The sequence below is a fragment of the Zootoca vivipara genome, chromosome 4 (assembly GCF_963506605.1).
Source record: "Zootoca vivipara chromosome 4, rZooViv1.1, whole genome shotgun sequence".
In the NCBI taxonomy this organism is placed as follows: Eukaryota; Metazoa; Chordata; class Lepidosauria; order Squamata; family Lacertidae; genus Zootoca; species Zootoca vivipara.
Genome location: NC_083279.1, coordinates 99,746,525 through 100,020,712, shown reverse-complemented (window position 1 = coordinate 100,020,712; position 274,188 = coordinate 99,746,525). Strand labels below are relative to the sequence as shown.

Here is a 274,188-nt window from a genome sequence, read left to right as displayed (position 1 = left end):
GCCGCATGAAATGGAAAAAAAGGTATCTGAAGAAGTGTGCATGCACACGAAAGCTCATACCAAAATAAAAACTTAGTTGGTCTTTAAGGTGCTACTGAAGGAATTTTTTTATTTTATTTTACTTTTAGAAGACAACTGAAGGCGGCCCTGTTTAGGGAAGTTTTTAATGATTGATGCTGTACTTTTTTAAATATTTGGTTGGAAGCTGCCCAGAGTGGCTGGGGAAACCCAGCCAGATGGGCGGGGTATAAATAATAAATATTATTATTATTATTATTATTATTATTATTATTATTATTATTATTTATTACAATTCCATAACTCTATGATTCATAGCTGTCAAGTTTCCCCTTTTCTCGCAAGGAAGCCTATTCAGCATAAGGGAATTTCCCTTAAAAAAAGGGAGAACTTGACAGCTATGCTATGATTCTAGGACTCATCTGCCTGCCTTCTTACCTACAAGCAGCGTTGGCCCTCCGACTAGGAGTACTGCCTGCTGAGGCCTGAAGGACCCTGCCCTTGCCTCTTTCCACCTGGCTTGGGGAGGGGTCTGACGGGCTTCACAAGGACTGCGGCGGCGGCTGCTTAGCAGCGAGGGCTCCTCTTTTATTTTATTTTAATGTTTATCTGTGTTGTTTTAAATGGGACCATCTTGGCTGTGAGCCCTGGAAGACCCACACCCTGCCTTGCCAGCCCTTTCCCATCTGGCCTGGGAGAGTGGAGTGCGGACTGACTCCAGCTACAAAAACTGAGGCTGTTGAACAGATTCTCGGGCTGGAGTATTGTTTACGGGGGGGCTGAGAGAACTTGTTGCTTTTACTGGTATTGTTGTTGTCTTTTTAGTTATAGATCTTTCGGGGACTCGGGGCACACAAATGGCTCCTCTTTCTTTAAGGCCCCACAGACCTCATGGGACACTGGAGCTGATTTGCAGGCCATATTCATGACCCTGGCGGGCTGGATTCGGCCCGCGGGACATCGTTTGAGGACACCTGGTCTTCACTGACTGGCAGCAGCTCCCCAGAGTTTCAGGCAGGGATTTCGTCCAGTCCTTGCAGGAGATGTCAGGGGTTGACCCTGGGACATTCTGCATGCCAAGCAGATGCTCTAGGGCTCCCCATATCTCACTAGCCTTTCAATGTGATGCTATTAGCAACCGTGGAGATTCCACCTGCCTCTTTCGAAAGGAGAACACCCACCTGATCAATTTAAATTATTTACTTATTTATTTATGCCCCACCCATCTGGCCGGGTTTCCTCAGCCACTCTGGGTGGCTTCCAACAAAATATTAAAATCCAATAGGATAAACACAAACCATGTTCAAAGCATGGAAAGCAGAAATAAGCAAACTTTCCCCAACCCCAACCCCACTAATCCCCCTGGCATTGCCACCCATTATTCCACCATGCAGCACAAAACCTCCAGATAAAAACCTGGCAAACCAAAGGTTTACACCGCCTAATAGACTTCTATAAAAACAACAAACCTTTGACAACACAAGAAATACAAGACAAACTAGAAGACATCCCAATGCCCTGGTTAGCACAACATCAATTACATGCCTTTCTAAATAACCCAACAGTAAAATCAGCAACAACTAGACCCCTCAGCCCTTTCTTTAGCACCTCAGCCCTTGCTCCCCACCCACCCCCGCAGAACCAATTGCAGTCATCAGCAGTCGTTAACAGCCATCAACAGGTTTACCACTCCTATCAGCCCATCACCCATTCCCACCCACCCCCATTCCCACCCACCCCCACCACCCTCTATATATACGGTACATAAGGGTCTGGCTCTTCTGTTTCAAGTGTATCTGAAGAAGTGTGCATGCACACGAAAGCTCATACCAAAATAAAAACTTAGTTGGTCTTTAAGGTGCTACTGAAGGAATTTTTTTTATTTTACTTCGATCCAGACCAACACGGCTACCTACCTGTAACCTGCAATATACAAAATACTACTCCAAAATCCCACCAACCCCTTAGATACAATAAAAAGGCAGTGGGAGGATGACATAGGACAGGGGTCAGCAAACTTTTTCAGCAGGGGGCCGGTCCACTGTCCCTCAGACCTTGTGGGGGGCCGGACTATATTTTGAAAAAAAATATGAACGAATTTCTATGCCCCACAAATAACCCAGAGATGCATTTTAAATAAAGGGACACATTCTACTCATCTAAAAACATGCTGATTCCCGGACCATCCGCGGGCCGGATTTAGAAGGTGATTGGGTCACATCTGGCCCCCGGGCCTTAGTTTGGGGACCCCTGACATAGGATATGAAATCGACCCCACCCAATGGAACAGAATGTGGTCTAAACCCCCCCTATATCAATGAAAAGAAAAGAACTCACCCTAAAACTCACCTACAGGTGGTACCTAACACCAAGAAAGTTAGCACTAATACTCCCAGGAACCTCACCAAAATGTTGAAGAAGATGCACTTCTGCAGGTACATACCTTCACATGTGGTGGGAATGCCCCAAAATCCAACTATTCTGGGCAACAACCATAGGAGAAATATGTAAAATAATCGGACAAGTAATAGAAATTACCCTAGAATTGGCTCTACTAAACATCTTTCAAGACAATAATGCCCATTTAGACCACAAAGACCTTATAACTCACCTACTTTCAGCAACCAGGAGTGTCATAACCAGGCACTGGAGGGACCTATCGGGAGTAGGCATGCACCAGTGGTACCAAGTAGTATGGGAAACGGCCTTACTAGAAAAACTAACCAACAAGCTGAAATGGGCACGGGGACAAATAGAAGAGGATGCCTTCACCCCGGTATGGTTCCCCTTTATCACACAAAAATTTAATGACAAAAATTTACTACCAGCATACAAATCAGTATGGCTAACCTAACCCAAAAATACCCACCCCACTCACACACGAAAACGAAGACCATCATAGCCAATCACAAATGAACAACTACATCCTTGGCCAACCCAAATCTCTCTCACCATCAAAAGAACACAAGCGAATAAAGGAGTACCAACACAAACAAAGCTGACATCAAGCCCTACATATATTAAGCAAAACAGAAACATCGTCACCTACTCTCACCCCCATCCACCCTCCCACCCCCTATCTACCTCGTTTTCCCTCTTTCTTTTTAGTGTCTCAACAAATGAAACTGATTTGCAAAAATAAATGATACATGTTAAAATATGAGTGACACTGCAAATACCTTTGTAATTTATAAGAAATTTTTGATGATAATAATAATAATAATAAAATCCAATAGTCCATCAAATATTAAAAGCTCCCGTAAACAAAATAACAACAACCATCCATTTTCAGTTCATTGAATTAGCAATTAAGCATTTCTGGAAAGGGAAATGGCATCCTTTTGTATATTAGCATAAAAGGCATGCATAGGAAAGTATTACTCATTTAGGATGAGAATAGGATTTATTTATTTTTTAGATCTTCGCTTGGTTCCTCCTTGGTAGCCAGTGCGATTGTTTCAGCAGTGCTAGAACTCAGGACCCGCTGCCTTGAGGGACATCTAAGAGCAGTTAGGCAGAAGAAATTTCTCCCTTGGGAGGTGGTGGACTCTCCTTCCTTGGAGGTTTCTAAGCAGAGATCGGACGGCCATCTGCCATGGATGCTTGAGCTGAGATTCCTGCATTGCTGGGGGTTGGACTAGATGACCCTGGGATGCCCTCCTATCTCTCCACTTCTGAATTCGAGGAGGAGGTTCCTTGCCTCCTGCAAAGCCCTTTTCCCTGCAAGCTGCTCCTCTGGTTTCTGGCCAAGGGAGGGAGATGCTCAGAGTCCAGCCAAGAGCCTCACCCCCAAAAGGATATCTGAGCATTGATGTAACCCCCCTAAATCCATAAAAATAATAATAATCTGAGCTTCAGCCAAGCGAGAGAGGGCTGAGCTGGGTATACTCGGCTTTGCAAGGGTTAAAGGGAACCGAGCTGCCTTCCTAGAGAGGACAGGAAGCAAGGGGGGGCAGGTCCTCCAGAGCCAAGGCCCCTCCCTCCCTCCCCAGTCCTTTCCTGCTTTGGTGTCTCTCCTGCAAGGGCTGCATCGCTGTCCCTTCACTCCTGGGATGATCGGGTGAGTCTCTCTCTCTCTCTCTCTCTCTCTCTCTCTCTCTCTCTCTCTCTCTCTCTCTCTCTCTCTCTCTCTCTCTCTCTCTCTCTCTCTCTCTCTCTCTCTCTCTCTCTCTCTCTCTCTCTCTCTCTCCCCCCCCCCCCCGAGGGTGCAGTGGGGAGACCCGGGGGGGGGTTCCCAGGGTTGCAGCAGGGGAGGATGCGTGGGGGGGGGGACCAAGCCAAGTCAGGGAGGAGAGGGTCCTGCCAGGGAGGGGGGGCGAGATCTGCAGTGCTCTCCTTCCTGGAGATCAGAGGATCTCAGCGTCATTGCACAACAGAGGAAACATGTGCAAATGGTTTTCCAAAGCTGGACGAGGAGGTGGACTACCCCCCCCCCAATTAAAATACCCACGAGGAGGGAGGGAGGAAGTTAAGGTTGAAAAGAGAGGCCAGGAGTAAAGAGAGGGATCCCAGCCCATAGTCTGGCTGCTGCATTGTAGACCAGTTTCCCAGTCGTCTCCAAGGGCAGCTCCACACGAGGCCACTGCAGCAATCCCCTCGCACCCAGAGCATGGCATCCCAGGACCACATCCTCTCTGTCCCAAAGGGATTGTTGCTGGAAAACCAGCCAAGCCGGAAATGGGCGCTGCTACTCACTGAGCCTCCAGGGACCTTGGCATCAATGGCTGTGTGTGTGTTAAGATATCTAATAGAATAATAACTTTCATGCCCTTCACCCTAAGCTTCAATGGAGATGTGTTGGGCCCCACCCACTTGGGTATCAGGGGTTGGCCAGATGCATACCTGGCCCTCAGAGAAAAGAAAAAGGGACCCCACCCCAGGAGTCTGTCTTGAAGGCGGCAGAGAGTCCAAGTGCAAGAAAAGGAGACAGAAGCTGGGGGGTGGAGAGCATTTTTCACAAGATACAAATGATTCCCTTGTTAGTTGGTTCTGACTTTATGCATTGACTGGAAGGCAGCAGAAACCAGGTTGATTAATCTCACAGAAATCCCTTCAGTTGCCTCCACATTTTGCATTGTTAGAAGGCTAGAGACTTATTTCTCCTCCTCCTCCTCCTCCTCTTTCTTTTCAAAAAGAGAGCTCATGGTCTGGGATGTGGTCCAGCCTTGGTTCCCAGTAAGACTCATCCATGCTTGCTCAGGGAACCATTATTTTCCCCTGTCCTACAAATTCTGTAACAGAACCAATGTATTTGCTTTGTAGGATTTGCTAGAGCTTCTCATTAAGACAGACAGAACTTGGCAGAAGAGCAAAGGATTCCTTCCGATCTCTTAGAGGCTTCCTGAGAGCACAGATGGATGGACAAGACTCAGCTGGCCCTGGAACAGGAAGAGGCCATGCCAACCAAACGGGGGGCAGCGGGGAATTCTGGGAAAACCCAGTGCCAAAGATCCTGGGTGAGGAGGACACCCTCCGCTCGGAGGTGCAGAGCCAGCAGTTGAGGCAGTTCTGCTGCCAGGAGGCCAAAGGACCCCGAGAGGTTTGCAGCCGACTCTACCACTTTTGCCACCAGTGGCTGAAGCCAGAAAGGCACACGAAAGCTGAGATGCTGGACCTGGTGATCTTGGAGCAGTTCCTGGCTGTCCTTCCCCTGGAGATGGAGAGCTGGGTGAGGGAATGCGGAGCGGAGACCAGTTCCCAGGCGGTGGCCCTGGCCGAAGGTTTCCTCCTGAGTCAGGCAGAGGAGAGAAAGCAGGTGAGAGAGACTTTCCTCTGGATGCTCCCAAGGGGCGCCAAACAGGACAGAGAACATCCCATAATGGTCTACTGATGGCCCATGCGTTTTCTGGGAAAGCATCCATGGAATGAGATCTCACACCCTTCAAGTCTTTGTCACTCTCTTTCTAAAATTTCTAACCATTCTCTGTTGTGAATCCTTGTTTCTTTTTCAGGGAATGGATCATTTTGCAGAAATGGACATGGATTCCTGTGAGGCAGAGAGGCCTCCGTTGGACACCAGAGAGAGGCCACTGGGTAAGGAGGAAGGTGGTCTTTCTCGCTTTGGTCTCATTCTGTTGGTTTTCCAACTAATCTAAGGGTTCTTTTCATCTTGTTTTGGGGGGAGGCAGTTGGGAACAAGGGTCCAGAGGAAGGGAGATGTATTTCTGCACAGCAAACATATGAAATGGGCACAAACGTACAAATGCTCTCAGCAGGTAAGGCTTTCTCAAAGGCCCATCTGTAGTTAGAGATGCCCTGTTTCACCTGTGAGAGAAGCAGGCACTCCTGGCATGCTGTTTACCTTTTCTTTCTTGCAGGTGATGGAATGATGCCGGCAAGACCTCCTGATCCGTCTTTTCATGGGGGCAGAAGGGAAGCAGCGGCTGTGGAACCAGATCAGGTCAGGGGAAGCTGCCTTGTGGGGACAGAAGCCGAGGGATGGAGTAATGTCATGGACTGGTTGGGCACAGAGGAATGGTGGGAGGATGCAGCCGGGGAACCAGGAAGGGAAGATGGCTCAGAGCCCAAGAAGTGGAGGTAGAAGAAGGATGGGCGGTCAGAGGGGGGAGAGGGAGAAGCCTGGGAAGAGGAGGTAAATAGCAAACAGACAATCACGGAAAATATAAATAAAAACACAAAACAAAAAGCCGTGACAATAAACAGTGGAAAATATATAAATGTATTATGGCAACAGTGTAAATAATATCTGCAAAATATATGTGCAAATGCAATGGCCTGACGCATATATTCAATGGTGCATAAACACTATTAATCTCTATCAGTCTAAAATTCAGTAGTTCACTTGGGAATCAGAAATGTTCCGGGTAAGTATATAGTTGGTATTCAAGGGTATTCTGTTTCCAGCAATATTCCTCGACTGTCCTTCTCTTTCCTGATGGATTGCCAGCTGAAAATCCTCCCATTTCACTGTTGAACCTTCAGTTTCCTCAAAGGAAGAAGCTCTTTCTTCAATGATGAAATACCATACATTCAATCAATTACTACATATAACAATCTAAAAAATTTATACAGACAATTCCTTATACTCACCAATGGGAGCAATATAAGAGAGTTAAGCAACGGCTAAAAAGCTCAAGCATTGCATACAATCTTCAAGGTCGGCAGAAGCTGATACAAAGTGTAAACTTCTCTGCGTTAAATACATGAAGGGCTAAAAACCATTTAAAGGGACAGAACAATATGGTGTGAACAGAGAATTCATGCCATAAAATACAAAGCCATAGGGTTAGATTACAAAAAGGAACTATAATCAATGGAAAGATTAAGGCCTGAGGGAGCTAGAAAACCCTTCATCTCTGGGGTGTTATGTTTGTAAATTTGTTGTTGTTGTTGTTGTTGTTTAGTCGTGTTTGACTCTTCGTGACCCCGTGGACCAGAGCACGCCAGGCACTCCTGTCTTCCACTGCCTCGAGAGTTTGGTCAAACTCATCTTGGTAGCTTCGAGAACACTGTCCAACCATCTCGTCCTCTGTCGTCCCCTTCTCCTTGTGCCCTCCATCTTTCCCAACATCAGGGTCTTTTCCAGGGAGTCTTCTCTTCTCATGAGGTGGCCCAAGTATTGGAGCCTCAGCTTCAGGATCTGTCCTTCCAGTGAGCACTCGGGGCTGATTTCCTTCAGAATGGATAGGTTTGATCTTCTTGCAGTCCACGGGACTCTCAAGAGTCTCCTCCAGCACCGTAATTCAAAAGCATCAATTCTTTGGTGATCAGTCTTCTTCATGGTCCAGCTCTCCTAGGCAACCCCATTGCTGGAGACTTGCATAGTAAGTCTGTTGCTGTTATAAACAGCAGGTGCACTAAGGAGAATTCCACTGATACAGTGGAGGAGGTGCGTCAGGTGCGCAACTCAGAAGGAGCTACAAAGGGCGAGACGCCCACCAGGTATGCTTAAGGAGTTTGCTAACACAGTTGTTGCAGATTTTGCTGTGGTTAGTAGCTCGACACAAGTCTTAGAATCATAGAATCGTAGAGTTGGAAGAGACCACAAGGGCCATCCAGTCCAACCCCCTGCCAAGCAGGAAACACCATCAAAGCATTCCTGTCTTGGCGGCCACTCCCAGTCACCAGTCTAGCTGCCGCATTCTGGATTACCAGGGACAAGGTGCATCAATTGCTTTCAAGAGAGGGTTAAGTGCCTTGCAAGATCAAGGATGCCATGCTTGTACAAGCAAATAATGGAGATCTTCACGATTGTGCAATTGCTGGGCAGAAAGGGAACTCCCCATACTTATGTTCCTTCCTTCGTATATTCACCGGGATCCGTAGCTCTTGCCGAGCGAAGTGTGTAAAACTAGCCCCACGTTGGGCACCAGATGAAGTAAAGCAGGCAAGTGAGGAGTTATTGCAGGTGAGCTGTGCATAACCAAGCTGAATGCTAGCTTGGCAGAGGCTCCTTTTAGGAATATGCACAATATGCACACGTTTAGGAACAGTCTGACCTTTAGCACTTTTACATCGTGAGCTGACACTTATGTTTCCTCTGATATTTGCGAGACTTGCTCCACCAAGTGAGCCATGCCTCTCCAAGAGAAGGCAAAGGTCACAGAAAGGGCACGGGAGACTACTCAGAAAGCTAAAGGTGAGACCGAGGGCATGACGTCAGAAAGCTATGGCTTGCCTGTGGGCGGCAGTAACAACAACAACAACAACAACAACAATAAATCTACCAGATCTCTTAGCTTTCCTTAGAGATCTATTTTTGCAGGAGACATGAGGGGAGTTATTGCTAGCCATTTCTGGCACACCACCGGTAGATTTACTCCAGAAGATTTTACAGATGTCTGTCACGGTGGTCAGGGTTTTCGTACAAATGGCCAAATAAGATTTTATAAGTTCAATGTCCTCAGTTAAGAGGGCAAGCCATTTAATAATTGAAACTTCCTCATCGTCTCTCATCGGGGGCTGGGGTAGGGAGCCTTTAAGTGATCTGGTATTTCCCGAAGAAAGATCTGAAATTTGTTTTAGCATAAAGTTCTCCATTATTTGGTTTTGGGATAATTCAGGGGGAACTTGGAGTTTAGCACTCAGAATCAGAGATGGTGCAACATCAGTATCAGATAGCATTGAGGATGTTTTGAGTGCATTTAATCCATTATTATGGCTTTCCTCGACGCAGTCTTTTCTCTGCAGGATCTGCCCATCGTTGTAGCAGCTCGAAGCCTTAGTAACGGAGGGGGGAGGAGGAGTTTCTATATCCTGCTGGTTTCTAGTAATCTCAGTTTTTCCCTTATTCGAGTAGAAGCGAGTAATTTTTGTTTGCACCTTCCTTAGAGATTGCGCTTTCTTTAAAGTAGCTTTATTAGCTTTATTAGCTTTTTTTGATCTTTCATCGAGCAAGGTAGTTCCTGAAGTTTTACGGTAAGAAGAGTAAGAATGTCAAAAATTATAAAACAGTGCAATACAAAAAAATGGATTTTAAAAAGCTTTTTAATCTCCTTGAAAGTGCTCCAACTACTGGAAGCAGAAGGAACCCAGTGAGGTCGACCGCTGGGAAGTCACCTTTACAAGAACCCCCTCTCAACCTCTGTTCCGAGTGTGCATTGGACTGTCCGGGTCCCCTACCAGCACTAATCCCTCAGCAAGAACCCTTGATCCAGGATCCTTGGTCCTATGTATTATCAGCTGGAAAAACAAAACCTCGTAAGGAAAAGACCATGAAAATTAATAACTGGAAACTGGTGCTGTCTTCAAACAAGCTAGTCCTTTCAAGCTATCCTAAACCTCCAGGTGTCCTGTCTCAAGAGGAACGTAAAGATCATTTGTTAAACTTTCTAAAGACCAGCGTGCCAGATATCCCTATTAACTTCACAGACTTGGAAAGGGTGGAATATCTATACTTTGATGGTTCCCTAGCCAGAGCAGTGGTCACATTCAGTGATTGGAGAAGGGTAAAATTAGTGTATAAATATAGAGATTTCCTTAAAAAAAGAGGCGTAAGAGTCTTAAGGCATTTTATAAATGAGATACCCCCAATTCCCCTTTTCCCTCATTTGGCTCATACCCCAATAATTTCCCAACAAAAGACTGATCAATATGAACTAATCAATATATATTCAGCCGATGATGACCCTGATCATCCGTCGGGTCTGCTCGCTAAGAACCATCAAAAGCCGAACTCTCCTGAGGTAGTAAACCAGGCTAACGACCTTGACAGTTTTGAAAATAATTTACTTTATTCTTATAGCGCCCTTCCTCAGGAAGCTCAGAGTGAAATACTTCAAAAACTTGACACTCTTCGCTCCTGCCTGGTACATCTGACAAAGGAACAGGCAGCTCCACCTAAGTTAAACACGCCCGACTATGTCCCAAACTCTGTCTCATATCTATATCATCATGAGTTAGACCTGTGGGCCAGGAAACCTGCTGTTCCGCCATCTCAAATGGTCAGAGCAGAGATGAACCCACTCTCTCAGAACCGAATGATGAAAGGCCCTCCCCTGGACACAATTCCGATGCATCCCTTCTCCGAGGCAAATATGGCCACCTCCTTAGCTTGGGGAAAAATGAGAGAGCTCAATGAGTCTGAACTGGGATCCCCAAATAAAGCGCCTAGCCCAGATGCTTCTATCAACATCTCTATTAAACCATTCCCCTCTAATGTAAGCAAGTTGAACACTTCTCCAGATATCATTGAACGGGCTCCAGAACCGGTCGTTTCCGCGGACTGGACAATTGGAAACAAACAGAGGAATTACAAATGACCCCAGGAGAACTTTATGCAAACCCCTTTGCCAGTATTGAGTCAAAGCGAATCGTCTACTTCTTTTTCATCTGTAAATCCTTCCCGTATAGCCGATCCCCGAGTCAGCCCTGCTTCCTCTGCCTGTGAAGGGGACTCGAAATGCCCCCTGAAAACCACCCCGGGGAGTCTGTGTCTGCTTTCCTGGAACATTGCTGGCTGGGAGAATAAAGCCAAGGATCTTGACTTTATTGATTACCTTAACGGCTTCGACCTTATACTCCTCCAGGAAACCTGGCTTGCGAATGTGGTAAATATTGCTGGATTTTCTTCATTCACTGTCCCAGCATATAGACACCTTCCTAAAGGTCGCTGTAAAGCCGGTCTTCTGACCTTAATCAAACATAATCTGCCATTTGAATTAACTGTTTTGGGCAACTTTGCCCCTATAGCTCAAGCCTTTCTAATAAGCACAGTAATGGAACAGCTGGTTTTAATAAATGTGTATCTCCCGCCATCAGAGGATGAAACTATTCTAATTGACAACTGGTCTAGGATGACAGATATTATGCTCTCCCTTACAAAATCTCTGCCTTTTGCCCAATTCATTATTATGGGGGATCTAAATGCACGAATAGGGGCCTCTAACCATCAAATTGCTTCCCAGCTGGGACTGGAAGACCATGATATCCTACCCCCTCCTCTTTCAGTCCCTCGCTCCTCTAGAGACTGCAAAGTGAACAGAGCAGGCTTAAAGCTCCTGGAGTTCTGCATTGTTCATAATGTTGTCATTTTAAATGGTATGAACAACTTCCCAGACGATAATGAATTCACCTTCATTTCACCAAGGGGCCGTAGTGTTATAGACTACTGTGTCTGCTCGTTAAATCTCCTAACAGCTGTTAGTCATTTTTCTATTGGAGTCCGTACTGAAAGTGACCACTCTCCTCTATTGCTGACTATCCAATGTGAATCCGATACTAAGGTCTCGCAATCTAGTCACTCTGATCACTCTTCTTACAACGTCCTTAAACGGATTAGGTGGTCAAACGAATCTGAGGGGACGATTACTAAACCCTTGACTTCCGATAGAATGTTATTTTTGAGAGCTTCCCTTATCAACTCTGACTCGCCATATACAGCACTCTCAACCTATTCACAAGTGATAGATCAGTGCGATACAATAGCTAAACCTATAATTGCTACCCCCTCTAATCGTCTTTCTTGGTTTGATCGGGAATGTTATACAGCGAAAAGATGCCTTAGAATAGCCTTCAGTGACTTTCGCAAAAAGAGTGATGAGATAAGCAAAACAACTTATTTTGCTAGTAGGAAGATATACAACGAACTTATAGTCAGGAAAAAACACGCATATTATCTAAAAAAATGGTCACGTTTAATTATCGCTATAAATTCGAATGACCATAAAACATTTTGGCAAATAACCTCCAGTCATCTAAATAATAATCTATTTCCTACTGCCCCCACTATCTCCCAACAATCCTGGGTCGATTATTACAGCAAAATATTCAATGACTCACTTTACCCCCCTCCTGCTGATGATGAGCCTATTCCTTTAAACACTCCAAACTGGCCCCCGGTAAGCATTGGCGAGATAAAGGTTTTGATTGGAGAATTAAAACCTGGAAAGGCCCCAGGTCTTGATGGGATCCCTGTTGAGATCCTGAAAAAGTATGTCAATTGGTGGGCACCTCCACTTGCTAATCTGTTCACGCTTATTGATAAAACAGGAATAGTACCGAACTCTTGGCTGCCCTCTATAATATTTCCAATATATAAAAAAGGTGACCCTGAGCAGCCATGTAATTACCGACCTATTAGTTTACTATCTACTATATGTAAACTCTACTCAAAACATCTAGAGAGATACTTATTAGATTGGATGAAAAAGAAAAGAATTATTGGTCCTGAACAGATTGGCTTTACAAAACATAAATCGACAGTAGACCATTGTCTATTATTGGCATCCCTAGCTGAAAAATACACAAAATCGGACAAGGGGAAGCTATATGTGGCCTTTATCGATTTAAAGTGCGCTTTCGATTCAATTCCAAGAGGTCTATTATGGGATAAATTGAAAACTTCCGGGATGGAAACCCGCCTACTTTTTCTGATTAAAAAGCTACATTCCAACACTAAAGGTCAGGTAAAGTTTTCCCCTGATGGTCATTTATCTACCAGCTTCACAATCACTAAAGGGGTTAAACAAGGTTGTATACTTGCTCCACACTTGTTTAACCTATTCTTGAATGATATGAAACAACATTTATCTGCTGTAAATGGCCACCCTCCCAGATTAGATACCAAAGCAATCCCTACCCTCTTGTACGCAGACGATACTGCTCTCCTCTCCTATTCCAGAGTTGGGCTACAAAGATATTTAAGAGCATTCTCCAATTACTGTGAAGTGAATCACCTAGCAATTAACTACTCCAAGTCAAAGATTCTTGTTTTTTCTAAAAGTTGGTGTCCATTCAATTGGTCGATTGGAACCCAAAAAATGGAGCAAGTTAAATGCTATAAATACTTGGGTGTCACCTTTCACTATAACTTAAAATGGGTGACCCATCGCAACAGAACAATTAATTTAGCAAGATGCTCGGTTGCACAAATCAAGCGCTTTCATTTTCTTGGTGGGAATCAATTTGTACCTGCAGCAATTGCTGCCTATAAGGCAAAATCCGCCTCCCAGCTTCTATACGGGATCCCCTTATGGATATCCAGCTTTAACAACAAAGTAGAAGGAGTCCAATCATCCTTCTTTCGGCAAATCCTTGGAGTACCAAAATGTGTGCCATACCTGGCTATCTGTGCAGAATTGGGCCAACACCTTCTTGAGACAAGAGGGTGGATCATTACTTTTAAATATTGGCTAAAAATTCATTTTAATACCGATCCAGATAGCCTGATATCCTATCTTCTGAAAGATAGCCACAGCTTTACATGGTTCTCTAATATTTCCAACAAACTTAGGCAACTAGGCCTTTCAGTGGATTCCCTCCTGACATATGAGGATTCATATATCTTTACTCTTATTAAGCAGAGACTGCTTGATATTGAATTCCAGAAACTTCATCCTGCCCAACCTCTAGTATGCTCGCCTGCCTTCCTGGGGCTGCCGCCGCACCAAGGATTGATACCTAATTATTTATATGACCTGGTATCTCCTTTTTATCGCAGAGTATTTATGTTGGCCCGTCTAAATGCTTTTCCATCCTCTGTGTTAGCCGGAAGACTCAAAGGCATCCCCTACTGGAATAGATTATGCCCTTGTGGCCAGAAAGAGGTAGACTCTATGGCTCACATGATTCTGGACTGTCCCCTTTCTAATTTCTTTTATTTTGGCCCCCTCTTATCCTTTATGAGACCTGGAACCCTCCCCAACAAGGAAACAGTGGTCCAGCTCTTGCTGAGGGATGACTTCCCCGAAATTACCAGAATTATGGCCCACTACTTGTCCAGAATTTATGTAATTAAAATCAGTACATCTAGCCTTCAACAATGATAGCTGAGGATCCCTTTTGTGCCTCTTCCTCCTCCTGCTCACCATTATTTCTGTATGATGTAGAGTTACTATTTATACTAATGTCCTATATGTTTTATATGTTTTGTCTTTGTTTTTATATTTTATATATATGCCAATAAAGGTGTTGAAATTGAAATTGAACAACAACAATAGTAAATAATTTATTTCCCCAGCCACTCTGGGCGGCTTCCAACAGAAAAATGAAATAAAATAATCTATTAAACATTAAAAGCCGCCCTAAACAGGGCTGCCTTCAGATGTCTTCTAAAAATCTGGTAGCTGTTTTTCTCTTTGACATCTGATGGGAGGGCGTTCCACAGGGTGGGTGCCACCACCGAGAAGGCCCTCTGCCTAGTTCCCTGCAACTTGGCTTCTCGTAGTGAGGGAACCGCCAGAAGCCCTCGGCGCTGGACCTCAGTGTCTGGGCACAACGATGGGGGTGGAGACGCTCCTTCAGGTATACTGGACCGAGGCTGTTTAGGGCTTTAAAGGTCAACACCAACACTTTGAATTGTGCTCGGGAACGTACTGGGAGCCAATGTAGGTCTTTCAGGGACCAGTGTTATGTGGTCTCGGCGGCCGCTCCCAGTCACCAGTCTAGCTGCCGCATTCTGGATTAGTTGTAGTTTCCGGGTCACCTTCAAAGGTAGCCCCACGTAGAGCGCATTGCAGTAGTCCTAGCAAGAGATAACTAGAGCATGCACCACTCTGGCAAGACAGTCTGCGGGCAGGTAGGGTCTCAGACATTTCCCTTTTTCTTTTAGGGTCCAGTGTGCTTTGAAGATGTCGCTGTTCATTTCACGGACGAGGAGTGGGCGTTGCTGGATCCTGACCAGAGAGCTCTGCATAAGGACGTCATGGAGGAGAATCGTGGGATCGTGGCCTCTCTTGGTAAGGCTCCCCGTGGGATCGTCATATCTGCCTGGAAATTCAACAAAATACCTCTATGTGATGAACCTCATATATTTCCACAGAACTCTACAGTGGACACCATAACACTATAACACCTGGGAACCTAACACCCCCCCCCCAATAAACAGTAAATTACAGTCTTTTTCTTTGAACAATCTTCCTCAAATTGTTCCGTTTTCTGCCACGATTGGGCTGCTCTGAACTGCCCAGGCCACCTTAAATGTCAGCTTCAGAATTGTTAGAAAATCCATCCCAGAGAAGAGCTAGGCTTATTGAATCTCAGGTAGTAGTAGCAGTGATGAGGAGGAAGGAGTATTTATTAGAACAGCAGTCATAAAGAAAAAACGTGAAACCTTTGGTAACCATTGGTAACTTTTAGCTTTAATTACGGCCTTACAACGCCTTCCCGTGAAGTGAACCAAATTTTTAGTTCTGCTGCTGTAATAATGTGAAACCAAGATTGAATTATTGCCTCTGTTAATTGCACTTTATTGCTGTGTTGTTTCTGTAGAATGTTGTCCAATTTTACATGACACGTCACAGGGCCCCTCGTGATACAGGATGACTGCTGAGCTATTAACCCTCTCAGCTCACATGTATTTTGGGGCATTTACATTCTCATTAATGACACAAATTCTGCCCACACCTTTTGCTGCCATACAACCCCAGATCATCACACTCTCTGGGTGTTTCACGGTCGGTGTAATGCAAGTAGGATGTAAATCTTATCCGATTCTTCTCCTCGCGTACTTCATGCCATCACTACCAAGCAAGGAGACCTGGGTTTCATCGCTCCAAATAATACTGTCCCATTGTTCCGCTGTCCTGTTAACATGGATTTAATCCTTTCAACCTTTGCTTGAGAGATAACAATGGCTTTTTTCCTTTGAATTCTAACATTTAGACCAGTCCTTGCACTCAACCTCACATTACATTGCGCCATGTCATCTTGTCTACACCCAGATGATTTTCTTCTGTCATGTAGGGACAGTCTCTCCATTCTTCGATCGTCACTTGCCCTTGTGCACCTTTTCCAGGAAGTCAGATTTTGTAGTTACTGAGTCCCCATAGACCTCTTCAAAATATAGAAATGCCAGCTTTGGTTAAGTTTTCCCCAATCTCTCTTCTAATTTCTTCATAACTGTGGTGGTGTTCACTTAATAGTACTATTTTCCATCACTTTCTGGGTGGCAAGTCAACTCTTTGTGCCATTTCTGTAATTTTATTATGTTTTACAACCTCACTAAATGAAAGAACAAAAAAACCAACCAACTTGATAGCAATCACATAACACACTGACAAAAGTCAACCTAAGCAAGTTTCGCTTCCTTTTTCTGGTCATTTGGCTATAACATTTGGTAGAATACGGGTAATTGAACAAACTTTGTTGAATTTCATTCTTGATTAAATTATCTTTCCATTAATATATAATTTTATGATGTCTTCCACAATTTTGACGACTACTGAATATGAAACAAAGCAACATTCAACAACTCATCAGAATAAATATGTTGTTTAATGACAAATAACACAGGTAATGAACACACACCCAACTCCCTTCACTTCTTCTCCATTTGTTACTGAGGCTCTAATCCCTTTTTGTCTCCATTGCAGATTGTGATGAATCCGAAATTGAGAACAAAGGTGACCACGACAAAATCGCCGGAGAGAAGAAGCTACGTAAAAATTTGGAGTGTGGAGAAAGCTGCAGTCAGAGCTCCCATTCCACTTCCCATCAACAAAATTTCATTGGAAAGAAACTCTATCAGTGCATGGAATGTGGAAAGAGCTTTAATCAGAGCTCCCATCTCACTTCCCATCAAAGAATCCATACAGGGGAGAAACCCTATCAGTGTGTGGAATGTGGAAAGAGCTTCAGTTGGAGAACCGATCTCACTTCCCATCAGAGAATTCATACAGCAGTGAAACCCTATCAGTGTGTGGAATGTGGAAAGAGCTTCAGTCAGAGCTCCTCTCTCACTTCCCATGAAAGAATTCATACAGGGGAGAAACCCTATCAGTGTGTGGAATGTGGAAAGAGCTTCAGTTGGAGAACCGATCTCACTTCCCATCAGAGAATTCATACAGGGGAGAAACCCTATCAGTGTGTGGAATGTGGAAAGAGCTTCATTCAGAGCTCCTCTCTCACTTCCCATGAAAGAATTCATACAGGGGAGAAACCCTATCAGTGCGTGGAATGTGGAAAGAGCTTCAGTCACAGCTCCCATCTCACTTCCCATCAAAGAATTCATACAGGTGAGAAACCCTATCAGTGTGTGGAATGTGGAAAGAGCTTCAGTCAGAGCTCCTCTCTCACTTCCCATGAAAGAATTCATACAGGGGAGAAACCCTATCAGTGTGTGGAATGTGGAAAGAGCTTCAGTTGGAGAACCGATCTCACTTCCCATCAGAGAATTCATACAGGGGAGAAACCCTATCAGTGTGTGGAATGTGGAAAGAGCTTCATTCAGAGCTCCTCTCTCACTTCCCATGAAAGAATTCATACAGGGGAGAAACCCTATCAGTGCGTGGAATGTGGAAAGAGCTTCAGTCACAGCTCCCATCTCACTTCCCATGAAAGAATTCATACAGGGGAGAAACCCTATCAGTGTGTGGAATGTGGAAAGAGCTTCAGTCGGAGCTCCTCTCTCACTTCCCATGAAAGAATTCATACAGGGGAGAAACCCTATCAGTGTGTGGAATGTGGAAAGAGCTTCAGGAGGAGCTGCGATCTCACTTCCCATCAAAGAATTCATACAGGGGAGAAACCCTACCAGTGCGTGGAATGTGGAAAGAGCTTTAGTTACAGCTCCCATCTCACTTCCCATGAAAGAATTCATACAGGGGAGAAACCCTATCAGTGTGTGGAATGTGGAAAGAGCTTCAGGGACAGCCGCAATCTCACTTCCCATCAAAGAATTCATACAGGGGAGAAACCCTATCAGTGTGTGGAATGTGGAAAGAGCTTCTGTCAGAGCTCCTCTCTCACTTCCCATCAAAGAATCCATGCAGAGGAGAAACCCTATCAGTGTGTGGAATGTGGAAAGAGCTTCAGTCAGAGCTCCCATCTCACTTCCCATCAAAGAATTCATACAGGGGAGAAACCCTATCAGTGTGTGGAATGTGGAAAGAGCTTCAGCGACAGCTGCAATCTCACTTCCCATCAAAGAATTCATACAGGGGAGAAACCCTATCAGTGTGTGGAATGTGGAAAGAGCTTTAGTCACAGCTCCCATCTCACTTCCCATAAAAGAATTCATACAGGGGAGAAACCCTATCAGTGCTTCGAATGTGGAAAGAGCTTCAGTCGGAGCTCCCATCTCACTTCCCATAAAAGAATTCATACAGGGGAGAAACCCTACCAGTGCATAGAATGTGGAAAGAGCTTCAGTCACAGCAACAGTCTCATATCCCATAAAAGAATCCATACAAATGTCAGAAAAATCATTATACAGCTATAGGAGGCAGGCAAATCTGCACCTTTTTTACCAGGCCTTTGGCTGATTGACATCTAATGCCCTTTAAAAATGTGGTGTTTTGTGTTTTTATGTTGTGTTTTTATATGTAACCATCCTGAGACCTGTTGGTGTGAGGAATCGGCACTGACTCTTAAAGGCGTGGGGGTCTTTGGTCCCCCATGAAATATTGGAGGAGGCCACCCCCAGGTTTTTGTGTTGTTGTTGTTTTCAAACACAACCTTTTATTTTTCCGCTGTTTGCCATACGATTTCGCTTTCAATTTGCCCTCTTAAGGAATAAAATAAATAAATAAATGCACAAAGGTCATCAGGACAAGAAAATACAAGGGTGGGCAGGTCCCATCTATGCGGGCCAAAAGCAAAAGTTGCTTTAAAGCAGGTTTTCCCAAATTTGGGTCCTCGGCAGCTCCACCGGACTACCGTACAGTTCCCATTATCCATCCCCATTGGTCCTGAGCACCCCAGAGCCAGCTGCCTCAACACGGATTTTGAAGTCGGCCAGCACCAGCAGTCAAGGAGTCCTGAACTCCGCATGCGAGACCAGCTTTGTCAGCTCAGGCAGGGAGACCATGGAGGGCAAAGGAAGCGGGAAGCACCCCTGCTAGCAAGCACCCCTCAACAAGACCCCAACCCCAGAGTCTGTTCAGCCCCCTCCGCTTCTTGTAGCTGGAGTCAGTCTGGGCGCTGCCCTCCCAGGCCAGGTGGGAAAGGCCTGCCAGGCAGGGAGCAGCTCCTGCAGGACTCCCAGCAAGAAAACCTGGGAGGTGAGTCTTGGGGCAAAGAAGGGACAAGGGAGTTCCCTGTCTCCAAGGTGTGGGGCTTACCTTCTCTTCCATCGGGCCACAGGTAGGCCAACTCTGGCCGAGCTATTACATTCTGCAGAGGAAAGAAAAATCTGGGTCAGATGACACTACGAAAACCCACCTTGGATGGCTGCACCCACCTTGGAGCCAATCCCTTGTCCCAGAGGACCACCCTGAGCCCTGCAGCCTCCTGGGCAGAGGTGGAATGCAAGCAGCAGCAGGAAAGGGGGCAGGAAAAGCCTCTGGCCTCATCCTGGCACCCAGGAACACACACCGCATTGTCTGCCTTAAAAGTCACTCAGGGATGTGCTATTGGGAGGATGGAAGCAACCAAAGAAATGAATACAGGAAGGCAAGATACTTACTCTGAGCTGGGAGAAATGCTGTTGGCGCTAGTTTCCGCTCTTCTCCATTGTCACAGAGGGCGTATCCTCGGAGGTCCTGCGGAAGGAAAGAGCCTCAGAGTCAGGGCCCAGTCTGGGCCAAAGAGGCCCCTACTGCCCCCACCACGGAGTCCCTGGCACTCCTGGACCAGTTGGGGGCCAAACTGTCAGTATTTCATTCTTCCATTGCTAGTGTAACCAGATACCCATGTTTTCACCTTCTGTACTGTCTGTTTAAGAGTGGAAGTCAGTCTGTAAATCACTTCCGTCCTTTGTTCTCCTTTACTCTTTCCGAGGAGGAGGAGACTGCTGTGGAAGACAGATCACGCCATGTTTCTTTGGTATTTTCCGCTGTAAATAAATCTTGATGTCACATTCCAACACAGTTTCCTTCTGCTGCACTCTGCTACTACCCAGCCTGAGGGGGGGGGTGCCCACACAAACAGGCTCTGTGCCCCGAAAAGCACCTGATCCTAGAAGGGATGAGTGGAGAGAGTGACTCAGAAGCCGGCAGTCCCAATTGGGGGGGGCGGTGTTTGTGTGTGAGGAGGGGCATCGAGAAGAAGGAACCACTGCTGAATCGGCAGAACAGAAATGCATATGTGGAGCCTAATTGATCCTTGCTGGCCCATTGTGACCAAATCCTTCCATCTCTCTGCAGTTCAGTGACCGGAAGGGGCATCATCAGAGCCTCCAAGAAGCAGCCCGGAGCACAAAGGGCTGGCAGAGAGAGAAAGGAGGCCCCAGGTGCTCTGGGTTCAAGAGCTACGGCCATGCCAGGACCCAGAGAGCCTGGCTCCCTCATTCATGCAGTCAAGCAGTGGAAGAATAACATAAGCAGGGAGAGGGGAGAGCTTTGGGTCATTCATTAACATGGAGGGGGACTTATTTTCATAATGTTTAATTGGTTGGTGAAATGGGCAGCCACAAGATTCGGCAAGGACAACAGGCTTGCTGCTTTGGAAAAGGGATCACGTCTCTTCACGGAGGAGGAGGAGGAGGAGGAGGAGGAGGAGAGTATCTCTGGTTATAATCAGCCCTAGCTGTCTAGAGCTTCCAGCTAGAGAGGCAGTCTATCACAGAAGGCACCTGCGAGAGAACAGGCGCAGAAGTGGGCTGTCGCTGGTAGGCTTCCGGGAGACATCTGCTTGGCCGTGGCTCTGGGCAGAAGCCCCTTCTCCGGCTTTGCCATATGCCTTGCTATCTCCAGCCGAAAGGAAAGAGAAGCATTGCCAGCCGTTCAAGGGCTGCTCTGCCTCCTCTTCTGAGGACAGCCCTGCTCTTCCTGGAGAGGGAGGAGACCCCTAGGAGGGTCCGCCAAGCCTCAAGGGGTCCCAGAAGAGGAGCAGAACATGAGGAAGGTGGTGGAGTCTTCCTTGGAGCCAGAGAAGGCGGATGGGGTTGGGCAGCTGGAGAGACGGGAAATGGAGCCAGGCAGAAGTGTAGTGGTTGGAGGGCTGGACAAGGAGGACCGGGGAGAGCAGGGTTCGAATCCCCACTCAGTCATGAAGCTCCCCGGTGGACCTTGGGCCAGCCTAGCCTACTTCACAGGGCTGTTGTGAGCATAACCATTGTTGGCAGGGAGAGATGGGCAGTTGGAGAGATGCAAAATAAATGTAAATAATGAGAGGGGAGAGAAAGGGGGAAGGCAGGGAAAGAGTGTGGAGGAGCTGAGCTCTCTGGAAAAGACTGGCCAGGCCGATTTCCAGAGAGCCAAGGCTGTGCAGGGGACCCCAGGATTCAACCCCCCCCAACCCAATAAGACCAAGAGAAAGGGAAGGAATCCTACTTACAGCCTGCCCATTTCTTCCAGGAAAAAATCCCCCCCCCTCTAGCTATGGTAACTATCTAAAATGCCTATCCAGGCCTAACTCTGACCACAACCCCAGCCCTAAGCCTAACCCTAGCCTAATCCTTCTTCAACCACCACCAACTGCAGAGTGGGGGGGGGCAAAGAGCCCGGCCAACGGGGAGCAGGTCCCTTCCCCAAAGCCTCTCCCTCCCCCACTTCCCCTTGGGGGTCCCCCACACCACCCATCACTCACCAGAATGGCTTTGGATTTATTATTATTATTATTATTATTATTATTATTATTATTATCAATTTTATCAGGTTTTGTTTTGTGTGTATATACCTATGCATTATAGCAGGGATGTTCCAACTCCCAAGAGATTTGAGATCTACTCCCAGGAATAAAAAACCTGCCAGTGATCTACTCATTGTCTTTGTCCAGAGTTGCTGAGCTTTTCTCAGGGAGCAGTGACCAGAGTTGTGTATCGACTAGTAGATCATGATTGACCTGTTGCACATGCCTCCATTCTAGGAACAGCATTCCTGACCCAGATTTTCACATGAAGTCCCTAAGATGATTCCCATTTCAAACAGGATACGTGAACCTAGGCCAGTAGGGTCCTCCTCTCCAGCAGACCCAAAGCCCCTCCCTGCCCCACTTCCCCATGGGGGTTCCCCCACCACCCACCACTCCCCAGGATGGCTTTGGCCACCTCCTGCTTGGAGCACTTCAGGGTTCAAAACTCCCTGAGCTGAGCTGCCTGGCAGTTCTGAATCACCTCCAGCAGGAACAGCTGATCTTCCTCCAGCAGCTGAAAGGCAAAAGTCAGGCTGTCGTTCCCTCGGGAAGGGAGGGCTTCTCCACATCCAAGAGGGCAGAGTGGGGGGCAAGGAAGGCAGGTCTGAATCCCTGCTCTGGCTCTCTCCTATACTAATTCGCCCCTGGGGGAGGGATGTGCAACCGCAGCACATCTGCAAAGAGAAAGACATGGGGACAGGTGAGTCCGTCCCTGAGCACCTGGCAAGGCTATTCCAAGAGTTTTCTCCTGGATTCCAAGTCCTACTAAAGGGGAGGGACACCGCAGGCCTTGGGGGCTAATCCTGGCCTCCTTCAACCAGAATGTGGCTCCCCAGGCTAATGATTATTAAAAGCTTCCCTAAACATAATAACAGCAACCATCCATTTTCAGTCCATTGAATTAGCAATTAAGCATTTCTGGAAGGGGAATTGATCTACTTTTGTATATTAGAATAAAAGGCATGCATAGGAAAGTATCACTCATTTATGATGAGAATAGGATTTATTTATTTAGAACTTCGCTTGCTTCCTCCTCGGCAGCCAGTGTGTTAAAACTCAGGACTCGCTGCCTTGAGGGGCATCTAAGAGCTGTTTTGTTTTGTTTTTATAATTAATATTTTATTAATTTTTCAGCAAAAAAAATTAACAAGATTTGAAACAATAAGAAAAAAGACAAATACGAAAACAGAAAATAGAAAAATACAAGAAAGAACAAAAAACAAAAACATAAAAACTAATATATCTTATCTTCATCACAGTATACATTGGTACCTCCTCGGGTTCCCATCCCATCCCTGTGGTTCTTATACACATTTCTAAATAGCAAATTCTACTTTCAAATAATCACCTTTGCTAATACATCTCTTATTTTCCTGTTCTAGATAACCTCATCTACTATTCCACAGTTTTATTTACCACTTAATTTCTGCTCTAAAATATTACTTTGGCATACTTTTTTAAATACAATTTAAAATCTTTCCACTCCTCTTCAATCGCTTGTTCTCCCTGGTTGCGGATTCGTCCGGTCATCTCAGCCAGTTCCATAAATTCCATCATCTTCATCTGCCATTCGTCGATCGTTGGTATCGTTTGTTGCTTCCAATATTTAGCAATCAGGAGTCTCGCTGCTGTGGTGGCATACATAAAAAAGGATACCTTCTTCTTAGGAATCTCCTTTTTCTACAATGCCCACTAGGAATGCCTCTGGTTTCTTAACAAATGTGCCTTTCAGCACTTTCTTAAGTTCATTATAAATCTTATTCCAGAAGTCATTCACTAGTGGACATGTCCACCACATGTGGTAAAATGAACCTATTTCTTTCTTACATTTCCAACATTTGTTATCATGGTTGTGGTATATCTTTGCTAACTTTACTGGTGTAAGATACCATCTGTACATCATCTTCATTATATTCTCCTTTAGTAAACTACACGCAGTAAACTTAATATTCTCCTTCCACAACTTTTCCCAATCCTCCATCATAATATTATGTCCCACATCCTTTGCCCACAAAATCATAGCATTTTTAGTTTGTTCATCTTTTGTATGCCATTCTAGCAACAATTTGTACATTCTAGAAAGTATTTTCGTCTTAGGTTCTATTAATTCTGTTTCCACCTTTGACTTCTCTGTTTGAAAACCAATTACTCTATCCATTTTATACACTTCATTTATCTGATGATATTGGAGCCAATCATCTAGTTTACCTTTCAACTCCTCATATGTTCTTAACTTAAATTGGTCTCCATCTTCAATCAACAAGTCTCTATATTTTGGCCAACCGGTCTCCGTGTTTAACCTTTTGCGAATCTTGGCCTCCAACGGTGAAATCCATTTTGGTGTTTTCCTCTCTAATAAATTTTTGTATCTAAACCAAACCTTATACAATGAATTTCTAATTATATGCCTTTTAAAGCCTCCGTGGGCTTTTACCTTGTCATACCACACATATGCATGCCAACCGTACACATTATCATAACCTTCTAAATCCAGAATATCTGCGTTTTCCAATGTAAACCAGTCTTTCAACCAGCAAAAGGCAGCTGCTTCATAATAAATTTTAAAATCTGGCAGGGAGAAGCCTCCTCTTTGCTTATCATCTGTCAGTATCTTATATTTGATTCTTGGCTTCTTCCCTTGCCATATAAATTTCGATAGCACCTTTTGCCATTCCTTAAAACAAGTCAACTTTTCAATTATTGGCAATGATTGAAACATAAACAACATTTTTGGCAATACATTCATCTTAACCGTTGCTATACGGCCCAACAGAGACAATTTCAATTTGGTCCACATTTCTAAATCTTTCTTCACTTCCTGCCATAATTTCACATAATTATCTTTAAACAGATTTAAATTTTTAGAAGTCATATTAACACCAAGGTATTTCACTTTCTTGACAAAGGAGAGACCAGTTGCTTCTTGCAATTTTTCTCTTTCCTCCTTACTCAAATTTTTATCTAATACTTTAGTTTTTGATTTGTTCAGTTTAAAACCCGCTACCCTTCCAAACTCTTGAATTACTTCCAGTGCCCTCTGTGCACTGGACTCTGGGTCCTGTAAGGTTAATACCAAATCATCAGCAAAGGCTTTAAGTTTGTATTGTTTCTTCCCTACAGTCACACCTCTTTTTTCATCATCTTTTCTAATCCTATCGAGCAAGACTTCCAGGACCGATATAAAAAGTAAAGGAGAGAGAGGACACCCCTGTCTTGTACCTTTCTCAATTCTAATTTCTTCTGACACCATATTATTCACAATTATCTTAGCTTTTTGCTCTGAATAGATTGCTTTTACTCCATTCAAAAAATTGTTGCCCATCCCCATTTTTTCTAAGTTCCTTTTTAAAAACAGCCAAGAAATATTGTCAAAGGCCTTCTCTGCGTCTATAAACATCAAAATGGCTTTTTTATTTATTTTCTGCTCCAGCATTTCCAAAATGTCCACTACATTCCTAATGTTATCCTTCATATGCCTCCCCGGAAGGAAGCCCGCTTGGTCTTGGTGAATAAAGTCTTTCAAAACCCTTTTCAATCTGGAGGCTAAAATGTTAGCAAATATTTTATAATCCACATTAAGTAGGGAGATTGGGCGATAATTCTTAACTTGCGTTCTATCCGTATCTGGTTTCGGTATCAGAGTGGTGTATGCCTCTTTCCAAGATTCAGGAGTCTCTCCTCCATTCAAAATTTCATTACACAAATCTTTCAAAGGTTGGACTAACCAGTCCTTCATTGTCTTATAGTAAGCAGCTGATAAACCATCCGGTCCTGGGGTCTTGCCCGACTGCATTTGTTGTATCGCATTTTCCACTTATTGCGTTGATATCTGTTGAGAAAGTGTCGAATTGACTGAAAACCTTGATCTGATTGACACTTGGAGACTGAAAAACCCATTGGAAAAAGACCAAACTTTTTTCTCAAATTCTCAACAATCCTGGAGTCGTCTTGATTACATATGGATTACAAGAGAATTAGGACCAAGAATAAATGATGTTGAAATTTGTCCAAGAACTTGCTCCGATCACAACGCAGTTCTATTGGATTTAAAGACATCTCTTCAGGGAACTTTCAGATGGAGAATGAATGATGCTTTAGTAAGAAATGAGAAAATAGTGGAGAAAGCTCAAAAGACATTGAAAGACTATTTTGACATAAATCTGAGGATCACAACTGAGAAAAAAATTGTCTGGGATGCCAGTAAAGCAGTGATGAGAGGATTTCTAATCCAACAGAATGCAATAAAGAAGAAAGAAAGCAACACGTATAAAGAAAAGATTTTAAACCAGATGAAAGAAAAAGAAAGGAAATTGAGAGGAAATCCTAAAAATCAACAGGTTCAAAAAGAAATTAAGGCATTGCAAATTCAATACTCTCAATTGATAAACCAAGAAATTGAATCAAAAATCAAATGGATGAAGCAGAAATCGTTCGAATCAGCAAACAAATGTGGAAAATTACTGGCATGGTGTGACGTGTTTGTTTTTTTGTTTTTGTTTTTAAAGAAATGTTCTGTTGTATTTTGCTTCTCCAAGCAGGCCGCTTGAAGGGTTAACCCAGTCTCCCTGGTGACTGGCAGCAACATTCCGCTGGAGGTGGGACTGCCGGGGGTTTAAATATGATGTGCAGCAGTGAGTTGGCGGTTGGGGGTTTTTTGTGTGGGAGCTTGGGTGGTTGTGGAGAAGGTAGATTTTAGAGTAGATGAAGTAGTGGATAGGTATTCTGTTATTTGATTACCACGAACGTTACCTGTGAAGTTAAGTTTGTACCAATGTTACCAGAAAGCAACCATTAAGATTCAAGCCAATAAATATCCATCTTTAAAGTGTCATACCAGTAAATCGTCTATTTCATTTTCCAGCTAAGGTACCCAGGAACCCAGGTGGTGGGGAACTCTTTTAAACCGTCAAAACTGCCTTTTAGAGGAGAAAGGTTAGTTTGTGGCTGAGAGTGCACCAAGAAAGGGGGGGGCTAAAGGAGGAGACAGGTTCTGAGTGATAATAAAGTTACCTCAGGAAGGAGGCTAGCTTTACAGTAAGGGAGGTTCTAGTGAAGGGAAACCCTTATCTGAGCGCACATAGGAACAGTCTTATTTATAGCCCCAAGTCTATATAGGTACCTGGTCACGTTTAGGCTGGAAGAGGACTCTCTTTTATTTTTGAAAACCCACAAGTGCTAGAGGGTTTAAAGAAAGGCTAGAGGGATAAGTGGGAGGTTTGATTTACCTCAGAAATCCCTGCTAGTGCTTTTAATAATTGAGAGGTCAGAGTTATAAGACGGAAAGCGAGAGGGACTTTCGTCGCACATGGCAATTGAAAAAGAGGCAGAAATTGAATACCATTACAAATCTCGTCCAAGACGGAAAACATCTGGAGCACCCGACAGAGATACAAAAATGTTTTCAAAAGTTTTTTAAACAACTGTACAAGCAAGAAAATCAAAATAAAGAAGAGGTGGAGCAGTTCCTGGATGAATTCGGACTGCATAAAATCCCAGAGGAAAAGAAATCCCTACTTTCTCTAAGAGCAGTTTGGCAGAGGAAAGGTCTCCCTTGGGAGGTGGGGGACTCTCCTTCCTTGGAGGTTTCTAAGCAGAGATCGGACGGCCATCTGCCATGGATGCTTTAGCTGAGATTCCTGCATTGCTGGGGGTTGGACTAGATGACCCTAGGGTCCCCTCCTCTCTCTCCACTTCTGAATTCGAGGAGGAGGTTCCTTGCCTCCTGCAAAGCCCTTTTCCCTGCAAGCTGTTCCTCTGGTTTCTGGCCAAGGGAGGGAGATGCTCAGAGTCCAGCCAAGAGCCTCACCCCCAAAAAGCATATCTGGCCATTGGGGTAGCCCCCCTAAATCCATAAAAAAACAATAAAATGCCGAGGTTCTGCCAAGCAAGAGTGGGCAGAGCTGAGGGCTTTGCAAGGGTTAAAGGGAAGCGAGCTGCCTTCCTAGAGAGGACAGGAAGCAAGGGGGATTCCCAGGTCCTCCGGAGCTAAGGCCCCTCCCTCCCCAGTACTTTCCCGCTTTGGTGTCTTTCCTGCAAGGGCTGCATCACTGTCCCCTCCCTTCTGGGATGATCTGGTGAGTCTCCTCTCTCCCCCCCCCCCAGAGGGTGCAGTGGGGAGAGGGGGGGTCCCAGGGCTGCAGCAGGGGAGGGTGCCGGGGGGGACGACGACAAAGCCAAGTCACGGAGGAGAGGGTCCTGCCAGGGAGGAGCAAGGGCCTCCTGAACAAAGACCCCCCTTCCTGCAAGGCTCCCCTTCCTGGAGATCAGAGGATCCCAAACTCCCACCAAATCTCTCTTCTTCCCTAGGACTTTAACTCTGTGTGACGTCGCTCAGCGTCATTGCACAACAGAAGAAACACGTGCAAATGGTTTTCCAAAGCTGGACGAGGAGGTGGACTAGCCCCCCCCTCTATTAAAATACCCACTTGGAGGAGGGAGGGAAGAAAGGTGGGAGAGAAAGGCCAGGAATAAGGAGAGGGATCCCAGCCCATAGTCTGGCTGCTGCATTGCAGACCAGTTTCCCATTCATCTCCAAGGGCAGCTCCACACGGAGGCCACTGCAGCAATCCCGTCGCACCCAGAGCATGGCATCCCAGGACCACATCCTCTCTGTCCCAAAGGGATTGTTGCTGGAAAACCAGCTGAGCCGGAAATGGGCGCTGCTACTCACTGAGCCTCCAGGGACCTTGGCATCAATGGCTGTGTGTGTGTTAAGCTATCTAACAGAATAATAATAATAATAATAATAATAATAATAATAATAAATTTCCCTCCTGAATTTCAAGGGATATGTCTTGGCCCCCACCCACTTGGCCCTCAGGGGGTTGGCCAGATACATACCTGGCCCTCAGAGCAAAGAAAAAGGGACCCCACCCCAGGAGTCTGTCTTGAGAGCGGCAGAGAGTCCAAGTGCAATAAAAGAAGCAGGGGGGTGGGGTGGGGTTTGGGGCAACTCCTGAGGACCCCCAGGTGAGGACCCCCACTAGAGCCAATCATCCATTTCTCACAAGATACAAATGATTCCCTTATCATTCGGTTCTGACTTCATGCATTGACTGGAAGGCAGCAGAATCCAGGCTGATTAATCTCCCAGAAATCCCTTCAGTTGCCTCCACATTTTGCATTCCTAGGAGGCTAGAGACCTTCTCCCACCTGCCTTGTCCCACCCCCTGGCCCTGGGAGTCCTCATAAGGGAGCTGGTCCTGGAGGAAGAACTGGGAGAGGAGAGACTCCATCAGGCAAGGCCGCCTTCCACCCGCCTTGCCCGACCCTCCAGTCTCTGTTCCTCCATTTGTATTGTATTGTTTTATGCACTGTGGTTTTATTGATTGTAAGTGTTAAGAGTGGGTTTCTGTTAAATTTTCATATGCTGATATTATTCAATAGTATTCTAATGATTGTTGAACGTTACATTATTTGATTGCTTATTTTAAAGCTATGTTTTATCATCACATTTTTGTATTGCATTAGATTCTGTTTCTTCAGCTTGTAAACCATATTGAGTATTGTAAGATAGAAAGGCGGTATACAAATTAAAAGTGAGGATGATGATTATGATGTCTTCTCCTCTTCCTCTTTCTTTTCAAAAGGATAGCTCATGGTCTGGGATCCGGTGCAGTCCAGCCCTGGTTCCCAGTAAGACTCATCCATGCTTGCTCAGGGAACCATTATTTCCCCCTGTCCTACAAATTCTGTAACAGAACAATGTATTTGCTTTGTAGGATTTGCTAGAGCTTCTCATTGCAACAGGCAGAACTTGGCAGAAGACCAAAGGGTTCCTTCCGATCTATTAGAGGCTTCCTGAGAGCACAGATGGATGGACAAGACTCAGCTGGGACATTCTGGGAAAACTCTGTGCAGAAGATCCTGGATGAGGAGGACACCCTCCGCTCAGAGGGGCAGAGCTTGGCTCAGGGAACCATTATTTCCCCCTGTCCTACAAATTCTGTATCAGAACCAATGTATTTGCTTCGTAGGATTTCCTAGAGCTTCTCAGCAACAGAACTTGGCATAAGAGCAAAGGGTTCCTTCCGATCTCTTAGAGGCTTCCTGAGAGCACAGATGGATGAGCAAGATTCAGCTGGCCCTGGAGCAGGAAGAGGCCATGCCATCCAAACTGGGAGCAGTGGGGGATTCTGGGAAAACCCAGTGCAGAAGATCCTGGGTGAGGAGGACACCCTCCGCTCAGAGGTGCAGAGCCAGAAGTTGAGGCAGTTCTGCTGCCAGGAGGCCAAAGGACCCCGAGAGGTTTGCAGCCGACTCTACCACCTTTGCCACCAGTGGCTGAAGCCAGAAAGGCACACGAAAGCTGAGATGCTGGACCTGGTGATCTTGGAGCAGTTCCTGGCTGTCCTTCCCCCGGAGATGGAGAGCTGGGTGAGGGAATGCGGAGCGGAGACCAGTTCCCAGGCGGTGGCCCTGGCCGAAGGTTTCCTCCTGAGTCAGGCAGAAGAGAGAAAGCAGGTGAGAGAGACTTTCCGCTGGATACTCCCAAGGGGCTCCAAACAGGACAGAGAACATCCCATAATGGTCTACTGATGGCCCATCCGTTTTCTGGGAAAGCATCCATGGAATGAGAACTCACACCCTTCAAGTCTTTGACATTCTCTTTTAAATATTTCTCCCCATTCTCTGTTTTGAATCCTTGTTTCTTTTTCAGGGAAAGGATCATTTTGCAGAAATGGACCTGGATTCCTGTGAGGCAGAGAGGCCTCCGTTGGACACCAGAGAGAGGCCACTGGGTAAGGAGGAAGGTGGTTTTTCTTTGTTTGGTCTCATTCTGTTGCTTTTCCAACTCATCTGAGGGTTCTTTTCATCTTGTTTTGGGGGTGACAGTTGGGAACAAGGGTCCAGAGGAGGGGAGATGTATTTCTGCACAACAAACATATGAAATGGGCACAAACGTACAAATGCTCTCAGCAGGTAAGGCTTTCTCAAAGGCCCATCTGTAGTTAGAGATGCCTTGTTCCACCTGTGAGAGAAGCAGGCACTCCTGGCATCCTGTTTACCTTTTCTCTCTTGCAGGTGACGGAATGATGCCGGCAAGACCTCCTGTTCCGTCTTTTCATGGGGGCAGAAGGGAAGCAGCGGCTGTGGAACCAGATCAGGTCAGGGGAAGCTGCCTTGTGGGGACAGAAGCCGAGAGATGGAGCAATGTCATGGACTGGTTGGGCACAGAGGAATAGTGGGAGGATGCAGCCGGGGAACCAGGAAGACAAGTGGAGGTAGAAGAAGGATGGGTGATCAGTGGGGGGGGGGGAGAGGGAGAAGCCTGGGAAGAGGAGGTAAATAGCAAACAGACAATCACGGAAAATTTAAATGAAAACACAAAGCAAAAAGCAAAAAGCCGTGACAATAAACAGTGGAAAAAATATATTATGGCAACAGTGTAAATAATATTTGCAAAATATATGTGCAAATGCAATGGCCTGGCGCATATATTCAATGGTGCATAAACACTACTAATCTCTATCAGTCTATAATTCAGTAGTTCACTTGGAGATCATAAATGTTCTCGGTAAAAGCTTGAGCATTACATACAATCTTCAAGGTCGGCTGAAGCTGATACAAAGTGTAAATTTCTCTGTGTTAAATACATAAAGGGCTAAAAGCCATTTAAAGGGACAGAACAATATAGTGTGAACAGAGAACAGAGAATTCATGCCATAAAATACAAAGCCATAGGGTTAGATTACAAAAAGGAACTATAATCAATGGAAAGATTAAGGCCTGAGGGAGCTACAAAAACCCTTCATCTCTGGGATGTTATGTTTGTAAATTTGTTGTTGTTGTTGTTTTGTCGTGTCCGACTCGTCATGACCCCGTGGACCAGAGCACGCCAGGCACTCCTGTCTTCCACTGCCTCAAGAGTTTGGTCAGACTCATGTTCGTAGCTTTAAGAACACTGTCCAACCATCTCGTCTCTGTCGTCCCCTTCTCCCTGTGTGGTGTAGTGGTTAAGAGCGGTAGAGCGGTAGACTCATAATCTGGGGTACCGGGTTCGTGTCTCCACTCCTCCACATGCAGCCATAGGATTAGATTACAAAAAGGAACTATAATCAATGGAAAGATTAAGGCCTGAGGGAGCTAGAAAACCCTTCATCTCTGGGATGTTATGTTTGTAAATTTGTTGTTGTTGTTGTTTTGTCGTGTCCGACTCGTCGTGACCCCGTGGACCAGAGCACGCCAGGCACTCCTGTCTTCCACTGCCTCCCGCAGTTTGGTCAGACTCATGTTGGTGGCTTCGAGAACACTGTCCAACCATCTCGTCCTCTGTCGTCCCCTTCTCCTTGTGCCCTCAATCTTTCCCAACATCCAGGGAGTCTTCTCTTCTCATGAGGTGGCCAAAATATTGGAGCCTCAGCTTCAGGATCTGTCCTTCCAGTGAGCACTCGGGGCTGATTTCCTTCAGAATGGATAGGTTTGATCTTCTTGCAGTCCACAGGACTCTCGAGAGTCTCCTCCAGCACCGTAATTCAAAAGCATCAATTCTTCGGTGATCAGCCTTCTTCATGGTCCAGCTCTCCTAGGCAACCCCATTGCTGGAGACTTACATAGTAAGTCTGTTGCTGTTTTAAACAGCAGGTGCACTAAAGAGAATTCCACTGATACAGTGGAGGAGGTGCGTCAGGTGCGCAACTCAGAAGGAGCTACAAAGGGCAAGACGCCCACCAGGTATGCTCAGGAGTTTGCTAATACAGTTGTTGCAGATTTTGCTGTGGTTAGTAGCTCGACACAAGTCTTAGAATCATAGAATCGTAGAGTTGGAAGAGACCACAAGGGCCATCCAGTCCAACCCCCTGACAAGCAGGAAACACCATCAAAGCATTCCTGACAGATGGCTGTCTCGGCGGCCACTGCCAGTCACCAGTCTAGCTGCCGCATTCTGGATTACCAGGGACAACGTGCATCAATTGCTTTCAAGAGAGTGTTAAGTGCCTTGCAAGATCAAGGATGCCATGCTTGTACAAGCAAATAATGGAGATCTTCACGATGGTGCAATTGCTGGGCAGAAAGGGAACTCCCCATACTTATGTTCCTTCCTTCGTATATTCACCGGGATCCGTAGCTCTTGCCGAGCGAAGTGTGTAAAACTAGCCCCACGTTGGGCACCAGATGAAGTAAAGCAGGCAAGTGAGGAGTTATTGCAGGTGAGCTGTGCATAACCAAGCTGATTGCTAGCTTGGCAGAGGCTCCTTTTATTAGCACAATATGCACACGTTTAGGAACAGTCTGACCTTTAGCACTTTTACATCGTGAGCTGACACTTATGTTTCCTCTGATATTTGCGAGACTTGCTCCACCAAGTGAGCCATGCCTCTTCAAGAGAAGGCAAAGGTCACAGAAAGGGCACGGGAGACGACTCAGAACACCAAAGGTGAGACCGAGGGCATGACGTCAGAAAGCTATGGCTTACCTGTGGGCGGTAGTAACAACAATAACAACAATAATAAAAATAAATTATTTATTTCCCCAGCCACTCTGGGCGGCTTCCAACAGAAAAATGAAATGAAATAATCTATTAAACATTAAAAGCCTCCCTAAATAGGGCTGCCTTCAGATGTCTTCTAAAAATCTGGTAGCTGTTTTTCTCTTTGACATCTGATGGGAGGGCGTTCCACAGGGTGGGTGCCACCACCGAGAAGGCACTCTGCCTACTTCCCTGCAACTTGGCTTCTCGCAGTGAGGGAACCGCCAGAAGGCCCTCGGCGCTGGATCTCAGTGTCCGGGCCGAACGATGGGGGTGGAGACGCTCCTTCAGGTATACTGGACCGAGGCCATTTAGGGCTTTAAAGGTCAACACCAACACTTTGAATTGTGCTCGGGAACGTACTGGGAGCCAATGTAGGTCTTTTAGGACCGGTGTTATGTGGTCTCGGCACCGCTCCCAGTCACCAGTCTAGTTGCCGCATTCTGGGTTAGTTGTAGTTTCCAGGTCACCTTCAAAGGTAGCCCCACATAGAGCACATTGCAGTAGTCCAAGCGGGAGATAACTAAAGCATGCACTACTCTGGCAAGACAGTCTGCGGGCAGGTAGGGTCTCAGACATTTCCCTTTTTCTTTTAGGGTCCAGTGTGCTTTGAAGACGTCGCTGTTCGTTTCACGGACGAGGAGTGGGCATTGCTGGATCCTGACCAGAGAGCTCTGCATAAGGACGTCATGGAGGAGAATTGTGGGATCGTGGCTTCTCTTGGTAAGGCTCCCTGTGGGATCGCCATATCTGACTGGAAATTCAACAAAATACCTCTATGTGATGAACCTCATATATTTCCACAGAACTCTACAGTGGACACCATAACACTATAACACCTGGGAACCTAACACACACACACCCACCCAATAAACAGTAAAATACAGTCTTTTTCTTTGAACAATCTTCCTCTATTTGTTCCTTTTTCTGCCACGATTGGGCTGCTCTGAACTGCCCAGGCCACCTTAAATGTCAGCTTCAGAATTATTAGGAAAGACATGTAACTTCAGATTTTCTGTTTTTGCTCCTGTCAGTCTTGGGTTGACCAAAGAGACGACCGACATTGGAGATGGAGGGGATGCCATGACTGGGCCAAACAAAATCCATCCCAGAGAAGAGCTAGGCTTATTGAATCTCAGGTAGTAGTAGCAGTGAGGAGGAGGAGGAGGAGGAGGAAGGAAGGAAGGAAGGAGTATTTATTAGAACAGCAGTCATAAAGAAAAAACGTGAAAGCTTTGGTAACCATTGGTAACCTTTAGCTTTCATTACGGCCTTACAACGCCTTCCCGTGAAGTGAACCAAGTTTTTAGTTCTGCAGCTGTAATAATGTGAAACCAATACTGAATTATTGCCTCTGTTAATTGCACTTTATTGCTGTGTTGTTTCATGTATTTTGGGGCATTTACATTCCCATTAATGACACAAATTCTGCCCACACCTTTTGCTGCCATACAACCCCCTATCATCACACTCTTTGGGTGTTTCACGGTCGGTGTAATGCAAGTAGGATGTAAATCTTATCCGATTCTTCTCCGCGCGTATTGCATGCCATCACTAACAAGCAAGGAGATTTGGGTCTCATCGCTCTAAATAACACTGTCCCATTGTTCCGCTGTCCTGTTAACATGGGTTTAATCTTTTCAACCTTTGCTTGAGAGATAACAATGGCTTTTTCTTTTCAATTCTAACATTTAGACCAATCCTTGCACTCATCTTCACATTACTTTGCGCCATGTCATCTTGTGTACACCCAGATGATTTTCTTCTGTCATGTAGGGACAGTCTCTCCATTCTTCGATCGTCACTTGTCCTTGTGCACCTTTTCCTGGAAGTCTGATTTTGTAGTGACTGAGTCCCCATAGACCTCTTCAAAATATAGAAATGCCAGCTTTGGTTAAGTTTTCCCCAATCTCTCTTCTAATTTCTTCATAACTGTGGTGTTGTTCACCTAATAGTACTATTTTACATCATTTCTGGGTGGCAAGTCAACTCTTTGTGCCATTTCTATAATTTTATTATGTTTTACAACCTCACTAAATGAAAGAACAAAAAAAAACCAACCAACTTGATAGCAATCACATAACACACTGACAAAAGTCAACCTAAGCAAGTTGCGCTTCCTTTTTCTGGTTATTTGGCTATAACATTTGGTAGAATACGGGTAATTGAACAAACTTTGTTGAATTTCATTCTTGATCTAATTATCTTTCCATTAATATATAATTTTATGATAAGTCTTCCACAATTTTGACGACTACTGAATATGAAACAAATCAACATTCAACAACTCATCAGAATCTAATAATAAATATGTTGTTTAATGAAAAATAACACAGCTAATGAACACAAACCCAACTCCCTTCACTTCTTCTCCATTTGTTCCTGAGGCTCTAATCCCTTTTTGTCTCCATTGCAGATTGTGATGAATCTGAAATCGAGAACAAAGGTGACCATGAAAAAATCCCCATAGTGGTGAAGCCATGTAAAGATTTGGTGTGTGGAGAAAGCTGCAGTCAGAGCTCCCATTCCACTTCCCATCAACAAAACTTTATTGGAAAGAAACTCTATCAGTGCATGGAATGTGGAAAGAGCTTTAATCAGAGCTCCCATCTCACTTCCCATCAAAGAATCCATACAGGGGAGAAACCCTATCAGTGTGTGGAATGTGGAAAGAGCTTCAGTTGGAGAACCGATCTCACTTCCCATCAGAGAATTCATACAGGGGAGAAACCCTATCAGTGTGTGGAATGTGGAAAGAGCTTCAGGAGGAGCTGCGATCTCACTTCCCATCAAAGAATTCATACAGGGGAGAAACCCTATCAGTGTGTGGAATGTGGAAAGAGCTTCCGTCACAGCCACTATCTCACTTCCCATCAAAGTATTCATACAGGTGAGAAACCCTATCAGTGTGTGGAATGTGGAAAGAGCTTCACTGAGAGGTCCAAACTCACTTCCCATCAAAGAATTCATACAGGGGAGAAACCCTATCAGTGTGTGGAATGTGGAAAGAGCTTCAGTCAGAGCTCCTCTCTCACTTCCCATGAAAGAATTCATACAGGGGAGAAGCCCTATCAGTGTGTGGAATGTGGAAAGAGCTTCAGCGACAGCCGCAATCTCACTTCCCATCAAAGAATTCATACAGGGGAGAAACCCTATCAGTGCTTGGAATGTGGAAAGAGCTTCAGGAGGAGCTGCGATCTCACTTCCCATGAAAGAATTCATACAGGTGAGAAACCCTATCAGTGTGTGGAATGTGGAAAGAGCTTCAGTCAGAGTTCCTATCTCACTTCCCATCAAAGAATCCATGCAGAGGAGAAACCCTATCAGTGTGTGGAATGTGGAAAGAGCTTCAGGAGGAGCTGCGATCTCACTTCCCATCAAAGAATTCATACAGGTGAGAAACCCTATCAGTGTGTGGAATGTGGAAAGAGCTTCACTGAGAGGTCCAAACTCGCTTCCCATCAAAGAATTCATACAGGGGAGAAACCCTATCAGTGCATGGAATGTGGAAAGAGCTTCATTGAGAGGTCCAAACTCACTTCCCATCAGAGAATTCATACAGGGGAGAAACCCTATCAGTGTGTGGAATGTGGAAAGAGCTTCAGTCAGAGCTCCTCTCTCACTTCCCATCAAAGAATTCATACAGGAGAGAAACCCTATCAGTGCGTGGAATGTGGAAAGAGCTTCAGTCACAGCAACAGTCTCACATCCCATAAAAGAATCCATACAAATGTCAGAAAAACCATTATACAGCTATAGGAGCCAGGCAAATCTGCACCTTTGTTACCATGCCTTTGGCTGATTGACATCTAATGCCCTTTAAAAATGTGGTGTTTTGTGTTTTTATGTTGTGTTTTTATATGTAACCATCCTGAGACCTGTGGGTGTGGGGAATCGGCACTGACTCTTAAAGGTGTAGGGGTCTTTGGTCCCCCATGAAATATTGGAGGAGGCCACCCCCAGGTTTTTGTGTTGTTGTTTTCAAACACAACCTTTTATTTTTCCGCTGTTTGCCATACGATTTCTCTTTCAATTTGCCCTCTTAAAGAATAAATAAATAAAATAGATAGATAGATAGATAGATAAATGCACAAAGGTCATGAGGACAAGAAAATACAAGGGTGGGCAGGTCCCATCTATGCGGGCCAAAAGCAAAAGTTCCTTTAAAGCAGGGTTTCCCAAATTTGGGTCCTCGGCAGCTCCCGGACTACAATTCCCATTATCCATCCCCATTGGTCCTGAGCACCCCAGAGCTAGCTGCCTTGGCACGGATTTTGAAGTTGGCCAGGTGGGAAAGGCCTGCCAGGCAGGGAGCAGGTCCTGCAGGACTCCCAGCAAGAAAACCTGGGAGGTGAGTCTTGGGCAAAGAAGGGACAAGGGAGTTCCCTGTCTCCAAGGTGTGGGGCTTACCTTCTCCTTGATCGGGCCTCAGGTAGGCCAACTCTGGCCAAGCTATTACATTCTGCAGAGGAAAGGAAAATCTGGGTCAGATGACACCACGAAAGCCACCTTGGATGGCTGCACCCACCTTGGACCCAATCCCTTGTCCCAGAGGACCACCCTGAGCCCTGCAGCCTCCTGGGCAGATGTAGAAGGGCAGCAGCAGGGAAAGGGGGCAGGAAAAGCCTCTGGCCTCATCCTGGCACCCAGGAACACACACCGCATTGTCTGCCTTAAAAGTCACTCAGGGATGTGCTATTGGGAGGATGGAAGCAACCAAAGAAATGAATACAGGAAGGCAAGATACTTACTCTGAGCTGGGAGAAATGCTGTTGGCGCTAGTTTCCGCTCTTCTCCATTGTCACAGAGGGCGTATCCTCGGAGGTCCTGTGGGAGGAAAGAGCCTCAGAGTCGGGGAAGCCTCAGAGTCAGTCTTGGGAAGTTCTAGGGGCTGTCTGATAAGGAGACAGGATTCATCAGTGCGGGTGTGATGCCTTGTCCTGCATTTTCCTTTATTTAAATAAAAATTTCTGAAGTTGTATTTGTGTGTGTGTCCATTTGTAGACTCAGTAGGTGGTGCTGGGAAGTATTTTGACAGTTGTGGGCAGTACAAAGTCAATTTTACAGTTTTGATGCATAGTGATACAAAGCTTAGCAACAAATACAAAAGCATAAAACAAATAAAAAGAGGCAGGAAATTGATACAAAGTTTGAACTCCAGTTACCAACATGTGGAAGGAGCATTCAGTTCGAAAGAAAATGTTTAAAGGCAATAGGCATACCAAGCAGGGTTCATAAATTCATCTCGGAATCCCCTCTCTGGTCATGGAATCTTTTATAACATTAGCTAACTGTTGAGATTCTGGTGATCACAGAGTTAAAACAGGCGTTCTGATTCCCTGGGTGTCTGCCCACAAGTGATACATGCATTTCCTTTGTAGTTTTGGTTTTGTGTCTGAGTATGACTTGCTGCTGGAGAGATTTGTGTAGGAGAGAGTGCTAGAGATAAGAGCTGCAAACATGCAGTTAACTTCTATTGGTTTTTCTTTTTCTTTTAGGCTTCTGTAATAAAGTTGAATTAGATTAGAAGCAACGGAGTTGAGTCTGTTTTATTGAAGACACAGACTGTCATCGTTCCAGCTGCGCTAGAACTCTGCTGGGTCTGAACAAGAAGAAGCTTTGCAGAGCGAGCTGGGCAGCCATTGAAGGTTGGCTGCGTGGGTCTAAGGATTTACGACCCACTAATGAACTTTACAACACTACAACCAACTTCAACACTAACTACCGGTATCTAAAATGCCCATCCAAGCCTAACTCTGACCCCCACCCTAACCTCAGCCCCTACACCTAACCCTAAGTACTCTATGTATAAAAGAAATATATACAGTACAAAATATATACAAAATAGGCACAAATGTGCACAAAATAAAAAGGTAAAATAAAAAAATATTAAACTAAAGAAGAATAAAATAAAAATATTAAAATAAAGAACAAAAATATTAAAAACAAAAACAAATCAAATAAAAACAAACAAATATATAATAAATAATAATAATAATAATAATAATAAATAATAATAATAAATTTTTATTTATACCCCGCCCTCCCCAGTCAAAAACCGGGCTCAGGGCGGCTGACACCAACAGAACCACAATAAAACATAAAAACAATTAATTAAAATACAGATTAAAATACAGTATTAAAATTTAAAGTGCAGCCTCATTTCAAGTAGGCCATAAGTGGCTGACACCAACAGAACCACAATAAAACATAAAAAAAAATTAGTTAAAATACAGATTAAAATACAGTATTAAAATTTAAAGTGCAGCCTCATTTCAAGTAGGCCATAAATCCAAGCCATGAGGGAGAAAAACACAGGGGTCAGGCTGAGTCTAACCCAAAGGCCAGGCGGAACAGCTCTGTCTTGCAGGCCCTGCGGAAAGATGACAAATCCCGCAGGGCCCTGGTCTCCTGGGAAAGAGCGTTCCACCAGGTTGGGGCCAGTACTGAAAAGGCCCTGGCTCTAGTAGAGGCCAATCTAGCCATCTTATGACTCGGGATCTCCAGAATATTATTGTTTGTGGACCTTAAGGTCCTCCGCGGGGCATACCAGGAGAGGCGGTCCCGTAGGTACGAGGGTCCCAAGTCGCATAGGGCTTTAAAGGTCAAAACCAGCACCTTAAACCTGATCCTGTACTCCACCGGGAGCCAGTGCAGCTGGTAAAGCACTGGATGAATGTGATCCCACGGCCGGGACCCTGTAAGGAGCCTCGCCGCGGCATTCTGCACCCGCTGGAGTTTCTGGGTCAGCTTTAAGGGCAACCCTGCGTAGAGCGAGTTACAATAGTCAAGCCTGGAGGTGATCGTCGCATGGATCACTGTGGCCAGATCGGGGCGAGAGAGGTAAGGGACCAGCTGCTTGATGCGGCGGAGATGGAAAAATGCCACCTTTGCTGTGGATGCAACCTGCGCCTCCATGGAAAGGGAGGCGTCAAAGGTTACACCCAAACTCTTGACAGAAGGCGCTGGTACCAATTGAGCCCCTGCAAAAGATGGGAGTTGGCCCCCCAACCCCATGTCGCCCTGACCTAGCCAGAGGACCTCTGTCTTCGAAGGATTTAACTTCAGTCGGCTCCCACGTAGCCATCCAGCCACAGCTTCCAAGCACCTGGTGAGTGTGTCCGGGGCCGAGGCAGGGCAGCCGTCCATCAACAGATAGATCTGGGTGTCATCAGCATATTGATGACAACCCAGCCCAAAACTCCGGACAATCTGGGCAAGGGGGCGCATAAAGATATTAAAAAGCATTGGGGAAAGGATTGCGCCTTGCGGGACTCCACACACCAAGGGGTGCCGCGGCGACAACTCCCTCCCTAGCGCCACTCTCTGTCCCCGACCTGAGATGAAGGAACGCAGCCATTGTTGGACTGTGCCCTGAATCCCCACGTCGGCAAGGCGGTGGTCTAAAAGGTCATGATCGACCATATCGAAGGCTGCTGACAGGTCTAAAAGAATCAGCAGTCCCGACCCACCTCGGTCCAGCTGTCTACGGAGATCATCTGTTAAGGCTACCAGAGCTGTCTCGGTCCCATGACCAGGGCGAAAGCCGGACTGAAATGGATCTAGAGCTGATGTTTCATCCAGAAACCTACCAAGCTGTTCGGCAACCACTCTCTCAATTATCTTACCCAGGTACGGAAGATTCGAAACCGGGCGATAATTGGATAGATCTAAAGGATCTAGAGATGTTTTCTTTAAGAGTGGACGCACCACTGCCTCCTTCAACTCCTCTGGGAAAGTCCCTGTGCCCAGGGACAAGTTGATGATCTCACCCAGGGGGGCCCGTACCTCATCTGGACACGCTCTAATCAGCCAAGACGGGCACGGGTCCAGGGAGCAAGTGGTGGGCCTTCCAGCCCGGAGGAATCTGTCTACATCGGCAGGGAGTATCTGATCGAATTGGTCCAATACTGAACTCGAAGACAGTCGAGGGGCCTCCAGTTCCGTTATTGTATCCAAATTGGCAGGGAGGTCACGGCGGAGTGTCAAGACTTTCTCCGCAAAAAAGCTCGCAAATGCCTCACAGCTATGGGTCAAATTCGTATTTAAATTTGGCTGTTCCTCTAGGGTTGTTAAAGACCTGATTATTCTAAAAAGTTGTGCTGGGCGAGAGCTAGCGGATGCAATGGAAGCTGAAAAGTAGGACTTTTTTGCAGCTTTCACCGCCATCTCATAGGCTTTCATAAGTTTCCTGTAAGATGTTCTTGAGGCTCCGTCGTGAGCACGCCGCCATACTCGCTCTAGCCGTCTAAGGTCCCGCTTCATTTTCCGAAGCTCCTCGGTAAACCAAGGGGCCCGGTTTCGGCGGGGTCGCAGAGGGCGCTTAGGTGCGATCTCATCGATGGCCGCCAAGAGCCGGTTGTTCCAGTTCTCGACCAGCTCTTCTAATGAGCCGCCAGGGGGAGCAGGGTCCCGCAAGGCCTGACGGAATCCATCAGGATCCATCAGCCTATGCGGGCGAGCCCAAATAGGCTCGCCACCCAAGCAGGGGAGGGGCGGGAAGTCAATCCTGGCTTTCAGAGCGTAGTGATCAGACCATGGCACTTCCACAGTTGGGGACATGATCACGTCTATACCCGCACCAAAGATCAAATCCAGCGTGTGGCCTGCTTGATGTGTGGGACCCAAAACAAACTGGGAGAGCCCTAGTGTCGCCATGGAAGACACCAGATCCGGAACCCGTGAGGAGGGGGTGGCATCTGCATGGACGTTGAAGTCCCCCAAAACCAGTAGGTTAGGGAACTCCAAGGCCCAGCCTGCCACCACCTCCAGCAGGTCCGACAGGGTGGCTGCTGGTGCGCTAGGTGGTCGGTACACCAGCCAGACAGCCAAGCCCCCCTTGGTGCCCCACACTAGGCCAACACATTCAATGCCGGTGATTGATGGTGATGGCAGAGCCCTGAAAGAGCAATCCTCCCGGATTAACAGCGCTACCCCTCCCCCCCGACCCACAGTCCGCGACTGGTGGAGGACGGAGAAGCCCGGGGGTGTTATTTCATGCAGGGCAACTACTTCGCCCTCACGCACCCAGGTCTCAGTCACGCAAGCCAGGTCGACCTCCAGTGAGATGAAAAAGTCTCTCATAGTGGCGGTTTTATTGCCTATAGACCTGGCATTGCACAACACCAGTGACGGAGGTGGGTAATCCCTGCTCGCCCTACCCTCGTCCCTCGGGATGGGGCGAAGATTGGAAGGGATTCGAGCATCACCACATCTCAAAACCCTTCGCCTGTAAATCTACCCCCACCGCCATACCTCCCTCGCCCTTCCATGGTGGTGATCCCAAACCCCATGTTGGCCTCATCTCTAAAGGACTGGTATCCCCTCACTAACCAGTCATCCCTGGGCCAGGTCTCTTGGGTCGGAAGGGTATAATGATGGAGTATGGAATCAGCTGGACAAACATCCCCACTAGGTATGGCCCATCCCGCAGCACCCCATGTAAGGAGGGCGGCCCCACAATGGCCCACTAGCTGTCAATCCCTTTCTTGCTCATGGGATGACCGAGGGGCTGCTAACTCTTTCTGGGCCTTTGGGAATATTAAAGAAGCATGTGCTGTAAAATGGGGATCATTCGCCAACAGAGAGCCAGCTTCCTGCTGAGGAACTCCATCTGTCCTATCTTGCCAAAGATGGAATGGGGAGGAACGGTTGTCTTCGTGGGTTTTGGGAGTATTAAGCAAAGGACCAGCCTGAGTATTTTGGATCAAGAGTCTATCAGCAACCTGAAGTTCTTTGGGAGTTGTTAACATGGAGTTATCATGGTCGCCAGGCTCTTCCTCTTCATTGCTATCACTTAGGAGGAGATCCGAGTGTTGGACCGATGTCCTTCCTTGGGATGGAAAGTTGATGGGCATATTTAAATATTGTGTTCCAGGCTGTAGTGTCCTTATACTTTGAATTGAAATCTCCGATTTTATGCTTAATAATCTTCTCTTCAGTTCTTGTATTTCTGAGCTCACGACTTTCTCTTCCTCTTTCGTATTTATGATGTCTCTATTGTTTAGTTTGATTTCCCTTCTCAGCATTTGTTTTGATTCTCTGTCAGGGACCAACTGTCTCACTACTTCATCTTTGAAAACCCTTACCGGGTGGAGAGAGTAAGACCGCCATAAGATGTTTTTCATCTCCATAAGTCGGGATGGGAATGCCGGTTTACTAAAGGTCATAAGTAAACGTGTGGCATTTCTTGTGTTGGGCAAGAAGTGGAAGTTTTCCAGGTCTACTTTTTTATAATGGCAGTTCAAAAGCTGGGATAAGGATGTTGTAATTGACCTGCGATTCGTCCACCTGTACATATTGCGATGAATCTCAAGCATAATCTGGTTCTTTTGGAGAACTTGGCAGGACCTTATTTGGTCCGTGACTTGTATTGGCAAATCGTTAACATAGCTATGCCTGGGCTTTGTAAAGGGAGGGCAGATATCCAATTTCTCCTCTATATTAACTATTTTTGTGAGAATTTCATTCAGTCTTTGGAGAACTAAGACCATAGTTTCTGCAGACATCATGCAAATTTCTTGGTAAGGGTGCATGTCTGGAATCTGCTGGCAATTAGCTCTTTTGCTGTTTTGTTCCAAAGACATGGGTGGGTCAGCGTTTGGAGTAAGGGGAGTCTCTCCTCCTCCTATCCTCTGGATTGAATCATCTCCAACCCTCCTTGAGAGGAGGGGAGTCAGGTCATCTCGTTCCCTTGGAGAAAAGAGTGGGGGGGATCTCCCGACATCATTACTCACAGTTTGCTCTCTTTCAGGGTTAGGAGTAATGGTATTCGCTTTCGACCGCTTCTCAGCTTTAGAGGATTTATGAGTCCCAATTATGCTGTTTTGGTTCTTCTTGCTTCGTTTTTTCCTTCTAACAGGCATTCTAAGGAATTAGCAAAGTTCTGTCAAGTCAAAACCAGGTCTTTTAACAGGTGGAGGAAAAACAGCCAGTGAATAAAGACGAAACTGCAAGTTAATCGCCAGGGCTGCAATCAATCTTCACTCGGCGTTCAGTGATTACGCTAAGTCGAGTTGAGCCATAAAACCATAAAATAAAACCACAAAACTAAAAACAAAGGAGACAAACTGATAAGGCAACTAATGAACAATTTAAGTGTCAACTTAGGATCAAAAGGTGACTAAAAACTGCTTAAAAGCTTGATTGAAGGCGGGAGGCTCTGACTAAGCTACTGCCTCCGCCGCCATTTTGGCTCTCCCGTGTCAAGAATCTCAGCGGGCTGAAATCAAGAAAATCAACCAAAAGCAACAGCTGTGAGGGGGAAGGAGGGCTCTGTGCAAAATAAATAAACTGTTAAAATATAAATCAATCAATCAAATAAAAGTAATAAATGCAATCAGAATCAAAATAAGAAATTGAGAATATAACAATCCACTTATCCTACTTCCCCAGGGGGGTCCCCCACTCCACCCATCACTCCCCAGGATGGCTTTGGCTGTCTCCTGCTTGGAGCCCCTGAGCTGAGCAGCCTGGCAGTTCTGAATCACCTCCAGCAGGAACAGCTGATCTTCCTCCAGCAGCTGAAAGGCAAAAGTCAGGCGGTCAGTCCCTCGGGAAGGGAGGGCATCTCCACATCCGATAGGGCAGAGTGGGGGGGCAAGGAGGGCAGGTCTGAGTCCCTGCTCTGGTTCTCTCCAATACTCACCCCTGGAGAGGGATGTGCAACCACAGCACATCTGCAAAGAGAAAGACATGGGGGCAGGTGAGTCCGTCCCTGAGCACCTGGCAAGGCTATTCCAAGAGTTTTCTCCTGGATTCCAAGTCCCACTACAGGGGAGGGACAGCCCAGGCCTTGGGGGCTAATCCTGGCCTCCTTCAACCAGAATGTGGCTCCCCAGGCTAATGATTATTAGAAGCTTCCCTAAACATAATAACAACCACCATCCATTTTCAGTCCATTGAATTAGCAATTAAGCATTTCTGGAAGGGGAATTGATCTACTTTTGTATATTAGAATAAAAGGCATGCATACGAAAGTATTACTCATTTATGATGAGAATAGGAGTTATTTCTTTTGAACTTTGCTTGGTTCCTCCTTGGTATCCAGTGCAATGGTTTCATCAGTGCTAGAACTCGGGACCCGCTGCCTTGAGGGGCATCTAAGAGCAGTTTGGCAGGAGAAAGGTCTCCCTTGGGAGGTGGTGGACTCTCCTTCCTTGGAGGTTTCTAAGCAGAGTTTGGACGGCCATCTGCCATGGATGCTTTAGCTTGTAAACGTAGACATCTGAGGGCTCCCTTGGACAAAAAACAAGGACACCATCGAGGAATAACAGAGCAAAACAGTAGTCAGTAGGCTTGGTCTTTATTGAAGACTGTCGCGACAGGTCTCCCACCTGCTCCAAGGTGAAACAAGATGGAAGCCCCGTACAAATCAACTGCTAATCCCCACGTTGGGACGCAGGTGGCACTGTGGGTTAAACCACAGAGCCTATGGCTTGCCGATCAGAAGGTCAGCGGTTCGAATCCCCATGATGGGGTGAGCTCCCGTTGTTCGGTTCCAGCTCCTGTCCACCTAGCAGTTCGAAAGCACCTTAAAGTGCAAGTAGATAAAGCTGGAAGGTAAATGGCGTTTCCATGCACTGCTCTAGTTCACCAGAAGTGGGTTTGTCATGCTGGCCACATGACCTGGAAGCTGTCCTCGGCCAATAACGTGAGATGAGCACCGCAACCCCAAAGTCGGTCACGACTGGACCTAATGTTCAGGGGTCCCTTTACCTTTATAATCCCCATGTTATACCCCCCAAACTACATCACTAAGACATCATGGTTACATCATGAAAGGGGGGGGGTCTGGTGGCAGTATTCTGAGCACCCTGGATCCTGCCCCATGCCTCCCCTTGCCCTCCACCAAACACTCCTCAAGTGTAACAAAAGAGATATTTACATTTCCCTGTTTCCCAGCCAAGTTAATCACAGCCTTTTGCCTTCATCTGGGTTTCTTAATTCTGGAACGGCTGCCTGTCTGGCACTCAGGTATCAGGATGCCATTGATTATCACTCATGCAGAGGGGCTGCTGGGAAGCTGAGCTCACCTGTCTCTATGAATCTCTGAAGTTTCCCCAGTGAGCCAGTCCATAGATACAGTGATCAGTGAATTGTGACATTTGGAATTGTGGAGCAGAGTCCCTTTGAATAGATAGGAAGAAACTGGGATGAAGTGTTTTGTGGGGACAAATCACAAAAGTGATTGTGCTGATTTTGGAAGTGCTGTGTGTGCATGAGATCTGCTGGAGGGGCAACCCCCCCACACACATAAATTTCTGCAACAAGCTGAGATTCCTGCATTGATGGGGTTGGACTAGATGACCCCAGGATCCCCTTTATGTCTCCACTCCTCAATTCGAGGAGGAGGTTCCCTGCCTCCTGCTGTTAGGTGGATGACTGGCTTCCCAAATTGACCAGACGAAATCTCAGGCAGTTGAACAAATTCATTGGTTTGTCGGCAAAACAATATGGAGCAGTAGGAAAAAAACCATTCCTCATTCTGCCCGACCCTTGTCCATGTACAGAGAGCTTTTATACCTTTTTGACAGAGCGAAGGTCAGCCTTTCTGCAGTACTTTATCAACCAATCAAGAGAAAGCACCCCAAGATGCAAAGTCATTTACCTAACTCCACTAAGTGGCGTTATGTACCTGGTACTTTCATACACGTGTCTATGTGGAATTTTACAGGCACAATTGTGGTTGCACCCTACTTACAACTTGCGGTTTTGTGACATCCTCTTCAGATCCTCTTGCGGTTAAGCTAACTTCCTTTTGCAACGGGTTACAGAGAAAGGTCCCCTTCATGGATCAATGCCTTGTCGTGGCGAAGGGGCTTGAATAACTCAGAGAAGCTATGAGCTATGCCATGCAGGGCCACCCAAGATGGACAGGTCATAGTGGAGAGTTTTGACTAAATGTGATCCACCTGGAGAAGGAACTGGCAAGCCACTCCAGTATCCCTGCCAAGAAAACTCCATGGACAAAGACAACAGGCATATAAAAGTTATGACGCTGGAAGATGAGCCCCTCAGGTCGGAAGGCGTCCAACATGCTACTGAGGAAGAGCGGAGGACAAGTACAAGTAGATTCAGAGCTGATGAAGTGGCTGGGCCAAAGCCGAAAGGACGCTCAGTTGCGGATATGCCTGGAAGCGAAATGAAAGTCCGATGCTGTAAAGAAAAATATTGCATAGGAACCTGGAATGTAAGAACCATGAATGGCGGTAAGCTGGATGTGGTCAAAAATGAGATGACAAGAATAAATATCGACATCCTGGGCATCAGTGAACTAAAATGGAAGGGAATGGGCGAATTCAGTTCGGATGACTATCATATCTACTACTGTGGGCAAGAATCCTGTAGCAGAAATGGAGTGGCCCTCATAGTCAACAAAAGAGTGGCAAAACTGTAATGGGATGCAATCTCAAAAATGACAGAATGATCTCGATACGAATCCAAGGCAGACCTTTTAACATCACAGTAATCCAAGTTTATGCACCAACTACCGGTGCTGAAGAAAGTGAAATTGACCAATTCTATGAAGACCTACAACACCTTCTAGAAATGACACCAAAGAAGGATGTTCTTCTCATTACAGGGGACTGGAATGCTAAAGTAGGGAATCAAGAGATAAAAGGAACAACTGGCAAGTTTGGCCTTGGAGTTCAAAATGAAGCAGGGCAAAGGCTAATAGAGTTCTGTCAAGAGAACAAGCTGGTCATCACAAACACTCTCTTCCAACAACACAAGAGACGACTCTACACATGGATATCACCAAATGGACAGCATCGAAATCAGATTGATTATATTCTCTGCAGCCAAAGATGGAGAAGCTCTATACAGTCAGCAAAAACAAGACCTGGAGCTGACTGTAACTCAGATCATCAGCTTCTTATAGCAAAATTCCAGCTTAAACTGAAGAAAGTAGGAAAAACCACTGGGCCAGTAAGATACAATCTGAATCAAATCCCTTATGAATACACAGTGGAAGTGAGGAACAGGTTTAAGGATTTAGATTTGGTGGACAGAGTGCCTGAAGAACTATGGATGGAGGCTCGTAACATTATACAGGAGGCAGCAACGAAAACCATCCCAAGGAAAAGGAAATGCAAGAAAGCAAAATGGCTGTCCAACGAGGCCTTACAAATAGCGGAGGAGAGGAGGCAAGCAAAATGCAAGGGAGATAGGGAAAGATACAGGAAACTGAATGCAGATTTCCAAAAAACAGCAAGGAGAGACAAGAGGGTCTTCTTAAATGAGCAATGCAAAGAAATAGAGGAAAACAATAGAATGGGGAAAACCAGAGATCTGTTCAAGAAAATTGGAGATATGAAAGGAACATTTCGTACAAAGATTACCATAATCAAGGACAAAAGTGGTAAGGACCTAACAGAATCAGAAGACATCAAGAAGAGGTGGCAAGAATACACAGAGGAATTATACCAGAAAGATATGGAGGTCTCGTACACCTCAGGTAGTGTGGTTGCTGACCTTGAGCCAGACATCTTGGAGAGTGAAGTCAAATGGGCCTTAGAAAGCACTGCTAATAACAAGGCCAGTGGAAGTGATGATATTCCAGCTGAACTGTTTAAAATTTTAAAAGATGATGCTGTTAAGGTGCTACACCCAATATGCCAGCAAGTTTGGAAAACTCAGCAATGGCCAGAGGATTGGAGAAGATCAGTCTACATCCCAATTCCAAAGAAGGGCAGTGCCAAAGAATGCTCCAACTACCGCACAATTGCGCTCATTTCACACGCTAGCAAGGTTATGCTTAAAATTCTACAAGGCAGGCTTAGGCAGTATGTGGACCGAAAACTCCCAGAAGTGCAAGCTGGATTTCGAAAGGGCAGAGGAACCAGAGACCAAATAGCAAACATGCGCTGGATTATGGAGAAAGCTAGAGAGTTCCAGAAAAACGTCTACTTCTGCTTCATTGACTATGCAAAAGCATTTGACTGTGTCGACCACAGCAAACTATGGCAAGTTCTTAAAGAAATGGGAGTGCCTGATCACCTCATCTGTCTCCTGAGAAATCTCTATGTGGGACAAGAAGCTACAGTTAGAACTGGATATGGAACAACTGATTGGTTCAAAATTGGGAAAGGAGTACGACAAGGTTGTATATTGTCCCCCTGCTTATTTAACTTATATGCAGAATTCATCATGCGAAAGGCTGGACTAGATGAATCCCAAGCCAGAATTAAGATTGCTGGAAGAAATATCAACAACCTCAGATATGCAGATGACACAACCTTGATGGCAGAAAGCGAGGAGGAATTAAAGAACCTTTTAATGAGGGTGAAAGAGGAGAGCGCAAAATATGGTCTGAAGCTCAACATCAAAAAAACCAAGATCATGGCCACTGGTCCCATCACCTCCTGGCAAATAGAAGGGGAGGAAATGGAGGCAGTGAGAGATTTTACTTTCTTGGGCTCCTTGATCACTGCAGATGGTGACAGCAGTCACGAAATTAAAAGACGCCTGCTTCTTGGGAGAAAAGCAATGACAAACCTAGACAGCATCTTAAAAAGCAGAGACATCACCTTGCCGACAAAGGTCCGTATAGTTAAAGCTATGGTTTTCCCAGTAGTGATGTATGGAAGTGAGAGCTGGACCATAAAGAAGGCTGATCGCCGAAGAATTGATGCTTTTGAATTATGGTGCTGGAGGAGACTCTTGAGAGTCCCATGGACTGCAAGAAGATCAAACCTATCCATTCTTAAGGAAATCAGCCCTGAGTGCTCCCTGGAAGGACAGATTGTGAAGCTGAGGCTCCAATACTTTGGCCACCTCATGAGAAGAGAAGACTCCCTGGAAAAGACCCTGATGTTGGGAAAGATGGAGGGCACAAGGAGAAGGGGACGACAGAGGACGAGATGGTTGGACAGTGTTCTCGAAGCTACGAACATGAGTTTGACCAAACTGCGGGAGGCAGTGCAAGACAGGAGTGCCTGGCGTGCTATGGTCCATGGGGTCACGAAGAGTCGGACACGACTAAACGACTAAACAACAACAGAGAAAGGTACAAACAGAGAAGTGCTGTCTATTTTACTTTCTATCAGGGACAGAGAGATTTTGACAATGGAGTTCCTCTGGCTACTTAGGGCCTGTGTGGCCTGACCAGGATTATTCTGGCCCTGGTCATTGCCACCCTATACTGCAAAGCCCTGGACAAGGGAGGGAAATACCAGGAGATGCTCAGAGTCCAGCCAAGAGCCTCAAAAGGATATCTGGCCATTGGCGTAGCCAGGGGGGACAACTGCCCCCCTATAACATAAAAAATAAAAATCTGAGCTTCAGCCAAGCGAGAGAGGGCTGAGCTGGGTACTTCGGCTTTGCAAGGGTTAAAGGGAAGCGAGCTGCCTTCCTAGAGAGGACAGGAAGCAAGGGGGGTCAGGTCCTCCAGAGCCAAGGCCCCTCCCTCCCTCTCCAGTCCTCCTTTCCTGCTTTGGTGTCTCTCCTGCAAGGGCTGCATCGCTGTCCCTTCACTCCTGGGATGATCGGGTGAGTCCTCTCTCTCTCTCTCTCTCTCTCTCTCTCTCTCTCTCTCTCTCTCTCTCCCCCTCTCTCTCCCCCCCCAAGAGGGTGCAGTGGGGAGACGGGGGGGGTGTCCCAGGGCTGCAGGGAGGAGAGGGTGCATGAGGGGAGGGGGGACCAAGCCAAGTCAGGGAGGAGAGGGTCCTGCCAGGGAGGGGGGGCGAGGTCTGCAAGGCTCCCCTTCCTGGAGATCAGAGGATCCCAAACTCCCACCAAATCTCTCTTCTTCCCTAGGACTTTAACTCTGTGTGACGTCACTCAGCGTCATTGCACAACAGAGGAAACATGTGCAAATGGTTTTCCAAAGCTGGACGAGGATGTGGACTAGCCACCACCCCCCATTAAAATACCCACTAGGAGGAGGGAGGGAGGAAAGGTGGGAGAGAAAGGCCAGGAATAAGGAGAGGGATCCCAGCCCATAGTCTGGCTGCTGCATTGCGGACCAGTTTCCCAGTCGTCTCCAAGGGCAGCTCCACACGGAGGCCAGTGCTCCCCTCGCACCCGGAAAACCAGCCGAGCCAGGGACCTTGGCATCAATGGCTCTGTGTGTGTGTGTGTGTGTGTGTGTGTGTGTGTGTGTGTGTTAAGCTGTCTAACAGAATAATAATAATAATAATAATAATAATAATAATAATAAATTACCTGCCTAAATTTCAAGGGATATGTCTTTGGCCCCACCCACTTGGCCCTCAGGGGGTTGGCCAGATACATACCTGGCCCTCAGAGCAAAGAAAAAGGGACCCCACCCCAGGAGTCTGTCTGGAGAGTGGAAGAGAGTCCAAGTGCAAGAAAAGGAGACAGAAGCAGGGGGGTGGGGGTGGGGTTTGGGGCAACTCCTGAGGACCCCCAGGTGAGGACCCCCACTACAGCCAAGCACCCATTTTTCACAAGATACAATCTGACTTCATGCATTGACTGGAAGGCAGCAGAATCCAGGCTGATTAATCTCCCAGATATCCCTTCAGTTGCCTCCACATTTTGCATTGCTAGAAGGCTAGAGACCTTCTCCCACCTGCCTTGTCCCACCCCCTGGCCCTGGGAGTCCTCATAAGGGAGCTGGTCCTGGAGGAAGAACTGGGAGAGGAGAGACTCCATCAGGCAAGGCCGCCTTCCACCTGCCTTGCCCGACCCTCCAGTCTCTGTTTCTCCATTTGTATTGTATTGTTTTATGCACTGTGGCTTGCCGAGGTTTTATTGATTGTAAGTGTTAAGTGTTCATTTTCATATGCTGATATTATTCAATAGTATTCTAATGATTGTTGAACGTTGCATTCTTTGATTGCTTATTTTAAAACTATGTTTTGTTGTTACATTTTGTTTTTTAAAAAAATAATTTTAATTAGTTTTATATAACAACACAAAAAGACAAAACATTAAAAGAAAACATTTATGCCCACCTTCCCCCCCTCCCCCCACAAGTCCCCTTCTGCCACAAGTGGATCCTGCGGGTGTTGAGAGTCGAAGGTAGTCCATTTTAAAGCTGGGTTTGTCCTCACCCCCCTCTCCCCAGCTCCTGAACCCCCCCTGCCACCAGGGGGCCCCGAGACATAAGGAGAGATTGGGATAGGGAACCCCCCAACCATTTATATCTTTCAGCATAGTAGACAGACAGACAAACAAATAAAAATTTCAAATTCTTAATTTGTTGAACATTGTAATTGTGACTTCCTCTGATCCCTTCTTCCTGATTTTCATAATTCTAAAATATAATTATGGCGGGTTTCTTATTCTTATTTCCAATTCTAATTCTTAAAACTCAACATTATTTTCCTCCTTCTTCGTGCCACCTCCCCACAGGTCCCCTCCTGCCACAAGAGGCACCCATGGGGTGTGACCATCCAAGGGAGGTCTGATTTGTAATTGGGTTTCCTTCCACCCCTCCCTCCCCACCCCAAAGCCCCCCCTGCCACCAGAGGCTTCAGGTCAATAGGGAGGGAGATAGGTGGCTATCCACCCAACTACCTGTCTAAACATAGCATTACTACTCCACAAATCTAAAATTTCTTCCCCCAGCTCTTCCTCCACCCCCCAGAAGAAATATCAATATTCTCATATTATTAATATCTCTAACCAAACGTCTTAACATTATTCTCTTAATCGCCCTCTCCTCCCCTCCCCCCGGAGTTTTCCCCCATTTGGTCCAGCAATTCCTTCATCAAGCCAAGATTTCAGAGCTGTTTTTCAGCCAGCCTAAATAGCAATTTACCAGTTTTTTCATCCCACACCAAGTCTTTCCCAGTTCAAAATTCCGGTCTCCGTCCTCCCTTCGCTCTGTTTTTCCCACCCCTCAGTCTCACTTCTCCTTTCTCTATTTTCCCCAGTCTCCCCATTTTCAAGAAACATATTCCATTGGGGGTGATGCTTCTCCACAGGGGTTGCTCTCTCAGTTAAATTTCCAAGACTACTGGTATTAGTATTCTTCTCTTCCTCTTCTTCTTTTTTCACCTTTTGTTGAGCACCATCCTCTTCTTGATTTTTGAGATCCCTTTCATTTTCAGAAATTGCCTCTTGTTCCTGTCCATGGTCTGCTATATTTACCAATGGTGAACTGAATTGTTCCTGTCTCTTAAAGAGATCTCTCATGCCTCCAAGAATTTCCAGGTAACTTAACACCTTCTCACGGAAGGCTGTTGAATAGGGTGCAGGCATTTTTCCTTAACCGCAAGCAGAGTGAAGATAAGACGACAGAGACACTGGAAAATTCCTTCCTCAAAAACGGTAACCTCCATCTTGGCTAATCATTTTCAAAGTCTTTACTTCTTCTATTTATCAAATAACGTCCTTAACAAAAGTTTCTCCTTCTTCTCCTTTTTATCAGCTGTTTTAATAACCTTGTTGAGCCTCGTGGGGTGTCGACTCCAGGGTGGAGAAGGCGTTAGAAAAAGCTTTCTTTCTTTGGAGTTATAAAAGCAATCATTTTCACTTTCGACTTTGGAATATTTTCGCGCCTCTGAAGTCCACAGTAAGAAGAGATCGACTTCCGTTTTTTAGAATCTCATCCTATAATTCCAATTAAGTTTCCAAATTAGAGATTTCACTTACTTTGTCCAAATCTTTTGTTTCTTGGGAAGAATCCGCCGCTTGCTGGCTAAAGACTCGGAGCTTCGCTTCTTGGAGGTAACAATGTTGCCCAAGATGGCTCCCGCAACTCCACTCCTCTGATTCTCGGTCGCTCTACTGAGCTCCCGAGTAGAGGAGGAATCGCGTCCTTGGAGCTCGAGGTCTCTGCGTCCTCTCGCCAGCGCGACGAATCGGAAGTCTACGATTAGATTGTTATGTTATAAGGTTGTTTTGTATTGCATTAGATTCTTTTTCTTCAGCTTGTAAAACCATCTTGAGTATCGTAAGATAGAAAGGCGGTATACAAATTAAAAGTGATGATGATGATGATGTCTTCTCCTCTTCCTCCTCTTCCCCCCCCCCCAAAAAAGATAGCTCATGGTCTGGGATGTGGGACAGTCCAGCCCTGGTTCCCAGCAAGACTCATCCATGCTTGCTCAGGGAACCATTATTTTCCCCTGTCCTACAGATTCTGTAACAGAACAATGTATTTGCTTCGTAGGATTTGCTAGAGCTTCTCATTGCAACAGACAGAACTTGGCAGAAGACCAAAGGGTTCCTTCCGATCTGTTAGAGGCTTCCTGAGACCACAGATGGATGAGCAAGACTCAGCTGGCCTTGAAGCAGAAAGAGGCCATGACATCCAAACTGGGAGCAGTGGGGGATTCTGGGGAAACCCAGTGCCAAAGATCCTGGATGAGGAGGACACCCTCCGCTCAGAGGTGCAGAGCCAGCAGTTGAGGCAGTTCTTCTGCCAGGAGGCCAAAGGACCCCGAGAGGTTTGCAGCCGACTCTACCACTTTTGCCACCAGTGGCTGAAGCCAGAAAGGCACACGAAAGCTGAGATGCTGGACCTGGTGATCTTGGAGCAGTTCCTGGCTGTCCTTCCCCCGGAGATGGAGAGCTGGGTGAGGGAATGCGGAGCGGAGACCAGTTCCCAGGCGGTGGCCCTGGCCGAAGGTTTCCTCCTGAGTCAGGCAGAGGAGAGAAAGCAGGTAAGAGAGACTTTCCTCTGGATGCTCCCAAGGGGCTCCAAACAGGACAGAGAACATCCCATAATGCTCTCCTGATGGCCCATCCGATTTCTGGGAAAGCATCCATGGAATGAGAACTCACCCCCTTCAAGTCTTTGACATTCTCTTTTAAATAGTTCTCCCCATTCTCTGTTTTGAATCCTTGTTTCTTTTTCAGGGAAAGGATCATTTTGCAGAAATGGACCTGGATTCCTGTGAGGCAGAGAGGCCTCCATTGGACACCAGAGAGAGGCCACTGGGTAAGGAGGAAGGTGGTTTTTCTCCATTTGGTGACAGTTGGGAACAAGGGTCCAGAGGAGGGGAGATGTATTTCTGCACAGCAAACATATGAAATGGGCACAAACGACCAAATGCTCTCAGCAGGTAAGGCTTTCTCAAAGGCCCATCTGTAGTTAGAGATGCCCTGTTTCACCTGTGAGAGAAGCAGGCACTCCTGGTGTCCTGTTTACCTTTTCTCTCTTGCAGGTGGCAGAATGATGCCGGCAAGACCTCCTGATCCGTCTTTTCATGGGGGCAGAAGGGAAGCAGCGGCTGTGGAACCAGATCAGGTCAGGGGAAGCTGCCTTGTGGGGACAGAGGCCGAGAGATGGAGCAATGTCATGGACTGGTTGGGCACAGAGGAATGGTGGGAGGATGCAGCCGGCGAACCAGGAAGGGAACATGGCTCAGAGCCCAAGAAGTGGAGGTAGAAGAAGGATGGGTGGTCAGAGGGGGGGAGAGGGAGAAGCCTGGGAAGAGGAGGTAAATAGCAAACAGACAATCATGGAAAATATAAATAAAAACACAAAGCAAAAAGCTGTGACAATAAACAGTGGAAAATATATAAATATATTATGGCAACAGTGTAAATAATATTTGCAAAATATATGTGCAAATGCAATGGCCTGACGCATATATTCAATGGTGCATAAACACTACTAATCTCTATCAGTCTATAATTCAGTAATTCACTTGGGGATCATAAATGTTCCGGGTAAGTATATAGTTGGTATTCAATGGTATTCTGTTTCCAGCAATATTCCTCGATTGTCCTTCTCTATCCTGATGGATTGCCAGCTGAAAATCCTCCCATTTCATTGTTGAACCTCCAGTTTCTCAAAGGAACAAACTCTTTCTTCAATGATAAAATACCATACATTCAATCAATTACTACATATAACAATCTAAAAAAAATTATACAGTCAATTCCTTATACTCACCAATGGGAACAATATAAGAGAGTTAAGCACCGGCTAAAAAGCTCGAGCATTGCATACAATCTTCAAGGTCGGCAGAAGCTGATACAAAGTGTAAATTTCTCTGCGTTAAATACATAAAGGGCTAAAAACCATTTAAAGGGACAGAACAATATAGTGTGAATAGAGAATTCATGCCATAAAATACAAAGCCATAGGGTTAGATTACAAAAAGGAACTATAATCAATGGAAAGATTAAGGCCTGAGGGAGCTAGAAAACCCTTCATCTCTGGGGTGTTATGTTTGTAAATTTGTTGTTGTTGTTGTTGTTTAGTCGGGTCCGACTCTTCGTGACCCCGTGGACCAGAGCACGCCAGGCACTCCTGTCTTCCACTGCCTCCCGCAGTTTGGTCAGACTCATGTTGGTGACTTCGAGAACACTGTCCAACCATCTCGTCCTCTGTCATCCCCCTCTGTCGTGCCCTCCATCTTTCCCAGCATCACGGTCTTTTCCAGGGAGTCTTCTTTTCTCATGAGGTGGCCCAAGTAGTGGAGCCTCAGCTTCAGGATCTGTCCTTCCAGCGAGCACTCAGGGCTGATTTCCTTCAGAATGGATAGGTTTGATCTTCTTGCAGTCCACGGGACTCTCGAGAGTCTCCTCCAGCACCGTAATTCAAAAGCATCAATTCTTCGGTGATCAGCCTTCTTCATGGTCCAGCTCTCCTAGGCAACCCCATTGCTGGAGACTTACATAGTAAGAGTAGCTCGACACAAGTCTTAGAATCATAGAATCGTAGAGTTGGAAGAGACCACAAGAGCCATCAGTCCAACCCCTTGCCAAGCAGGAAACACCATCAAAGCATTCCTGTCTCGGCGGCCACTCCCAGTCACCAGTCTAGCTGCCGCATTCTGGATTACCAGGGACAACGTGCATCGATTGCTTGCAAGACAGCGTTAAGTGCCTTGCAATATCAAGGATGCCATGCTTGTACAAGCAAATAATGGAGCTCTTCACGATGGTGCAATTGCTGGGCAGAAAGGGAACTCCCCATACTTATGTTCCTTCCTTCGTATATTCACCGGGATCCGTAGCTCTTGCCGAGCGAAGTGTGTAAAACTAGCCCCACGTTGGGCACCAGATGAAGTAAAGCAGGCAAGTGAGGAGTTATTGCAGGTGAGCTGTGCATAACCAAGCTGATTGCTAGCTTGGCAGAGGCTCCTTTTAGGAATATGCACAATATGCACACGTTTAGGAACAGTCTGACCTTTAGCACTTTTACATCGTGAGCTGACACTTATGTTTCCTCTGATATTTGCGAGACTTGCTCCACCAAGTGAGCCATGCCTCTCAAAGAGAAGGCAAAGGTCACAGAAAGGGCACGGGAGACTACTCAGAAAGCCAAAGGTGAGACCAAGGGCATGACGTCAGAAAGCTATGGCTTGCCTGTGGGCGGTAGTAACAACAACAACAACAACAACAACAACAATAAATTATTTATTTCCCCAGCCACTCTGGGCGGCTTCCAACAGAAAAATGAAATGAAATAATCTATTAAACATTAAAAGCCTCCCTAAAGAGGGCTGCCTTCAGATGTCTTCTAAAAATCTGGTAGCTGTTTTTCTCTTTGACATCTGATGGGAGGGCATTCCACAGGGTGGGTGCCACCACCGAGAAGGCCCTCTACCTAGTTCCCTGCAACTTGGCTTCTCGTAGCGAGGGAACCGCCAGAAGGCCCTCGGCGCTGGACCTCAGTGTCCGGGCACAACGATGGGGGTGGAGACGCTCCTTCAGGTATACTGGACCGAGGCCATTTAGGGCTTTAAAGGTCAACACCAACACTTTGAATTGTCCTCGGGAACGTACTGGGAGCCAATGTAGGTCTTTCAGGACCGGTGTTATGTGGTCTCGGCGGCCGCTCCCAGTCACCAGTCTAGCTGCCGCATTCTGGATTAGTTGTAGTTTCTGGGTCACCTTCAAAGGTAGCCCCACGTAGAGTGCATTGCAGTAGTCCAAGCGAGAGATAACTAGGGCATGCACTACTCTGGCAAGACAGTCTGCGGGCAGGTAGGGTCTCAGACATTTCCCTTTTTCTTTTAGGGTCCAGTGTGCTTTGAAGACGTCGCTGTTCGTTTCACGGACGAGCAGTGGGCGTTGCTGGATCCTGACCAGAAAGCTCTGCATAAGGACGTCATGGAGGAGAATCGTGGGATCGTGGCCTCTCTTGGTAAGGCTCCCTGTGGGATCGTCATATCTGCCTTTAAATTCAACAAAATACCTCTATGTGATGAACCTCATATATTTCCACAGAACTCTACAGTGGACACCATAACACTGTAGCACCTGGGAACCTAACACCCCCCCCCCCAATAAACAGTAAATTACAGGTTTTTTCCTTGAACAATCTTCCTCAAATTGTTCCTTTTTCTTCCACGATTGGGCTGCTCTGAACTGCCCAGGCCACCTTAAATGTCAGCTTCAGAATTATTAGGAAAGACATGTAACTTCAGGTTTTCTGTTTTTGCTCCTGTCAGTCTTGGGTTGACCAAAGAGACGACCGACATTGGAGATGGAGGGGATGCCATGACTGGGCCAAACAAAATCCATCCCAGAGAAGAGCTTGGCTTATTGAATCTCACGGAGTGGTAGCAGTGAGGAGGAGGAGGAGGAGGAGGAGGAGGAGGAGGAGGAGGAGGAGGAGGAGGAGGAGGAGGAAGGAAGGAAGGAAGGAGTATTTATTAGAACAGCAGTCATAAAGAAAAAACGTGAAAGCTTTGGTAACCATTGGTAACCTTTAGCTTTCATTACGGCCTTACAACGCCTTCCCGTGAAGTGAACCAAGTTTTTAGTTCTGCAGCTGTAATAATGTGAAACCAATACTGAATTATTGCCTCTGTTAATTGCACTTTATTGCTGTGTTGTTTCATGTATTTTGGGGCATTTACATTCCCATTAATGACACAAATTCTGCCCACACCTTTTGCTGCCATACAACCCCAGATCATCACACTCTTTGGGTGTTTCACGGTCGGTGTAATGCAAGTAGGATGTAAATCTTATCCGATTCTTCTCCTCGCGTATTGCATGCCATCACTACCAAGCAAGGAGATTTGGGTCTCATCGCTCTAAATAACACTGTCCCATTGTTCCGCTGTCCTGTTAACATGGGTTTAATCTTTTCAACCTTTGCTTGAGAGATAACAATGGCTTTTTCCTTTCAATTCTAACATTTAGACCAATCCTTGCACTCACCTTCACATTACTTTGCGCCATGTCATCTTGTGTACACCCAGATGATTTTCTTCTGTCATGTAGGGACAGTCTCTCCATTCTTCCATCGTCACTTACCCTTGTGCACCTTTTCCTGGAAGTCTGATTTTGTACTGACTGAGACCTCTTCAAATTATAGAAATGCCAGCTTTGTTTAAGTTTCCCCCAACCTAATTTCTGCATAACTGTGGTGTTGTTCACTTAATAGTACTATTTTCCATCACATTCTGGGTGGTAAGTCAACTCTTTGTGCCATTTCTATCATTTTATAATGTTTAACAACCTCACTAAATGAAAGAACAAAAAAACAACCAACTTGATAGCAATCACATAACACACTGACAAAAGTCAACCTAAGCAAGTTGCGCTTCCTTTTTCTGGTTATTTGGCTATAACATTTGGTTGTTTTGTTGTTGTTTAGTCGTTTAGTCGTGTCCGACTCTTCGTGACCCCATGGACCATAGCACGCCGGGCACTCCTGTCTTGCACTGCTTCCCGCAGTTTGGTCAAACTCATGTTCGTAGCTTCAAGAACACTGTCCAACCATCTCGTCCTCTGTCGTCCCCTTCTCCTAGTGCCCTCCATCTTTCCCAACATCAGGGTCTTTTCCAGGGAGTCTTCTCTTCTCATGAGGTGGCCAAAGTATTGGAGCCTCAGCTTCTCGATCTGTCCTTCCAGGGAGCACTCAGGGCTGATTTCCTTAAGAATGGATAGGTTTGATCTTCTTGCAGTCCATGGGACTCTCAAGAGTCTCCTCCAGCACCATAATTCAAAAGCATCAATTCTTCGGCGATCAGCCTTCTTTATGGTCCAGCTCTCACTTCCATACATCACTACTGGGAAAACCATAGCTTTAACTATACGGACCTTTGTCGGCAAGGTGATGTCTCTGCTTTTTAAGATGCTGTCTAGGTTTGTCATTGCTTTTCTCCCAAGAAGCAGGCGTCTTTTAATTTCGTGACTGCTGTCACCATCTGCAGTGATCAAGGAGCCCTAGAAAGTAAAATCTCTCACTGCCTCCATTTCCTCCCCTTCTATTTGCCAGGAGGTGATGGGACCAGTGGCCATGATCTTGGTTTTTTTGATGTTGAGCTTCAGACCATATTTTGCGCTCTCCTCTTTCACCCTCATTAAAAGGTTCTTTAATTCCTCCTCGCTTTCTGCCATCAAGGTTGTGTCATCTGCATATCTGAGGTTGTTGATATTTCTTCCGGCAATCTTAATTCCAGCTTGGGATTCATCTAGTCCAGCCTTTCGCATGATGAATTCTGCATATAAGTTAAATAAGCAGGGAGACAATATACAACCTTGTCGTACCCCTTTCCCAATTTTGAACCAATCAGTTGTTCCATATCCAGTTCTAACTGTAGCTTCTTGTCCCACATAGAGATTTCTCAGGAGACAGATGAGATGATCAGGCACTCCCATTTCTTTAAGAACTTGCCATAGTTTGCTGTGGTCGACACAGTCAGAGGCTTTTGCATAGTCAATGAAGCAGAAGTAGACGTTTTTCTGGAACTCTCTAGCTTTCTCCATAATCCAGCGCATGTTTGCTATTTGGTCTCTGGTTCCTCTGCCCTTTCGAAATCCAGCTTGCACTTCTGGGAGTTTTCGGTCCACATACTGCCTAAGCCTGCCTTGTAGAATTTTAAGCATAACCTTGCTAGCGTGTGAAATGAACGCAATTGTGCGGTAGTTGCAGCATTCTTTGGCACTGCCCTTCTTTGGAATTGGGATGTAGACTGATCTTCTCCAATCCTCTGGCCATTGCTTGCTGGCATATTGGGTGTAGCACCTTAACAGCATCATCTTTTAAAATTTTAAACAGTTCAGCTGGAATATCATCACTTCCACTGGCCTTGTTATTAGCAGTGCTTTCTAAGGCCCATTTGACTTCACTCTCCAAGATGTCTGGCTCAAGGTCAGCAACCACACTACCTGAGGTTTACGAGACCTCCATATCTTTCTGGTATAATTCCTCTGTGTATTCTTGCCACCTCTTCTTGATGTCTTCTGCTTCTGTTAGGTCCTTACCACTTTTGTCCTTGATTATGGTAATCTTTGTACGAAATGTTCCTTTCATATCTCCAATTTTCTTGAACAGATCTCTGGTTTTCCCCATTCTATTGTTTTCCTCTATTTCTTTGCATTGCTCATTTAAGAAGACCCTCTTGTCTCTCCTTGCTGTTTTTTGGAAATCTGCATTCAGTTTCCTGTATCTTTCCCTATCTCCCTTGCATTTTGCTTGCCTCCTCTCCTCCGCTATTTGTAAGGCCTCGTTGGACAGCCATTTTGCTTTCTTGCATTTCCTTTTCCTTGGGATGGTTTTCGTTGCTGCCTCCTGTATAATGTTACGAGCCTCCATCCATAGTTCTTCAGGCACTCTGTCCACCAAATCTAAATCCTTAAACCTGTTCCTCACTTCCACTGTGTATTCATAAGGGATTTGATTCAGATTGTATCTTACTGGCCCAGTGGTTTTTCCTACTTTCTTCAGTTTAAGCTGGAATTTTGCTATAAGAAGCTGATGATCTGAGTTACAGTCAGCTCCAGGTCTTGTTTTTGCTGACTGTATAGAGCTTCTCCATCTTTGGCTGCAGAGAATATAATCAATCTGATTTCGATGCTGTCCATTTGGTGATATCCATGTGTAGAGTCGTCTCTTGTGTTGTTGGAAGAGAGTGTTTGTGATGACCAGCTTGTTCTCTTGACAGAACTCTATTAGCCTTTGCCCTGCTTCATTTTGAACTCCAAGGCCAAACTTGCCAGTTGTTCCTTTTATCTCTTGATTCCCTACTTTAGCATTCCAGTCCCCTGTAATGAGAAGAACATCCTTCTTTGGTGTCATTTCTAGAAGGTGTTGTAGGTCTTCATAGAATTGGTCAATTTCACTTTCTTCAGCACCGGTAGTTGGTGCATAAACTTGGATTACTGTGATGTTAAAAGGTCTGCCTTGGATTCGTATCGAGATCATTCTGTCATTTTTGAGATTGCATCCCATTACAGCTTTTGCCACTCTTTTGTTGACTATGAGGGCCACTCCATTTCTGCTACAGGATTCTTGCCCACAGTAGTAGATATGATAGTCATCCGAACTGAATTCGCCCATTCCCTTCCATTTTAGTTCACTGATGCCCAGGATGTTGATATTTATTCTTGTCATCTCATTTTTGACCACATCCAGCTTACCGCCATTCATGGTTCTTACATTCCAGGTTCCTATGCAATATTTTTCTTTACAGCATCGGACTTTCATTTCGCTTCCAGGCATATCCGCAACTGAGCGTCCTTTCGGCTTTGGCCCAGCCACTTCATCAGCTCTGAATCTACTTGTACTTGTCCTCCGCTCTTCCTCAGTAGCATGTTGGACGCCTTCCGACCTGAGGGGCTCATCTTCCAGCGTCATAACTTTTATATGCCTGTTGTCTTTGTCCATGGAGTTTTCTTGGCAGGGATACTGGAGTGGCTTGCCAGTTCCTTCTCCAGGTGGATCACATTTAGTCAAAACTCTCCACTATGACCTGTCCATCTTGGGTGGCCCTGCATGGCATAGCTCATTGCTTCTCTGAGTTATTCAAGCCCCTTCGCCACGACAAGGCATTGATCCATGAAGGGGATAACATTTGGTAGAATACGGGTAATTGAACAAACTTTGTTGAATTGCATTCTTGATTAAATTATCATTCCATTAATATATAATTTTATGATAACTCTTCCACAATTTTGACGACTACTGAATATGAAACAAAGCAACATTCAACAACTCATCAGAATCTAATAATAAATATGTTGTTTAATGACAAATAACACAGGTAATGAACACACACCCAACTCCCTTCACTTCTTCTCCATTTGTTCCTGAGGCTCTAATCCCTATTTGTCTCCATTGCAGATTGTGATGAATCGGAAATCGAGAACAAAGGTGACCATGAAAAAATCCCCAGAGTGGTGAAGCCATGTAAAGATTTGGTGTGTGGAGAAAGCTGCAGTCAGAGCTCCCATTCCACTTCCCATCAAAGAATCCATGCAGGGGAGAAACCCTATCAGTGTGTGGAATGTGGAAGGAGCTTCAGTTGGAGATCCGATCTCACTTCCCATCAGAGAATTCATACAGGGGTGAAACCCTATCAGTGCATGGAATGTGGAAAGAGCTTCAGGAGGAGCTGCGATCTCACTTCCCATCAAAGAATTCATACAGGGGAGAAACCCTATCAGTGTGTGGAATGTGGAAAGAGCTTCCGTCACAGCCACCATCTCACTTCCCATCAAAGAATTCATACAGGTGAGAAACCCTATCAGTGTGTGGAATGTGGAAAGAGCTTCACTGAGAGTTCCAAACGCACTTCCCATCAGAGAATTCATACAGGGGAGAAACCCTATCAGTGTGTGGAATGTGGAAAGAGCTTCAGGAAGAGCTGCGATCTCACTTCCCATCAAAGAATTCATACAGGGGAGAAACCCTATCAGTGTGTGAAATGTGGAAAGAGCTTCAGTCAGAGCTCCCATCTCACTTCCCATCAAAGAATTCATACAGGGGAGAAACCCTATCAGTGTGTGGAATGTGGAAAGAGCTTCAGGCAGAGCTGCGATCTCACTTCCCATCAAAGAATCCATGCAGGGGAGAAACCCTATCAGTGTGTGGAATGTGGAAAGTGCTTCAGTCACAGCCACCATGTCACAGACCATCAAAGAATTCATACAGGGGAGAAACCCTATCAGTGCATGGAATGTGGAAAGAGCTTTAGTAGGAGGTCCTCTCTCACTTCCCATCAAGTAATTCATACAGGGGTGAAACCCTATCAGTGTGTGGAATGTAGAAAGAGCTTCAGTTGGAGAACCGATTTCACTTCCCATCAGAGAATTCATACAGGGGTGAAACCCTATCAGTGCAGGGAATGTGGAAAGAGCTTCAGGAGGAGCTGCGATCTCACTTCCCATCAAAGAATTCATACAGGGGAGAAACCCTATCAGTGTGTGGAATGTGGAAAGAGCTTCAATCAGAGCCACAATCTCACTTGCCATCAAAGAATTCATACCGGTGAGAAACCCTATCAGTGTGTGGAATGTGGAAAGAGCTTCACTGAGAGTTCCAAACTCGCTTCCCATCAAAGAATTCATACAGGGGAGAAACCCTATCAGTGCTTCGAATGTGGAAAGAGCTTCACTCAGAGCAGCAATCTCACTTGCCATGAAAGAATTCATACAGGGGAGAAACCCTATCAGTGTGTGGAATGTGGAAAGAGCTTCAGTCAGTGCTCCTCTCTCACTTCCCATCAAAGAATTCATACAGGGGAGAAGCCCTATCAGTGTGTGGAATGTGGAAAGAGCTTCAGTCAGAGCAACAGTCTCAGATCCCATAAAAGAATCCATACAAATGTCAGAAAAACCATTATACAGCTATAGGAGCCAGGCAAATCTGCACCTTTTTTACCAGGTCTTTGGCTGATTGATATCTAATGCCCTTTAAAAATGTGTTGTTTTGTGTTTTTATGTTGTGTTTTTATATGTAACCATCCTGAGACCTGTGGGTGTGGGGAATCGGCACTGACTCTTAAAGGCGTAGGGGTCTTTGGTCCTCCATGAAATATTGGAGGAGGCCACCCCCAGGATTTTGTGTAGTTGTTGTTTTCAAACGCAACCTTTTATTTTTCCGCCATACGATTTCTCTTTCAATTTGCCCCCTTAAAGAATAAAATAAATAAATAAATAAATAAATAAATAAATGCACAAAGGTCATGAGGACAAGAAAATGCAAAGGTGGGCAGGTCCCATCTATGCGGGCCAAAAGCAAAAGTTCCTTTAACGCAGGGTTTCCCAAATTTGGGTCCTCGGCAGCTCCCAGACTACAATTCCCATTATCCATCCCCATTGGTCCTGAGAACCCAAGAGCTAGCTGCCTTGGCACGGATTTTGAAGTTGGCCAGCACCAGCAGTCAAGGAGTCCTGAACTCCGCATGCGAGACCAGCTCTGTCAGCTCAGACAGGGAGACCATGGAGGGCAAAGGAAGCGGGAAGCACCCCTGTTAGCAAACACCCCTCAACAAGACCCCAACCCCAGAGTCTGTTCAGCCCCCTCCGCTTCTTGTAGCTGGAGTCAGTCTGGGCGCTGCCCTCCCAGGCCAGGTGGGAAAGGCCTGCCAGGCAGGGAGCAGGTCCTGCAGGACTCCCAGCAATCCCGGCAAGAAAACCTGGGAGGTGAGTCTTGGGCAAAGAAGGGACAAGGGAGTTCCCTGTCTCCAAGGTGTGGGGCTTACTTTCTCTTTGATCGGGCCACAGGTAGGCCAACTCTGGGCGAGCTATTACATTCTGCAGAGGACAGAAAAATCTGGGTCAGATGACACTACGAAAACCCACCTTGGATGGCTGCACCCACCTTGGACCCAATCCCTTGTCCCAGAGGACCACCCTGAGCCCTGCAGCCTCCTGGCCAGAGGTGGAATGCAAGCAGCATCAGGAAAAGGGGCAGCAAAAGCCTCTGGCCTCATCCTGGTACCCAGGAACACACACCGCATCGCCTGCGTTCAAGGTCACTCGGGGATGTGCTATTGGGTGGATGGAAGCAACCAAAGAAATGAATGCAGGAAGGCAAGATACTTACTTTGAGCTGGGAGAAATGCTGTTGGCGCTAGCTTCCACTCTTCCCCATTGTCACAGAGGGCGTATCCTCGGAGGTCCTGCGGGAGGAAAGAGCCTCAGAGTCAGGGCCCAGTCTGGGCCAAAGAGGCCCCTACTGCCCCCACCACGGAGTCCCTGGCACTCCTGGACCAGTTGGGGGCCAAACTGTCAGTATTTCATTCTTCCATTGCTAGTGTAACCAGATACCCATGTTTTCACCTTCTGTACTTTCTGTTTAAGAGTGGAAGTCAGTCTGTAAATCACTTCCGTCCTTTGTTCTCCTTTACTCTTTCCGAGGAGGAGGAGACTGCTGTGGAAGACAGCTCACGCCATGTTTCTTTGGTATTTTCCGCTGTAAATAAATCTTGATGTCACATTCCAACACAGTTTCCTTCTGCTGCACTCTGCTACTACCCAGCCTGAGGGGGGGGGTGCCCACACAAACAGGCTCTGTGCCCCGAAAAGCACCTGATCCTAGAAGGGATGAGTGGAGAGAGTGACTCAGAAGCCGGCAGTCCCAATTGGGGGGGGGCGGTGTTTGTGTGTGAGGAGGGGCATCGAGAAGAAGGAACCACTGCTGAATCGGCAGAACAGAAATGCGTATGTGGAGCCTAATTGATCCTTGCTGGCCCATTGTGACCAAATCCTTCCATCTCTCTGCAGTTCAGTGACCGGAAGGGGCATCATCAGAGCCTCCAAGAAGCAGCCCGGAGCACAAAGGGCTGGCAGAGAGAGAAAGGAGGCCCCAGGTGCTCTGGGTTCAAGAGCTACGGCCATGCCAGGACCCAGAGAGCCTGGCTCCCTCATTCATGCAGTCAAGCAGTGGAAGAATAACATAAGCAGGGAGAGGGGAGAGCTTTGGGTCATTCATTAACATGGAGGGGGACTTATTTTCATAATGTTTAATTGGTTGGTGAAATGGGCAGCCACAAGATTCGGCAAGGACAACAGGCTTGCCGCTTTGGAAAGGGGATCACGTCTCTTCACAGAGGAGGAGGAGGAGAGTATCTCTGGTTATAATCAGACCTACGGTAGCTGTCTAGAGCTTCCAGCTAGAGAGGCACTATAGCATGGAAGGCACCTGCGAGAGAACAGGCGCAGAAGTGGGCTGTCGCTGGTAGGCTTCCGGGAGACATCTGCTTGGCCGTGGCTCTGGGCAGAAGCCCCTTCTCCGGCTTTGCCATATGCCTTGCTATCTCCAGCCGAAAGGAAAGAGAAGCATTGCCAGCCGTTCAAGGGCTGCTCTGCCTCTTATTCTGAGGACAGCCCTGCTCTTCCTGGAGAGGGAGGAGACCCCTAGGAGGATCCACCAAGCCTCAAGGGGTCCCAGAAGAGGAGCAGAACATGAGGAAGGTGGTGGAGTCTTCCTTGGAGCCAGAGAAGGCTGGTGGGTTTGGGCAGCTGGAGAGATGGGAAATGGAGCCAGGCAGAGGTGTAGTGGTTGGAGGGCTGGACAAGGAGGACTGGGGAGAGCAGGGTTCGAATCCCCACTCAGTCATGAAGCTCCCTGGTGGACCTTGGGTCAGCCTAGCCTACTTCACAGGGCTGTTGTGAGGATAACAATTGTTGGCAGGGAGAGATGGGCAGTTGGAGAGATGCAAAATAAATGTAAATAATGAGAGGGGAGAGAAAGGGGGAAGGCAGGGAAAGAGTGTGGAGGAGCTGAGCTCTCTGGAAAAGACTGGCCAGGCCGATATCCAGAGAGCCAAGGCTGTGCAGGGGACCCCAGGATTCAACCCCCCCCCCAACCCAATAAGACCAAGAGAAAGGGAAGGAATCCTACTTACAGCCTGCCCATTTCTTCCAGGAAAAAAATCCCACCCCCCTCTCTAGCTATGGTAACTATCTAAAATGCCTATGCAGGCCTAACTCTGACCACAACCCCAGCCCTAAGCCTAACCCTAGCCCTAACTACCCCTCTATGTACAAAGCAAATATATACCAAATACATAACAAATGGGCACAAAATAAAAATGTAAAATAAAAAATATTAAACTAAAGAATAATAAATATTAAAATAAAGAACAAAAATATTAAAACAAAACAAAATAAAAACAAGCAATTAATTAACCACGAAAGCTCAGCCGTGTCAAGAATCTCAGCGGGCTGAAATCAAGAAAATCAACAAGAACAAAAGCAACAGTTGTGAGGGGAAAGGAGGGCTCTGAACTGCTATGTGCAAAATAAATAAAATAAACTCAAAATAGAAATCAATAAATCAAATAAAAGTAATAAATGCAATCAGAATCAAAATAAGAAATTGAGAATATAACAATCCACTTATCCTACTTCCCCAGGGGGGTCCCCCACTCCACCCATCACTCCCCAGGATGGCTTTGGCTGTCTCCTGCTTGGAGCCCCTGAGCTGAGCAGCCTGGCAGTTCTGAATCACCTCCAGCAGGAACAGCTGATCTTCCTCCAGCAGCTGAAAGGCAAAAGTCAGGCGGTCAGTCCCTCGGGAAGGGAGGGCATCTCCACATCCGAGAGGGCAGAGTGGGGGGCAAGGAGGGCAGGTCTGAGTCCCTGCTCTGGTTCTCTCCAATACTCACTCCTGGGGAGGGATGTGCAACCACAGCACATCTGCAAAGAGAAAGACATGGGGGCAGGTGAGTCCGTCCCTGAGCACCTGGCAAGGCTATTCCAAGAGTTTTCTCCTGGATTCCAAGTCCTACTAAAGGGGAGGGACACCGCAGGCCTTGGGGGCTAATCCTGGCCTCCTTCAACCAGAATGTGGCTCCCTAGGCTAATGATTATTAAAAGCTTCCCTAAACATAATAACAGCAACCATCCATTTTCAGTCCATTGAATTAGCAATTAAGCATTTCTGGAAGGGGAATTGATATACTTTTGTATATTAGAATAAAAGGCATGCATAGGAAAGTATCACTCATTTATGATGAGAATAGGAGTTATTTCTTTTGAACTTCGCTTGCTTCCTCCTTGGTAGCCAGTGCAATGGTTTCAGCAGTGCTAGAACTCAGGACCCGCTGCCTTGAGGGGCATCTAAGAGCAGTTTGGCAGGGGAAAGGTCTCACTTGGGAGGGGGTGGACTCTCCTTCCTTGGAGGTTTCTAAGCAGAGTTCGGACGGCCATCTGCCATGGATGCTTTAGCTTGTAAACATAGAAATCTGAGGGCTCCCTTGGACAAAAATCAAGGACACCATCGAGGAATACCAGAGCAAAACAGTAGTCAGTAGGCTTGGTCTTTATTGAAGACTGTTGTGACAGGTCTCCCACCTGCTCCAAGGTGAAACAAGATGGAAGCCCCGTACAAATTAACTGCTAATCCCCATGTTGGGACACAGGTGGCACTGTGGGTTAAACCACAGAGCCTAGGGCTTGCCGATCAGAAGGTCAGCGGTTCGAATCCCCATGATGGGGTGAGCTCCCGTTGTTTGGCTCCAGCTCCTGCCCACCTAGCAGTTCGAAAGCACCTTAAAGTGCAAGTAGAAAAGTGCAAAGCTGGAACTAGAAGCGGGTTTGTCATGCTGGCCACATGACCTGGAAGCTGTCCTCGGCCAATAACACAAGATGAGCACCGCAACCCCAGAGTCGGTCACAACGGGACCTAATGGTCAGGGGTCCCTTTATCTTTACCTTTTTAATCCCCATGTTACACCCCCCCCAAACTACATCACTAAGACATCATGGTTTCATCATGAAAGGGGAGGTCTGGTGGCAGTATTCTGAGCACCCTGGATCCTGCCCCATGCCTCCCCTTGCCCTCCACCAAACACTCCTCAAGTGTAACAAAAGAGATATTTACATTTCCCTGTTTCCCAGCCAAGTTAATCACAGCCTTTTGCCTTCATCTGGGTTCTTTCTGGAACGGCTGCCTGTCTGGCACTCAGATATCAGGATGCCAGGGATTATCACTCAGGCAGAGGGGCTGCTGGGAAGCTGAGCTCACCTGTCTAAATGAATCTCTGAAGTTTCCCCAGGGAGCCAGTCCATAGATATATTGATCAGTGAATTGTGACATTTGGAATTGTGCAGCAGAGGCCCTTTGAATATGTTGTGTATTGAGTCAAAGGATTTTATATCTGTATTATTATTGTCTGTATTTGCATTAGGATAAAGTAACTGCCTTTTGGTTCCAGAGGGTACAGCTACTATTGGTTCATTTAAGCTGCTGTATTTGGATCCTCTGTCTTATTGGTTCCCTCCAAAAGGCAGCACTGTGATTGCCTGATATTGTTCCCTCCAAAATGTATCCCTTTCTAGCTAGTTCCCTGTCCCTATAAATGTAGCCTTCCTGCCCTCACAGTCAGTCTTGTTCACTTTAATAAAGAGCTGTTACTAGAGAACTGTCTCCAGCATGTTATGTCAAGAGAGCTGAAATCACAAACCCCACGTCACAACAACTGGCGACGAAGGTGGGATCCGGAATGCTGAGGAGCAGTTAAACACAGCCCTGCCTCAGAGTCCGGATTGCAGCGTAGAACAAGACTCACTGGCCAGCTGAGAAGACGACCCTGCCCGCTAGGACAATGGAGAGTCCAAGGGTATTGGAGCCCTTCCAGCCATCAGAGCCCCACACGTGGGAAGACTACGTTGAACGCTTCGAGTTCTTTGCAGTGGCTCAAGGGATCACCGATGCCAGCAAAAGAAGGGCCACATTCCTGAGCTACTGTGGGCCCGAGACCTTCAAGCTAGCCAAGGCATTACTTGCTCCAGCGAAGCTGAGTGAGACATCTCTCCAAGATATTCTTGCCTGCCTAACAAGCCACTTGGCGCCTACTGAGACCAAGATGGCCCGGCGGATGGAGTTCCATAAGAGGCAGCAGCATGCTGGGGAGTCTGTAGCCGCATTTCTGGCTGAACTCCAGAAGCTCGCTCAGCACTGCGGCTTCCAAAATCTGGAAGAGACTCTCCTGGATCGGTTTATTGGTGGTCTGAGCAGCAAGAAAGCCAGAAGACCCTTGCTTCAGCCTTGAAGGAGGCCACCGCCACGGAGAATTATGAAAGAGAGGAGCTTGATGCCAGTCGCAAGGCCACTAAGCCACAGATAGAAGTTGTGCATGCCATGGACAAGCTAGAGGCTACTCCGAGCCAGAGCCCAGTCCGTGGGGTCGAGTTGGTGCGTCAGGCCTGCACAGTGCACAAAGATCACCGAGGCAGTTGCCCAGGTTGTGGCGGAAACCATGGGCGGAAAAGTTGTCGTTTCAGGGATGCTATGTGCCGGACATGCGGAAAGACGGGTCACATCGCCAGGGTCTGTAGATCGGCGTCGGAAGCGACAGGAGCACCTAGACTGGAGCATCGCAGACCGCCCACAGCAAGTCGTTTTCTAAAGGACTGCCACTACGTAACAGAGATCAATGGGAGGGCCGTGCAGTTTCCAGCGCAAGGCAAGGCACACGTCAAGGTGAAGATTGAGGGTCAGCAGTGCGACATGGAGGTGGACTCCGGATCTGCATTCACCATTGTGTCGGACCAGACCGCGAAGACATTCTTCCCCAGGGGTAAGTTGCCCCCTCTGGAGCCCTTCCCAGCAACCTTGCAGTCGTACTCAGCAGGCCGCATCCATGTTATGGGAATGTGTGCCGTGAGAGTACAGTTCCGGGACAAACAGGCTGTACTCAAACTGGTGATTGCGAAGGGCAGTCGCCCCAGTCTCCTGGGCACTGACTGGTTTCCTGCCCTGGGACTGAGTATCTCAGGGCTTAATTCAATCCAAACCTGCCCTGAGATGAGCGAGGCATTATGCAAGGAATTTGCTGGTCTCTTTAATGGAAAACTGGGTTGTTATAAAGGGCCCCCAGTTGACTTCGAGTTGGACCCCGGGGTGGCCCCAATCCGACTCAAACCAAGGCGAGTGCCATTTGCACTGCAACCCAAGATCGAGGCAGAGCTGGATAAATTGGTCAAGCAGGGAGTTCTCTCACCCGTGGACTCTGCTAAGTGGGAGACTCCAATCGTCACGCCCCTTAAAGCAAATGGGGAAGTCAGGATATGTGCAGATTACAAATGTACTATCAATAAGGCACTCAGGGGAAACTCATACCCCATTCCAGTCGTATCACATCTGTTGGCTAAACTGGCTGGAGGCAAGGTGTTCGCCAAAATTGACCTGGCACAAGCTTACCAACAGCTGCCAGTAACCCCACAATCAGCGGAAGCACAGACTATTGTCACACATAAAGGGGCGTTCAGAGTTAACAGATTACAGTTCGGAGTTTGTGTGGCCCCAGGGATTTTTCAAGGGCTCATGGAATGCCTGTTAAGAGGTCTGCCGGGGGTCTTGCCATTTTTTGATGATGTTTTGATTGCTGGAAAAGACCCACAGGAACTGGTTGCGCGTGTCCGTGCAGTGTTGCTCAAGTTCAAGGAGGTGGGGTTGCAACTGAAAAAAGAAAAATGCAGTTTTGGGGTACCAACTGTGGATTTCTTGGGGTTTAAAATTGATGCATCAGGCATCCACCCCACAGATGCTAAGATTAAGGCCATCATTGAGGCACCACGACCACAGAACAAGACGGAGTTGCAGTCATTCCTGGGACTTATTAACTTTTATCATTCGTTCTTACCCCAGAAAGCTTCTGTAGCTGAACCATTACATAGACTTTTGCAGAAAAAGAATGTGTGGCGATGGGGGCGGGAGCAGCAGAAGGCTTTTGACTCCTTGCGAGAAATGCTAAGTAGCAGGAGCGTCCTTGCTCATTATGATGAGTCGAAGCCGCTGGTCCTGGCATGTGATGCCTCTCAATATGGCCTGGGGGCTGTGCTGAGTCATAGGGAACCGGATGGGTCGGAAAAGTCCATCTCTTTCTATTCCCGTACGTTGTCACCCACAGAGCGCAACTATGCTCAAATTGATAAAGAGGCACTAGCAATTGTGTCAGGAATTAAAAGGTTCTATGATTATTTGTACGGTCGCCATTTCTCCATTGAAACGGACCACAAACCACTGTTAGGGTTGTTCAACCCAAACAAACAAACGCCACAAATTCTCTCCCCCAGAATGTTGCGTTGGTCAATATTCCTGAATGGGTTCCAGTACACCTTGACCCATGTGCCGGGGAAACAGTTGTGCCACGCTGATGCGCTGAGTCGATTGCCCCTTCCTGGCGGGAGCAATGAGGATCCTGCTCCGGCGGAGCACATTATGATGCTAGAAACACTTCCGGGGGCTCCTGTAACAGCTACTGATATAGCTGAGAAAACGAGGAAAGATGCTGTTCTCTCCCGTGTGCTCACTTGGGTGGGGAGGGGGTGGCCAGGTGGTCCGCATGAAGAAAAATTCAGGCCTTATGTGACAAGGCAGCACGAATTGTCCATGCATAAGGGTTGTCTCCTATGGGGAGATAGGGTGATCATCCCAGCACCACTGGGAAACAGGGTTCTTGAGACGCTTCACATGGGACACCCGGGAATGGTCAGGATGAAGTCGCTAGCCCGATGTTATGTGTGGTGGCCTGGAATGGACCAGAACATAGAACAATGGGTACGAACATGCAAGGCATGCCAAGAGGTGCGGCCAGAAGTGGCCAGAGCACCAGTCCACTGGTGGGAGCAGTCCAGGACTCCCTGGAGCCGGCTGCACATAGATTTTGCTGGGCCATTCCAAGGGAAGGTCTTTTTGGTTATCGTTGATGCATATTCCAAATGGTTAGAAGTGGCGATGGTCCCTAGCATGGCATCAGCTGCCGTAATCAAGGTGTTGAGGCAGCTGTTTGCAACCCACGGGTTACCTGAGACCATTGTATCAGATAATGGGGCAGCTTTTGTATCCCAAGAATTCAGGGCATTCTTGGCTGATAACTTCATAAGAGGGGTCACATCCGCGCCCTTTCACCCATCCTCCAATGGGCAGGCTGAGCGCATGGTAAGAACAGCCAAAGAATCCATTGCGCGCTTAATGGAGGGTAACTGGTCGGCTCGCATTGCGCGAATGTTATTTTTGCAGCATGCGACGCCGTGTACTGCAACGGGCAAGTCGCCAGCCGAGCTGCTCTTAGGTAGAAGACTGGTAACGGTGCTGGATTATGTCCACCCAGATAAAATGCCAAACCGTAATTCAAGAGCAACCCCCCCAGGCTGAGACTGACACAACAAGGTATCTCGCCCCTGAAGATCTGGTCTGGGTGAGGAACTATTCACGAGGTCCGCGGTGGGTGGCCGGTGTGATCACCCGGGCTAGTGGACCTGTGTCCTATTATGTGACCTTGGAAAATGGGCAAGTTTGGAAGAGACATATAGATCAGCTGAGGCGCCGGGCGCTCAGCAGGGAGGAGTCAGATAATTCATCCCTGGCTAATGACGCACAGCTGCGAGACCAGAGTGAAGATGGCCCAGAGGTGCAGTCACCAGGGGCTTCAGCAAATGAACCAGGGTCTGCTAGTCCTCAGGATGACGAGGTACAGGTAGGGGACCCTGAGATGTCTGGGACGCCATCTGTTCCCGATGAAACCCCTATAGCAGCCCCTCCACCACAGGTAACACCCAATCCAGAACCTGCAACACCTGTTGTCAGGAGATCAAGTAGAAGTTGTAGGACCCCACAGTACCTGAGGGATTACGTCTGCTGTGCTCACTAGGGGGGGAGGGGTGTTGTGTATTGAGTCCAAGGATTTTATATCTGTATTATTATTGTCTGTATTTGCATTAGGATAAAGTAACTGCCTTTTGGTTCCAGAGGGTACAGCTACTATTGGTTCATTTAAGCTGCTGTATTTGGATCCTCTGTCTTATTGGTTCCCTCCAAAAGGCAGCACTGTGATTGCCTGATATTGTTCCCTCCAAAATGTATCCCTTCCTAGCTAGTTCCCTGTCCCTATAAATGTAGCCTTCCTGCCCTCACAGTCAGTCTTGTTCACTTTAATAAAGAGCTGTTACTAGAGAACTGTCTCCAGCATGTTATGTCAAGAGAGCTGAAATCACAAACCCCACGTCACAACAGAATAGATAGGAAGAAACTGGGATGAAGTGTTTTGTGGGGACAAATCACAAAAGTGATTGTGCTGATTTTGGAAGTGCTGTGTGTGCATGAGATCTGCTGGAGGGGCAACCCCCCCTACATAAATTTCTGCAACAAGCTGAGATTCCTGCATTGCTGGGGGTTGGACTAGATGACCCCAGGATCCCCTTTATCTCTCCACTCCTCAATTCGAGGAGGAGGTTCCTTGCCTCCTGCTGTTAGGTGGATGACTGGCTTCCCAAATTGACCAGACGAAATCTCAGGCAGTTGAACAAATTCATTGGTTTGTCGGCAAAACAATATGGAGCAGTAGGGAAAAAACCATTCCTCATTCTGCCCGACCCTTGTCCATGTACAGAGAGCTTTTATACCTTTTTGACAGAGCGAAGGTCAGCCTTTCTGCAGTACTTTATCAACCAATCAAGAGAAAGCACCCCAAGATGCAAAGTCATTTACCTAACTCCACTAAGTGGCGTTATGTACCTGGTACTTTCATACACGTGTCTATCTGGAATTTTACAGGCACAATTGTGGTTGCGCCCTACTTAGAACTTGCGGTTTTGTGACATCCTTTTCAGATGGAACAGAACATCTTGCGGTTAAGCTAACTTCCTTTTGCAATGGGTTACAGAGAAAGGTACAAACAGAGAAGTGCTGTCTATTTTACTTTCTATCAGGGACAGAGAGATTTTGCAAATGGAGTTCCTCTGGCTACTTACGGCCTGTGTGGCCTGACCAGGATTATTCTGGCCCTGGTCATTGCCACCCTATACTGCAAAGCCCTGGACAAGAGAGGGAAATACCAGGAGATGCTCAGAGTCCAGCCAAGAGCCTCAAAAGGATATCTTGGCATTGGCGTAACCAGGGGGGACAACTGCCCCCCTATAACATAAAAAATAAAAAGCCGATGTTTTGCCAAGCGAGAGAGGGCTGAGCTGGGTGCTTCGGCTTTGCAAGGGTTAAACGGAAGCGAGCTGCCTTCGTAGAGAGGACAGGAAGCAAAGGGGGGGGTCAGATCCTCCAGAGCCAAGGCCCCTCCCTCCCTCCCTCCCCAGTCCTCCTTTCCTGCTTTGGTGTCTCTCCTGCAAAGGCTGCATTGCTGTCCCCTCCTGGGATCTGGTGAGTCTCTCTCTCTCCCCCAGAGGGTGCAGTGGGGAGACCCGGGGGGGGGATGGTGGTTCCCAGGGCTGCAGCAGGGGAGGATGCATGAGGGGAGGGGGGACCAAGAAAGTCAGGGAGGAGAGGGTCCTGCCAGGGAGGGGGGGCGAGGTCTGCAAGGCTCCCCTTCCTGGAGATCAGAGGATCCCAAACTCCCACCAAATCTCTCTTCTTCCCTAGGACTTTAACTCTGTGTGACGCTGCTCAGCGTCATTGCACAACAGAGGAAACATGTGCAAATGGTTTTCCAAAGCTGGACGAGGATGTGGACTAGCCACCACCCCCCCATTAAAATACCCACTAGGAGGAGGGAGGGAGGAAAGGTGGGAGAGAAAGGCCAGGAATAAAGACAGGGATCCCAGCCCATAGTCTGGCTGCTGCATTGCAAACCAGTTTCCCAGTCGTCTCCAAGGGCAGCTCCACACGGAGGCCAGTGCTCCCCTCGCACCCGGAAAACCAGCCGAGCCAGAAATTGGTGCTGCTACTCACTGAGCCTCCAGGGACCTTGGCATCAATGTCTGTGTGTATGTGTGTTAAGCTGTCTAACAGAATAATAATAATAATAATAATAATAATAATAATAATAATAATAAATTACCTGCCTAAATTTCAAGGGATATGTCTTTGGCCCCACCCACTTGGCCCTCAGGGGGTTGGCCAGATACATACCTGGCCCTCAGAGCAAAGAGAAAGGGACCCCACCCCAGGAGTCTGTCTTGAGAGCGGCAGAGAGTCCAAGTGCAATAAAAGGAGACAGAAGCAGGGGGGTGGGATGGGGAGCAACTCCTGAGGACCCCCAAGTTTGGACCACCCACTAGAGCCAAGCATCCATTTTTCACAAGATAGAAATGACTCCCTTGTCAGTCGGTTCTGATTTCATGCATTGACTGGAAGGCAGAAGAAACCAGGCTGATTCACCTCCCAGAAATCCCTTCAGTTGCCTCCACATTTTGCATTCCTAGGAGGCTAGAGACCTTCTCCCACCTGCCTTGTCCCACCCCCTGGCCCTGGGAGTCCTCATAAGGGAGCTGGTCCTGGAGGAAGAACTGGGAGAGGAGAGACTCCATCAGGCAAGGCCGCCTTCCACCTGCCTTGCCCGACCCTCCAGTCTCTGTTTCTCAATTTGTATTGTATTGTTTTATGCACTGTGGCTTGCCGAGGTTTTATTGATTGTAAGTGTTAAGTGTTAATTTTCATATGCTGATATTATTCAATAGTATTCTAATGATTGTTGAACGTTGCATTCTTTAATTGCTTATTTTAAAACTATGTTTTGTTGTTACATTTTGGTTTTTTTTTAAAAAAATTAAATTAGTTTTATATAACAACAAAAAAAGACAAAACCATAAAAGAAAACATTTCTGCCCACCTTCCCCCCCTCCCCCCACAAGTCCCCTTCTGCCACAAGTAGATCCTGCGGGTGTTGAGAGTCGAAGGTAGTCCATTTTAAAGCTGGGTTTGTCCTCACCCCCCTCTCCCCAGCTCCTGAACCCCCCCTGCCACCAGGGGGCCCCGAGACATAAGGAGAGATTGGGATAGGGAACCCCCCAACCATTTATATCTTTCAGCATAGTAGACAGACAGACAAACAAATAAAAATTTCAAATTCTTAATTTGTTGAACATTGTAATTGTGACTTCCTCTGATCCCTTCTTCCTGATTTTCATAATTCTAAAATATAATTATGGCGGGTTTCTTATTCTTATTTCCAATTCTAATTCTTAAAACTCAACATTATTTTCCTCCTTCTTCGTGCCACCTCCCCACAGGTCCCCTCCTGCCACAAGAGGCACCCATGGGGTGTGACCATCCAAGGGAGGTCTGATTTGTAATTGGGTTTCCTTCCACCCCTCCCTCCCCACCCCAAAGCCCCCCCCTGCCACCAGAGGCTTCAGGTCAATAGGGAGGGAGATAGGTGGCTATCCACCCAACTACCTGTCTAAACATAGCATTACTACTCCACAAATCTAAAATTTCTTCCCCCAGCCCTTCCTCCACCCCCCAGAAGAAATATCAATATTCTCATATTATTAATATCTCTAACCAAACGTCTTAACATTATTCTCTTAATCTCCCTCTCCTCCCCCCCCCCGGAGTTTCCCCCCATTTGGTCCAGCAATTCCTTCATCAAGCCAAGATTTCAGAGCCGTTTTTCAGCCAGCCTAAATACCAATTTACCAGTTTTTTCATCCCACACCAAGTCTTTCCCAGTTCAAAATTCCGGTCTCCGTCCTCCCTTCGCTCTGTTTTTCCCACCCCTCAGTCTCACTTCTCCTTTCTCTATTTTCCCCAGTCTCCCCATTTTCAAGAAACATATTCCATTGGGGGTGATGCTTCTCCACAGGGGTTGCTCTCTCAGTTAAATTTCCAAGACTACTGGTATTAGTATTCTTCTCTTCCTCTTCTTCTTTTTTCACCTTTTGTTGAGCATCATCCTCTTCTTGATTTTTGAGATCCCTTTCATTTTCAGATATTGCCTCTTTTTCCTGTCCATGGTCTGCTATATTTACCAACGGTGAACTGAATTGTTCCTGTCTCTTTAAGAGATCTCTCATGCCTCCAATAATTTCCAAGTAACTTAACACCTTATCAGGGAAGGCTGTTGAATAGGGTGCAGGCATTTTTCCTTAACCGCAAGCAGAGTGAAGATAAGAAGACAGCAGACACTGGAAAATTCCTTCCTCAAAAACGGTAACCTCCATCTTGGCTAATCATTTTCAAAGTCTTTACTTCTTCTATTTATCAAATAACGTCCTTAACAAAAGTTTCTCCTTCTTCTCCTTTTTATCAGCTGTTTTAATAACCTTGCTGAGCCTCGTGGGGTGTCGGCTCCAGGGTCGAGAAGGGATTAGAAAAAGCTTTCTTTCTTTGGAGTTATAAAAGCAATCATTTTCACTTTCGGCTTTGGAATATTTTCGTGCCTCTGAAGTCCACAGTAAGAAGAGATCGACTTCCGTTTTTTAGAATCTCTTCCTATAATTCCAATTAAGTTTCCAAATTAGAGATTTCACTTACTTTGTCCAAATCTTTTGTTTCTTGGGAAGAATCCGCCGCTTGCTGGCTGAAGACTCGGAGCTTCGCTTCTTGGAGGTAACGATGTTGCCCAAGATGGCTCACGCAACTCCACTCCTCTGATTCTCGGTCGCTCTACTGAGCTCCCGAGTAGAGGAGGAATCGCGTCCAGAGCTTTGCCAGGCTGCACTTTCCGGTGTTCGCACTTTCCGGTGTTCTTATGGGGAGTCTGTGTGCCCCATGGACTTCCCCCCCCCTCCGCGATGCCAGAGACCTCGGAGCTCGAGGTCTCTGCGTCCTCTCACCAGCGCGACGAATCGGAAGTCTATGATTAGATTGTTACGTTATAAGGTTGTTTTGTATTGCATTAGATTCTGTTTCTTCAGCTTGTAAACCATCTTGAGTATCGTAAGATAGAGAGGAGGTATACAAATTAAAAGTGATGATGATGACTCTTCCTCCTCTTTTTTTCCCAAAAAAGATAGCTCATGGTCTGGGATGTGGGGCAGTCCAGCCCTGGTTCCCAGCAAGACTCATCCATGCTTGCTCAGGGAACCATTATTTTCCCCTGTCCTACAAATTCTGTAACAGAACAATGTATTTGCTTCGTAGGATTTGCTAGAGCTTCTCATTGCAACAGACAGAACTTGGCAGAAGACCAAAGGGTTCCTTCCGATCTATCGGAGCCTTCCTGAGACCACAGATGGATGAGCGAGATTCAGCTGGCCCTGAAGCAGGAAGAGGCCATGCCATCCAAACTGGAAACAGTGGGGGATTCTGGGAAAACCCAGTGCCAAAGATCCTGGGTGAGGAGGGCACCCTCCGCTCTGAGGTGCAGAGCCAGCAGTTGAGGCAGTTCTGCTGCCAGGAGGCCAAAGGACCCCGAGAGGTTTGCAGCCGACTCTACCACTTTTGCCACCAGTGGCTGAAGCCAGAAAGGCACACGAAAGCTGAGATGCTGGACCTGGTGATCTTGGAGCAGTTCCTGGCTGTCCTTCCCCCGGAGATGGAGAGCTGGGTGAGGGAATGCGGAGCGGAGACCAGTTCCCAGGCGGTGGCCCTGGCCGAAGGTTTCCTCCTGAGTCAGGCAGAGGAGAGAAAGCAGGTGAGAGAGACTTTCCTCTGGATACTCCCAAGGGGCGCCAAACAGGACAGAGAACATCCCATAATGGTCTACTGATGGCCCATGCGTTTTCTGGGAAAGCATCCATGGAATGAGATCTCACACCCTTCAAGTCTTTGTCACTCTCTTTCTAATATTTCTAACCATTCTCTGTTGTGAATCCTTGTTTCTTTTTCAGGGAATGGATCATTTTGCAGAAATGGACCTGGATTCCTGTGAGGCAGAGAGGCCTCCATTGGACACCAGAGAGAGGCCACTGGGTAAGGAGGAAGGTGGTCCTTCTCCCTTTGGTCTCATTCTGTTGGTTTTCCAACTAATCTGAGGGTTCTTTTTATCTTGTTTTGGGGGTGACAGTTGGGAACAAGGGGCCAGAGGAGGGGAGATGCATTTCTGCACAACAAACATATGAAATGGGCACAAACATCCAAATGCTCTCAGCAGGTAATGCTTTCACAAAGGCCCACCTGTAGTTAGAGATGCCCTGTTCCACCTGTGAGAGAAGCAGACACTCCTGGCATTCTGTTTACCTTTTCTCTCTTGCAGGTGACGGAATGATGCCGGCAAGAGCTCCTGATCCGTCTTTTCATGGGGGCAGAAGGGAAGCAGCGGCTGTGGAACCAGATCAGGTCAGGGGAAGCTGCCTTGTGGGGACAGAGGCCGAGGGATGGAGTAATGTCATGGACTGGTTGGGCACAGAGGAATAGTGGGAGGATGCAGCCGGGGAACCAGGAAGGGAAGATGGCTCAGAGCCCAAGAAGTGGAGGTAGAAGAAGGATGGGTGATCAGGGGGGGGGGAGAAGCCAGGGAAGAGGAGGTAAATAGCAAACAGACAATCACAGAAAATATAAATAAAAACACAAAACAAAAAGCCGTGACAATAAACAGTGGAAAATATATAAATATATTATGGCAACAGTATAAATAATATTTGCAAAATATATGTGCAAATGCAATGGCCTGACGCATATATTCAATGGTGCATAAACACTACTAATCTCTATCAGTCTATAATTCAGTAGTTCACTTGGGGATCATAAATGTTCCGGGTAAGTATATAGTTGGTATTCAAGGGTATTCTGTTTCCAGCAATATTTCTCAACTGTCCTTCTCTATCCTGATGGATTGCCAGCTTAAAATCCTCCCATTTCACTGTTGAACCTCTAGTTTCCTCAAAGGAACAAGCTCTTTCTTCAATGATGAAATACCATACATTCAATCAATTACTACATATAACAATCTAAAAATTTTATACAGACAATTCCTTATTCTCACCAATGGGAACAATATAAGAGAGTTAAGCACCGGCTAAAATCTCGAGCATTGCATACAATCTTCAAGGTCGGCAGAAGCTGATACAAAGTGTAAATTTCTCTGCGTTAAATACATAAAGGGCTAAAAACCATTTAAAGGGACAGATCAATATAGTGTGAACAGAGAATTCATGCCATAAAATACAAAGCCATAGGGTTAGATTACAAAAAGGAACTATAATCAATGGAAAGATTAAGGCCTGAGGGAGCTAGAAAACCCTTCATCTCTGGGGTGTTATGTTTGTAAATTTGTTGTTGTTGTTGTTGTTGTTGTTGTTGTTGTTTAGTTGTGTCCGACTCTTCGTGACCCCGTGGACCAGAGCACGCCAGGCACTCCTGTCTTCCACTGCCCCCCGCAGTTTGGTCAAACTCATGTTCATAGCTTCGAGAACACTGTCCAACCATCTCATCCTCTGTTGTCCCCTTCTCCTTGTGCCCTCCATCTTTCCCAACATCCAGGGAGTCTTCTCTTCTCATGAGGTGGCCCAAGTATTGGAGCCTCAGCTTCAGGATCTGTCCTTCCAGTGAGCACTCAGGGCTGATTTCCTTCAGAATGGATAGGGTTGATCTTCTTGCAGTCCATGGGACTCTCGAGAGTCTCCTCCAGCACTGTAATTCAAAAGCATCAATTCAGTCCAACCCCTTGCCAAGCAGGAAACACCATCAAAGCATTCCTGTCTCGGCGGCCACTCCCAGTCACCAGTCTAGCTGCCGCATTCTGGATTACCAGGGACAACGTGCATCGATTGCTTGCAAGAGAGCGTTAAGTGCCTTGCAAGATCAAGGATGCCATGCTTGTACAAGCAAATAATGGAGATCTTCACGATGGTGCAATTGCTGGGCAGAAAGGGAACTCCCCATACTTATGTTCCTTCCTTCGTATATTCACCGGGATCCGTAGCTCTTGCCGAGCGAAGTGTGTAAAACTAGCCCCACGTTGGGCACCAGATGAAGTAAAGCAGGCAAGTGAGGAGTTATTGCAGGTGAGCTGTGCATAACCAAGCTGATTGCTAGCTTGGCAGAGGCTCCTTTTAATAGCACAATATGCACACGTTTAGGAACAGTCTGACCTTTAGCACTTTTACATCGTGAGCTGACACTTAGGTTTCCTCTGATATTTGCGAGACTTGCTCGACCTAGTGAGCCATGCCTCTCCCAGAGAAGGCAAAGGTCACAGAAAGGGCATGGGAGACTACTCAGAAAGCCAAAGGTGAGACCGAGGGCATGACGTCAGAAAGCTATGGCTTGCCTGTGGACGGTAGTAATAACAACAACAACAACAATAATAGTAAATTATTTGTTTCCCCAGCCACTCTGGGCGGCTTCCAACAGAAAAATGAAATAAAATAATCTATTAAACATTAAAAGCCTCCCTAAACAGGGCTGCCTTCAAATGTCTTCTAAAAATCTGGTAGCTGTTTTTCTCTTTGACATCTGATGGGAGGGCGTTCCACAGGGTGGGTGCCACCACCGAGAAGGCCCTCTGCCTAGTTCCCTGCAACTTGGCTTCTTGTAGTGAGGGAACCGCCAGAAGGCCCTCGGCGCTGGACCTCAGTGTCTGGGCACGACGATGGGGGTGGAGACGCTCCTTCAGGTATACTGGACCGAGGCCGTTTAGGGCTTTAAAGGTCAACACCAACACTTTGAATTGTGCTCGGGAACGTACTGGAAGCCAATGTAGGTCTTTCAGGACCGGTGTTATGTGGTCTCGGCGGCAACTCCCAGTCACCAGTCTAGCTGCCGCATTCTGGGTTAGTTGTAGTTTCCGGGTCACCTTCAAAGGTAGCCCCACGTAGAGCGCATTGCAGTAGTCCAAGCAAGAGATAACTAGAGCATGCACCACTCTGGCAAGACAGTCTGCGGGCAGGTAGGGTCTCAGACATTTCCCTTTTTCTTTTAGGATCCAGTGTGCTTTGAAGACGTCGCTGTTCGTTTCACGCACGAGGAGTGGGCGTTGCTGGATCCTGACCAGAGAGCTCTGCATAAGGACGTCATGGAGGAGAATCGTGGGATCGTGGCCTCTCTTGGTAAGGCTCCCCGTGGGATCGTCATATCTGCCTGGAAATTCAACAAAATACCTCTATGTGATGAACCTCATATATTTCCACAGAACTCTACAGTGGACACCATAACACTATAACACCTGGGAACCTAACCACACCTCCCCCAATAAACAGTAAATTACAGTTTTTTTCTTTGAACAATCTTCCTCAAATTGTTCCTTTTTCTGCCACGATTGGGCTGCTCTGAACTGCCCAGGCCACCTTAAATGTCAGCTTCAGAATTGTTAGAAAATCCATCCCAGAGAAGAGCTAGGCTTATTGAATCTCAGGTAGTGGTAGCAGTGATGAGGAGGAAGGAGTATTTATTAGAACAGCAGTCATAAAGAAAAAACGTGAAACCTTTGATAACCATTGGTAACCTTTAGCTTTAATTACGGCCTTACAACGCCTTCCCGTGAAGTGAACCAAGTTTTTAGTTCTGCAGCTGTAATAATGTGAAACCAAGATTGAATTATTGCCTCTGTTAATTGCACTTTATTGCTGTGTTGTTTCTGTAGAATGTTGTCCAATTATGCAATTGGTAAACAACACTAAACACAGCCTTGTGAGACAGAAGGATAGCAGAGAATCGATCTGCCTACGACAACTATTAGCTTTGTTGTAGAAGCGTTGCAAAAACTCCTCAGCCCAGTACGCTTCCTTCTCGAAAATATCAAGCCTTGTTTTTAAACGTCCAGGAATTTTTCCTTCTGAAGTTCAGATAACAGTCCAATTGCAGCAGAAACTTTATCTAGCTTTCAGCGCCTGTGAAAATAACTCACTTTCACTCCCTTGTTCATTAAAACACAGAAGATTTATTATCTTAGGGCAGCTCACAACCAGGAGAGTTCAACTCCATGATACTGCAGCTGCAACGAACAGCAGAACAACAGACAGAATGCAAACAGACGATGTCATATATTACAGAACACACAACAGCAACAGGTACTACTTCCTGTTTCCTGTTTACATGCCATGTCACAGGGCCCCTCGTGATACAGGACGACTGCTGAGCTATTAACCCTCTCAGCTCACATGTATTTTGGGGCATTTACATTCCCATTAATGACACAAATTCTGCCCACACCTTTTGCTGCCATACAACCCCAAATCATCACACTATCTGGGTGTTTCACGGTCGGTGTAATGCAAGTAGGAGGTAAATCTTATCCAATTCTTCTCCTCGCGTAACTTCATGCCATCACTACCAAGCAAGGAGATTTGGGTTTCATAGCTCCAAATAATACTGTCCCATTGTTCCGCTGTCCTGTTAACATGGATTTAATCCTTTCAACCTTTGCTTGAGAGATAACAATGGCTTTTTCCTTTCAATTCTAACATTTAGACCAGTCCTCGCACAAAACTTCACATTACATTGCGCCATGTCATCTTGTCTACACCCAGATGATTTTCTTCTGTCATGTAGGGACAGTCTCTCCATTCTTCGATCGTCACTTGCCCTTGTGCACATTTTCCAGGAAGTCAGATTTTGTAGTTACTGAGTCCCCATAGACCTCTTCAAAATATAGAAATGCCAGCTTTGGTTAAGTTTTCCCCAATCTCTCTTCTAATTTCTTCATAACTGTGGTGGTGTTCACTTAATAGTACTATTTTCCATCACTTTCTGGGTGGCAAGTCAACTCTTTGTGCCATTTCTGTAATTTTATTATGTTTTACAACCTCACTAAATGAAAGAACAAAAAAAACCAACCAACTTGATAGCAATCACATAACACACTGACAAAAGTCAACCTAAGCAAGTTTCGCTTCCTTTTTCTGGTCATTTGGCTATAACATTTGGTAGAATACGGGTAATTGAACAAACTTTGTTGAATTTCATTCTTGATTAAATTATCTTTCCATTAATATATAATTTTATGATGTCTTCCACAATTTTGACGACTACTGAATATGAAACAAAGCAACATTCAACAACTCATCAGAATAAATATGTTGTTTAATGACAAATAACACAGGTAATGAACACACACCCAACTCCCTTCACTTCTTCTCCATTTGTTCCTGAGGCTCTAATCCCTTTTTGTCTCCATTGCAGATTGTGATGAATCGGAAATTGAGAACAAAGGTGACCACGACAAAATCGCCGGAGAGAAGAAGCTACGTAAAAATTTGGAGTGTGGAGAAAGCTGCAGTCAGAGCTCCCATTCCACTTCCCATCAACAAAATTTCATTGGAAAGAAACTCTATCAGTGCATGGAATGTGGAAAGAGCTTCAATCAGAGCTCCCATCTCACTTCCCATCAAAGAATCCATACAGGGGAGAAACCTTATCAGTGTGTGGAATGTGGAAAGAGCTTCAGTTGGAGAACCGATCTCACTTCCCATCAGAGAATTCATACAGGGGAGAAACCCTATCAGTGTGTGGGATGTGGAAAGAGCTTCCGTCACAGCCACTATCTCACTTGCCATCAAAGAATTCATACAGGGGAGAAACCCTATCAGTGTGTGGAATGTGGAAAGAGCTTCTGTAGGAGCTCCTCTCTCACTTCCCATCAAAGAATTCATACAGGGGAGAAACCCTATCAGTGTGTGGAATGTGGAAAGAGCTTCACTGAGAGTTCCAAACTCACTTCCCATCAAAGAATTCATACAGGGGAGAAACCCTATCAGTGTGTGGAATGTGGAAAGAGCTTCCGTCACAGCCACTATCTCACTTGCCATCAAAGAATTCATACAGGGGAGAAACCCTATCAGTGTGTGGAATGTGGAAAGAGCTTCTGTAGGAGCTCCTCTCTCACTTCCCATCAAAGAATTCATACAGGGGAGAAACCCTATCAGTGTGTGGAATGTGGAAAGAGCTTCACTGAGAGTTCCAAACTCACTTCCCATCAAAGAATTCATACAGGGGAGAAACCCTATCAGTGCAGGGAATGTGGAAAGAGCTTCAGGAAGAAGGACTTTCTCACTTCTCATCAGAGAATTCATACAGGGGAGAAACCCTATCAGTGTGTGGAATGTGGAAAGAGCTTCAGTTGGAGAACCGATCTCACTTCCCATCAAAGAATTCATACAGGGGAGAAACCCTATCAGTGCATGGAATGTGGAAAGAGCTTTAGTCACAGCCACAGTCTCAATTCCCATCACATAATTCATACAGGGGAGAAACCCTATCAGTGCATGGAATGTGGAAAGAACTTCAGTCACAACCACAGTCTCACTTCCCATCAAAGAATTCATACAGGGGAGAAACTCTATCAGTGCATGGAATGTGGAAAGAGCTTCAGTCATAGCTCCGATCTCACTAAGCATCGAAGAATTCATACAGGGGAGAAACCCTACCAGTGCATAGAATGTGGAAAGAGCTTCAGTCACAGCAACAGTCTCACATCCCATAAAAGAATCCATACAAATGTCAGAAAAACCATTATACAGCTATAGGAGCCAGGCAAATCTGCACCTTTTTAACCAGGCCTTTGGCTGATTGACATCTAATGCCCTTTAAAAATGTGGTGTTTTGTGTTTTTATGTGGTGTTTTTTTATATGTAACCATCCTGAGACCTGTGGGTTTGAGGAATCGGCACTGACTCTTAAAGGCGTAGGGGTCTTTGGTCCCCTATGAAATATTGGAGGAGGCCACCCCCAGGTTTTTGTGTTGTTTTGTTTTCAAACGCAACGTTTTATTTTTCCGCTGCTTGCCATACAATTTCCCTTTCAATTTGCCCTCTTAAGGAATAAAATAAATAAATAAATGCACAAAGGTCATGAGGACAACAAAATACAAGAAAATACAAATGTGGGCAGGTCCCATCTTTGCAGGCCAAAAGCAAAAGTTGCTTTAAAGCAGGTTTTCCCAAATTTGGGTCCTCGGCAGCTCCACCGGACTACACTTCCCATTATCCCTCCCCATTGGTCCTGAGCACCCCAGAGCCAGCTGCCTCGACACGGATTTTGAAGTCGGCCAGCAGTCAAGGAGTCCTGAACTCCGCCTGTGAGACCAGCTCTGTCAGCTAAGGCAGGGAGACCATGGAGGGCAAAGGAAGCGGGAAGCACCCCTGCTAGCAAGCACCCCTCAACAAGACCCCAACCCCAGAGTCTGCTCAGCCCCCTCCGCTTCTTGTAGCTGGAGTCAGTCTGGGTTATGCCCTCCCAGGCCAGGTGGGAAAGGCCTGCCAGGCAGGGAGCAGCTCCTGCAGGACTCCCAGCAAGAAAACCTGGGAGGTGAGTCTTGGGGCAAAGAAGGGACAAGGGAGTTCTCTGTCTCCAAGGTGTGGGGCTTACCTTCTCTTCCATCGGGCCACAGGTAGGCCAACTCTGGCCGAGCTATTACATTCTGCAGAGGAAAGAAAAATCTGGGTCAGATGACACTACGAAAACCCACCTTGGATGGCTGCACCCACCTTGGACCCAATCCCTTGTCCCAGAGGACCACCCTGAGCCCTGCAGCCTCCTGGGCAGAGGTGGAAGGGCAGCAGCAGGGAAAGGGGGCAGGAAAAGCCTCTGGCCTCATCTTGGCACCCAGGAACACACACCGCATCGTCTGCCTTAAAAGTCACTCGCTTTGGTGATCAGTCTTCTTCATGGTCCAGCTCTCCTAGGCAACCCCATTGCTGGAGACTTACATAGTAAGTCTGTTGCTGTTATAAACAGTAGGTGCACTAAGGAGAATTCCACTGATACAGTGGAGGAGGTGCGTCAGGTGCGCAACTCAGAAGGAGCTACAAAGGGCGAGACGCCCACCAGATATGCTCAGGAGTTTGCTAATAGAGTTGTTGCAGATTTTGCTGTGGTTAGTAGCTCGACACAAGTCTTAGAATCATAGAATCGTAGAGTTGGAAGAGACCACAAGGGCCATCAGTCCAATCCCCTGACAAGCAGGAAACACCATCAAAGCATTCCTGTCTCGGCGGCCACTCCCAGTCACCAGTCTAGCTGCCGCATTCTGGATTACCAGGGACAATGTGCATCGATTGCTTGCAAGAGAGCGTTAAGTGCCTTGCAATATCAAGGATGCCATGCTTGTACAAGCAAATAATGGAGATCTGTACGATTGTGCAATTGCTGGGCAGAAAGGGAACTCCCCATACTTATGTTCCTTCCTTCGTATATTCACCGGGATCCGTAGCTCTTGCCGAGTGAAGTGTGTAAAATTAGCCCCACGTTGGGCACCAGATGAAGTAAAGAAGGCAAGCGAGAAGTTATTGCAGGTGAGCTGTGCATAACCAAGCTGATTGCTAGCTTGGCAGAGGCTCCTTTAATTAGCACAATATGCACACGTTTAGGAACAGTCTGACCTTTAGCACTTTTACATCGTGAGCTGACACTTAGGTTTCCTCTGATATTTGCGAGACTTGCTCCACCAAGTGAGCCATGCCTCTCCCAGAGAAGGCAAAGGTCACAGAAAGGGCACGGGAGACTACTCAGAAAGCCAAAGGTGAGACCGAGGGCATGACGTCAGAAAGCTATGGCTTGCCTGTGGGCGGTAGTAATAACAACAACAACAACAACAACAACAACAACAGTACATTATTTATTTCCCCAGCCACTCTGGGCGGCTTCCAACATAAAAATGAAATAAAAATAATCTATTAAACATTAAAAGCCTCCCTAAACAGGGCTGCCTTGAGAGGTCTTCTAAAAATCTGGTAGCTGTTTTTCTCTTTGACATCTGATGGGAGGGCGTTCCACAGGGCGGGTGCCACCACCGAGAAGGCCCTTTGCCTAGTTCCCTGCAACTTGGCTTCTCGCAGTGAGGGAACCGCCAGAATAGGGCGTGTTGAATTTTTCATCTTTAAAAATCCTGATTTGAGGGGTGTTAAAAAGTTGTGGTATGATGAGGTAATTTGAAATCTATTTTGGTTCCTTGTAAATATTGAGGTCTTGCTTGGTAAATCTCTATGTGAAAAGTTCCTACTTTTTAACATTTTTGAAATTTTCCTGTCATTTATAAACATATAGGTTATTCCCCCATTTTGATGAAAACAGATGTTGATAAGTGCCTAAAATTGATGACAAGATACAGTGGTACCTAGCAAGATGAAATTAATTTGTTCTGCAAGTCGCTTCATATAGCAAAAAACTCGTCTTGTAAAGCATGGTTTAAAATTTTCCCGGTTTACCCGGTCTACCCATTTAGTTAATGCATTCCTATTTGTCTTGCGAAGCGCGGTCATAGGCAACTTTGTATTGCGAGTCACCTCGCGCAACGCAAAACGCTTTCATCTTGAGAGTTTTTCGTTGCATGAGGCATTCGTCTTGTGGGGTACCACTGTATTGTAGTTCTCTTATATATGTATTGTAGTTGTCTGTACTATTAATATTAATAATTATATTAATATTAATATTATACAACAGTACAGTGGTACCTCTACTTATGAATAACTCTACTTACGAACGTTTCTACTTACGAATGGAGCTCCGTCCACCATCTTGGATGCGGTTTAGATTTTTTCTACTTACGAATTTTTAGATAGGGTTGCTTCTACTTACGATTTTTTTCTCCCAATGCATTCCTATGGGATTCGACAAATTTTTTCGACTTACAAACGTGTGTTCGGAACGCATTAAATTCGTAAGTAGAGGTACCACTGTATGTGATATCTTTTTTGCTTTCTACCACCAGTCCACCCACTGAGGTCGTTGGGGTTTCAAAGCCGAAATGCTCTGACAAGTAGATTTCTCATCTATCCGAGATAGACAGAATGGGGTGACATGAGGACATCTAACCAGCCCTAGCAATTGTCTTCTGTGTTGCATTGGAGACTGGGGGCTGGGGTCTTGCTTGAATATGTTACAGAGCATCTCTGGTACCAGAACAATTGTGTGGTCATCAAAGGAGCTGGGATCCTCACCCACCAACATTATTTTATTATACTATACTATATATATATATATATATATATATATATATATATATATATATACACACATACATACACACACACTATATTCAGCAGAGAATTGTGTCCTTTTGTTGCTCACTCCCACCCTTTGCAAACAAAATTTTATTCCCATGAACGAGAAAAGCATGTTTTCTTTGAAGAATAGCTATGATGATAAACATGATAATGAAGTCTATGCAGAGGACTGGATAAACTACTTGGAGGTTTTAAAAATACACTGTAAAGTAGAGCTACCAAAGTTCAGTCGAGTGACGGTCTTTTCTTATTGGATAAATTGGGGGTGCAAAAACAGCATTCTGATAGTGTAGAATTAAGGCTGTTGGGCAGGCACCCAATCTTAAGATAAGGATTGCCACATTTTAAGAAAGACAAGATTTTAGTTCCTTCAATAGTAGCATGGATAATAAGCATTATGGTAACCCTTCTATCACAGTGATGGAAGGATGGAAATACTATATATTCTCCTGCTTCAGAACCATTAAATGAACAGAAGTCTTGACCTGCATGGAATATGGTTTCTCTAAGTCTGACACCATCTTTGTGAGGATCAAGAGCAGGCCTTTAGATTCTACAGGAATCAAATTTTAACAGTGTACACTTCTTTTGAAGAGCATGGTCCAGGGGGCTTCTGCCAGTGGCTCTCCTACTCAGATGTGGGCCCTCTGCAGATACATGATCATGTACACCAGCCCTTGAAGTTGTTAATTTATTATTCTTTTTCCTTTTTTACTATAATAGGACGTTATATGATAAAGTAATGATATGTTGTTACAGCTGGAAACAAAATTTCTTTATATTTTCACTTTTATAAAATGATTAAAAACTTTAACTTCGCTTCAAAATGCGAGTTTTCGGCTTTTTTTAAAGTGTATTTCAAACAGATCTCAATTAACCAAGCTAAACATCAACCAATCATAAAAATAATTGCAGATTTGGATTCCTCATGTGCAATAACATATTTTTAGAACCCCTCATTGAGCAAATTAAAAAAAAAATCTTCCTTAAATGACACGTCCTACCGCCAGAAGGCCCTCGGCGCTGGATCTCAGTGTCCGGGCAGAACGATGGGGGCGGTCCTTCAGGTATACTGGACCGAGGCCGTTTAGGGCTTTAAAGGTCAACACCAACACTTTGAATTGTGCTCGGGAACGTACTGGGAGCCAATGTAGGTCTTTTAGGACCGGTGTTATGTGGTCTCAGCGGCCGCTCCCAGTCACCAATCTAGCTGCCGCATTCTGGGTTAGTTGTAGTTTCCGGGTCACCTTCAAAGGTAGCCCCAGGTAGAGCGCATTGCAGTAGTCCAAGCGAGAGATAACTAGAGCATGCACCACTCTGGTGAGACAGTCTGCAGGCAGGTAGGGTCTCAGACATTTCCCTTTTTCTTTTAGGGTCCAGTGTGCTTTGAAGACGTCGCTGTACGTTTCACGGACGAGGAGTGGGCGTTGCTGGATCCTGACCAAAGAGCTCTGCATAAGGACGTCATGGAGGAGAATCATGGGATCGTGGCCTCTCTTGGTAAGGCTCCCTGTGGGATCGCCATATCTGCCTGAAAATTCAACAAAATACCTCTATGTGATGAACCTCATATATTTCCTCAGAACTCTACAGTGGACACCATAACACTATAACACCTGGGAACCTAACACCCCCCCTAAACAGTAAATTACAGTTTTTTATTTAAACAATCTTCCTCAAATTGTTCCTTTTTCTGCCACGATTGGGCTGCTCTGAACTGCCCAGGCCACCTTAAATGTCAGCTTCAGAATTATTAGGAAAGACGTGTAACTTCAGGTTTTCTGTTTTTGCTCCTGTCAGTCTTGGGTTGACCAAAGAGACGACCGACATTGGAGATGGAGGGGATGCCATGACTGGGCCAAACAAAATCCATCCCAGAGAAGAGCTAGGCTTATTGAATCTCAGGTAGTAGTAGCAGGGGGGGGGGGAGGAGGAGGAGGAGGAGGAGGAAGGAAGGAAGGAGTATTTATTAGAACAGCAGTCATAAAGAAAAAACGTGAAAGCTTTGGTAACCATTGGTAACCTTTAGCTTTCATTACGGCCTTACAACGCCTTCCCGTGAAGTGAACCAAGTTTTTAGTTCTGCAGCTGTAATAATGTGAAACCAATACTGAATTATTGCCTCTGTTAATTGCACTTTATTGCTGTGTTGTTTCATGTATTTTGGGGCATTTACATTCCCATTAATGACACAAATTCTGCCCACACCTTTTGCTGCCATACAACCCCAGATCATCACACTCTTTGGGTGTTTCACGGTCGGTGTAATGCAAGTAGGATGTAAATCTTATCCGATTCTTCTCCTCGCGTATTGCATGCCATCACTACCAAGCAAGGAGATTTGGGTCTCATCGCTCTAAATAACACTGTCCCATTGTTCCGCTGTCCTGTTAACATGGGTTTAATCTTTTCAACCTTTGCTTGAGAGATAACAATGGCTTTTTCCTTTCAATTCTAACATTTAGACCAATCCTTGCACTCATCTTCACATTACTTTGCGCCATGTCATCTTGTGTACACCCAGATGATTTTCTTCTGTCATGTAGGGACAGTCTCTCCATTCTTCGATCGTCACTTGTCCTTGTGCACCTTTTCTTGGAAGTCTGATTTTGTAGTGACTGAGTCCCCATAGACCTCTTCAAAATATAGAAATGCCAGCTTTGGTTAAGTTTTCCCCAATCTCTCTTCTAATTTCTTCATAACTGTGGTGTTGTTCACCTAATAGTACTATTTTACATCATTTCTGGGTGGCAAGTCAACTCTTTGTGCCATTTCTATAATTTTATTATGTTTTACAACCTCACTAAATGAAAGAACAAAAAAAAACCAACCAACTTGATAGCAATCACATAACACACTGACAAAAGTCAACCTAAGCAAGTTGCGCTTCCTTTTTCTGGTTATTTGGCTATAACATTTGGTAGAATACGGGTAATTGAACAAACTTTGTTGAATTTCATTCTTGATCTAATTATCTTTCCATTAATATATAATTTTATGATAAGTCTTCCACAATTTTGACGACTACTGAATATGAAACAAATCAACATTCAACAACTCATCAGAATCTAATAATAAACATGTTGTTTAATGAAAAATAACACAGCTAATGAACACAAACCCAACTCCCTTCACTTCTATTCCATTTGTTCCTGAGGCTCTAATCCCTTTTTGTCTCCATTGCAGATTGTGATGAATCGGAAATCGAGAACAAAGGTGACCATGAAAAAATCCCCATAGTGGTGAAGCCATGTAAAGATTTGGTTTGTGGAGAAAGCTGCAGTCAGAGCTCCCATTCCACTTCCCATCAACAAAATTTTATTGGAAAGAAACTCTATCAGTGCATGGAATGTGGAAAGAGCTTCAATCAGAGCTCCCATCTCACTTCCCATCAAAGAATCCATACAGGGGAGAAACCCTATCAGTGTGTGGAATGTGGAAAGAGCTTCAGATGGAGAACCGATCTCAATTCCCATCAGAGAATTCATACAGGGGAGAAACCCTATCAGTGTGTGGAATGTGGAAAGAGCTTCAGGAGGAGCTGCGATCTCACTTCCCATCAAAGAATTCATACAGGGGAGAAACCCTATCAGTGTGTGGAATGTGGAAAGAGCTTCCGTCACAGCCACTATCTCACTTCCCATCAAAGTATTCATACAGGTGAGAAACCCTATCAGTGTGTGGAATGTGGAAAGAGCTTCACTGAGAGGTCCAAACTCACTTCCCATCAAAGAATTCATACAGGGGAGAAACCCTATCAGTGTGTGGAATGTGGAAAGAGCTTCACTGAGAGGTCCAAACTCACTTCCCATCAAAGAATTCATACAGGGGAGAAACCCTATCAGTGTGTGGAATGTGGAAAGAGCTTCAGCGACAGCCGCAATCTCACTTCCCATCAAAGAATTCATACAGGGGAGAAACCCTATCAGTGCTTGGAATGTGGAAAGAGCTTCAGTCGGAGCTCCCATCTCACTTCCCATCAAAGAATTCATACAGGGGAGAAACCCTATCAGTGCATGGAATGTGGAAAGAGCTTCAGTCAGAGTTCCTATCTCACTTCCCATCAAAGAATCCATGCAGAGGAGAAACCCTATCAGTGTGTGGGATGTGGAAAGAGCTTCAGGAGGAGCTGCGATCTCACTTCCCATCAAAGAATTCATACAGGTGAGAAACCCTATCAGTGTGTGGAATGTGGAAAGAGCTTCACTGAGAGGTCCAAACTCGCTTCCCATCAAAGAATTCATGCAGAGGAGAAACCCTATCAGTGCATGGAATGTGGAAAGAGCTTCATTGAGAGGTCCAAACTCACTTCCCATCAGAGAATTCATACAGGGGAGAAACCCTATCAGTGTGTGGAATGTGGAAAGAGCTTCATTGAGAGGTCCAAACTCACTTCCCATCAGAGAATTCATACAGGGGAGAAACCCTATCAGTGTGTGGAATGTGGAAAGAGCTTCAGTCAGAGCTCCTCTCTCACTTCCCATCAAAGAATTCATACAGGAGAGAAACCCTATCAGTGCGTGGAATGTGGAAAGAGCTTCAGTCACAGCAACAGTCTCACATCCCATAAAAGAATCCATACAAATGTCAGAAAAACCATTATACAGCTATAGGAGCCAGGCAAATCTGCACCTTTGTTACCAGGCCTTTGGCTGATTGACATCTAATGCCCTTTAAAAATGTGGTGTTTTGTGTTATTATGTTGTGTTTTTATATGTAACCATCCTGAGACCTGTGGGTGTGGGGAATCGGCACTGACTCTTAAAGGTGTAGGGGTCTTTGGTCCCCCATGAAATATTGGAGGAGGCCACCCCCAGGTTTTTGTGTTGTTGTTGTTTTCAAACACAACCTTTTATTTTTCCGCTGTTTGCCATACGATTTCGCTTTCAATTTGCCCTCTTAAAGAATTAAATAAATAAAATAGATAGATAGATAGATAGATAGATAGATAGATAGATAGATAAATGCACAAAGGTCATGAGGACAAGAAAATACAAGGGTGGGCAGGTCCCATCTATGCGGGCCAAAAGCAAAAGTTCCTTTAAAGCAGGGTTTCCCATATTTGGGTCCTCGGCAGCTCCCGGACTACAATTCCCATTATCCATCCCCATTGGTCCTGAGCACCCCAGAGCTAGCTGCCTTGGCACGGATTTTGAAGTTGGCCAGGTGGGAAAGGCCTGCCAGGCAGGGAGCAGGTCCTGCAGGACTCCCAGCAAGAAAACCTGGGAGGTGAGTCTTGGGCAAAGAAGGGACAAGGGAGTTTCCTGTCTCCAAGGTGTGGGGCTTACCTTCTCCTTGATCGGGCCTCAGGTAGGCCAACTCTGGCCAAGCTATTACATTCTGCAGAGGAAAGGAAAATCTGGGTCAGATGACACCACGAAAGCCACCTTGGATGGCTGCACCCACCTTGGAGCCAATCCCTTGTCCCAGAGGACCACCCTGAGCCCTGCAGCCTCCTGGGCAGAGGTGGAAGGGCAGCAGCAGGGAAAGGGGGCAGGAAAAGCCTCTGGCCTCATTCTGGCACCCAGGAACACACACCGAATCATCTGCGTTCAAAGTCACTCAGGGATGTGCTATTGGGAGGATGGAAGCAACCAAAGAAATGAATACAGGAAGGCAAGATACTTACTCTGAGCTGGGAGAAATGCTGTTGGCGCTAGTTTCCGCTCTTCTCCATTGTCACAGATGGCGTATCCTCGGAGGTCCTGCGGGAGGAAAGAGCCTCAGAGTCGGGGAAGCCTCAGAGTCAGTCTTGGGAAGTTCTAGGGGCTGTCTGCTGGATTATGGAGAAAGCTAGAGAGTTCCAGAAAAACGTCTACTTCTGCTTCATTGACTATGCAAAAGCCTTTGACTGTGTCGACCACAGCAAACTATGGCAAGTTCTTAAAGAAATGGGAGTGCCTGATCACCTCATCTGTCTCCTGAGAAATCTCTATGTGGGACAAGAAGCTACAGTTAGAACTGGATATGGAACAACGGATTGGTTCAAAATTGGGAAAGGAGTACGACAAGGTTGTATATTGTCTCCCTGCTTATTTAACTTATATGCAGAATTCATCATGCGAAAGGCTGGACTAGATGAATCCCAAGCAGGAATTAAGATTGCCGGAAGAAATATCAACAACCTCAGATATGCAGATGACACAACCTTGATGGCAGAAAGTGAGGAGGAATTAAAGAACCTTTTAATGAGGGTGAAAGAGGAGAGCGCAAAATATGGTCTGAAGCTCAACATCAAAAAAACCAAGATCATGGCCACTGGTCCCATCACCTCCTGGCAAATAGAAGGGGAAGAAATGGAGGCAGTGAGAGATTTTACTTTCTTGGGCTCCTTGATCACTGCAGATGGTGACAGCAGTCACGAAATTAAAAGACGCCTGCTTCTTGGGAGAAAAGCAATGACAAACCTAGACAGCATCTTAAAAAGCAGAGACATCACCTTGCCGACAAAGGTCCGTATAGTTAAAGCTATGGTTTTCCCAGTAGTGATGTATGGAAGTGAGAGCTGGACCATAAAGAAGGCTGATCGCCGAAGAATTGATGCTTTTGAATTATGGTGCTGGAGGAGACTCTTGAGAGTCCCATGGACTGCAAGAAGATCAAACCTATCCATTCTTAAGGAAATCAGCCCTGAGTGCTCCCTGGAAGGACAGATCCTGAAGCTGAGGCTCCAATACTTTGGCCACCTCATGAGAAGAGAAGACTCCCTGGACAAGACCCTGATGTTGGGAAAGATTGAGGGCACTAGGAGAAGGGGACGACAGAGGACAAGATGGTTGGACAGTGTTCTCGAAGCTACGAACATGAGTTTGACCAAACTACGGGAGGCAGTGCAAGACAGGAGTGCCTGGCGTGCTATGGTCCATGGGGTCACGAAGAGTCGGACACGACTAAACGACTAAACAACAACAACAAGGGGCTGTCTGATAAGGAGACAGGATTCATCAGTGCGGTTGTGATGCCTTGTCCTGCATTTTCCTTTATTGAAATAAAACTATCTGAAGTTATCTTTGTGTGTGTGTCCATTTGTAGACTCAGTAGGTGGTGCTGGGAAGTATTTTGACAGTTGCGGGTGGTACAAAGTCAATTTTACAGTTTTGATGCATAGTGATACAAAGCTTAGCAACAAATACAAAAGCATAAAACAAATAAAAAGAGGCAGGAAATTGATACAAAGTTTGAACTCCAGTTACCAACATGTGGAAGGAGCATTCAGTTCGAAAGAAAATGTTTAAAGGCAATAGGCATACCAAGCAGGGTTCATAAATTCATCTCGGAATCCCCTCTCTGGTCATGGAATCTTTTATAACATTAGCTAACTGTTGAGATTCTGGTGATCACAGAGTTAAAACAGGCGTTCTGATTCCCTGGGTGTCTGCCCACAAGTGATACATGCATTTCCTTTGTAGTTCATTTTTGGTTTTGTATCCGAGTATGACTTGCTGCTGGAGAGATTTGTGTAGGAGAGAGTGCTAGACATAAGAGCTGCAAACATGCAGTTAACTTCTATTGGTTTTTCTTTTTCTTTTATGCTTCTGTAATAAAGTTGAATTAGTGCCAGGTGGCACTGTGGGTTAAACCACAGAGTCTAGGGCTTGCTGATCAGAAGGTCGGCGGTTCGAATCCCTGCAATAGGGTGAGCTCCTGTTGCTCGGTCCCAGCTCCTGCCCACCTAGCAGTTCGAAAGCACGTCAAGTGCAAGTAGATAAATAGGGACCGCTCCGGCGGGAAGGTAAATGGCGTTTCCGTGCGCTGCTCTGGTTCGCCAGAAGCAGCTTTGTCATGCTGGTCACATGACCCGGAAGCTGTCTGCGGACAAACGCCGGCTCCCTCGGCCTATAGAGCGTGATGAGCGCCGCAACCCCAGAGTCGGACACGACTGGACCTGATGGTCAGGGGCCCCTTAACCTTAGATTAGAAGCAACGGAGTTGAGTCTGTTTTATTGAAGACACAGACTGTCATCGTTCCAGCTGCGCTGGAACTCTACTGGGTCTGAACAAGAAGAAGCTTTGCAGAGCGAGCTGGGGAGCGTACTGGGCAGCCATTGAAGATTGGCTGCGTGGGTCTAAGGATTTACGACCCACTAATGAACTTTACAACACTACAACCAACTTCAACACTAACTACCGGTATCTAAAATGCCCATCCATGCCTAACTCTGACCCCCACCCTAACCTCAGCCCCTACACCTAACCCTAAGTACTCTATGTATAAAAGAAATATATACAGTACAAAATATATACAAAATAGGCACAAATGTGCACAAAATAAAAAGGTAAAATAAAAAAATGTTAAACTAAAGAAGAATAAAATAAAAATATTAAAATAAAGAACAAAAATATTAAAAACAAAAACAAATCAAATAAAAACAAACAAATATATAATAAACCATGAAAGCTCTCCCGTGTCAAGAATCTCAGCGGGCTGAAATCAAGAAAATCAACCAAAAGCAACAGCTGTGAGGGGGAAGGAGGGCTCTGTGCAAAATAAATAAATAAACTGTTAAAATATAAATCAATCAATCAAATAAAAGTAATAAATGCAATCAGAATCAAAATAAGAAATTGAGAATGTAACAATCCACTTATCCTACTTCCCCAGGGGGGTCCCCCACTCCACCCATCACTCCCCAGGATGGCTTTGGCTGTCTCCTGCTTGGAGCCCCTGAGCTGAGCAGCCTGGCAGTTCTGAATCACCTCCAGCAGGAACAGCTGATCTTCCTCCAGCAGCTGAAAGGCAAAAGTCAGGCGGTCAGTCCCTCGGGAAGGGAGGGCATCTCCACATCCGAGAGGGCAGAGTGGGGGGCAAGGAGGGCAGGTCTGAGTCCCTGCTCTGGTTCTCTCCAATACTCACCCCTGGGGAGGGATGTGCAACCACAGCACATCTGCAAAGAGAAAGACATGGGGGCAGGTGAGTCCGTCCCTGAGCACCTGGCAAGGCTATTCCAAGGGTTTCTCTTGGATTCCAAGTCCCACTACAGGGGAGAGACAGCCCAGGCCTTGGGGGCTAATCCTGGCCTCCTTCAACCAGAATGTGGCTCCCCAGGCTAATGATTATTAGAAGCTTCCCTAAACATAATAACAACCACCATCCATTTTCAGTCCACTGAATTAGCAATTAAGCATTTCTGGAAGGGGAATTGATCTACTTTTGTATATTAGAATAAAAGGCATGCATAGGAAAGTATTACTCATTTATTATGAGAATAGGATTTGTTTCTTTTGAACTTTGCTTGCTTCCTCCTTGCTAGCCAGTGCAATGGTTTCATCAGTGCTAGAACTCAGGACCCGCTGCCTTGAGGGGCATCTAAGAGCAGTTTGGCAGGGGAAAGATCTCCCTTGGGAGATGGTCGACTCTCCTTCCTTGGAGGTTTCTAAGCAGAGATCGGACGGCCATCTGCCATGGATGCTTGAGCTGAGATTCCTGCTTTGTAGGGGGTTGGACTAGATGACCCCAGGATCCCCTCCTATCTCGCCCTTTTCCCTGCACGCTGTTCCTCTGGTTTCCGGCCATGGGAGGGAGATGCTTAGAGTCCAACCGAGAGCCTCACACCCAAAAGGATATCTGGGCATTGACTTAGCCAGGGTGGCAACTGCCCCCTAAATAAAATAATAATAATAAAAAGCCAAGGTTCTGCCGAGCGAGAGAGGGCTGAGCTGGACGAGCTCGGCTTTGCAAGGGTTAAAGGGAACTGAGCTGCCTTCCTAGAGAGGACAGGAAGCAGGCCGGGTCATCCACAGCCAAGGCCCCTCCCTCCCCAGTCTTTCCTGCTTTGGTGTCTCTCTTGCAAAGGCTGCATCACTGTCCCCTCCCTCCTGGGATGATCTGGTGAGTCTCCTCTCTCCCCCCCCGAGGGTGCAGTGGGGAGACGGTGGGGTTCCCAGGGCTGCAGCAGGGGAGGGTGCGGGGGGGGGCTGATCTGCATATGCGGGGCGGGGGACAAAACCAAGTCAGGGAGGAGAGGGTCCTGCCAGGGAGGGGGGGGGGCGAGGTCTGCAATGCTCTCCTTCTTGGAGATCAAAGGATCCCAAACTCCCACGGAATCTCCCTTCTTCAAACAAAGGAGTCCCTGGGACTTTAACTCTGTGTGACGTCGCTCAGCGTCATTGCACAACAGAAGAAACATGTGCAAATGGGTTTCCAAAGCTGGACGAGGAGGTGGACTAGCCCCCATCCCATTAAAATACCCACTAGGAGGAGGGAGGGAGGAAAGGTGGGAGAGAAAGGCCAGGAATAAAGAGAGGGATCCCAGCCCATAGTCTGCCTGCTGCATTGCGGACCAGTTTCCCAGTCGTCTCCAAGGGCAGCTCCACACGGAGGCTAGTGCTCCCCTCGCACCCGGAAAACCAGCCGAGCCAGAAATTGGTGCTGCTACTCACTGAGCCTCCAGGGACCTTGGCATCAATGGCTGTGTGTGTGTGTGTGTTAAGCTGTCTAACAGAATAATAATAATAATAATACTAAATTACCTGCCTAAATTTCAAGGGATATGTCTTTGGCCCCACCCACTTGGCCCTCAGGGGGTTGGCCAGATACATACCTGGCCCTCAGAGCAAAGAAAAAGGGACCCCACCCCAGGAGTCTGTCTGGAGAGTGGAAGAGAGTCCAAGTGCAAGAAAAGGAGACAGAAGCAGGGGGGTGGGGGTGGGGTTTGGGGCAACTCCTGAGGACCCCCAGGTGAGGACCCCCACTACAGCCAAGCACCCATTTTTCACAAGATACAATCTGACTTCATGCATTGACTGGAAGACAGCAGAATCCAGGCTGATTAATCTCCCAGAAATCCCTTCAGTTGCCTCCACATTTTGCATTGCTAGAAGGCTAGAGGCCTTCTCCCACCTGCCTTGTCCCACCCCCTGGCCCTGGGAGTCCTCATAAGGGAGCTGGTCCTGGAGGAAGAACTGTGAGAGGAGAGACTCCATCAGGCAAGGCAGCCTTCCACCTGCCTTGCCCGACCCTCCAGTCTCTGTTTCTCCATTTGTATTGTATTGTTTTATGCACTGTGGCTTGCCGAGGTTTTATTGATTGTAAGTGTTAAGTGTTAATTTTCATATGCTGATATTATTCAATAGTATTCTAATGATTGTTGAACGTTGCATTCTTTGATTGCTTATTTTAAAACTATGTTTTGTTGTTACATTTTGTTTTTTTTAAAAAATAATTTTTATTAGTTTTATATAACAACACAAAAAGACAAAACATTAAAAGAAAACATTTCTGCCCACCTTCCCCCCCTCCCCCCACAAGTCCCCTTCTGCCACAAGTGGATCCTGCGGGTGTTGAGAGTCGAAGGTAGTCCATTTTAAAGCTGGGTTTGTCCTCACTCCCCAGCTCCTGAACCCCCCCTGCCACCAGGGGGCCCCGAGACATAAGGAGAGATTGGGATAGGGAACCCCCCAACCATTTATATCTTTCAGCATAGTAGACAGACAGACAAACAAATAAAAATTTCAAATTCTTAATTTGTTGAACATTGTAATTGTGACTTCCTCTGATCCCTTCTTCCTGATTTTCATAATTCTAAAATATAATTATGGCGGGTTTCTTATTCTTATTTCCAATTCTAATTCTTAAAACTCAACATTATTTTCCTCCTTCTTCGTGCCACCTCCCCACAGGTCCCCTCCTGCCACAAGAGGCACCCATGGGGTGCGACCATCCAAGGGAGGTCTGATTTGTAATTGGGTTTCCTTCCACCCCTCCCTCCCCACCCCAAAGCCCCCCCTGCCACCAGAGGCTTCAGGTCAATAGGGAGGGAGATAGGTGGCTATCCACCCAACTACCTGTCTAAACATAGCATTACTACTCCACAAATCTAAAATTTCTTCCCCCAGCCCTTCCTCCACCCCCCAGAAGAAATATCAATATTCACATATTATTAATATCTCTAACCAAACGTCTTAACATTATTCTCTTAATCACCCTCTCCTCCCCCCCCCCCCCGGAGTTTCCCCCCATTTGGTCCAGCAATTCCTTCATCAAGCCAAGATTTCAGAGCCGTTTTTCAGCCAGCCTAAATACCAATTTACCAGTTTTTTCATCCCACACCAAGTCTTTCCCAGTTCAAAATTCCGGTCTCCGTCCTCCCTTCGCTCTGTTTTTCCCACCCCTCAGTCTCACTTCTCCTTTCTCTATTTTCCCCAGTCTCCCCATTTTCAAGAAACATATTCCATTGGGGGTGATGCTTCTCCACAGGGGTTGCTCTCTCAGTTAAATTTCCAAGACTACTGGTATTAGTATTCTTCTCTTCCTCTTCTTCTTTTTTCACCTTTTGTTGAGCATCATCCTCTTCTTGATTTTTGAGATCCCTTTCATTTTCAGAAATTGCCTCTTGTTCCTGTCCATGGTCTGCTATATTTACCAATGGTGAACTGAATTGTTCCTGTCTCTTAAAGAGATCTCTCATGCCTCCAAGAATTTCCAAGTAACTTAACACCTTCTCACGGAAGGCTGTTGAATAGGGTGCAGGCATTTTTCCTTAACCGCAAGCAGAGTGAAGATAAGACGACAGAGACACTGGAAAATTCCTTCCTCAAAAACGGTAACCTCCATCTTGGCTAATCATTTTCAAAGTCTTTACTTCGTCTATTTATCAAATAACGTCCTTAACAAAAGTTTCTCCTTCTTCTCCTTTTTATCAGCTGTTTTAATAACCTTGTTGAGCCTCGTGGGGTATCGACTCCAGGGTGGAGAAGGGGTTAGAAAAAGCTTTCTTTCTTTGGAGTTATAAAAGCAATCATTTTCACTTTCGGCTTTGGAATATTTTCGCGCCTCTGAAGTCCACAGTAAGAAGAGATCGACTTCCGTTTTTTAGAATCTCATCCTATAATTCCAATTAAGTTTCCAAATTAGAGATTTCACTTACTTTGTCCAAATCTTTTGTTTCTTGGGAAGAATCCGCCGCTTGCTGGCTAAAGACTCGGAGCTTCGCTTCTTGGAGGTAACAATGTTGCCCAAGATGGCTCCCGCAACTCCACTCCTCTGATTCTCGGTCGCTCTACTGAGCTCCCGAGTAGAGGAGGAATCGCGTCCTTGGAGCTCGAGGTCTCTGCGTCCTCTCGCCAGCGCGACGAATCGGAAGTCTACGATTAGATTGTTATGTTATAAGGTTGTTTTGTATTGCATTAGATTCTTTTTCTTCAGCTTGTAAAACCATCTTGAGTATCGTAAGATAGAAAGGCAGTATACAAATTAAAAGTGATGATGATGATGATGTCTTGTCCTCTTCCTCCTCTTTTTTCCCCCCAAAAAGATAGCTCATGGTCTGGGATGTGGGACAGTCCAGCCCTGGTTCCCAGCAAGACTCATCCATGCTTGCTCAGGGAACCATTATTTTCCCCTGTCCTACAGATTCTGTAACAGAACAATGTATTTGCTTCGTAGGATTTGCTAGAGCTTCTCATTGCAACAGACAGAACTTGGCAGAAGACCAAAGGGTTCCTTCCGATCTGTTAGAGGCTTCCTGAGACCACAGATGGATGAGCAAGACTCAGCTGGCCTTGAAGCAGAAAGAGGCCATGACATCCAAACTGGGAGCAGTGGGGGATTCTGGGGAAACCCAGTGCCAAAGATCCTGGATGAGGAGGACACCCTCCGCTCAGAGGTGCAGAGCCAGCAGTTGAGGCAGTTCTTCTGCCAGGAGGCCAAAGGACCCCGAGAGGTTTGCAGCCGACTCTACCACTTTTGCCACCAGTGGCTGAAGCCAGAAAGGCACACGAAAGCTGAGATGCTGGACCTGGTGATCTTGGAGCAGTTCCTGGCTGTCCTTCCCCCGGAGATGGAGAGCTGGGTGAGGGAATGCGGAGCGGAGACCAGTTCCCAGGCGGTGGCCCTGGCCGAAGGTTTCCTCCTGAGTCAGGCAGAGGAGAGAAAGCAGGTGAGACAGACTTTCCTCTGGATACTCCCAAGGGGATCCAAACAGGACAGAGAACATCCCATAATGCTCTCCTGATGGCCCATCCGATTTCTGGGAAAGCATCCATGGAATGAGAACTCACCCCCTTCAAGTCTTTGACATTCTCTTTTAAATATTTCTCCCCATTCTCTGTTTTGAATCCTTGTTTCTTTTTCAGGGAAAGGATCATTTTGCAGAAATGGACCTGGATTCCTGTGAGGCAGAGAGGCCTCCGTTGGACACCATAGAGAGACTACTGGGTAAGGAGGAAGGTGGTTTTTCTTTTTTTGGTCTCCTTCTGTTGCTTTTCCAACTCATCTGAGGGTTCTTTTTATCTTGTTTTGGGGTTGACAGTTGGGAACAAGGGGCCAGAGGAGGGGAGATGCATTTCTGCACAACAAACATATGAAATGGGCACAAACGACCAAATGCTCTCAGCAGGTAAGGCTTTCTCAAAGGCCCACCTGTAGTTAGAGATGCCCTGTTCCACCTGTGAGAGAAGCAGGCACTCCTGGCATACTGTTTACCTTTTCTTTCTTGCAGGTGATGGAATGATGCCAGCAAGACCTCCTGATCCGTCTTTTCATGGGGGCAGAAGGGAAGCAGCGGCTGTGGAACCACATCAGGTCAGGGGAAGCTGCCTTGTGGGGACAGAGGCCGAGGGATGGAGCAATGTCATGGACGGGTTGGGCACAGAGGAATGGTGGGAGGAAGCAGCTGGGGAACCAGGAAGGGAAGATGGCTCAGAGCCCAGGAAGTGGAGGTGGAAGAAGGATGGGCGATCAGAGGGGGGGAGAGGGAGAAGCCTGGGAAGAGGAGGTAAATAGCAAACAGACAATCACGGAAAATTTAAATAAAAACACAAAGCAAAAAGCCGTGACAATAAACAGTGGAAAATATATAAATATATTATGGCAACAGTGTAAATAATATCTGCAAAATATATGTGCAAATGCAATGGCCTGACGCATATATTCAATGGTGCATAAACACTACTAATCTCTTTCAGTCTATAATTCAGTAGTTCACTTGGGGATCATAAATGTTCCGGGTAAGTATATAGTTGGTATTCAATGGTATTCTGTTTCCAGCAATATTTCTCGACTGTCTTTCTCTATCCTGATGGATTGCCAGCTGAAAATCCTCCCATTTCACTGTTGAACCTTCAGTTTCCTCAAAGGAACAAGCTCTTTCTTCAATGATGAAATACAATACATTCAATCAATTACTACATATAACAATCTAAAAATTTTATACAGACAATTCCTTATACTCACCAATGGGAACAATATAAGAGAGTTAAGCACCGGCTAAAATCTCGAGCATTGCATACAATCTTCAAGGGCGGCAGAAGCTGATACAAAGTGTAAATTTCTCTGCGTTAAATACATAAAGGGCTAAAAACCATTTAAAGGGACAGATCAATATAGTGTGAACAGAGAATTCATGCCATAAAATACAAAGCCATAGGGTTAGATTACAAAAAGGAACTATAATCAATGGAAAGATTAAGGCCTGAGGGAGCTAGAAAACCCTTCATCTCTGGGGTGTTATGTTTGTAAATTTGTTGTTGTTGTTGTTGTTGTTGTTGTTGTTTAGTCGTGTTTGACTCTTCGTGACCCCGTGGACCAGAGCACGCCAGGCACTCCTGTCTTCCACTGCCTCGAGAGTTTGGTCAAACTCATGTCCGTAGCTTCGAGAACACTGTCCAACCATCTCGTCCTCTGTCGTCCCCTTCTCCTTGTGCCCTCCATCTTTCCCAGCATCAGGGTCTTTTCCAGGGAGTCTTCTCTTCTCATGAGGTGGCCCAAGTATTGGAGCCTCAGCTTCAGGATCTGTCCTTCCAGTGAGCACTCAGGGCTGATTTCCTTCAGAATGGATAGGTTTGATCTTCTTGCAGTCCACGGGACTCTCAAGAGTCTCCTCCAGCACCGTAATTCAAAAGCATCAATTCTTTGGTGATCAGTCTTCTTCATGGTCCAGCTCTCCTAGGCAACCCCATTGCTGGAGACTTACATAGTAAGTCTGTTGCTGTTTTAAACAGCAGGTGCACTAAAGAGAATTCCACTGATACAGTGGAGGAGGTGCGTCAGGTGCGCAACTCAGAAGGAGCTACAAAGGGCAAGACGCCCACCAGGTATGCTCAGGAGTTTGCTAATACAGTTGTTGCAGATTTTGCTGTGGTTAGTAGCTCGACACAAGTCTTAGAATCATAGAATGGTAGAGTTGGAAGAGACCACAAGGGCCATCAGTCCAACCCCCTGCCAAGCAGGAAACACCATCAAAGCATTCCTGACAGATGGCTGTCTCGGCGGCCACTCCCAGTCACCAGTCTAGCTGCCGCATTCTGGATTACCAGGGACAACGCGCATCGATTGCTTGCAAGAGAGCATTAAGTGCCTTGCAAGATCAAGGATGCCGTGTTTGTACAAGCAAATAATGGAGATCTGTACGATGGTGGAATTGCTGGGCAGAAAGGGAACTCCCCATACTCATGTTCCTTCCTTCGTATATTTACCGGGATCCGTAGAGGATGCAGGGACGCGTCTGTAGCTGTTGCCGAGCGAAGTGTGTAAAACTAGCCCCACGTTTGGCACCAGATGAAGTAAAGCAGGCAAGTGAGGAGTTATTGCAGGTGAGCTGTGCATAACCAAGCTGATTGCTAGCTTGGCAGAGGCTCCTTTAATTAGCACAATATGCACACGTTTAGGAACAGTCTGACCTTTAGCACTTTTACATCGTGAGCTGACACTTATGTTTCCTCTGATATTTGCGAGACTTGCTCCACCAAGTGAGCCATGCCTCTCCAAGAGAAGGCAAAGGTCACAGAAAGGGCACGGGAGACTACTCAGAAAGCTAAAGGTGAGACCGAGGGCATGACGTCAGAAAGCTATGGCTTGCCTGTGGGCGGTAGTAATGACAACAACAACAACAATAGTAAATTATTTATTTCCCCACCCACTCTGGGCGGCTTCCAACAGAAAAATGAAATAAAATAATCTATTAAACATTAAAAGCCTCCCTAAACAGGGCTGCCTTCAGATGTCTTCTAAAAATCTGGTAGCTGTTTTTCTCTTTGACATCTGATGGGAGGGCGTTCCACAGGGTGGGTGCCACCACCGAGAAGGCCCTCTGCCTAGTTCCCTGCAACTTGGCTTCTCGTAGTGAGGGAACCGCCAGAAGGCCCTCGGCGCTGGACCTCAGTGTCTGGGCACAACGATGGGGGTGGAGACGCTCCTTCAGGTATACTGGACCGAGGCTGTTTAGGGCTTTAAAGGTCAACACCAACACTTTGAATTGTGCTCGGGAACGTACTGGGAGCCAATGTAGGTCTTTTAGGACCGGTGTTATGTGGTCTTGGCACCGCTCCCAGTCACCAGTCTAGCTGCCGCATTCTGGGTTAGTTGTAGTTTCCGGGTCACCTTCAAAGGTAGCCCCAGGTAGAGCGCATTGCAGTAGTCCAAGCGAGAGATAACTAGAGCATGCACCACTCTGGTGAGACAGTCTGCAGGCAGGTAGGGTCTCAGACATTTCCCTTTTTCTTTTAGGGTCCAGTGTGCTTTGAAGACGTCGCTGTTCGTTTCACGGACGAGGAGTGGGCGTTGCTGGATCCTGACCAAAGAGCTCTGCATAAGGACGTCATGGAGGAGAATTGTGGGATTGTGGCCTCTCTTGGTAAGGCTCCCTGTGGGATCGTCATATCTGCCTGGAAATTCAACAAAATACCTCTATGTGATGAACCTCATATATTTCCACAGAACTCTACAGTGGACACCATAACACTATAACACCTGGGAACCTAACACCCCCCCCCCAATAAACAGTAAAATACAGTCTTTTTCTTTGAACAATCTTCCTCTCTTTGTTCCTTTTTCTGCCACGATTGGGCTGCCCTGAACTGCCCAGGCCACCTTTAATGTCAGCTTCAGAATTGTTAGGAAAGACGTGTAACTTCAGATTTTCTGTTTTTGCTCCTGTCAGTCTTGGGTTGACCAAAGAGACGACCAACATGGAGGGGATGCCATGACTGGGCCAAACAAAATCCATCCCAGAGAAGAGCTAGGCTTATTGAATCTCAGGTAGTGGTAGCAGTGATGAGGAGGAGGAGGAGGAAGGAGTATTTATTAGAACAGCAGTCATAATGGAAAAACGTGAAACCTTTGGTAACCATTGGTAACTTTTAGCTTTAATTACGGCCTTACAACGCCTTCCCGTGAAGTGAACCAAGTTTTTAGTTCTGCAGCTGTAATAATGTGAAACCAATTATGAATTATTGCCTCTGTTAATTGCACTTTATTGCTGTGTTGTTTCATGTATTTGGGGGCATTTACATTCCCATTAATGACACAAATTCTGCCCACACCTTTTGCTGCCATACAGCCCCAGATCATCACACTCTTTGGGTGTTTCACGGTCGGTGTAATGCAAGTAGGATGTAAATCTTATCCGATTCTTCTCCTCGCGTATTGCATGCCATCACTACCAAGCAAGGAGATTTGGGTCTCATCGCTCTAAATAACACTGTCCCATTGTTCCGCTGTCCTGTTAACATGGGTTTAATCTTTTCAACCTTTGCTTGAGAGATAACAATGGCTTTTTCCTTTCAATTCTAACATTTAGACCAATCCTTGCACTCATCTTCACATTACTTTGCGCCATGTCATCTTGTGTACACCCAGATGATTTTCTTCTGTCATGTAGGGACAGTCTCTCCATTCTTCGATCCTCACTTGCCCTTGTGCACCTTTTCCTGGAGGTCTGATTTTGTAGTGACTGAGTCCCCATAGACCTCTTCAAAATATAGAAATGCCAGCTTTGGTTAAGTTTTCCCCAATCTCTCTTCTAATTTCTTCATAACTGTGGTGTTGTTCACCTAATAGTACTATTTTACATCATTTCTGGGTGGCAAGTCAACTCTTTGTGCCATTTCTATAATTTTATTATGTTTTACAACCTCACTAAATGAAAGAACAAAAAAAACCAACCAACTTGATAGCAATCACATAACACACTGACAAAAGTCAACCTAAGCAAGTTTCGCTTCCTTTTTCTGGTTATTTGGCTATAACATTTGGTAGAATACGGGTAATTGAACAAACTTTGTTGAATTTCATTCTTGATTAAATTATCTTTCCATTAATATATAATTTTATGATGTCTTCCACAATTTTGACGACTACTGAATATGAAACAAAGCAACATTCAACAACTCATCAGAATAAATATGTTGTTTAATGACAAATAACACAGGTAATGAACACACACCCAACTCCCTTCACTTCTTCTCCATTTGTTCCTGAGGCTCTAATCCCTTTTTGTCTCCATTGCAGATTGTGATGAATCGGAAATTGAGAACAAAGGTGACCACGACAAAATCGCCGGAGAGAAGAAGCTACGTAAAAATTTGGAGTGTGGAGAAAGCTGCAGTCAGAGCTCCCATTCCACTTCCCATCAAAGAATTCATACAGGGGAGAAACCCTATCAGTGTGTGGAATGTGGAAAGAGCTTCAGTTGGAGAACCGATCTCACTTCCCATCAGAGAATTCATACAGGGGTGAAACCCTATCAGTGTGTGGAATGTGGAAAGAGCTTCAGGAGGAGCTGCGATCTCACTTCCCATCAAAGAATTCATACAGGGGAGAAACCCTATCAGTGTGTGGAATGTGGAAAGAGCTTCAGGAGGAGCTGCGATCTCACTTCCCATCAAAGAATTCATACAGGGGAGAAACCCTATCAGTGCGTGGAATGTGGAAAGAGCTTCCGTCACAGCCACTATCTCACTTCCCATCAAAGTATTCATACAGGTGAGAAACCCTATCAGTGTGTGGAATGTGGAAAGAGCTTCAGTCAGAGCTCCTCTCTCACTTCCCATCAAAGAATCCATGCAGGGGAGAAACCCTATCAGTGTGTGGAATGTGGAAAGAGCTTCAGGAGGAGCTGCGATCTCACTTCCCATCAAAGAATTCATACAGGGGAGAAACCCTATCAGTGTGTGGAATGTGGAAAGAGCTTCCGTCACAGCCACTATCTCACTTCCCATCAAAGTATTCATACAGGTGAGAAACCCTATCAGTGCTTGGAATGTGGAAAGAGCTTCAGTTGGAGAACCGATCTCACTTCCCATCAGAGAATTCATACAGCAGTGAAACCCTATCAGTGTGTGGAATGTGGAAAGAGCTTCAGGAGGAGCTGCGATCTCACTTCCCATCAAAGAATTCATACAGGTGAGAAACCCTATCAGTGTGTGGAATGTGGAAAGAGCTTCAGGAGGAGCTGCGATCTCACTTCCCATCAAAGAATTCATACAGGGGAGAAACCCTATCAGTGCGTGGAATGTGGAAAGAGCTTCCGTCACAGCCACTATCTCACTTCCCATCAAAGTATTCATACAGGTGAGAAACCCTATCAGTGTGTGGAATGTGGAAAGAGCTTCAGTCAGAGCTCCTCTCTCACTTCCCATCAAAGAATCCATGCAGGGGAGAAACCCTATCAGTGTGTGGAATGTGGAAAGAGCTTCAGGAGGAGCTGCGATCTCACTTCCCATCAAAGAATTCATACAGGGGAGAAACCCTACCAGTGCGTGGAATGTGGAAAGAGCTTTAGTCACAGCTCCCATCTCACTTCCCATGAAAGAATTCATACAGGGGAGAAACCCTATCAGTGTGTGGAATGTGGAAAGAGCTTCAGTCACAGCCACCATCTCAAAGACCACCAAAGAATTCATACAGGAGAGAACCCCTACCAGTGCCTCGAATGTGGAAAGAGCTTCAGGAAGAAGGACTTTCTCACTTCCCATCAAAGAATTCATACAGGAGAGAAACCCTACCAGTGCATAGAATGTGGAAAGAGCTTCAGTCACAGCAACAGTCTCATATCCCATAAAAGAATCCATACAAATGTCAGAAAAACCATTATACAGCTATAGGAGCCAGGCAAATCTGCACATTTTTAACCAGGCCTTTGGCTGATTGACATCTAATGCCCTTTAAAAATGTGGTGTTTTGTGTTTTTTATGTTGTGTCTTTATATGTAACCATCCTGAGACCTGTGGGTGTGGGGAATCGGCACTGACTCTTAAAGGCGTAGGGGTCTTTGGTCCCCCATGAAATACTGGAGGAGGCCACCCCCAGGTTTTTGTGTTGTTTGTTTTCAAACGCAACGTTTTATTTTTCTGCTGCTTGCCGTACAATTTCTCTTTCAATTTGCCCTCTTAAGGAATAAAATAAATAAATAAATGCACAAAGGTCATGAGGACAACAAAATACAAGAAAATACAAACGTGGACAGGTCCCATCTTTGCAGGCCAAAAGCAAAAGTTGCTTTAAAGCAGGTTTTCCCAAATTTGGGTCCTCGGCAGCTCCACTGGACTACCGTACAGTTCCCATTATCCATCCCCATTGGTCCTGAGCACCCCAGAGCCAGCTGCCTCAACACGGATTTTGAAGTCGGCCAGCACCAGCAGTCAAGGAGTCCTGAACTCCGCATGCGAGACCAGCTTTGTCAGCTCAGGCAGGGAGACCATGGAGGGCAAAGGAAGCGGGAAGCACCCCTGCTAGCAAGCACCCCTCAACAAGACCCCAACCCCAGAGTCTGCTCAGCCCCCTCCGCTTCTTGTAGCTGGAGTCAGTCTGGGTTATGCCCTCCCAGGCCAGGTGGGAAAGGCCTGCCAGGCAGGGAGCAGGTCCTGCAGGACTCCCAGCAAGAAAACCTGGGAGGTGAGTCCTGGGCAAAGAAGGGACAAGGGAGTTCCCTGTCTCCAAGGTGTGGGGCTTACCTTCTCTTCGATCAGGCCACAGGTAGGCCAACTCTGGCCGAGCTATTACATTCTGCAGAGGAAAGAAAAATCTGGGTCAGATGACACTACGAAAACCCACCTTGGATGGCTGCACCCACCTTGGAGCCAATCCCTTGTCCCAGAGGACCACCCTGAGCCCTGCAGCCTCCTGGGCAGAGGTGGAATGCAAGCAGCAGCAGGAAAGGGGGCAGGAAAAGCCTCTGGCCTCATCCTGGCACCCAGGAACACACACCGCATTGTCTGCCTTAAAAGTCACTCGGGGATGTGCTATTGGGAGGATGGAAGCAACCAAAGAAATGAATACAGGAAGGCAAGATACTTACTCTGAGCTGGGAGAAATGCTCTTGGCGCTAGTTTCCGCTCTTCTCCATTGTCACAGAGGGCGTATCCTCGGAGGTCCTGCGGAAGGAAAGAGCCTCAGAGTCAGGGCCCAGTCTGGGCCAAAGAGGCCCCTACTGCCCCCACCACGGAGTCCCTGGCACTCCTGGACCAGTTGGGGGCCAAACTGTCAGTATTTCATTCTTCCATTGCTAGTGTAACCAGATACCCATGTTTTCACCTTCTGTACTGTCTGTTCAAGAGTGGAAGTCAGTCTGTAAATCACTTCCGTCCTTTGTTCTCCTTTACTCTTTCCGAGGAGGAGGAGACTGCTGTGGAAGACAGATCACGCCATGTTTCTTTGTTATTTTCCGCTGTAAATAAATCTTGATGTCACATTCCAACACAGTTTCCTTCTGCTGCACTCTGCTACTACCCAGCCTGAGGGGGGGGGGTGCCCACACAAACAGGCTCTGTGCCCCGAAAAGCACCTGATCCTAGAAGGGATGAGTGGAGAGAGTGACTCAGAAGCCGGCAGTCCCAATTATGGGGGGGGGGTGTATGTGTGTGAGGAGGGGCATCGAGAAGAAGGAACCACTGCTGAATCGGCAGAACAGAAATGCGTATTTGGAGCCTATTTGATCCTTGCTGGCCCATTGTGACCAAATCCTTCCATCTCTCTGCAGTTCAGTGACCGGAAGGGGCATCATCAGAGCCTCCAAGAAGCAGCCCGGAGCACAAAGGGCTGGCAGAGAGAGAAAGGAGGCCCCAGGTGCTCTGGGTTCAAGAGCTACGGCCATGCCAGGACCCAGAGAGCCTGGCTCCCTCATTCATGCAGTCAAGCAGTGGAAGAATAACATAAGCAGGGAGAGGGGAGAGCTTTGGGTCATTCATTAACATGGAGGGGGACTTATTTTCATAATGTTTAATTGGTTGGTGAAATGGGCAGCCACAAGATTCGGCAAGGACAACAGGCTTGCCGCTTTGGAAAAGGGATCACGTCTCTTCACGGAGGAGGAGGAGGAGGAGGAGGAGGAGGAGGAGGAGAGTATCTCTGGTTATAATCAGCCCTAGCTGTCTAGAGCTTCCAGCTAGAGAGGCAGTCTATCACAGAAGGCACCTGCGAGAGAACAGGCGCAGAAGTGGGCTGTCGCTGGTAGGCTTCCGGGAGACATCTGCTTGGCCGTGGCTCTGGGCAGAAGCCCCTTCTCCGGCTTTGCCATATGCCTTGCTATCTCCAGCCGAAAGGAAAGAGAAGCATTGCCAGCCGTTCAAGGGCTGCTCTGCCTCCTCTTCTGAGGACAGCCCTGCTCTTCCTGGAGAGGGAGGAGACCCCTAGGAGGGTCCGCCAAGCCTCAAGGGGTCCCAGAAGAGGAGCAGAACATGAGGAAGGTGGTGGAGTCTTCCTTGGAGCCAGAGAAGGCGGATGGGGTTGGGCAGCTGGAGAGACGGGAAATGGAGCCAGGCAGAGGTGTAGTGGTTGGAGGGCTGGACAAGGAGGACCGGGGAGAGCAGGGTTCGAATCCCCACTCAGTCATGAAGCTCCCTGGTGGACCTTGGGCCAGCCTAGCCTACTTCACAGGGCTGTTGTGAGGATAACCATTGTTGGCAGGGAGAGATGGGCAGTTGGAGAGATGCAAAATAAATGTAAATAATGAGAGGGGAGAGAAAGGGGGAAGGCAGGGAAAGAGTGTGGAGGAGCTGAGCTCTCTGGAAAAGACTGGCCAGGCCGATTTCCAGAGAGCCAAGGCTGTGCAGGGGACCCCAGGATTCAACCCCCCTCAACCCAATAAGACCAAGAGAAAGGGAAGGAATCCTACTTACAGCCTGCCCATTTCTTCCAGGAAAAAATCCCCCCCTCTAGCTATGGTAACTATCTAAAATGCCTATCCAGGCCTAACTCTGACCACAACCGTAAGCCTAACCCTAGCCCTAACTACCCCTCTATGTACAAAGCAAGTATATACAAAATACATAACAAATGGGCACAAAATAAAAATGTAAAATAAAAAATATTAAACTAAAGAATAATAAATATATATTAAAATAAAGAACAAAAATATTAAAACAAAACAAAATAAAAACAAGCATTTAATTAACCACGAAAGCTCAGCCGTGTGTTATAAGAATTTTAAGGTCATATATATATATATATATATATATATATATATATATATATATATATAATTGTTCATAAAACATGTACATGAATGTTCAGAAACATGTCTGAAGCAGCACAGGAAGACAGGCCTGACTGACACCATTTTGACTCTCTCTCTGACCAGGTGTTCCTCTGCAAGGAAGAAGGGGGGTGGGGGGAACCTTCTCATTGTCTCAGGAATTAAAGTGATAATCCCTGGCATCCTGATACCTGAGTGCCAGACAAAAGGGTGTGATTAACTTGGCTGGGAAACAGGGAAATGTAAATATCTCTTTTTTTTTTTGTTGATTAGGTTTTGGGGGCAGGGGGCAGGGTCCAGGATGCTCAGATTACTGCCACCAGACCTCCCCTTTCATGATGTACCTATGATGAATCTAGGGAGAGGGGTCTTGGGCTACACCCCTTCTGTGACATATGGATGATGCTTCTGGGGGGTGGGCTGAAACCAATTTCAAATTTCTATTTAAGGGCAGGACACCTTTGTTTGGGGTTCCTTCCTTGTTCTCCTGCGTGAGAGGAAGGACCCTGTTGCAACAGCGAAAATAAAGGCTTTGCTTCTCAAACTTCTCTGGTTGGCCTCTGTTATATTCTCCAACCGATGGAGAACCCAATAAGGTAATAAGGGCAGATTTTTGCCTATATCACGTGTCAAGAATCTCAGCGGGCTGAAATCAAGAAAATCAACCAAAACAAAAGCAACAGCTGTGAGGGGGAAGGAGGGCTCTGAGCTGCTATGTGCAAAATAAATAAAATAACTCTTAAAATAGAAATCAATAAATCAAATAAAAGTAATAAATGCAATCAGAATCAAAATAAGAAATTGAGAATATAAGAAACTACATCACTAAGACATCATGGTTACATCATGAAAGGGGAGGTCTGGTGGCAGTATTCTGAGCACCCTGGATCCTGCCCCATGCCTCCCCTTGCCCTCCACCAAACACTCCTCAAGTGTAACAAAAGAGATACAGTGGAACCTCGGTTTATGAACACCTCGGTTTATGAATTTTCGGTTTATGAACGCCGCGGACCCATCTGGAACGGATTAATTCACTTTCCATTACTTTTAATGGGAAAGTTCGCTTCAGTTTATGAACGCTTCAGTTTATGAACAGACTTCCGGAACCAATTACACCCATGTTTCAGTTTATGAACGCTTCAGTTTAAGTACTTCACGGACCCGTCTGGAACGGATTAATCCACTTTCCATTACTTTCAATGGAAAAGTTCGCTTCAGTTTATGAACGGTTACTCCGCGGACCGTCTGGAACGGATTAATCCACTTTCCATTACTTTCAATGGGAAAGTTCGCTTCAGTTTATGAACGCTTCAGTTTATGAACAGACTTCCGGAACCAATTGTGTTCATAAACCGAGGTACCACTGTATTTACATTTCCCTGTTTCCCAGCCAAGTTAATCACAGCCTTTTGCCTTCATCTGGGTTTCTTAATTCTGGAATGGCTACCTGTCTGGCACTCAGGTATCAGGATGCCAGGGATTATCACTCAGGCAGAGGGGCTGCTGGGAAGCTGAGCTCACCTGTCTAAATGAATCTCTGAAGTTTCCCCAGGGAGCCAGTCCATAGATATATTGATCAGTGAATTGTGACATTTGGAATTGTGCAGCAGAGGCCCTTTGAATATGTTGTGTATTGAGTCAAAGGATTTTATATCTGTATTATTATTGTCTGTATTTGCATTAGGATAAAGTAACTGCCTTTTGGTTCCAGAGGGTACAGCTACTATTGGTTCATTTAAGCTGCTGTATTTGGATCCTCTGTCTTATTGGTTCCCTCCAAAAGGCAGCACTGTGATTGCCTGATATTGTTCCCTCCAAAATGTATCCCTTTCTAGCTAGTTCCCTGTCCCTATAAATGTAGCCTTCCTGCCCTCACAGTCAGTCTTGTTCACTTTAATAAAGAGCTGTTACTAGAGAACTGTCTCCAGCATGTTATGTCAAGAGAGCTGAAATCACAAACCCCACGTCACAACAACTGGCGACGAAGGTGGGATCCGGAATGCTGAGGAGCAGTTAAACACAACCCTGCCTCAGAGTCCGGATTGCAGCGTAGAACAAGACTCACTGGCCAGCTGAGAAGACGACCCTGCCCGCTAGGACAATGGAGAGTCCAAGGGTATTGGAGCCCTTCCAGCCATCAGAGCCCCACACGTTGGAAGACTACGTTGAACGCTTCGAGTTCTTTGCAGTGGCTCAAGGGATCACCGATGCCAGCAAAAGAAGGGCCACATTCCTGAGCTACTGTGGGCCCGAGACCTTCAAGCTAGCCAAGGCATTACTTGCTCCAGCGAAGCTGAGTGAGACATCTCTCCAAGATATTCTTGCCTGCCTAACAAGCCACTTGGCGCCTACTGAGACCAAGATGGCCCGGCGGATGGAGTTCCATAAGAGGCAGCAGCATGCTGGGGAGTCTGTAGCCGCATTTCTGGCTGAACTCCGGAAGCTCGCTCAGCACTGCGGCTTCCAAAATCTGGAAGAGACTCTCCTGGATCGGTTTATTGGTGGTCTGAGCAGCAAGAAAGCCAGAAGACCCTTGCTTCAGCCTTGAAGGAGGCCACCGCCACGGAGAATTATGAAAGAGAGGAGCTTGATGCCAGTCGCAAGGCCACTAAGCCACAGATAGAAGTTGTGCATGCCATGGACAAGCTAGAGGCTACTCCGAGCCAGAGCCCAGTCCGTGGGGTCGAGTTGGTGCGTCAGGCCTGCACAGTGCACAAAGATCACCGAGGCAGTTGCCCAGGTTGTGGCGGAAACCATGGGCGGAAAAGTTGTCGTTTCAGGGATGCTATGTGCCGGACATGCGGAAAGACGGGTCACATCGCCAGGGTCTGTAGATCGGCGTCGGAAGCGACAGGAGCACCTAGACTGGAGCATCGCAGACCGCCCACAGCAAGTCGTTTTCTAAAGGACTGCCACTACGTAACAGAGATCAATGGGAGGGCCGTGCAGTTTCCAGCGCAAGGCAAGGCACACGTCAAGGTGAAGATTGAGGGTCAGCAGTGCGACATGGGGGTGGACTCCGGATCTGCATTCACCATTGTGTCGGACCAGACCGCGAAGACATTCTTCCCCAGGGGTAAGTTGCCCCCTCTGGAGCCCTTCCCAGCAACCTTGCAGTCGTACTCAGCAGGCCGCATCCATGTTATGGGAATGTGTGCCGTGAGAGTACAGTTCCGGGACAAACAGGCTGTACTCAAACTGGTGATTGCGAAGGGCAGTCGCCCCAGTCTCCTGGGCACTGACTGGTTTCCTGCCCTGGGACTGAGTATCTCAGGGCTTAATTCAATCCAAACCTGCCCTGAGATGAGCGAGGCATTATGCAAGGAATTTGCTGGTCTCTTTAATGGAAAACTGGGTTGTTATAAAGGGCCCCCAGTTGACTTCGAGTTGGACCCCGGGGTGGCCCCAATCCGACTCAAACCAAGGCGAGTGCCATTTGCACTGCAACCCAAGATCGAGGCAGAGCTGGATAAATTGGTCAAGCAGGGAGTTCTCTCACCCGTGGACTCTGCTAAGTGGGAGACTCCAATCGTCATGCCCCTTAAAGCAAATGGGGAAGTCAGGATATGTGCAGATTACAAATGTACTATCAATAAGGCACTCAGGGGAAACTCATACCCCATTCCAGTCGTATCACATCTGTTGGCTAAACTGGCTGGAGGCAAGGTGTTCGCCAAAATTGACCTGGCACAAGCTTACCAACAGCTGCCAGTAACCCCACAATCAGCGGAAGCACAGACTATTGTCACACATAAAGGGGCGTTCAGAGTTAACAGATTACAGTTCGGAGTTTGTGTGGCCCCAGGGATTTTTCAAGGGCTCATGGAATGCCTGTTAAGAGGTCTGCCGGGGGTCTTGCCATTTTTTGATGATGTTTTGATTGCTGGAAAAGACCCACAGGAACTGGTTGCGCGTGTCCGTGCAGTGTTGCTCAAGTTCAAGGAGGTGGGGTTGCAACTGAAAAAAGAAAAATGCAGTTTTGGGGTACCAACTGTGGATTTCTTGGGGTTTAAAATTGATGCATCAGGCATCCACCCCACAGATGCTAAGATTAAGGCCATCATTGAGGCACCACGACCACAGAACAAGACGGAGTTGCAGTCATTCCTGGGACTTATTAACTTTTATCATTCGTTCTTACCCCAGAAAGCTTCTGTAGCTGAACCATTACATAGACTTTTGCAGAAAAAGAATGTGTGGCGATGGGGGCGGGAGCAGCAGAAGGCTTTTGACTCCTTGCGAGAAATGCTAAGTAGCAGGAGCGTCCTTGCTCATTATGATGAGTCGAAGCCGCTGGTCCTGGCATGTGATGCCTCTCAATATGGCCTGGGGGCTGTGCTGAGTCATAGGGAACCGGATGGGTCGGAAAAGTCCATCTCTTTCTATTCCCGTACGTTGTCACCCACGGAGCGCAACTATGCTCAAATTGATAAAGAGGCACTAGCAATTGTGTCAGGAATTAAAAGGTTCTATGATTATTTGTACGGTCGCCATTTCTCCATTGAAACGGACCACAAACCACTGTTAGGGTTGTTCAACCCAAACAAACAAACGCCACAAATTCTCTCCCCCAGAATGTTGCGTTGGTCAATATTCCTGAATGGGTTCCAGTACACCTTGACCCATGTGCCGGGGAAACAGTTGTGCCACGCTGATGCGCTGAGTCGATTGCCCCTTCCTGGCGGGAGCAATGAGGATCCTGCTCCGGCGGAGCACATTATGATGCTAGAAACACTTCCGGGGGCTCCTGTAACAGCTACTGATATAGCTGAGAAAACGAGGAAAGATGCTGTTCTCTCCCGTGTGCTCACTTGGGTGGGGAGGGGGTGGCCAGGTGGTCCGCATGAAGAAAAATTCAGGCCTTATGTGACAAGGCAGCACGAATTGTCCATGCATAAGGGTTGTCTCCTATGGGGAGATAGGGTGATCATCCCAGCACCACTGGGAAACAGGGTTCTTGAGACGCTTCACATGGGACACCCGGGAATGGTCAGGATGAAGTCGCTAGCCCGATGTTATGTGTGGTGGCCTGGAATGGACCAGAACATAGAACAATGGGTACGAACATGCAAGGCATGCCAAGAGGTGCGGCCAGAAGTGGCCAGAGCACCAGTCCACTGGTGGGAGCAGTCCAGGACTCCCTGGAGCCGGCTGCACATAGATTTTGCTGGGCCATTCCAAGGGAAGGTCTTTTTGGTTATCGTTGATGCATATTCCAAATGGTTAGAAGTGGCGATGGTCCCTAGCATGGCATCAGCTGCCGTAATCAAGGTGTTGAGGCAGCTGTTTGCAACCCACGGGTTACCTGAGACCATTGTATCAGATAATGGGGCAGCTTTTGTATCCCAAGAATTCAGGGCATTCTTGGCTGATAACTTCATAAGAGGGGTCACATCCGCGCCCTTTCACCCATCCTCCAATGGGCAGGCTGAGCGCATGGTAAGAACAGCCAAAGAATCCATTGCGCGCTTAATGGAGGGTAACTGGTCGGCTCGCATTGCGCGAATGTTATTTTTGCAGCATGCGACGCCGTGTACTGCAACGGGCAAGTCGCCAGCCGAGCTGCTCTTAGGTAGAAGACTGGTAACGGTGCTGGATTATGTCCACCCAGATAAAATGCCAAACCGTAATTCAAGAGCAACCCCCCCAGGCTGAGACTGACACAACAAGGTATCTCGCCCCTGAAGATCTGGTCTGGGTGAGGAACTATTCACGAGGTCCGCGGTGGGTGGCCGGTGTGATCACCCGGGCTAGTGGACCTGTGTCCTATTATGTGACCTTGGAAAATGGGCAAGTTTGGAAGAGACATATAGATCAGCTGAGGCGCCGGGCGCTCAGCAGGGAGGAGTCAGATAATTCATCCCTGGCTAATGACGCACAGCTGCGAGACCAGAGTGAAAATGGCCCAGAGGTGCAGTCACCAGGGGCTTCAGCAAATGAACCAGGGTCTGCTAGTCCTCAGGATGACGAGGTACAGGTAGGGGACCCTGAGATGTCTGGGACGCCATCTGTTCCCGATGAAACCCCTATAGCAGCCCCTCCACCACAGGTAACACCCAATCCAGAACCTGCAACACCTGTTGTCAGGAGATCAAGTAGAAGTTGTAGGACCCCACAGTACCTGAGGGATTACGTCTGCTGTGCTCACTAGGGGGGGAGGGGTGTTGTGTATTGAGTCCAAGGATTTTATATCTGTATTATTATTGTCTGTATTTGCATTAGGATAAAGTAACTGCCTTTTGGTTCTAGAGGGTACAGCTACTATTGGTTCATTTAAGCTGCTGTATTTGGATCCTCTGTCTTATTGGTTCCCTCCAAAAGGCAGCACTGTGATTGCCTGATATTGTTCCCTCCAAAATGTATCCCTTCCTAGCTAGTTCCCTGTCCCTATAAATGTAGCCTTCCTGCCCTCACAGTCAGTCTTGTTCACTTTAATAAACAGCTGTTACTAGAGAACTGTCTCCAGCATGTTATGTCAAGAGAGCTGAAATCACAAACCCCACGTCACAACAGAATAGATAGGAAGAAACCGGGATGAAGTGTTTTGTGGGGACAAATCACAAAAGTGATTGTGCTGATTTTGGAAGTGCTGTGTGTGCATGAGATCTGCTGGAGGGGCAACCCCCCCCTACATAAATTTCTGCAACAAGCTGAGATTCCTGCATTGCTGGGGGTTGGACTAGATGACCCCAGGATCCCCTTTATCTCTCCACTCCTCAATTCGAGGAGGAGGTTCCTTGCCTCCTGCTGTTAGGTGGATGACTGGCTTCCCAAATTGACCAGACGAAATCTCAGGCAGTTGAACAAATTCATTGGTTTGTCGGCAAAACAATATGGAGCAGTAGGGAGAAAACCATTCCTCATTCTGCCCGACCCTTGTCCATGTACAGAGAGCTTTTATACCTTTTTGACAGAGCGAAGGTCAGCCTTTCTGCAGTACTTTATCAACCAATCAAGAGAAAGCACCCCAAGATGCAAAGTCATTTACCTAACTCCACTAAGTGGCGTTATGTACCTGGTACTTTCATACACGTGTCTATCTGGAATTTTACAGGCACAATTGTGGTTGCGCCCTACTTAGAACTTGCGGTTTTGTGACATCCTCTTCAGATGGAACAGAACATCTTGCGGTTAAGCTAACTTCCTTTTGCAATGGGTTACAGAGAAAGGTACAAACAGAGAAGTGCTGTCTATTTTACTTTCTATCAGGGACAGAGAGATTTTGCAAATGGAGTTCCTCTGGCTACTTACGGCCTGTGTGGCCTGACCAGGATTATTCTGGCCCTGGTCATTGCCACCCTATACTGCAAAGCCCTGGACAAGAGAGGGAAATACCAGGAGATGCTCAGAGTCCAGCCAAGAGCCTCAAAAGGATATCTTGGCATTGGCGTAACCAGGGGGGACAACTGCCCCCCTATAACATAAAAAATAAAAAGCCGATGTTTTGCCAAGCGAGAGAGGGCTGAGCTGGGTGCTTCGGCTTTGCAAGGGTTAAACGGAAGCGAGCTGCCTTCGTAGAGAGGACAGGAAGCAAAGGGGGGGGGGTCAGATCCTCCAGAGCCAAGGCCCCTCCCTCCCTCCCTCCCCAGTCCTCCTTTCCTGCTTTGGTGTCTCTCCTGCAAAGGCTGCATTGCTGTCCCCTCCTGGGATCTGGTGAGTCTCTCTCTCTCCCCCAGAGGGTGCAGTGGGGAGACCCGGGGGGGGGGATGGTGGTTCCCAGGGCTGCAGCAGGGGAGGATGCATGAGGGGAGGGGGGACCAAGCCAAGTCAGGGAGGAGAGGGTCCTGCCAGGGAGGGGGGGCGAGGTCTGCAAGGCTCCCCTTCCTGGAGATCAGAGGATCCCAAACTCCCACCAAATCTCTCTTCTTCCCTAGGACTTTAACTCTGTGTGACGCTGCTCAGCGTCATTGCACAACAGAGGAAACATGTGCAAATGGTTTTCCAAAGCTGGACGAGGATGTGGACTAGCCACCCCCCCCCATTAAAATACCCACTAGGAGGAGGGAGGGAGGAAAGGTGGGAGAGAAAGGCCAGGAATAAAGAGAGGGATCCCAGCCCATAGTCTGGCTGCTGCATTGCAAACCAGTTTCCCAGTCGTCTCCAAGGGCAGCTCCACACGGAGGCCAGTGCTCCCCTCGCACCCGGAAAACCAGCCGAGCCAGAAATTGGTGCTGCTACTCACTGAGCCTCCAGGGACCTTGGCATCAATGTCTGTGTGTATGTGTGTTAAGCTGTCTAACAGAATAATAATAATAATAATAATAATAATAATAATAATAATAATAATAAATTACCTGCCTAAATTTCAAGGGATATGTCTTTGGCCCCACCCACCTGGCCCTCAGGGGGTTGGCCAGATACATACCTGGCCCTCAGAGCAAAGAGAAAGGGACCCCACCCCAGGAGTCTGTCTTGAGAGCGGCAGAGAGTCCAAGTGCAATAAAAGGAGACAGAAGCAGGGGGGTGGGGTTTGGGGAAACTCCTGAGGACCCCCAGGTGAGGACCCCCACTAGAGCCAATCATCCATTTCTCACAAGATACAAATGATTCCCTTATCATTCGGTTCTGACTTCATGCATTGACTGGAAGGCAGCAGAATCCAGGCTGATTAATCTCCCAGAAATCCCTTCAGTTGCCTCCACATTTTGCATTGCTAGGAGGCTAGAGACCTTCTCCCACCTGCCTTATCCCACCCCCTGGCCCTGGGAGTCCTCATAAGGGAGCTGGTCCTGGAGGAAGAACTGGGAGAGGAGAGACTCCATCAGGCAAGGCCGCCTTCCACCTGCCTTGCCCGACCCTCCAGTCTCTGTTTCTCAATTTGTATTGTATTGTTTTATGCACTGTGGCTTGCCGAGGTTTTATTGATTGTAAGTGTTAAGTGTTAATTTTCATATGCTGATATTATTCAATAGTATTCTAATGATTGTTGAACGTTACATTCTTTGATTGCTTATTTTAAAACTATGTTTTGTTGTTACATTTTGGTTTTTTTAAAAAAATTTAAATTAGTTTTATATAACAACAAAAAAAGACAAAACATTAAAAGAAAACATTTCTGCCCACCTTCCCCCCCTCCCCCCACAAGTCCCCTTCTGCCACAAGTAGATCCTGCGGGTGTTGAGAGTCGAAGGTAGTCCATTTTAAAGCTGGGTTTGTCCTCACCCCCCTCTCCCCAGCTCCTGAACCCCCCCTGCCACCAGGAGGCCCCGAGACATAAGGAGAGATTGGGATAGGGAACCCCCCAACCATTTATATCTTTCAGCATAGTAGACAGACAGACAAACAAATAAAAATTTCAAATTCTTAATTTGTTGAACATTGTAATTGTGACTTCCTCTGATCCCTTCTTCCTGATTTTCATAATTCTAAAATATAATTATGGCGGGTTTCTTATTCTTATTTCCAATTCTAATTCTTAAAACTCAACATTATTTTCCTCCTTCTTCGTGCCACCTCCCCACAGGTCCCCTCCTGCCACAAGAGGCACCCATGGGGTGTGACCATCCAAGGGAGGTCTGATTTGTAATTGGGTTTCCTTCCACCCCTCCCTCCCCACCCCAAAGCCCCCCCCTGCCACCAGAGGCTTCAGGTCAATAGGGAGGGAGATAGGTGGCTATCCACCCAACTACCTGTCTAAACATAGCATTACTACTCCACAAATCTAAAATTTCTTCCCCCAGCCCTTCCTCCACCCCCCAGAAGAAATATCAATATTCTCATATTATTAATATCTCTAACCAAACGTCTTAACATTATTCTCTTAATCTCCCTCCCCCCCCCCGGAGTTTCCCCCCATTTGGTCCAGCAATTCCTTCATCAAGCCAAGATTTCAGAGCCGTTTTTCAGCCAGCCTAAATACCAATTTACCAGTTTTTTCATCCCACACCAAGTCTTTCCCAGTTCAAAATTCCGGTCTCCGTCCTCCCTTCGCTCTGTTTTTCCCACCCCTCAGTCTCACTTCTCCTTTCTCTATTTTCCCCAGTCTCCCCATTTTCAAGAAACATATTCCATTGGGGGTGATGCTTCTCCACAGGGGTTGCTCTCTCAGTTAAATTTCCAAGACTACTGGTATTAGTATTCTTCTCTTCCTCTTCTTCTTTTTTCACCTTTTGTTGAGCATCATCCTCTTCTTGATTTTTGAGATCCCTTTCATTTTCAGATATTGCCTCTTTTTCCTGTCCATGGTCTGCTATATTTACCAACGGTGAACTGAATTGTTCCTGTCTCTTTAAGAGATCTCTCATGCCTCCAATAATTTCCAAGTAACTTAACACCTTATCAGGGAAGGCTGTTGAATAGGGTGCAGGCATTTTTCCTTAACCGCAAGCAGAGTGAAGATAAGAAGACAGCAGACACTGGAAAATTCCTTCCTCAAAAACGGTAACCTCCATCTTAGCTAATCATTTTCAAAGTCTTTACTTCTTCTATTTATCAAATAACGTCCTTAACAAAAGTTTCTCCTTCTTCTCCTTTTTATCAGCTGTTTTAATAACCTTGCTGAGCCTCGTGGGGTGTCGGCTCCAGGGTCGAGAAGGGATTAGAAAAAGCTTTCTTTCTTTGGAGTTATAAAAGCAATCATTTTCACTTTCGGCTTTGGAATATTTTCGTGCCTCTGAAGTCCACAGTAAGAAGAGATCGACTTCCGTTTTTTAGAATCTCTTCCTATAATTCCAATTAAGTTTCCAAATTAGAGATTTCACTTACTTTGTCCAAATCTTTTGTTTCTTGGGAAGAATCCGCCGCTTGCTGGCTGAAGACTCGGAGCTTCGCTTCTTGGAGGTAACGATGTTGCCCAAGATGGCTCACGCAACTCCACTCCTCTGATTCTCGGTCGCTCTACTGAGCTCCCGAGTAGAGGAGGAATTGCGTCCAGAGCTTTGCCAGGCTGCACTTTCCGGTGTTCGCACTTTCCGGTGTTCTTATGGGGAGTCTGTGTGCCCCATGGACTTCCCCCCCCCTCCGCGATGCCAGAGACCTCGGAGCTCGAGGTCTCTGCGTCCTCTCACCAGCGCGACGAATCGGAAGTCTATGATTAGATTGTTACGTTATAAGGTTGTTTTGTATTGCATTAGATTCTGTTTCTTCAGCTTGTAAACCATCTTGAGTATCGTAAGATAGAGAGGAGGTATACAAATTAAAAGTGATGATGATGATGTCTTCTCCTCTTCCTCCTCTTTTTCCCCTAAAAAAGATAGCTCATGGTCTGGGATGTGGGGCAGTCCAGCCCTGGTTCCCAGCAAGACTCATCCATGCTTGCTCAGGGAACCATTATTTTCCCCTGTCCTACAAATTCTGTAACAGAACAATGTATTTGCTTCGTAGGATTTGCTAGAGCTTCTCATTGCAACAGACAGAACTTGGCAGAAGACCAAAGGGTTCCTTCCGATCTATCGGAGCCTTCCTGAGAGCACAGATGGATGAGCGAGATTCAGCTGGCCCTGAAGCAGGAAGAGGCCATGCCATCCAAACTGGGAGCAGTGGGGGATTGTGGGAAAACCCAGTGCAGAAGATCCTGGGTGAGGAGGACACCCTCCGCTCAGAGGTGCAGAGCCAGCAGTTGAGGCAGTTCTGCTGCCAGGAGGCCAAAGGACCCCGAGAGGTTTGCAGCCGACTCTACCACTTTTGCCACCAGTGGCTGAAGCCAGAAAGGCACACGAAAGCTGAGATGCTGGACCTGGTGATCTTGGAGCAGTTCCTGGCTGTCCTTCCCCTGGAGATGGAGAGCTGGGTGAGGGAATGTGGAGCGGAGACCAGTTCCCAGGCGGTGGCCCTGGCCGAAGGTTTCCTCCTGAGTCAGGCAGAGGAGAGAAAGCAGGTGAGAGAGACTTTGCTCTGGATACTCCCAAGGGGATCCAAACAGGACAGAGAACATCCCATAATGGTCTACTGATGGCCCATGCGTTTTCTGGGAAAGCATCCATGGAATGAGATCTCACACCCTTCAAGTCTTTGTCACTCTCTTTCTAATATTTCTAACCATTCTCTGTTGTGAATCCTTGTTTCTTTTTCAGGGAATGGATCATTTTGCAGAAATGGACCTGGATTCCTGTGAGGCAGAGAGGCCTCCATTGGACACCAGAGAGAGGCCACTGGGTAAGGAGGAAGGTGGTCTTTCTCCCTTTGGTCTCATTCTGTTGGTTTTCCAACTAATCTGAGGGTTCTTTTTATCTTGTTTTGGGGGTGACAGTTGGGAACAAGGGGCCAGAGGAGGGGAGATGCATTTCTGCACAACAAACATATGAAATGGGCACAAACATCCAAATGCTCTCAGCAGGTAATGCTTTCACAAAGGCCCATCTGTAGTTAGAGATGCCCTGTTCCACCTGTGAGAGAAGCAGACACTCCTGGCATCCTGTTTACCTTTTCTCTCTTGCAGGTGACGGAATGATGCCGGCAAGAGCTCCTGATCCGTCTTTTCATGGGGGCAGAAGGGAAGCAGCGGCTGTGGAACCAGATCAGGTCAGGGGAAGCTGCCTTGTGGGGACAGAGGCCGAGGGATGGAGTAATGTCATGGACTGGTTGGGCACAGAGGAATAGTGGGAGGATGCAGCCGGGGAACCAGGAAGGGAAGATGGCTCAGAGCCCAAGAAGTGGAGGTAGAAGAAGGATGGGTGATCAGGGGGGGGGGGAGAAGCCAGGGAAGAGGAGGTAAATAGCAAACAGACAATCACAGAAAATATAAATAAAAACACAAAACAAAAAGCCGTGACAATAAACAGTGGAAAATATATAAATATATTATGGCAACAGTATAAATAATATTTGCAAAATATATGTGCAAATGCAATGGCCTGACGCATATATTCAATGGTGCATAAACACTACTAATCTCTATCAGTCTATAATTCAGTAGTTCACTTGGGGATCATAAATGTTCCGGGTAAGTATATAGTTGGTATTCAAGGGTATTCTGTTTCCAGCAATATTTCTCAACTGTCCTTCTCTATCCTGATGGATTGCCAGCTGAAAATCCTCCCATTTCACTGTTGAACCTCTAGTTTCCTCAAAGGAACAAGCTCTTTCTTCAATGATGAAATACCATACATTCAATCAATTACTACATATAACAATCTAAAAATTTTATACAGACAATTCCTTATTCTCACCAATGGGAACAATATAAGAGAGTTAAGCACCGGCTAAAATCTCGAGCATTGCATACAATCTTCAAGGTCGGCAGAAGCTGATACAAAGTGTAAATTTCTCTGCGTTAAATACATAAAGGGCTAAAAACCATTTAAAGGGACAGATCAATATAGTGTGAACAGAGAATTCATGCCATAAAATACAAAGCCATAGGGTTAGATTACAAAAAGGAACTATAATCAATGGAAAGATTAAGGCCTGAGGGAGCTAGAAAACCCTTCATCTCTGGGGTGTTATGTTTGTAAATTTGTTGTTGTTGTTGTTGTTTAGTGCTGTCCGACTCTTCGTGACCCCGTGGACCAGAGCACGCCAGGCACTCCTGTCTTCCACTGCCCCCCGCAGTTTGGTCAAACTCATGTTCATAGCTTCGAGAACACTGTCCAACCATCTCATCCTCTGTTGTCCCCTTCTCCTTGTGCCCTCCATCTTTCCCAACATCCAGGGAGTCTTCTCTTCTCATGAGGTGGCCCAAGTATTGGAGCCTCAGCTTCAGGATCTGTCCTTCCAGTGAGCACTCAGGGCTGATTTCCTTCAGAATGGATAGGGTTGATCTTCTTGCAGTCCATGGGACTCTCGAGAGTCTCCTCCAGCACTGTAATTCAAAAGCATCAATTCAGTCCAACCCCTTGCCAAGCAGGAAACACCATCAAAGCATTCCTGTCTCGGCGGCCACTCCCAGTCACCAGTCTAGCTGCCGCATTCTGGATTACCAGAGACAAGGTGCATCAATTGCTTTCAAGAGAGCGTTAAGTGCCTTGCAAGATCAAGGATGCCATGCTTGTACAAGCAAATAATGGAGATCTTCACGATTGTGCAATTGCTGGGCAGAAAGGGAACTCCCCATACTTATGTTCCTTCCTTCGTATATTCACCGGGATCCGTAGCTCTTGCCGAGCGAAGTGTGTAAAACTAGCCCCACGTTGGGCACCAGATGAAGTAAAGCAGGCAAGTGAGGAGTTATTGCAGGTGAGCTGTGCATAACCAAGCTGATTGCTAGCTTGGCAGAGGCTCCTTTTATTAGCACAATATGCACACGTTTAGGAACAGTCTGACCTTTAGCACTTTTACATTGTGAGCTGACACTTAGGTTTCCTCTGATATTTGCGAGACTTGCTCCACCTAGTGAGCCATGCCTCTCCCAGAGAAGGCAAAGGTCACAGAAAGGGCATGGGAGACTACTCAGAAAGCCAAAGGTGAGACCGAGGGCATGACGTCAGAAAGCTATGGCTTGCCTGTGGACGGTAGTAATAACAACAACAACAACAATAATAGTAAATTATTTGTTTCCCCAGCCACTCTGGGCGGCTTCCAACAGAAAAATGAAATAAAATAATCTATTAAACATTAAAAGCCTCCCTAAACAGGGCTGCCTTCAAATGTCTTCTAAAAATCTGGTAGCTGTTTTTCTCTTTGACATCTGATGGGAGGGCGTTCCACAGGCCCTCGGCGCTGGACCTCAGTGTCTGGGCACGACGATGGGGGTGGAGACGCTCCTTCAGGTATACTGGACCGAGGCCGTTTAGGGCTTTAAAGGTCAACACCAACACTTTGAATTGTGCTCGGGAACGTACTGGAAGCCAATGTAGGTCTTTCAGGACCGGTGTTATGTGGTCTCGGCGGCAACTCCCAGTCACCAGTCTAGCTGCCGCATTCTGGGTTAGTTGTAGTTTCCGGGTCACCTTCAAAGGTAGCCCCACATAGAGCGCATTGCAGTAGTCCAAGCAAGAGATAACTAGAGCATGCACCACTCTGGCAAGACAGTCTGCGGGCAGGTAGGGTCTCAGACATTTCCCTTTTTCTTTTAGGGTCCAGTGTGCTTTGAAGACGTCGCTGTTCGTTTCACGGACGAGGAGTGGGCGTTGCTGGATCCTGACCAGAGAGCTCTGCATAAGGACGTCATGGAGGAGAATCGTGGGATCGTGGCCTCTCTTGGTAAGGCTCCCCGTGGGATCGTCATATCTGCCTGGAAATTCAACAAAATACCTCTATGTGATGAACCTCATATATTTCCACAGAACTCTACAGTGGACACCATAACACTATAACACCTGGGAACCTAACCACACCTCCCCCAATAAACAGTAAATTACAGTTTTTTTCTTTGAACAATCTTCCTCAAATTGTTCCTTTTTCTGCCACGATTGGGCTGCTCTGAACTGCCCAGGCCACCTTAAATGTCAGCTTCAGAATTGTTAGAAAATCCATCCCAGAGAAGAGCTAGGCTTCTTGAATCTCAGGTAGTAGTAGCAGTGATGAGGAGGAAGGAGTATTTATTAGAACAGCAGTCATAAAGAAAAAACGTGAAACCTTTGGTAACCATTGGTAACCTTTAGCTTTAATTACGGCCTTACAACGCCTTCCCGTGAAGTGAACCAAGTTTTTAGTTCTGCAGCTGTAATAATGTGAAACCAAGATTGAATTATTGCCTCTGTTAATTGCACTTTATTGCTGTGTTGTTTCTGTAGAATGTTGTCCAATTATGCAATTGGTAAACAACACTAAACACAGCCTTGTGAGACAGAAGGATAGCAGAGAATCGATCTGCCTACGACAACTATTAGCTTTGTTGTAGAAGCGTTGCAAAAACTCCTCAGCCCAGTACGCTTCCTTCTCGAAAATATCAAGCCTTGTTTTTAAACGTCCAGGAATTTTTCCTTCTGAAGTTCAGATAACAGTCCAATTGCAGCAGAAACTTTATCTAGCTTTCAGCGCCTGTGAAAATAACTCACTTTCACTCCCTTGTTCATTAAAACACAGAAGATTTATTATCTTAGGGCAGCTCACAACCAGGAGAGTTCAACTCCATGATACTGCAGCTGCAACGAACAGCAGAACAACAGACAGAATGCAAACAGACGATGTCATATATTACAGAACACACAACAGCAACAGGTACTACTTCCTGTTTCCTGTTTACATGCCATGTCACAGGGCCCCTCGTGATACAGGACGACTGCTGAGCTATTAACCCTCTCAGCTCACATGTATTTTGGGGCATTTACATTCCCATTAATGACACAAATTCTGCCCACACCTTTTGCTGCCATACAACCCCAAATCATCACACTATCTGGGTGTTTCACGGTCGGTGTAATGCAAGTAGGAGGTAAATCTTATCCAATTCTTCTCCTCGCGTAACTTCATGCCATCACTACCAAGCAAGGAGATTTGGGTTTCATAGCTCCAAATAATACTGTCCCATTGTTCCGCTGTCCTGTTAACATGGATTTAATCCTTTCAACCTTTGCTTGAGAGATAACAATGGCTTTTTCATTTCAATTCTAACATTTAGACCAGTCCTCGCACTCAACTTCACATTACATTGCGCCATGTCATCTTGTCTACACCCAGATGATTTTCTTCTGTCATGTAGGGACAGTCTCTCCATTCTTCGATCGTCACTTGCCCTTGTGCACCTTTTCCAGGAAGTCAGATTTTGTAGTTACTGAGTCCCCATAGACCTCTTCAAAATATAGAAATGCCAGCTTTGGTTAAGTTTTCCCCAATCTCTCTTCTAATTTCTTCATAACTGTGGTGGTGTTCACTTAATAGTACTATTTTCCATCACTTTCTGGGTGGCAAGTCAACTCTTTGTGCCATTTCTGTAATTTTATTATGTTTTACAACCTCACTAAATGAAAGAACAAAAAAAACCAACCAACTTGATAGCAATCACATAACACACTGACAAAAGTCAACCTAAGCAAGTTTCGCTTCCTTTTTCTGGTCATTTGGCTATAACATTTGGTAGAATACGGGTAATTGAACAAACTTTGTTGAATTTCATTCTTGATTAAATTATCTTTCCATTAATATATAATTTTATGATGTCTTCCACAATTTTGACGACTACTGAATATGAAACAAAGCAACATTCAACAACTCATCAGAATAAATATGTTGTTTAATGACAAATAACACAGGTAATGAACACACACCCAACTCCCTTCACTTCTTCTCCATTTGTTCCTGAGGCTCTAATCCCTTTTTGTCTCCATTGCAGATTGTGATGAATCGGAAATTGAGAACAAAGGTGACCACGACAAAATCGCCGGAGAGAAGAAGCTACGTAAAAATTTGGAGTGTGGAGAAAGCTGCAGTCAGAGCTCCCATTCCACTTCCCATCAACAAAATTTCATTGGAAAGAAACTCTATCAGTGCATGGAATGTGGAAAGAGCTTCAATCAGAGCTCCCATCTCACTTCCCATCAAAGAATCCATACAGGGGAGAAACCTTATCAGTGTGTGGAATGTGGAAAGAGCTTCAGTTGGAGAACCGATCTCACTTCCCATCAGAGAATTCATACAGGGGAGAAACCCTATCAGTGTGTGGAATGTGGAAAGAGCTTCCGTCACAGCCACTATCTCACTTGCCATCAAAGAATTCATACAGGGGAGAAACCCTATCAGTGTGTGGAATGTGGAAAGAGCTTCTGTAGGAGCTCCTCTCTCACTTCCCATCAAAGAATTCATACAGGGGAGAAACCCTATCAGTGTGTGGAATGTGGAAAGAGCTTCACTGAGAGTTCCAAACTCACTTCCCATCAAAGAATTCATACAGGGGAGAAACCCTATCAGTGTGTGGAATGTGGAAAGAGCTTCCGTCACAGCCACTATCTCACTTCCCATCAAAGAATTCATACAGGGGAGAAACCCTATCAGTGTGTGGAATGTGGAAAGAGCTTCTGTAGGAGCTCCTCTCTCACTTCCCATCAAAGAATTCATACAGGGGAGAAACCCTATCAGTGTGTGGAATGTGGAAAGAGCTTCACTGAGAGTTCCAAACTCACTTCCCATCAAAGAATTCATACAGGGGAGAAACCCTATCAGTGCAGGGAATGTGGAAAGAGCTTCAGGAAGAAGGACTTTCTCACTTCTCATCAGAGAATTCATACAGGGGAGAAACCCTATCAGTGTGTGGAATGTGGAAAGAGCTTCAGTCACAGCTCCCATCTCAATTCCCATCACATAATTCATACAGGGGAGAAACCCTATCAGTGCATGGAATGTGGAAAGAACTTCAGTCACAACCACAGTCTCACTTCCCATCAAAGAATTCATACAGGGGAGAAACTCTATCAGTGCATGGAATGTGGAAAGAGCTTCAGTCATAGCTCCGATCTCACTAAGCATCGAAGAATTCATACAGGGGAGAAACCCTACCAGTGCATAGAATGTGGAAAGAGCTTCAGTCACAGCAACAGTCTCACATCCCATAAAAGAATCCATACAAATGTCAGAAAAACCATTATACAGCTATAGGAGCCAGGCAAATCTGCACCTTTTTAACCAGGCCTTTGGCTGATTGACATCTAATGCCCTTTAAAAATGTGGTGTTTTGTGTTTTTATGTGGTGTTTTTTTATATGTAACCATCCTGAGACCTGTGGGTTTGAGGAATCGGCACTGACTCTTAAAGGCGTAGGGGTCTTTGGTCCCCTATGAAATATTGGAGGAGGCCACCCCCAGGTTTTTGTGTTGTTTTGTTTTCAAACGCAACGTTTTATTTTTCCGCTGCTTGCCATACAATTTCCCTTTCAATTTGCCCTCTTAAGGAATAAAATAAATAAATAAATGCACAAAGGTCATGAGGACAACAAAATACAAGAAAATACAAATGTGGGCAGGTCCCATCTTTGCAGGCCAAAAGCAAAAGTTGCTTTAAAGCAGGTTTTCCCAAATTTGGGTCCTCGGCAGCTCCACCGGACTACACTTCCCATTATCCCTCCCCATTGGTCCTGAGCACCCCAGAGCCAGCTGCCTCGACACGGATTTTGAAGTCGGCCAGCAGTCAAGGAGTCCTGAACTCCGCCTGTGAGACCAGCTCTGTCAGCACAGGCAGGGAGACCATGGAGGGCAAAGGAAGCGGGAAGCTAGCAAACACCCCTCAACAAGACCCCAACCCCAGAGTCTGTTCAGCCCCCTCCGCTTCTTGTAGCTGGAGTCAGTCTGGGCGCTGCCCTCCCAGGCCAGGTGGGAAAGGCCTGCCAGGCAGGGACTAGGTCCTGCAGGACTCCCAGCAAGAAAACCTGGGAGGTGAGTCTTGGGCAAAGAAGGGACAAGGGAGTTCCCTGTCTCCAAGGTGTGAGGCTTACCTTCTCTTCCATCGGGCCTCAGGTAGGCCCAACTCTGGCTGAGCTATTACATTCTGCAGAGGAAATAAAAATCTGGGTCAGATGACACTACGAAAGCCACCTTGGATGGCTGCACCCACCTTGGACCCAATCCCTTGTCCCAGAGGACCACCCTGAGCCCTGCAGCCTCCTGGGCAGAGGTGGAAGGGCAGCAGCAGGGAAAGGGGGCAGGAAAAGCCTCTGGCCTCATCTTGGCACCCAGGAACACACACCGCATCGTCTGCCTTAAAAGTCACTCGCTTTGGTGATCAGTCTTCTTCATGGTCCAGCTCTCCTAGGCAACCCCATTGCTGGAGACTTACATAGTAAGTCTGTTGCTGTTATAAACAGTAGGTGCACTAAGGAGAATTCCACTGATACAGTGGAGGAGGTGCGTCAGGTGCGCAACTCAGAAGGAGCTACAAAGGGCGAGACGCCCACCAGATATGCTCAGGAGTTTGCTAATAGAGTTGTTGCAGATTTTGCTGTGGTTAGTAGCTCGACACAAGTCTTAGAATCATAGAATCGTAGAGTTGGAAGAGACCACAAGGGCCATCAGTCCAATCCCCTGACAAGCAGGAAACACCATCAAAGCATTCCTGTCTCGGCGGCCACTCCCAGTCACCAGTCTAGCTGCCGCATTCTGGATTACCAGGGACAACGTGCATCGATTGCTTGCAAGAGAGCGTTAAGTGCCTTGCAAGATCAAGGATGCCGTGTTTGTACAAGCAAATAATGGAGATCTGTACGATTGTGCAATTGCTGGGCAGAAAGGGAACTCCCCATACTTATGTTCCTTCCTTCGTATATTCACCGGGATCCGTAGCTCTTGCCGAGCGAAGTGTGTAAAACTAGCCCCACGTTGGGCACCAGATGAAGTAAAGCAGGCAAGTGAGGAGTTATTGCAGGTGAGCTGTGCATAACCAAGCTGATTGCTAGCTTGGCAGAGGCTCCTTTAATTAGCACAATATGCACACGTTTAGGAACAGTCTGACCTTTAGCACTTTTACATTGTGAGCTGACACTTAGGTTTCCTCTGATATTTGCGAGACTTGCTCCACCAAGTGAGCCATGCCTCTCCCAGAGAAGGCAAAGGTCACAGAAAGGGCACGGGAGACTACTCAGAAAGCCAAAGGTGAGACCGAGGGCATGACGTCAGAAAGCTATGGCTTGCCTGTGGGCGGTAGTAATAACAACAACAACAACAACAACAACAACAACAACAACAACAGTAAATTATTTATTTCCCCAGCCACTCTGGGCGGCTTCCAACATAAAAATGAAATAAAAATAATCTATTAAACATTAAAAGCCTCCCTAAACAGGGCTGCCTTGAGAGGTCTTCTAAAAATCTGGTAGCTGTTTTTCTCTTTGACATCTGATGGGAGGGCATTCCACAGGGCGGGTGCCACCACCGAGAAGGCCCTCTGCCTAGTTCCCTGCAACTTGGCTTCTCGCAGTGAGGGAACCGCCAGAATAGGGCGTGTTGAATTTTTCATCTTTAAAAATCCTGATTTGAGGGGTGTTAAAAAGTTGTGGTATGATGAGGTAATTTGAAATCTATTTTGGTTCCTTGTAAATATTGAGGTCTTGCTTGGTAAATCTCTATGTGAAAAGTTCCTACTTTTTAACATTTTTGAAATTTTCCTGTCATTTATAAACATATAGGTTATTCCCCCATTTTGATGAAAACAGATGTTGATAAGTGCCTAAAATTGATGACAAGATACAGTGGTACCTAGCAAGATGAAATTAATTTGTTCTGCAAGTCGCTTCATATAGCAAAAAACTCGTCTTGTAAAGCATGGTTTAAAATTTTCCCGGTTTACCCGGTCTACCCATTTAGTTAATGCATTCCTATTTGTCTTGCGAAGCGCGGTCATAGGCAACTTTGTATTGTGAGTCACCTCGCGCAACGCAAAACGCTTTCATCTTGAGAGTTCTTCGTTGCATGAGGCATTCGTCTTGTGGGGTACCACTGTATTGTAGTTCTCTTATATATGTATTGTAGTTGTCTGTACTATTAATATTAATAATTATATTAATATTAATATTATACAACAGTACAGTGGTACCTCTACTTATGAATAACTCTACTTACGAATGTTTCTACTTACGAATGGAGCTCTGTCCGCCATCTTGGATGCGGTTTAGATTTTTTCTACTTACGAATTTTTAGATAGGGTTGCTTCTACTTACGATTTTTTTCTCCCAATGCATTCCTATGGGATTCGACTTACAAATTTTTTCGACTTACAAACGTGTGTTCGGAACGCATTAAATTCGTAAGTAGAGGTACCACTGTATGTGATATCTTTTTTGCTTTCTACCACCAGTCCACCCACTGAGGTCGTTGGGGTTTCAAAGCTGAAATGCTCTGACAAGTAGATTTCTCATCTATCCGAGATAGACAGAATGGGGTGACATGAGGACATCTAACCAGCCCTAGCAATTGTCTTCTGTGTTGCATTGGAGACTGGGGGCTGGGGTCTTGCTTGAATATGTTACAGAGCATCTCTGGTACCAGAACAATTGTGTGGTCATCAAAGGAGCTGGGATCCTCACCCACCAACATTATTTTATTATACTATATATATATATATATATATATATATATATATATATATATATACACACACATACATACACACACACTATATTCAGCAGAGAATTGTGTCCTTTTGTTGCTCACTCCCACCCTTTGCAAACAAAATTTTATTCCCATGAACGAGAAAAGCATGTTTTCTTTGAAGAATAGCTATGATGATAAACATGATAATGAAGTCTATGCAGAGGACTGGATAAACTACTTGGAGGTTTTAAAAATACACTGTAAAGTAGAGCTACCAAAGTTCAGTCGAGTGACGGTCTTTTCTTATTGGATAAATTGGGGGTGCAAAAACAGCATTCTGATAGTGTAGAATTAAGGCTGTTGGGCAGGCACCCAATCTTAAGATAAGGATTGCCACATTTTAAGAAAGACAAGATTTTAGTTCCTTCAATAGTAGCATGGATAATAAGCATTATGGTAACCCTTCTATCACAGTGATGGAAGGATGGAAATACTATATATTCTCCTGCTTCAGAACCATTAAATGAACAGAAGTCTTGACCTGCATGGAATATGGTTTCTCTAAGTCTGACACCATCTTTGTGAGGATCAAGAGCAGGCCTTTAGATTCTACAGGAATCAAATTTTAACAGTGTACACTTCTTTTGAAGAGCATGGTCCAGGGGGCTTCTGCCAGTGGCTCTCCTACTCAGATGTGGGCCCTCTGCAGATACATGATCATGTACACCAGCCCTTGAAGTTGTTAATTTATTATTCTTTTTCCTTTTTTACTATAATAGGACGTTATATGATAAAGTAATGATATGTTGTTACAGCTGGAAACAAAATTTCTTTATATTTTCACTTTTATAAAATGATTAAAAACTTTAACTTCGCTTCAAAATGCGAGTTTTCGGCTTTTTTTAAAGTGTATTTCAAACAGATCTCAATTAACCAAGCTAAACATCAACCAATCATAAAAATAATTGCAGATTTGGATTCCTCATGTGCAATAACATATTTTTAGAACCCCTCATTGAGCAAATTAAAAAAAAAATCTTCCTTAAATGACACGTCCTACCGCCAGAAGGCCCTCGGCGCTGGATCTCAGTGTCCGGGCAGAACGATGGGGGCGGTCCTTCAGGTATACTGGACCGAGGCCGTTTAGGGCTTTAAAGGTCAACACCAACACTTTGAATTGTGCTCGGGAACGTACTGGGAGCCAATGTAGGTCTTTTAGGACCGGTGTTATGTGGTCTCAGCGGCCGCTCCCAGTCACCAATCTAGCTGCCGCATTCTGGGTTAGTTGTAGTTTCCGGGTCACCTTCAAAGGTAGCCCCAGGTAGAGCGCATTGCAGTAGTCCAAGCGAGAGATAACTAGAGCATGCACCACTCTGGTGAGACAGTCTGCAGGCAGGTAGGGTCTCAGACATTTCCCTTTTTCTTTTAGGGTCCAGTGTGCTTTGAAGACGTCGCTGTACGTTTCACGGACGAGGAGTGGGCGTTGCTGGATCCTGACCAAAGAGCTCTGCATAAGGACGTCATGGAGGAGAATCGTGGGATCGTGGCCTCTCTTGGTAAGGCTCCCTGTGGGATCGTCATATCTGCCTGGAAATTCAACAAAATACCTCTATGTGATGAACCTCATATATTTCCTCAGAACTCTACAGTGGACACCATAACACTATAACACCTGGGAACCTAACACCCCCCCTAAACAGTAAAATACAGTCTTTTTCTTTGAACAATCTTCCTCAAATTGTTCCTTTTTCTGCCACGATTGGGCTGCTCTGAACTGCCCAGGCCACCTTAAATGTCAGCTTCAGAATTATTAGGAAAGACGTGTAACTTCAGGTTTTCTGTTTTTGCTCCTGTCAGTCTTGGGTTGACCAAAGAGACAACCGACATTGGAGATGGAGGGGATGCCATGACTGGGCCAAACAAAATCCATCCCAGAGAAGAGCTAGGCTTATTGAATCTCAGGTAGTGGTAGCAGTGAGGAGGAGGAGGAGGAGGAAGGAGTAATTATTAGAACAGCAGTCATAAAGAAAAAACGTGAAACCTTTGGTAACCATTGGTAACCTTTAGCTTTAATTACGGCCTTACAACGCCTTCCCGTGAAGTGAACCAAGTTTTTAGTTCTGCAGCTGTAATAATGTCAAACCAATACTGAATTATTGCCTCTGTTAATTGCACTTTATTGCTGTGTTGTTTCATGTATTTTGGGGCATTTACATTCCCATTAATGACACAAATTCTGCCCACACCTTTTGCTGCCATACAACCCCAGATCATCACACTCTCTGGGTGTTTCACGGTCGGTGTAATGCAAGTAGGATGTAAATATTATCCGATTCTTCTCCTCGCGTATTTCATGCCATCACTACCAAGCAAGGAGATTTGGGTCTCATCACTCCAAATAATACTGTCCCATTGTTCCGCTGTCCTGTTAACATGGGTTTAATCTTTTCAACCTTTGCTTGAGAGATAACAATGGCTTTTTCCTTTGAATTCTAACATTTAGACCAGTCCTCGCACTCACCTTCACATTACATTGCGCCATGTCATCTTGTCTACACCCAGATGGTTTTCTTCTGTCATGTAGGGACAGTCTCTCCATTCTTCGATTGTCACTTGCCCTTGTGCACCTTTTCCTGGAAGTCTGATTTTGTAGTGACTGAGTCCCCATAGACCTCTTCAAATTATAGAAATGCCAGCTTTGGTTAAGTTTTCCCCAATCTCTCTTCTAAATTCTTCATAACTGTGGTGTTGTTCACTTAATAGTATTATTTTACATCGCTTTCTGGGTGACCAGTCAACTCTTTGTGCCATTTCTAAAATTTTATTATGTTTTACAACCTCACTAAATGAAAGAACACAAAAAAACCAACCAACTTGATAGCAATCACATAACACACTGAGAAAAGTCTACCTAAGCAAGTTGTGCTTCCTTTTTCTGGTTATTTGGCTATAACATTTGGTAGAATACGGGTAATTGAACAAACTTTGTTGAATTTCATTCTGGATTAAATTATCTTTCCATTAATATATAATTTTATGATAAGTCCTCCACAATTTTGACGACTACTGAAAATGAAACAAAGCAACATTCAACAACTCATCAGAAACTAATAATAAATATGTTGTTTAATGACAAATAACACAGGTAATGAACACACACCCAACTCCCTTCACTTCTTCTCCATTTGTTCCTGAGGCTCTAATCCCTTTTTAAAAAAAGAAAAATATTTATTGAAGATTTTCAAACACACTCACTCATACAAAAATACAAAACACAAACACACAAAAAAACAAAATACAAAAATGCAAAATACAAAAACAGGAATACAAAAACCAAAATACAAAAGAATAAATTCTAACTGAAATCTTAATCATAACCCTTTAGACTCCCCCGACCTCCCCCTTTTGGGTCCCTATTATAATATTATTTAGACAGTATTCATTATACTTTACTTATCTTAAACATTTTTACTCAATTCTTTAATCTTATTTTCGACTCTTATTCCCAATAATAATACAATCACTTTTAATCTAATATTTCCAACCAAATATTTCTAATTCCCTTTATTCATACTCCAAAACTTTCCCCCTCTGCCTATAATTTTTATTAACAACGAATCCTCATTCTAACATTAACTCTTGTTTCACATATTATTTTAAACCATAATAACATAATTCCCCCCCCTTCTCCCAGATCTAGATTTTCCAGAAGTTTACAGCGAGATCCATATATCAAACCAGTGTAAGGCCACTCCGTTTCACCCATCTCATACAACATTTATAAACTATTACCCCACTCCCACTCTTTCCCACAGCTTCCACCAAGCATTTTTCCCCCACTTCTGCTGTTTCCCACCTATGCCTTTGTATCTAACTTCCCAGAGCGTGCCCTGTCCCCCCACTCTCACCAGGAGGACCAGAGACCACCCTGGTTCATCTTTGAGGAGTTCTTGAATCCAATCTTTTTTCTGTCCCACATCTCCCACTTGTGGAACATTCTGCCATCCTTCTTCTTCCTCTTCCTGTTGCGCCAGTTCTCCATGTGTCGTGAAGATGTCCAGTGTTGGTACTTTCTTTTTGTCCTCCAAGTCCAATTTTATAACTTCCATGTCCATTCCTCTTTCTGTGCAGCTTTCTCCATTAACCTCTCTTGATTGTTTATTATAATTAAATGACAGAACACATTCCCGCAACAATGTGGTATACAAGTTCAATCCCTTTCTGATGTCATGCAGCTCTGCAAAAATCTTGTGCCAAGACTGCTCTTTTGCAGCTGTTGTGTCCGAAGCCATCTTATCTGTTCTACTCCCGTGGGAAACCAACCAGTTACACTGCAGGAAATGGCGGAGGACTCATTCCATAACATTGTAATCCATTTTGTTGCCCAAACTGGTTACTTTGTCTTTTAATTCTCTTGCAATCAGCTCACTATTTAATTTTACAGTTCACTTTATATCCCAGTCCAAATATCCTTTCTTTTAATTTCTTTTTAATTACTTTCCGCTTCTTCTTTTTAACAATTCCACCACTCAGAGTTTGCTAGATCTGGTTCCCTGGGGGTGCTTCTTTTAATCCAATTGTTAATAGATTGATTAGCTCATTTCACCTTCCCGGCAGGGGATCGGTTACTGTATCCCAGTCCCTCAATTGGAAGAGGTCGGCTTCCTTTTTACACCTCTTCAGTGTCCAATTTCATCAGTTCAAACTTTTTGAAATTTTTTAAAGTCCTTTACTCACGGTTTCCCAATTTTAATTTCTTTGCGTTGGAAGAATCCGCTGCTCTCCGCCGCCGGCAACGAAGCTTTGCTGCCGCGAGGGTGACAGTGACGCTCAAAATGGCCCCTTCGACTACCACCCCACTCTGCCAGGACTCTTATCGAGTTTACCGGCGAGTCGGGGAGTCGGAATTCTGGCACCGCTGAGCACATTCGTCCTCATAACGCACAATATGAGGCTCTTATGGGCAGCCGCGACGCTTTCCGTGGCTTTCCCCCCCCCTCGCGGCGTCGTTTGCCTCGGAACTCGAGGCGAACGCAGCCGGACGGCGCTGGCAGCAGACCGGAAGCCGGCTCTAATCCCTTTTTGTCTCCATTGCAGATTGTGATGAATCGGAAATCGAGAACAAGGGTGACCACGACAAAATCCCCAGAGAGGAGAAGCTACATAAAAATTTGGTGTGGAGAAAGCTGCAATCAGAGCTCCCATTCCACTTGCCATCAAAGAATTCATACAGGGGAGAAACCCTATCAGTGTGTGGAATGTGGAAAGAGCTTCAGTTGGAGAACCGATCTCACTTCCCATCAGAGAATTCATACAGGGGAGAAACCCTATCAGTGCTTCGAATGTGGAAAGAGCTTCAGTCAGAGTTCCCATTTCACATCCCATAAAAGAATCCATACAAATGTCTGAAAAACCATTATACAGCTATAGGAGCCAGGCAAATCTGCACCTTTTTCACCAGGCCTTTGGCTGATTGACATCTAATGCCCTTTAAAAATGTGGTGTTTTGTGTTTTTATGTTGTGTTTTCATTTGTAACCATCCTGAGACCTGTGGGTATGGGGAATCGGCGCTGACTCTTAAAGACATAGGGGTCTTTAAGAATTCATTTTAAAACAACATACAAAAATATAAAAACAACCACAAAAACAACAAGCAAAAAAGAAACAGAAACAGAAAGAATAAAAAAGAAAAAATATAATCTTAAATCTTGTTTTTTAACATTATAGACTTCTTCACATCTCCCTCATTGAGTCCATTATTATAACTAAATCATGTAATTTTCATTTATCTTAAACACTTTCTCAATATCTCTTAAATCATGCAACATACTGTCATAGAGGGGACGTGAAGGCTACTCTAGAGTAACGACTCTCCAAACAAAATAAAAAAATTCCTTCACTAGCACCTTAAAGACCAACTAAGTTTATATTTTGGTATGAGCTTTCGTGTGCATGCACACTTCTTCAGATACACTAGAAACAGAAGTGTCAGACCCTATATATATATACAGAGGGTGGTGGGGGTGGGTGGGAATGGGTGATGGGCTGATGGGAGTGGTAAACCTGTAGATGGCTGTTAATGGCTGCTGATGGCTGCAATTCAGAGTAGTGAACCCCCTTACTTTGTGAAAAAACCCAAGCTACAAGCCTCGCTTTGTACTCTGGTTTCCCTGTTACTGTTGTCTTTATCCTATACACCCACCGGCAACTTATTGCCTTGGTACCTTCTGGCAGTTTGGAGATGGAAAATACACCAAGCTCCTTCATAGAATTCAACTCTTTCTGCATGGCCTCATGCCACCTACTGGCCTCCTCCTGGGGTAATTGCTCAACCTCCTCAAAACTTTCAGGTTCGCAATTTGCCAATCCTACCCAAACACTAATGGCTTGATACCTTTCTGGAGGTTTTCCTTTGTTGGTACGCTTGGAACGCCTTGGCAGCTCCTGCGATGCTCCATCAGTTGCCCCCTCTGACCCAGAATAACTGGTCGTCACCTGTTTGTCACTAGCAGTTGGAGGACTTTCTGATTCTGACTTTACTAACTTGGGTGAACTAGAAGGTTTCTCACCCTCATCCTCAGAATCCTCAGCCTGTTCTGGAACCGATTCTCGCCCTGGGACCTGTGTCTGATCTTTTCCATTTGACACATCAAATAGTATGTCAGAATTGCCATGGATTCTATTCCAACCATCTTGTTCACAAAATTCAGCACTTCTGCTGATTGTGATTTTTGTTTGATTACCTCCTACATTTACAAATCTCCAACCTTTTGTGTTTGCTTGATAACCACAGAAAAGCATTTCTTTAGATCTGGGATCACCTTTCTTGCGTTGTGCCCTAGGCACCAGCACATAAGCACGACATCCAAAAACTCTTAGATGGTCAATTTTTGGTTTTTCCCCAAACAACATGAAATAAGGAGTGTTGCCTACTGTGCTGTTGTACACTCTATTAAAAGAATAATTCGCATACAGCGCGGCTTCTGCCCAAAAACGCTGTGGTAATCCAGAATCAAACAGTAAAGCAGCAATGGCTTCTTGCAATGTTCGGAATTTTCTTTCCGCAACTGAGTTCTCCTGTGGTGAATAAGGATTGGTAAGTCTATGGACTATACCCTTCCTTTTTAACCATGTCGCTAGCGTGTGGTTCACATACTCCCCACCACGATCCGATTGTATCTTGTGCACCCTAGTGTCAAATTTACACTCCACTTCTTCAATCCAATCCATCAGGATTGATGCTGCTTGTGATTTTTCTTTCAGAAAGAAAACCCAACTGGCCCTTGAAAAATCATCCACCAAAATTTGCATAAATCTCGCACCTCCAAGGGACTTGACCGGAAAAGGGCCACACACATCTGTGTGTACTAGCTCAAAGGGTTTCTTGCTTACTCTATCAGATCTAGGGTAGTTACATGTCTTAACCTTAGCGTGTTTACAAGCACAACAATCCAAAAAATTCGAACAGGGTTTAAGGTTACAACCCTCAACTAAATCTGGCATCTTGCTTACATACTTAAAGCATATATGAGCTAACCTTCTAAGAAGTAAATGTGCACAACCTGTATGAGGAGCCTTATTTACACATTTAGCTTGTGCTTCACCTGTTGAACAGCTGCCTGCTGCCAACTGCTCTTCATCCAAAACAAAAAGCCCTTCCTCACAGGGAACTTTAACTAACTTCTTCCCCTGTTTTGAAATAGTGCACACATCTTTTTCAAACTCAACCTTAAAACCACTTTTTACCAGGCATGACACACTCAAAAGTCCATTCTTCATTCCTGGAATAACAAAAACAGGAAGGTTAGTTTGCAAACAATTAACATAAATGGTGCCTTTAAGGTTCATTTCTCGTTTGCTATTGTCTGCTATAGTCACAGTTTTTGCAACTGGTAAAGTCTTGCAGTTCCTAAGACTGCCACAAGATGTCGCCGGTACTAAGCTGTGCGAAGCCCCACTGTCAATTACCCATTTCAAGGCTTGTGGGTTCCTTTTAGAGCTCTGCTGTGCTACCATTGCAAACAGTCCCTTATTAGCACATTTTCCCCCTCTGGGTCGTTGACTCTTGTAGTTCTCACGTCGCCTTCCTCGGTAGCTCTGGAAACTGGCCTTGGGCAGCTGAAACTCCTGTTGCTTTTCTGGGCACTTTGCTATTAGATGAAATCTGCTGTCACATCGAAAACACGACTTGCTGGCCATAGCAGACACTTGTGAGACTTCCTTACAGCTCTGTCTGCCAGTTCCCCCACGCTGGGAATTATCAGAACATCCAACACTTGGTGCATTTGGATTATCAATACGCTTTCGATGATATTGATACTCTTGCTCACACAGTCATATTCAGCTGGCCCTCTGGCAAAACTTGCAGTTAGAACTAAGTTTTCAAACCCTGCATGCAGGCTGCTAAGCAGAGTATAAACTTTTAATATTTTCAGGAAAATTCACACCTAGAGACGACAACTGGTAGTCAGTCATTTGTGACGTGTGCTCAACCACACTGTCCTCTGGCCTCAGTTTCAACTCATACAAAGCACATATAATGTTCACCTTCTCTCCGGGCATGGTTCTATGGTGAATACGCCTAAGGGCTTCCCAAATTTCAAATGCAGACCTTAAGTCTTCCACATAGGGCAGTTGAGAGTCATCTATCGATACCATTAACATGCATATAGCTTTAGTATCCATTTTATCATGTTCTCTGTTCTGAGCATGTGCAGCAGCCTGTTGCTCTGCTGTGGCATCTGCTGCAACAGCCACGAATGGCTTTCGCCTCTGGACATAGTCCGTCCAAACTTCTTTGGCTTCCGACCATACTTGAGCCCTCTTAGACCACTGCACATAATTAGGAGAGTTCAGCTTTGGAAAGGGAACCTGGAAATTTTCTGCTGCCATTATTGGGGTCTGTTGCCACCCCCTCTGTGTGCCCTTGCTTCTCTTCCCCCTTGGGATTTGCTTTACTCACTTTTCAGACGCTTTGAGCCTTCTCTGAAGCCTTTAAACTTTTTTCCTCTGTCTCTTCACTAGCAATCTACCACCGTCTTGTGTTTGTTGGCAAAAAACACAACGGGAGATCAAACTAGCCTTTTGCAGTTAAATAAAGCTGTAAGCCTTCACTTACGCAGCTCTCTCGGTTCCTCCCTTGTTTTATGGCTTGATTTACGACCAAGCAGGTCTTCTCACATCCGAAGCCACTTTCACTGCCTCTGCACACGATATAGCCATCAAAACTTAAGAGACCACAACATTAGAATCCAAAACATAACTCAGTCCATAACCTAAGAGGTTCTCTGCACTGGTCCAGTAAGACGCTTCAGCTGCGCTATACTGACCAGGAACAGTTCTCTTTGCAGAGCGTTAAGCACAGCGGCTAGATTCTTGTTGTGGTAAAATTCTTGTAGCTTTGCAGTGACGACTCACGGAAGCCCAACTTTCTAAGACAGTTTTATTGCAGAAAAAATAACAGAAACACCTCCAGAGCTTTTAGACATGACTGCTCCACACCCCAGGCAAACAAAACAAACACTCTATATATACTGCCAGTATTAAAAGAACTGGCAGAGGTGATTTCAGAACCACTGGCAATAATATTTGAAAATTCCTGGAGAACAGGCGAAGTTCCAGCAGACTGGAGGAGGGCAAATGTTGTCCCTATTTTCAAAAAGGGGAAAAGAGAGGACCCAAACAATTACCGCCCAGTCAGCCTGACATCATACCAGGAAAGATTCTAGAGCAGATAATTAAGCAAACAGTCTGTGAGCACCTAGAAAGAAACTCTGTGATCACTAAAAGTCAGCATGGGTTTCTGAAAAATAAGTCATGTCAGACTAATCTGATCTCATTTTTTGACAGAATTACAAGCCTGGTAGATGAAGGGTAGATGAAGATGAAGGGAACGCTGTGGATGTCGCCTATCTTGATTTCAGCAAGGCCTTTGACAAGGTGCCCCATGATATTCTTGTAAAGAAGTTGGTAAAATGCGGGCTAGACAATGCTACCATTCAGTGGATTTCTAACTGGCTAACTGACCAAAGCCAAAGGGTGCTCATCAGTGGCTCCTCCTCATCCTGGAGAGTAGTGACTAGTGGGGTGCCACAGGGTTCTGTCTTGGGCCCAGTCTTGTTCAGCATCTTTATCAATGACTTGGATGATGGGCTTGAGGGCATCCTGAGCAAGTTTGCAGATGACACCAAATTGGGAGGGGTGGCTAACACCCCAGAGGACAGGATCACACTTCAAAATGACCTTAACAGATTAGACAACTGGGCCAAAGCAAACAAGATGAATTTTAACAAGGAGAAATGTAAAGTACTACACTTGCGCAAAAAAAAATGAAAGGCACAAATACAGGATGGGAGACACCTGGCTTGAGAGCAGTACATGTGAAAAGGATCTAGGAGTCTTGGTAGACCACAAACTTGACATGAGTCAGCAGTGTGATGCAGCAGCTAAAAAAGCCAATGCAATTCTGGGCTGCATCAATAGGAGTATAGCATCTAGATCAAGGGAAGTAATCGTACCACTGTATTCTGCTCTGGTCAGACCTCACCTGGAGTACTGTGTCCAGTTCTGGGCACCACAGTTCAAGAAGGATACTGACAAGCTGGAACATGTCCAGAGGAGGGCAACAAAAATGGTCAAAGGCCTGGAAACGATGCCTTATGAGGAACGGCTTAGGGAGCTGGGTATGTTTAGCCTGGAGAAGAGAAGGTTAAGGGGTGATATGATAGCTATGTTCAAATATATAAAAGGATGTCATATAGAGGAGGGAGAAAGGTTGTTTTCTGCTGCTCCAGAGAAGCGGACACGGAGCAACGGATTCAAACTACAAGAAATAAGATTCCACCTAAACATTAGGATGAACTTCCTGACAGTAAGAGCTGTTCGGCAGTGGAATTTGCTACCAAGGAGTGTGGTGGAGTCTCCTCCTTTGGAGGTCTTTAAGCAGAGGCTTGACAGCCATCTGTCAGGAATGCTTTGATGGTGTTTCCTGCTTGGCAGGGGGTTGGACTGGATGGCCCTTGTGGTCTCTTCCAACTCTATGATTCTATGATTCCTGACGAGATGGCCTGGGGCGTTGCAGAGGAAACAGTTCCCGCCCCTTCCCTCCTTGCGTTTTGGCGCCATGGGGGTTTGAAAAGCGTGCGCGCTCCATCAATTTGCATGGGTTCCAGCTCTGGGAGGGCTTGGGGCGGGGCCTGGGCTGCAGCTGGGGCTGCCCTCTCCTGAGAGCATGGGAACCAGGGGCGGGTTGCGCGCACTGCCTGCTTGTCGTTCCATCTGGAGTCCTGCCTCACGCCCACCGCTAACGCCGCTTTAGAAAGCTCATCCATGTTCTTGGGTTTTGGACCTCTAGAGAGCTCATCCTTCACCTCTGGGTGCAGGCCTAGATAAACCGCTGATTGCACTGGATCCGAATGCAAATCCCACCCAAGTTTGTGGATCAACATGGTGAACTTAGCCCAGAATTCCCAAACGCTTATTTTCCCCTGCGTCAAATTATGAAGCTCCTCCTTCACGGCCTCCATCTGGGCATCACTGGAGTACATCACGTTCATTGCTTCCAAATTTTTTTTGACATCCTTCATGCATCGATTTTTTGACGCGATTAACGGTCTCACCCATTCGCGCGCCCCTCCCGTTCAAGTCTGATGATTCCAGGTTTAAATCTAATGATGTTTCAACTTGGATCTTTTCATTCTCCCTTGGGGTTGGTGTTTCTCCATTGCAGTTACACATCTCATCTCTCATTTCCAGAATTTGTTCCAAAATTAGTTCCCAAAATTGATTTTCATAGTCTTCAAAGTCAGATATTTTATCCTCCATCATGCTGATCTTCTCAAATTCCATGCAAATAACAGGGCAGGAAATGGTGCTTTTTATAATTCCAAGCCTTAAGACATAAAGTCACTGGTTCCAAATCTCATTTTTTAAACTTCTTTATATTTTATAAATCTTAAGTCCAGCACTGAGAAAGCCTTTAAATATTTTTTCCAACCTTAGTTGTAGTCTCTTTCCAGTGTCGAGAGCTCTCAGCCTCCAAAAGGGGAAAAAATTCTTTTTTTTTTAATTTTAAAATAAACTTTATTTCATTCTTTAAAAACATATATAAAGGTAAACAAACAAAACAAAACAATACTAACAACATATAATAAATAATAAATCAAATAAATCATATATAAGTTAAATCAAAGTTAAATTCAACTTAAATCAACTTAAACCAACTTAAATTTAATCAAAATTAAATTCAACTTAAATCAACAGGTCAATTATATAACAAAATTAACACCCATACAAGAAAGAAAAACACAGCAAAGAAAAAAGAATCATTAAACCTATGAATATAAACATAAATTGCAACATAAATAAATCACCCCCATTTAAAATATTTGAATCGTATAAGATTCATATCTTAACGCAAATCAGTCTTAAAGACATAATATTATTCTTTTACAAAATTAACCCGCTGTTTATCCCTCCCTCCCCTCTAAAATAGGATATAAACTTCCAGTCATCCCTTTACTTTGGTCTGTTAGTATTTCTATTGTTTAATGTATACTATCCTCCCTTTTTTTCTTTTGTATCTTTTTTTGTGCCTTTTATATATCTGCTAAGAGATTGGTCTTTTCTATCTGTTTCTTTTGATACTGTTTGAACATACTCCAGTCCTTTTCTAGATTCTCTTCCTTTATTCCTTTGGCTTACCTGCTCTAATTGTTAGATTTTGATATGTTATCATCTTCTCCACCCAATCCTCTATTTTTGGTATCTTTTCACTTCTCCAATTCCTTGCGATAAGTGTTCTGCCGGCCACTGTCACATGCATAATTATTGTCCTGTCTTTAGCCTTTATTTCATCACTTAAAAGTCCTAATAGAAACATTTCTGGTTCTTTTCTAAAAGAGTATTTTAAGATTTTTTTCAATTCATTATATATCTCGTCCCAAAACTTTTTAATTTTTGTGCATCGCCACCAGATATGCAGGTAGGTTCCCGGCTCTTCCCAGCACCTCCAACACATATTATTCACTCCTTTGTACATTCTTGCCAATTTGGTGGGCGTCAAATACCACCTATATTGCATCTTAAATTTTTTTTCTCTCAAATCATAATTTGATACACATTTTAGATCCCGCTTCCATAAATTTTCCCATTTCTCGACTGTAATTATTTTTCCTAATTCTTTGGCCCATTTGATCATTGTTTCTTTTGTTAATTCATCTTTTGTATCCCATTGCAGTATCAATTCGTATAGATTTTTAATATATTTTCCCTTCCCCTCTAATATAATTTCCCCAAATTTAGACAATTCTTTCTCAAAGCCTATTTTAATATCCAATTGGAACCTTTGTTTGATTTGAAAATATTGTAGCCACACATTACATAAATTTTTAATTTCTTCATATTCCTTTAATTTCAGATTGCCCTCTGACTCTTCTATTATTTCTCTATATGTTGGCCACATTGTTCCCATATTTATTTTCCTAACTGATATTATTTCAAAAGGTGACACCCACCTTAGGTTCCAATATTCTTTGATGTTTTTTCCAGATTTTGTACAAGGACTTTCTTATTATGTTGTTCAAAAAGCAATTGTGGATTCCCATTTTCTCCATCATATATAGATGCCATCCGGAGCCTAATCCTGCTCCCTCCAAATCTAATAAAAAATATTTTTTAAGTTCGATCCAATCTTTTATCCATACCAATCCTGCTGCATCATGGTATATCTCCAAATTTGGTAGGCCGAATCCCCCTCTTTCCTTTGAATCCGTCATTATTTTATATTTTATTCTAGATTTTTTTCCATTCCAGATAAATTTTGTAATTTCCTTCTGCCAATCATTAAAGCATTTCCCTCCCCCCAAAATTGGTAAGTTTTGGAATAAGTACATTAATTTTGGTAATATGTTCATTTTAATCACTGATATCCTTCCTAAAATTGATAAGTTTAATTTGGTCCACCTTTCCAATTTTATTTTAATTTCTCTCCAGATCCTTTCATAATTTTCTTGGTATAGGTCAATGCTTTTATTCGTCATATATATCCCCAAGTATTTTATTTTTTTCTTTATTTCTATCCCCGTTAATTCTTGTAATTTAATTTTTTCCTCTTTTTCCAAATTTCTTACTAGCATTCCACTTTTTTGCAGTTTATTTTGAAGCCCGCTAATTTTCCGAATTCATTTATTCTTTTTATTGCTTTTGGCATACACTCTAATGGATTCTCCGTTGTAATGATCACATCATCCGCGAATGCGCGTGCTTTGTACCTATTTCTCCCTATTTTGATTCCTTCGATTTCCTGGTCCTCCCTAATACCCTTCATTAATGTTTCCAGAACGATTATAAATAATATAGGTGACAATGGGCAACCCTGCCTCGTCCCTTTGGAGATTTTAATTTCTTCTGATAGATTCCCGTTTATAACTATCCTTGCCTTTTGATTTTTATATATTACCCTAATTGCCTTTGTTAATTTTTCTCCTAATTCCAATTCCTCTACTACTTTTCCAAGATAACGCCACGAGATGTTATCGAAAGCTTTCTCAGCATCAACTGTCATTATTGCCGCTCCTTTACTTCTGTCACTTCCCACATACTCCAAAATATTGATTATATTCCTTATATTATCTTTAGTTTGCCTACCTTTTACAAACCCTGCTTGATTTTCATTTATTATTTCATCTAGAATCAAATTTAATCTTTTTGCTAATACCCCAACGTAAATTTTGTAATCACAATTTAATAATGATATTGGTCTCCAATTATTTGTTGATTCTAAATCTAGATCCGATTTTGGCAATAACGTAATTGTTGCTCCCCTCCAACTGTGTGGCATATCTCCTTTTGTTGGAATTTCATTTATTATCTTTTGTAGAGGTGTAATTATAATATCTTCTAGTTCTTTATAGAATTCTATTGTGATGCCGTCCGGTCCAGGTGCTTTTCCGTTTTTCATTTTTTGGATTACCTCCCTAATTTCTTTTTCTGAAAAGGATTCCTTTAACAGCTTACTTTTCTCCTCTGATATTTTTGGCAATTTATATTTTTTTACAAATTTTTCTATTTCCTGTTCATCAAATTCTTCTTCTTGATACAACTTCTTATAAAAATTTTCAAATGTTTTCCTTATTTCTTGTGGTTTTTCTATAATTTTGTCTCCTATTCTAATTCTATTTATTAATCTTTCACTTCTTCTTTTTTTAATTGCCATGCCAGGAGTTTTCCTGGCTTGTTGGCCCATTCAAAATTCCTGTATTTCCAATATTCTATTTGCCTATTTATTTCTTCCTCTATTAGATTTTCATACTCCATTCTTAGAATCTTTATCTCCCTCTCAATTTCTCTTTTTCCTGTTTTATATAATATTTTTTCTTTTCTTTTTATTTCTTCCTCTAATTTGGATTTCTTTTCTTCTTTCTGTCCAATGTATTCTGTTTAATAAAATAACCCCTTGCAACTGCCTTCCCGGCATCCCACACTGTTTTTAAATCAACTTCCCCATTACAATTTAATTCAAAGAATTCTTTCATTAATTCTCGGGCCCCTTGTATTATTTTCTTATTTTTTAATAGAAATATGTTCATCCTCCATCTTTTATTTCTTACTTTTTCTTGATCATCTATTGTTATCATTACCGAATTATGATCTGTTAGGGTTTTAGGTTGGATCTCGGCTTTCCCAATTCTTATGCTTAAATTTTTTGTTGTCCAAATTCCGTCTATCCTACTTGCGGATTTGTATATGGTTGAATAGTATGTGAACTCTTTATCCAGTGGATGCTTGAACCTCCATGTATCTATCAAATCTAAATTTTCTACCATTTCAAAAAAACTTTTGGGCAATTTGTTTTCTCTCTTTTTCTTTTTAATATTTGATTTGTCTAATTCCGGGCTAACAATTCCATTGAAATCTCCCATTATTACTATTTCTTTATCCAAATGTTCCAATAATTTCCCCTCTAATTCATGAAAAAAACTCATTTTACTTCCATTTGGTGCGTATAGTCCTACTATCATCCATTTGTCCCCCTCCACCGTTATTTCGACTATTACCACCCTCCCTTCATTGTCTTTCCAAATCATTTTTGGTTCCCATTTTTCTTTTATGTATATCACCACCCCTCTTTTCTTTTTCTCGTCCGCTGTGATAAATTCCTTCCCCAAACTTGAATTAATCAATACCCTTTCATGTTTCTTGCTTACATGAGTTTCTTGCAGACAAGCAATATCCCAATTTGATTTTTTTAATAGATATCCCACCTTATTCCTTTTTTTCTCATTTAGCCCGTTCACATTCCATGAAAATATTTTTAATTTCATCTTGATTTTCAATACACTTTATTAGAAAATTTCCTTTAAGAAAAAAAGAGAAATATATATATATATATGCTAAAAGAAAAAATTTTAACTGGAAAATTTAAAAATACAATTAATTTTATCTTATTTCCTCTCTTGGTGTTTTGGAGAAAAAGAACACTGAATATATAGAAGGCATTCTCAGGGGAGATACATCTTTTACTTTTTCTATGGAGGCCAAAGATAAAATTTCCCCCTCCTTTTTTATTTAACCTGAGTTACATAAATCTCTTTTTTTCCCTACGATATTTTATACTTCCCCCTGCTCCTTAGGGTTCCCTTCTTCGTCCAGTTCTTCCTCTTCCTCTTCTTCTCCATCAATTTCTCCTTCGTCGTTTTCTTCCTCTGCGCTGGCTTGGTCGTCTTCCTCTTCTTTGTTTTCTTGATTTTCTTCAATTGGTCTGCTCTTTTCGCCTCCCAAGTCCTGCCAGTATTTTCTCCAAAATGAGTCCGCTCCTCCTACATTTTCAAACTTCCTTCTTCTTCCTTTATAGAAGAAGGATAACCCCTCTGGATATTCCCACCTAAATATTATCTTTTTTGCTTTCAGATGTTTTGTCAAAAATTGGTATTTCTGTCTTTTTTGTATCAGGCGAGGTGGGATCTCTTTTAGTACCACTGTCTCTATTCCTCCTATTTTTAACTTTTTCTTCCCTTTGGTTTGCAAAATCTTTTCCACTAGCCACATTGATTTAAAAGTCACTAAACAGTCCATGGGCCAGTTGTTCGCTCTTGCCTTCTTTGAGTTGACTCTGAATGCTTTCTCTATCTGTTTTTCTATTCCAGCTTCCTCCAAACCTGGCCATTTGGATATTTCCCCGGCTATTCTTTTTTCCACATTTTCATTCTCTATCTCTGGGATATTCCCAAATCTTAGAGTCTTTTCTCTGATTTTCATTTGCATCATAGCAAGAGCATCCATCTGTGCCTCCTGAATCATATTTTGCTCTTCCATATCCTTCTTAGCTTTTTCCATTTCTTTTTTGCTTATCCTCTTCTCATTGGTCATTTTTTTGATCGTATTTTCCATTGCTTGTATTCTCAGTTTTAGTTCCTCTATCTCCCTTGTTGTCTCTAAGCCTTTTTCATCTATCTCTTTCATGTGGTTCTTAATCTCTTCTTTATCTTTTATGTCGCAGTCTGCTTTTTCTTCTAGTTTTTCTACTTTATCCTCCAAGGTCTTAACTCTATCGCTCATTTCTTTCTTTATTTCAGCTAAGTCTTTTTTCACTTCTCCCATATCTTCTTTCAAGCTCCAAATGAGCTCTCTTAGGTCCATTTCATTTTCCATGGTTGAACTTCTTCTTTGTTGCAAGTTCCCAACTGCTCCAGACATTGTTTTCTTCAGTTTCGTATCATTTGGCATTTTGCTGGTTTTTTCAGAAAAAAGAGACTGCACTTCCTTGTTTTAACCACTTGATGGCGCCTGTTTGAAGTTTAGAGAACAATAGAGAACAGTAGTAGTGTATTATTTTCTTTTACCACCAGGTGGCGCTCGTTGTCAATGTGCTTTTCCCAGGGTTTTTTTCTTTCTTGGCCTCTCTTTGTTCCACTTCTCCCCGCGCATCCGCCTTCTCTGCTTAGCTGTTTTGCTTAGTCATTATACTTTTAGACAAGCGCCATTTTATCCCCAATCTTTATCGCTTCAGCGCGCCAGCTTCCCACTCTCTTATTATATTTTTTTTCTCTGGCGTTCTCTCTCGCGTTACAAAGCAGCTGTCTTTGGGATTCCCCTTTGACCGGCACAAATTTACTGTACACGTATATCTCCTCCCCAAAGTAAGAGTGACTTCAATAAGATTCTCCTTCTCTTTAATTGCTTTTATGTTATTTCTTGTCCCTCCGGCGGCGTTTCTATCTTATATCTGTAGCTTTTAACTCCTTTCGTTCTTATTTGCCCCCCCTTTACTGTTCGCCCATACTTCTTTCGCCTCCTCCTTTCCTCTTTAAAGTCTCTCCCAGTCTCTCACGGGGGGGGGGGTGTTATCTTTTATTTCTCTTTCCTTTACTGCTCGCGGCCCGGTACAGGTTTAAATCAAGGTAAAAGAGATTTTACCGTCTCTTGCCGTGTCGGAAGCACAGCTTTTTTACAGGGTGGGTTGATCTCCGCGTCTCAGTGCCGGGCTCCCCCTCTCCTCTGCCCGAAGGCGAGGGATGCCGGGAGCTCTTCTGGGCACCGCCGACTTTTTGAGGGCAAAATCTTGCCCCTTAATTTGGGGGTGCAGACAGCCTTCTGCTCTCCCCTTTTCGCCCTGTAAATACCCCGAGGCTCGGAGCCCTCTCGAAGCGTGGCCGATCGCGGCTGCGGTAAGAACCGGAAGTCTTGAAAAATTTTTTTTCAATTGTGACGTCATAATGGTGGCTTGCTGATCCTCCCGTTGACCCGACTCCAACTTCCAGGGGGGCTTCCCCTTGTCAAAAAGCAATCTTTTGCAGAGATCTATATACAGTTCAACTTTCCCTTTTACTCTGCCTTAGGGAAAGCTTTTAGACTCGATTTTTAGGTGATACGAAGCTTCCTGTCAATTCCCGGCTTCAGACAAGTTAACTGCGTTATAGAACACTCAGCGGAGGAGATCGACTTCCCTTTCAAATCTCCCGTGGCCAATTTTCCAATTTCGATTTTTTAAATCTTTCTTTTACTCACGGTATCCAATTTGTTCAAATCTTCTTTTTGAAGGAAAAATCTGCCGCATGCAGACTGTCGGCTCAGAGCTTTGCTCCGTGGAGGTAGTGATGTGCTCAAAATGGCTCCCGCGACTTCCACTCCGCTGGCTCTTGGAGCTCCAAAAGAGCTTACCGGGCAGTGGAGGAGTCGCTTCGGGGCACTGCTGAGCTCTCACAACCCCAGAACGCTCAATCTGGGGTTATTCTGGGAGTGTGCATCGCTCTCGCAGGTCTCCCTTCTCCACGCAGCCAGGAACCTCGGAGCTCGAGGTTTCCTCGCCGTTCAACTTGCGTGGTAGACCGGAAGTGTAGACCAGTAGACCGGAAGAATCGGCTCTTAAAGGCGTAGGGGTCTTTGGCCCCCCATGAAATATTTGAGGATGCCAACCCCACCCCCACCCCGTTTTTTGTGTGGTTTTTTTTTTCCAAACGCAACCTTTTATTCTTCTGCAACTTGCCATACAATTTTTCTTTCAATTTGCCCTCTTAAAAAATAAAAAAATCAATGCACAAAGGTCATGAGGACAACAAAATACAAGAAAATACAAAGTGGGCTGGTCCCATCTTTGTGGGCCAAAACAAAAGTTCCTTTAAAGCAGGGTTTCCCAAAAATGGGTCCCCAGCAGCTCCCGGACTACAGTTCCCATTATTGGGGGGGAGGGGAATATGAAAGGGGTTATATTGCTCAAGAGCGTGACTGGATATGGGTGTGTGGGTGTGTGTCAGGGAGGGTGGTGGACCTTCAAATGTTCTCCATTTCTGTTGGCCTGATGATGTTGGATCTCCCAGGAAAGAAGGCGCAACGCATTGGAGGAGCCAGAAGTTGGGAGGTTGCTTCTAAGATAAAATCTCTTGTCTCCAGCATAGGAGGAGTTGATCTGATTTGTCCCAGGGGCCCTTCGGATTGCATGCCAAGTGCCTTAATTTTTACTCAAACCATCATTCTAAACATATTACATGTTGATATCCTGCCTTTCTCCCTGAGAGGGACTCAAGGCAGCTTACACTTAAGACAGAAACAGCCAGCACATGGGGAAAGTGTAAGAATTTAAGAAACCATTACATATTAATGTAATTCATAGATATATCTGGTATATTGGAAGCCTATAGAACATTACCACAGAAGCAGCATGTCACCAGCGCTTTCATGCAAAGCCGTCACTTCCCAAAAGCCTCTTGGGACAAGGAAGTCTTGACCTGCCAGCCAAAAGACCCCAAGGAGGGAGCCAGGCTCATTTCTCCAGGAAGGGAAGTTCCAACGAATGTCGCTTCTTCATGTTAAACTGCACTTCTTGTTCATAAAGCAAATATTCAAGGCTGTATGCAAAGTGGCCCAATGGCATCATCATGCCTGTTTCATCTTAATTTTGGTGAAGACAAATTGCTATACTGAGAGATTTAATAATGCAGAAAAAATAGGATAGAATATTGTAGATTTGTAATGTAGATTTTCCCTCTACATTTGTGTCATTATTTTTATGTACTTTATACTAATGTTTTAAGTGAAGCAATAAATGAGAAAGAAAAACAGTATCGTTTCAGATTGATTGTTTGCAATGGTTTGGCTTTCTAACAAGTGGCCCTGGAGAAGGGGGGGGGAGGGAGGAGCTCAGCTCCGCAGGATTCGCGGGGAGGTCTGCTGACCTTCTGGGGGCTCAGGGCACAGAAATGGCTCCTCTTTCTTTAAGGGCCCCACAGACCTCTTGGGACACTGGAGCAGATTCCCTTGTGTCTTCTTTGAGTCAATGGAGGTGGCATTTCCTTATTCACAGGGGGCTGTTGATAAAAGACACCCTTCACACTTGGTTACGTATTAGGAACACAAGCACAAATGAGACTCCAGGGGTTGAAGGCACTTAGATTCTCAGTTTCTTAGTGTGGGAATAGTTACAGGTAGGTAGCCGTGTTGGTCTGACGTAGTCAAAACAAAAATAAAAAAATCCTTCCAGTAGCACCTTAGAGACCAACTAAGTTTGTCATAGGTATGAGCTTTTGTGTGCATGGACATACCATCTCAGGACTATTTAATTGCTCATCTTCTAACATGGTGTATGCCATCAAATGCCAGCAGTGCCCTTCAGCTCTCTAAATTGGACAAACAGGCCAAACCCTACGCCAAAGGATAAATGGACATAAATCTGACATCAGGAATCAGAGAAACCAGTAGGAGAACACTTCAGTCTCCCAGGACATTCAATACAAGATCTCAAAGTAGCTGTTTTATTACAGAAAAAATTCAGAAACAGACTGGAAAGAGAAGTTGCTGAATTGCAACTCATTACCAAGCTTAAAACCATGGAGAGACCTGGTCTGAATAAGGACACTGGGTTATATCTCATTATACATGATCAAGCTTTCTTTAGCACCTCACCCCTTGCTTTTTCCTGCAAGACCAATTGCAGTCATTAACAGTTGTTAACTGTCATCAACAGGTTTACCACTCCTATCAGCCAATCACCCATACCCACCTCCCTTCTGAGTAATACCCCTCCCCACCCTCTGACTATTCATAAGGGTCTGGTGACTTCTCTTTCAGTCTATTTGAAGAAGTGTGCATGCACACAAAAGCTCATACCTATGACAAACTTAGTTGGTCTCTAAGGTGCTACCGGAAGGATTTTGGTTTGTTTGTTTTAGTGTGGGAATGTTGTGGATCGTAGGAGAGGATAAATGGCCCTTCCTCACTCATGCTAGCAGAGCACATTCCCTTGCACATTACTGGAAGCGAGTTGATGGATTCGTTAGAATCCTATAGATTGAGCCATCCAGTCTGGCTTAATCAGATTGGATTGTTCTTGGTAAATTTCACCTTTAGTTCCCTCTTAGAAACAATCATGAATCCTAGCTTACCCAGAGACCGTTTTCCTTGGAACCAAGGTCAGCAGAGACTGGGGTGTCTTTAGGGCGGGTGGTTTCATTTACTCATCTATACAACCTGAGCGGAGAATTCTTTATTTTTTTTGGGGGGGTCCCCGCAGCATTGACACCCCCAGCAGATCTTGCTTCTCCATTGCTCAGAGCTTTGGCTCCGGCACAGAGGAAGCCGGTCTCTGTGTCTTCATCTTCCAGCTCAGCTCCTGCACAACTCCCTCTGGCTCTTGCTCTCCTACCTAGCAGCCAGGTGAGATGGGGGGGGGCATTTTCTGGGCTGCCCCATCCCTTTGCTGCAGCTCCTGCAGCCCAGATCATCCTTTGGGGATTCTGAGGACACTCAAGGGGCCAGCAAAGGTCACAGTCCTACGAAGAAACTTGTCTGAACAGTTCAGAAAAATCCCCTATTAGGTTCTGACCCTCCCTGGGTACAGGACCCCCAGGAATAGGAAGGAACTTAGGGCATCATCCAGGCTGACCCCTCCCCAACCCACAAGAGTGTGATTGTGTGTGTGTGTGTGAAAATACCTGCTGTTGAGCAACAGGCAGATCACAGAGCATCAGTCAGAAATATAAAAAATCAATACAAATCAGGTCACCCAACAATAAGCAGATTCGGAGTCAGCTAATTTTTTTAAACAATGAAAGAATAACACAAATTCCATGCATTTAAATTCCTTTTGCACTGCTGTGTGGGTGAGGCTTTGAAGGTCGGGAATCTTAAGAATATGTGGTGGGTTTCTGGCATCGGGCAGTGGCCACATTAAGACTTTTAGGGGTCCAGAGCACTTAAAAGATGTTGCTTACTCCATATATATTGATATATTTCAAAGCATCTACAATAATACAATAATAAACCGGAAAATAAAATACTTCCCATTTATTTATAATTGGACAATCTTCTCCTACTTTTTCCAATGGCAAGCTCTTTGATTGGAGCCTCAAAACTCATCTTACATAATGCATCGCCTTCTATTTTTGGTAGAACTGGAACGCGGCCAGTTTGGTTGCACCGGGTGCACAGCTTCTGGGGCGCAACAACTATGAAATTGAACAGAAAGTGTGAGGCAAGGGGGAGGCGGCACAAGAATTTGGCATCCTACAGGGCACCACTGCCATTTGAGATGCCACGATCCGCCGTCGCTCTGACCTCTGGGGTGTGTCCTTTTCTTACCCAGCACCCCAATCTCTGTGCAAGAAGAAACTCCAGGGGGGCTTCTCCTTACCCGGGGTTTAGTTTTCTGGGAATGAAGGTTAGCAAAGACTGTGGAGTCTTCAGGATACGTGGTTTTATTTGCACATATACACAACCTGAGCATATAAATCAGAGACATTTTCCTTCCCTTGGCTTGTTCCCCATCCAAACTGGGAGGAGGAGCTAGTGGGAAAGAAGACAGAATCAGGATACAATAGGGAAAAATCTAAGGTTCTGCACTTTGGCAGGAAGAACCAGCTGCACCAATATAAGAGAGGTGGGGTGGGGGTGGAGGGGGGCACCTGGCTTGCCAGTAGTACATGTGAAAAGGATCTAGGGGTCTTAGTGGACCACAAGCTAAACATTTGTCAATCTGAGTGTGATGCAGCAGGAGAAAAAGCTCATGCTATTTCAGGCTGCAACAACAGAATAGTGTCCAGACCAATGGGAGATACCGGTAATAACACAATAAACAAGGAATAAGCTGTTTCTTAGATAGAAACAGCTAAGCTGTTCTGTATTGAGTCAAAGTATTTTATATCTCTATCACTATTGTCTGCATTTGCTTTAGGGTAAAGTAACTGCCTTTTGGTTCCAGAGGGTACAGCTATTATTGGTTCATCTAAACTGCTGTATTTGGATCCTCTGTCTTCTTGGTTTTCCCCAAAAGGCAGCACTGGGATTGCCTGATATTGTTCCCTCCAAAATGTATCCCTTTCTAGCTAGTCCCCCGTCCAGATAAATGTAGCTTTCCTCTCCTCAGAGCTCAGTCTGGTTTGCTTGAATAAAAAAGTGTTACTAGAGAACCGTCTCCAGCTGAAATCACGAACCCCACGTCACAACAAAGCACATGGGGAAAGCTTGATAATTTAAGAATGATTTAAGAGTCCAACCAAGAGCCTCATCCCCAAAAGGATATCTGGGCATTGGCGTAACCAGGGGGGACAACTGCCCCTCCTGAATCCATAAAAAAAAAAGAGCCGAGGTTTTGCCAAGCGAGAGGGGGCTGAGTTGGGTGGACTCGGCTTTGCAAGGGTTAAAGGGAACCAAGCTGCCTTCCTAGAGAGGACAGGAAGCAAGGGGGGCAGGTCCTCCAGAGCCAAGGCCCGCCCCTCCCTCCCTCCCCTGTCCTCCTTTCCTGCTTTGGTGTCTCTCCTGCAAGGGCTGCATCGCTGTCCCCTCCCTCCTGGGATGATCGGGTGAGTCTCCTCTCCCCCCCCCAGAGGGTGCAATGGGGAGACGGGGGGGGGGGGTCCCAGGTGCCTGGGGGGGGGAAAACAAAGCCTAGTCAGGGAGGATAGGGTCCTTCCACCCAGGGAGCGGGGGGGGGCGAGGTCTGCAAGGCTCTCCTTCCTGGAGATCAGAGGATCCCAAACTCCCATGAAATCTCCCTTCTTCAAACAAAGGAGTCCCTAGGACTTTAACTGTGTGTGACTCAGCGTCATTGCACAACAGAGGAAACATGTGCAAATGAATGGAAGGAAAGGTGGGAGAGAAAGGCCAGGAATGAAGAGAGGGATCCCAGCCCATAGTCTGGCTGCTGCATTGCGGACCAGTTTCCCAGCCGTCTCCAAGGGAAGCTCCACACGGAGGCCACTGCAGCAATCCCCTCGCACCCAGAGCATGGCATCCACTTTCCACAAGATGCAAATGATTCCCTTATCATTTGGTTCTGACGTCATGCATTGACTGGAAGGCAGCAGAAACCAGTGCCTGCAGGTCCTGTCCCTGCCTCTTACCACCTGGCTGAGGCCTCATAAGGACTGCTGCTTCCAACTCTGCTGCTGCCTAGGAGGACTCCCCTGTGTGAGTGCCCCATTCCTGCCTCTCACCACCTGGCCCAGGACAGGCCTCCTGGCGACTGTTGCCCCCATCACTGTTGCTGTTCATGAGGACTCTGAACTGCACAGAGTTCTTTTCAAAATATTTTAAAATTCTCTTTTTACCATTTTAAATACGTTATTGTGGGGGGTTGGATGTTTACTTGGGTTTGGGAATTTGTTTAATTTTGTTAGTTTTGTAATTTTTATTTATTGGTTAGTATTGTTTTATTCTATTTTGTGTGTGTTTTATATAGGTTTTAATTTGTTCTTAGGGGGAGGGGTCAGGGCTGCCTGGGAGTGGGTCCCAGCCAACAAAATGGCTGGGGCAGGTTCCACAGGGGGGGTGGCACTGGGACAACCGATCCCAGTGATCACGGGTAGGAGGAGGAGTTACGCTAAGACCAGACCATGTCATTACCGAGGAGGCAGATTTAGTCGTTGTCTGAGAACTATCCCTGCCCCCGGGTCTGGTCTTGACCGGATGGATACTAGAATCGGCAAGGGATACCCACACGACCTGAAGGTACTGCTGTGCAATGCCAGGTCAATGATTCATAAGACCACTGCCATCCATGACTTGATCGTGGATGGAGGACTTGACCTGGCATGTGTAACAGAGACTTGGTTGGATGAAGCAGATGGGCCTGTCCTTGCTGCTGCTTGTCCACCAGGTTTCTCTTACGCTACCTTGTGGGTGGGCAGGGGGGGGGTTGCAGTGATTTTTAGGAAGTCCTTAGTTTGCACCAGGCGTCCTATTGGGAAGACCCAGTTCTCTGAGTGCATGTTCTGGAAGTTGGGCAATAGGGGCAGTACAGGATTCATCACCCATAGCATCCTTCTGGAACGTCTAGAGGGGTTGGGAGCTGGGGGCACTGTCATGCAGTGGTTCGGCTCCTTCCTCCTGGGCCGTGTTCAGAAAGTGGTGGTGGGGGATGAGTGTTCAGACCCCTGGGCTCTCACTTGTGGGGTGCCTCAGGGCTCTGTCCTCTCCCCCATGCTTTTCAACATCTACATGCAGCCGCTGGGAGAGATCATCAGGGGGTTTGGGCTGGGTGTTCATCAGTATGCGGATGATACCCAGCTCTACCTCTCTTTTAAATCAGAACCAGTGAAGGCGGAGAAGGTCCTGTGTGAGTGCCTGGAGGCGGTTGGAGGGTGGATGGCGGCTAACAGATTGAGGTTGAATCCTGAGAAGACAGAAGTACTGTTTGTGGGGGACAGGAGGCGGGCAGGTGTGGAGGACTCCCTGGTCCTGAATGGGGTAACTGTGCCCCTGAAGGACCAGGTGCGCAGCCTGGGAGTCATTTTGGACTCACAGCTGTCCGTGGAGGCGCAGGTCAATTCTGTGTCCAGGGCAGCTGTCTTATCAGTTCCATCTGGTATGCAGGCTGAGATCCTACCTGCCCGCAGACTGTCTCGCCAGAGTGGTGCATGCTCTAGTTATCTCCCGCTTGGACTGCTGCAATGCGCTCTATGTGGGGCTACCTTTGAAGGTGACCCGGAAACTACAACTACTCCAGAATGCAGCAGCTAGACTGGTGACTAGAAGCGGTCGTCGAGACCACATAACACCACATAAGATCTACATTGGCTCCCAGTACATTTCTGAGCACAGTTCAAAGTGTTGGTGCTGACCTTTAAAGCCCTAAATGGCCTCGGTCCAGTATACCTGCAGGAGCGTCTCTACCCCCATCGTTCTGCCCGGACGCTGAAGTCTAGTACCGAGGGCCTTCTGGCGGTTCCCTCATTGCGAGAAGCCAAGTTGCAGTGAACCAGGCAGAGGGCCTTCTCAGTGGTGGCACCCACCCTGTGGAATGCCCTCCCATCAGATGTCAAAAAGAAAAACAGCTACCAGATTTTTAGAAGACATCTGAAGGCAGCCCTGTTTAGGGAGGCTTTTAATGTTTAATAGATTATTTTATTTCATTTTTCTGTTGGAAGCTGCCCAGAGTGGCTGGGGAATAAATAATAATAAATTATTACTATTACTATTACTATTATTATTGTTATTTTGCTGGAAGCTGCCCAAAGTGACTGGGGAAACCTAGCCAGATAGGCAGGGTATAAATGTTGTTGTTGTTGTTGTTGTTGTTGTTGTTGTTGTTGTTGAAACCTAGCCAGATAGGCAGGGTATAAATGTTGTTATTATATTATAATAATATTATTATTATTATTTATTTATCTCCCAGAAATCCCTTATTTCTTCTCCTCTTCCTCCTCCTCCTCTTTCTTTTCAAAAAAAGAGCTCATGGTCTGGGATGTGGGGCAGTCCAGCCCTGGTTCCCAGTAAGACTCATCCATGCTTGCTCAGGGAACCATTATTTTCCCCTGTCCTACAAATTCTGTAACAGAACAATGTATTTGCTTTGTAGGATTTGCTAGAGCTTCTCATTAAGACGGACAGAACTTGGCAGAAGACCAAGGGGTTCCTTCCGATCTCTTAGAGGCTTCCTGAGAGCACAGATGGATGAGCGAGATTCAGCTGGCCCAGGAGCAAGAAGAGGCTATGCCAACCAAACTGGGACCAGTGGGGGATTCTGGGAAAACCCAGTGCAGAAGATCCTGGGTGAGGAGGACACCCTCCGCTCAGAGGTGCAGAGCCAGCAGTTGAGGCAGTTCTGCTGCCAGGAGGCCAAAGGACCCCGAGAGGTTTGCAGCCGACTCTACCACTTTTGCCAACAGTGGCTGAAGCCAGAAAGGCACACGAAAGCTGAGATGCTGGACCTGGTGATCTTGGAGCAGTTCCTGGCTGTCCTTCCCCCGGAGATGGAGAGCTGGGTGAGGGAATGCGGAGCGGAGACCAGTTCCCAGGCGGTGGCCCTGGCCGAAGGTTTCCTCCTGAGTCAGGCAGAGGAGAGAAAGCAGGTGAGAGAGACTTTCCGCTGGATACTCCCAAGGGGCTCCAAACAGGACAGAGAACATCCCATAATGGTCGACTGATGGCCCATCCGTTTTCTGGGAAAGCATCCATGGAATGAGATCTCACACCCTTCAAGTCTTAGTCATTCTCTTTCTAATATTTCTCCCCATTCTCTGTTTTGAATCCTTGTTTCTTTTTCAGGTAAAGGATCATTTTGCAGAAATGGACCTGGATTCCTGTGAGGCAGAGAGGCCTCCGTTGGACACCAGAGAAAGGCAGCTGGGTAAGGAGGAAGGTGGTTTTTCTCCATTTGGTCACATTCTGTTGGTTTTCCAACTCATCTGAGGGTCCTTTTCACCTTCTTTTGGGGGGAGACAGTTGGGAACAAGGGTCCAGAGGAGGGAAGATGTATTTCTGTCTGCACAACAAACATATGAAATGGGCACGAACGTCCAAATGCTCTCAGCAGGTAAGGATTTCTCAAAGGCCCATCTGTAGTTAGAGATGCCCTGTTTCACCTGTGAGAGAAGCAGGCACTCCTGGTGTCCTTATTACCTTTTTTTCTCTTGCAGGTGACAGAATGATGCCGGCAAGACCTCCTGATCCGTCTTTTCATGGGGGCAGAAGGGAAGCAGCGGCTGTGGAACCAGATCAGGTCAGCGGAAGCTGCCTTGTGGGGACAGAGGCCGAGAGATGGAGCAATGTCATGGACTGGTTGGGCACAGAGGAATGGTGGGAGGATGCAGCCAGGGAACCAGGAAGGGAAGATTACTCAGTGCCCCAGGAATGGAGGTAGAAGAAGGATGGGTGGTCAGAGGGGAAAGAAGCAGAAGCTTGGGAAGAGGAGGTGTCAGAAGCTGAAGGGCTAACAGGCCTTAGTGAGCTGGGAGACTCTGTGGCAGAATGCAGTCCAGATTCAGAGGCAGAAGAGGAAGGAGGTGAGGGGGAGGAGGGAGGTCGAGAGGTTGAGGTGTGTCAAGAGAAGCAGGAGCCACCGCTGGCTCCCGCAACTGTTGCCAGAAGCCACCCTCCCGGCTTGTCTCTCAGAGCCAGGAGAGCCCAAAATACCATCCAAAATAGGCTTATTTTATTTCTAGATTGCCCCCCCCCATTATTCCTCCTCTCCAGGAAGGAAACAACAGAGTGTTGTGTAGCAGATGATGTCAGAGGAGGACATTTCCCTTTTTCTTTCAGGGTCCAGTGTGCTTTGAAGACGTCGCTGTTCGTTTCACGGACGAGGAGTGGGCATTGCTGGATCCTGACCAGAGAGCTCTGCATAAGGACGCCATGGAGGAGAATCGTGGGATCGTGGCCTCTCTTGGTAAGGCTCCCTATGGGATCGTCATAATTGCCTGGAAATTCAACAAAATACCTCTATGTGACCAACCTCCTATATTTTCATAGAGTTCAACAGCGCCCCCATAACACCTGGGAACCTAACACCTCCATAATAAACAGTTTTTTCTTTGAACAATCTTCCTCAAATTATTCCTTTTTCTACCACAATTGGGCTGCTCTGAACTGCCCAGGCCATCTTCAATGTCAGCTTCAGAATTGTTAGGAAATATAAGTAGCTTCAGGTTTTCTATTTTTGATTTTGCTCCTGTCAGTCTTGGGTTGACCAAAGAGACGAGTGACATTGGAGATGGAGGGGAAGCCATGACTGGGCCAAACAAAATCCATCCCAGAGAAGAGCTAGGCTTATTGAATCTCAGGTAGTTGTAGCAGTGATGATGATGATGATGAGAGTAATACAGTGGTACCTCGGTTTACCAACTTAATCTTTCCCCAAACAAGACTGTTCTTAAATCGAGGTACTACTTTATAATAATAATATTTTTTTTAATACCCTCCACATCTGGCTGGGTTGCCTCAGCCTCTCTGGGCAGCTTCCAACACATATATAAACATGGAACATAAATAATAATGATCTGATCCCATTTAAAAAGAACATTAACTTTAAAATGAACAACTTATACTAGCGGCCAAAATTGTGGAAACCTTTTGTGTATTTATGAGGTTTGATGGCTCATAACACCACTTATGTGTGGAGTAATACCGTAAAATTATGTATCAATTGAAATATAATTTAATGAAGAATGCAATGCAAAAATTTTATGAATGAGTATTTATTAGGACAGCAGTCATAAAGAAAAAATGTGAAACCTTTGATAACATTGGTAACATTTATCTTTAATTACGGTCTTACAACACCTTCCCATGAAGTGAACCAAGTTTTTAGTTCTGCAGCTGTAATAATGTGAAACCAAGACGGAATAGTTGCCTCCCTTAATTGGGCTTTATTGCTGGGTTGCTTCTAACAAGTTTCTTTAGTCGGTTCCATAGATTTCCAACTGTGTTAAAATTTGGGCTATTCCCAGTCCATTCCAGCAGTGGAATAGGATTATCTTGAAAGCACCTTTTGCACACAGCAGCAACATGACATGGAGCTGAATCCTGTTGAAATAGAAAACAAATAAATATAAATAAATGCTTCAATGTCTGGGAAAAGATCACCTGCGGAACGCTTCAATTTGGGCTCAAGTATTTCATTCAAGCATTTTGGGGTATTTACATTCCCATTAAGGACACAAATTCTGCCCACACCTTTTGCTGCCATACAGCCCCAGATCATCACACTATCTGGGTGTTTCACGGTCGGTGTAATGCAAGTAGCCTTGTTCACATAATAGTACTATTTTACTTCACTTTCTAGGTGGCCAGTCAACTCTTCTTGCCATTTCCCAGGATCTCGGTCAGACAATACAAATTGACCAATGGGAGAAATTGTGGAAGCAGGATATAAGATTCACGGCTTCTTATAATATAAAAGAAAATTTTATCAAAATGTATCATAGGTGGTATTTAACACATGTAAAGATGGCCAAAGTATATAAATTAAAAAATAATTTATGCTGGAGATGCAATGGGGAACCTGGCACATTTATACATATGTGGTGGACGTGTCAAGAAATAAAAAAGTTTTGGATAATGATTCATGAAGAATTAAAGAATATGATGAAAAAATCGATAAAGCAAAAACCAGAGATCTACCTATTAGGTTTATTAAGTGAAGAGATCCCCCAAAAGAATAAGACAGTGTTCTTGTATGCGTGCACAGCAGCCAGGGTTCTAATAGCTACATATTGGAAGACATCCAAAATACCAACAAAAGAAGAGTGGATAAACAAGCTTAGTGAGTATTTATTAATGGCCAAGCTGACAGTAGCCTTGAGAAATCAACCGAAACAAAAATTAAGAAGCGAATGGGAAAGTTATGATGAATACATAAAAAATATCTAAAAGAGGGCATGCTCACATGCTTAGAATAAAAAGATATGAAGGGATATAAAAGATAAAGAGTGGAGATATAAGATAAGAGTGACAGAGGAATACAGGAAAGAGAATGCATGCAGAGAATATATGTAAGTGATTGATTATATTAATAAAATTGAAGCTGAAGTGAAAACAGAAGTCGGGTAAATAAAGGAGGGAAGTTTGTGGGGGAGGGTGGAAGGTGATGGGGGGTGATTGGTATTTGGTGAATTTTTGTTTGTTTGCTTTTATCGTTACTATTATTAAAAATTAAAAAAACTCTTCTTGCCATTTCTATAATTTTATTATCTTTTATAACCTCACTAAAGGAAAGAATACAAAAAACCAAACAACTTGATGGCAATCACGTAACACACTGACAAAAGTCAACCTAAGCAAGTTGCGCTTCCTTTTTCTCGTTATTTGGCTATAATGTTTGATAGACTATAGGTAATTGAACAAACTTTCTTGAATTGCATTCTTGATTCAATTATCTTTCCATTGATATATAATTTTATATTACTCTAAAAGAAGTGGTGTTATGAGCCATCAAACGTCTGAAATACACTTTTTTCCAAAAGGCTTCCACAATTTTGACTACTGTATATCAAACAAAGCAACATTAAACAACTCATCAGAATCTAATAATAAATATATTGGTTAATGACAAACAACACAGAGAATGAACACACACCCAAGTCCCTTCAGTTCTTCTCCATTTGTTCCTGAGGCTCTAATCCCTTTTTGTTTTCATTGCAGATTGTGATGAATTGGAAATCAAGAACAAGGGTGACCACAATAAAATCCCCATAGAGGAGAAGCAACATAACAATTTGGAGTGTGGAGAAAGCTGCAGTGAGCGCTCCCATTCAACTTCCCATCAACAAAATATCATTGGAAAGAAACACTATCAGTGTGTGGAATGTGGAAAGAGCTTCAGTCAGAGCTCCTCTCTCACTTCCCATCAAAGAATTCATACAGGGGAGAAACCATATCAGTGTATTGAATGTGGAAAGAGCTTCAGTCAGAGCTCCTCTCTCACTTCCCATCAAAGAATTCATACAGGGGAGAAACCCTATCAGTGCTTTGAATGTGGAAAGAGCTTCAGTCAGAGCTCCAAACTCACTTCCCATCAAAGAATTCATACAGGGGAGAAACCATATCAGTGCTTTGAATGCGGAAAGAGATTTAGTCACAGCAACAGTCTCACTTCCCATCAAAGAATTCATACAGGGGAGAAACCCTATCAATGCAGGGAATGTGGAAAGAGCTTCAGTCACAACCCCAGTCTCACTTCCCATCAAAGAATTCATACAGGGGAGAAACCCTATCAGTGTGTGGAATGCGGAAAGAGCTTCAGTACAAGCTCCTCTCTCACTTGCCATCAAAGAATTCATACAGGAGAGAAACCCTATCAGTGTGTGGAATGCGGAAAGAGCTTCAGTACAAGCTCAACTCTCACTTCCCATCAAAGAATTCATACAGGGGAGAAACCCTATCAGTGTGTGGAGTGTGGAAAGAGCTTCAGTCACAGCCACCGTCTCACTTCCCATCAAAGAATTCATACAGGGGTGAAACCCTATCAGTGTGTGGAATGTGGAAAGAGCTTCACTTTTAGCTCCTCTCTCACTTCCCATCAAATAATTCATAAAGGGGAGAAATCCTATCAGTGTGTGGAATGTGGAAAGAGCTTCAGTAGGAAGGACAGTCTCACTTCCCATCAAAGAATTCATACAGGGGAGAAACCCTATCAGTGTTTGGAATGTGGAAAGAGCTTCAGTAGGAAGGACAGTCTCACTTCCCATCAAATCATACAGGGGAGAAACCATATCAGTGAGTGGAATGTGGAAAGAGCTTCAGGAAGAAGGACTTCCTCACTTCCTATCAAAGAATTCATACAGGGGAGAAACCCTATCAGTGTGTGGAATGTGGAAAGAACTTCAGTCACAGCCACAGTCTCACTTCCCATGAAAGAATTCATACAGGGGAGAAACCATATCAGTGCTTCGAATGTGGAAAGAGCTTAAGTCAGAGCTCCTCTCTCACTTCCCATCAAATAATTCATAAAGGGGAGAAACCCTATCAGTGCTTCGACTGTGGAAAGAGCTTCAGTCACAGCTACCATCAATGAATCCATATCAAGGTCGGAAAAACCATTATACAGCTTTAGGAGCCAGGAAAATGAGCACCTTTTTAACCAGGCCTTTGGCTGATTGACATCTAATGCCCTTTTAAAATGTGGTGTTTTGTGTTTTTATGTTGTGTTTCTATGTTGTAACCATCCTGAGACCTGTAAGTGTAGGGAATAGGCGCCAACTCCCCCCCCAAAAAAACATCTAAGTGTTACAAAACAAGAGGAAAAAGCCAACAGTTGAAAACAAACAATATATATTCAATATATTCAAACAAACCTAAAGAAAAAAACCTTTCCCCCTCCCCTCCTTCAACTTTTCCTCTATCCGTGTCCGATCTTCTTTTACCTACTGTACTATTCATTATTGTTGTGTTGTTCACTATATCTATTCATTTATCCTATGATTCCTACTACAGTTCGGGTTACCTTGTGGCTATTAAGTTATACCATATTAATTTTCAGACTCTAGCACCCACTTTCTTTTTTAAAATAACATAAAAAAACATACAATACCGTATATACTGGCGTATTAGACGGCTTTTGAACCCAGGAAATTTTTTTCAAAAGTTGGGGGCCCGTCTTATACGCCGGGTCCAAGAATCTGCAGTCACCGCATACGGTGGGGGGAGCTCAAAAACGGCCGCATCCCCACTGTATGCAGTGACCATATGAACGCAAAGAAGCGCGCTCGGGAGGGGGCTGCTCCCCGCCAGGGAGAATGGCTCCCTCATGGCTTTGTGACCTGGATCAGCGCAGAGATACAGTTTTGTGTATTTCATTGGTGTCAAGCTGCTGCCTCTTCTCTTTTTGTCAGCGCAAAGCAAAGGGATCTCTCCGTCTCTCGCTCTCTCCGCTCTCTCTTTCACTGCTGCTCAGCGTCTTTCGCTGGCTGTGTGAGCCTCCGATGTCTCTGCCCCTCTATCGCTATCCTCTCTATGGTTTCTTTCCCCCCTTTTGCTCGATGTCTCTGCCTCCCTCTCCCCCTCCCTGGCTTCTATTCCCCTTTTGCTCACTGAGCCAGCCTCGTTGTCTCTCTCTCCGCTCTCTCTTTCACTGCTGCTCAGCGTCTTTCGCTGGCTGTGTGAGCCTCCGATGTCTCTGCCCCTCTATCGCTATCCTCTCTATGGTTTCTTTTGCTCGATGTCTCTGCCTCCCTCTCCCTCTCCCCCTCCCTCCTTTTGATCGATGTCTCTGCTTCTCTATCTCTCCTTTCGCTGGCTTCTTTCCCCCTCTCAATAGCTAAGCAAGCAAACAAACAAACAAACCACCATTTTCCCGGCTGCAGACTTGAGTGCTGGAGAAGACAGCCTCCCCTCCCCTCCCCGCCAAAAAAGGGCTGGAGTACATCCCAAATTCTATATTTTAACTTGAAAAGTAAGGGGTCGTCTTATACGCCCAGTCGCCTTATACGCCAGCATATACGGTATATCACATAGCAACAAAAAAATCTAACCAAAAACAAACAATACAAATTTTAATTTTTAAACATCAATTTTTCTAATCATTGTCTTAAGGACTTCCCCTTCCCCCCTTACTGATTTTCAATTTACAATCCTCTTTAGCAATTTCATTTATCCTAATTAATTAATCCATTTCATTATATTCATTCTTTCCTTTAACATCCTACCCCTCCCCCCACTCCATTCCCAGGCATCCCCCTGCCAGTAGAGAATCCCCAGGTGAAATAGGACAGAAGAAGCAGTCATAGAATCATAGAATCATAGAGTTGGAAGAGACCACAAGGGCCATCCAGTCCAACCCCCTGCCAAGCAGGAAACACCATCAAAGCATTCTTGGCATATGCCTGTCAAGCCTCTGCTTAAAGACCTCCAAAGAAGGAGACTCCACCACACTCCTTGGTAGCAAATTCCACAGCCGAACAGCTCTTTAAAGATTTATTACGAAGCAGCTACCTTTTGCTGGATGAAGGACTGGTTTTTGTTGGAAAATACAGACATTTTGGATTTAGAAGGTTACGATAATGTTTATGGTTGGCATGCATATTCATGGTATGATAAAGTAAAGGCCCACAGAGGCTTTAAAACTCATATAATTAGAAAATCACTGTATAGTGTTTGGTCCAGGTACAAAGATTTGTTAGAAAGAAAAACACCTAAATGGATATCACCATTAGAGGCCAAGGTCCGTAAAAGAGTAAACATGGAAACCATTTGGCTGAAATATAGAGATTTGTTGATTGAAGAAGGAGACCAATTTAAGTTAAAGACTTATGAGGATTTGAAATGTAAACTAGATGATTGGCTCCAATATCACCAGATAAATGATGTTTTCAAAATGGATAGATTACTTGGTTTTCAATCAGAGAGGTCAAAGTTGGAAACAGAATTGTTAGAACCTAAGACGAAAATACTTTCCAGAATGTATAAATTGTTGCTTGAGTGGCATACGAAAGATGAACAAACAAATAATGTTATGATTTTGTGGGCAAAGGATGTTGGTCATAATATTATGATTGAGGAATGTGAGAAATTGTGGCATGAGAATATTAAGTTTACTGTGTGTAGTTTATTAAAGGAAAATTTAATGAAGATGATGTATAGATGGTATCTTACACCAGTAAAACTAGCAAAGATATACCATAACCATGATAACAAATGTTGGAGATGTAAGAAAGAAGTAGGCTCATTTTACCACATGTGGTGGACATGTCCACTAGTGAATGACTTCTGGAATAAGATTTATAATGAACTCAAGAAAGTGTTGAAAAACACATTTGTTAAGAAACCAGAAGCATTTCTAGTGGGCATTGTAGGGAAGGAGATTCCAAAGAAGAATGTATCATTTTTTATGTATGCTACGACGGCAGCGAGACTTTTGATTGCTAAGAACTGGAAACTACAAACACTACCAACGATTGATGACTGGCAGATGAAGATGATGGAGTTTATGGAACTGGCTGAGATGAATCCGCAACCAGGGAGAGGAAGCGATGGAAGAAGAATGGAAAGATTTTAAACTGTATTTAAAAAAATATGCTAAAGTAACATATTAGATCAGAAATTAAGATGCAAATAAACTGTGGAATTTAGAAATATGTGATATGAAAGCTAAAAAGTAAGGTTAGGTAAGGTGATGAAAATGATTTATAATTTGCTAACTATAAATGTGTTAAAGAACCACAGGGAGGGAAGCCCGAGGAGGTCCCATTAAATCATGTGAGATGTTATGAGAATTATTATTACATATGTGTGAGGGACAAGGGATACAGGGAAGTCCCTCCCATCTTAAGTTCCAGCCCATCCCCAAGCGCTGGGGAGAGCAGGGAGAGCTCTGCCTCCAGCGGAGAGTCAGGAAGTGGTGTCCGAGGCTCAGGCAAGGTTGCGGAGCCCATGCCCCAGGTGGGACAGGAAGGTGTGAGCACGGGGGGAAGGCCAATTCCCCCAACTCCGGAATTGCGACGCAAACGTAGGGGGAAGAGGTTGGGTCTCCCAAAGCTTCTTTGCTGGAAGAAAATGCGCCAATCTCCATTCGGAGGTTCTGACACCTCACTGTAAGCATGTATATAGATCGTTCTGACCACTGTAAATAATCAGCACTTAATAAAAGTCTAAAAAGACTATGCTGTGAGGAGTCGTTACTCTAGAGTAGCCACATCAGCGCCTCTGACAGCAACCTCCGAATCTTTTTTGGCTACTTTGGAGTGCCGCGATGAGCGCGCAAGAGGCTGAGCGTTGGAGGCTGGAGGCCGAAGCGGTGAAGCAGGAGATACGGAACCTGACAGCGCAGGCCCAGCAGCAATTACATGCCGCTCAGGAGGAAGCGCGCGGGACGCGGGAGGAGCTGAACAAGCTGGTGGAGCAGGTGAGGACGAAAGAGGAGACTGAGAAGCAGCTAAGGGTGATGGTATTGGACCTGCAGAAAAAGTTGGATGAGGAAAGGGACGCGAGAGGTGGGGGGGGGGCGCCCCAGCCACAGCTAGTCCAAATGAGAAGGGGACAGACCCTAGTCACCAAGTTTAGCGGCGACCCTAGGGAGTACCTAGGATTTGAGACGGAAATAAACTATGCGCTGGAACTGCATGCAGCGGAATTCCCAGATGACGCACACAGAGTCTCCTTTATTATAGAGCATTTGACGGGGGCCGCCCGCGAATGGGTCAGACCGCTCATCGCGCAAGAAAATGATTGCATGAAGAACGTAAAACTATTTTTAGAAGCTTTAAAAATAATGTACGCTAGTGACAGTGAAATGGAAGCCACAAAAGAAGAGCTTCATAACTTAACACAAGGAAAATTAACAGTTAGAGACTACTGGGCGAGATTCACCATGCTGGTGCACAAACTGGGGTGGGATCTGCACAGTGATCCAGTGAAATCAGCTTTCTATCTGGGCTTGCACCCAGACGTTAAGGATGAGCTGGCGAGAGGTCCAAAACCGCGGACTATGGATGAGTTGAGCAAAGCTGCGCTAGCGGTGGGGGTGAGACAGGAATCCAGATGGAATGACAAACAAACGACGCGCGCAGCAAAACCTTGGTTCCCACGCTCCCAGGACAGACCTCATCACCAAATCCCACCCCAGGGCCCACCCCAAGCCCCGCCCAGACCTAGCCCAGAGTCGGAACCAATGAAGATCGGAGGAGCGCGCGCGCGGGCTTTTCAAACCCCGGCACCACAGAAACGCAAAGAGGGGAGGGGAGGAAACTGCTTTTTGTGCCACTCCCCCAGTCACCTCGTCAGGAATTGTCCGCATCGCCGGGAATGGCAGGGAAGGGCGGGAACTGTTATGCCCGCCCCCACAGACTCAACGCAACAGCAGGGAAACGAGACAGCCAGGCTGCAGGAGACAAGGGGCAGCAGCCAGGCGCAATCGACAGAAACCAGCCCCCTCCCTCCCTCCCTTCCACAGAGGGGCAGCGCCAGCCCACACCCCCCAGAGCAGGGGTGGTTCTAGAAGTGACTCTGACACTCCCTAATGGGTACCCACTGACAGTTTTAGCGTTAATCGACTTGGGGGCGTCTGCCAATTTTTTTTCAAGAAATTTTGCGGAAGCACACCAGATCCAACTGCTGCAGCTGGACTTTCCCCTGCACGTCTCCACCATTGACGGCAGGGAGTTACTGGGAGGGGCCATCACCAACCAGACCCCCCCCATGAGAATGACAGTAGGAAGGCACTCAGAGACACTGGCTTTCAACGTCACCACCATCTCAGACCCCCCCATAGTGCTAGGAATGAGCTGGCTAGCACGCCACGACCCATCCATAAGCTGGCACCAGAGATGCATTACATTTGGGTCTGACTTTTGTCTGGAACATTGCATGCAGCGCCAACCAGGGGAGGGGCCACCGATAGCCACGGTGGCCACCATGCACGTTAAGGGGGGAGAGGCGATTCCCAAACAGTACTGGGACCTACAGGAGGTCTTCAGCGAAGCGGAATCCGACCACCTGCCACCGCACAGGTCCTTTGATTGTCAGATAAACCTGATACCGGGGGCAACGCTACCCCCAGCCAAGCTGTACTCCATGTCAGACCAGGAACTGGAGGATCTGAGGGAGTTCATCGACAATAACCTCAAGCGGGGGTTCATCAGAGAAAGCAAGGCAGCAGGGGGCAGCCCGGTCTTCTGGGTGGACAAGAAAGACACGCAACAGCGCCGTCTGGTGGTGGATTTTAGACGCCTGAACAGCATGACAGAACCAGTGGCGTTTCCAATGCCCAGAGTGGACGATCTGTTGACAGCAGTGCGCAGGGGCAAGATCTTCACCAAGCTCGATCTAAGGGGAGCGTACAACTTAATCAGGATCAGGGAAGGCGATGAGTGGAAGACCACGATGTTCACGCCTCTGGGATCGTTTGAATACCTGGTGATGCCCTTCGGTTTGCAAGGGGGCTCAGCATGCTTCCAGGCCTTCATGCACCACGTCCTGGGGTCCCTCCTCTTCAAGAACTGCTTGGTCTTCCTAGATGACATCCTTATATACTCCCAGGACCCAGTGCAGCATGTGAAGGATGTCAGGGAGGTGTTGCAGCGCCTGAAGGAGCACCACCTGTATGTGAAGCTGGAGAAGTGCAAGTTTCACACCAAGGAGGTGGACTTCCTGGGCTACAAGCTGTCAGACAAGGGGCTAGCGATGGATAAGGACAAGGTGCAGGCCATCCTGGACTGGCACAGCCCCAGGACGCGCAAAGATGCCCAACGCCTACTAGGCTTGGCCAACTTCTACAGGAAGTTCATCAAGAACTTCTCTCGAGTTACGGCTCCCATCACTGACTGCCTGAGAGGCAAGCAGAAGTTCAGGTGGACACAGGAGGCGCAGGCAGCGTTCGAAAGCCTCAAGAGGGTGTTCGCCTCAGACCAGAACCTGTTCCATGTGGTACAGCACGCGCCACTGCGCATCGAAACTGACGCTTCAGACCGCACGGTGGGAGCCATTTTACTGCAACTGGATGCCAACAGAGAGTGGAGACCCTGTGCCTTTTTCTCCAGAAAGCTGACCCAGCCAGAGCGCAACTACACGGTGTTTGATAAGGAGCTTCTCGCGATCCATTCTGCGTTTAAACACTGGAGACACTTCCTGGTGGGCGCCAAGCACCCCATTCAGGTGTGCACGGACCACAAGAACCTGGAGTTCTGGAGAACAGCCAGGGTGCTCAACCAGCGGCAGATACGGTGGGCAGAGTTCTTCTCGCACTTCAACTTCTCCATCCACTACATACCGGGGGAGCAGAATGTCAGGGCGGATGCCCTCTCCCGCAAACCAGAGTACATGGAGGAGGAGTTGCCACCAGCACCCAGGCACATTTTCCCCCCATCGGCATGGTCCTGCGGAGCAGCAGTGGTGAGCGAGGCAGAACTCACAGCACTGACGGCAGCAGATGAGTTCGCCACCCGCATCTTCAGAGATCTGCGAGGGGGGAGGGAGCAGGCAAAAGACTTTGAGGAAAGGAGGGGGTTGCTTTTTTACAGGGGAGCCCTGTACCTGCCCACCACACAGCTCAGAGGTAAGGTCCTCAAGCAGATGCACGACAACCCAACAGCGGGTCATTTTGGAAGGGACAAAACCACTCACTTAGTCATGAGACACTTCTGGTGGCCAGGGGTGCGGGAGGATGTTCAGGACTATGTAAGGGGCTGACACCTGCCAGCGAGCAAAGGTAGTCAGAGCAGCACCAGCAGGGTTGCTGGAGCCATTAGCCACACCACACAGGCCGTGGGAAGTAGTGTCCATGGACTTAGTCACAGACCTGCCTTCTTCCAGGGGCAAGACAGCAGTGTTGGTGGTGGTGGACCTCATGTCCAAAATGTGCCACTTTATACCGTGTGCCAGGGCGGTCTCTGCAGAAGAGACGGCCAAACTGTTCGTTGACCACGTATTCAGACTGCATGGGTTACCCTTAAGGGTTATTTCGGACCGAGGCCGCCAATTTGTTTCCAGGTTCTGGCGGCGGCTCATGAACCTCCTGCAGGTGGAGGTCAGCTTGTCGACGGCTCGGCACCCGCAGACCAATGGACAGGCGGAGAGGGTCAACGCCATTCTGCAGCAGTACCTGAGATGCTACGTCAGCCAGAGGCAAACGGACTGGGTGGATCGCCTGCCACTGGCAGAATTTGCCTACAACAATGCGGTGCACGTCTCCACAGGGGTGTCACCCTTTAAGGCCAACTACGGGCGCGACCTCAGATCTTTCCCAGAGAGGGAGGGGGAGGAGGAAGAGGAGGGCCCGCAGGCAGAAGATTGGGCGGAGGAACTGGAGACGGTGCACCAACAACTCCGGGAGCACTTGGAGAGGGCCAAGGAAGCGTACAAGAAGGGGGCAGATCGCCACAGACGACCGGGGGAGGTCATCAGGGTGGGGGACATGGTTTGGTTGTCCTCTGAAGGCCTTCCTACCAGAGGGTGATGCAAGAAGTTGGCGCCCAGGAGGCTGGGCCCCTTCACGGTCACGCAACAGGTCAATCCGGTAGCCTTCAGGCTGGCACTGCCAGAGGACATGAGGGTGCACCCAGTGTTTCATAGATCGCTGCTGTCGCCGTACAGAGAAAGCACCAGGTTCAGGGACAGCGAGTACCTCATGGCATGAGTACCTCATGGCATGGGAGGACACTCCGCCGTCCCACAATGAGTGGATACCTGCCACGGAAGTACAAGAGGAATTTTTAGTGGAAGAGTTCCACGCCCTTTTCCCCCACAGGCCCAAGCCCTGGCACATGGAAAGAGAGGGGGAGGGGCGGGAGGAAGGGATCGCAGGAAGCAGCTCCCCATGGAGATGGGAAGCGGAATTTGAGGATACGGAAGAAGAGGTGTGGGTTTCACCGAGGTCGACTACGTCAGAGGCAGGAGAGGACTGGCAGCACATTTTTACTCCCACCAGCTCTGACGCCACAGACTTTTTGGGATTCCCGTCTTCTCAGGGGGAGGGGGAAAGATCGCCGGATTGGGGGGAAATTTTTACACCCACAGACTCTGACACCACGGACTTTTTGGGGTTTCACTCGTCCCCAGCAAGCAGAGAGCCCCTAGGGAGGGGGGAAGGGGAGCCTGGGAGGGGGGTGGATGTGAGAGACAAGGGATACAGGGAAGTCCCTCCCATCTTAAGTTCCAGCCCATCCCCAAGCGCTGGGGAGAGCAGGGAGAGCTCTCAGGAAGTGGTGTCCGAGGCTCAGGCAAGGTTGCGGAGCCCATGCCCCAGGTGGGACAGGAAGGTGTGAGCACGGGGGGAAGGCCAATTCCCCCAACTCCGGAATTGCGACGCAAACGTAGGGGGAAGAGGTTGGGTCTCCCAAAGCTTCTTTGCTGGAAGAAAACGCGCCAATCTCCATTCGGAGGTTCTGACACCTCACCGTAAGCATGTATATAGATCGTTCTGACCACTGTAAATAATCAGCACTTAATAAAAGTCTAAAAAGACTATGCTGCGAGGAGTCGTTACTCTAGAGTAGCCACATCAGCGCCTCTGACAATATGTTTTTCTTTTTCTTTTTTTATGCTAATTTTCTAATTTTTCTTTTTTCTTATGTATTGTTATTTTTCTGAAAATACTAATAAAAATATTATTTAAAAAAAATCAATCCAGGTGTCACCCATCCTGTATTTGTGCCTTTCATTTTTTTTGCCCAAGTGTAGTATTTTACATTTCTCCTTGTTAAAATTCATCTTGTTTGCTTTGGCCCAGTTGTCTAATCTGTTAAGGTCATTTTGAAGTGTGATCCTGTCCTCTGGGGTATTAGCCACCCCTCCCAATTTGGTGTCGCTGGCAAACTTGCTCAGGATGCCCTCAAGCCCATCATCCAAGTCATTGATAAAGATGTTGAATAAGACTGGGCTCAAGACAGAACCCTGTGGCACCCCACTAGTCACTACTCTCCAGGATGAGGAGGAGCCATTGATGAGCACCCTTTGGGTTCGGTCAGTAAGCCAGTTACAAATCCACTGAATGGTAGCATTGTCTAGCCCACATTTTAACAGCTTCTTTCCAAGAATATCATGGGGCACCTTGTCAAAGGCCTTGCTGAAATCAAGATAGGCGACATCCACAGCGTTCCCTTCATCTACCAGGCTTGTAATTCTGTCAAAAAATGAGATCAGATTAGTCTGACATGACTTATTTTTCAGAAACCCATGCTGACTTTTAGTGATCACAGCGTTTCTTTCTAGGTGCTCACAGACCGTTTGCTTAATGATCTGCTCTAGAATCTTTCCTGGTATTGATGTCAGGCTGACTGGGCGGTAATTGTTTGGGTCCTCTCTTTCCCCCTTTTTGAAAATAGGGACAACATTTGCCCTCCTCCAGTCTGCTGGAACTTCGCCTGTTCTCCAGGAATTTTCAAAGATTATTCCCAGTGGTTCTGAAATCACCTCTGCCAGTTCTTTTAATACTCTTGGATGTAGTTCATCTGGCCCTGGAGACTTGAATACATCTAAACTAGCCAAGGATTCTTGTACTACCTCCTTACTTATTCTGGGCTGTGTTTCACCTGCTGAATCATCTGCTCCATATTCTTCAGGTCGGGCATTGTTTTCTTTTTTGGAGAAGACTGAGGCAAAGAAGGCATTGAGGAGTTCAGCCCTTTCTCTGTCCCCTTTTTGCATTTCACCATCTTCTCCTCTAAGTGACCCCACTCTTTCCTTGTTCTTCCTTTTGCTACGGACATACCCATAAAAGCCCTTTTTGTTGCTTTTAACCTCTCTGGCGAGCCTGAGTTCATTCTGTGCTTTAGCTTTTCTTACTTTGTCTCTACATGTGCTGGCTATATGTTTGAATTCCTCTCTTGTGATTTCCCCCCTTTTCCATTTTTTGTACATATCCCTTTTAAATCTTAATTCAGTTAAAAGTTCTTTAGATAGCCACCCTGGCTTCTTTAGGCACCTTCCATGTTTCCGTCTCATTGGTATTGCCTGAAGTTGTGCTTTTAATATCTCCCTTTTAACATGGGATCTCACCCAGCGTTTCCCTAAGTTTTCTGAAGTCAGCTTTCTTAAAGTCTAGGATTTGAGTCTTAGTATGCTTGGTTGCTCCTTTCTGCTGAACAATAAACTCCAGAAGAGCACGATCACTCCCACCTAGAGGAGCAAGCTAAATAACTTCTGCACCAGACCAACAATCGATTCCTTTAAGAGACAATCTGGAATCAATGTGCACCAGACTTATTATTATTCGTAGTATACTGTATTGCTGATACCCTATTTTCTCAAGTAGAAAAAAAGATATACCTTAAAATTCAGTAGGCTGAAACTCTTAACACGTAATATTTTTAGAATGATGATTTGAGTAATAATTTAAGGCACTTGGCATGCAATCCGAAGGGCCCCTAGGACAAATCGGATCAACTCCTCCTATGCTGGAGACAAGAGATTTGATGTCAGAAGCAACCTCCCAACTTCTGGCTCCTCCAATTCCCTGGCCAAAGATGGGGCGGAGGGGAATATGAAAGGGGTTATCTTACTCATGAGCGTGACTGGATATCTCCAGTTTGGGTGTGTGTCGGGGGGGGGGTGGACCTTCAAATGCTCTCCATTTTTGTTGGCCTGCTGATGTTGGATCTCCCATGAAAGGAGGCGCAGTGCATTGGAGGAGCCAGAAGTCAATGCGTGGAGGAGGAGCATTGGTGATGTTTCAATGCATTCCTATGGGAAACCGCGACTCACAAGACGAATTTTTCGTAGGACGAATTGACTCCTGGAATGAATTAAATTCGTCTTGCGAGGCACAACTGTAATACAATAAACAATGAATAAGCTGTTTCTTAGATATAAAGGATTTTATATCTGTATTACTATTGTCTGTATTTGCATTAGGCTAAAGTAACTGCCTTTTGGTTCCAGAAGGTACAGCTACTATTGGTTCATTTAAGCTGCTGTATTTGTCTCCTTCACCACTTCATCTTTAACCTCCCATTCTAGCAATGTGTTATACATTTTAGAAATAATGTTCCAATTATTCTGCAATAAATTCATTTCTAATAAGGAAGGTTCATTCCTAAATCCTTTTTTAAAAAAAATCTTCATTAAAGACTATGACAAAATGGGCAATGGATCTGGGAAAACCTATACAAGCGGAAAAATGGGAAAGACTATGGAATACATCATGGAGGTTTACTGCGTCAGAAGGAATTAGAGAAAACTTAGAATCATAGAGTTGGAAGAGACCACAAGGGCCATCCAGTCCAACCCCCTGCCAAGCAGGAAACACCATCAAAGCATTCTTGACATATGGCTGTCAAGCCTCCGCTTAAAGACCTCCAAAGGAGACTCCACCACACTTCTTGGCAGCAAATTCCACTGTCGAACAGCTCTTACTGTCAGGAAGTTCTTCCTAATGTTTAGGTGGAATCTTCTTTCTTGTAGCTTGAATCCATTGCTCCGTGTCCGCTTCTCTGGAGCAGCAGTAAACAACATTTCACCCTCCTCCATATGACATCCTTTCATATATTTGAACATGGCTATCATATCACCCCTTAACCTTCTCTTCTCCAGGCTAAACATACCCAGCTCCCTAAACCGTTCCTCATAAGGCATCGTTTCCAGGCCTTTGACCATTTTGGTTGCCCTCTTCTGGACACGTTCCAGCTTGTCAGTATCCTTCTTGAAGTGTGGTGCCCAGAACTGGACACAGTACTCCAGGTGAGGTCTGACCAGAGCAGAATACAGTGGTACTATTACTTCCCTTGATCTAGATGCTATACTCCTATTGATGCAGCCCAGAATTGCATTGGCTTTTTTAGCTGCTGCATCACACTGTTGACTCATGTCAAGTTTGTGGTCTACCAAGACTCCTAGATCCTTTTCACATGTTCTTGATCAAGATGTTTTATAGGTGGTATCTGACGCCAGTAAAAATTCATAAAATGTATAAAACCAGAGACAATTGCTGTTGGAGATGCCAGAAGGAAGTGGGGAACTTCCGACATATATGGTGGTAAAGGTAAAGGTAAAGGGACCCCTGACCATTAGGTCCAGTCGTGACCGACTCTGGGGTTGCGCGCTCATCTCGCATTATTGGCCGAGGGAGCCGGCGTATAGCTTCCAGGTCATGTGGCCAGCATGACAAAGCCACTTCTGGCAAACCAGAGCAGCACTTGGAAACGCCGTTTACCTTCCCGCTGTAGCGGTTCCTATTTATCTACTTGCATTTGACGTGCTTTCGAACTGCTAGGTTGGCAGGAGCTGGGACCAAGCAACGGGAGCTCACCCCGTCACAGGGATTCGAACCGCCGACCTTCTGATCAGCAAGCCCTAGGCTCAGTGGTTTAACCACAGCGCCACCTGGGTCCCTTATATATGGTGGTATTGCGATAAAATAAAACACTTTTGGAATGAAGTATTAGAGGAATTGAAAAAATATTTAAATATAATATCAAAAAAAAACCCCGGAGTCCTTTCTATTAGGAATGGTAGAGGAAGACAAAAGCAAACAGGATGAAAAGGTTTTCCTCTATGCAACGGCAGCGGCAAGAATATTAGTCGCCAAGTATTGGAAAAAAACAAGAAATCCCCAGTATTAGGGAATGGCAAGAAAAGGTGATTCATTATATAGAATTGGCCAAATTAACAAATTCTATCAGAGGGGGTAGTATTCAAAAGCTCAAATATAATTGGGAAAAATTCGGAGATTATTTTAAAAGACTTGGATTTCTGTCAAATATTCCGTAGAGATCCCAAGGTGATAATTAAAAGAAAGTCCAAAAAGAAGTGAATTTATTAGCCCGGGAGGATGATGAGTGGAAGTCGATCTGAATATGGATTTATATAAAATTAATACAAGTCATTAACACTAAACAGTTTATGGGATTATGATTTTGATATTTGTTAGTAGACATGTTCCCTCCAAAATGTATCCCTTTCTAGCTAGTCCCCCGTCCCTATAAATGTAGCTTTCCTCTCCTCAGAGCTCAGTCTTGTTTGCTTGAATAAAGAAGTGTTACTAGAGAACTGTCTCCAGCTGAAATCACAAACCCCACATCACAACAAAGCACATGGGGAAAGTTTAATAATTTAAGAAGCTCAAAGTCCAGCCAAGAGCCTCACCCCCAAAAGGATATCTGGGCATCGGCGTAGCAAGGGGGGACAACTGCACCCCTAAATCCATAAAAAATAATAAAAAGCAGAGGTTCTGCCAAGTGAGAGAGGCCTGAGTTGGGTGGACTCTGCTTTGCAAGGGTTAAAGGGAACTGAGCTGCCTGCTTATTTAACTTATATGCAGAATTCATCATGCGAAAGGCTGGACTAGATGAATCCCAAGCCGGAATTAAGATTGCTGGAAAAAATATCAACAACCTCAGATATGCAGATGACACAACCTTGATGGCAGAAAGTGAGGAGGAATTAAAGAACCTTTTAATGAGGGTGAAAGAGGAGAGCGCAAAATATGGTCTGAAGCTCAACATCAAAAAAACCAAGATCATGGCCACTGGTCCCATCACCTCCTGGCAAATAGAAGGGGAAGAAATGGAGGCAGTGAGAGATTTTACTTTCTTGGGCTCCTTGATCACTGCAGATGGTGACAGCAGTCACGAAATTAAAAGACGCCTGCTTCTTGGGAGAAAAGCAATGACAAACCTAGACAGCATCTTAAAAAGCAGAGACATCACCTTGCCTACAAAGGTCCGTATAGTTAAAGCTATGGTTTTCCCAGTAGTGATGTATGGAAGTGAGAGCTGGACCATAAAGAAGGCTGATCGCCGAAGAATTGATGCTTTTGAATTATGGTGCTGGAGGAGACTCTTGAGAGTCCCATGGACTGCAAGAAGATCAAACCTATCCATTCTGAAGGAAATCAGCCCTGAGTGCTCACTGGAAGGACAGATTGTGAAGCTGAGGCTCCAATACTTTGGCCACCTCATGAGAAGAGAAGACTCCCTGGAAAAGACCCTGATGCTGGGAAAGATTGAGGGCACTAGAAGAAGGTGACGACAGAGGATGAGATGGTTGGACAGTGTTCTCGAAGCTACGAACATGAGTTTGATCAAACTGCGGGAGGCAGTGCAAGACAGGAGTGCCTGGCGTGCTATGGTCCATGGGGTCACGAAGAGTCGGACACGACTGAGCGACTAAACAACAACAACTAAAGAGTAACTGGGAGTTTTAGATAACTGACACATGGAACAGTGTTTAAAGTTGGACTGTGCTGATAGCTGATAATGCAATGGTTATATCACGGCAGTTTCCTTGCTTTTCAAGGGGCACTTTCCTTGTCAATGACTGTTGAGTAACCTCAGCATACATGCCATGAGAATGCTGCTCCTCGCATGTCGTTGGAGCATGGGACCAGTGCAGGGCTTGTAACCCAGTGTGAAGTGAGTCCTTCTCCTCCCGTCTCTGCTCATTGCAGGCACGGATTCAGAGATCGTAGGCAAGCCGTGTCTCATCTGTTCTTCTCATTGAGAGCCCCCTAATAAGCTGAGGCCAGCCTGGAAGAGTGTTTGAAAATCTGATTTGACAGTGTTTTCTAGTATGGCACTCAATAGTTTTAATACAGTGGTACTTTGGTTCTCAAATGCCGAAAACACGGAAGGAAGTGTTCCTGTTTTCAAACGTTTTCGGAAGCTGAACATCCGATGCTCCAATCAGAAGCTGCACTTTTCGAACATTTCGGAAGTCAAACGGACTTCTGGAACAGATTAAGTTTGCCGCTTTTGTCTTTGCTATTTAGAATCATAGAATCCTAGAGTTGGAAGAGACCACAAGGGCCATCCAGTCCAACCCCCTGCCAAGCAGGAAACACCATCAAAGCATTCTTGACATATGCCTGTCAAGCCTCCGCTTAGACCTCCAAAGAAGGAGACTCCACCACACTCCTTGGCAGCAAATTCCACTGCCGAACAGCTCTTACTGTCAGGAAGTTCTTCCTAACGTTTAGGTGGAATCTTCTTTCTTGTAGTTTGAATCCATTGCTCCGTGTCCGCTTCTCTGGAGCAGCAGAAAACAACTTTTCTCCCTCCTCTATATGACATCCTTTCATATATTTGAACATGGCTATCATGTTTAACCTTCCCTTAAAACACACAGACACACACACAGAGAGACACAGACACACACACACCCCACAACCACCCTTTCCAACAGAAATTCATCACCTGGACAGAAACAGAGTTCCCCCTGTGTATGTCTGTATGGCTAACTTAGTCGGACACGACTAAACGACTCAACAACAAAAGAGCTGCCTTCCTAGAGAGGACAGGAAACGGGGGGGGCAGGTCCTCCAGAGCCAAGGCCCCTCCCTCCCCAGTCCTTTCCTGCAAGAAGCGGGGGGGGGGGTTACTCGGCTTTGCAAGGGTTACAGGGAAGCGAGCTGTCTTCCTAGAGAGGACAGGAAGCAAGGGGGGCCCAGGTCCTCCAGAGCCAAGGCCCCTCCCTCCCTCGTCCTCCTTTCCTGCTTTGGTGTCTCTCCTGCAAGGGCTGCATCGCTGTCCCTTCACTCCTGGGATGGTCGGGTGAGTCTCCTCTCTCTCTCTCTCTCTCCCCAGAGGGTGCAGTGGGGAGACGGGGGGGGGGGTGTCCCAGGGCTGCAGGGAGGAGAGAGTCCTGCCAGGGAGGGGGGCGAAGTCTGCAAGGCTCTCCTTCCTGGAGATCAGAGGATCCCAAACTTTAACTCTGTGTGACGTCGCTCAGCGTCATTGCACAACAGAGGGAACATGTGCAAATGGTTTTCCAAACCTGGACGAGGAGGTGGACTAGCACCCCCCCCCCCGTTAAAATACCCACTAGGAGGAGGGAGGGAGAAAAGATGGGAGAGAAAGGCCAGGAATGAAGAGAGGGATCCCAGCCCATAATCTGGCTGCTGCATTGCGGACCAGTTTCCCAGTCGTCCCCAAGGGCAGCTCCACACGGAGGCCACTGCAGCAATCCCCTCGCACCCAGAGCATGGCATCCCAGGACCACATCCTCTCTGTCCCAAAGGGATGGTTGCTGGAAAACCAGCCGAGCCGGAAATGGGCGCTGCTACTCACTGAGCCTCCAGGGACCTTGGCATCAATGGCTGTGTGTGTGTTAAGATATCTAATAGAATAATAACTTTCATGCCCTTCACCCTAAGCTTCAATGGAGATGTGTTGGGCCCCACCCACTTGGCTATCAGGGGTTGGCCAGATGCATACCTGGCCCTCAGAGAAAAGAAAAAGGGACCCCACCCCAGGAGTCTGTCTTGAAGGCGGCAGAGAGTCCAAGTGCAAGAAAAGGAGACAGAAGCTGGGGGGGGGGGGAAAGCATTTTTCACAAGATACAAATGATTCCCTTGTTAGTCGATTCTGACTTCATGCATTGACTGGAAGGCAGAAGAAACCAGGTTGATTAATCTTCCAGAAATCCCTTCAGTTGCCTCCACATTTTGCATTGCTAGAAGGCTAGAGACTTATTTCTTCTTCTCCTCTTCCTCCTCCTCTTTCTTTTCAAAAAGAGAGCTCATGTTCTGGGATGTGGTGCAGTCCAGCCCTGGTTCCAAGCAAGACTCATCCATGCTTGGCTCAGGGAACAATCCCCCCCACCCTACACATTCTGTAACAGAACAATGTATTTGCTTTGTAGGATTTGCTAGAGCTTCTCGTTAAGACGGACAGGGTTTCTTCCGATCTCTTAGAGGCTTCCTGAAAGCACAGATGGATGAGCGAGATTCAGCTAGCACTGAAGCAGGAAGAGGCCATGCCATCCAAACTGGGAGCAGTGGGGAATTTTGGGAAAAACCAGTGCAGAAGATCCTGGGTGAGGAGGACGCCCTCCGCTCAGAGGTGCAGAGCCAGCAGTTGAGGCAGTTATGCTGCCAGGAGGCCAAAGGACCCCGAGAGGTTTGCAGCCGACTCTACCACTTTTGCCACCAGTGGCTGAAGCCAGAAAGGCACACGAAAGCTGAGATGCTGGACCTGGTGATCTTGGAGCAGTTCCTGGCTGTCCTTCCCCCGGAGATGGAGAGCTGGGTGAGGGAATGCGGAGCGGAGACCAGTTCCCAGGCGGTGGCCCTGGCCGAAGGTTTCCTCCTGAGTCAGGCAGAGGAGAGAAAGCAGGTGAGAGAGACTTTCCTCTGGATACTCCCAAGGGGCTCCAAACAGGACAGAGAACATCCCATAATGGTCTACTGATGGCCGATCCGTTTTCTGGGAAAGCATCCATAGAATGAGATCTCACACCCTTCAAGTCTTTGACATTCTCTTTTAAATATTTCTCCCCATTCTCTGTTTTGAATCCTTGTTTCTTTTTCAGGGAAAGGATCATTTTGCAGAAATGGACCTGGATTCCTGTGAGGCAGAGAGGCCTCTGTTGGACACCATAGAGAGACTACTGGGTAAGGAGGAAGGTGGTTTTTCTCTGTTTGGTCTCATTCTGTTGCTTTTCCAACTCATCTGAGGGTTCTTTTCATCTTGTTTTGTGGGTGACAGTTGGGAACAAGGGGCCAGAGGAGGGGAGATGCATTTCTGCACAACAAACATATGAAATGGGCACAAACGTACAAATGCTCTCAGCAGGTAATGCTTTCTCAAAGGCCTATCTGTAGTTAGAGATGCCCTGTTCCACCTGTGAGAGAAGCAGCCACTCCCGGCATCCTGATTACCTTTTCTCTCTTGCAGGTGACGGAATGATGCCGGCAAGAGCTCCTGATCCGTCTTTTCATGGGGGCAGAAGGGAAGCAGCGGCTGTGGAACCAGATCAGGTCAGGGGAAGCTGCCTTGTGGGGACAGAGGCCGAGAGATGGAGCAATGTCATGGACTGGTTGGGCACAGAGGAATAGTGGGAGGATGCAGCCGGGGAACCAGGAAGAGAAGTGGAGGTAGAAGAAGGATGGGTGATCAGTAGGGGGGAGAGGGAGAAGCCTGGGAAGAGGAGGTAAATAGCAAACCGACAATCACGGAAAATTTAAATAAAAACACAAAGCAAAAAGCCGTGACAATAAACAGTGGAAAATATATAAATATATTATGGCAACAGTGTAAAGAATATTTGCAAAATATATGTGCAAATGCAATGGCCTGACGCATATATTCAATGGTGCATAAACACTACTAATCTCTATCAGTCTATAATTCAGTAGTTCACTTGGGGATCATAAATGTTCTGGGTAAGTATATAGTTGGTATTCAATGGTATTCTGTTTCCAGCAATATTCCTCGACTGTCCTTCTCTATCCTGATGGATTGCCAGCTGAAAATCCTCCCATTTCACTGTTGAACCTCCAGTTTCCTCAAAGGAACAATCTCTTTCTTCAATGATAAAATACCATACATTCAATCAATTACTACATATAACAATGTAAAAATTTTATACAGTCAATTCCTTATACTCACCAATGGGAACAATATAAGAGAGTTAAGCACTGGCTAAAAAGCTCGAGCATTACATACAATCTTCAAGGTCGGCTGAAGCTGATACAAAGTGTAAATTTCTCTGTGTTAAATACATAAAGGGCTAAAAGCCATTTAAAGGGACAGAACAATATAGTGTGAACAGAGAACAGAGAATTCATGCCATAAAATACAAATCCATAAGGTTAGATTACAAAAAGGAACTATAATCAATGGAAAGATTAAGGCCTGAGGGAGCTAGAAAACCCTTCATCTCTGGGATGTTATGTTTGTAAATTTGTTGTTGTTGTTGTTTTGTCGTGTCTGACTCGTCAGGACCCCGTGGACCAGAGCACGCCAGGCACTCCTGTCTTCCACTGCCTCGAGAGTTTGGTCAGACTCATGTTCGTAGCTTTAAGAACACTGTCCAACCATCTCGTCCTCTGTCGTCCCCTTCTCCCTGTGTGGTGTAGTGGTTAAGAGCGGTAGAGCGGTAGACTCATAATCTGGGGAACCGGGTTCGTGTCTCCACTCCTCCACATGCAGCCATAGGATTAGATTACAAAAAGGAACTATAATGAATGGAAAGATTAAGGCCTGAGGGAGCTAGAAAACCCTTCATCTCTGGGATGTTATGTTTGTAAATTTGTTGTTGTTGTTGTTTTGTCGTGTCTGACTCGTCATGACCCCGTGGACCAGAGCACGCCAGGCACTCCTGTCTTCCACTGCCTCGAGAGTTTGGTCAGACTCATGTTCGTAGCTTTAAGAACACTGTCCAACCATCTCGTCCTCTGTCGTCCCCTTCTCCCTGTGTGGTGTAGTGGTTAAGAGCGGTAGAGCGGTAGACTCGTAATCTGGGGAACCGGGTTCGTGTCTCCACTCCTCCACATGCAGCCATAGGATTAGATTACAAAAAGGAACTATAATGAATGGAAAGATTAAGGCCTGAGGGAGCTAGAAAACCCTTCATCTCTGGGATGTTATGTTTGTAAATTTGTTGTTGTTGTTGTTGTTTTGTCGTGTCCGACTCGTCGTGACCCCGTGGACCAGAGCACGCCAGGCACTCCTGTCTTCCACTGCCTCCCGCAGTTTGGTCAGACTCATGTTGGTGGCTTCGAGAACACTGTCCAACCATCTCGTCCTCTGTCATCCCCTTCTCCTTGTGCCCTCAATCTTTCCCAACATCCAGGGAGTCTTCTCTTCTCATGAGGTGGCCAAAATATTGGAGCCTCAGCTTCAGGATCTGTCCTTCCAGTGAGCACTCAGGGCTGATTTCCTTCAGAATGGATAGGTTTGATCTTCTTGCAGTCCACAAGACTCTCGAGAGTCTCCTCCAGCACCGTAATTCAAAAGCATAAATTCTTCGGTGATCAGCCTTCTTCATGGTCCAGCTCTCCTAGGCAACCCCATTGCTGGAGACTTACATAGTAAGTCTGTTGCTGTTATAAACAGCAGGTGCACTAAGGAGAATTCCACTGATACAGTGGAGGAGGTGCGTCAGGTGCGCAACTCAGAAGGAGCTACAAAGGGCGAGACGCCCACCAGGTATGCTCAGGAGTTTGCTAACACAGTTGTTGCAGATTTTGCTGTGGTTAGTAGCTCGACACAAGTCTTAGAATCATAGAATCGTAGAGTTGGAAGAGACCACAAGGGCCATCCAGTCCAACCCCCTGCCAAGCAGGAAACACCATCAAAGCATTCCTGTCTCGGCGGCCACTCCCAGTCACCAGTCTAGCTGCCGCATTCTGGATTACCAGGGACAACGTGCATCGATTGCTTGCAAGAGAGCATTAAGTGCCTTGCAAGATCAAGGATGCCGTGTTTGTACAAGCAAATAATGGAGATCTTCACGATTGTGCAATTGCTGGGCAGAAAGGGAACTCCCCATACTTATGTTCCTTCCTTCGTATATTCACCGGGATCCGTAGCTCTTGCCGAGCGAAGTGTGTAAAACTAGCCCCACGTTGGGCACCAGATGAAGTAAAGCAGGCAAGTGAGGAGTTATTGCAGGTGAGCTGTGCATAAACAAGCTGATTGCTAGCTTGGCAGAGGCTCCTTTTATTAGCACAATATGCACACGTTTAGGAACAGTCTGACCTTTAGCACTTTTACATCGTGAGCTGACACTTATGTTTCCTCTTATATTTGCGAGACTTGCTCCACCAAGTGAGCCATGCCTCTCCAAGAGAAGGCAAAGGTCACAGAAAGGGCACGGGAGACTACTCAGAAAGCCAAAGGTGAGACCGAGGGCATGACGTCAGAAAGCTATGGCTTGCCTGTGGGCGGTAGTAACAACAACAACAACAACAACAATAATAATAGTAAATTATTTATTTCCCCAGCCACTCTGGGCGGCTTCCAACAGAAAAATGAAATAACATAATTTATTAAAAATTAAAAGCCTCCCTAAACAGGGCTGCCTTCAGATGTCTTCTAAAAATCTGGTAGCTGTTTTTCTCTTTGACATCTGATGGGAGGGCGTTCCACAGGGTGGGTGCCACCACCGAGAAGGCCCTCTGCCTACTTCACTGCAACTTGGCTTCTCGCAGTGAGGGAACCGCCAGAAGGCCCTCGGCGCTGGACCTCAGTGTCCGGGCAGAACGATGGGGGTGGAGACACTCCTTCAGGTATACTGGACAAAGGCCATTTAGGGCTTTAAAGGTCAACACCAACACTTTGAATTGTGCTCGGGAATGTACTGGGAGCCAATGTAGGTCTTTTAGGACCGGTGTTATGTAGTCTCGGCGCCGCTCCCAGTCACCAGTCTAGCTGCCACATTCTGGATTAGTTGTAGTTTCCAGGTCACCTTCAAAGGTAGCCCCACATAGAGCGCATTGCAGTAGTCCAAGCGGGAGATAACTAAAGCATGCACCACTCTGGCAAGACAGTCTGCGGGCAGGTAGGGTCTCAGACATTTCCCTTTTTCTTTTAGGGTCCAGTGTGCTTTGAAGACGTCGCTGTTCGTTTCACGGACGAGGAGTGGGCATTGCTGGATCCTGACCAGAGAGCTCTGCATAAGGACGTCATGGAGGAGAATTGTGGGATCGTGGCCTCTCTTGGTAAGGCTCCCTGTGGGATCGTCATATCTGCCTGGAAATTCAACAAAATACCTCTATGTGATGAACCTCATATATTTCCACAGAACTCTACAGTGGACACCATAACACTATAACACCTGGGAACCTAACACACACACACACCCAATAAACAGTAAAATACAGTCTTTTTCTTTGAACAATCTTCCTCTATTTGTTCCTTTTTCTGCCACGATTGGGCTGCTCTGAACTGCCCAGGCCACCTTAAATGTCAGCTTCAGAATTATTAGGAAAGACGTGTAACTTCAGATTTTCTGTTTTTGCTCCTGTCAGTCTTGGGTTGACCAAAGAGACGACCGACATTGGAGATGGAGGGGATGCCATGACTGGGCCAAACAAAATCCATCCCAGAGAAGAGCTAGGCTTATTGAATCTCACGGTGTGGTAGCAGTGAGGAGGAGGAGGAAGAGGAGGAGGGAGTATTTATTAGAACAGCAGTCATAAAGAAAAAACGTGAAACCTTTGGTAACCATTGGTAACCTTTAGCTTTAATTACGGCCTTACAACGCCTTCCCGTGAAGTGAACCAAGTTTTTAGTTCTGCAGCTGTAATAATGTCAAACCAATACTGAATTATTGCCTCTGTTAATTGCACTTTATTGCTGTGTTGTTTCATGTATTTTGGGGCATTTACATTCCCATTAATGACACAAATTCTGCCCACACCTTTTGCTGCCATACAACCCCAGATCATCACACTCTCTGGGTGTTTCACGGTCGGCGTAATGCAAGTAGGATGTAAATCTTATCCGATTCTTCTCCTCGCGTACTTCATGCCATCACTACCAAGCAAGGAGATTTGGGTCTCATCACTCCAAATAACACTGTCCCATTGTTGCGCTGTTCAGTTATCATGGATTTAATCCTTTCAACCTTTGCTTGAGAGATAACAATGGCTTTTTCCTTTCAATTCTAACATTTAGACCAGTCCTTGCACTCAACTTCACATTACATTGCGCCATGTCATCTTGTCTACACCCAGATGATTTTCTTCTGTCATGTAGGGACAGTCTCTCCATTCTTCGATCCTCACTTGCCCTTGTGCACCTTTTCCTGGAGGTCTGATTTTGTAGTGACTGAGTCCCCATAGACCTCTTCAAAATATAGAAATGCCAGCTTTGGTTAAGTTTTCCCCAATCTCTCTTCTAATTTCTTCATAACTGTGGTGTTGTTCACTTAATAGTACTATTTTACATCATTTCTGGGTGGCAAGTCAACTCTTTGTGCCATTTCTATAATTTTATTATGTTTTACAACTTCACTAAATGAAAGAACAAAAAAAACCAAACCAACTTGATAGCAATCACATAACACACTGACAAAAGTCAACCTAAGCAAGTTGCGCTTCCTTTTTCTGGTTATTTGGCTATAACATTTGGTAGAATACGGGTAATTGAACAAACTGTGTTGAATTTCATTCTTGATCTAATTATCTTTCCATTAATATATAATTTTATGATAACTCTTCCACAATTTTGACGACTACTGAATATGAAACAAAGCAACATTCAACAACTCATCAGAATCTAATAATAAATATGTTGTTTAATGAAAAATAACACAGGTAATGAACACACACCCAACTCCCTTCACTTCTTCTCCAATTGTTCCTGAGGCTCTAATCCCTTTCTGTCTCCATTGCAGATTGTGATGAATCGGAAATCGAGAACAAAGGTGACCATGAAAAAATCCCCAGAGTGGTGAAGCCATGTAAAGATTTGGTGTGTGGAGAAAGCTGCAGTCAGTGCTCCCATTCCACTTCCCATCAACAAAATTTCATTGGAAAGAAACTCTATCAGTGCATGGAATGTGGAAAGAGCTTCAATCAGAGCTCCCATCTCACTTCCCATCAAAGAATCCATTCAGGGGAGAAACCCTACCAGTGTGTGGAATGTGGAAAGAGCTTCAGTTGGAGAACCGATCTCACTTCCCATCAGAGAATTCATACAGGGGTGAAACCCTATCAGTGTGTGGAATGTGGAAAGAGCTTCAGGAGGAGCTGCGATCTCACTTCCCATCAAAGAATTCATACAGGGGAGAAACCCTATCAGTGTGTGGAATGTGGAAAGAGCTTCCGTCACAGCCACTATCTCACTTCCCATCAAAGAATTCATACAGGTGAGAAACCCTATCAGTGTGTGGAATGTGGAAAGAGCTTCACTGAGAGTTCCAAACGCACTTCCCATCAAAGAATTCATACAGGGGAGAAACCCTATCAGTGTGTGGAATGTGGAAAGAGCTTCTGTAGGAGCTCCTCTCTCACTTCCCATCAAAGAATTCATACAGGGGAGAAACCCTATCAGTGTGTGGAATGTGGAAAGAGCTTCAGGCAGAGCTGCGATCTCACTTCCCATCGAAGAATCCATGCAGGGGAGAAACCCTATAAGTGTGTGGAATGTGGAAAGAGCTTCAGTCACAGCCACCATGTCACAGACCATCAAAGAATTCATACAGGCGAGAAACCCTATCAGTGCATGGAATGTGGAAAGAGCTTTAGTAGGAGGTCCTCTCTCACTTCCCATCAAATAATTCATACAGGGGTGAAACCCTATCAGTGTGTGGAATGTGGAAAGAGCTTCAGTTGGAGAACCGATCTCACTTCCCATCAGAGAATTCATACAGGGGTGAAACCCTATCAGTGCAGGGAATGTGGAAAGAGCTTCAGGAGGAGCTGCGATCTCACTTCCCATCAAAGAATTCATACAGGGGAGAAACCCTATCAGTGTGTGGAATGTGGAAAGAGCTTCAATCAGAGCTACTATCTCACTTCCCATCAAAGAATTCATACAGGTGAGAAACCTTATCAGTGTGTGGAATGTGGAAAGAGCTTCACTGAGAGTTCCAAACTCGCTTCCCATCAAAGAATCCATACAGGGGAGAAACCCTATCAGTGCATGGAATGTGGAAAGAGCTTCAGGAAGAGCTCCTTTCTCAATTGCCATCAAAGAATTCATACAGGGGAGAAACCCTATGAGTGTGTGGAATGTGGAAAGAGCTTCAGTCAGAGCTCCTCTCTCACTTCCCAGCAAAGAATTCATACAGGAGAGAAACCCTATCAGTGCGTGGAATGTGGAAAGAGCTTCAGTCAGAGCAACAGTCTCACATCCCATAAACGAATCCATACAAATGTCAGAAAAATCATTATACAGCTATAGGAGGCAGGCAAATCTGCACCTTTTTTACCAGGCCTTTGACTGATTGACATCTAATGCCCTTTAAAAATGTGGTGTTTTGTGTTTTTATGTTGTGTTTTTATATGTAACCATCCTGAGTCCTGTGGGTGTGGGGAATCGGCACTGACTCTTAAAGGCGTGGGGGTCTTTAGTCCCCCATGAAATATTGGAGGAGGCCACCCGCAGGTTTTTGTGTTGTTGTTGTTTTCAAACACAACCTTTTATTTTTCCGCTGTTTGCCATACGATTTCGCTTTCAATTTGCCCTCTTAAAGAATTAAATAATTAAATAAATAAGTAAATGCACAAAGGTCACGAGGACAAGAAAATACAAATGTGGGCAGGTCCCATCTATGCGGGCCAAAAGCAAAAGTTTATTTAAAGCAGGGTTTCCCAAATTTGGGTCCTCGGCAGCTCCCGGACTACAATTCCCATTATCCATCCCCATTGGTCCTGAGCACCCCAGAGCTAGCTGCCTTGGCACGGATTTTGAAGTTGGCCAGGTGGGAAAGGCCTGCCAGGCAGGGAGCAGGTCCTGCAGGACTCCCAGCAAGAAAACCTGGGAGGTGAGTCTTGGGCAAAGAAGGGACAAGGGAGTTCCCTGTCTCCAAGGTGTGGGGCTTACCTTCTCCTTGATCGGGCCTCAGGTAGGCCAACTCTGGCCAAGCTATTACATTCTGCAGAGGAAAGAAAAATCTGGGTCAGATGACACCACGAAAGTCACCTTGGATGGCTGCACCCACCTTGGACCCAATCCCTTGTCCCAGAGGACCACCCTGAGCCCTGCAGCCTCCTGGGCAGAGGTGGAAGGGCAGCATCAGGGAAAGGGGGCAGGAAAAGCCTCTGGCCTCATCCTGGCACCCAGGAACACACACCGCATCATCTGCGTTCAAAGTCACTCGTGGATGTGCTATTCGGAGGATGGAAGCAACCAAAGAAATGAATACAGGAAGGCAATATACTTACTTTAAGCTGGGAGAAATGCTGTTGGCGCTAGTTTCCGCTCTTCTCAATTGTCACAGAGGGCGTATCCTCGGAGGTCCTGCGGGAGGAAAGAGCCTCAGAGTCGAGGAAGCCTCAGAGTCAGTCTTGGGAAGTTCTAGGGGCTGTCTGATAAGGAGACAGGATTCATCAGTGCGGTTGTGATGCCTTGTCCTGCATTTTCCTTTATTGAAATAAAACTATCTGAAGTTATCTTTGTGTGTGTGTCCATTTGTAGACTCAGTAGGTGGTGCTGGGAAGTATTTTGACAGTTGCGGGTGGTACAAAGTCAATTTTACAGTTTTGATGCATAGTGATTCAAAGCTTAGCAACAAATACAAAAGCATAAAACAAATAAAAGGAAATTGATACAAAGTTTGAACTCCAGTTTGAACTCCAGTTACCAACATGTGGAAGGAGCATTCAGTTCGAAAGAAAATGTTTAAAGGCAATAGGCATACCAAGCAGGGTTCATAAATTCATCTCTGAATCCCCTCTCTGGTCATGGAATCTTTTATAACATTAGCTAACTGTTGAGATTCTGGTGATCACAGAGTTAAAACAGGCGTTCTGATTCCCTGGGTGTCTGCCCACAAGTGATACATGCATTTCCTTTGTAGTTTTGGTTTTGTGTCTGAGTATGACTTGCTGCTGGAGAGATTTGTGTAGGAGAGAGTGCTAAAGATAAGAGCTGCAAACATGCAGTTAACTTCTATTGGTTTTTCTTTTTCTTTTATGCTTCTGTAATAAAGTTGAATTAGATTAGAAGCAGCGGAGTTGAGTCTGTTTTATTGAAGACACAGACTGCCATCGTTCCAGCGCAGCTGGGTCTGAACAAGAAGAAGCTTTGCAGAGCGAGCTGGGCAGCCATTGAAGGTTGGCTGCGTGGGTCTAAGGATTTACGACCCACTAATGAACTTTACAACACTACAACCAACTTCAACACTAACTACCGGTATCTAAAATGCCCATCCAAGCCTAACTCTGACCCCCACCCTAACCTCAGCCCCTACACCTAACCCTAAGTACTCTATGTATAAAAGAAATATATACAGTACAAAATATATACAAAATAGGCACAAATGTGCACAAAATAAAAAGGTAAAATAAAAAATATTAAACTAAAGAAGAATAAAATAAAAATATTAAAATAAATAACAAAAATATTAAAAACAAATAAAAATAAAAACAAATATATAATAAACCACGAAAGCTCTCCCGTGTCAAGAATCTCAGCGGGCTGAAATCAAGAAAATCAACCAAAACAAAAGCAACAGCTGTGAGGGGGAAGGAGGGCTCTGTGCAAAATAAATAAAATAAACTTGTTAAAATAAAATATAAATAAATAAATCAAATAAAAGTAATAGATGCAATCAGAACCAAAATAAGAAATTGAGAATATAATAATCCACTAAAACTACGTCAACCACCAACAACTGCAGAGTGGGGGGCAAAGAGCCCAGCCAGTGGGGAGCAGGTCTGAGGGGTCCCATCCCTGTTCTGGTTCTCTCCAAGCTTGGCTTTCTATGGGAATGGCTCCCCATGCCTTGAGCCAGCAGGGTCCTCCTCTCCCTCAGATGCACAACCCCTTCCCCAAAGCCCCTCCCTCCCCCACTTCCCCATGGGGGTCCCCCACACCACCCATCACTCACCAGAATGGCTTGGGCCGTCTCCTGCTTGGAGCCCCTGAGCTGAGCAGCCTGGCAGTTCTGAATCACCTCCAGCAGGAACAGCTGATCTTCCTCCAGCAGCTGAAAGGCAAAAGTCAGGCTGTCAGTCCCTCGGGAAGGGAGGGCTTCTCCCAATCCGAGAGGGCAGAGTGGGGGGCAAGGAGGGCAGGTCTGAGTCCCTGCTCTGGTTCTCTCCAATACTCACCCCTGGGGGAGGGATGTGAAACCTCAGCACATGTGCAAAGAGAAGGACATGGAAAGAGGAGAGTCCGTCTCTGAGCACCTGGCAAGGCTATTCCAAGAGTTTTCTCTTGGATTCCAAGTCCTACTACAGGGGAGGGACACCGCAGGCCTTGGGGGCTAATCCTGGCCTTCTTCAACCAGAATGTGGCTCCCCAGGCTAATGATTATTAGAAGCTTCCCTAAACATAACAACAGAAACCATCCATTTTCAGTCCATTGAATTAGCAATTAAGCATTTCTGGAAGGGGAATTGATATACTTTTGTATATTAGAATAAAAGGCATGCATAGGAAAGTATCACTCATTTATGATGAGAATAGGAGTTATTTCTTTTGAACTTTGCTTGCTTCCTCCTCGGCAGCCAGTGTGATTATTTCAGCAGGGCTAGAACTCAGGACTGGCTGCCTTGAGGGGCATCTAAGAGCAGATTGGCAGGGGAAAGGTCTCCCTTGGGAGGTGGTGGACTCTCCTTCCTTGGAGGTTTCTAAGCAGAGATTGGACGGCCATATGCCATGGATGCTTGAGCTGAGATTCCTGCATTGCTGGGGGTTGGACTAGATGACCCCAATATCCCCTCCTCTCTCTCCACTCCTGAATTCGAGGAGGAGGTTCCTTGCCTCCTGCAAAGCCCTTTTCCCTGCAAGATGTTTCTCTGGTTTCCGGCAAACAGGAGATGCTCAGAGTCCAACCAAGAGCCTCACCCCCCCCCCCCCAAAGGATATCTGGGCATAAAATCAATAAAAATCTGAGCTTCAGCCAAGCGAGAGAGGGCTGAGCTAGGTGGACTCGGCTTTGCAAGGGTTAAAGAGAAGCGAGCTGCCTTCCTAGAGAGGACAGGAAGCAAGGGGGGGTCCAGGTCCTCCAGAGCCAAGGCCCCTCCCTCCCTCCCTCCCTCCCCAGTCCTCCTTTCCTGCTTTGATGTCTCTCCTGCAAGGGCTGCATCGCTGTCCCCTCCCTCCTGGGATGATCGGGTGAGTCTCCTCTCCTTCCCTCCCCCCCAAGAGGGTGCAGTGGGGAGACGGTGGGGGGGGGGTGTCCAAGGGCTGCAGCAGGGGAGGGTGCCTGGGGGGGACCCCAGGTCAGGGAGGAGAGGGTCCTGCCAGGGAGGGGCGAGGTCTGCAAGGCTCTCCTTCCTGGAGATCAGAGGATCCCAAACTAACTCCCCCGAAATCTCCCTTCTTCAAACAAAGGAGTCCCTGGGACTTTACCTCTGTGTGATGTCGCTCAGCGTCATTACACAACAGGGGAAACATGTGCAAATGGTTTTCCAAAGCTGGACAAGGAGGGGGACTAGGAACCCCCCCCCCCCAAAAAAAAATCACAGGAAGGAAGGAAGGAAAGGTTGAAAAGAGAGGCCAGGAATAAAGAGAGGGATCCCAGCCCATAGTCTGGCTGCTGCATTGCAGACCAGTTTCCCAGTCGTCTCCCAGGGCAGCTCCAGACAGAGGCCACTGCAGCAATCCCCTCGCACCCAGAGCATGGCATCCCAGGACCACATCCTCTCTGTCCCAAAGGGATTCTTGCTGGAAAACCAGCCGAGCCAGAAATGGGCACTGCTACTCACCGAGCCTCCAGGGACATTGGCATCAATGGCTGTGTGTGTGTTAATCTATCTAACAGAATAATAATAATAATAATAATAATAATAATAATAATAATAAATTTCCCTCCTGAATTTCAAGGGATATGTCTTGGCCCCCACCCACTTGGCCCTTAGGGAGTTGGTCAGATACATACCTGGCCCTCAGAGCAAAGAAAAAGGGACCCCACCCCAGGACTCTGTCTTGAGAGCGGCAGAGAGTCCAAATGTAAGAAAAGGAGACAGAAGCAGGGGAGTGAGGGTGGGGGTGGGGAGCAAATCCTGAGGACCCCCGGGTGAGGACCCCCACTAAAGCCAAGCATCCATTTTTCACAAGATACAAATGACTCCTTTGTCAGTCGGTTCTGACTTCATGCATTGACTGGAAGGCAGCAGAAACCAGGTTGATTAATCTCACAGAAATCCCTTCAGTTGCCTCCACATTTTGCATTGTTAGAAGGCTAGAGACTTATTTCTTCTCCTCTTCCTCCTCCTCTTTCTTTTCAAAAAGAGAGCTCATGGTCTGGGATGTGGTCCAGCCTTGGTTCCCAGCAAAACTCATCCATGCTTGACTCAGGGAACCATTATTTTCCCCTGTCCTACAAATTCTGTAACAGAACCAATGTATTTGCTTTGTAGGATTTGCTAGAGCTTCTCAGCAACAGAACTTGGCAGAAGAGCAAAGGGTTCCTTCTCTTAGAGGCTTCCTGAGAGCACAGATGGGTGAGCGAGACTCAGCTGGCCCTGAAGCAGGAAGAGGCCATGCCAACCAGATTGGGAGCAGTGGGGGATTCTGGGAAAAACCAGTGCAGAAGATCTTGGGTGAGGACGACACCCTCCGCTCAGAGTGTTCTCACCCGGAGTTAAGGCAGCAGTTAAGGCAGTTTTGCTGCCAGGAGGCCAAAGGACCCTGAGAGGTTTGCAGTCGACTCTACCACTTTTGCCACCAGTGCATTCCACCTCCCTTGATCTAGATGCTATACTCCTATTGATGCAGCCCAGAATTGCATTGGCTTTTTTAGCTGCTGCATCACACTGTTGACTCATGTCAAGTTTGTGGTCTACCAGGACTCCTAGATCCTTTTCACATGTACTGCTCTCAAGCCAGGTGTCTCCGATCCTGTATTTGTGCCTTTAATTTTTTTTGCCCAAGTGTAGTACTTTACATTTCTCCTTGTTAAAATTCATCTTGTTTGCTTTGGCCCAGTTGTCTAATCTATTAAGGTCATTTTGAAGTGTGATTCTGTCCTCCGGGGTATTAGCCACCCCTCCCAATTTGGTGTTGTCTGCAAACTTGCTCAGGATGCCCTCAAGCCCATCATCCAAGTCATTGATAAAGATGTTGAATAAGACTGGGCCCAAGACAGAACCCTGTGGCACCCCACTAGTCACTACTCTCCAGGATGAGAAGGAGCCATTGATGAGCACCTTTTGGGTTCGGTCAGCCAGCCAGTTACAAATCCACTGAATGGGAGCATTGTGTAGCCCGCATTTTACCAGCTTCTTTACAAGAATATCATGGGGCACCTTGTCAAAGGCCTTGCTGAAATCAAGATAAAACAGTGTTCCCTTCATCACATAACACACTGACAAAAGTCAACCAAAGCAAGTTGTGCTTCCTTTTTCTGGTTATTTGGTTGTAACATTTGATAGAATATGGGTAACTAAACAAACTTTGTTGAATTGCATTATTTATTAAATTCTCTTTCCATGGATATATAATTTTGTTATATTACTGCAAAAGAAGTGGTGTTATGAGCCATCAAACCTCTGAAATGCACTTTCCCCAAAAAATGCTTCCACAATTTTGACCACTACTGTATATCAAACAAAGCAACATTCAACAACTCAATAATAATAATAATAATAATAATAATAATAATAATAATAATAATAATAATAATATATTTTTATCCTGCCAATCTGGCTGGGTTTTCCAAGCCACTCTGGGTGTCTTCCAGCAAAACATTAAAGTAAAATAATCCATTAAACATTAAAAACTTCCCTAAACAGGGCTGCCTTCAGATGTCTCCCAAAAGTCTGGTAGTTATTATTAGATTCATCAGAATCTAATAATAAATATGTTGGTTAATGGCAAAAAAACACAGGTAATGAACACACACCCAACTCTCTTCAGTTCTTCTCCATTCGTTCCTGAGGCCCAAATCCCTTTTTGTTTCCATTGCAGATTGTGATGAATCAGAAATCAAAAACAAAGGTGACCACGACAAAATCCCCAGAGAGGAGAAGCCATGTAAAAATTTGGAGTGTTTAGAAAGCTTCAGTCAGAGCTCCCGTTCCACCTATCAACAAAATCTCATTGGAAAGAAACTTTATCAGTGCATTGAATGTGGAAAGAGCTTCAGTCAGAGCTCCTCTCTCACCTCCCATCAAAGAATTCATAGAGGGGATAAACCATATCAGTGTGTGGAATGTGGAAAGAGCTTCAGTCAGAGCTCCAAACTCATTTCCCATCAAAGAGTTCATACAGGGGAGAAACCCTATCAGTGCTTGGAATGTGGGAAGAGCTTCAGTCAGAGCTCCAAACTGATTTCCCATAAAAGAATTCATACAGGAGATAAACCCTATCAGTGTGTGGAATGTGGAAAGACCTTCAGTCGGAGCGACTCTCTCACTTCCCATCAAATAATTCATACAGGGGAGAAACCCTATCAGTGCTTGGAATGCGGAAAAAGCTTCAGTTGGAGCTCCTCTCTCACTTCCCATCAAAGAATTCATACAGGGGAGAAACCCTAAGTGCTTGAAATGTGGAAAGAGCTTCAGTCAGAGATACTCTCTCACTTCCCATCAAATAATTCATACAGGGGAGAAACCCTATCAGTGCTTGGAATGTGGAAAGACCTTTGGTCAGAGCTCCAAACTCACTTCCCATCAAAGAATTCATACAGGAGATAAACCCTATCAGTGTGTGGAATGTGGGAAGAGCTTCAGTCGGAGCGACTCCCTCACTTCCCATCAAATAATTCATACAGGGGAGAAACCCTATCAGTGCTTTGAATGTGGAAAGAGCTTTAGTCACAGCCAAAATCTCACTTCCCATCAAAGAATTCATACAGGGGAGAAACCCTATCAGTGTGTGGAATGTGGAAAGAGCTTCACTGAGAGTTCCAAACGCGCTTCCCATCAAAGAATTCATAGAGGGGATAAACCATATCAGTGTGTGGAATGTGGAAAGAGCTTCAGTCAGAGCTCCAAACTCATTTCCCATCAAAGAGTTCATACAGGGGAGAAACCCTATCAGTGCTTGGAATGTGGGAAGAGCTTCAGTCAGAGCTCCAAACTGATTTCCCATAAAAGAATTCATACAGGAGATAAACCCTATCAGTGTGTGGAATGTGGAAAGACCTTCAGTCGGAGCGACTCTCTCACTTCCCATCAAATAATTCATACAGGGGAGAAACCCTATCAGTGCTTGGAATGCGGAAAAAGCTTCAGTTGGAGCTCCTCTCTCACTTCCCATCAAAGAATTCATACAGGGGAGAAACCCTAAGTGCTTGAAATGTGGAAAGAGCTTCAGTCAGAGATACTCTCTCACTTCCCATCAAATAATTCATACAGGGGAGAAACCCTATCAGTGCTTGGAATGTGGAAAGACCTTTGGTCAGAGCTCCAAACTCACTTCCCATCAAAGAATTCATACAGGAGATAAACCCTATCAGTGTGTGGAATGTGGGAAGAGCTTCAGTCGGAGCGACTCCCTCACTTCCCATCAAATAATTCATACAGGGGAGAAACCCTATCAGTGCTTTGAATGTGGAAAGAGCTTTAGTCACAGCCAAAATCTCACTTCCCATCAAAGAATTCATACAGGGGAGAAACCCTATCAGTGTGTGGAATGTGGAAAGAGCTTCAGTCAGAGCTCCAAACTCACTTCTCATAAGAAAATCCATACAAAGCTCAGAAAAACCATTATACACCTTTAGGAGCCAGGCAAATAAACACCTTTTTAACCAGGCGTTTGGCTGATTGACATCTAATGCCCTTTTAAAATGTGGTGGTTTTTTGTTTTTATGTTGCGTTTTTATGTTTTAACCATCCTGAAACTTGTAGATGTAGGGGAATAGGCGCCAACTCTTAAAGGCCTAGGGGTCTTTGCCCCGCCCCCAATAAAATATTTGAGGAGGCCACTCCCCAGTTTGTTTGTTTTTTTAAATGCAACCTTTTATTATTCCACAACTTGCCATAAAATTTTTCTTTGAATTTGCCCTCGTAAAAAAAGTCATGAAAAAACAAAATACAAGAAAATACAAACATGGACAGGTCCCATCTTTGTGTTCCAAACGCTAAAGTTGCTTTAAAGCAGGATTTCCCAAATTTGGGTCCCCAGCAGCTCTCCGACTACAGTTCCCATCATCCCGCCCCATTGGTTCTGCTAGCTAAGGATGATGGGAGTTGTAGTCTAACAACAGCTGGAGACCCAAGTTTGTTTTAAAGGGAAAGTACGCAGGCCCTCTAACACCCTCTGCTGGCCAAAAGCATTGCCACAGAATCTGAACCAGTACTGCTAATTGGAATTTATAGATCACAAAAAGTGAAGTTTGATCGGCACTTCAACCTCTTTGGACCTTCTAGGTGCTTTCTGCACCACCTAGAGTACCCACAGAATTGTGGCTTCTACTGGCAACACACACAGGAGAACAAATGAAAGACAAACACAATGGGCAGGGGGAAAACCCGGAAAGGGCCATACCAAATGGATATCTGGTGTGAAGAGGTAACTTTTCCCACTGCTGAACAATGCCACAGGTAGAGGAGATGAAATGCTAGAAGTTTTCTCAGGGGCAAGGGGAGCTGCTGGGAAATTGAACTATGGGCTCTAAAATACTACATTTTTAAAAAGTTGCTGCCATTACAGGCATTGCCATTCAAAGAGTTGTTGTGACGTGGAGTTCGTGATTTCAGCTCTCTTGAAATCTCTTGAAATATGCTGGAGACAGTTCTCTAGTAACACAAACAAGACTGAGCTCTGAGGAGAGGAAAGCTACTTTTATCTGGACGGGGGACTAGCTAGAAAGGGATACATAGAATCATAGAGTTGGAAGAGACCACAAGGGCCATCCAGTCCAACCCCCTGCCAAGCAGGAAACACCATCAAAGCATTCCTGACAGATGGCTGTCCAGCCTCCACTTAAAGACCTCCAAAGAAGGAGACTCCACCACACTCCTTGGCTGCAAATTCTACAGTCTAACAGCTCTGACTGTCAGGAAGTTCTTCCTAATGTTTAGGGGTCAGTCCATGAAAATGTGGAAAAAAAATTTTTTTGTAAAAAGTTTAATAATTTTTTTACATGTTATGTTTGTGTACACATATCAAAGTGTTTTGGCAACAAAACAAATTATTCCCAGAATGCTTCATTCCAAAATGGCTGCCACCTGAATGTAGCACATGTTGCAAATGATTTTGTTTCTGAATTTAAACATACATTAAAGGTAAGATAAAATCTATTCAAACCATGAAAACAATGATTGTAATATGTCTATTGAAAGCTTAAAATGTCATCTTTCAATTGCAAATGGTCTATATTGCTCCAATTACATTCTTAATTGGTATTGATTGATGTTAATTATTGATGATTAAGCTGTAAAGTGAGTTACCAAAACAAGTTATTTTTAGAATATCTTTCTGAATTGGAGCTTCAGAATTAAACTTTTCTGCATTTTCCTTCTAGGCAGTAGATGCAATGTAATCATGTAAACATTTTAATTTTATGTTACACTTTGTGCCCTACAAACACTATCAAAATGTGTAACATGAGTTACCGCAATTATGGTAACTCACGTTACAGTGCTCACTGTGACGGTTTTGAATTGTTTTGGTATATTTTTCTTTTTCAACCGACCTACTGAAGGGTTAAACCTTTATGCAGTACTGTTATATAAAAAGGGAACAAGCCAAAGCCTACCAAAAACAGAGAGAAGCAGTAGGACGAAAAGACTTTGATCAGAAGACTGCACTTATACAGGTTGACTTTTCGGAAAATTACAGCTGTGTGGCACAGGATGAAATTCAAAGTGCCCACTGGAAACAAAACCAAGTAAGCTTGTTTACTTGCTCAATGGTTCTTGCTTCTGACAACCTAGATCATTCAAAGGAGACAGTGGTGTGTTACATAGATTTCATTTTGCAGCAGATTCCCAAAGAAGTTGACATAATTAATGTATGGTCTGATGGACCGAGCTCACAATTTAAGAACAAATATGTTGTGCTGCAATTGCTGCTCTTGAAAAAAGCACCACAAGAAAATAAGGTGGAACTACTTTGCTACATCGCATGGCAAAGGCCCAGTTGATGGCATAGGAGGGACCATTAAGCGTCAAGTTTGGAATGCAGTGAGAGCAAGAAAGCAAATAGTTTCCAATGCCACTCAGTTTGTCACCACAGCAACTAAAGTCTCCAAAGTGAAAGTAGTGGAGATGACACCAGGCCAAATCATTACACAAACCTATTTGCTCCATACTTTCTACAAATAGTGATGAGTAACTAAGCAGACCTGTGAAGTCATTGGCATAATTTCCCCACCTACTATGGTTAATTCAAGTTAATTCTAAACTGTCTCTAATATTCATGTTTAAATAAATATTTGTCAAAATTTCCTAAATGACAAGAAAATAATTATTTACCTTCATAGAATTCCAATGCCCAAAATTATGATTTGAAAAGTAACATGAGTTACCATGTTATGTAACGTGAGTTACCATGAGAAAAGTTATTCAATTAATAACCGTTGAAATTAGAAATGCCAGACCACTATGCTATGAAAGGCAAGGTTTCTGTAATACTCTTACCTAAAAAGTTTTTTTCTAAATTCATCATGGAGGAGGAAAAAGAAAAAACAGTGGGTGCATAAAATTAAGCTGTCCAATTCATGTAACGTGAGTTACCACACAAAAATAATTTTTATTTTTCATATTTTGAAATTAATATAAAAAAGGTAATAAGATTCTATAATAACCAGGTATGTATTATATACACAATTATTTTATTCAAGATTGCTTCTCAATTACTATGTTTAGATATTACTTAATTGCCGCAATCATAAGTCAAATGTAACGTGAGTTACCATGGATTTACCCTTAGGTGGAATCTTCTTTCTTGTAGCTTGAATCCATTGCTCCATGTCCGCTTCTCTGGAGCAGGAGAAAACAACCTTTCACCCTCTTCTCTATGACATCCTTTTATATATTTGAACATAGCTATCATATCACCCCTTAACCTTCTCTTCTCCAGGCTAAACATACCCAGCTCCCTAAGCCGTTCCTCACAAAGCATTGTTTCCAGGCCTTGGACCATTTTGGTTGCCCTCCTCTGGACACGTTCCAGCTTGTCAGTATCCTTCTTGAACTGTGGTGCCCAGAACTGGACCTAGTATTCCAGGTGAGTTCTCACCAGAGTGGTACTATTACTTCCCTTGATCTAGATCAGGCATCCCCAAACTTCGGTCCTCCAGATGTTTTCGACTACAATTCCCATCTTCCCCAACCATTGGTCCTGTTAGCTAGGGATCATGGGAGTTGTAGGCCAAAACATCTGGAGGGCCGCAGTTTGGGGATGCCTGATCTAGATGCTATACTCCTATTGATGCAGCCACAATTGCATTGGCTTTTTTTAGCTTCTTCATCACACTGTTGACTGATGTCAAGTTTGTGGTCTACCCAGACTCCTAGATCCTTTTCACATGTACTGCTCTCAAGCCAGGTGTCACCCATCATGTGATTGATTGCGGAAGGCAAGCCTTACCTAGCCCCTCCCCCCGAATATCTTATTCAGTCAGCACCACTGGGTCGAGTGGTTTACAAACTAAATAAATACGTAAATCGCCTTCCTTTCCACATGTCAATATCCTTATTATCATTTTTAAAATTTATGTGCCCTTCATCTGAAGATATCACAACATAAACATACAGGTTGAAAGCGTGGCTTTCTCAAAAACAAGTAAAGGCAGATAAATCTCTCCTCTCCTTTTTTTGGATAGAGTTACAAACTTGGTTGATCTGGGGACTGCTGTGGAAATAGTACATCTCGGTTTTAGTAAAGCTTTTGACAAAGACCTCTGTGATATTATTGCGAGGAAGCCGGTAAAATGTGGGCTGAATGAGGTAACTGTTAGGTGGATTTGACTGACTGAACCCAAAGAGGATTCCTTCATGGTTCCTCCTCATCCTGGGGAAAAGTGACTAGAGTGGTTCTGCAGGGTTCTGTCCTGAGCCCTTTGTTGTGAATTTTAAGTTATGGTGGGGTGGGGTGATGGGCTGAAATTCAGCCAAGCTTTGTCCTTTGGTGGATAAAGATGGAAGGATTGGTTTTCAGAGTTTGGAATAGAGAGTGTTAAGAAGTGGGAGGTGAAAGCAGTGATGTTATGAAGTAGAGCTGGTGATATCAAGCATTTGAGTGATTATCTGGGGGTTTTCATCATTTTGTCTGTTATTCAAATCAGACTTCAAATATGCTAAAGTCCAGCCAAAGTTTAAAGCACATACAAATTCATAATTAGGTGGAATCTGCCTTGACCTTTTTTTTCTTGTAAATAAAGGGTAGAAAATTTGGTCTGCTAATGGTAAGGCTGAAATGACAGAGAATATTAAAAATCTTATGAACTGTGACTCTTCCTAAGCATCAAGAAACAGGAAAGCCTATGTATCAGAAATGTCTTAGGTAGGACATCAAACTGGGAAAGTGGATTTTAAACTGACTGAACAGGTTTTATGCCCTTGGGAATTTGGTCTCTTAAATCTACCCCTTCGCCTTCCTTGAGTCCCTGGTAAGAAAAGCCAACCATGGCTTTGTTCAAATGGTAATTGAGTCAGGAGATGCATCACTTTAAATGGTATAATAGATTGTGCAGAGGCTACCTGAGTTTAAAACAGGCATCCCCAAACTGCGGCCCTCCAGATATTTTGGCCTACAACTCCCATGATCCCTAGTTAACAGGACCAGTGGTCAGGGATGATGGGAATTGTAGTCCAAAACATCTGGAGGGCCGAAGTTTGGGGATGCCTGGTTTAAAAGAAAAAGGAAAGGAAAGGAAAAGTCAGCCAGCATCAGAAGGAAGGAACAAAGGGGGGGGGGTAGAGAGAGGACAGAGTGTCAGGTCGTCCCAGAAAAAGGCACACGAGGAATACAAACGGATAGATAACCAAAGCTATTTTAATACGAACCTCCCCTATTTTCTTTGTAACTCTTCAGGCAGAGAAATATACAATAGGACAGGCATCCCCAAACTGCGGCCCTCCAGATGTTTTGGCCTACAACTCCCATGATCCCTAGATAACATGACCAGTGGTTGGGGAAGATGGGAATTGTAGTCCAAAACATCTGGAGGGCCGAAGTTTGGGGATGCCTGCAATAGGGAGAATGTGTGGGGAGGGGGTGGAGCCATGTGGCGGAGTATTATTATTTTTATTTACAAGTGAGGAGGCGGGAGGGTGGTGTCTCCTTTGGTTGGGCAATAAAAGCGCCCAGCCTTTATGACTGCCATCAGCAATCCTTTCCTTGCATCTGCACCCCTTGAGGAGGAACATCATAAACCAGGGGTCCCCAAACTATGGCCCGCGGGCCGGATGCGGCCCAATTGGCCTGCCAATCTGGCCCGCGAAAGGTCTGGGGATCAGCATGGCCATTCTGCACTTTAATTTTTTTTTAAGCCGAGAGCCATTTTCCCCCCCTGCATTGCCATTTCCCCCCCTCTCCTTCACCGTGGCAGGCCAGTAGCAGCCAATCAAAAAGTCGAAGTGCTTCAGGCCCCAGCCAATGGGCGGGCAGCAGCTGCTCGTGTACAGGAGGAAGGGGGCTGTGCTAAGCTGGCTGATCGCCATTTTCAGCAGCCTCTTCTTGCCAGAGCAGAGCCAGCCCGAGAAACCTCTTTGCCGCTGCTCCACCCTCCCCCGCCAGCAGCCCCTGCTGCAAAACACAGGTACAGTGGTACCTCGACTTACAAACGACTTACGCTGCCCCGCGCTCGCCACCACTGCTGTGTGCGCAATCTGGCTCTCCCCACCACCTCCGCCGCTGCAAGGCCGGCCTTCTGCCAGCCTCGGGGATCGGGCCCGCGATCGGCCGTCGCCGCTGTGCGTACGATCTGGCTCTCCCCACCACAGATTGGGCCCGCGATCGGATGCTGCCGCCACACGTGTGATCGGCTTCTCGCCGCCGCAGATCGGGCTCTTCCCGCTGCGGATCGGCTGCCGCTGCGTGCACAATCGCACTCTCCCCGCCATGAACCGAGCCCGCGATCGGCTGCCGCGCATGCGATCACACTCTCCCTGGTGCGGATCGGGCCTGCGATCGCTGCTGCTGCTGTGCGTGCGATCCAGCTCTCCCCGCCGTCTCCGCCACTCTCGGGATCGTGCCCCCCCGCTGCTGCTGTGAGGCCGGATCGGGCTCTCCCCACTGCCTCCGCTGCTGCGGGATCGGGCCCTCCCGCCGCCCGCGCTACCTGCCATAGGGCTGGATCACGCTCTCCCCGCCGCAAACCGGGCCCGCGATCAGTTGCCGCCGCGCGTGTGCGATCGCTCTCTCCCCACCATGATCCGGCCCCGCAATCGGCTGCTGCTGCGCGCACGATCGCACTCTCCCCACCGTGGATCGGGCCCACAATCGCCGCCGCTGTGTGCGCGATCCAGCTCTCCCCGCTGTCTCCGCCGCTCACAGGATCGTGCCTCCCTGCTGCTGCTGCGAGCCTGGATCGGGCTCTCCCCGCTGTCTCCGCTGCTGCGGGATCGGGCCCTCCCGCCGCCCGCGCTACCTGCCATAGGGCTGGATTGGGCCCTCGCCACCGCTGCCGCTGGCCACCCGCCACCCACGCTACCTGCCGATCTGCAATGTGCATAGGATTTTGGCTCCCCCCCCCCAAAAAAATAGTCCGGCCCAGCACAGGGTCTGAGGGCGGTGGGCCGGCCCCCGGCTGAAAAAGTTTGGGGACCCCTGTCATAAACCATATGCCGGCACCCTCCGCGTCTCCCCTCAGCCCTCAGGGCAAGGTTCCTGCCAAAACAGCAATAAAGAAGCGGAAGTAGCAGTAGCAAGAAGAGCAGGCAGAGGAGCCTCTTGCCGCTGGCATCTTCTTCCATGGACAGATTGGTAAAACTGGGAACTGCCCCTGGGAACCGGGGACGTCTGATAACCCTACATTATACAGCTTTAGGAGCCAGGCAAATTGGCACCTTCTTAACCAGGCCTTTGGCTGATTGACATCTAATGCCCTTTTAAAATGTGGTGTTTTGTGCTTTTATGTTGTGTTTTTATGTTGTAACCACCCTGAGACATGTAGGAGTAGGGAATAGGCACCAACTAGGGGTCTTTGCCCCCCCCCCCATAAAATATTTGAGGAGGCCACCCTCTCCCCAGGATTGTTTGGTGTTTTTTTAAGCGCAACCTTTTAGTCTTCCGCAACTTGCCATACAATTTCTCTTTCAATTTGCCCTCTTAAAAATAAAAAATAAATAAATGCACAAAGGTCATTGGGGGGGGGGGAATACAAGAAAATGCAAAAGTCCCATCTTTGCACACAAACGTTGCTTTAAAGCAGGGTTTCCCCAACTTGGGTCCCCAGCAGCTCCTGGACTACAGTTCCCATCATCCCTCCCCATTGGTCCTGAGCACCCTAGAGCCAGCTGCTTCGGCACAGATTTTGAAGTCGGCCAGCACCAGCAGTCGGGGAGTCCTGAACTCCGCCTGTGAGACCAGCTCTGTCAGCTCAGGCAGGGAGACCATGGAGGGCAAAGGAAGCGGGAAGCACCCCTGCTAGCAAGCACCCCTCAACAAGACCCCAACCCCAGAGTCTGTTCAGCCCCCTCCGCTTCTTGTAGCTGGAGTCAGTCTGGGCGCTGCCCTCCCAGGCCAGGTGGGAAAGGCCTGCCAGGCAGGGAGCAGGTCCTGCAGGACTCCCAGCAAGAAAACCTGGGAGGTGAGTCTTGGGGCAAAGAAGGGACAAGGGAGTTTCCTGTCTCCAAGGTGTGGGGCTTACCTTCTCTTCCATCGGGCCACAGGTAGGCCAACTCTGGCCGAGCTATTACATTCTGCAGAGGAAAGAAAAATCTGGGTCAGATGACAGTACAAAAACCCACCTTGGATGGCTGCACCCACCTTGGACCCAATCCCTTGTCCCAGAGGACCACCTGGAGCCCTGCAGCCTCCTGGGCAGAGGTGGAAGGGCAGCAGCAGGAAAGGGGGCAGGAAAAGCCGCTGGCCTCATCCTGGCACCCAGGAACACACACCGCATTATCTGCGTTCAGAGTCACTCGGGGATGTGCTAATGGGAGGATGGAAGCAACCAAAGAAATGAATACAGGAAGGCAAGATACTTACTTTGACCTGGGAGAAATGCTGTTGGCGCTAGTTTCCACTCTTCCCCATTGTCACAGAGGGCGTATCCTCTGAGGTCCTGCAGGAGGTGGAGGCTGGACGCAGCGCCTCCTGGCATCAGCTTGCTGCCCTCGTCCGCCTCCGCTTCTCTCCAGCCCCGCCGGCTTTGGCCGTCTCCTGCTTGGAGCACTTCAGGGTTCGGAGCCCCTGAGCTGAGCTGCCTGGCAGTTCTGAATCAGAACGTGGCTCCCAAGGGCACCTGCCTCTTTCAAAAGGAGAACACTCACATGATCAATTTAAATAATGATGATGATGATGATAATAATAATAATAATAATATATTTATACCCCACACATCTGGCTGGGTTTCACCAGCCACTCTGGGTGGCTTCCAACAAAACATTAAAATACAATAGTCCATCAAATATTAAAAGCTTCCATAAACATAATAACAACAAACATCCATTTTCAGTCCACTGAATTAGCAATTAAGCATTTCTGAAAAGGCAAATGGCATACTTTTATATATTAGCATAAAAAGCATGCATAAGAAAGTGTTACTCATTTATGATGAGAATAGGAATTATTGATTTTGAACTTTGCATGGTTCCTCCTTGGTAGCCAGTGCATAGCTGTCAACCCTTCCTTTTTTGCGGGAAATTCCCTTATTCCAGCACCGTTTCCTGCTGATATCCTGGATTGTTAGATATACGGTAGACTGTCCCCGGGACAGGTGAGGCTGCTGCTGATCTCTTATTTTCAAATCTGAAAGTTGACAGCTATGAGCCAGTGTGATTATTTCAGCAGTGCTAGAACTCAGGACCCGCTGCCTTGAGGGGCATCTAAGAGCAGTTTGGCAGGGGAAAGGTCTCCCTTGGGAGGTGGGGGACTCTCCTTCCTTGGAGGTTTCTAAGCAGAGATCGGACGGCCATCTGCCATGGATGCTTGAGCTGAGATTCCTTCCTTGCTGGGGGTTGGACTAGATGACCCTAGGAACCCTTTTATCCCTCTACTCCTGAATTCGAGGAGGAGGTTCCTTGCCTCCTGGAAAGCCCTTTTCCCTGCCAGCTGTTCCTCTGGTTTCTGCCCAAGGGAGGGAGATGCTCAGAGTCCAGCCAAGAACCTTGCCCCCAAAAGGATATCTGGGCATTGCCATAGCCAGGGGGGGCAGTTGCCCCCTAAATAAAATAATAAAAAGCGGAGATTCTGCCAAGCGAGAGAGGGCTGAGCTAGATGCACGCGGCTTTGCAAGGGTTAAAGGGAACTGAGCTGCATTGCTAGAGAGGACAGGAAGCATGGGGGGGGGACCAGGTCCTCCAGAGCCAAGGCGCCTCCCTCCCTCCCCAGTCCTTTCCTGCAAGGAATGGGGGTGTACTCAGCTTTGCAAGGGTTAAAGGGAACTGAGTTGCCTTCCTAGAGAGGACAGGAAGCAAGGGGGTGCAGGCCCTCCGGAGCCAAGGCCCCTCCCTCCCCAGTCCTCCTTTCCTGCTTTGGTGTCTCTCCTGCAAGGGCTGCATCGCTGTCCCCTCCCTCCTGGAATGATCTGGTGAGTCTCCCCCACCTCTCTCTCCCAAGAGGGTGCAGTGGGGAGACGGGGGGGGGGTCCCAAGGCTGCGGGGAGGAGACGGTCCTGCCAGGGAGGGGCAAGGGCCTCCTGAGCAAAGACCCCCCCCCTCCTGCAAGTGGGATCGTGGTTGCTTTCCAGCCCTGCAAAAGCTGCATTGCACTCCTGCACGGGGATCTGGTGCAGTGGGGAGAAGATATAAGATATCTTTATTGTCATTGTCCCCTTGCGGGAACAACGAAATTTGTTGCGGGGGGTTGCAGGGGAGGATGGCTCATGCGGGGAGGTGAGGACACCCCCCCTCCGGAGCAGGGGTCCTGCGAAGGAGGGGGGCGAGGTCTGCAAGGCTCTCCTTCCTGGAGATCAGAGGATCCCAAACTCCCACGAAATCTCCCTTCTTCAAACAAAGGAGTCCCTGGGACTTTAACTCTGTGTGATGTCGCTCAGCGTCATTGCACAACAGAGGAAACATGTGCAAAGGATGGACATGTGCAAAAGCTGGACGAGGAGGTGAACTAGAACCCCCCCCCAGAAGAAACCCACGAGGAGGAAGAACATTAAGGTGGGGGAGAAAGGCCAGGAATAAAGAGAGGGATCCCAGCCCATAGTCTGGCTGCTGCATTGCAGACCAGTTTCCCAGTCGTCTCCAAGGGCAGCTCCACACGGAGGCCACTGCAGCAATCACCTCGCACCCAGAGCATGGCATCCCAGGACCACATCATCTCTGTCCAGAAGGGATTGTTGCTGGAAAACCAGCCGAGCCGGAAATGGGCGCTGCTACTCACTGAGCCTCCAGGGCATAGCTGCCAAGTTCTCCCTTTTTTTAAGGGGAATTCCCTTATTCTGAATAGGCTTCCTCGCGAGAAAAGGGAAAACTTGGCAGCTATGCTCCAGGGACCTTGGCATCAATGGCTTTTTTGTGTTAAGCTATCTAACAGAATTATAATAATAAAGTTCCCGCCTAAATTTCAAGGGAGATGTCTTGGGCTCCACCCACTTGGCCCTCAGGGGGTTGGGCACCCCCCACCTGAGGGTGGGGAGCAACTCCTGAGGACCCCCCAGGTGAGGACCCCCACTACAGCCAAGCATCCATTTTCACAAGATTCAAAGGATTCCCTTGTCAGTCAGTTCTGACTTCATGCATTGACTGGAAGGCAGAAGAAACCAGGTTGATTAATCTCACAGAAATCCCTTCAGTTGCCTCCACATTTTGCATTGCTAGAAGGCTAGAGACTTATTTCTTCTCCTCTTCCTCCTCCTCTTTCTTTTCAAAAAGAGAGCTCATGGTCTGGGATCCGGTGCAGTCCAGCCCTGGTTCCAAGCAAGACTCACCCATGCTTGGCTCAGGGAACAACCCCCCCCCCCCGGTCCTACACATTCTGTAACAGAACAATGTCTTTCCTTTGTAGATTTCCTAGACTTTTTCATTACAACAGAGAGAACTTGGCAGAAGAGCAAAGGGTTCCTTCTGATCTCTTAGAGGCTTCCTGAGAGCAGAGATGGATGAGCGAGATTCAGCTGGCCCAGAAGCAGGAAGAGGCCATGCCAACCAAACTGGGAGCAGTGGGGGATTCTGGGAAAAACCAGTGCAGAAGATCCTGGGTGAGGAGGACACCCTCTGCTCAGAGGTGCAGAGCCGGCAGTTTGGGTGGTTCTGCTACCTGCAAACCAAGGGACCCCGAGAGGTTTGCAGCCGACTCTACCACTTTTGCCACCAGTGGCTGAAGCCAGAAAGGCACACGAAAGCTGAGATGCTGGACCTGGTGATCTTGGAGCAGTTCCTGGCTGTCCTTCCCCCAGAGATGGAGAGCTGGGTGAGGGAATGCGGAGCGGAGACCAGTTCCCAGGCGGTGGCCCTGGCCGAAGGTTTCCTCCTGAGTCAGGCAGAGGAGAGAAAGCAGGTGAGAGAGACTTTCCTCTGGATACTCCCAAGGGGTTCCAAAGAAGACAGAGAACATTGCATAATGGTTTGCTTTCTGGGAAAGCATCCATGGAATGAGATCTCACACCCTTCAAGTCTTTGTCATTCTCTTTCTAATATTTCTCCCCATTTTCTGTTTTGAATCCTTGTTTCTTTTTCAGGGAAAGGATCATTTTGCAGAAATGGACCTGGATTCCTGTGAGGCAGAGAGGCCTCCATTGGACACCAGAGAGAGGCCACTGGGTAAGGAGGAAGGTGGTTTTTCTCCATTTGGTCACATTCTGTTGGTTTTCCAACTCATCCTTCTGGACGTCTAGACGGGTTGGGAGCTGGGGGCACTGTCATACAGTGGTTCCGCTCCTTCCTCCTGGGCCGTGTTCAGATAGTGGTGGTAGGGGATGAGTGTTCAGACCCCTGGGCTCTCACTTCTGGGGTGCCTCAGGGTTCCATCCTCTCCCCCATGCTTTTCAACATCTACATGCAGCCGCTGGGAGAGATCATCAGGGGGTTTGGGCTGGGTGTTCATCAGTATTCGGATGATACCTAGCTCTACCTCTCTTTCAAATCAGAACCAGTGAAGGCGGTGAAGGTCCTGTGTGAGTGTCTGAAGGCGGTTGGAGGTTGGATGGTGGCTAACAGATTGAGGTTGAATCCTGACAAGACAGAAGTACTGTTTGTGGGGGACAGGAGGGGGGCAGGTGTGGAGGACTCCCTGGTCCTGAATGGGGTAACTGTGCCCCTGAAGGACCAGGTGCGCAGCCTGGGAGTCATTTTGGACTCACAGCTGTCCGTGGAGGCGCAGGTCAATTCTGTGTCCAAGACAGCTGTTTATCAGCTCCATCTGGTATGCAGGCTGAGTCCCTACCTGCCCACTGACTGTCTCTCCAGAGTGGTGCATGCTCTAGTTATCTCTCGCTTGGATTACTGCAATGCACTCTATGTGGGGCTACCTTTGAAGATGTCCCGGAAACTACAACTACTCCAGAATGCGGCAGCTAGACTGGTGACTGGGAGCGGCGGCCAAGACCACATAACACCGGTCTCGAAAGACCAGCATTAGCTCCCAGTACGTTTCCGAGCACAATTAAAAGTGTTGGTGCTGACCTTTAAAGCCCTAAACGGCCTCGGGTCAGTATACCTGAAGGAGCGTCTCCACCCCCATCGTTCTGCCCGGACACTGAGGTCCAGCGCCAAGGGCCTTCTGGCAGTTCCCTCACTGCGAGAAGCAAACTACAGGGAACCAGGCAGAGGGCCTTCTTGGTAGTGGCACCCGCCCTGTGGAACGCCCTCCCATCAGAGGTCAGAGAGATAAACAACTACAGTACCTGACATTTAGAAAATACCTAAAGGCAGCCTTGTTTAGGGAAGTTTTTAATCTGCGATATTTAATGTATTTTAATGTTTGTTGGAAGCTGCCCAGAGTGGCTGGGGAAGCCCAATCAGATGGGCGGGGTATAAATAATAAATTATCAGTAGTATTATTATTTACTAACCATTTGGTGAGGAAGGCCCTATTTGAAGTCTGGGAAAGGAACAAAGCAATAGTAACAACTAAAACTCCCTGGTGGCTATCGCCCATAGAATCATCGGCTATTCATAGAAATAACATGAAAGATAATTGGCTAACATAGGGAGCTCATGGAGGAGATAAATTATTGCCCAAAAGTAAAAAAAAAAATTGAAGAATACTACCAGCTAACAGCAACGTTCGAGAAGGATGAAAAATCAAAGGGTTTTGATTTTTTTTTTTATTAAAAAAAATTGGTATGGGAAAAGGAAATACCAGGGGTTAGCAAACTTTTTCAGCAGGGGGCCGGTCCACTGTCCCTCATACCTTGTGTGGGGCCAGGCTATATTTTGGAAAGAAAAAAAAAATGAACGAATTCCTATGCCCCACAAATAACCCAGAGATGCATTTAAAATAAAAGGACACATTCTACTCATGTAAAAACACCAGGCAGGCCCCACAAATAACCCAGGGATGCACTTAAAATAAAAGGACACATTCTACTCATGTAAAAACACCAGGCAGGCCCCACAAATAACCCAGAGATGCATTTTAAATAAAAGGACACATTCTACTCATGTAAGAACATGCTGATTCCCGGACCGTCCGTGGCCCGGATTTAGAAGGCGATTGGGCCGCATCTGGCCCCTAGGCCTTCGTTTGGGGACCCCTGTATTATACAATAATCAAAAGACTATCTCAAAAATCTACAAATTATTACAGAATGAACAATCAGAAAAAGAAAAGGGAAATGCCATTAAAAAGTGGGAACGAGATCTAGGCCATACAATAGAATACAATGGTACCACGCAAGACGAATGCCTCATGTAATGAAAAACTCGCAAGACGAAAGCGTTTTACGATTCCTTTGGAGACTCGCAAGACGACGCTTTCTATGGCCACGCTTCGCAGGACGAAGTGGCTTTTTTTGGCGGTCGCGCAACTGCGCTTCGCAAGATGAAATTTTCGCTAGAAGACACGGCTCGTGAATTAATTTCGTCTTGTGAGGTACCACTGTACAAAGAGTGGGAAAAATTATGGACAGAAACCATAAACTTCACAGCATGTTATTTAATAAGAGAGAATTATATGAAAACGTATCATAGGTGAAAGGCTGGCTAAAATGAACAAAACACACCAAAATAAGTGCAGGAGGTATATGAAACCTTCTACCATATGTGGTGGACATGCCCGGAGATTGGGAACTTTTGAGGCATGATCCATGAAGAGAGAAAGAAAATAGTAAGAAATACTTATAGTAAAAGTCCAGAGGGATTCCTATTACGAATATTAAATGATGACATTCCAAAAGATAATTAAATATAATTAAATATTCCTATATGTGACATAAGTGGCAAGAATCCTGGTAGCTAAGTAGAATCATAGAATCATAGAGTTGGAAGAGACCACAAGGGCCATCCAGTCCAACCCCCTGCCAAGCAGGAAACACCATCAAAGCATTCTTGACATATGGCTGTCAAGCCTCTGCTTAAAGACCTCCAAAGAAGGAGACTCCACCACACTCCTTGGCAGCAAATTCCACTGCCGAACAGTTCTTACTGTCAGGAAGTTCTTCCTAATGTTTAGGTGGAATCTTCTTTCTTGTAGTTTGAATCCATTGCTCCGTGTCTGCTTCTCTGGAGCAACAGAAAACAATCTTTCTCCCTCCTCCATATGACATCCTTTCATATATTTGAACATGGCTATCATATCACCCCTTGACCTTCTCTTCTCCAGGCTAAACATACCCAGCTCCCTAAGCTGTTCCTCATAAGGCATTGTTTCCAGGCCTTTGACCATTTTGGTTGCCCTCTTCTGGACACGTTCCAGCTTGTCAGTATCCTTCTTGAACTGTGGTGCCCAGAACTGGACACAGTACTCCAGGTGAGGTCTGACCAGAGCAGAATACAGTGGTACCGTGTTTCCCCTATTTTAAGACGTAGTCATTTTATAAGACGTAGCAGGATTTTTACACTTTTGTGGAATTAAGCCATACCCCGAAAATAAGCCATACCCCGAGCCACCTGGAACTGGTTGCTGCTGTTGCTGCTGCTGAAGCGCCGTGCAGCTCTCTATCCGTCCTCGCCCTCAACTGCTAATTTCTCACATGGGCGGGGGGGGGGGAGAAGCAGAAGGAGGCACAAGCACCGCGCGCTCGGCCCTCTTTCGGCGTCGCCAGGCGAGCCGCGCTGGGAGCCTCCCCACTCTTCCCAGAACTTTTTTACACTCGAGCGCCCGGACGGGGAAACCCCTCGGTGTCGGGAGCCCTGCTGGCCCCTTCCGCGCTGCCGGAATGTTGTGGGGCCGCATGGCCCGAAGCAGAACAGCGGCGGGTGACAAGCGGCGGCAGGAGCCGCGCCGCCGAAACGTTCTGGGGCCGCATGGCCCAAGGCAGAGCAGCGGCCGGAGGTGACTGACGGCGGCGGGAGCCCTGCTGGCCCCTTCCGCGCCGCCAGAACATTGTGGGCTGCATGGTCCACGGCAGAGCGGCGGCCGGAGGTCCGCTGGCCCTTCCGCGCCGCCGGGGCGACTGACGGCAGCGGGAGCCGCGCTGCCGGAACGTTGTGGGCTGCATGGCCCAAGGCAGAGGGGCGGCGGGGCAACTGACGGCGGCGGGAGCCCTGCTGGCCCCTTCCGCGCCGCCAGAACATTGTGGGCTGCATGGCCCACGGCAGAGCGGCGGCCGGAGGTCCGCTGGCCCTTCCGCGCCGCCGGGGCGACTGACGGCAGCGGGAGCCGCGCTGCCGGAACGTTGTGGGCTGCATGGCCCAAGGCAGAGGGGCGGCGGGGCGACTGACGGCGGCGGGAGCCCTGCTGGCCCCTTCCGCGCCGCCAGAACATTGTGGGCTGCATGGCCCACGGCAGAGCGGCGGCCGGAGGTCCGCTGGCCCTTCCGCGCCGCCGGGGCGACTGACGGCAGCAGGAGCCGCGCTGCCGGAACGTTGTGGGCTGCATGGCCCAAGGCAGAGGGGCGGCGGGGCGACTGACGGTGGCGGGAGCCCTGCTGGCCCCTTCCGCCTTCCGTGAGCAACAAAAAGAAAGCGAGCCAGCCAGCCAAGAGCTTGCGATCGCTCCTCCAGACCACTCCGCCGAGAGCCTCCGGCCTCTCGAGCGGCGATGCTCGGGCGCCCAAATGGGAAGAAAGACCCCCCTCACCAGATTCTGAGCGCTCCCCGCTCCCCGACGGATCGGGCAAAACCTGGCGCGCAGCGCAGGCGCGGGACGGAAGGCGCGATCCAGCCATTTAAAGCTGTGGCCGCCGCTGCTTTTTAGCCCCCTCCAGCTGTTTGCCAGTTTTCTGCGTCTTTTTTGTGGTGTGTGAGGAGCGCTGCCATAAGGCTGCGCTCCGGCCACCTTTCTAACCTCCCCCCCCCCAGTTGTTTGGTAGCTTTTGTGGCGCATGAGGAGTGCTGCCATTGGGACGCGCTCCGAACTTTTTTCTACCCCACCCCCCCAGCGGTCTGGCCGGCTTCTCCTGCCTTCGCAGAGTGCTGCCAGCCCAGCAGCAGCAACGCCGGTCGCGGCAGGAGGAGGCAGGAACCATACTAAGACACCCCCCGAAAATAAGCCATAGGCTTATTTTCTTGAGTAAAAAAATTATAAGACGGTGTCTTAAAATGTGGGAAACACGGTACTATTACTTCCCTTGATCTAGATGCTATACTCCTGTTGATGCGGCCCAGAATTGCATTGGCTTTTTTAGCTGCTGCATCACACTGTTGACTCATGTCAAGTTTGTGGTCTACCAAGACTCCTAGATCCTTTTCACATGTACTGCTCTCAAGCCAGGTGTCTCCCATCCTGTATTTGTGCCTTTCTTTCTTTTTTGCCCAAGTGTAGTACTTTACATTTCTCCCTGTTAAAATTCATCTTGTTTGCTTTGACCGAGTTGTCTAATCTGTTAAGGTCATTTTGAAATGTGATCCTGTCCTCTGGGGTATTAGCCACCCCTCCCAATTTGGTGTCGTCTGCAAACTTGCTCAGGATGCCCTCAAGCCCATCATCCAAGTCATTGATAAAGATGTTGAATAAGACTGGGCCCAAGACAGAACCCTGTGGCACCCCACTAGTCATGAGATCAGATTAGTCTGACATGACCTATTTTCCAGAAACCCATGCTGACTTTTAGTGATCACACCGTTTCTTTCTAGGTGCTCACAGACCGTTTGCTTAATGATCTGCTCTAGAATCTTTCCTGGTATTGATGTCAGGCTGACTGGGCGGTAATTGTTTGGGTCCTCTCTTTTCCCCTTTTTGAAAATAGGGACATTTGCCCTTCTCCAGTCTGCTGGAACTTCGCTTGTTCTCCAGGAATTTTCAAAGATTATTGCCAGTGGTTCTGAAATCACCTCTGCCAGTTCTTTTAATACTCTTGGATGTAGCTCATCTGGCCCTGGAGACTTGAATACATCTAAACTAGCCAAGTATTCTTGTAGTACCTCCTTACTTATTATGGGCTGTCTAAGTGACCCCACTGTTTCATTGTTCTTCCTTTTGCTACGGAAATATCCATAAAAGCCCTTTTTGTTGCTTTTAACCTCTCTAGCAAGCCTGAGTTCATTCTGTGCTTTAGCTTTTCTGACTTTGTCTCTACATGTGCTGGGCATATGTTTGAATTCCTCTCTGGTGGTTTCCCCCCTTTTCCATTTTTTGTACATATCCCTTTTAAATCTTAACTCAGTTAAGAGTTCTTTGGATAGCCACCCTGGCTTCCTTAGGCACCTTCCATGTTTCCGTCTTGTTGGTATTGCCTGAAGTTGTGCTTTTGTTGTTGTTTAGTCGTGTCCGACTCTTCGTGACCCCATGGACCATAGCACGCCAGGCACTCCTGTCTTCCACTGCCTCCTGCAGTTTGGTCAAACTAATGTTCGTAGCTTTGAGAACACTGTCCAACCATCTCATCCTGTGTCGTCCCCTTCTTCTAGTGCCCTCAATCTTTCCCAGCATCAGGATCTTTTCCAGGGAGTCTTCTCTTCTCCCTGTGTGGTGTAGTGGTTAAGAGCAGTAGACTCGTAATCTGGGGAACCGGGTTCATGTCTCCACTCCTCCACATGCAGCCATAGGGTTAGATTACAAAAAGGAACTATAATCAATGGAAAGATTAAGGCCTGAGGGAGCTAGAAAACCCTTCATCTCTGGGATATTATGTTTGTAAATTTGTTGTTGTTGTTGTTTTGTCGTGTCCGACTCGTCGTGACCCCGTGGACCAGAGCACGCCAGGCACTTCGACTGCCTCCCGCAGTTTGGTCAGACTCATGTTGGTGGCTTCGAGAACACTGTCCAACCATCTCATCCTCTGTCGTCCCCTTCTCCTTGTGCCCTCCATCTTTCCCAACATCAGGGTCTTTTCCAGGGAGTCTTCTCTTCTCATGAGGTGGCCAAAGTATTGGAGCCTCAGCTTCAGGATCTGTCCTTCCAGAGAGCACTTAGGGCTGATTTCCTTCAGAATGTGCTTTTAATATCTCCCTTTTAACAGACTCCCAACCATCATGAACTCCCTTCCCTTTTAGTATTACTGTCTATGTGATTTCACCCAGTGTTTCCCTATGTTTTCTGACTTTCTTAAAGTCTAGAATTTGAGTCTTAGTATGCTTGGTTGCTCCTTTCCGCTGTATAATAAACTCCAGGAGAGCATGGTCACTCCCACCTAATTATCCTGCCACTTCTACCCTACTAACCAGGTCATCACTATTGGTTAGGATCAGATCTAAAATGGCTGATCCTCTTGTTGCTTCTCCCACTTTCTGGACAATGAAGTTGTCTGCAAGGCCAGTGAGGAATCTGTTCGACCTTATGCTCTTGGCTGAGTTTGACATCCAACAAATATCGGGATAGTTGAAATCCCCCATTACTACTATCTCCCTTCCTTTTGAATGCTTGGTCATCTGTTCCAGGAAGGCTTCATCTGTGTCCTCAGTTTGGCTTGGGGATCTATAGTAAACTCCCACAATGAGATCACTGTTATTTTTCTCTCCATTAATTTTGACCCAGATACTCTCAATTTGGCTTTGAAGTTTTAAATCCTGGATCTCTTCACAGGTATACACATCCCTGACATATAACACCACTCCTCCTCCTTTCCTGATTGGTCTATTTCTCTGAAATGTGTGTGTATACTAGTATTGAGATAACAAGGAAATACAGAAAAATAGAACGAGACTGAAATGAAGTGTTGTGAGATTGGTGGAAGTCTTTGTTTTAGCAAACTTTTGTTATGTAACGATGAATATGGTGTTGGGAATATGTCTGTCTTTCTTCTTTCTTCTTTGTCCTTTACCTTCGTTTCTTTTCTTTTCTATTTATTTTCTTTCATTCTTAGTTTCATATTTTAATCTGTAAGATTTGAAATTGTTTCTTTCTTGTTTTGGCATATTGGTATATTTTGTTGCTTATATTAATAAATATTCAAAAAAGAGAGAGATTACCCTTTTCACCTGTGAGAGAAGCAGGCACTCCTGGCGTCCAGTTTACCTTTTCTCTCTTGCAGGTGACAGAATGATGCCTGCAAGACCTCCTGATCCGTCTTTTCATGGGGGCAGAAGGGAAGCAGCAGCTCTGGAACCAGATCAGGTCAGGGGAATCTGCCTTGTGGGGACAGAGGCCGAGGGCTGGAGCAATGTCACGGACTGCTTGGGCACAGAGGAATGGTGGGAGGATGCACCTGGGGAACCAGGAAAGGAAGATGGCTCAGAGCCCAAGAAGTGGAGGTGGAAGAAGGATGGGCGGTCAGAGGGAGAAGAGGGAGAAGCCTGGGAAGAGGAGGTGTCAAAAGCTGAAGGGCTAACAGGGCTTAGTGAGCTGGGAGACTCTGTGGCAGAATGCAGTGCAGAATCAGAGGCAGAAGAAGACGGAGGCGAGTGGGAGGAGGGAGGTGGAGAGGCTGAGGTGAGTCAAGAGAAGGAGGAGCCACCGGTAGCTCCCTCTCCTTTTGCCAGAAGCCACCCTCCCTGCTTGTCTCTCAGAGCCAGGAGACCCCCTGCATTGCAGAAATCTCTGCTAGATCATACAAGACAGATGACCATCCAAAACAGGCTAATTTTATTTCTCGATTGATCAGTGAATGCTAAAATTGGTTTCTAAGCAGTGGACAAATGAGAACAAATAGTGGCCTGGATTCACCTAACCAGCCCCATCCGCTGCAAAATGGGACCTGCCCCCCATTCCTCTTCCTCTCTCCATACCCCCATGAACCCCTTGAATTTGACTCTAGGGCATCGGGAGGGAACTTCCCAGAACAGCTCATGAGGAGAGGAGAAAGTGGATCCTTCCACCAGGCAAAATGGAATGCTTGCGTGGGCAGAATGACTTGAAAATCATAAGGTGGAGTTCCACCTATTTGCACAAAGATGAATACTCAATTCAAAGGCAGAATAAAATAAGCACCCATAAATAAAATGTGCAGCAAAGCAATCCTGTTGAAACAACACCACAGTTTACAGGAAGGAAACAACAGAGCATTGTGTAGCAGATCATATTGATGCTGTCTCAGAGGAGGACATTTCGCTTTTTCTTTTAGGGTCCTGTGTGCTTTGAAGATGTTACTGTTCATTTCACGGACGAGGAGTGGGCGTTGCTGGATCCTGACCAGAGAGCTCTGCATAAGGACGTCATGGAGGAGAATCGTGGGATCGTGGCCTCTCTTGGTAAGGCTCCCTGTGGGATCGTCATATCGGCCTGGAATGTTAAAAAATACCTCCATGTGACCAACCTCCTGTATTTTCACAGAGCTCAACAGTGGCTCCTATAACACCTGGGAACCTAACACCCCCACAATAAACAGTAAATTACAGCTTTTTCTTTAAAACATCTTCCTCAAATTATTCCTTTTCCTACCACAATTGGACTTTTCTGAACTGCCCAGGCCATCTTAAGTGTCAGCTTCAGAATTGTTAGGAAAGATAAGTAGCTGACATTGGAGATGGAGGGGATGCCATGACTGGGCGAAACAAAATTCATGCCAGAGAAGTGCTAGGCTTATTGAATCTCAGGTAGTAGTAGCAGTGATGATGAGGATAATAATAATAATAATAATAATAATAATAATAATAATAATAATAAATAACAATAATAACAACAACAACAACAATAATAATAATACAGAGTTACCTCATCTTACCAACTTAATCTTTTCCGGAACAGGATTGTTGTTAAATCAAGGTACTACTGTAGTAATAATAATAATAATTTTTATTTATACCCTGCCCATCTGGCTGGGTGGCCCCAGCCACTCTGGGCAGCTTCCAACACACATATAAACATGAAACATAAATAATAATAATCTGATCCCATATAAAGAAAAACATTAACTTTAAAATGAACAACTTATACTAGCGGCCAAAATTGTGTAAACCTTTTGTGAAAAGTGTATTTCCGAGGTTTGATGGCTCATAACACCATTTATTGCTGGGTTGCTTCTGACTAACAAGTTTCTTTAGTCGGTTCCATAGATTTCTGCTTGGGCTAAAGTTTGGGCTATTCCCAGGCCATTCCAGCAGTGGAATACAATTATCTTGGAAGCACCTTTTGCACACAGCAGCAACATGACATGGAGCTGAATCCTCTTGAAATAGAAAATAAAAAAACATAAATAAATGCTTCAGTGTCTGGGAAAAGATCACCTGCGGAACGCTTCAGTTTGGGATCAAGTACTTCATTTATGCCCCTTGATGGATCACTGCCTTGTCGTGGTGAAGGGGCTTGAATAACTCAGAGAAGCTATGAGCTATGCCATGCAGGGCCACCCAAGATGGACAGGTCATAGTGGAGAGTTTTGACTAAACGTGATCCACCTGGAGAAGGAACTGGCAAGCCACTCCAGTATCCCTGCCAAGAAAACTCCATGGACAAAGACAACAGGCATATAAAAGTTATGACGCTGGAAGATGAGCCCCTCAGGTCGGAAGGCGTCCAACATGCTACTGAGGAAGAGCGGAGGACAAGTACAAGTAGATTCAGAGCTGATGAAGCGGCTGGGCCAAAGCCGAAAGGACGCTCAGTTGCGGATATGCCTGGAAGCGAAAGGAAAGTCCGATGTTATAAAGAAAAATATTGCATAGGAACCTGGAATGTAAGAACCATGAATGGAGGTAAGCTGGATGTGGTCAAAAATGAGATGACAAGAATAAATATCGACATCCTGGGCATCAGTGAACTAAAATGGAAGGGAATGGGTGAATTCAGTTCGGGTGACTATCATATCTACTACAGTGGGCAAGAATCCTGTAGAAGAAATGGAGTGGCCCTCATAGTCAACAAAAGAGTGGCAAAAGCTGTAATGGGATGCAATCTCAAAAATGACAGAATGATCTCGATACGAATCCAAGGCAGACCTTTTAACATCACAGTAATCCAAGTTTATGCACCAACTACCGGTGCTGAAGAAAGTGAAATTGACCAATTCTATGAAGACCTACAACACCTTCTAGAAATGACACCAAAGAAGGATGTTCTTCTCATTACAGGGGATTGGAATGCTAAAGTAGGGAATCAAGAGATAAAAGGAACAACTGGCAAGTTTGGCCTTGGAGTTCAAAAGGAAGCAGGGCAAAGGCTAATAGAGTTCTGTCAAGAGAACAAGCTGGTCATCACAAACACTCTCTTCCAACAACACAAGAAACGACTCTACACATGGATATCACCAAATGGGCAGCATCGAAATCAGATTGATTATATTCTCTGCAGCCAAAGATGGAGAAGCTCTATACAGTCAGCAAAAACAAGACCTGGAGCTGACTGTAACTCAGATCATCAGTTTAAGCAAAATTCCAGCTTAAACTGAAGAAAGTAGGAAAAACCACTGGGCCAGTAAGATACAATCTGAATCAAATCCCTTATGAATACACAGTGGAAGTGAGGAACAGGTTTAAGGATTTAGATTTGGTGGACAGAGTGCCTGAAGAACTATGGATGGAGGCTCGTAACATTATACAGGAGGCAGCAACGAAAACCATCCCAAGGAAAAGGAAATGCAAGAAAGCAAAGTGGCTGTCCAATGAGGCCTTACAAATAGCGGGGGAGAGAAGGCAGGCAAAATGTGAGGGGGAAAGTGAAAGATACAGGAAATTGAATGCAGACTTCCAAAAAATAGCAAGGAGAGACAAGAGGGCCTTCTTTTAAATGAGTAATGCAAAGAAATAGAGGAAAACAACAGAATGGGGAAAACCAGAGATCTGTTCAAGAAAATTGGAGATATGAAAGGAACATTTCGTACAAAGATTACCATAATAAAGGACAAAAGTGGAAAGGACCTAACAGAAGCTGAAGACATCAAGAAGAGGTGGCAAGAATACACAGAGGAATTATACCAGAAAGATATGGAGGTCTCGTACACCCCAGGTAGTGTGGTTGCTGACCTAGAGCCAGACATCTTGGAGAGTGAAGTCAAATGGGCCTTAGAAAGCACTGCTAATAACAAGGCCAGTGGAAGTGATGATAATCCAGCTGAACTATTTAAAATTTTAAAAGATGATGCTGTTAAGGTGCTACACCCAATATGCACGGAAGTTTGGAAAACTCAGCAATGGCCAGAGGATTGGAGAAGATCAGTCTACATCCCAATTCCAAAGAAGGGCAGTGCCAAAGAATGCTCCAACTACCGCACAATTGCGCTCATTTCACACGCTAGCAAGGTTATGCTTAAAATTCTACAAGGCAGGCTTAGGCAGTATGTGCACCGAGAAATCCCAGAAGTGCAAGCTGGATTTCGAAGGGGCAGAGGAACCAGAGACCAAATAGCAAACTTGCGCTGGATTATGGAGAAAGCTAGAGAGTTCCAGAAAAACGTCTACTTTTGCTTCATTGACTATGCAAAAGCCTTTGACTGTGTCGACCACAGCAAACTATGGCAAGTTCTTAAAGAAATGGGAGTGCCTGATCACCTCATCTGTCTCCTGAGAAATCTCTATGTGGGACAAGAAGCTACAGTTCGAACTGGATATGGAACAACTGATTGGTTCAAAGCTGTGGCAGTTGCGGGAATGCCCACGAGCGACGGTTTTGTAAGTTCCGCAACGCCCAGTGCCGAAAGTGTAAGAGGATGGGCCACATTGCCTGAGTCTGTAGGGCTGGGGATCGATTGAGAGGTCGGAACAGTGGGGCTCAGAACCTGAGATGGTGGGTCAGTGTTCTTCGACCTGTATTCAGCCCCCAAGCGAGAGTGTACGGCCACCACTAAGGATCACGAAAGTGGTGCGTATAGAGGGGGTGCCCTGTGAATTGGAAGTGGACTCTGGGTCAGGGTTCACGATCGTTTCAGAGCCCACTTTCCACAGTTTCTGCCCTCAAGCGGGCCGTGATTGTCTCCGTCCCCTTGACTTCCTGTTAAGAGACTTTAATCAGAATCCGGTGCCCGTCCTAGGGGTTGGACATTTCTGTGTCCAGCATAGAAAATTTAGAGGCAAACTGCGGATTGTGGTCGCTGGGGGCCGGAGGACAGATTTATTGGGGCGTGATTGGTTTGAGGCTTTTGGTATCCGCCTGGAGGGGGCTCACAGAATAGAGGCAGCACCATCTTCATTCAATGCATTGTGCCAGGAATTTGCAGCTGTTTTTGACAGACAGTTGGGATGTTACACAGGGCCACCAGTGTCCTTCGATCTGGACCCGACTGTCTGCCCTATTTGACTGAAGCCACGCCGTGTGCCCTTTGCATTGAAGCCAAGGATCGATGAGGAGTTGGATAAGCTCGTGAAACAGGGGGTGCTGGAGCTCGTCTCACATGCCCGCTGGGAGACCCCAATCGTGTGCCCCCTGAAGGCAAATGGCGCAGTACAGATCTGCACGGATTATAAGTGTACACTGAATAAGGCACTGCAGCAAAATGCCTACCCGGTGCCAGTGGTAAGTCATGTGCTTGCGTCTCTGGCAGGGGGGCAGATTTTTGCAAAATTGGACTTGGCCCAGGCTTACCAACAGCTCCCGGTGGATGAAGCTACAGCAGATGCGCAGACAATTGTTACCCACTGGGGAGCATTTCGGGTTAAGCGCCTGCAGTTTGGGGTCACAGTGTGGCCCCGGGAATTTTCCAGGGACTGATGGAGTGGCTACTTAAGGGAATCCCAGGGGTAATTCCCTATTTTGATGATATACTAGTAGCTGGGGGGTCCTCAGAGGAGCTGATTGCCCGCCTCCGCAAAGTTCTGGCCCGCCTTGCAAAAGCCGGCCTTAAGGTTAAGCGGGAGAAGTGTTGTTTGGGCGTGTCACAGGTAGAGTTTCTGGGATTCCTGGTGGACGCCAAGGGCATCCACCCTACTCCTGCGAAGGCGACCGCCATCAGGTGTCACGGTCTGGTTGGCGGGAGGTAGCAGTCCTGACTCAGGACGTCAGGACCAGAGGCAAGATGGTGGTGTAGAAGCAGGAACAGGTGCAGGGCTGAGGGTCCAGCAGCAGGCAGTCACAGGGTCAAGGAGCAAGGCAGAGGCGAAGACAAAGGTCTGGGAGTCAAGGAGCAAAGCGTTGGCAGGGCGAGGGTCCAAGGGGCGAGGATCAAGGCGTCGGCAAGGCGAGGGTCCAAGGAGCAAGGCGTCGGCAAGGCGAGGGTCCAAGGAGCAAGGAGCAAAAGGCAGATGCAACAAGGCAAGGATCTCGTTGCTGTGGCAAAGAGCTGAAGGAAAATGCTGAGCTTTTATCCCTCCCAGCTCCTGCCACCTGAGTGGCCACTCCTTGCTTCTCCAGCATAAGCTGAGGCAGGCCCCAGTCCTGCAAAGCACTACAGGCCCCAGAGTCTGACTCCTGCCCATACTCCTGACATCAGGAGTGCACTGGCTCCACAATCAAAGAAAGAGCTGCAGTCGTTTTGGGGAATTCTCAATTTTTACCATGCCTTTCTCCCACATAAGGCTTCTATCACAGAACCACTGCACCGTTTGCTGGATGACCGGAAAACCTGGAAGTGGGTTTCGCCTCAGTAAAGGATTTACTCACGTCCGATAGTGTTCTTACGCATTTTTGTGAGGATCTGCCCTTGCTGCTGACCTGCAACGCATCCACTTACGGAATTGGAGCCGTGCTGAGCCACCGGTTACTGGATGGGCGGGAGGCTCCCATTGCTTATTTTTCTCGAACGTTGTCAGCGGCTGAAAGGAACTATGCTCAAATTGACCGGGAGGCTCTGGCGTTGGTCGCAGGAGTAAAAAAGTTTCATGACTATGTTTATGGGCAGCCGTTTGAGCTTGTGACTGACCACAAGCCATTGCTGGGGTTGTTTGCGCCAGATCGGCAGACACCCCAGATTTTGTCGGCCCGCATGTTGTGATGGGCTGTATTCTTGTCAGCTTACACATATGAACTTGTGCACCGAGCGGGTAAGGCCCTGGGCCATGCAGATGCCCTCAGTCGGTTGCCATTGCTGGAGCCGGCTGAAGACCCCTCGCCCGCTTATGGTGTTATGTTATTGGAAGATCTGCCACAGCCCCCTGTGAGTGTGGTGGATGTGGCTGTGTTTTCAGCTAAAGATCACACTTTGGGGCGTGTTTTGGACTGGGTGTGGAGGGGGTGGCCAGAGGGCAAAGTCACAGAGGAATTCCGGCCGTACGAGTCCCGACGAGATGAACTGTCAGCTCATAAAGGGTGTATACTGTAGGGAAGCCGGGTTGTGGTCCCCCCCCCGAAGCTGCAACAGTGAGTGTTGGAAGCACTGCATGAGGGTCATCAGGGAATAGTGAGAATGAAGGTATTGGCTCACAGCTATGTGTGGTGGCCGAAAATGGATGAGGCCATTGAAGAATGGGTGCGGAAATGTCAGCCGTGCCAAGAATCAAGGCCGGCAATGCCTCAGGCCCCGATGCAACCATGGGAAGTTACCAAGGAGCCATGGTCACGTTTACACATAGACTTTGCGGGGCCCTTTCAGGGCCAAACATTCCTGATTGTGGTAGATTCACACTCTAAATGGTTGGAGGTCATACCAGTGACCTGCATGACCTCAGGGGTTGTTATACGGAACCTGCGAGCTTTGTTTGTGACCCACGTACTGCCCAACACTCTTGTGTCAGATAATGGAGCACAGTTTACATCAACCGAGTTCAAGGATTTTATGGACATTAATGGAATCCGCCGTGTTACCTCGGCCCCATTCCACCCGTCTACAAATGATCAAGCGGAAAGGATGGTGCGCACCACTAAGGACGCGCTGTGGCGGATAGTTTATGGTGATTGGCACCAGCGACTCTCATCCTTTTTACTATCACAGCATGTAACACCACATTCAACCACTGGGAGGAGCCCAGCAGAGTTATTAATGAGGAGGCGCCTGACGACCCGTTTAGATAGACTGCACCCAGATCGTGCGGCGGATAAGCGGCAGTCACAGGAGGCTACCAAGGCGCCTCGGATTTTCCAACAGGGGGATCCTGTCTACACTAAGAACTATAGATCCGGCCCTGTGTGGATTCCGGTTACAGTTTCTAGGCCAACCGATCCTGTATCGTATGAGGTTGAGATAGAAGGCGCAGGTAGTCTTCGCCGCCATGTCGACCAACTTCGACAGCGGTGGCCCATCCGGGAGGATGAATCAGCCACAAGGGAAGTGGAGCAATTGCCGGAGCAGGTCAGCAGAGAACCCATAGTCACCTGTCCCCCTGAGGCAGTTGAAGTCCAAGTGGAAGACAGCAAGGCCGGGCCAGTAGGAGTGGAGAGTGGAACTGAGGCTCGACATTGAAGAGACTCAGGTAGAGGACAGTCCCCGAGAGCCCGGGCTCAGACGGTCCCAGAGGGTGCGAACCCGTCTGCGATATTTGGGAGACTTTGACTGTGGGGTGGTACGGGGGGGATGGGAATCAGATGTTTCATTGTGTGTGTCACGCTCGATGTTGTTGTTGTTTTTATTCTCAACCGGGGTGTTCTTGGCTAAGAGGGGAGGGGTGTTGTGTATTGAATAGCAGGCACAACACAGGAGCAGAATAGCCAGGAAGGAGTTAAGGCTAGGAGTGACTGTTTTAGTTAGTTTAATTAGTTTCAACTAGAGTTTGTAGGCTGGCCCAGTTGGCTACATATATATAGCAGTAGGTCTTTGTCTTTTACTTGTCTGCTGTGAATAAAGAGATTGTTACAACCCCATTTCCTGGACTTATATGCAACAACAACAACAACAACAACAACAACAACAATAATAATTTATTTTTACCCTGCCCATCTGACTGGGTTTTCCAAGCCACTCTGTGTGGCTTCCAGCAAAACATTAAAATAAAATAATCTATTAAACATTAAACACTCCCCGAAACAGGGCTGCCTTCAGATGTCTCCTAAAAGTCTGGTAGTTATTATTAGATTCATCAGAATCTAATAATAAATATGTTGGTTAATGGCAAAAAACACAGGTAATGAACACACCCCCAACTCCCTTCAGTTCTTCTCCATTTATTCCTGAGGCTCTAATCCCTTTTTGTCACCATTGCAGATTGTAATGAATTGGAAATTGAGAACAAAGATGACCACGACAAAATCCCCAGAGAAGAGAACCCATGTAAAAAATTGGAGTGTGGAGAAAGCTGCAGTCAGAGCTCCCATTCCACTTCCCATCAAAGAATTCATACAGGGGAGAAACCCTATCAGTGCGCGGAATGTGGAAAGAGCTTCAGTCATAGCCACAGTCTCACTTTCCATCAAAGAATTCATACCGGGGAGAAACCCTACAAGTGTGTGGAATGTGGAAAGAGCTTCTGTCAGAGCACCGATCTCACTTCCCATCAAAGAATTCATACAGGGGAGAAACCCTACCAGTGTGCGGAATGTGGAAAGAGCTTCAGTCAGAGCCAACATCTCACTTCCCATCAAAGAATTCATACAGGGGAGAAACCCTATCATTGTGTGGAATGTGGAACACGTTTCAGATATAGGTCCTCTTTCGCTTCCCACCAAAGAATTCATACAGGGGAGAAACCCTATCAGTGTGCGGAATGTGGAAAGAGCTTCATTCAGAGCCACAGTCTCACTTCCCATCAAAGAATTCATACAGGGGAGAAACCCTACCAGTGTGCGGAATGTGGAAAGAGCTTCAGGAAGAGTTCCGATCTTACTTCCCATCAAAGAATTCATACAGGGGAGAAACCCTACCAGTGTGTGGAATGTGGAAAGAGCTTCAGTCAGGGCACACATCTCATTTCCCATCGAAGAATTCATACAGGGGAGAAACCCTATCAGTGTGCGGAATGTGGAAAGAGCTTCAGTCAGAGCTCACATCTCATTTCCCATCAAAGAATTCATACAGGGGAGATGCAGAGAATTCATACAGGGGAGAAACCCTATCAGTGCTTGGAATGTGGAAAGAGCTTCAGTCGGAGCTCCCATCTCACTTCCCATCAAAGAATTCATACAGGGGAGAAACCCTATCAGTGTGCGGAATGTGGAAAGAGCTTCAGTCATAACCACAATCTCACTTCCCATCAAAGAATTCATACAGGGGAGAAACCATATCAGTGTGTGGAATGTGGAAAGAGCTTCTGTCGGAGCACCGATCTCACTTCCCATCAAAGAATTCATACAGGGGAGAAACCCTATCAGTGTGCGGAATGTGGAAAGAGCTTCGGTTCGAGCACTGAACTCACTTCCCATCTAAGAATTCATACAGGGGAGAAACCCTATCAGTGTGTGGAATGTGGAAAGAGCTTCAGTACGAGCTCCACTCTCACTTCCCATCAAAGAATTCATACAGGAGAGAAACCCTATCAGTGCGTGCAATGTGGAATGAGCTTCAGTCAGAGCACCCATCTAACTTCTCATCAAAGAATTCATACAGGAGAGAAACCATATCAGTGCTTGGAATGTGGAAAGAGCTTCAGTAAGAGCTCCAATCTCACTTCCCATCAAATAATTCATACAGCAGAGAAACCATATCAGTGCGTGGAATGTGGAAAGAGCTTCAGTTGGCGCACCGTTCTCACTTCCCATCAAAAAATTCATACAGGGGAGAGACCATACCAGTGCGTGGAATGTGGAAAGAGCTTCAGTAAGAGCTCCAATCTCATTTCCCATCAAAGAATTCATACAGGGGAGAAATCCTAGAAGTGCTTGGAATGTGGAAAGAGCTTCAGTTGGAGCACCGATCTCACATCCCATCAAAGAATTCATACACTGGAGAAACCATATCAGTGTGTATAATGTGGAAAGAGCTTCACTTTCCATAAAGTAATCAATACAACGGTTGGAAAAACCATTATACATCTTTAGGAGCCAGGCAAATCTGCACCTTTTTAACCAGGCGTTTGGCTGATTGAGATCTAATGTCAATTTAAAATGTGGTGTTATGTGTTTGTAACCATCCTGAGACCTGTGGGTATAGGGAATAGGCACCAACTCTTAAAAGCCTAGGGGCCTTTGCCCCCCCCCATATGAAATATTTGAAGAGGCCACCCCCACTTCCCCCCCCAGATGCAACCTTTTATTTTTCTGCAACTTGCCATGCAATTTCTCTTTCAATTTGCTCTCTTAAAAATTAGAATAAATGAACACACAAAAGTCATGAGCAAAACAAAATACAAGAAAATACAAACATGGACAGGTCCCATCTTTGCGGGCAAACACAACATTTGCAGCAGGGTTTCCCAAACCTAGGTCCCCAGCAGCTCCCGGACTACAGTTCCCATCATCCATCCGCATTGGTCCTGCTAGCTATGGATGATGGGAGTTGTAGTTGAAAACCAGCTGGGGACCCAAGTTTGCTTTAAAGGGAAAGTAGGCTGGCCCTGGACAAAGGGCCCTGGACAAAATCTCCATGGACAAAGACAGCAGGCATATAAAAGTTATGACACTGGAAGATGAGCCCCTCAGGTTGGAAGGCGTCCAACATGCTACTGAGGAAGAGCGGAGGACAAGTACAAAGATGGAGAAGCTCTATACCAGGCATCCCTAAATTGCGGCCCTCCAGATGTTTTGGCTTACAACTCCCATGATCTCTAGCTAACAGGACCAGTGGTCAGGGATGATGGGAATTGTAGGCTAAAACATCTCGAGGGCCGAAGTTTGGGGATGCCTGCTCTATACAGTCAGCAAAAACAAGACCTGGCGCAGATTGTGGCTCAGATCATCAGCTTCTTATAGCAAAATTCCAGCTTAAACTGAAGAAAGTAGGAAAAACCACTGGGCCAGTAAGACACAATCTAAATCAAATTCCTTATGAATATACAGTGGAAGTGAGGATCAGGAAATACAAGAAAGCAAAGTGGCTGTCCAATGAGGCCTTACAAATAGCGGGGAAGAGAAGGCAACAAAAATGCGAGGCAGATAGTGAAAGAGACAGGAAATTGAATGCAGATTTCCAAAAAAAATAGCAAGGAGAGACAAGAGAGCCTTATTAAACGAGCAAAGCAAAGAAATAGAGGAAAACAACAGAATGGGGAAAACCAGAGATCTGTTCAAGAAAATTGGAGATATGAAAGGAACATTTCGTACAAAGATTACCATAATAAAGGACAAAAGTGGAAAGGACCTAACAGAAGCAGAAGACATCAAGGAGAGGTGGCAAGAATACACAGAGAAATTATACCGGAAAGATATGGAGGTCTCGTACACCTCAGGTAGTGTGGTTGCTGACCTAGAGCCAGACATCCTGGAGAGTGAAGTCAAATGGGCCTTAGAAAGCACTGCTAATAACAAGGCCAGTGGAAGTGATGATATTCCAGCTGAACTATTTAAAATTTTAAAATATGCTGTTAAGGTGCTACACCCAATATGCCAGCAAGTTTGGAAAACTCAGCAATGGCCAGAGGATTGGAGAAGATCAGTCTACATCCCAATCCCAAAGAAGAGCAGTGCCAAAGAATGCTCCAACTACCGCACAATTGCGCTCATTTCACACGCTAGCAAGGTTATGCCTAAAATTCTACAAGGCAGGCTCTAGAAGTATGTGGGCCGAGAACTCCCAGAAGTGCAAGCTGGATTTCGAAGGGGCAGAGGAACCAGGGACCAAATTGCAAACGTGCTGGATTATGGAGAAAGCTAGAGAGTTCCAGAAAAACATCTACTTCTGCTTCATTGACTATGCAAAAGCCTTTGACTGTGTCGACCACAGCAAACTGTGGCAAGTTCTTAAAGAAATGGGAGTGCCTGATCATCTCATCTGTCTCCTGAGAAATCTCTATGTGGGACAAGAAGCTACAGTTAGAGCTGGACATGGAACAACTAATTGGTTCAAAATTGGGAAAGGGGTACGACAAGGTTGTATATTGTCTCCCTGCTTATTTAACTTGTATGCAGAATTCATCATGCGAAAGGCTGGACTGGATGAATCCAAAGCTGGAATTAAGATTGCCGGAAGAACAACAACCTCAGATATGCAGATGACACAATCTTGATGGTAGAAAGTGAGGAGGAATTAAAAAACCTTTTAATGAGGGTGAAAGAGAAGAGCGCAAAATATGGTCTGAAGCTCAAAAAAACTAAGATCACGGCCACTGGTCCCATCACCTCCTGGCAAATAGAAGGGGAAGAAATGGAGACAGTGAGAGATTTTACTTTCTTGGGTTCCATGATCACTGCAGATGGTGACAGCAGTCACGAAATTAAAAGGCGCCTGCTTCTTGGGAGAAAAGCAATGACAAACTTAGACAGCATCTTAAAATGCAGAGACATCACCTTGCCAACAAAGGTCCGTGTAGTTAAAGCTATGGTTTTCCCAGTAGTGATGTATGAGAGCTGGACCATAAAGAAGGCTGATCGCCGAAGAATTGATGCTTTTGAATTATGGTGCTGGAGGAGACTCTTGAGAGTCCCATGGACTGCAAGAAGATCAAACCTATCCATTCTGAAGGAAATCAGCCCTGAGTGCTCACTGGAAGGACAGATGGTGAAGCTGAGGCTCCAATACTTTGGCCACCTCATGAGAAGACTCCCTGGAAAAGACCCTGATGTTGGGAAAGATGGAGGGCAGAAGGAGAAGGGGACGACAGAGGAGATGGTTGGACAGTGTTCTTGAAGCTACGAATATGAGTTTGACCAAACTGCGGGAGGCAGTGGAAGACAGGAGTGCCTGGCGTGCTCTGGTCCATGGGGTCACGAAGAGCCGGACACGACTAAACGACTAAACAAAGGGCTGGCCCTGTGACAACCTCTGCTGGCCAAAACCTCTGTGACAGAATCTGAACCATCCCCAGTACTGCTAATTGGAATTTATAGATCGCAAAAGTGAAGTTTGATTGGCACTTCAACCTCTTGGGAGCTTCTAGGTACTTTCTGCACCACCTAGAGTACCCATGGAATTGTGGCTTCTACTGACAACACACATAGGAGAACAAATGAAAGACAAACACAATGGGCAGGACAAAACCTGGAAAGGGCCATACCAAATGGACATCCAGTGTGAAGAGGTAACTTTCCCCACTGCTGAACAATGCCACAGGTAGAGGAGATGAAATGCTAGAAGTGTTCTCAGGGGCAAGGGGAGCTGCTGGGAAATGGGCTTTCTAAAAAAATGGTGTGCATGTATCATGTGATTGATTGTCCAAGGCGGGCCTTACCTGCCGCCCCCAAGCAATATTTTATTCACGTCGGCACCACTGGGTCGGGTGGTTTACAAATTAAATAAATACGTAAATCGCCTTCCTTTCCACATGTCAATATCCTTATTATCATTTTTAAAATTTATGTGCCCTTCATCTGAAGATATCACAGCCTAAACATACAGGTTGAAAGCGTGGCTTTCTCAAAAACAAGTAAAAGCAGAGAAATCTCTCCTCTCCTTCTTTTGGATGGAGTTACAACCTGTGTTGATCTGGGGACTGCTGTAGAAATAGTGCATCTCGGTTTCAATAAGGCTTTTGACAAAGTTCTCTGTGATATTTACAGGTGAAACTCGGAAAATTAGAATATCGTTGAAAAGTGCATTTATTTCAGTAATGCAACTTAAAAGGTGAAACTAATATAATAATAGTAATAATAATAATAATAATAATAATTAATAAATAAATAAATAAATAAATAAAATATTTATTTATACTCTGCCCTCCCCAGTCGAAACCGGGCTCAGGGCGGCTAACACCAATAAAATCATAACAAGGAATAAAAGGAAAGAACAATTAATTAAAATACAGATTAAAACACAATGTTAATATTTAAAAATTTAAAATGCAGCCTGATTTTAAGTAGTCCATAAATGAAACCCTGAGGGAGGGAGGGAGACACAGGGGTTAGACTGAATCCAACCCAAAGGCCAGGCGGAACAGCTCTGTTTTGCAAGCCCTACGGAAGGATGACAAATCCCGCAGGGCCCTGGTCTCCTGTGAAAGAGCGTTCCACCAAGTCGGGGCCAGTACTGAGAAGTCCCTGGTCCTAGTCGAGACCAATATAACCACCTTATGGCTCGGAATCTCCAGAATGTTGTTATTTGTTATTATTGTTGTTATTAAGGTCCTCTGCGGGGCATACCAGGAGAGGCGATCCCGTAGGTACGAGGGTCCTAAACCGCAGAAGGCTTTAAAGGTCAAAACCAGCACCTTAAACCTGATCCTGTACTCCACCGGGAGCCAGTGCAGCTGGTAAAGCACTGGGTGAATGTGATCCTGCGGCAAGTACCCCGTAAGGAGTCTTGGCGCAGCATTCTGCACCTGCTGGAGTTTCTGGGTCAGCTTCAAGGGCAGCCCCATATAGAGCGAGTTACAATAATCAAGCCTATATGAGATAGATGCAGGACATGCAAAGCAAGATATGTCAAGCCTTTTGTTGTAATTGTAATTATTTGTCGTTAGCAAGTCAATTATAAATGGAATGTAATTAATGAAATGTAATAGTGATGTTTATTTTTGTTTTATTTTTGTATTATTGTAACTATTTGTTTTATTACTGTGGAATTTCCAAAAGAAAGCATTTGTAAAAATTAAAAGAAAAAGAAAAAATAGTAAGTTGCATTACTGAAATAAATGCGCTTTTCGACAATATTCTGATTTTCCGAATTTCACCTGTACGTGAGGAAGCTGGTAAAACGTGGGCTGAATGAGGTAACTGTTAGGTGGATGTGACTGACCGAACCCAAAGAGGACTCCTTCATGGTTCCTACTCATCCTGGGGGAAAGTGACAAGAGGGGTGCTGCAGGGTTCTGTCCTGGGCCCATTCTTGTTCAACGTCTTTATAAATGACTTGGATAAAGGAACTGAGGGGATGCTCATCACATTTGCAGATGACCCCAAAGGGATCATAATGGCGTCCTCTTTCTTCTTCAGCAACAGACAGGGAGACAAAGAACAGTGCAAAATCACAGCAGAGCGGAAGAGATAAGACTGACTTCCCTTCTTACACTTTCCAAGCCTAGGAAAGTAAACAGGTTCATGTTCAAACTGAACTTGGTTAAACACCCTGAAGCCTTTTTGTTCGGTATCTCAAACCAAGAGCTGCCCCCCCCCCCAGTTTTAGCGATGTCAAGCCTGAGGGGGTTAAAAGTTAATCATTTTGATGTTGCCTCAACATATTTAAATGCTCCCATTGATGCAGAGGTGTATTTGCAGCAAATACCAGGTTATGAGCTGGAAAGAGACAGCATGGTCTTAAAGCTGCAGAGGGCACTATATGGTTTACACCAAAGTGCACGTCTATGGCATGAATGCGTAGACACAACTTTGAAAAGGATGGGATTCAAACAAAGCCTGGCTGATTCCTGTTTATATTCAGCAACAGTACAAGGAAGTGTTTGTTACTTACTTTTGTATGTTGATGGTATCTGTCTAATAACAACTGCACAAAAGCAAGTGTCTTGGTTCATGAACAACCTAGGTAACAAATACAAACTGAAGCATTTGGGAGAGATCCAGAATTACTTAGGAGTAGAGGTTCAGAGGAATGAAGAGGGTGTCTACTCCCTAAGTCAGAAGGAAAAGATAGAAAAATTACTGAAGACATATGGAATGGAAAGGGAAAATGAGGTTGACACTCCCATAACTACACTGTATAAAAATGAACCAGAGGGGCAAAAATGTGAGAATGCAACAGCGTTTCATTCTTTGTTGGGCTCTCTGTTATATTTAAGTTGCTGGACGAGACCTGACATAACATTGGCAGTGCACATGTTAAGCCAAAGAAGTGCAGACCCGACTCAGAGAGATTGGGTAGCACTTAAAAGAATCCTGAGGTATCAGAAAGGCACAAAAGATTACAAGCTGGTGCTAGATACAGGATGTGATCAGCAAGTATATGCATATGCTGATGCCAGCTGGGGAGACAGAGAAAATGGAAAATCTACCGCTGGCTATGCTATATATATTTGGAATGCCCTGGTTCAATGGAAAACCCAGAAACAAATGTTTGTTGCCACAAGTGCTTGTGAAGCAGAGTACTCAGCCATAAGGGAATGTGTGTCACAAATAGAGTGGTTTGCTTGCCTAACAAAAGAACTAGGAATACCTTCAGAAATGCCAATCACTGTGCTCAGTGACAACATGGCAGCACAGCAGCTTGCCAACCAACAGAACTTTAAGAGTAAAAGTAAACATATTGTGATAAGATATGGCAATGTTAAAAATGCTTTGGAAAGAAATGTGTTAAAAGTACAGCATTGCAACACAAAATGCAATGTGGCAGACTTATATACAAAAAGTTTAGATGCTCCTAAATTTCGAGATTTAAGAGAACTGTTAGGTCTCTAATATTCCAACAAAGGGGGAATGGATTGAAAAACTTTGTGAATATCTGGAATTGGCAAAGTTAACAGATTTGATACGAAATAAGTCAAGAGATAAAATTAGGAACCAGTGGGAATGCCTAAATGAATATTTAAGAAAATCAGGACTGGGGAACAGAACATGGCTATGTCTGGACTAACGGTGCAGGATATGTAAATAAGAGGGAAATGTATTGTTAGGAATTTTTATTTTTACATATGTTAACGTAATCGGAAAAAGAGGACAGAATAATGAATTGTTCTATTTTTGTGTGTAAAGCGGTGGAAGTGCTGTAGGAAATGATGACTTTATGTTATGGTAGACAGTTGAGTCAGTCATTCTTTTTCTTTTATTTAATCTTTCTTAAACTTTATTTATTTCTTTTTCTTTCTTTTTCTTTTTTCCCTTCTCTTTCCATATTTTCTTTTTCTGTTTTATCTTTTCTCTATCTTTTCTTTTTTTTTCTTTTGTTGATTGTTTTGTTGATTGTTTTTGGACTTATAATTTAGGTACAGAATAGAAACGAAACAGTGTAGGATATAAAGAAAGGTAAAGGAAGCATGAAATGATTTGAATTTGAATATTATGTATTTTAAATGTGAGTGTGTATGTATGTATTCTTTGTGAAATATTTTTTTTTTAAAAAAAGAGAGAATTGTTAGGTCTCAAGCCTTTGACTTAAGGAGGAGTGTTGGGATCCACAGAATGCTGTGTGAGATAGTAAGTCTGCAGGCCTGAGTGTACTAGTAAAGTGAAACTGACTGATGCAATACTTTCTATAGAAGTGCTGGGTCAGAATGACTCTGCAATAATGTGCTGTCAGTGGTTTAAAAGGGAAACCTTTCCAGAGGTTTAGAGAGTGTATGAACAGCTCGTGTATGAACTGCCTGTAGATATTTGTATATAGCTCACAATAAATATACTGCACTCAAGAACCTGGAACTCTTAACATTTCTGCTAAAGCGCCATGAAGGAATTTGCGACACACAGAAGGATCAGGAATGTGTCTTCAAGCATTGGTGGGGTGGGCTGAAATTCAGCCAAGCTTTGCTCTTTGGGAGAAAAACATGGAAGGATTGGTTTTCAGAGTTTGGAATAGAGAGTGTTAAGAAGTGGGAGGTGAAAGCGGTGATGTTTTGAAGCAGAGTTGGTGATATCAAGCATTTGAGTGATTATGTGGGGTTTTCATCATTTTGTCTGTTATTCAAATCAGACTTCAAATATGCTAAAGTCCAGCCAAATTTTAAAGCGCATACAAATTCATAATTAGGTGGAATGTGCCTTGACCTTTTTTTCCTGGAAATAAAGGGCATAAAATTTGGTCTCTTAATGGTAAGGCTGAAATGACTGAGAATATTAAAAATCTTACGAACCGTGGCTGTCTGGCCATTTTTACTCATACATAAGAGGACAGTAGATTGTTCCGCTAATGACCAGAGGGGGGCACACAAAATAATAATCACCAAACATTTGTGAAACATTTTTGAATAGGGATTGTGGATAAAGGAGGCATGTAGCTCCCAAATTTCTTTTCCAGGGGTGTGGATATTTCTGTTTAATGCAGTAAACATGATCCATTAGCGCTGAGACTTTATTAAGAATTTACAGTAATTTGATCCAACTTTTATTACTGGCTTTTGGTGGGAAAGTTGAGTTTTTTGATTGTCTGAATGTTGAATTTCTGTTCTATTAAAGTTTAAGATTTATAAGCCTGCTTCCTAAGCAGCAAGAAACAGGAAAGCCTATGTACCGTGTTTCTCCAAAAATAAGACACCGTCTTATATTTATTTTTCCTCAAAAAAAACCACGATGGCTTATTTTCAGGAGATGTCTTATTTCCCCCCCTCCTCCTCCTGCAGCGGCCAGCATTGCTGCTGCGCCTATCACTATGTCTTATTTTCGGGGTATGGCTTTTATTCCTTGAATGCTTAAAAATCCTGCTATGGTTTATTTTATGACTACGTCTTAAAATAGGAGAAACAGGGTACTGTATCACAGGAAAAGTGGATTTTAAACTGAGTTTTATGCCCTTGGGAATTTGGGAAGGCAAATGGAACAGTGAGGGGGCGGGCATAGCTGCCAAGTTTTCCCTTTTCTCACGAGGAAGCCTATTCAGCATAAGGGAAAATCCCTTTAAAAAAGGGATAACTTGGCAGCTATTGGGGGGGGGGGGACAAGACCCAAGCTTGACTCAAAGGGTTTGCAAAGAAGAACCAGCTTGGAATAATGCCCTCCCAGTGAGGGGGGGAGAGCAGGATCCATTCTGGGGTCAGAAGCCGCCCACTCACAAAAATAGGACTAGACTTCCTTGTCCCACCTTTCAAGTAAATGTCTACGGAACGAAACCGAATCGACCCAAGTCTGCCTTCCTCCGCCAACCTCAACTTCGCTCCTCAAGCCAAAAGACAACACTTCTCCATCCCTGGGTGAAACCCCCTGGGTCTTTCATTGGTAGAGCCGCCACTACGCCAGTGGCGTTTACCTCAGCGTGGCACGGGGACTTTCAGCCTCGGACACTTGGCGGGATCTGAGATAGCCGTGCAGGCCAGATTCATGGCACTGGTGGGCTGGATTCGGCCCGCAGGAGATAGTTTGAGGACCCCTGGTCTTCACTGACTGGCAGCAGCTCCCCAGAGTTTCAGGCAGGGATTTCGTCCAGCCCTTGCAGGAGATGTCAGGGGTTGACCCTGGGACATTCTGCATGCCAAGCAGGTGCTCTAGGGCTCCCCATATTTCACCAGCCTTTCAATGTTATGCTATTGGCAACCAGGGAGATTCCACCTGCCTCTTTCAAAAGGAGAACACTTACCCCGGTCAATTTAATTAATAATAATAATAATAATAATAATAATAATAACAATAATAATTTATTTATACCTCACCCATCTGGCTGGGTTTCACAGCCACTTTGGGCAGCTTCCAACAAAATATTAAAATACAATAGTCCATCAAATATTAAAAGCTTCCCTAAACATAATAAAAGCAACCATCCATTTTCAGTCCATTGAATTAGCAATTAAGCATTTCTGGAAGGGGAATTGATATACTTTTGTATATTAAAATAAAAGGCATGCATAAGAAAGTATTACTCATTCAGGATGAAAATAGGATTTAATTATTTATTTATTCCTCCTTGGTAGCCAGTGTGATTATTTCAGCAGTGCTAGAACTCAGGACCCGCTGCCTTGAGGGACATCTAAGAGCAGTTTGGCAGGGGAAAGGTCTCCCTTGGGAGGTGGAGGACTCTCCTTCCTTGGAGGTTTCTAAGAAGAGATCAGACGGCCATCTGCCATGGATGCTTGAGCTGAGATTCCTGCATTGCTGGGGGTTGGACTAGATGACCCTAGGGTCCCCTCCTATCTCTCCACTCCTGAATTCGAGAAGGAGGTTCCTTGCCTCCTGCAAAGCCCTTTTCCCTGCAAGCTGTTCCTCTGGTTTCTGGCCAAGGGAGGGAGATGCTTAGAGTCCAACCAAGAGCCTCACCCCCAAAAAGCATCTCTGGCCATTGCCATAGCCAGAGAATTCAGGCCCCCCCCAATCCATAAAAAATAATAAAAACAGAGGTTCTGCCAAGCGAGAGAGGGCTAAGCTCGGAGAGCTCGGCTTTGCAAGGGTTAAAGGGAACCGAGCTGCCTTCCTAGAGAGGACCGGAAGAAAAGGGGGGCCAGGTCCTCCGGAGCCAAGGCCCCTCCCTCCCCAGTACTTTCCTGCTTTGGTGTCTTTCCTGCAAGGGCTGCATCACTGTCCCCTCCCTTCTGGGATGATCTGGTGAGTCTCCTCTCTCCCCCCCCCCCCAGAGGGTGCAGTGGGGAGAGGGGGGGTCCCAGGGCTGCAGCAGGGGAGGGTGCCGGGGGGGACGACGACAAAGCCAAGTCACGGAGGAGAGGGTCCTGCCAGGGAGGAGCAAGGGCCTCCTGAACAAAGACCCCCCTTCCTGCAAGGCTCCCCTTCCTGGAGATCAGAGGATCCCAAACTCCCACCAAATCTCTCTTCTTCCCTAGGACTTTAACTCTGTGTGACGTCGCTCAGCGTCATTGCACAACAGAGGAAACACGTGCAAATGGTTTTCCAAAGCTGGACGAGGAGGTGGACTAGCCCCCCCCTCTATTAAAATACCCACTTGGAGGAGGGAGGGAGGAAAGGTGGGAGAGAAAGGCCAGGAATAAGGAGAGGGATCCCAGCCCATAGTCTGGCTGCTGCATTGCAGACCAGTTTCCCATTCATCTCCAAGGGCAGCTCCACACGGAGGCCACTGCAGCAATCCCCTCGCACCCAGAGCATGGCATCCCAGGACCACATCCTCTCTGTCCCAAAGGGATTGTTGCTGGAAAACCAGCTGAGCCGGAAATGGGCGCTGCTACTCACTGAGCCTCCAGGGACCTTGGCATCAATGGCTGTGTTGTTAATAATAATAATATTAATAATAATAAATTGCCCGCCTAAATTTCAAGGGAGATGTCTTTGGCCCCATCCACTTGGCCCTCAGGGGGTTGGCCAGATGCATACCTGGCCCTCAGAGCAAAGAAACAGGGACCCCACCCCAGGAGTCTGTCTTGAGAGCGGCAGAGAGTCCAAGTGCAAGAAAAGGAGACAGAAGCAGGGGGGTGGGGTGGGGTTTGGGGCAACTCCTGAGGACCCCCAGGTGAGGACCCCCACTAGAGCCAATCATCCATTTCTCACAAGATACAAATGATTCCCTTATCATTCGGTTCTGACTTCATGCATTGACTGGAAGGCAGCAGAATCCAGGCTGATTAATCTCCCAGAAATCCCTTCAGTTGCCTCCACATTTTGCATTGCTAGGAGGCTAGAGACTTATGTCTTCCCCTCTTCCTCATCCTCTTTCTTTTCAGAAAGATAGCTCATGGTCTGGGATGTGGGGCAGTCCAGCCCTGGTTCCCAGTAAGACTCATCCATGCTTGCTCAGGGAACCATTATTTTCCCCTGTCCTACAAATTCTGTAACAGAACAATGTATTTGCTTTGTAGGATTTCCTAGAGCTTCTCGTTAAGACGGACAGAACTTGGCAGAAGACCAAAGGGTTCCTTCCGATCTCTTAGAGGCTTCCTGAGAGCACAGATGGAAGAGCGAGATTCAGCTGGCCCTGCAACCATAAGAGGCCATGCCAACCAAACTGGGAGCAGTGGGGGATTCTGGGAAAGCCCAGTGCAGAAGATCCTGGGTGAGGAGGACGCCCTCCGCTCAGAGGTGCAAAGCCAGCAGTTGAGGCTGTTCTGCTGCCAGGAGGCCAAAGGACCCCGAGAGGTTTGCAGCCGACTCTACCACTTTTGCCACCAGTGGCTGAAGCCAGAAAGGCACACGAAAGCTGAGATGCTGGACCTGGTGATCTTGGAGCAGTTCCTGGCTGTCCTTCCCCCGGAGATGGAGAGCTGGGTGAGGGAATGTGGAGCGGAGACCTGTTCCCAGGCGGTGGCCCTGGCCGAAGGTTTCCTCCTGAGTCAGACAGAGGAGAAAAAGCAGGAAGAGAAAAAGCAGGTGAGAGAGACTTTCCTCTGGATGCTCCCAAGGGGCTCCAAACAGGACAGAGAACATCCCATAATGGTCTGCTGATGGCCCATTTGCTTTCTGGGAAAGAATCCATGGAATGAGATCTCACACCCTTCAAATCTTTGTCATTCTCTTTCTAATATTTCTCCCCATTCTCTGTTTTGAATCCTTGTTTCTTTTTCAGGGAAAGGATCATTTTGCAGAAATGGACCTGGATTCCTGTGAGGCAGAGAGGCCTCCGTTGGACACCAGAGAGAGGCCACTGGGTAAGGAGGAAGGTGGTTTTTCTCCATTTGGTCTCATTCTGTTCTTTTTCCAACTCATCTGAGGGTTCTTTTCCTCTTGTTTTTGGGGGGAGACAGTTGGGAACAAGGGTCCAGAGGAGGGGAGATGTATTTGAATGGGCACAAATGTCCAAATGCTCTCAGCGGGTAAGGATTTCTCAAAGGCCCATCTGTAGTTAGAGATGTCCTGTTTCACCTGTGAGAGAAGCAGGCACTGCTGGCATCCTGTTTACCTTTTCTCTCTTGCAGGTGACAGAATGATGCTGGCAAGACCTCCTGATCCATCTTTTCTTGGGGGCAGAAGGGAAGCAGCGGCTGTGGAACCAGATCAGGTCAGGGGAAGCTGCCTTGTGGGGTCAAAGGCCAAGGGCTGGAGCAATGTCATGGACTGCTTGGGCACAGAGGAATGGTGGGAGGAGGCAGCCAGGGAACCAGGAATATTTATTTATTTATATATTTATACCCTTCCCATCTGGCTGAGTTTCTCCAGCCACTCTGGGTGGCTTTCAGCAAAATGTTAAAATTCAATAATCTATTAAACATTAAAAGCTTCCCTAAACAGGGCTGCCTTCAGATGTCTTCTAAAAGTCTGGTAGTTGTTGTTCTCTTTGATGGGAGGGCATTCCACCGGATGGGTGCCACTACCAAGAAGGCCCTCTGCCTGGTTCCCTGCAACTTGGCTTCTCGTAGCGAGGGAACCGCCAGAAGGCCCTTGGAGCTGGACCTCAGTGTCCGGGCAGAACGATGGGGGAGGAGACGCTCCTTCAGGTATACTGGACCGAGGCCATTTAGGGCTTTATTTTTTAAATTTTTTTAAAAAGCAAGTTTATTAATCAATTTAAAATATGGCATAGAGCAAAAGCACATATGGCAACAGTATAACACAAATACATCAAGTCTTATAAATCATAACCATTGCCTATAGCTATGCGAGTCTATGGAAATAAATGCGAATAAAAAGAACCCCTTCCCCCCTCCCACCCCCTCCTGTCTTTCTTTAGGGCTTTAAAGGTCAGCACCAACACTTTGAATTGTGCTCGGAAACGTACTGGGAGCCAATGTAGGTCTTTCAGGACTGGTGTTATGTGGTCTTGGCGGCCGCTCCCAGTCACCAGTCTAGCTGCCGCATTCTGGATTAGTTGTAGTTTCCGGGTCACCTTCAAAGGTAGCCACATGTAGAGCGCATTGCAGTAGTCCAAGCGAGAGATAACTAGAGCATGCACCACTCTGGCGAGACAGTCTGCGGGCAGGTAGGGTCTCAGCCTCCATACCAGATGGAGCTGATAAACAGCTGCCCTGGACACAGAATTGACCTGCGCCTCCATGGACAGCTGTGAGTCCAAAATGATTCCCAGGCTGCGCACCTGGTCCTTCAGGGGCACAGTTACCCCATTCAGGACCAGGGAGTCCTCCACACCTGCCCGCCTCCTGTCCCCCACAAACAGTACTTCTGTCTTGTCGGGATTCAACCTCAATCTGTTAGCCGCCATCCATCCTCCAACCGCCTCCAAGCACTCACATAGGACCTTCACCGCCTTCACTGGTTTTGATTTGAAAGAGAGGTAGAGCTGGGTATCATCCACATACTGATGAACACCCAGCCCAAACCCCCTGATGATCTCTCCCAGCGGCTGCATGTAGATGTTGAAAAGCATGGGGGAGAGGATGGAACCCTGAGGCACCCCACAAGTGAGAGCCCAGGGGTCTGAACACTCATCCCCCCCAGCACCACCACTTTCTGAACACGGCCCAGGAGGAAGGAGCGGAACCACTGTATGACAGTGCCCCTAGCTCCCAAACCCTCTAGACGGTCCAGAAGGATGTTATGGTCGATGGTGTCAAAAGCTGCTGAGAGATCCAGCAGAACTAGGAAACAGCTCTCACCTTCATCCCTAGCCTGCCGGAGATCATCAACCAGTGCGACCAAGGCAGTTTCAGTCCCATGATGAGGCCTGAATCAAGGGATCCAAATGGTCCGCTTCTTCCAGGCGTGCCTGGAGTTGTTCAGCAACCACTCGCTCAATCACCTTGCCCAAGAATGGAAGATTTGAGACTGGGCGATAGTTGGCCATATTGGCCGCATCTAAAGATGTTTTTTTAAGAAGCGGTTTAATGACCGCCTCTTTCAGCGGTTGTGGGAAGGCTCCCTCACAGAGAGAGGCATTCACCACCCTGTGGAGCCCATCGCCCAGCCCTTCCTGGCTAGCTTTTATAAGCTAGGATGGGCAAGGGTCAAGGAGACAGGTGGTTGGTTTCACTCATCCAAGCAGCCTGTCCACATCCTCGGAGGTAAAAGATTGGAATTGATCCCACACAACTGGACTAGACAGGACTCTAGCACTCTCCCGCCCTGGCCCTGCTCCCACGGTGGAGTCTACCTCTTCCCGAATCTGAGCGATTTTATCTGCAAAAAACTTTGCAAAATAATTGCAGAAGATCATGTGGCCCAAACTGGGCCCCGATGGCGCAGGTGGTTCCACTATATTGCAAACCACCTGAAAAAGTCTCCTGCTGCTGTTTTCTGCAGATGCAATAGAAGCGGTGAAGAAAGTCTTCTTCGCCGTCGCTACCACCACTTGGTAGGCTTGACATTGAGCTAACCTGTGTCCGGGCAGCTTCAGAACGAGTTATCCGCCACCGGCACTCTAGCTGTCTCAGCGATTGTTTCATTTCCCTCAGATCCGGGGAAAACCATGGGGCTGCCCGGGCTCCATGCAATCGGAGAGGGTGCTTTGGAGCCAAACAGTCAATAGCCCTGGTTAACTCCATATTCCAGCGGGCCACCAGGGAATCGGCTTGAACACCAGGTCCAAGGCATGTCCGCGGCTATGAGTCGGGCCAGACTTATTCAGGGACAACCCCATTGAGGCCACGCTTTCCACGAAATCTGAGTGGCCCCTTGTAAGGTTGTGTTGGCATGGATATTAAAATCCCCTAAGACAACCATACTAGGTGTCTCCAGGAGAACACCCACCACGATCTGAAACAGCTCGGGCAGGGAATCCTTGCTGCAGTGGGGAGGTCAGTACACCAGAGGAATCCTGTACTGCCCCTATTGCCCAATGTCCAGAACATGCACTCAGAAAACTGGGTCTTCCCAATAGGACGCCTGGTACAGACTAATGACTTCCTAAAAATCACTGCAACCCCCCCTCCCCGCCCACAAGGCCTGGGTTGCTGTGCGTAAGAGAAACCTGGTGGACAAGTAGGATTGCCAGACTCAATAGGGGACAGGATTCCTCTATTGCTTGGAAATTAAACAAAGGGTCTGCTGGTTTCTCTTTAAGGTTTCCAGACTCAAAAGAGAGCAGGGCAATTAAAGGCACAGATGTCCTGTCCTCTATTGAGTCTGGCAACCTTATTAAAAGGTGAAAAGAAAAGAGGCAGGGACAGGACCTGCAGGCACTCAGGGGAGTCCTGGGAAGCACCAGCCCAGGACTCCCCTGGCCAGGAAGGGAAGATGGCTCAGAGCCCAAGAAGTGGAGGTAGAAGAAGGATGGGCGGTCAGAGGGGGAAGAGGGAGACGCCTGAGAAGAGCTGGGAGACTCTGTGGCAGAATGCAGTCTAGAATCGGAGGCAGAAGAGGAAGGAGGCAAGTGGGAGGAGGGAGGTCGAGAGGCAGAGGTGAGTCAGGATAAGGTGGAGCCACCAGCCCCATCCGCTGCAAAATGGGGCCTGCCCCCCATTCCTCCCCCTCTCCATGCCCCCATGAACTCTGGAATTTGACTCTAGGGCATTGGGAGGGAACTTCCCAGAACAGCTCACGAGGAGGGGAGAAAGTGGATCCTTCCATCAGGCAAGCTGGAATGCTTGCGTAGGCAGAATGACTTGAAAATCACAAGGTGGAGTACCACCTATTTGCACAAAGATGAACACCCATAATTAAAACTCAGAATAAAATAAGCATCCATAAATAAAATGGGCAGCAATGCAATCCTATTGAAACAATACCTCAATTAACAGGAAGGAAACAACAGAGCATTGTGTAGCAAATCATATTGATGCTGTCTCAGAGGAGGACATTTCCCTTCTTCTTTTAGGGTCCAGTGTGCCTTGAAGATGTCGCTATTCATTTCAAGGACGAGGAGTGGGCGTTGCTGGATCCTGACCAGAGAGCTCTGCATAAGGACGTCATGGAGGAGAATAGTGGGATTGTGGCCTCTCTTGGTAAGGCTCCCTGTGGGATCGTCATATCTGCCTGGGAATTCAAAAAATACCTCCTATATTTTCACAGAGCTCAACAGCACCCCCCATAACACCTGGGAACCTAACACCCCCACAATAAACAGTAAATTACAGCTTTTTCTTTAAACCATCTTCCTCAATTTATTTTTCTACCACGATTGGGCTGGTCTAAACTGCCCAGGCCATCTTAAATGTCACTCTCAGGATTGTTAGGAAAGATAAGTAGCTTCAGGTTTTCTGTTTTTGTTTTTGCTCCTGTCCGTCTTGGGTTGACCAAAGAGATGACTGACATTGGAGATGGAGGGGATGCCATGACTGGGCCAAACAAAATCCATCCCAGAGAAGAGCTAGGCTTATTGAATCTCAGGTCGTGATAGCAGTGATGATGATGATGATGATGATGATAATACAGCGATACCTCGGTTTACAAACTTAATCTTTTCCAGAACAGGACTGTTCTTAAATCGAGGTACCACTGTAGTAATAATAATATTTTTTATTTATAGTGTGCCCACCTGGCTGGCTTGACCCAGCCACTCTGGGCGGATTCCAACACATATATAAACATGAAACATAAATAATAATGATCTGATCCCATATAAAAAGAACATTAACTTAAAAATGAACAACTTATCCTAGCAGCCAAAATTGTGGAAACCTTTTGTGAAAAGTTTATTTCTGAGGTTTGATGGCTCATAACACCGGTTTTGTGTGGAGTCGTACCATAAAATGATGTATCAATGGAAAGATAATTTAATGAAGAATGGTTACAGGTAGGTAGCCGTGTTGGTCTGGATCGAAGTAAAATAAAAAAATTCCTTCAGTAGCACCTTAAAGACCAACTAAGTTTTTATTTTGGTATGAGCTTTCGTGTGCATGCACACTTCTTCAGATACAGTGAAATGGAAGTTTCCAGGCACTTATGTAGAGAAGGGGTGGGGAGGGGTGGGGATGGGGAGGGGGGATCACTCAGAAGGGTGGTGGAAATGGGTGATTGACTGACTGATAGCTGTTGATGACCGCAAACGACTGCAAATGGTTTTGCATGAAAAAGCAAGGGTTGAGATGGCTGAAGATCGCTTATCATGTATAATGAGATAAGAACCCGATATCTCTGTTCAAACCAGGTCCCTCCATGGTTTTGAGCTTGGTGATAAGTTGCAATTCAGCAACTTCTCTTTCCAGTCTATTTCTGAAATTCTTTTGTAGTAAGACAGCTACTTTGAGATCTTGTATAGAATGTCCTGGGAGATTGAAGTGTTCTCCTACTGGTTTTTCTGTCTTCTGGTTCCTGATGTCAGATTTATGTCCATTTATCCTTTGGCGTAGGGTTTGGCCTGTTTGTCCAATATAGAGAGCTGAAGGGCACTGTTGGCATTTGATGGCATACACAATGTTAGAGGATGAGCAATTAAATAGTCCTGAGATGGTATGTTGGATGTTGTTGGGGCCAGTAATGGTGTTGTCTGGGTGTATGTGGCAGCAAAGTTGGCGTCTGGGTTTATTGCAGGCTCTGGTACCAGTGTCCATGTTAAGTCTGGTGGTTGTATTATTGTGGGTGAGGAGTTGTTTAAGATTGGGTGGCTGTCTGTAGGCAATGAAAGGTCTTCCTCCCAGAGCTTGAGAAAGGGAGCGGTCATTGTCCAGGAGAGGCTGTAGATCTCTGATGATGCGTTGTACTGTTTTAGCTTGGGAGCTGTATGTGATGACTAGTGGTGTTCTGTTATTTTCTTTTTTGGGTCTGTCTTGCAGCAGGTTCTCTCTAGGTATCTGTCTGGCTCTGTTGATCTTGGATGTGACCCCTACACATCCAAGAACAGATCCTCACAAACACACCAGCGGAACCTCGGCCAGGAACTTTCTATCTTCTACCCAAAATACACAAACCAGGAAACCCAGGACGCCCCATCATCTCAGGTATTGGCACCATTACAGTGGGTGTTTCCGGCTATATGGACTCTGTTCTGAAACCATATGCTATCAGTGCTCCCAGCTACGTACGTGACACCACAGATTTTCTGAGGAAAATACAATATTTGAACAATCTTCCTAACAATACTATACTAGCCACTATGGATGTGGAATCTCTATACACCAACATCCCACACAATGATGGTTTACAAGCCATAAGGAACACCATTTCAGATAAAACCACAGCGGACTTTGCTACCAAACTCTGCCACTTTGTCCTTACCCACAACCACTTCAAATTTGGTGATGACCTGTTCCTCCAGATCAGCGGCACAGCCATGGGCACCCGCATGGCCCCACAGTATGCCAACATCTTCATGGCAGATTTAGAACAACGTTTCCTTAACTCCTACCCACTCAAACCTCTCCTGTACCTGCGATACATTGACGATATTTTTATTATCTGGACACATGGACAACAGACCCTGGAAACCTTCCACCAGACATTCAATGACTTTCACCCCACCATCAACCTAACAATGAACCAATCTATGCAAGAAATACATTTTTTGGACACTACTATAAAAATACAGGATGGACGTATAGACACCACCTTATACAGAAAACCAACTGACCGACAAACATATCTACATGCTTCTAGCTACCATCCCAAACATACCAAACAATCCATCGTATACAGCCAGGCCTTACGTTACAACCGCATCTGTTCCAACTCTACAGACAGAGAATCTCACCTAAGAGATCTACAGCAAACCTTTTTAGAACTAAAATATCCACCTGATGAAGTTAAACTACAGATCAACAGAGCCAGACAGATACCTAGAGAGAACCTGCTGCAAGACAGACCCAAAAAAGAAAATAACAGAACACCACTAGTCATCACATACAGCTCCCAAGCTAAAACAGTACAACGCATCATCAGAGATCTACAGCCTCTCCTGGACAATGACCGCTCCCTTTCTCAAGCTCTGGGAGGAAGACCTTTCATTGCCTACAGACAGCCACCCAATCTTAAACAACTCCTCACCCACAATAATACAACCACCAGACTTAACATGGACACTGGTACCAGAGCCTGCAATAAACCCAGATGCCAACTTTGCTGCCACATACACCCAGACAACACCATTACTGGCCCCAACAACATCCAACATACCATCTCAGGACTATTTAATTGCTCATCCTCTAACATTGTGTATGCCATCAAATGCCAACAGTGCCCTTCAGCTCTCTATATTGGACAAACAGGCCAAACCCTACGCCAAAGGATAAATGGACATAAATCTGACATCAGGAACCAGAAGACAGAAAAACCAGTAGGAGAACACTTCAATCTCCCAGGACATTCTATACAAGATCTCAAAGTAGCTGTCTTACTACAAAAGAATTTCAGAAATAGACTGGAAAGAGAAGTTGCTGAATTGCAACTTATCACCAAGCTCAAAACCATGGAGGGACCTGGTTTGAACAGAGATATCGGGTTCTTATCTCATTATACATGATAAGCGATCTTCAGCCATCTCAACCCTTGCTTTTTCATGCAAAACCATTTGCAGTCGTTTGCGGTCATCAACAGCTATCAGTCAGTCAATCACCCATTTCCACCACCCTTCTGAGTGATCCCCCCTCCCCATCCCCACCCCTCCCCACCCCTTCTCTACATAAGTGCCTGGAAACTTCCATTTCACTGTATCTGAAGAAGTGTGCATGCACACGAAAGCTCATACCAAAATAAAAACTTAGTTGGTCTTTAAGGTGCTACTGAAGGAATTTTTTTATTTTACTTCGATCCAGACCAACACGGCTACCTACCTGTAACCATTCTTCATTAAATTATCTTTCCATTGATACATCATTTTATGGTACGACTCCACACAAAACCGGTGTTATGAGCCATCAAACCTCAGAAATAAACTTTTCACAAAAGGTTTCCACAATTTTGGCTGCTAGGATAAGTTGTTCATTTTTAAGTTAATGTTCTTTTTATATGGGATCAGATCATTATTATTTATGTTTCATGTTTATATATGTGTTGGAATCCGCCCAGAGTGGCTGGGTCAAGCCAGCCAGGTGGGCACACTATAAATAAAAAATATTATTATTACTACAGTGGTACCTCGATTTAAGAACAGTCCTGTTCTGGAAAAGATTAAGTTTGTAAACCGAGGTATCGCTGTATTATCATCATCATCATCATCATCATCACTGCTATCACGACCTGAGATTCAATAAGCCTAGCTCTTCTCTGGGATGGATTTTGTTTGGCCCAGTCATGGCATCCCCTCCATCTCCAATGTCAGTCATCTCTTTGGTCAACCCAAGACGGACAGGAGCAAAAACAAAAACAGAAAACCTGAAGCTACTTATCTTTCCTAACAATCCTGAGAGTGACATTTAAGATGGCCTGGGCAGTTTAGACCAGCCCAATCGTGGTAGAAAAATAAATTGAGGAAGATGGTTTAAAGAAAAAGCTGTAATTTACTGTTTATTGTGGGGGTGTTAGGTTCCCAGGTGTTATGGGGGGTGCTGTTGAGCTCTGTGAAAATATAGGAGGTATTTTTTGAATTCCCAGGCAGATATGACGATCCCACAGGGAGCCTTACCAAGAGAGGCCACAATCCCACTATTCTCCTCCATGACGTCCTTATGCAGAGCTCTCTGGTCAGGATCCAGCAACGCCCACTCCTCGTCCTTGAAATGAATAGCGACATCTTCAAGGCACACTGGACCCTAAAAGAAGAAGGGAAATGTCCTCCTCTGAGACAGCATCAATATGATTTGCTACACAATGCTCTGTTGTTTCCTTCCTGTTAATTGAGGTATTGTTTCAATAGGATTGCATTGCTGCCCATTTTATTTATGGATGCTTATTTTATTCTGAGTTTTAATTATGGGTGTTCATCTTTGTGCAAATAGGTGGTACTCCACCTTGTGATTTTCAAGTCATTCTGCCTACGCAAGCATTCCAGCTTGCCTGATGGAAGGATCCACTTTCTCCCCTCCTCGTGAGCTGTTCTGGGAAGTTCCCTCCCAATGCCCTAGAGTCAAATTCCAGAGTTCATGGGGGCATGGAGAGGGGGAGGAATGGGGGGCAGGCCCCATTTTGCAGCGGATGGGGCTGGTGGCTCCACCTTATCCTGACTCCCCAGCGGATGGGGCTGGTGGCTCCACCTTATCCTGACTCACCTTTTTAAAATAAAAATTTTTTTATTTTAATGAAGAATGTAATTGTAAGGGCGTGTGGTGGTTACTCACGAGTAACGACGCCAGGCTTCGAACTGTCTTTTGCAGTTTTATTGGTGCCAAACTATTTACAGTGCAGAGCTACAAAAACATGTCCATCTACTCCAGGCATCCCCAAACTTTGGCCCACCAGATGTTTTGGACTACAATTCCCATCTTCCCCGACCACTGGTCCTGTTAGCTAGGGATCATGGGAGTTGTAGGCCAAAGCATCTGGAGGGCCGCAGTTTGGGGATCCCTGATCTACTCACTCGCAGAATCTGGGAGTGCCCGCTTCCAGCTCCTCCCCCAGCATAAGAACTTGGAGACCCCAAAGCGCCGGCCTCCCCTCCTTGCGCTTGACCTCTCTGCGCACCTGGGTGGGCAGAGGTAGCGCCTCCCTTTCTGAGCCCTCCTGCCCAAGGTGGTGCAGGGGCTCCAAGCTAGCCTCCGTGACCCCTCTCCCTTCCGAGCTGACCATTTCCCCTTCCTCCTCATTGCATGTATCGCTGCTTCTTTGGCTGGAAGAGGTGCTGCTGGAGAGGAGCGGCTTCGGATCCCTGTAACCCGATCTGTCCCCTACCTCCTCCCACGGACCCTATGGGAGCCCCCTGACAGTAATGTAATAGCTTTTATGACAGAGTATTTATTTATTTAACATTTTTATTAGATTTTCCAATTTCAACATCTAATCCATTTTCAAATTATACAAATTATACAAATATCAATTAAACAATTAATCCAAATCTTCTACCGAATTGCACAAATTTAAATTTGACTTCCCATACTTCAGACTCATAAAGCCCAGTTCTCTTATATTTAGTGCTTTCTAATCAATCAAGTCCTGATCTTATCTAATACTCGATTGAAATCCTTCCGTCTTCTTTCAAGTCCCTGAGTTTTTTCAAGCAAGCGAGTTTGACCAAACCATATATGTTTCTGTGTGAAATTATGCCTATGATTTCTATATATATTAACACTGTCTCTTCACACGCTGGTATCTTGAAAAGTCCGTCCAAAAATCCAAAGATCTTTCTTACAGCCAGCCGCAGCCATCTTAGAGCAGTCCCCATAAATGTGATGTTGCCTCCAGACCGCCCCAGATCGCTACTCCATATAGCCTTTCCAGGGGGAGAGCTGTCAGATCAAACCTATAAACACACATCTAATGTCTTATTTATGGCTCTCTCCCCCCTTTGACAAATATGTAGGCGGCTTTGTCTCCATTATGGTGGACTATAATTTATAGCTGCATCATAACTCAAAAGTTCATTGACAAGTTTCCAGCTGCTAATGAGCTAGCTTCTCTTTAATGTCCACATCTTGAGGAATCTTTAGCCGCATTCCAAGCAAACCCACGAGTACATACTTTGATTATTTATGTTTTCAATTCGCATAATTTATATATTTAATAAAACTATATTCAATAATTTTCCCACTTTCCACTCTCGCTTGCTTTGTTAATATTGTTCATGGTTCTTCAGGCGGGAGTTTTGTTGAGTAGATTATGAAGCACAATAAAAATATTATAAAATTCTCGCTCCGCCCTCAGTTCTGCTACATACCCTTTTCAGCTCTTCATTCCTCTGTTATCTTTTGTTTTCTCAGTGGCTGAGTTTCGCAGTATAAATCTTCTTTCCTTGTCTGAAGCATGTCCATGACTTATACCCAATCTTTCTCTTGTCATGGAGCCTGTTTTCGCTCATAGAGGTTGGCGTCCGGGGGATCGAAACTCCCACGGGGGCTTTCCACCCAGAGCCCCCAGGTTCTTCCTCCTTCTGAAGTCGAAGCTGGTAGTGGGCAACTCCAGGTGAGACTGCATGTCCCCATACCCTGGGGAGACTTCGGGAGGCTGCATACTCCCCTCTACAGCCTCGTAAATAAGCCCGTGGGGGTCGGAGAGAAGGAATTTTCAACCATCTTCTACAGCGATCCAAGTGGAAGTATGACTGAGTATTTATTGGAACAGCAGTCATAAAGAAAAAACATGAAACCTTTGGTAACCATTGGTGACCTTTAGCTTTAATTACGGCCTTACAACGCCTTCCTGTGAAGTGAACCAAGTTTTTAGTTCTGCAGCTGTAAGAATGTGAAACCAAGACTGAATAGTTGCCTCTGTTAATTGGGCTTTATTGCTGGGTTGCTTCTGACTAACAAGTTTCTTTAGTCGGCTCCATAGATTTTCAATTGGGTTAAAGTTTGGGCTGTTCCCAGGCCATTCCAGCAGTGGAATAGGATTATATTGAAAGCACCTTTTACACACAGCAGCAACATAACATGGGGCTGAATCCTGATAAAATGGAAAATAAATTAATAAATTAATATTTTTATAAATATATATAAATACTTCAGTATCTGTGAAAAGATCACCTGTGAAACACTTCAGTTTGGGCTCAAGTGTTTCATTTATGCATTTTGGGGCATTTACATTCCCATTAATGACACAAATTTCTGCCCACACCTTTTGCTGCCTGTGAGGGACAAGGGATACAGGGAAGTCCCTCCCATCTTAAGTTCCAGCCCATCCCCAAGCGCTGGAGAGAGTAAGGAGAGCTCTGCCTCCAGCGGAGAGTCAGGAAGTGGTGTCCGAGGCTCAGGCAAGGTTGTGGAGCCCATGCCTCAGGTGGGACAGGAAGTTGGACGCACGGGGGGGAGGCCAATCCCCCCAACTCCCGAATTGCGACGCAAACGTAGGGGGAAGAGGTTGGGTCTGCCAAAGCTTTGGTGCTGGAAGAAAACGCGCCAATCGCCATTCGGAGGTTCTGACACCTCACCTTAAGGATGCATTTTTACTGCTCTGAACACTGTAAATAATCAGCACTTAATAAAAGCCTTAAAAGACCATGCTGGAGTCGTTACTCTAGAGTAGCCATATCAGGCCCTCTGACAGCAACCTCCGAATCTTTTTTTGGCTACTTTGGAGTGCAGCGATGAGCGCTCAAGAGGCTGAGCAGTGGAGGCTGGAGGCCGAAGCAGCGAAGCAGGAGCTACGGAACCTCACAGCGCAGGCACAGCAGCAATTGCATGCCGCTCAGGAGGAAGCGCGAGGGGCGCAGGAGGAGCTGAACAAGCTGGTGGACCAGGTGAGGACAAAAGAGGAGACTGAGAAACAGCTAAGGGTGATGGTATTGGACCTGCAGAAAAAGTTGGAAGAGGAGAAAGCCGCTAGAGGTGGGGGGGCGCCCCAGCCGCAGCTAGTCCAAGTGAGAAGGGGACAGAGCCTAGTCACCAAGTTTAGCGGCGACCCTAGGGAGTACCTAGGATTCGAGACAGAAATAAATTATGCGCTGGAATTGCATGCAGCAGAATTCCCAGATGACGCGCACAGAGTCTCCTTTATCATAGAGCATTTGACGGGGGCCGCCCGGGAATGGGTAAGACCACTCATCGCGCAAAAAAATCCTTGCATGAAGAACGCAAAATTATTTCTAGAAGCTTTAAAAATAATGTACGCTAGTGACAGTGAAATGGAGGCCACTAAACAGGAGCTTCATAACTTAACACAAGGAAAATCGACAGTGAGGGACTACTGGGCGAGATTCACCATGCTGGTGCACAAACTGGGGTGGGATCTGCAAAGTGAGCCAGTGAAATCAGCCTTCTACCTGGGTTTGCATGCAGATGTTAAGGATGAGCTGGCAAGAGGTCCTAGACCGCGGACTATGGATGAGTTAAGCAAAGCGGCGCTAGCGGTGGGGGTGAGACAGGAATCCAGATGGTATGACAAACAAGCGACGCGCGCAGCAAAACCTTGGTTCCCACGCTCCCAGGACAGACCACATCACCAAACCCCACCCCAGGGACCACCCCCAGACCCGCCCAGACCAAGCCCAGAGCCAGAACCGATGGAGATCGGTGGAGCGCGCGCGCGCGGGGGCTTTTCAAACCCCGGCGGCGCCAAGACGCAAGGAGGGAAGGGGCGGGAATTGCTTTCTCTGCAACTCCCCCCGGCATCGCGTCAGAGACTGCCCTCATCGCAGAGAGTGGCAAGGAAAGGCGGGAACGGTTGTACCTTCCCCCACTGAAGCAGTACCACAGCAGGGAAACGAGACAGCCTGGCTGCAGGAGACAAGGGGCAGCAGCCAGGCACAGTCAGCAGACAACAGCCCCAGCCCGCCCACCCGCACAGAGAGGAGCAGAGCCAGCCCACCCCTCCCAGAGCAGGAGTGGTTCTAGAAGTCACGCTAACGCTCCCAAATGGCTATCCCCTGACTGTCCTCGCCTTAATTGACAGTGGTGCCTCAGCCAACTTCTTCTCGAGAAACTTTGCAGAAGAGCACCAGATCCAGCTTCTGCAGCTGGATTTCCCCCTGCACGTAGCCACCATTGACGGCAGAGAGTTGCTGGGAGGGGCCATCACTCATCAACCCCCCCCCATGAGAATGACGGTGGGAAGGCACTCAGAGACACTGGCTTTCAACGTCACAACCATCTCAGACCCCCCCATCGTTTTGGGAATGAGCTGGCTGGCGCGCCACGACCCCTCCATAAGTTGGCACCAGAGATGCATCACGTTTGGGTCGGACTTTTGTCTGGAACATTGCATGCAGCACCAACCAGGGGAGGGGCCTCCAATAGCCACGGTGGCCACCATGCATGTCAAAGGGGGTGAGGCGATACCCAAGCAGTACTGGGACCTGCAGGAGGTCTTCAGCGAAGCGTTGTCCGACCACCTACCCCCACACAGGTCTTTCGACTGCCAGATCAACCTGGTACCAGGGGCAACGATACCCCCAGCCAAGCTGTACGCCATGTCAGATCAGGAACTCGAGGATTTGCGTGCGTTCATAGACAAGAACCTCAAACGGGGGTTCATCAGAGAAAGCAAGGCAGCAGGAGGCAGCCCGGTCTTCTGGGTGGACAAGAAAGACACGCAACAGCGCCGTCTTGTGGTGGATTTCAGACGGCTCAACTCAGTGACAGAGCCAGTGGCTTTCCCCATGCCCAGAGTGGACGATCTCCTGACAGCGGCACGCAGGGGCAAGATTTTCACCAAGCTAGACCTGAGGGGGGCGTACAACTTGATCAGGATCCGGGAAGGCGATGAGTGGAAAACCACGATGTTCACGCCTCTGGGCTCTTTTGAATATCTGGTGATGCCCTTCGGGTTGCAAGGGGGCTCAGCATGCTTCCAGGCCTTCATGCACCACGTCCTGGGGTCCCTTCTCTTCAAGAACTGCCTGGTCTTCCTGGATGACATCCTTATCTATTCCGCTGACCCAGTGCAACATGTGAAGGATGTCAGGGAGGTGTTGCAACGCCTGAAGGAGAACCACCTGTATGTGAAGCTGGAGAAGTGCAAGTTCCACACCAGGGAAGTGGACTTCCTGGGCTACAAGCTGTCAGACAAGGGGCTGGCGATGGACAAGGACAAGGTGCAGGCCATCCTGGACTGGCACAGCCCCAGGACGCGCAAAGATGCCCAACGCCTCCTAGGATTCGCCAACTTCTACAGGAAATTCATCAAGAACTTCTCGCGGGTTACGGCTCCCATCACGGACTGCCTGAGAGGCAAGCAGAAGTTCAGGTGGACGCCAGAGGCGCAAGCAGCGTTCGAAAGCCTCAAAAGGGTGTTCGCGTCCGACCAGAACCTGTTCCACGTAGTGCAGGATGCGCCCCTACGCATTGAGACCGATGCTTCGGACCGGGCTTTGGGAGCGATCCTGTTGCAACTGGACGCCAACAGAGAGTGGAGACCTTGTGCCTTCTTCTCCAGGAAGCTGACACAGCCTGAACGCAACTACACGGTGTTTGATAGGGAACTTCTTGCGATCCACGCTGCTTTCCAGCACTGGCGACACTTCCTGGTGGGCGCCAAGCACCCCATCCAGGTGTGCACAGACCACAAGAACCTGGAGTTCTGGAGAACGGCCAGGGTGCTCAACCAGCGACAGATACGGTGGGCAGAGTTCTTCTCGAACTTCAACTTCTCCATCCACTACATCCCGGGGGAGCAGAATGTCAGGGCGGATGCCCTCTCCCGCAAACCAGAGTACATGGAGCAGGAGTTGCCACCAGCGCCCAGGCACATTTCCCCCCCATCAGCATGGTCCTGCGGAGCAGCAGTGGTGAGCGAGGCAGAACTCACCGCACTGACGGCAGCAGATGAGTTTGCCTCCCGCATCTTCAGAGAGCTGCGAGGGGGGAGGGAGCAGGCTAAAGACTTTGAGGAAAGGAGGGGTTTGCTTTTTTACAGGGGAGCCCTGTACCTGCCCACCAAACAGCTGAGAGGTAAGGTCCTCAAGCAGATGCACGACAACCCAACGGCGGGTCATTTCGGAAGGGACAAAACCACTCACCTAGTTATGAGACACTTCTGGTGGCCAGGGGTGCGGGAGGATGTGAGGGATTATGTAAGGGGCTGTGACACCTGCCAGCGAGCAAAGGTGGTCAGAGCGCCACCAGCAGGTTTGCTGGAGCCCTTAGCCACACCGCACAGGCCGTGGGAAGTAGTGTCCATGGACTTCATCACAGACCTGCCGTCGTCCAGGGGCAAGACCGCAGTGTTGGTGGTGGTGGACCTCATGTCCAAAATGTGCCACTTTATACCGTGTGCCAGGGCGGTCTCGGCAGAAGAGACGGCCAAACTGTTTGTTGACCACGTATTCAGACTGCATGGATTGCCTTTAAGAGTTATTTCGGATCGTGGCCGCCAATTTGTTTCCAGGTTCTGGCGGCGGCTAATGAACCTCCTGCAGGTGGAGGTCAGTTTGTCTACGGCTCGGCACCCGCAGACCAATGGACAGGCGGAGCGGGTCAACGCCATTCTGCAGCAGTACCTGAGATGTTACGTCAGCCAGAGGCAAACGGACTGGGTGGATCGCCTGCCACTGGCAGAATTTGCCTACAACAATGCGGTGCACGTCTCCACAGGGGTGTCGCCCTTTAAGGCCAACTACGGGCGCGACCTCAGATCTTTCCCGGAGAGGGAGGGGGAGGAGGAGGAAGAGGGCCCACAGGCAGAGGATTGGGCAGAGGACCTGGAGACGGTGCACCAGCAGCTCAGAGAACACTTGGAGAGGGCCAAGGAAGCGTACAAGAAGGGGGCAGATCGCCACAGGCGACCGGGAGAGGTCATCAGGGTGGGGGACAAGGTTTGGTTATCCTCGGAAGGTCTTCCCACCAGGGGGCGATGCAAGAAGTTAGCACCCAGGAGGCTGGGCCCCTTCACGGTCACGCAACAGGTCAACCCGGTAGCCTTCAGGCTAGCACTGCCTGAGGACATGAGAGTGCACCCAGTGTTTCATAGATCACTGCTGTCGCCGTACAGAGAAAGTACTAGGTTCAGGGACAGCGATCAGCCTCCAGAGGGAGGGGGGGAGACGGGAAACGCCCGTCAGCTCAATGAGGCAACTGAGATTTTAGACTCAAGGAGAGGGGTGAGAGGGCTGGAGTACCTGATAGCATGGGAGGACACTCCGCCGTCCCACAATGAGTGGATACCAGCCACGGAAGTACCTGAGGAATTTTTAGTAGAAGAGTTCCACGCCCTGTTCCCCCACAGGCCCAAGCCCTGGCACATGGAAAGGGAGGAAGAGGGGGAGCGGCGGGAGGAAGGGATCGCAGGCAGCAGCTCTCCATGGAGATGGGAAGCGGAATTTGAGGATACGGAAGAAGAGGTGTGGGTTTCACCGAGGTCGACGACGTCAGAGGCAGGAGAGGACTGGCAGAACATTTTTACTCCCACCAGCTCTGACGCCACTGACTTCTTGGGATTCCCGTCTTCTCAGGGGGAGGGGGAAAGATCACCGGATTGGGGGAAAATTTTTACACCCACAGGCTCGGATGCCACAGACTTCTTGGGGTTTCACTCGTCCCCAGCAAGCAGAGAGCCCCTAGGGAGGGGGGGGGAGGAGCCTGGGAGGGGGGTGGATGTGAGGGACAAGGGATACAGGGAAGTCCCTCCCATCTTAAGTTCCAGCCCATCCCCAAGCGCTGGAGAGAGTAAGGAGAGCTCTGCCTCCAGCGGAGAGTCAGGAAGTGGTGTCCGAGGCTCAGGCAAGGTTGTGGAGCCCATGCCTCAGGTGGGACAGGAAGTTGGACGCACGGGGGGGGAGGCCAATCCCCCCAACTCCCGAATTGCGACGCAAACGTAGGGGGAAGAGGTTGGGTCTGCCAAAGCTTTGGTGCTGGAAGAAAACGGGCCAATCGCCATTCGGAGGTTCTGACACCTCACCTTAAGGATGCATTTTTACTGCTCTGAACACTGTAAATAATCAGCACTTAATAAAAGCCTTAAAAGACCATGCTGGAGTCGTTACTCTAGAGTAGCCATATCAGGCCCTCTGACACTGCCATTCAACCCCAGATCTTCACACTACCTGGGTGTTTCACGGTCGGTGTAATGCAAGTAGGAGGTAAATCTTATCCGATTCTTCTCCTCGTGTATTTCATGCCATCACTACCAAGCAAGGAGATTTGGGTCTCATCACTCCAAATAACACTGTCCCATTGTTCCTCTGTCCAGTTATCATGGATTTAATCCTTTCAACCTTTGCTTGAGAGATAACAATGGCTTTTTCCTTAGAACTATAACATTTAGACCAGTCCTTGCACTCAACTTCATATTACACTGCGCCATGTCATCTTGTCTACACCCAGATGATTTTCTTCTGTCATGTAGGGAGAGTCTCTCCATTCTTCGATAGTCACTTGCCTTTGTGCACCTTTCCCTGCCTTTACCAGTCTGATTTTGTAGGGACTGAGTCTCCTTATACATCTTCAAAAATACAGAAAGGCCACCTTTGGTTAATTTCCCCCCAATATCTCTTCTAACTTCTTCATAACTGTAGCTTTGTTCACTTAATAGTACTATTTTACATCGCTTTCTGGGTGACCAGTCAACTCTTTGTGCCATTTCTATAATTTTATTATGTTTTACAACCTCACTAAATGAAAGAACAAAAAATACCAACCAATTTGATAGCAATCACATAACACACTGACAAAAGTCAACCTAAGCAAGTTTCGCTTCCTTTCTCTGGTTATTTGGCTATAATGTTTGATAGAATATGGGTAATTGAACAAACTTTCTGGGTTGCATTATGTATTAAATTATCTTTCCATTGATATATAATTTTATAATATAATATTATATATTATAATATAATATAATATAATATAATATAATATAACTCCAAAAGAAGTTGTGTTATGAGCCATCACACCTCTGAAATATACTTTTTCCCAAAAGGCTTCCACAATTTTGACCACTATTGTATATCAAACAAAGCAACATTCAACAACTAATCAGAATCTAATAATAAATATGTTGGTTAATGACAAATAACACAGGTAATGAACACACAACCAACTCCCTTCAGTTCTTCTCCATTTATTCCTGAGGCTCTAATCCCTTTTTGTCACCATTGCAGATTGTAATGAATTGGAAATCGAGAACAAAGATGACCACGACAGAATCCCCAGAGAGGAGAACCCATGTAAAAATTTGGAGTGTGGAGAAAGCTGCAGTCAGAGCTCCCATTCCACTTCCCATCAAAGAATTCATACAGGGGAGAAACCATATCAGTGCGAAGAATGTGGAAAGAGCTTCAGTCATGGCTCCTCTCTCACTTGCCATCAAATAAGTCATACAGGGGAGAAACCCTATCGGTGCATGGAATGTGGAAAGAGCGTCAGTTACAGCGACAATGTCACTTCCCATCAAAGAATTCATACAGGGGAGAAAGCTTATCAGTGTGTGGAATGTGGAAAGAGCTTCAGTCAGAGCTCCAAACTCATTTCCCATCAAAGAATTCATACAGGGGAGAAACCCTATCAGTGCTTGGAATGTGGAAAGAGCTTCAGTAGGAAGGACAGTCTCACTTCCCATCAAAGAATTCATAGAGGGGACAAACAGTATCAGTGTGTGGAATGTGGAAAGAGTTTCACTGATAGCTCCTCTCTCACTTTCCATCAAAGAATTCATACAGGAGAGAAACCATATCAGTGTGTGGAATGTGGAAAGAGCTTCCGAAGGAGCTGCGATCTCACTCCCCATCAAAGAATTCATACAGGGGAGAAACCCTATCAGTGCTTCGAATGTGGAAAGAGCTTCAGTCAGAGGTCCCATCTCACTTCTCATCAAAGAATTCATACAGGGGAGAAACCATATCAGTGTTTGGAATGTGGAAAGAGCTTCAGTCAGAGCTTCTATCTCACTTCCCATCAAAGAATTCATACAGGGCAGAAACCCTATCAGTGTGTGGAATGTGGAAAGAGCTTCAGTCAGAGCTCCTCTCTCAGTAAGCATAAGAGAATTCATACAGGAAAGAAACCATATCAGTGCTTCGAATGTGGAAGGAGCTTCAGTCAGAGCCACAATCTCACTTTCCATCAAAGAATTCATACAGGGGAGAAACCATATCAGTGCGTGGAATGTGGAAAGAGCTTCAGTCAGAGCTTCTATCTCACTTCCCATCAAAGAATTCATACAGGGGAGAAACCCTATCAGTGTGGGGAATGTGGAAAGAGCTTCAGTCACAGCCACAGTCTCACTTCCCATCAAATAATTCATACAGGGGAGAAACCCTATCAGTGTGTGGAATGTGGAAAGAGCTTCAGTACGAGCTCCCATCTCACTTCTCATCAAAGAATTCATACAGGGGAGAAACCCTATCAGTGTGTGGAATGTGGAAAGAGCTTCAGTCACAGCCACAGTCTTACTTCCCATCAAAGAATTCATACAGGGGAGAAACCCTATCAGTGCTTGGAATGTGGAAAGAGCTTCAGTAAGAGCTCCTCTCTCACTTCCCATCAAAGGATTCATTGAGGGGAGAAACCCTATCAGTGCGTGGAATATGGAAAGAGCTTCAGGCAGAGCTGTGATCTGACTTCCCATCAAAGAATTCATACAGGGGAGAAACCATATCAGCACTTGGAATGTGGAAAGAGCTTCAGGCAGAGCTGTGATCTGACTTCCCATCAAAGAATTCATACAGGGGAGAAACCATATCAGTGTGTGGAATGTGGAGACTTCCAGTCTGCCGCGCTGGAATGGAGGCGCAGAAACCTCACGCTGTGAGGTTTCTGGCATCGCGGAGGGGGGGGGAAATCCGCAGGGGCACGCGGATCCCCGTAAATACCCCTGGTTGAGCATCCAGGGGGCAAATTTTGCCTGGCGGAGCTCCAGAAGCGACTCCTCTGCTGCCCGGGAAGCCCGCAAGAGCTCCTGAGAGTCAGCCGAGTGGCAGTCGCGGGAGCCATTTTAGGCATACCATCGTTACCTCCAAGAAGCGAAGCTCCGAGCCTTCAGCCTGCAAGCGGTGGATTCTTCCTGAAAAAGTTATGATCTGGACGAAGTAAGTTGAAATTAATCAATTCGGAACAAGAATTTGGCAGTGGGAGGCGGAGATTAAAAAGGGAAGTCATCTCCCCCCAATTGAGTAATTAAAGATCGCAGTAAGCTTAGAAAACCCAGAAATACTGCAAAAAGAACTTTTTCCTGAGGCAGAGTAAAGGAAAAAGTAAGCGGTGTATTTATCTCTGCAAAAGACTGAGATTTAGCATGAGAAAAGCCCCCTGCGAGCCTGGAGTCGGGTCAAAGGAAGGATCAGTCAGTCTGCTGAATGACGTCACAATACAATGGAATGCGTCTGGCTGAATGTGAGAGACTGAGAACAGTGAAAGAAGATTTGTTTTGCTTCGAGGCTGCTCAGTATTGACTCTGAGGAAAAGAAGGAGTAAAGAGAGTGATTTTGACCAAGTGGGACTAGATTCCTGACTTTTTTTTTTGACTTTTCATTTATATTGGACAAAAACATAAACTTCACTGCCTGTCTGCATAAAGATGGAGGAGGTCTTAGACAAAGGACTAGGAGAGAAGGTTCCAGAGAGTGGACAGGAAGTCACACAGTGGGACTTAATATTGGCAACAATTTTGGAACTTACTAAGCAAGTGAGTATCTCCAAGCTTGATGTAAATTTCCTGAGAGAGGAGACTGTGGAGACATTTGTTTCTGACTTTAAAACACAGGAACCAATTGAAATAGAAAATCAGGAGAAGGGAGAAGAAAAAAGATTGGAAGACCAGGACTGTGCTGGAGTGACGCATGTAAAAAACCTAGAAGAGGAGAAAGACAATATTGAAGGACAATATGCTGAACTAATGGATTTAATTTCTGAGAAGAACACTGTTCCACTGGTGGAAGGGGTAGAACAGGGAGGAAAATTAGGAGAAAATACTGTTTCACTGGTGAGAGAAGTGAAACAGGAGAGGGTGAAAGCAAAAAAGCACCCCAAAAAAGAGGCTGGGAAAATCAGCGCCCCGGTGGGAGAGGGGAGGATGCAAACAGTTGGGGGGCAGAAAGAGGATGAAAAGGTGCAAAGATATAAAGTGATGGGATTACAGAAGAGGGGGGCAAGAGTTCGGCAAAAGTTGGAATGGGACAGACTAGGGGTGGGTTGAGGGGTTCTGGATTATTTGGTATTGTTTGATATAATATGGTCTGATCTCGGAATGTATTAAGGATTGTATGAAGAACCTGGCTGATACATCTGGAGACTTCGACTTCAGGGAAGGGGGGGTGGGAACTTTGTTGTGTGGGTGGAAGTAAATGGGTAAAAGATTTCGATGCAAATTTTATATATTTTTGGGTAAGGGAAAGAGATTAGGGGTTAGATAATAGTAATTTTGGAGAGAGGATGTTAGTAAAAAAGAGGTCAAAGTATAAGGAGAATGGATAATAGCAATGAAAAAGTTGAAACTTAGAAAAAAGAATGTGAAGTTAGAATGGGAAAATGCAAGAACTATTTTTAACAATAAGAACTCAAGAAGGGGAAATGAGGAAGCCTGAATCTTTTTTCTTTTTGTCTTTTTTTTTCTTTTGATTGTTGTATTTTTCTTTTTTGTCCTTTTTTCTTTTTTTTCTGTATTCCTTGTTAAAATCTAATAAAAATTATATTTAAAAAAAAACAGTGTGTGGAATGTGGAAAGAGCTTCAGTATGAGTTCCCATCTCACTTCCCATCAAAGAATTCATACAGGGGAGACGATACACTCTAGTACAAGCCCCGGAGAGAGTGGAGTGGTAGTCGCCGGAGCCATTTTTGAGCGCCTTCGTTACCCTCGCGAACTGAAGCTCCGAGCCGGCAGTGAAGAGAGGTGGATTCTTCCAGATTAAAAATTTGAGGACTTTGGGCACTGTGATTAAAAGGACTGATAAATTTGCTTTGATTTGATAGAATTGGCCACGGGAGATCTAAAGAGGAAGTCGGCCTCCTCCATTGAGAGAACTGTGACGCAGTAACCTGACCCCTAGTCTCACTTCACATAAAAGAATCCATACAAAGGTCAGAAAAACCATTATACAGCTTTAGGAGCCAGGCAAATCAGCATCTTTTTAACCGGGCCCTTGGCTGATTGACATCTAATGCCCTTTTAAAATGTGGTGTTTTGTGTTTTTATGTTGTGTTTCTATGTTGTAATCATGCTTAGACCTGTAGATGTAGGGAATTGGCGCCAACTCTTTCCCCCCCTTCCTCTTTGCAGAGAAACATTTTTTAAGAATCTTTATTTAAAAACTTTAGTGTTACAAAACAAAACAAGAGAAAAAACCAAGTTAAAAACAAACAATATATATTCAATATATTCAAACCTAAAGAAAAAAACTTTTCCCCTTCCCCCCTCCCATCCCTCACGCTTCCCTCTCTCCGTGTCCGATCTTCTTTTACCTACTGTACTATTTATTATTGTTGCGTTGTTCACTTTATCTAATTATTCTATCATTCCTACTCAAATTTGTGTTATCTTGCGGCTATGAAGTTATACCAGCACCCATATTCACCATGAATTCCTTAATACAATCCCACTCTTTCTTAATTGCTTGATTGGAACATCCTCTGTTTGATGCTGTTAATTGTCCCATCTCCGCAAATTTAAACATCTTTATTCTCCATTCTATTAAACCTGGTATTTTGTCAGATTTCCATTTTTTTTGCCAGTATAATTCTGGCTGCCGAGGTTGCATAAAAAACCCACATTCCTGTAACAGCCGATGTAGCAGCGAAGGGAGTAGCACCGAGGCTTATTACAAGCGGTGGGCTCTCGTGAAGGAAGACAGACAACTGATAGAATTCAACCAGTCGTGGGACGAGAGCCCTGAGCTCTCTCGTGACCACGTATTTATTAGTTATAGAAAATGCATATGCACAAGCCATAAACCAATCATTACAGCACACCTATCTAGCATTATCCAATAATTTCAGCAGAACACACTTATGCCCATTTATGCTCAGACCTATTTTTCTCTATAGCATGCTTGTCCCTCATGGGTAACTTGTGCCCCTGAGAAATGAATAACTTATGATGTATGTGAAGATGTTCCTCATGGCTCGCTTGGCCTCTGAGGAATGAATAAGTTGTGGTGTATGGGAGATGTTCCTCATGGCTGGCTTGGCCTCTGAGGATTATCTATCTCGTGTGGTATGTGGAGAAGTGCAGACTCTACGCCCCTGGTTCGTTACGCTTAGTGACGTTGCCAGGGTGCCCGCATACCACTTGAGAGAGGAGTGCGGAAGCACCACTTGATGCCTTTTGGACGTGGCAGCATTATTCCTACACATTCCTTAAAAGGCTATTTAGAATTTCAATCTTGATGAAACCAGAGGCTTTTTTTTTATTTTTTATTAAGTTTAGTTCCGAATGACATTCCTAAGAACAATAGGCGCCAACTCTTAAAGGTGGTGTGTTTGCCCCACCCACCCACCCCCACAATAAAATATTTGAGGAGGCCACCCCACAGGGGTATAAAATTTCTCTTTCAGTTTGCCCTCTTAAAAAAAGTCTCATCTGAGCCAAAGCTCTTTCTCCACACTTGGAAAAGGCTGCTACTCCACTCTGGGCAACCCTAAAACCACCCTGAGGTGATCAGGACACTTAACATGGAGTATCTGGAGGAGGGTGGCAGCATTGGGGGCCTCCGTAAGGAGACCCTCCAGCAGGCGGTGGAACTGACCCTTCAGATCCTTTGGGAAAAGAGAGAAGAGAGGTTAAGTCCGGGGTGGAATTACGTAAGAGCCAGGCAAAGACAAGCTCAAGACAAAGGACCTCCCTCCCTGTGCTGATGATCCTCAGGCACACAAAGAAGTCCCTCAAACATGCAGAGCAGAGGAGAGACTCCAGCTCCTTCCGGGGGACAGCCAGAGGGTGGCTCCGACCCCAAAGGCCAGGCTTTGCTTTCTGCGGGATCGGCAACCCCATGCCCTAAGCTGGCACAAGCCCCTCCCCAAAGCCCCCCACCTCACCATGGGGGTCCCTCACACCACTGGTCACTCACCAGAAGGGCCTCTGCTGTCCGGTGCTTGGACACCTGAAGGGTGTGGAGGCTTCTCAGGGCAGCTGCCTGGCAGCTCTGTGTCACCTGGAGCAAGGAATCTAGCTCCCGCGCCAGCAGCTGAAATGGCAAAAGAAACTTGTCAGTCAGAAGTGCAGAGTGGGGGGCAAAGAGCCCAGGCAGCTCTGAGGGATCCTCTCCCTGCTCTTGTTTTCTCCAATACTCACTCTTGCTGGATGGAAGAGAACCTGTGGCACATCTGCAAAAAGAGGAAAACATGGGGACAGGTGAGTTCCTCTCAGAACACCTGGCCCGGTTCTTTCAAGAGTCTTCTCCTGGATTCCTCTGCTTCTACACATGATGAAAAGTCCTACTACAGGGGTGGGACACCCCAAGACCTGGAGCAGATGGAGCCTGGGTCAGGTCCAGCCGTCTGGTTCTTTGCATCTTTTGACCAGCTGTCCCCCCTCCAAATCCTGCACCCTGAGGTGCCCCCTAATCCTCCATTGTCCAAACTTGCTCACCTATCACCACCGGCTCCTCCTGGACTTGCAGCGGGGCCACCCTGTTCCTCTGCTGGCAGCTGAACAAGGCCCTGAACCACCTGAACCTAAAGGAGAGGAGCAGGGCAGAGAGAGCGACTCAGGAGCCCCAATGGGTGGGGTGTGTTTGTGGGGGGGGGCTGAGAGAGGGAGGTGGTGGAGTCTTCCTTAGAGCCAGAGAAGGAAGGGGGAGCTCGCATTGGGCAGCTGGAGAGATGGAAAATGGAGCCAGCCAGAGGTGTAGTGGTTGGAGGGCTGGACTAGGAGGACCTGGGAGAGCAGGGTTCGAATCCCCACTCAGTCATGAAGCTCCCTGGTGGACCTGGGGCCAGCCTAGCCTACTTTGCAGGGCTCCTGTGAAGATAACAATTGGTGGCAGGGAGAGCCACGAAGGCCACTTTGAGCTCCTGGGAGGAAAGTGGGCTAGGAATGTCCTAATAAAAGTGGGTGGTGAGAGGGGAGAGAAAAGGAGAAGGCAGGGGAAGAGTGTGGAGGAGCTGAGCTCTCTGGGGAAGAATGGCCAGGATGATTTACAGAGACCCCAGGACTCAATAACCCCCCTGCCCAAGAAACCAAGGGAAAGGGAAGGAATCCTACTTACAGCCTGCCCATTCCGTCCAGGAAAAATCCCCAGCCTCCTCTCTAAACTAGCTAATTATCTAAAATGCCCACCCAAGCCTAACTCTGACCCCAGCCCTAAGCCTAAGCCTAACTACCCCTCTATGTACAAAATAAATAGATACAAAATATATACCATACAAAATATGCACAAATGTGCACAAAATAAAAATATTAAATAAAGAACAATAAGATAAAAGTGTTAAAATAAAAAACTAAAATAATAAATCAAATAAAAATAAATCAAATAAAAGTATTAAATGAAATAGGAAGCAAAATAAGAAACTGAGAAAAGAATAAACCAAACTCCTTTCCTATTCTCTGCCAACTGCCACTAACTCCTCTCCTCCACTGGCCTCACTCCTAACCCACAATGGTCGCCTGCAAGGCGTTGGCTTTTAAGGGAGAAGCAAGAGAGGTCACAAAGGAGGGTGGGTCCTTGTCACCGTGGCAACCCCCCCCACACACCTGTCCCCTCCCAAGAGGTGATGCTGCTCTGTCAGAACCCCGAAGGCACCTGCTGTTCCTTCCAGGCAGGCTAGGGGTCTCCAAAATGCAGGGTTGGACCATCAACTTTGCATTCAGAATTTCCACCCTGGGCGGCATCTCCAGGGGGGGGGCTGGGCATGTGTCTCCTCCCCCCGGAAACCCTGGAGAGCTGCTGCCAGTCAGTGCAGGCGCTGCTGAGGTCGATGGGTCACAGGCCTGACGGTGTCCAAGGCAGCTTCCTAGGAATATTCCTCTTAGTTCTTTAGCTGAAGAGGAGCAAGCTAAACAACTTCTCCACCAGACCGACAAATCGATTCCTTTAGAAGGGGTCCACGAGTATCATGTACACTGAACCACACCCCCCCCCCACGGAAAACCGTAACAATGCCAATAACACTCAGCCAAATTTTTAGTTTTATTTCATAAAATGTATACAACACTCATCTCTGAAGGGGTGTGTGGGGAAACACACCCTGAAAACAGACAGGACCAGATCTCGCAAGCACAGCACCTGCTTTTTGGGCAGAAGGTTCCGAGTTCAATTCCTGGTGTCTTCCAATTGAAAAAGGATCCAAGAAGCAAGAGTTGTGGGGGGGTGGGAAGGGGACCCTGGAGTGTCAAGAGGCAGAGGAAACACTGGGCCCGGTAGACAAATTCTCTGACCTCCAAACTTTTGGATTATGCGGAATTGACTCAACTAACGGATAAATTGAGGGGAGATTCAAAACAGGCATTTGTGGAAAATTGGGATATGTTCAAAAGGTATTTACAGGAAAACAATAACAATGATGTAATTTCCATGGCAGCACTTGAATGACTTGTGTATATGACAAGAAACATCTGATAGGAAAAAGGAAGGTATGATATGTTAATGGGAAGTACAAAACATGATAAATAAGAATCCGGTGAGAAATGAATGTACATCAATACCATAAACGTAATGCATTTCGGGAGGTGGTAGGAAGCCAACAGGGATAGGGTTTTTTCCTCTTTTGTTGGTCTTTTTTTTGTTTTTTCGTGTGTGTTTTTTTGTGGGTTTGTTATCCTTTTGTGTATGTTTTTTTTAAGTGAACGAAAATAATGAAATGAAAATAACTTTGGAAGAAAGAAATGACAAATGCGTATTATAGGTTGTAACAAATTTATTATTGTAAGTATCTAAAACTATGTACAACGTTAAGATATCAATAAAGAATTTTATCTAAAAAAATAAAAAGAAATTCTCTGATCTCCAGTGTCCAAACATGCAAGCTAGATGAGGATGGATAAAATCCATTAATCCATTCAAGAAGGAGATGTCTGTGGTGAGAAGCTCAGCTGGTGTGGAAGCTCCCGGGAGCAGATCAGCTTCAGGGCTCCTAACCCTGGAGGGACCCCAGCAGTGACTTTAGGGCACATTGCTTAAAATTGTTGGGTCTTGTAGACCCCATTTAAGTCACAGGACTCAAATGGATTGGCGGTTCCCTCGTTGCGAGAAGCCAAGTTGCAGGGAACTAGGCAGAGGGCCTTCTCGGTGGTGGCGCCTGCCCTGTGGAACACCCTCCCAACAGATGTCAAAAAGGAAAACAACTACCAGACTTTTAGAAGGGAGGCTTTTAATGTTTAATAGATTACTGTGTTCTGTTTTTCTGTTGGAAGCCGCCCAGATGGGCAGGGGAGACCCAGCCAGATGGGCGGGGTATAAATAAATTATTATTGTTGTTGTTTAGTCGTTTAGTCGTGTCCGACTCTTCGTGACCCCATGAACCATAGCACGCCAGGCACTCCTGTCTTGCACTGCCTCCCGTAGTTTGGTCAAACTCATGTTCGTAGCTTCGAGAACACTGTCCAACCATCTTGTCCTCTGTCGTCCCCTTCTCCTAGTGCCCTCAATCTTTCCCAACATCAGGGTCTTTTCCAAGGATTCTTCTCTTCTCATGAGGTGGCCAAAGTATTGGAGCCTCAGCTTCACGATCTGTCCTTCCAGGGAGCACTCAGGGCTGATTTCCTTAAGAATTGATAGGTTTGATCTT

At 46.2% G+C, this 274,188-nt stretch overlaps 6 protein-coding genes across 13 annotated transcripts; all 6 read left to right on the top strand.

Annotated features, from left to right (window-relative positions):
• The first annotated feature begins 50,818 nt into the window (after positions 1-50,818).
• On the top strand, positions 50,819-204,845 carry LOC132592085 (zinc finger protein 208-like). The gene is given in 12 exon segments (XM_060274181.1): positions 50,819-50,893; positions 54,489-54,981; positions 164,515-164,596; positions 164,886-164,968; positions 165,508-165,634; positions 168,388-169,431; positions 169,512-169,739; positions 193,321-194,717; positions 198,261-198,263; positions 201,563-201,987; positions 201,989-202,741; positions 202,743-204,845. Coding segments are annotated over 11 exon segments (4,980 nt in total). The 5' UTR covers positions 50,819-50,893; positions 54,489-54,579; the 3' UTR covers positions 203,179-204,845.
• Positions 55,757-136,533, top strand: LOC132592060 (zinc finger protein 135-like). 8 transcript variants are annotated; one of them, XM_060274141.1, is made up of 8 exons: positions 75,410-76,118; positions 79,782-80,552; positions 80,836-80,918; positions 91,894-92,020; positions 93,707-95,081; positions 109,861-111,313; positions 118,651-118,653; positions 132,001-136,533. In XM_060274141.1, the coding sequence occupies exons 2-8, from the start codon at positions 80,384-80,386 to the stop codon at positions 133,114-133,116; spliced, it is 4,326 nt and encodes a 1,441-aa protein (XP_060130124.1). In that variant the 5' UTR covers positions 75,410-76,118; positions 79,782-80,383; the 3' UTR covers positions 133,117-136,533. The 8 variants fall into 8 exon arrangements, with proteins under 8 accessions (XP_060130117.1, XP_060130124.1, XP_060130121.1 ...); XM_060274133.1 differs by lacking the exons at positions 75,410-76,118; positions 79,782-80,552; positions 80,836-80,918; ... (2 more) ...; positions 109,861-111,313; positions 118,651-118,653 and adding exons at positions 100,287-100,349; positions 103,905-104,397; positions 104,594-104,675; positions 127,085-127,167; positions 129,660-129,786 and having other exon boundaries at positions 131,858-136,533; XM_060274136.1 differs by lacking the exons at positions 75,410-76,118; positions 79,782-80,552; positions 80,836-80,918; ... (2 more) ...; positions 109,861-111,313; positions 118,651-118,653 and adding exons at positions 126,608-126,801; positions 127,085-127,167; positions 129,660-129,786 and having other exon boundaries at positions 131,858-136,533.
• On the top strand, positions 160,757-164,472 carry LOC132592080 (zinc finger and SCAN domain-containing protein 31-like). The gene is made up of 2 exons (XM_060274175.1): positions 160,757-160,829; positions 163,826-164,472. The coding sequence occupies exon 2, from the start codon at positions 163,917-163,919 to the stop codon at positions 164,391-164,393; it is 477 nt and encodes a 158-aa protein (XP_060130158.1). The 5' UTR covers positions 160,757-160,829; positions 163,826-163,916; the 3' UTR covers positions 164,394-164,472.
• LOC132592078 (zinc finger and SCAN domain-containing protein 16-like) lies at positions 185,522-187,425 on the top strand. Its single transcript, XM_060274172.1, has 2 exons — positions 185,522-185,660; positions 186,751-187,425. Exon 2 carries the CDS (start codon positions 186,822-186,824, stop codon positions 187,296-187,298), a length of 477 nt encoding a protein of 158 aa, XP_060130155.1. The 5' UTR covers positions 185,522-185,660; positions 186,751-186,821; the 3' UTR covers positions 187,299-187,425.
• An 8,134-nt stretch (positions 204,846-212,979) lies between the features above and the next one.
• Positions 212,980-236,872, top strand: LOC132592053 (zinc finger protein 345-like). Its single transcript, XM_060274100.1, has 6 exons — positions 212,980-213,102; positions 214,530-215,021; positions 215,203-215,284; positions 223,036-223,118; positions 224,065-224,191; positions 231,943-236,872. Exons 2-6 carry the CDS (start codon positions 214,620-214,622, stop codon positions 233,544-233,546), a joined length of 2,298 nt encoding a protein of 765 aa, XP_060130083.1. The 5' UTR covers positions 212,980-213,102; positions 214,530-214,619; the 3' UTR covers positions 233,547-236,872.
• Positions 236,873-243,740: 6,868 nt separating this feature from the next.
• On the top strand, positions 243,741-271,162 carry LOC132592058 (zinc finger protein 883-like). Its single transcript, XM_060274127.1, has 6 exons — positions 243,741-243,893; positions 245,114-245,621; positions 245,818-245,899; positions 246,167-246,249; positions 249,958-250,084; positions 264,631-271,162. The coding sequence occupies exons 2-6, from the start codon at positions 245,205-245,207 to the stop codon at positions 266,025-266,027; spliced, it is 2,106 nt and encodes a 701-aa protein (XP_060130110.1). The 5' UTR covers positions 243,741-243,893; positions 245,114-245,204; the 3' UTR covers positions 266,028-271,162.
• The last annotated feature ends 3,026 nt before the right edge of the window (positions 271,163-274,188 follow it).

Bases quoted from the DNA above. Each gene is read 5' to 3' on its own strand.
- LOC132592060 (XM_060274141.1), top strand. From the start codon at position 80,384: ATGAGATCTCACACCCTTCAAGTCTTTGTCACTCTCTTTCTAATATTT. The intron at 92,021-93,706 runs GTAAGGCTCCCT...TCTCCATTGCAG, and splicing joins TGGGATCGTGGCCTCTCTTG to ATTGTGATGAATCGGAAATC. The intron at 95,082-109,860 runs ATCCCATAAAAG...CTCCCATTCCAC, and splicing joins AGTCACAGCAACAGTCTCAC to TTCCCATCAAAGAATTCATA.
- LOC132592080 (XM_060274175.1), top strand. From the start codon at position 163,917: ATGGATGAGCGAGATTCAGCTGGCCCAGGAGCAAGAAGAGGCTATGCC.
- LOC132592078 (XM_060274172.1), top strand. From the start codon at position 186,822: ATGGATGAGCGAGATTCAGCTAGCACTGAAGCAGGAAGAGGCCATGCC.
- LOC132592053 (XM_060274100.1), top strand. From the start codon at position 214,620: ATGGATGAGCGAGATTCAGCTGGCCCAGAAGCAGGAAGAGGCCATGCC. The intron at 215,022-215,202 runs GTGAGAGAGACT...TTTCTTTTTCAG, and splicing joins AGGCAGAGGAGAGAAAGCAG to GGAAAGGATCATTTTGCAGA. The intron at 224,192-231,942 runs GTAAGGCTCCCT...TCACCATTGCAG, and splicing joins TGGGATCGTGGCCTCTCTTG to ATTGTAATGAATTGGAAATT.
- LOC132592058 (XM_060274127.1), top strand. From the start codon at position 245,205: ATGGAAGAGCGAGATTCAGCTGGCCCTGCAACCATAAGAGGCCATGCC. The intron at 245,622-245,817 runs GTGAGAGAGACT...TTTCTTTTTCAG, and splicing joins AGCAGGAAGAGAAAAAGCAG to GGAAAGGATCATTTTGCAGA. The intron at 246,250-249,957 runs GTCAGGGGAAGC...TTCTTCTTTTAG, and splicing joins CGGCTGTGGAACCAGATCAG to GGTCCAGTGTGCCTTGAAGA.